General features: G+C 41.5%; 2 protein-coding genes and 215 non-coding genes across 221 annotated transcripts in view; 212 read left to right on the top strand and 5 right to left on the bottom strand.

Annotated features, from left to right (window-relative positions):
* Positions 1-30: 30 nt before the first annotated feature.
* trnal-aag (transfer RNA leucine (anticodon AAG)) lies at positions 31-112 on the bottom strand. The gene has a single exon. It is a non-coding gene; the product is annotated as a tRNA-Leu (tRNA).
* A 314-nt stretch (positions 113-426) lies between these two features.
* Positions 427-541, bottom strand: LOC144894696 (U5 spliceosomal RNA). The gene has a single exon (XR_013625349.1). It is a non-coding gene; the product is annotated as a U5 spliceosomal RNA (small nuclear RNA).
* Positions 542-907: 366 nt separating this feature from the next.
* LOC144894706 (U6 spliceosomal RNA) lies at positions 908-1,011 on the bottom strand. Its single transcript, XR_013625359.1, has one exon. It is a non-coding gene; the product is annotated as a U6 spliceosomal RNA (small nuclear RNA).
* An 84,278-nt stretch (positions 1,012-85,289) lies between these two features.
* On the top strand, positions 85,290-85,371 carry trnal-aag (transfer RNA leucine (anticodon AAG)). Its single transcript has one exon. It is a non-coding gene; the product is annotated as a tRNA-Leu (tRNA).
* A 323-nt stretch (positions 85,372-85,694) lies between these two features.
* LOC144894695 (U5 spliceosomal RNA) lies at positions 85,695-85,809 on the top strand. The gene has a single exon (XR_013625348.1). It is a non-coding gene; the product is annotated as a U5 spliceosomal RNA (small nuclear RNA).
* A 238-nt stretch (positions 85,810-86,047) lies between these two features.
* On the top strand, positions 86,048-86,129 carry trnal-uag (transfer RNA leucine (anticodon UAG)). Its single transcript has one exon. It is a non-coding gene; the product is annotated as a tRNA-Leu (tRNA).
* A 323-nt stretch (positions 86,130-86,452) lies between these two features.
* Positions 86,453-86,567, top strand: LOC144894694 (U5 spliceosomal RNA). Its single transcript, XR_013625347.1, has one exon. It is a non-coding gene; the product is annotated as a U5 spliceosomal RNA (small nuclear RNA).
* Positions 86,568-86,803: 236 nt separating this feature from the next.
* On the top strand, positions 86,804-86,885 carry trnal-aag (transfer RNA leucine (anticodon AAG)). Its single transcript has one exon. It is a non-coding gene; the product is annotated as a tRNA-Leu (tRNA).
* Positions 86,886-87,127: 242 nt separating this feature from the next.
* On the top strand, positions 87,128-87,209 carry trnal-uag (transfer RNA leucine (anticodon UAG)). Its single transcript has one exon. It is a non-coding gene; the product is annotated as a tRNA-Leu (tRNA).
* A 323-nt stretch (positions 87,210-87,532) lies between these two features.
* LOC144894693 (U5 spliceosomal RNA) lies at positions 87,533-87,647 on the top strand. The gene has a single exon (XR_013625346.1). It is a non-coding gene; the product is annotated as a U5 spliceosomal RNA (small nuclear RNA).
* A 236-nt stretch (positions 87,648-87,883) lies between these two features.
* Positions 87,884-87,967, top strand: trnal-aag (transfer RNA leucine (anticodon AAG)). Its single transcript has one exon. It is a non-coding gene; the product is annotated as a tRNA-Leu (tRNA).
* Positions 87,968-88,279: 312 nt separating this feature from the next.
* On the top strand, positions 88,280-88,394 carry LOC144894701 (U5 spliceosomal RNA). The gene has a single exon (XR_013625354.1). It is a non-coding gene; the product is annotated as a U5 spliceosomal RNA (small nuclear RNA).
* Positions 88,395-91,747: 3,353 nt separating this feature from the next.
* On the top strand, positions 91,748-91,829 carry trnal-aag (transfer RNA leucine (anticodon AAG)). The gene has a single exon. It is a non-coding gene; the product is annotated as a tRNA-Leu (tRNA).
* A 323-nt stretch (positions 91,830-92,152) lies between these two features.
* LOC144894692 (U5 spliceosomal RNA) lies at positions 92,153-92,267 on the top strand. The gene has a single exon (XR_013625345.1). It is a non-coding gene; the product is annotated as a U5 spliceosomal RNA (small nuclear RNA).
* Positions 92,268-92,505: 238 nt separating this feature from the next.
* trnal-uag (transfer RNA leucine (anticodon UAG)) lies at positions 92,506-92,587 on the top strand. The gene has a single exon. It is a non-coding gene; the product is annotated as a tRNA-Leu (tRNA).
* A 323-nt stretch (positions 92,588-92,910) lies between these two features.
* LOC144894691 (U5 spliceosomal RNA) lies at positions 92,911-93,025 on the top strand. Its single transcript, XR_013625344.1, has one exon. It is a non-coding gene; the product is annotated as a U5 spliceosomal RNA (small nuclear RNA).
* Positions 93,026-93,261: 236 nt separating this feature from the next.
* trnal-aag (transfer RNA leucine (anticodon AAG)) lies at positions 93,262-93,343 on the top strand. Its single transcript has one exon. It is a non-coding gene; the product is annotated as a tRNA-Leu (tRNA).
* Positions 93,344-93,585: 242 nt separating this feature from the next.
* trnal-uag (transfer RNA leucine (anticodon UAG)) lies at positions 93,586-93,667 on the top strand. Its single transcript has one exon. It is a non-coding gene; the product is annotated as a tRNA-Leu (tRNA).
* A 323-nt stretch (positions 93,668-93,990) lies between these two features.
* LOC144894690 (U5 spliceosomal RNA) lies at positions 93,991-94,105 on the top strand. Its single transcript, XR_013625343.1, has one exon. It is a non-coding gene; the product is annotated as a U5 spliceosomal RNA (small nuclear RNA).
* A 236-nt stretch (positions 94,106-94,341) lies between these two features.
* Positions 94,342-94,423, top strand: trnal-aag (transfer RNA leucine (anticodon AAG)). Its single transcript has one exon. It is a non-coding gene; the product is annotated as a tRNA-Leu (tRNA).
* A 242-nt stretch (positions 94,424-94,665) lies between these two features.
* trnal-uag (transfer RNA leucine (anticodon UAG)) lies at positions 94,666-94,747 on the top strand. The gene has a single exon. It is a non-coding gene; the product is annotated as a tRNA-Leu (tRNA).
* A 323-nt stretch (positions 94,748-95,070) lies between these two features.
* LOC144894689 (U5 spliceosomal RNA) lies at positions 95,071-95,185 on the top strand. Its single transcript, XR_013625342.1, has one exon. It is a non-coding gene; the product is annotated as a U5 spliceosomal RNA (small nuclear RNA).
* Positions 95,186-95,421: 236 nt separating this feature from the next.
* On the top strand, positions 95,422-95,503 carry trnal-aag (transfer RNA leucine (anticodon AAG)). Its single transcript has one exon. It is a non-coding gene; the product is annotated as a tRNA-Leu (tRNA).
* A 323-nt stretch (positions 95,504-95,826) lies between these two features.
* On the top strand, positions 95,827-95,941 carry LOC144894688 (U5 spliceosomal RNA). The gene has a single exon (XR_013625341.1). It is a non-coding gene; the product is annotated as a U5 spliceosomal RNA (small nuclear RNA).
* Positions 95,942-96,179: 238 nt separating this feature from the next.
* trnal-uag (transfer RNA leucine (anticodon UAG)) lies at positions 96,180-96,261 on the top strand. Its single transcript has one exon. It is a non-coding gene; the product is annotated as a tRNA-Leu (tRNA).
* A 323-nt stretch (positions 96,262-96,584) lies between these two features.
* On the top strand, positions 96,585-96,699 carry LOC144894686 (U5 spliceosomal RNA). Its single transcript, XR_013625339.1, has one exon. It is a non-coding gene; the product is annotated as a U5 spliceosomal RNA (small nuclear RNA).
* A 236-nt stretch (positions 96,700-96,935) lies between these two features.
* trnal-aag (transfer RNA leucine (anticodon AAG)) lies at positions 96,936-97,017 on the top strand. The gene has a single exon. It is a non-coding gene; the product is annotated as a tRNA-Leu (tRNA).
* A 242-nt stretch (positions 97,018-97,259) lies between these two features.
* On the top strand, positions 97,260-97,341 carry trnal-uag (transfer RNA leucine (anticodon UAG)). The gene has a single exon. It is a non-coding gene; the product is annotated as a tRNA-Leu (tRNA).
* Positions 97,342-97,664: 323 nt separating this feature from the next.
* LOC144894685 (U5 spliceosomal RNA) lies at positions 97,665-97,779 on the top strand. Its single transcript, XR_013625338.1, has one exon. It is a non-coding gene; the product is annotated as a U5 spliceosomal RNA (small nuclear RNA).
* A 236-nt stretch (positions 97,780-98,015) lies between these two features.
* trnal-aag (transfer RNA leucine (anticodon AAG)) lies at positions 98,016-98,099 on the top strand. Its single transcript has one exon. It is a non-coding gene; the product is annotated as a tRNA-Leu (tRNA).
* Positions 98,100-98,411: 312 nt separating this feature from the next.
* On the top strand, positions 98,412-98,526 carry LOC144894684 (U5 spliceosomal RNA). The gene has a single exon (XR_013625337.1). It is a non-coding gene; the product is annotated as a U5 spliceosomal RNA (small nuclear RNA).
* A 3,353-nt stretch (positions 98,527-101,879) lies between these two features.
* trnal-aag (transfer RNA leucine (anticodon AAG)) lies at positions 101,880-101,961 on the top strand. The gene has a single exon. It is a non-coding gene; the product is annotated as a tRNA-Leu (tRNA).
* A 323-nt stretch (positions 101,962-102,284) lies between these two features.
* LOC144894683 (U5 spliceosomal RNA) lies at positions 102,285-102,399 on the top strand. The gene has a single exon (XR_013625336.1). It is a non-coding gene; the product is annotated as a U5 spliceosomal RNA (small nuclear RNA).
* A 238-nt stretch (positions 102,400-102,637) lies between these two features.
* Positions 102,638-102,719, top strand: trnal-uag (transfer RNA leucine (anticodon UAG)). Its single transcript has one exon. It is a non-coding gene; the product is annotated as a tRNA-Leu (tRNA).
* A 323-nt stretch (positions 102,720-103,042) lies between these two features.
* On the top strand, positions 103,043-103,157 carry LOC144894682 (U5 spliceosomal RNA). The gene has a single exon (XR_013625335.1). It is a non-coding gene; the product is annotated as a U5 spliceosomal RNA (small nuclear RNA).
* A 236-nt stretch (positions 103,158-103,393) lies between these two features.
* On the top strand, positions 103,394-103,475 carry trnal-aag (transfer RNA leucine (anticodon AAG)). Its single transcript has one exon. It is a non-coding gene; the product is annotated as a tRNA-Leu (tRNA).
* A 242-nt stretch (positions 103,476-103,717) lies between these two features.
* On the top strand, positions 103,718-103,799 carry trnal-uag (transfer RNA leucine (anticodon UAG)). The gene has a single exon. It is a non-coding gene; the product is annotated as a tRNA-Leu (tRNA).
* Positions 103,800-104,122: 323 nt separating this feature from the next.
* Positions 104,123-104,237, top strand: LOC144894681 (U5 spliceosomal RNA). Its single transcript, XR_013625334.1, has one exon. It is a non-coding gene; the product is annotated as a U5 spliceosomal RNA (small nuclear RNA).
* A 236-nt stretch (positions 104,238-104,473) lies between these two features.
* Positions 104,474-104,555, top strand: trnal-aag (transfer RNA leucine (anticodon AAG)). Its single transcript has one exon. It is a non-coding gene; the product is annotated as a tRNA-Leu (tRNA).
* Positions 104,556-104,797: 242 nt separating this feature from the next.
* Positions 104,798-104,879, top strand: trnal-uag (transfer RNA leucine (anticodon UAG)). The gene has a single exon. It is a non-coding gene; the product is annotated as a tRNA-Leu (tRNA).
* A 323-nt stretch (positions 104,880-105,202) lies between these two features.
* LOC144894680 (U5 spliceosomal RNA) lies at positions 105,203-105,317 on the top strand. Its single transcript, XR_013625333.1, has one exon. It is a non-coding gene; the product is annotated as a U5 spliceosomal RNA (small nuclear RNA).
* Positions 105,318-105,553: 236 nt separating this feature from the next.
* trnal-aag (transfer RNA leucine (anticodon AAG)) lies at positions 105,554-105,635 on the top strand. The gene has a single exon. It is a non-coding gene; the product is annotated as a tRNA-Leu (tRNA).
* Positions 105,636-105,958: 323 nt separating this feature from the next.
* Positions 105,959-106,073, top strand: LOC144894679 (U5 spliceosomal RNA). The gene has a single exon (XR_013625332.1). It is a non-coding gene; the product is annotated as a U5 spliceosomal RNA (small nuclear RNA).
* Positions 106,074-106,311: 238 nt separating this feature from the next.
* On the top strand, positions 106,312-106,393 carry trnal-uag (transfer RNA leucine (anticodon UAG)). The gene has a single exon. It is a non-coding gene; the product is annotated as a tRNA-Leu (tRNA).
* Positions 106,394-106,716: 323 nt separating this feature from the next.
* Positions 106,717-106,831, top strand: LOC144894678 (U5 spliceosomal RNA). The gene has a single exon (XR_013625331.1). It is a non-coding gene; the product is annotated as a U5 spliceosomal RNA (small nuclear RNA).
* Positions 106,832-107,067: 236 nt separating this feature from the next.
* Positions 107,068-107,149, top strand: trnal-aag (transfer RNA leucine (anticodon AAG)). The gene has a single exon. It is a non-coding gene; the product is annotated as a tRNA-Leu (tRNA).
* A 242-nt stretch (positions 107,150-107,391) lies between these two features.
* Positions 107,392-107,473, top strand: trnal-uag (transfer RNA leucine (anticodon UAG)). The gene has a single exon. It is a non-coding gene; the product is annotated as a tRNA-Leu (tRNA).
* A 323-nt stretch (positions 107,474-107,796) lies between these two features.
* LOC144894677 (U5 spliceosomal RNA) lies at positions 107,797-107,911 on the top strand. Its single transcript, XR_013625330.1, has one exon. It is a non-coding gene; the product is annotated as a U5 spliceosomal RNA (small nuclear RNA).
* Positions 107,912-108,147: 236 nt separating this feature from the next.
* On the top strand, positions 108,148-108,229 carry trnal-aag (transfer RNA leucine (anticodon AAG)). The gene has a single exon. It is a non-coding gene; the product is annotated as a tRNA-Leu (tRNA).
* Positions 108,230-108,552: 323 nt separating this feature from the next.
* Positions 108,553-108,667, top strand: LOC144894675 (U5 spliceosomal RNA). Its single transcript, XR_013625328.1, has one exon. It is a non-coding gene; the product is annotated as a U5 spliceosomal RNA (small nuclear RNA).
* Positions 108,668-108,905: 238 nt separating this feature from the next.
* Positions 108,906-108,987, top strand: trnal-uag (transfer RNA leucine (anticodon UAG)). Its single transcript has one exon. It is a non-coding gene; the product is annotated as a tRNA-Leu (tRNA).
* Positions 108,988-109,310: 323 nt separating this feature from the next.
* Positions 109,311-109,425, top strand: LOC144894674 (U5 spliceosomal RNA). The gene has a single exon (XR_013625327.1). It is a non-coding gene; the product is annotated as a U5 spliceosomal RNA (small nuclear RNA).
* A 236-nt stretch (positions 109,426-109,661) lies between these two features.
* trnal-aag (transfer RNA leucine (anticodon AAG)) lies at positions 109,662-109,743 on the top strand. The gene has a single exon. It is a non-coding gene; the product is annotated as a tRNA-Leu (tRNA).
* Positions 109,744-110,066: 323 nt separating this feature from the next.
* On the top strand, positions 110,067-110,181 carry LOC144894673 (U5 spliceosomal RNA). The gene has a single exon (XR_013625326.1). It is a non-coding gene; the product is annotated as a U5 spliceosomal RNA (small nuclear RNA).
* A 238-nt stretch (positions 110,182-110,419) lies between these two features.
* Positions 110,420-110,501, top strand: trnal-uag (transfer RNA leucine (anticodon UAG)). Its single transcript has one exon. It is a non-coding gene; the product is annotated as a tRNA-Leu (tRNA).
* Positions 110,502-110,824: 323 nt separating this feature from the next.
* LOC144894672 (U5 spliceosomal RNA) lies at positions 110,825-110,939 on the top strand. The gene has a single exon (XR_013625325.1). It is a non-coding gene; the product is annotated as a U5 spliceosomal RNA (small nuclear RNA).
* A 236-nt stretch (positions 110,940-111,175) lies between these two features.
* trnal-aag (transfer RNA leucine (anticodon AAG)) lies at positions 111,176-111,257 on the top strand. The gene has a single exon. It is a non-coding gene; the product is annotated as a tRNA-Leu (tRNA).
* A 242-nt stretch (positions 111,258-111,499) lies between these two features.
* trnal-uag (transfer RNA leucine (anticodon UAG)) lies at positions 111,500-111,581 on the top strand. Its single transcript has one exon. It is a non-coding gene; the product is annotated as a tRNA-Leu (tRNA).
* Positions 111,582-111,904: 323 nt separating this feature from the next.
* Positions 111,905-112,019, top strand: LOC144894671 (U5 spliceosomal RNA). Its single transcript, XR_013625324.1, has one exon. It is a non-coding gene; the product is annotated as a U5 spliceosomal RNA (small nuclear RNA).
* Positions 112,020-112,255: 236 nt separating this feature from the next.
* On the top strand, positions 112,256-112,337 carry trnal-aag (transfer RNA leucine (anticodon AAG)). The gene has a single exon. It is a non-coding gene; the product is annotated as a tRNA-Leu (tRNA).
* A 323-nt stretch (positions 112,338-112,660) lies between these two features.
* Positions 112,661-112,775, top strand: LOC144894670 (U5 spliceosomal RNA). The gene has a single exon (XR_013625323.1). It is a non-coding gene; the product is annotated as a U5 spliceosomal RNA (small nuclear RNA).
* Positions 112,776-113,013: 238 nt separating this feature from the next.
* trnal-uag (transfer RNA leucine (anticodon UAG)) lies at positions 113,014-113,095 on the top strand. The gene has a single exon. It is a non-coding gene; the product is annotated as a tRNA-Leu (tRNA).
* Positions 113,096-113,418: 323 nt separating this feature from the next.
* LOC144894669 (U5 spliceosomal RNA) lies at positions 113,419-113,533 on the top strand. Its single transcript, XR_013625322.1, has one exon. It is a non-coding gene; the product is annotated as a U5 spliceosomal RNA (small nuclear RNA).
* A 236-nt stretch (positions 113,534-113,769) lies between these two features.
* On the top strand, positions 113,770-113,851 carry trnal-aag (transfer RNA leucine (anticodon AAG)). Its single transcript has one exon. It is a non-coding gene; the product is annotated as a tRNA-Leu (tRNA).
* A 242-nt stretch (positions 113,852-114,093) lies between these two features.
* On the top strand, positions 114,094-114,175 carry trnal-uag (transfer RNA leucine (anticodon UAG)). Its single transcript has one exon. It is a non-coding gene; the product is annotated as a tRNA-Leu (tRNA).
* Positions 114,176-114,498: 323 nt separating this feature from the next.
* Positions 114,499-114,613, top strand: LOC144894668 (U5 spliceosomal RNA). Its single transcript, XR_013625321.1, has one exon. It is a non-coding gene; the product is annotated as a U5 spliceosomal RNA (small nuclear RNA).
* A 236-nt stretch (positions 114,614-114,849) lies between these two features.
* trnal-aag (transfer RNA leucine (anticodon AAG)) lies at positions 114,850-114,931 on the top strand. Its single transcript has one exon. It is a non-coding gene; the product is annotated as a tRNA-Leu (tRNA).
* A 242-nt stretch (positions 114,932-115,173) lies between these two features.
* trnal-uag (transfer RNA leucine (anticodon UAG)) lies at positions 115,174-115,255 on the top strand. The gene has a single exon. It is a non-coding gene; the product is annotated as a tRNA-Leu (tRNA).
* Positions 115,256-115,578: 323 nt separating this feature from the next.
* On the top strand, positions 115,579-115,693 carry LOC144894667 (U5 spliceosomal RNA). Its single transcript, XR_013625320.1, has one exon. It is a non-coding gene; the product is annotated as a U5 spliceosomal RNA (small nuclear RNA).
* Positions 115,694-115,929: 236 nt separating this feature from the next.
* Positions 115,930-116,011, top strand: trnal-aag (transfer RNA leucine (anticodon AAG)). The gene has a single exon. It is a non-coding gene; the product is annotated as a tRNA-Leu (tRNA).
* Positions 116,012-116,295: 284 nt separating this feature from the next.
* Positions 116,296-116,377, top strand: trnal-uag (transfer RNA leucine (anticodon UAG)). The gene has a single exon. It is a non-coding gene; the product is annotated as a tRNA-Leu (tRNA).
* Positions 116,378-116,700: 323 nt separating this feature from the next.
* LOC144894704 (U5 spliceosomal RNA) lies at positions 116,701-116,815 on the top strand. The gene has a single exon (XR_013625357.1). It is a non-coding gene; the product is annotated as a U5 spliceosomal RNA (small nuclear RNA).
* Positions 116,816-117,051: 236 nt separating this feature from the next.
* Positions 117,052-117,133, top strand: trnal-aag (transfer RNA leucine (anticodon AAG)). Its single transcript has one exon. It is a non-coding gene; the product is annotated as a tRNA-Leu (tRNA).
* A 278-nt stretch (positions 117,134-117,411) lies between these two features.
* On the top strand, positions 117,412-117,493 carry trnal-uag (transfer RNA leucine (anticodon UAG)). The gene has a single exon. It is a non-coding gene; the product is annotated as a tRNA-Leu (tRNA).
* A 323-nt stretch (positions 117,494-117,816) lies between these two features.
* On the top strand, positions 117,817-117,931 carry LOC144894666 (U5 spliceosomal RNA). Its single transcript, XR_013625319.1, has one exon. It is a non-coding gene; the product is annotated as a U5 spliceosomal RNA (small nuclear RNA).
* A 236-nt stretch (positions 117,932-118,167) lies between these two features.
* On the top strand, positions 118,168-118,249 carry trnal-aag (transfer RNA leucine (anticodon AAG)). The gene has a single exon. It is a non-coding gene; the product is annotated as a tRNA-Leu (tRNA).
* Positions 118,250-118,572: 323 nt separating this feature from the next.
* Positions 118,573-118,687, top strand: LOC144894664 (U5 spliceosomal RNA). Its single transcript, XR_013625317.1, has one exon. It is a non-coding gene; the product is annotated as a U5 spliceosomal RNA (small nuclear RNA).
* A 236-nt stretch (positions 118,688-118,923) lies between these two features.
* trnal-aag (transfer RNA leucine (anticodon AAG)) lies at positions 118,924-119,005 on the top strand. Its single transcript has one exon. It is a non-coding gene; the product is annotated as a tRNA-Leu (tRNA).
* A 323-nt stretch (positions 119,006-119,328) lies between these two features.
* LOC144894663 (U5 spliceosomal RNA) lies at positions 119,329-119,443 on the top strand. Its single transcript, XR_013625316.1, has one exon. It is a non-coding gene; the product is annotated as a U5 spliceosomal RNA (small nuclear RNA).
* A 236-nt stretch (positions 119,444-119,679) lies between these two features.
* Positions 119,680-119,761, top strand: trnal-aag (transfer RNA leucine (anticodon AAG)). Its single transcript has one exon. It is a non-coding gene; the product is annotated as a tRNA-Leu (tRNA).
* Positions 119,762-120,045: 284 nt separating this feature from the next.
* On the top strand, positions 120,046-120,127 carry trnal-uag (transfer RNA leucine (anticodon UAG)). The gene has a single exon. It is a non-coding gene; the product is annotated as a tRNA-Leu (tRNA).
* A 323-nt stretch (positions 120,128-120,450) lies between these two features.
* On the top strand, positions 120,451-120,565 carry LOC144894703 (U5 spliceosomal RNA). Its single transcript, XR_013625356.1, has one exon. It is a non-coding gene; the product is annotated as a U5 spliceosomal RNA (small nuclear RNA).
* A 236-nt stretch (positions 120,566-120,801) lies between these two features.
* On the top strand, positions 120,802-120,883 carry trnal-aag (transfer RNA leucine (anticodon AAG)). Its single transcript has one exon. It is a non-coding gene; the product is annotated as a tRNA-Leu (tRNA).
* Positions 120,884-121,161: 278 nt separating this feature from the next.
* On the top strand, positions 121,162-121,243 carry trnal-uag (transfer RNA leucine (anticodon UAG)). Its single transcript has one exon. It is a non-coding gene; the product is annotated as a tRNA-Leu (tRNA).
* Positions 121,244-121,566: 323 nt separating this feature from the next.
* LOC144894662 (U5 spliceosomal RNA) lies at positions 121,567-121,681 on the top strand. Its single transcript, XR_013625314.1, has one exon. It is a non-coding gene; the product is annotated as a U5 spliceosomal RNA (small nuclear RNA).
* Positions 121,682-121,917: 236 nt separating this feature from the next.
* Positions 121,918-121,999, top strand: trnal-aag (transfer RNA leucine (anticodon AAG)). Its single transcript has one exon. It is a non-coding gene; the product is annotated as a tRNA-Leu (tRNA).
* Positions 122,000-122,322: 323 nt separating this feature from the next.
* Positions 122,323-122,437, top strand: LOC144894661 (U5 spliceosomal RNA). Its single transcript, XR_013625313.1, has one exon. It is a non-coding gene; the product is annotated as a U5 spliceosomal RNA (small nuclear RNA).
* Positions 122,438-122,673: 236 nt separating this feature from the next.
* Positions 122,674-122,755, top strand: trnal-aag (transfer RNA leucine (anticodon AAG)). The gene has a single exon. It is a non-coding gene; the product is annotated as a tRNA-Leu (tRNA).
* Positions 122,756-123,078: 323 nt separating this feature from the next.
* On the top strand, positions 123,079-123,193 carry LOC144894660 (U5 spliceosomal RNA). The gene has a single exon (XR_013625312.1). It is a non-coding gene; the product is annotated as a U5 spliceosomal RNA (small nuclear RNA).
* Positions 123,194-123,431: 238 nt separating this feature from the next.
* trnal-aag (transfer RNA leucine (anticodon AAG)) lies at positions 123,432-123,513 on the top strand. The gene has a single exon. It is a non-coding gene; the product is annotated as a tRNA-Leu (tRNA).
* Positions 123,514-123,836: 323 nt separating this feature from the next.
* Positions 123,837-123,951, top strand: LOC144894751 (U5 spliceosomal RNA). The gene has a single exon (XR_013625404.1). It is a non-coding gene; the product is annotated as a U5 spliceosomal RNA (small nuclear RNA).
* Positions 123,952-124,187: 236 nt separating this feature from the next.
* On the top strand, positions 124,188-124,269 carry trnal-aag (transfer RNA leucine (anticodon AAG)). Its single transcript has one exon. It is a non-coding gene; the product is annotated as a tRNA-Leu (tRNA).
* Positions 124,270-124,592: 323 nt separating this feature from the next.
* Positions 124,593-124,707, top strand: LOC144894750 (U5 spliceosomal RNA). The gene has a single exon (XR_013625403.1). It is a non-coding gene; the product is annotated as a U5 spliceosomal RNA (small nuclear RNA).
* A 238-nt stretch (positions 124,708-124,945) lies between these two features.
* Positions 124,946-125,027, top strand: trnal-aag (transfer RNA leucine (anticodon AAG)). The gene has a single exon. It is a non-coding gene; the product is annotated as a tRNA-Leu (tRNA).
* Positions 125,028-125,350: 323 nt separating this feature from the next.
* LOC144894749 (U5 spliceosomal RNA) lies at positions 125,351-125,465 on the top strand. The gene has a single exon (XR_013625402.1). It is a non-coding gene; the product is annotated as a U5 spliceosomal RNA (small nuclear RNA).
* A 236-nt stretch (positions 125,466-125,701) lies between these two features.
* Positions 125,702-125,783, top strand: trnal-aag (transfer RNA leucine (anticodon AAG)). The gene has a single exon. It is a non-coding gene; the product is annotated as a tRNA-Leu (tRNA).
* A 278-nt stretch (positions 125,784-126,061) lies between these two features.
* Positions 126,062-126,143, top strand: trnal-uag (transfer RNA leucine (anticodon UAG)). The gene has a single exon. It is a non-coding gene; the product is annotated as a tRNA-Leu (tRNA).
* Positions 126,144-126,466: 323 nt separating this feature from the next.
* LOC144894748 (U5 spliceosomal RNA) lies at positions 126,467-126,581 on the top strand. The gene has a single exon (XR_013625401.1). It is a non-coding gene; the product is annotated as a U5 spliceosomal RNA (small nuclear RNA).
* A 236-nt stretch (positions 126,582-126,817) lies between these two features.
* On the top strand, positions 126,818-126,899 carry trnal-aag (transfer RNA leucine (anticodon AAG)). Its single transcript has one exon. It is a non-coding gene; the product is annotated as a tRNA-Leu (tRNA).
* A 323-nt stretch (positions 126,900-127,222) lies between these two features.
* LOC144894747 (U5 spliceosomal RNA) lies at positions 127,223-127,337 on the top strand. The gene has a single exon (XR_013625400.1). It is a non-coding gene; the product is annotated as a U5 spliceosomal RNA (small nuclear RNA).
* A 236-nt stretch (positions 127,338-127,573) lies between these two features.
* Positions 127,574-127,655, top strand: trnal-aag (transfer RNA leucine (anticodon AAG)). The gene has a single exon. It is a non-coding gene; the product is annotated as a tRNA-Leu (tRNA).
* Positions 127,656-127,978: 323 nt separating this feature from the next.
* Positions 127,979-128,093, top strand: LOC144894745 (U5 spliceosomal RNA). The gene has a single exon (XR_013625398.1). It is a non-coding gene; the product is annotated as a U5 spliceosomal RNA (small nuclear RNA).
* A 238-nt stretch (positions 128,094-128,331) lies between these two features.
* Positions 128,332-128,413, top strand: trnal-aag (transfer RNA leucine (anticodon AAG)). The gene has a single exon. It is a non-coding gene; the product is annotated as a tRNA-Leu (tRNA).
* Positions 128,414-128,736: 323 nt separating this feature from the next.
* Positions 128,737-128,851, top strand: LOC144894744 (U5 spliceosomal RNA). The gene has a single exon (XR_013625397.1). It is a non-coding gene; the product is annotated as a U5 spliceosomal RNA (small nuclear RNA).
* Positions 128,852-129,087: 236 nt separating this feature from the next.
* On the top strand, positions 129,088-129,169 carry trnal-aag (transfer RNA leucine (anticodon AAG)). Its single transcript has one exon. It is a non-coding gene; the product is annotated as a tRNA-Leu (tRNA).
* Positions 129,170-129,492: 323 nt separating this feature from the next.
* On the top strand, positions 129,493-129,607 carry LOC144894743 (U5 spliceosomal RNA). The gene has a single exon (XR_013625396.1). It is a non-coding gene; the product is annotated as a U5 spliceosomal RNA (small nuclear RNA).
* Positions 129,608-129,845: 238 nt separating this feature from the next.
* Positions 129,846-129,927, top strand: trnal-aag (transfer RNA leucine (anticodon AAG)). The gene has a single exon. It is a non-coding gene; the product is annotated as a tRNA-Leu (tRNA).
* Positions 129,928-130,250: 323 nt separating this feature from the next.
* LOC144894742 (U5 spliceosomal RNA) lies at positions 130,251-130,365 on the top strand. The gene has a single exon (XR_013625395.1). It is a non-coding gene; the product is annotated as a U5 spliceosomal RNA (small nuclear RNA).
* Positions 130,366-130,601: 236 nt separating this feature from the next.
* Positions 130,602-130,683, top strand: trnal-aag (transfer RNA leucine (anticodon AAG)). Its single transcript has one exon. It is a non-coding gene; the product is annotated as a tRNA-Leu (tRNA).
* Positions 130,684-130,961: 278 nt separating this feature from the next.
* trnal-uag (transfer RNA leucine (anticodon UAG)) lies at positions 130,962-131,043 on the top strand. The gene has a single exon. It is a non-coding gene; the product is annotated as a tRNA-Leu (tRNA).
* Positions 131,044-131,366: 323 nt separating this feature from the next.
* Positions 131,367-131,481, top strand: LOC144894741 (U5 spliceosomal RNA). The gene has a single exon (XR_013625394.1). It is a non-coding gene; the product is annotated as a U5 spliceosomal RNA (small nuclear RNA).
* Positions 131,482-131,717: 236 nt separating this feature from the next.
* Positions 131,718-131,799, top strand: trnal-aag (transfer RNA leucine (anticodon AAG)). Its single transcript has one exon. It is a non-coding gene; the product is annotated as a tRNA-Leu (tRNA).
* A 323-nt stretch (positions 131,800-132,122) lies between these two features.
* LOC144894740 (U5 spliceosomal RNA) lies at positions 132,123-132,237 on the top strand. The gene has a single exon (XR_013625393.1). It is a non-coding gene; the product is annotated as a U5 spliceosomal RNA (small nuclear RNA).
* A 236-nt stretch (positions 132,238-132,473) lies between these two features.
* trnal-aag (transfer RNA leucine (anticodon AAG)) lies at positions 132,474-132,555 on the top strand. The gene has a single exon. It is a non-coding gene; the product is annotated as a tRNA-Leu (tRNA).
* Positions 132,556-132,878: 323 nt separating this feature from the next.
* Positions 132,879-132,993, top strand: LOC144894739 (U5 spliceosomal RNA). The gene has a single exon (XR_013625392.1). It is a non-coding gene; the product is annotated as a U5 spliceosomal RNA (small nuclear RNA).
* Positions 132,994-133,231: 238 nt separating this feature from the next.
* Positions 133,232-133,313, top strand: trnal-aag (transfer RNA leucine (anticodon AAG)). The gene has a single exon. It is a non-coding gene; the product is annotated as a tRNA-Leu (tRNA).
* A 323-nt stretch (positions 133,314-133,636) lies between these two features.
* LOC144894738 (U5 spliceosomal RNA) lies at positions 133,637-133,751 on the top strand. Its single transcript, XR_013625391.1, has one exon. It is a non-coding gene; the product is annotated as a U5 spliceosomal RNA (small nuclear RNA).
* Positions 133,752-133,987: 236 nt separating this feature from the next.
* On the top strand, positions 133,988-134,069 carry trnal-aag (transfer RNA leucine (anticodon AAG)). Its single transcript has one exon. It is a non-coding gene; the product is annotated as a tRNA-Leu (tRNA).
* Positions 134,070-134,392: 323 nt separating this feature from the next.
* LOC144894737 (U5 spliceosomal RNA) lies at positions 134,393-134,507 on the top strand. The gene has a single exon (XR_013625390.1). It is a non-coding gene; the product is annotated as a U5 spliceosomal RNA (small nuclear RNA).
* Positions 134,508-134,745: 238 nt separating this feature from the next.
* On the top strand, positions 134,746-134,827 carry trnal-aag (transfer RNA leucine (anticodon AAG)). Its single transcript has one exon. It is a non-coding gene; the product is annotated as a tRNA-Leu (tRNA).
* Positions 134,828-135,150: 323 nt separating this feature from the next.
* LOC144894736 (U5 spliceosomal RNA) lies at positions 135,151-135,265 on the top strand. The gene has a single exon (XR_013625389.1). It is a non-coding gene; the product is annotated as a U5 spliceosomal RNA (small nuclear RNA).
* A 236-nt stretch (positions 135,266-135,501) lies between these two features.
* On the top strand, positions 135,502-135,583 carry trnal-aag (transfer RNA leucine (anticodon AAG)). Its single transcript has one exon. It is a non-coding gene; the product is annotated as a tRNA-Leu (tRNA).
* A 278-nt stretch (positions 135,584-135,861) lies between these two features.
* trnal-uag (transfer RNA leucine (anticodon UAG)) lies at positions 135,862-135,943 on the top strand. The gene has a single exon. It is a non-coding gene; the product is annotated as a tRNA-Leu (tRNA).
* Positions 135,944-136,266: 323 nt separating this feature from the next.
* On the top strand, positions 136,267-136,381 carry LOC144894734 (U5 spliceosomal RNA). The gene has a single exon (XR_013625387.1). It is a non-coding gene; the product is annotated as a U5 spliceosomal RNA (small nuclear RNA).
* Positions 136,382-136,617: 236 nt separating this feature from the next.
* Positions 136,618-136,699, top strand: trnal-aag (transfer RNA leucine (anticodon AAG)). Its single transcript has one exon. It is a non-coding gene; the product is annotated as a tRNA-Leu (tRNA).
* A 323-nt stretch (positions 136,700-137,022) lies between these two features.
* On the top strand, positions 137,023-137,137 carry LOC144894733 (U5 spliceosomal RNA). Its single transcript, XR_013625386.1, has one exon. It is a non-coding gene; the product is annotated as a U5 spliceosomal RNA (small nuclear RNA).
* Positions 137,138-137,373: 236 nt separating this feature from the next.
* Positions 137,374-137,455, top strand: trnal-aag (transfer RNA leucine (anticodon AAG)). The gene has a single exon. It is a non-coding gene; the product is annotated as a tRNA-Leu (tRNA).
* Positions 137,456-137,778: 323 nt separating this feature from the next.
* On the top strand, positions 137,779-137,893 carry LOC144894732 (U5 spliceosomal RNA). Its single transcript, XR_013625385.1, has one exon. It is a non-coding gene; the product is annotated as a U5 spliceosomal RNA (small nuclear RNA).
* Positions 137,894-138,129: 236 nt separating this feature from the next.
* Positions 138,130-138,211, top strand: trnal-aag (transfer RNA leucine (anticodon AAG)). The gene has a single exon. It is a non-coding gene; the product is annotated as a tRNA-Leu (tRNA).
* A 323-nt stretch (positions 138,212-138,534) lies between these two features.
* Positions 138,535-138,649, top strand: LOC144894731 (U5 spliceosomal RNA). Its single transcript, XR_013625384.1, has one exon. It is a non-coding gene; the product is annotated as a U5 spliceosomal RNA (small nuclear RNA).
* Positions 138,650-138,887: 238 nt separating this feature from the next.
* On the top strand, positions 138,888-138,969 carry trnal-aag (transfer RNA leucine (anticodon AAG)). Its single transcript has one exon. It is a non-coding gene; the product is annotated as a tRNA-Leu (tRNA).
* Positions 138,970-139,292: 323 nt separating this feature from the next.
* LOC144894730 (U5 spliceosomal RNA) lies at positions 139,293-139,407 on the top strand. The gene has a single exon (XR_013625383.1). It is a non-coding gene; the product is annotated as a U5 spliceosomal RNA (small nuclear RNA).
* Positions 139,408-139,643: 236 nt separating this feature from the next.
* trnal-aag (transfer RNA leucine (anticodon AAG)) lies at positions 139,644-139,725 on the top strand. Its single transcript has one exon. It is a non-coding gene; the product is annotated as a tRNA-Leu (tRNA).
* A 242-nt stretch (positions 139,726-139,967) lies between these two features.
* trnal-uag (transfer RNA leucine (anticodon UAG)) lies at positions 139,968-140,049 on the top strand. The gene has a single exon. It is a non-coding gene; the product is annotated as a tRNA-Leu (tRNA).
* Positions 140,050-140,372: 323 nt separating this feature from the next.
* LOC144894699 (U5 spliceosomal RNA) lies at positions 140,373-140,487 on the top strand. Its single transcript, XR_013625352.1, has one exon. It is a non-coding gene; the product is annotated as a U5 spliceosomal RNA (small nuclear RNA).
* Positions 140,488-140,723: 236 nt separating this feature from the next.
* trnal-aag (transfer RNA leucine (anticodon AAG)) lies at positions 140,724-140,805 on the top strand. The gene has a single exon. It is a non-coding gene; the product is annotated as a tRNA-Leu (tRNA).
* Positions 140,806-141,128: 323 nt separating this feature from the next.
* Positions 141,129-141,243, top strand: LOC144894700 (U5 spliceosomal RNA). Its single transcript, XR_013625353.1, has one exon. It is a non-coding gene; the product is annotated as a U5 spliceosomal RNA (small nuclear RNA).
* A 236-nt stretch (positions 141,244-141,479) lies between these two features.
* trnal-aag (transfer RNA leucine (anticodon AAG)) lies at positions 141,480-141,561 on the top strand. Its single transcript has one exon. It is a non-coding gene; the product is annotated as a tRNA-Leu (tRNA).
* Positions 141,562-141,884: 323 nt separating this feature from the next.
* On the top strand, positions 141,885-141,999 carry LOC144894729 (U5 spliceosomal RNA). Its single transcript, XR_013625382.1, has one exon. It is a non-coding gene; the product is annotated as a U5 spliceosomal RNA (small nuclear RNA).
* Positions 142,000-142,235: 236 nt separating this feature from the next.
* On the top strand, positions 142,236-142,317 carry trnal-aag (transfer RNA leucine (anticodon AAG)). Its single transcript has one exon. It is a non-coding gene; the product is annotated as a tRNA-Leu (tRNA).
* A 323-nt stretch (positions 142,318-142,640) lies between these two features.
* LOC144894728 (U5 spliceosomal RNA) lies at positions 142,641-142,755 on the top strand. The gene has a single exon (XR_013625381.1). It is a non-coding gene; the product is annotated as a U5 spliceosomal RNA (small nuclear RNA).
* Positions 142,756-142,993: 238 nt separating this feature from the next.
* Positions 142,994-143,075, top strand: trnal-aag (transfer RNA leucine (anticodon AAG)). The gene has a single exon. It is a non-coding gene; the product is annotated as a tRNA-Leu (tRNA).
* Positions 143,076-143,398: 323 nt separating this feature from the next.
* Positions 143,399-143,513, top strand: LOC144894727 (U5 spliceosomal RNA). The gene has a single exon (XR_013625380.1). It is a non-coding gene; the product is annotated as a U5 spliceosomal RNA (small nuclear RNA).
* A 236-nt stretch (positions 143,514-143,749) lies between these two features.
* trnal-aag (transfer RNA leucine (anticodon AAG)) lies at positions 143,750-143,831 on the top strand. The gene has a single exon. It is a non-coding gene; the product is annotated as a tRNA-Leu (tRNA).
* Positions 143,832-144,109: 278 nt separating this feature from the next.
* On the top strand, positions 144,110-144,191 carry trnal-uag (transfer RNA leucine (anticodon UAG)). The gene has a single exon. It is a non-coding gene; the product is annotated as a tRNA-Leu (tRNA).
* A 323-nt stretch (positions 144,192-144,514) lies between these two features.
* On the top strand, positions 144,515-144,629 carry LOC144894726 (U5 spliceosomal RNA). The gene has a single exon (XR_013625379.1). It is a non-coding gene; the product is annotated as a U5 spliceosomal RNA (small nuclear RNA).
* A 236-nt stretch (positions 144,630-144,865) lies between these two features.
* Positions 144,866-144,947, top strand: trnal-aag (transfer RNA leucine (anticodon AAG)). Its single transcript has one exon. It is a non-coding gene; the product is annotated as a tRNA-Leu (tRNA).
* A 323-nt stretch (positions 144,948-145,270) lies between these two features.
* Positions 145,271-145,385, top strand: LOC144894725 (U5 spliceosomal RNA). Its single transcript, XR_013625378.1, has one exon. It is a non-coding gene; the product is annotated as a U5 spliceosomal RNA (small nuclear RNA).
* Positions 145,386-145,621: 236 nt separating this feature from the next.
* trnal-aag (transfer RNA leucine (anticodon AAG)) lies at positions 145,622-145,703 on the top strand. Its single transcript has one exon. It is a non-coding gene; the product is annotated as a tRNA-Leu (tRNA).
* A 323-nt stretch (positions 145,704-146,026) lies between these two features.
* On the top strand, positions 146,027-146,141 carry LOC144894723 (U5 spliceosomal RNA). The gene has a single exon (XR_013625376.1). It is a non-coding gene; the product is annotated as a U5 spliceosomal RNA (small nuclear RNA).
* Positions 146,142-146,379: 238 nt separating this feature from the next.
* trnal-aag (transfer RNA leucine (anticodon AAG)) lies at positions 146,380-146,461 on the top strand. The gene has a single exon. It is a non-coding gene; the product is annotated as a tRNA-Leu (tRNA).
* A 323-nt stretch (positions 146,462-146,784) lies between these two features.
* On the top strand, positions 146,785-146,899 carry LOC144894722 (U5 spliceosomal RNA). The gene has a single exon (XR_013625375.1). It is a non-coding gene; the product is annotated as a U5 spliceosomal RNA (small nuclear RNA).
* A 236-nt stretch (positions 146,900-147,135) lies between these two features.
* Positions 147,136-147,217, top strand: trnal-aag (transfer RNA leucine (anticodon AAG)). Its single transcript has one exon. It is a non-coding gene; the product is annotated as a tRNA-Leu (tRNA).
* Positions 147,218-147,457: 240 nt separating this feature from the next.
* trnal-uag (transfer RNA leucine (anticodon UAG)) lies at positions 147,458-147,539 on the top strand. Its single transcript has one exon. It is a non-coding gene; the product is annotated as a tRNA-Leu (tRNA).
* Positions 147,540-147,775: 236 nt separating this feature from the next.
* On the top strand, positions 147,776-147,857 carry trnal-uag (transfer RNA leucine (anticodon UAG)). Its single transcript has one exon. It is a non-coding gene; the product is annotated as a tRNA-Leu (tRNA).
* A 323-nt stretch (positions 147,858-148,180) lies between these two features.
* Positions 148,181-148,295, top strand: LOC144894721 (U5 spliceosomal RNA). Its single transcript, XR_013625374.1, has one exon. It is a non-coding gene; the product is annotated as a U5 spliceosomal RNA (small nuclear RNA).
* A 238-nt stretch (positions 148,296-148,533) lies between these two features.
* Positions 148,534-148,615, top strand: trnal-aag (transfer RNA leucine (anticodon AAG)). The gene has a single exon. It is a non-coding gene; the product is annotated as a tRNA-Leu (tRNA).
* A 323-nt stretch (positions 148,616-148,938) lies between these two features.
* On the top strand, positions 148,939-149,053 carry LOC144894720 (U5 spliceosomal RNA). Its single transcript, XR_013625373.1, has one exon. It is a non-coding gene; the product is annotated as a U5 spliceosomal RNA (small nuclear RNA).
* Positions 149,054-149,289: 236 nt separating this feature from the next.
* Positions 149,290-149,371, top strand: trnal-aag (transfer RNA leucine (anticodon AAG)). Its single transcript has one exon. It is a non-coding gene; the product is annotated as a tRNA-Leu (tRNA).
* Positions 149,372-149,613: 242 nt separating this feature from the next.
* Positions 149,614-149,695, top strand: trnal-uag (transfer RNA leucine (anticodon UAG)). Its single transcript has one exon. It is a non-coding gene; the product is annotated as a tRNA-Leu (tRNA).
* A 236-nt stretch (positions 149,696-149,931) lies between these two features.
* On the top strand, positions 149,932-150,013 carry trnal-uag (transfer RNA leucine (anticodon UAG)). The gene has a single exon. It is a non-coding gene; the product is annotated as a tRNA-Leu (tRNA).
* A 323-nt stretch (positions 150,014-150,336) lies between these two features.
* On the top strand, positions 150,337-150,451 carry LOC144894719 (U5 spliceosomal RNA). The gene has a single exon (XR_013625372.1). It is a non-coding gene; the product is annotated as a U5 spliceosomal RNA (small nuclear RNA).
* A 236-nt stretch (positions 150,452-150,687) lies between these two features.
* On the top strand, positions 150,688-150,769 carry trnal-aag (transfer RNA leucine (anticodon AAG)). The gene has a single exon. It is a non-coding gene; the product is annotated as a tRNA-Leu (tRNA).
* A 323-nt stretch (positions 150,770-151,092) lies between these two features.
* Positions 151,093-151,207, top strand: LOC144894718 (U5 spliceosomal RNA). Its single transcript, XR_013625371.1, has one exon. It is a non-coding gene; the product is annotated as a U5 spliceosomal RNA (small nuclear RNA).
* Positions 151,208-151,443: 236 nt separating this feature from the next.
* trnal-aag (transfer RNA leucine (anticodon AAG)) lies at positions 151,444-151,525 on the top strand. Its single transcript has one exon. It is a non-coding gene; the product is annotated as a tRNA-Leu (tRNA).
* Positions 151,526-151,848: 323 nt separating this feature from the next.
* On the top strand, positions 151,849-151,963 carry LOC144894717 (U5 spliceosomal RNA). The gene has a single exon (XR_013625370.1). It is a non-coding gene; the product is annotated as a U5 spliceosomal RNA (small nuclear RNA).
* A 236-nt stretch (positions 151,964-152,199) lies between these two features.
* On the top strand, positions 152,200-152,281 carry trnal-aag (transfer RNA leucine (anticodon AAG)). The gene has a single exon. It is a non-coding gene; the product is annotated as a tRNA-Leu (tRNA).
* Positions 152,282-152,604: 323 nt separating this feature from the next.
* LOC144894724 (U5 spliceosomal RNA) lies at positions 152,605-152,719 on the top strand. Its single transcript, XR_013625377.1, has one exon. It is a non-coding gene; the product is annotated as a U5 spliceosomal RNA (small nuclear RNA).
* Positions 152,720-152,955: 236 nt separating this feature from the next.
* On the top strand, positions 152,956-153,037 carry trnal-aag (transfer RNA leucine (anticodon AAG)). Its single transcript has one exon. It is a non-coding gene; the product is annotated as a tRNA-Leu (tRNA).
* Positions 153,038-153,360: 323 nt separating this feature from the next.
* Positions 153,361-153,475, top strand: LOC144894716 (U5 spliceosomal RNA). Its single transcript, XR_013625369.1, has one exon. It is a non-coding gene; the product is annotated as a U5 spliceosomal RNA (small nuclear RNA).
* A 236-nt stretch (positions 153,476-153,711) lies between these two features.
* Positions 153,712-153,793, top strand: trnal-aag (transfer RNA leucine (anticodon AAG)). Its single transcript has one exon. It is a non-coding gene; the product is annotated as a tRNA-Leu (tRNA).
* A 323-nt stretch (positions 153,794-154,116) lies between these two features.
* Positions 154,117-154,231, top strand: LOC144894702 (U5 spliceosomal RNA). Its single transcript, XR_013625355.1, has one exon. It is a non-coding gene; the product is annotated as a U5 spliceosomal RNA (small nuclear RNA).
* A 236-nt stretch (positions 154,232-154,467) lies between these two features.
* Positions 154,468-154,549, top strand: trnal-aag (transfer RNA leucine (anticodon AAG)). Its single transcript has one exon. It is a non-coding gene; the product is annotated as a tRNA-Leu (tRNA).
* Positions 154,550-154,872: 323 nt separating this feature from the next.
* Positions 154,873-154,987, top strand: LOC144894715 (U5 spliceosomal RNA). Its single transcript, XR_013625368.1, has one exon. It is a non-coding gene; the product is annotated as a U5 spliceosomal RNA (small nuclear RNA).
* A 238-nt stretch (positions 154,988-155,225) lies between these two features.
* trnal-uag (transfer RNA leucine (anticodon UAG)) lies at positions 155,226-155,307 on the top strand. The gene has a single exon. It is a non-coding gene; the product is annotated as a tRNA-Leu (tRNA).
* A 323-nt stretch (positions 155,308-155,630) lies between these two features.
* LOC144894697 (U5 spliceosomal RNA) lies at positions 155,631-155,745 on the top strand. The gene has a single exon (XR_013625350.1). It is a non-coding gene; the product is annotated as a U5 spliceosomal RNA (small nuclear RNA).
* A 236-nt stretch (positions 155,746-155,981) lies between these two features.
* On the top strand, positions 155,982-156,063 carry trnal-aag (transfer RNA leucine (anticodon AAG)). Its single transcript has one exon. It is a non-coding gene; the product is annotated as a tRNA-Leu (tRNA).
* A 278-nt stretch (positions 156,064-156,341) lies between these two features.
* Positions 156,342-156,423, top strand: trnal-uag (transfer RNA leucine (anticodon UAG)). The gene has a single exon. It is a non-coding gene; the product is annotated as a tRNA-Leu (tRNA).
* Positions 156,424-156,746: 323 nt separating this feature from the next.
* Positions 156,747-156,861, top strand: LOC144894714 (U5 spliceosomal RNA). The gene has a single exon (XR_013625367.1). It is a non-coding gene; the product is annotated as a U5 spliceosomal RNA (small nuclear RNA).
* Positions 156,862-157,097: 236 nt separating this feature from the next.
* On the top strand, positions 157,098-157,179 carry trnal-aag (transfer RNA leucine (anticodon AAG)). Its single transcript has one exon. It is a non-coding gene; the product is annotated as a tRNA-Leu (tRNA).
* Positions 157,180-157,502: 323 nt separating this feature from the next.
* On the top strand, positions 157,503-157,617 carry LOC144894712 (U5 spliceosomal RNA). Its single transcript, XR_013625365.1, has one exon. It is a non-coding gene; the product is annotated as a U5 spliceosomal RNA (small nuclear RNA).
* A 236-nt stretch (positions 157,618-157,853) lies between these two features.
* On the top strand, positions 157,854-157,935 carry trnal-aag (transfer RNA leucine (anticodon AAG)). Its single transcript has one exon. It is a non-coding gene; the product is annotated as a tRNA-Leu (tRNA).
* Positions 157,936-158,258: 323 nt separating this feature from the next.
* On the top strand, positions 158,259-158,373 carry LOC144894711 (U5 spliceosomal RNA). Its single transcript, XR_013625364.1, has one exon. It is a non-coding gene; the product is annotated as a U5 spliceosomal RNA (small nuclear RNA).
* A 238-nt stretch (positions 158,374-158,611) lies between these two features.
* trnal-aag (transfer RNA leucine (anticodon AAG)) lies at positions 158,612-158,693 on the top strand. The gene has a single exon. It is a non-coding gene; the product is annotated as a tRNA-Leu (tRNA).
* A 323-nt stretch (positions 158,694-159,016) lies between these two features.
* Positions 159,017-159,131, top strand: LOC144894710 (U5 spliceosomal RNA). Its single transcript, XR_013625363.1, has one exon. It is a non-coding gene; the product is annotated as a U5 spliceosomal RNA (small nuclear RNA).
* A 236-nt stretch (positions 159,132-159,367) lies between these two features.
* On the top strand, positions 159,368-159,449 carry trnal-aag (transfer RNA leucine (anticodon AAG)). The gene has a single exon. It is a non-coding gene; the product is annotated as a tRNA-Leu (tRNA).
* A 230-nt stretch (positions 159,450-159,679) lies between these two features.
* On the top strand, positions 159,680-159,761 carry trnal-uag (transfer RNA leucine (anticodon UAG)). Its single transcript has one exon. It is a non-coding gene; the product is annotated as a tRNA-Leu (tRNA).
* A 323-nt stretch (positions 159,762-160,084) lies between these two features.
* On the top strand, positions 160,085-160,199 carry LOC144894709 (U5 spliceosomal RNA). Its single transcript, XR_013625362.1, has one exon. It is a non-coding gene; the product is annotated as a U5 spliceosomal RNA (small nuclear RNA).
* A 236-nt stretch (positions 160,200-160,435) lies between these two features.
* trnal-aag (transfer RNA leucine (anticodon AAG)) lies at positions 160,436-160,517 on the top strand. The gene has a single exon. It is a non-coding gene; the product is annotated as a tRNA-Leu (tRNA).
* A 323-nt stretch (positions 160,518-160,840) lies between these two features.
* LOC144894708 (U5 spliceosomal RNA) lies at positions 160,841-160,955 on the top strand. Its single transcript, XR_013625361.1, has one exon. It is a non-coding gene; the product is annotated as a U5 spliceosomal RNA (small nuclear RNA).
* Positions 160,956-161,191: 236 nt separating this feature from the next.
* Positions 161,192-161,273, top strand: trnal-aag (transfer RNA leucine (anticodon AAG)). Its single transcript has one exon. It is a non-coding gene; the product is annotated as a tRNA-Leu (tRNA).
* A 323-nt stretch (positions 161,274-161,596) lies between these two features.
* On the top strand, positions 161,597-161,711 carry LOC144894707 (U5 spliceosomal RNA). The gene has a single exon (XR_013625360.1). It is a non-coding gene; the product is annotated as a U5 spliceosomal RNA (small nuclear RNA).
* Positions 161,712-161,947: 236 nt separating this feature from the next.
* On the top strand, positions 161,948-162,029 carry trnal-aag (transfer RNA leucine (anticodon AAG)). Its single transcript has one exon. It is a non-coding gene; the product is annotated as a tRNA-Leu (tRNA).
* A 284-nt stretch (positions 162,030-162,313) lies between these two features.
* Positions 162,314-162,395, top strand: trnal-uaa (transfer RNA leucine (anticodon UAA)). Its single transcript has one exon. It is a non-coding gene; the product is annotated as a tRNA-Leu (tRNA).
* A 322-nt stretch (positions 162,396-162,717) lies between these two features.
* On the top strand, positions 162,718-162,832 carry LOC144894698 (U5 spliceosomal RNA). The gene has a single exon (XR_013625351.1). It is a non-coding gene; the product is annotated as a U5 spliceosomal RNA (small nuclear RNA).
* Positions 162,833-163,386: 554 nt separating this feature from the next.
* trnal-uag (transfer RNA leucine (anticodon UAG)) lies at positions 163,387-163,468 on the top strand. Its single transcript has one exon. It is a non-coding gene; the product is annotated as a tRNA-Leu (tRNA).
* Positions 163,469-163,791: 323 nt separating this feature from the next.
* On the top strand, positions 163,792-163,906 carry LOC144894713 (U5 spliceosomal RNA). Its single transcript, XR_013625366.1, has one exon. It is a non-coding gene; the product is annotated as a U5 spliceosomal RNA (small nuclear RNA).
* A 224-nt stretch (positions 163,907-164,130) lies between these two features.
* On the top strand, positions 164,131-164,212 carry trnal-aag (transfer RNA leucine (anticodon AAG)). Its single transcript has one exon. It is a non-coding gene; the product is annotated as a tRNA-Leu (tRNA).
* Positions 164,213-165,010: 798 nt separating this feature from the next.
* trnal-uag (transfer RNA leucine (anticodon UAG)) lies at positions 165,011-165,092 on the top strand. The gene has a single exon. It is a non-coding gene; the product is annotated as a tRNA-Leu (tRNA).
* A 323-nt stretch (positions 165,093-165,415) lies between these two features.
* Positions 165,416-165,530, top strand: LOC144894687 (U5 spliceosomal RNA). The gene has a single exon (XR_013625340.1). It is a non-coding gene; the product is annotated as a U5 spliceosomal RNA (small nuclear RNA).
* A 236-nt stretch (positions 165,531-165,766) lies between these two features.
* On the top strand, positions 165,767-165,848 carry trnal-aag (transfer RNA leucine (anticodon AAG)). Its single transcript has one exon. It is a non-coding gene; the product is annotated as a tRNA-Leu (tRNA).
* A 392-nt stretch (positions 165,849-166,240) lies between these two features.
* On the top strand, positions 166,241-166,322 carry trnal-uag (transfer RNA leucine (anticodon UAG)). Its single transcript has one exon. It is a non-coding gene; the product is annotated as a tRNA-Leu (tRNA).
* A 323-nt stretch (positions 166,323-166,645) lies between these two features.
* LOC144894659 (U5 spliceosomal RNA) lies at positions 166,646-166,760 on the top strand. Its single transcript, XR_013625311.1, has one exon. It is a non-coding gene; the product is annotated as a U5 spliceosomal RNA (small nuclear RNA).
* A 236-nt stretch (positions 166,761-166,996) lies between these two features.
* trnal-aag (transfer RNA leucine (anticodon AAG)) lies at positions 166,997-167,078 on the top strand. Its single transcript has one exon. It is a non-coding gene; the product is annotated as a tRNA-Leu (tRNA).
* A 380-nt stretch (positions 167,079-167,458) lies between these two features.
* On the top strand, positions 167,459-167,540 carry trnal-uag (transfer RNA leucine (anticodon UAG)). The gene has a single exon. It is a non-coding gene; the product is annotated as a tRNA-Leu (tRNA).
* A 323-nt stretch (positions 167,541-167,863) lies between these two features.
* LOC144894676 (U5 spliceosomal RNA) lies at positions 167,864-167,978 on the top strand. Its single transcript, XR_013625329.1, has one exon. It is a non-coding gene; the product is annotated as a U5 spliceosomal RNA (small nuclear RNA).
* A 236-nt stretch (positions 167,979-168,214) lies between these two features.
* On the top strand, positions 168,215-168,296 carry trnal-aag (transfer RNA leucine (anticodon AAG)). Its single transcript has one exon. It is a non-coding gene; the product is annotated as a tRNA-Leu (tRNA).
* Positions 168,297-168,568: 272 nt separating this feature from the next.
* trnal-uag (transfer RNA leucine (anticodon UAG)) lies at positions 168,569-168,650 on the top strand. Its single transcript has one exon. It is a non-coding gene; the product is annotated as a tRNA-Leu (tRNA).
* Positions 168,651-168,973: 323 nt separating this feature from the next.
* LOC144894665 (U5 spliceosomal RNA) lies at positions 168,974-169,088 on the top strand. The gene has a single exon (XR_013625318.1). It is a non-coding gene; the product is annotated as a U5 spliceosomal RNA (small nuclear RNA).
* A 236-nt stretch (positions 169,089-169,324) lies between these two features.
* On the top strand, positions 169,325-169,406 carry trnal-aag (transfer RNA leucine (anticodon AAG)). Its single transcript has one exon. It is a non-coding gene; the product is annotated as a tRNA-Leu (tRNA).
* A 392-nt stretch (positions 169,407-169,798) lies between these two features.
* On the top strand, positions 169,799-169,880 carry trnal-uag (transfer RNA leucine (anticodon UAG)). Its single transcript has one exon. It is a non-coding gene; the product is annotated as a tRNA-Leu (tRNA).
* A 323-nt stretch (positions 169,881-170,203) lies between these two features.
* On the top strand, positions 170,204-170,318 carry LOC144894746 (U5 spliceosomal RNA). Its single transcript, XR_013625399.1, has one exon. It is a non-coding gene; the product is annotated as a U5 spliceosomal RNA (small nuclear RNA).
* A 236-nt stretch (positions 170,319-170,554) lies between these two features.
* trnal-aag (transfer RNA leucine (anticodon AAG)) lies at positions 170,555-170,636 on the top strand. The gene has a single exon. It is a non-coding gene; the product is annotated as a tRNA-Leu (tRNA).
* Positions 170,637-170,914: 278 nt separating this feature from the next.
* On the top strand, positions 170,915-170,996 carry trnal-uag (transfer RNA leucine (anticodon UAG)). Its single transcript has one exon. It is a non-coding gene; the product is annotated as a tRNA-Leu (tRNA).
* A 323-nt stretch (positions 170,997-171,319) lies between these two features.
* LOC144894735 (U5 spliceosomal RNA) lies at positions 171,320-171,434 on the top strand. The gene has a single exon (XR_013625388.1). It is a non-coding gene; the product is annotated as a U5 spliceosomal RNA (small nuclear RNA).
* Positions 171,435-242,699: 71,265 nt separating this feature from the next.
* On the bottom strand, positions 242,700-262,172 carry irf2b (interferon regulatory factor 2b). Its single transcript, XM_058063424.2, has 9 exons — positions 261,643-262,172; positions 256,823-256,917; positions 255,837-255,936; positions 253,842-254,018; positions 253,589-253,635; positions 251,738-251,846; positions 250,715-250,867; positions 248,276-248,313; positions 242,700-247,291 (listed from the first exon to the last, which is right to left on the bottom strand). The coding sequence occupies exons 2-9, from the start codon at positions 256,907-256,909 to the stop codon at positions 247,022-247,024; spliced, it is 981 nt and encodes a 326-aa protein (XP_057919407.2). The 5' UTR covers positions 256,910-256,917; positions 261,643-262,172; the 3' UTR covers positions 242,700-247,021.
* Positions 262,173-263,683: 1,511 nt separating this feature from the next.
* Positions 263,684-266,470, bottom strand: part of casp3b (caspase 3, apoptosis-related cysteine peptidase b) — an 8,851-nt gene continuing 6,064 nt past the window's right edge. For all 5 annotated transcript variants that reach the window (XM_058063807.2, XM_058063808.2, XM_078788198.1 and 2 more), the window contains exons 5-7: positions 265,428-265,603; positions 264,338-264,458; positions 263,684-264,259 (exon numbers count right to left, since the gene is read on the bottom strand). In XM_058063807.2, the coding sequence (XP_057919790.2) occupies positions 264,030-264,259; positions 264,338-264,458; positions 265,428-265,603 (527 nt within the window). In that variant the 3' untranslated portion in view covers positions 263,684-264,029. The remainder of the gene's footprint in view (positions 264,260-264,337; positions 264,459-265,427; positions 265,604-266,470) is intronic.

Raw genomic sequence — 266,470 nt, 5'->3', positions numbered from 1 at the left:
AATGACGGAGACAAAGGATTGCTGTCTTGATGGCAGTGGTGGGATTCGAACCCACGCCTCAAATGAGACTGGAGCCTTAATCCTGCGCCTTTGACCACTCGGCCACACTACCTCTGAGATGGGTTGTCCTTTCGGTCACATAACTTCAAACAATCATTGCGACTATAGCTTGGCAGCCTGTTGGCTGTGTACCATTTGCAGAGACGGTTTCCAGACGCCACGAGTGCCAGCTTTCCGGATGGAAAGGCACCGATCTGGCGAGCAAAATGGTACATATGCACGGCTCGCGGATGATATCGACATCTTCCATGTGTCCAACAGCTGCTTCTGCCAAATGGGTTGGGTGCCGCACACAGTTCCAGACATCAAACTCACAACCATTTGACTGGTAACAAAGAGCTGCTTCTTACTTTGAACATTGACAAACACTCTGCTGAGAGCAGAGTAGCAAAAATTGGCAGTATACTCATGCTGTTCCTCCCCACGGAAATCTTTAGTAAAAGGCGAAAGATTTGTACGATCTGAAGAGAAACATGAGCGCTACCGATATCGCCAGAGACAAAGGGACAGCCATTTGCTGATACCCCTGAAAGTCAAGGTGTCACTGTGAGTCTGACGTGTGGGGAATGTTATAAAACAGACTGAAACCGTAAGGGTCTTCCTGTCTCCTTGGCGGTCGACTACGTCAACCATTATATATTGCTTGGAAAGGTTGGAAAGTCAATTGGCCCCAGTATCACAAGGTGGCTAAAGGCAAAGATGTTGACAAAGTACTGCTTTGGATTCATGGTGGGATTAGAACCAACAGCTCAAATGCAACTGGAGCACAAAGCCAGCGCCTTTGACCACTGGGCCACACTACCGCAGAGGTAACATGCAATGTACATGTTGGCATGTTAATGGTGTTAAAATTTGGCTACGCTTCACAAAATTGCGTGTCATCCTTGCGCAGGGAAATTTTCACTTCTCTGTTGCATTCCAGAATCAAACAATTTCTCTCTAGCTTGACAACTTCACTTTTAAAATATATTCTATGTTGCATTATTGATTTTTCGTAATCATTTATTCATCATATTTCACATGCTCTTTGATATTTAGCCTAAACTAAGTTAATGTTTTTTTTTAATAAATGTAATCCAATGAGTGTTCTCTTCAATTTGTCTTGTTTGATAATTTCCTGTTTATTGTCTTAGTCTTGAATAGTAATTTGATGCTATTTTTCTTTGAGTTAAAGGTTATCAACCTCACCTGGCAAGGTCATGTAAAATGTCAATATAAATATTCAATGGTCAATGTAAAAGTGTGAAATAAAACTCCACGAGAATTGAGTTGATAAATTGTCCTCAACTGTCTTCTCAAACTTTTCAAGTTCAGGCTGGCTTAAATCCAAAAGAACTTCACAATTACTAACAAGAATTTCCCATCTCTCTTAAATTCCACAAGCACCGCTAATGTGATTACAGCTTCTGTGTGCTTTATATTTTCTTTCAGTTGCTTTCTCTAACAGCAACGTAAACTACCCTGCTCTCAAGCTGAGTCTGAAGCCAGCAAGTCTTATTTAAAGCTCTTGGAAAACCATACATACCCTTGTAAATGAGCAAGCTCTGCTGTACCACGCTGTGCCGTGCGGTGAATACGTCTTCCTTTTAATGCCCAATTTGAAGGGTGAATTATGAATGAAAGGACAAATGGGGCTTTATTAACGCATGTGTTTATGTTTTTAGGGTACCAGTATGTGCATCATTATAACAAGGTTTCAAGCATGTACTGTAAATCCGGGAAGGGATAATTAACCCTCACCTTATAATTGCATCTAAATTAGCAGCAATAATAAAGTGTTAGTGTTCAATTAACTTGAAAGGTCATGTGAAACGTTAATTAGTTAATTCATGGAATAAAATGTCGATGCCAATTCTGTTGTACCCGGTTCACCTTGATCATCAAACTGTCCAGTTTTGTCACACCACATGATACAATTTTGCATCCATATATGTATTATATATTTACATATATATGGACACACACACACACATATATATATATATGTATATATATACTCCCATATTCATTCCACACTGCTTAGAGAAGCTACATGCAGGTTAGCTCATTGAAACCTAGCTAACGCCTTCCCTGATGTTGAAGATCTTCCACCATCCTTCAGATCTGGTGTTTGGGACGGTTTTGGATTTCATGTCAAGTATGACCTTGACACACATGCTACAAACTGTACCAGGTTCATTTAGACAGCCATTAGTACATGATTCAAATAGGGCAAAAGCAATCAACTGGGTAATAGCTACTTTTATTTCTTTCGACAGGCGACCATTTTCTTTTGTTCCAGAACATACGTACATTCGAGCCCCATTACAAGATTCCTTCATGAACCTATTTCCCTGATACCTCTGTTTTTTTGTTTTCAAGTGGACCTTTCATTTAAGTTATTTATGTTTTTTTTTAATATATATATACGTATATTCAGCTAAGTACTAGTGGCACACCAGAAGATGAGTGTGAGGTGTAGCTCCATCAGAGTGTGATTTAATTGGACCTGTTTTTTGTTTAATACGCTGCTGAACCCCAGAAGATGGTATGGTACAGCTTTTATTTTGTAAGGATTCATGCTAGGTTAATTAGCGACTCCAAATTGTCCATAGGTATGAATGTGAGTGTGAATGGTTGTTTGTCTATGTGATTGGCTGGCGACCAGTCCAGGGTGTACCCCGCCTCTCGCCCGACGACAGCTGGGATAGGCTCCAGCACACTCAAAACCCTCGTGGGGATAAGCGGTAGAAAATGAATGAATGAATGGCCACATGGATCTCCATCAGATACATTTATTTATATATTCTAACTATTGCATGGTGCTTTTTTATTCTATATGGTGCTCAGTGTGTGTAGCAGAACTACTTTTAAGGTGAGATAAATGTTGGCAATTTCAATAAAATTTAAATTGAAAAAGGCAAGGTAATTTATTTAACAAATCAAAAACCTAAATCACAAATGTATAAATCCGAACAGAACTGTGAATATTGTGTATCACTGCACTCTTAATACTGTATATATGCTGTACAATGGTGTGAAAAAGTTATTGCCCCCTTCATGATTTCTTGTTGCTTTGCATGTTTAACACACTTAAATGTTTCAAATCATCAAACAAATTTAAATATTAGACAATGACAATTAGACAATTAACACAACTCAACATAACATGCCCTTTTTTAAATGAAACTTTTTATTATTAAGGGCTAAAAAACATCCAAACTTCACTCTCACTATCTGAAGTCCTCGCACGCCATGACTCCGCTACCAGCTCCCTCATCCTGTCCAGCTGTCCCTGCCCTCCCAGCCAGACGACTCTCCCTACGTTTAGCTACCCTGGTGTGCCGCTGCCACCAACGCCCTCAGTTTGTCCCCTTTTCGCACCTTTAGTTTTACCCCTTGTGTGAGGCCTGCTGAGTTATTAAAGAACTTTTAACCACTCAAACCTGCATCTGCATTCTGTGGTCCACAGCGGGAATGTAAGAGAAAGAACCAGGCAATCTATGGACCACGCTGAGCAGGACCCCGTCAAGAATATTTTTTTTATTCCATATATCCAGTGTTTCCCCAGTGGGGGCTCTCTGCGCTGGGGTCTGTTCTCAGTTGGGGACTGGGGTGTCTCTCGTGGGGCTTACCGGCTGGGGTGGCTCGGAGCTCTGTGGCAGTGCCCCACTGCAGCGCTGTGGGTCCTCTGCCTACCTTTTGTGTGGTGGGCCCCTGAATTGCGGCATTATGACCTGGGCCGTGGGCAGCCCCCAGCGCAGATGGCAGCGCTTCCTGAACTGGTTCCTCTGTAGTCAGGCAAACAAACTTATGTGTGTGTGTCTGTGCGAGTGTGTGTGTATATGTGTCTTGCTGTTGTCTATCTTTTTTCTTTTTTTTTTTTTTTTGCTACATGCTATATAGTATAAAAAGTACTCTACAAATAAAGTTTGATTAATTGATTGATTGAAGAAGGCCCTACACTCCCAAGCGCAACGCCTTGGATAACAGGAGGAGCAACTTACCGCTATGGGTCCAGCCCCCCAAGGTGTGCCCACCTGTCCGTCATCCCTAGACTCCGTTCCAACTCTTATGCTGGGCTCACGGCTCCAAGCTGGCATGCCACCCTGGGATCAACCGCACCATCTTCCTCCTTTGCCAGCACTTTTGGTGGCCCACCCTTCAAGCGGATGCCAAGAGGTTTGTGGCCACCTGTTCGGTCTGCGCCCGGAACAAGGCCTCCCTGTCACGACGTGGGCGTCACCCTCTCGTGACAGCTCTCTTTGTTTCCTTCTCTTCCTCTGTTCCTGTTTCTATGCCCTTATTTTGGTAATCACTTCCTTCTGTTGTTCTCTTCCGTTTTCCTTACCCCTGCTCTTTTCACACACCTGCTTCTAATTTCATTACCCCTATTTAGTTCAGGTGCGTGCTGGTTTCTGTTGTGGTTTCATTGCGAATTGTCCTTGCGTTGAAGTGGCTGTTGTGTTTTCCTGTTGCTGCCCTTTTTGGATTAAACTACCCTTTATTTGAACTTTTTGTCCTGCTCTCTGCATACTGGGGTCGCAACGCAACACCGTCGAGCGCGCCCGTGACACTACCACCAGATTTGTGATTGCGAGCAATTCTGCTTTGCTGAGATAATCCATCCCACCTCACTGGAGTGCCACATCAAGATCATCAGACACCATGATTAGTGCACAGGGGTGCCTTAGACTGTCCACAATAAAAGGCCACCCTGAAATGTGCATATTTTTAGCTTTATTGAGGGTCTGGGGACTCAGAACCAGTCAGCATCTGTTGTGACCACCATTTGTCTCATGCAGTACAACACATCTTTGCATGGAGTTTATCAGATTGTCAGTTGTGGCCTGTGGAATGTTGGCCCACTCCTCTTCAATGGCTGTGCAAAGTTGCTGGATATCAGTGGGAACTGGTACACGTCGTTTATGCCGGTCAAGCACATCCCAAACATACCGAATGCCATGGCCATGCAAAAACTGGGACGTTTTCAGCTTCCAAGAATTGTGTACAGATCTTTGCAAAATGGGGCCGTGCCTTATCTTGCTGAAACATGAGGTGATGTTCATGGATGTATGGCACAACAATGGGCCTCAGGATCTCATCACCGTGTCTCTGTGCATTCAAAATGCCATCAATAAAATGCACTTGTGTTCTTCGTCCATCGGCTTATGGTGGAAAAAGGAACATTAAATGCACGAGCAACAGATGTCGTTGACATTCCTGCTGTCAGCATTCCAATTGCTCACTTTCTCAATGCTTGCGACATCTGTGGCATTTTGCTGCGAGACAAAACTGCACATTTCAGAGTAGCCTTTTATTGTGGGCAGTATGAGGTACACTTGATGTCAGATCAGCTTCTTGATGTGGCACACCTGTGAGGTGGGCTGGATCATCTCAGCAAAGCGGAACATTTAGACAGATTTGTGGAAATGGAAGGAAAGGAAATGGTAATATTGTTTATCTGGAATAAATTTTAATCTTGTGAAAAATGGGACCAAAAACAAATGTGTTGCTTTTATATTTCTTGCTGAGTATATGAAAATATTCAATTTATAAATAAGGAATCTTAATTCTAAGAAATTTACTGATGAGAGTTGGTTCTGGAACCAATTAACCACCATTAATGAATAATAACTGTATTGGGTTTTACATTATTTATAAAATGTATTTGGTTAGAATGTGTTTCTGTTAAGAGTCTGACCTTCTGGATTGGATTAATGAGGAGAACCAAGGTTCCGCTGTACTTATAACTTTCTTTGGTTTTAACATGTTGTTCATGATTGCCTTTTGCTTTGCTTCTGAAAAATATGAGCAGACCTTTTCAGTTTAAAATAGAAACATTTTGCAAGGCTGCACAATACAACCACAATAATAAATATATTTTTAAATAACTACCTATGTGACAGTGTCACTGAACCGAGCAATATTTCCTTTTTCACGACAGAATATTTCATACAGCTCTTGTCTTGTTTTTAATTAGATTGTGCAAACACATGTCGTGTTCACTGAGTATACGCAATATCTTTCTTTTTTCTATCATTTCGGTTTCTCCTTTCACCCTCTCATGGGGCATATAAAGCTTTGAGTCCAATTTTATTCACTCAGTTTCCTCTGTCTATTACTCTTGGTCGAGCTGTAAACCAAATCTTCTTTTCTAGTCTCTATCTCAATATGCTGTATTTTCTCTCATCAAATAACTTGTCCCCAAGGATGCAATATACCCTTTTCCTTTCCAGAGGCACATAGCCAAAAACGTAGTTACAAGGACCACCCGGGCACTAAAACCGGTCCACCACAATAAGGTGTGCTTTATGTCTTGTATGTGCACCATATAGAACAGTCTGTCACTGACTGTCTTAGTATTCTCACTGATTTGTTGGTCAACAAATACAGTAGGTGATGATGGAAATGAATATGTTGGGAACAAATACTGTAGGCTATTTTGAATAAGCTTCCACTCTGCACATAGTCAGCCTATGTATGATTTCCTTGCCACCTATTTGTCAATCAAGTCATGTTTCCACTGTGCGTGAGAGACTGTGCATCTCTGATGGTGTGCAGAAGAAATGACTGGACTTTTATGAAGACAGTGATGAAACAGCAAATAGCGTACATTAAACGCATACACGGTCTCTGGGAAAGTATGAACTGCAGACACATCACAGCTTATGCAGCAGATAATGTGAGCATCAGTTTACTAATACTAAAATCAGTCATGTTTTAAAAGCAAATTGCCCACGTCTCATAGCTTGTAACAGCTGTAAGCATGCCTGTGGTCAGGTGTTTGTTTATACTGAGTAAATCACTTCTCAGTATCTCACAAAGAGAAGAACATTTTTAGCTTTTGTTGACACTGAGTGAAAAAGCGGATGAGTGGTTAGCGCGCAGACCTCACAGCTAGGAGACCAGGGTTCAATTCCATCCACGGCCATTTCTCTGTGTGGAGTTTGCATGTTCTCCCCGTGCATGCGTGGGTTTTCTCCGGGTACTCCGGTTTCCTCCCACATTCCAAAAACATGCTAGGTTAATTAGCGACTCCAAATTGTCCATAGATATGAATGTGAGTGTGAATGGTTGTTTGTCTATATGTGCCCTGTGATTGGCTGGCGACCAGTCCAGAGTGTGCCCCGCCTCTCACCCAAAGACAGCACCTCCGCAACCCTCGTGATGAAAAGCGATAGAAAATGAATGAATGAATGAATGAATGAATGAATGAATGAGTGAAAAAGCCCACTGGAACATGTCCAGGATGCCTTTGTCAAAAGGATGTTTCCTCTTCTTGATAGCGAATAAATGGCCAGACTTTAGCCACAGATGCAAAAGTTAACTTCAGATCTCCATGAACTATATCTTTTTTCTGGCTGTGCAAAAGGGGAAAAAATCCTTGAATTAGTCAAGAGCAGCAAAACATATCCCTGGAAAAAGTACACTTGGTGAGTCATGCCTTTTCCTCTTTTTCATTCAAAAGTTTGAAGAATAACGTTTCAAATAGAAATATCCGTGTTTACATATTTATAGGTTTATTCATGCAACCTTAAGCAACACAACAGACCTACAAAGTGCTGTAAAAATACAGAAATACATATGAATACTTACATTGAAAATATCTGTCCCTGTTTTTCGGGTTAGTGTTGCCAACGCAACTATAATGTTTGGAGGATTGAGCACCAGTCAAAACCTTTTGTCCCATATTTGCTTATGAGAACATTGGCAGGCTTATCTGTGACCAACGTACATTTATAACTGAGCTGGATAGTCGTTGTAGATGAGTATTCGTTATGCATTTTTGCAGAGTATGAGTATGAAACAAGTACAGCTCATCATTATCCGTAATCGTGATGAAGGAAAATCCTCTTTATGTATTCACCCTTCATGCTTTGTGATTGGCCAGTCAACTTTCAGCCCCTGTCTGTATAGTGTCTGTGTGCCAGGGTATGTTTTTCAACCCTCTCATTGGCATTTTGCTGCTGAAATGAATCCATACAAAGTGAATCAAACTGGAGTAAAATTTTTGTTACAGTAAAAATCTACAAGTCTCCTACAACTTTCCATTGTTCTCATCAGCAACTCTCGTGTAGACGGGCAATGACGTTTCAGCCGTACAAGACAATGGTACAGATGTACTTGTAGCCAACTGATTGTAGAAACATAAACTGGAAAAATTTAAAAATAAAAGCATTAAGTAACTAAAAAAAAAAAATTAAAGTTGCAGAAGAGTTGATACTAAACACTAAAGAGTCTTCAAGGTCACTTATACACATACACAGTACACAAATTGCTTAATAATGAACAACAAACTATCCCTAATTTATCGGCATTTACAAGTGCATAATGTCACCTCAACACCTCCAAATCTGAGGCCATGGTTCTCAGCCGGAAAAGACGGATTTCACCCTTTGAGTTGGGAGTTAGGTCTTGTCCCAGGTGTTAGGGTTTATGTAAGCTCATCTTGTTCACAAGTGAGGAAAGACCGGAGTGAGAGATCTGCAGGCAGATCGGCACAGCATCTGCATGTAATCGCTGTACGGGACCCTTGTGGTGAAGAGACCTGAGCTGGAAGGGAAAAGCTCTCAAATTAATGGCTGATTGAAGTTCCCACCCTCACCTATGGTGATGGGCTTTGGGTTATGACTGAAAGATTCCTTTGTAGGACAGCTGGACTTGACCCTATGACATTAGTTGGAAGAACTCAGTAATCCGGGAGGACTTCAGAGTAGAGCCACTACTCCTTCACATTTAGAGGAGCAAGTTGTGGGGCTAGGATATTTTATCTGGCTGCCTCCTGGACGTCTCTCTTGTGTGTCCAGCCGGGAGGAGGCCCTGGGGCAGAGCTTGGACACACTGGAGCCGGCCTGCAAACGACTCGATGTCCCCGGGAAGTCTGAACTTCCTCACTCCCGTGACCCAGACCCAAATAAACAGAATAAAATGGTCGCTGAATAGCCAATTGCAATTAATGAATTTCATATAACAAGTGATTAAAATGAACAACGGCAGAACACTGCTGTTGTTGCATGTCACATGAGTTAGCTCAAGTTACAGAAAAAAATCTACAATATAAATCTTGAACCTTTGCCACTCAAGCATACAGATAGAGAAAGATGAATACATAAATATGATCCCTAACTGAGTGAATATATGAAGCAGAAGCAGAGTGAGAAGCCCAATGCATATCAATGTGCACTTAATAAATTATGAACCAGATGCAGACGAAAAGCTGGAGAACAGGGCCCAATTTCCTACTATTCAGCAGAGTACTTCCTGAAAAAAAAAACCCACTAAAGTATCTTGAAGAAAAGTTAGATTTAACTTAGTTAGATAGGCACAATAATGTGTAATCAACATTGGACAGATTGTAGCCAATGGCTAATTATTCCCATATCCAGTCCCGAGGCAGGTTGATGTTAAAATTACAGACAATAAAAAATACATAAAACAACAAAGTTCATGCCAAAGGTGCTGTTGTGGATTGCACACTGCCTCAAATTCATTTTATATACCATACAGATAAATAAAACAATAAGATCCATATTACTCCCTTTATACTAATGCCTAGAATTTTTGTTTTTTTTGCAGTTTTTACCCTCAAGCTGTCATTAATTACCAGACATTGTTGAATAAATTATGCTTGTGTTGCTTTTTCCCTTATTATTCCCAGGAATTGTGTTGCAGGTTTGATATACTGGGTAGGAAATGTAGAACTGCCCAAACACTGTTTTTGTAAAATGGCAGTCCCCTCTCGAGGCAGACCGAGTTGTCCTATGAGAGGTTCTCCTTACAAAGTTGTTGAAAGAAGAATGTGCTTTATCATGAGTATTTTGTATGCATGAAGTGAATCTGTACTTTATTACGTTTTCCCAAGCGAATAGATTCTCTAATATTCTCCTGCGGTGATTCATGACCACATACGAAAGAGGCCTGGGTCACATTTAAAAGTGGAATTGTACTCTTCATACTGACATGAAAAAGTCGGATACAGCTAACGTAAGAGAAAAAAGACAAAACAAGATTGAAAATGATATTACTTGTTCAAGATGGTCTTGCACTCGCCCCTTACATCTTCATTCATTCATTCATTTTCTACCGCTTTTTCCTCACGAGGGTCGCACGGGGTGCTGGAGGCTATCCCAGCTGTCTTTGGGCGGGTCGCCAGCCAATCACAGGGCACATATAGACAAACAACCATTCACACTCACATTCATACCTATGGACAATTTGGAGTCGCCAATTAACCTAGCATGTTTTTGGAATGTGGGAGGAAACTGGAGTACCCGGAGAAAACCCACGCATGCACGGGGAGAACATGCAAACTCCACACAGACATGGCCAGGGTGGAATTCAACCCTGGTCTCCTACCTGTGAGGTCTGTGCGCTAACCACTCGTCCGCCGTGCCGCCCTTCCCCTCACATCTTGAATCAGGATATTTCCTTTAGTGATGAGTGTCCAGAACATTTACAAAACATAAAGAAAATCAGAAAATTCCTGCAACTACCAGATGCAGAAAGACCTATCTTTGTTTTTGTGACCAGAGTTCAGAGTTCACGCATATGGCTCTATTTGTGTCAGTGTTGAATAGCAAGACCCAGCGAGCAAAGGTAATGCTCAAACATACAGTTTGTATAGTCATAGACATTCATTCACTACCGCTGGAGCTTATCCCAGTAGTCATAGTCATAGACAGACCATGCTTATTATTATTAAATTGACAGGGGGTGCTTCGGCATCTGTGATGTCTGCGGCACCCAGAAAAAAATCCATCTTGCCATACGGCCGCATGGAGCTGGTGTCTTATGGAATCTTATGGAACGCTTCCAATGGCCACAACGGATTGGATTCAGTGTGAGCGCGGGGTAAATGTTATTATAAAATGTTGCATTCTTGGGTTAACATTGCCAAAACATGAATTAATGAGGTTTGTACATTTGGAAGTGAGCCCTTAAAGAAGTTTTGGATTGCTCTGCATTTTTATATTTTAAGCCACCCGTTTGAGACAGACGGCCATCCTACAGATCCTGGGTTCTGTTCAGCATTTCTTCTCCTGAGGGAGTTTTTCCTTGGTGATAGTAATGGTTTTATTTCATTTGAACATGCATCAGATTACAATTGAACGCATCACATAATCAGTTCCCAGTTCCACATGTCCAAAAGGAGTAGGAAGAAGCAAAGCTTATTAAATCCTACCCCTCCATCTGGTACTTTTACAATCAGTAACTGTTACATTTGTTCACTTCCTGCTTTCCATAATACAGTTTAGGTTTTTTTTTTTTTAAATAATGTACCTCGTACCGAAGTACAAGGTGATATGAGCATCCAATGCCATAATGGGTACCATAGTAAGTGTCAATATAGTGATATATATAGCACATCATGACTGGTTCAAGACTCTTCATCCTTGTATTTAGCAAACATCAACTGCTTGTATTGTTTCTTGAATTGGCTCATCGTTGTGCATTGTTTGATTTCCTTACTCAATCCATTCCATAGTTTGATTCCACATACTGAAAAGCTATGGCTTTTTAACGTAGTTCATTTTCGTAGTCCATAGTCCATTTTCCTTGTATCCATTACCAAGTGCTTACTCACTCGCTCATACAGGGTTTCAGTTGGTTCTCTGTTTTTATTTATGAAAGTGACCTTCATGTGTAAAGTGCCATGAGATTACTGCTGTTGTGATTTGGTCCTATAAAAATCAATTGATTGAATTGGGGGTAAAAAGCAGAATTGACGTGGAGTGCTAATGTGGCCTTATTATCCTATCATCTGTCATCTCAGATTCTTCTGTCAGATTAAGAGTTGGGGTCATCGCTTTACATCTTTACATCTGCTCTTTCCAGACACACGACCCATAAGATGAGACAAGACAAGAATGGGTCCACAAAAACGACATGAGATGCACACACCATAAAACAATCCAGCTTTGTTTAGAAATGTTTATTGTACCATAAATACACCTACACATGTTATTGTTTGTGTTTTATTATTTGTACTTTATTCCCATATTATTACACTTTTTCCCCAACATAATGTTGCAAAAATTGCACCTTTATTTTGTTTTGTTTGTGTTTGAATTTTAAATACTTTTTCATTAATATTTCAACTCCATTCTACTAATATGATATTATTTTGAGGTGGTGTATGTAAGTAGTATGTCAAAATATGATAATTTTAATATTTTTGTATAATAATTAGTCATTTCTTTCTGGAAATACTATACATAACCTTCATTACTACATTACTATTTTTGGTGCCTCAGAAACTGTGACAGTAATCGGCGAACAGTTTAATCTGGTGAAACCATGTGACTATTATGTAAAAAGGTTATTGTACAAAAGTTGGTGAATAACGGATGCAGGTCCTGTTGTGCTTGTCTGACATAAATTTAGAATTGAGCACTGGTGACTACCAAACATTCTGCTCTTTTTTTTTTCCTCTAGAATATGATGTTTTTTTCTTTTTTTATTGCCTCCAATGCCTTAACAAAGCCTGTCATCTCTTTTCCCATCTGCCTTGGCTTACCCTTGCTTTTCTTCCCTCGCTCACTTCTCTCTTTGCCATGTCTGGCTCAGGTGATATCAGGTACGTTGACAGCTATTGAAACCTGAGGGATTTTGTCAAGCTATTTTAGTACCTCGGGCGAACACCGTGGTATCTCACACACATACACCAACTTGTTTCAGACAACCGGGTTATATAAGGGGAAATGGCAGAGCTATTTAAACTTGGGAGAGGAGTCATGTTTATTCTGAAGACCCAGTCCTCAGGCAGGGTAAAAAAAAAATAAAAACAACAACATTGAAGTGCCGACACACATACAATATGTGGTCTCTGGGAGAGGAAATGCCACCAGCTTATACTGTGTCGAACCGTTTCTACAAAGTTTGAAAAGTACAATTCAAAGATCTTGTTAAGATGGCACAGACACTATAAAATAACAACATATACAATGACAAACACTTCTCCTCAGTTCTTATACAAGATGATACAACACATAGCAATTGTAAACATAGTGCAACCATCATACACAAGCCCATACATGAATACAAACCTCATCTTGCAACTTCTTACCGGATAAAAAGCACAGATGCAACAATGCAATGTCCACAAGATGCTTATGTCACAATTCATGAAGCATAAAGTGTCCAAGCTAAATGCATACATGGTACTTGCTGGCTACAAAAATGGAAAAATCACAAGAGACATGCTATTGCCTCCCGTGTGTGGCGTGTCATGCATGTTGGTGCTGGTGCATGCGTGTCATGCAACCTGTGTCTTTTGACACAATCCCAGAAAGTTGATAAATTTGCAACTTTCCATCGCTGGCGCCCAGACGTGGGCCAATCAATGTGAGTTTCATGAATACCGTACTTGTGGTGTCAGATTTCCGAGGGCTATTTGACAATTCTTACAAAATAATATAGACATATAAAGAAAAAAGTAGCCAAATCTGAACTCAGTGCCAGAGAAAACATTGCTTGACTGTCGGACACAGGAACGTGTCAGTGGGAGAACAGAGAACATTACGTCATATGTACAGTATATGTACAGTACGTACGCTTAATGTCCGCCACACCTCAGGTCGGTAATTTTTCTTTTTTTTTACTTTTTTTTTTATATTGTTAACATTAAGTGTGATAATCATATAAGGTGGATATTTAGAAGGTTATAAAACAATACATGGACATAGGACGGTTAACAGGAGGAAGGGAGGGTTGTGCAGTATCACAACGGAATACCGACAGGAATCAGGAAAAGTGGTAATACAAAAGATAAAAATAAAAAAAAATAATAAAAAAAATAATAAAAAATAAATAAATAAAATAAAAAATAAAAAATAAAAAATAAAAAATAAAAAATAAAAAATAAAAAATAAAAAATAAAAAATAAAAAATAAAAAATAAAAAGTGGTAATACGATAATAGTACAGTCACATAATTGTGCTATATTGATGAGAGAAAGAAAAAATATACATGCATAAATATAGTACAAAAGGGTAAATTAAGTTGCATTAAGTTAAACAAAAATTACTAAATAAAGAATGCTAATTAACAAATTAATCATAATAAAATAAATGCAAAAATTGTGTCTCCTGTAGGTAAACTACTGGTATCCTGCAAAACAACATTGCGCCCATCTCTGGGCATTCAAAGTGATGTGGCATGAGAGCGATAGATGAAAAATCTCAGTGTTGTTTATGCTGGCGCTACCGATTATTATAATCCTGAAAATGTAATATCACAACAAAACATTTTATTCCCATTTGGCCTTGTAAGAACAACATGTTTAACACTGTGTCCAAGTCCCTTCCAACCATACAGGGGTGCCGTAAGGATGGAAAGTGAAGATGATTCTAACGACTCATGACAGACAAGGCACCCACCAATTTGTAAAAACAAAACAATTTTGGTGCGGCCCAAAGTGTGTCTTTATGGGTGTGCCCCTTTCACAAAAAAGGGTGAATGGAGACTCCACACTGCACCAGACTGGAAATAGGACCAGCTGAAATTACCCATATAGTTTTTTAATTGGTTGTAACAATACTATACTGGGGAAATGCAAGAAGAAAAGCATCTGCTGGTACAAATGCTACATGGTTGAGTTCAATTGCTTTATTTATTTATTTTCAAAAGGCGATGCTGAAAATTCACATTGTATTGAATGACCCGTCAACTTGTGTATTCCACCCACACACCTGATGTGATACCAGGCATTCTTATCTCCTTGCAATTTTCACCATTGTCAGCACCAAGATGCTACACGAATTGTGTGAATAAAGAACAAAAATGTACTTAATGTTCTTAAATCGCTTCTGTATGTGACCAATATGTCTCAAGTACAGGTAGAGTTTAATATTTTTTTTTAATCAAAACTGTTCCCACAGATACAAATTACACCTGAACCCCACAACCACAAATGTTGGGCTTTTCTTTCATTCATGTTATGTGAACTCATACATAAGAATATACAGCAATCTGTCCACACATTTCTGTTCATATACTCTATATTAATAACTCCAGCCTGTGAGTCAAAAAATTATAAATCTTGATGTAAATTTTACATTAGCCACGTATACATGGACCCAAATATTCCAATTGCATTCAGTTTATTTGCTCAAACGGAAAGAATTTAACCTTTGCATACACCTCATTCCGAAAGAAAAGTGCCAATCTGAATGAATATATAATCGGATTCACAGGGGTGGAATATTCATTTCCCCAATCCGATTGAGGTATCTTGTACTCGCTCAGACAGAAAGTTGTCATGGTGCGTTCTTCTTTTTGTTTTTCTTCTTCTGCTGTTATAGTTTTTTACATAGATCTGCCCATTTTTTTTCTACATTTACTTACTACTAAGGTACTCTGGTTGGATGCTCACTGCATTTTGTTGCCCTGTACCAGTGACATGAGCAATAACAATAAAGTTGAATCTAATCTAATCTAATATTGGTAGTTGGCAAGCAGCTTTCTTGTGCATTACCGCCATCTGGGGAACAGAACCTAAACCTTTCTATACTTGAGTCCAGTTTTAAAAAAGAAAGTATATATCTGTATAAAACATGTCCCAAGTTTAATTAGAAAATATTAGCAAGATTGCATTTTATCTTTTCCTGTTTAAATTTATCCCGGGTGCGTTCTTTCAGCGTATGCTCAGATATGACGTAACACGCAGATCCAGACGTTCTTCAGTTCTTCAAATGGAGGTGAGCAATCGGCACTGGACTGCTGCGGAAAATTTGTTTTTCATCCAAACTAAATTTCAAGACTGGATGAACGAAAAACTTGCAATACTGAGTTATTCCAACAAGTGAAAGAAAAACTCCGGGAAGTCGGTATCACGTGATGTTGATGTTTACGTTTTACTGGGCATGCCCAATTGACTATTCCGTTTTATTATAGTGCCGCATGTAGATGAGATTTTAATATTTCTTTCCATGTATACCATTGATTTCGGAAAGGTCAGTCGGAAAGAGAAAAACTCCTCATGTAAACGTGGCTATTGACTATTGTTTTTGCCTAAACTAAGTATTTTGAAGCCTAAAAATGGCTAAATGAACTAAAATACAAAAGCAGTATTGGACACTGACTGGTCACTAAGTCTCAGTAATGTTACTGTAAGACAAGCGCCAGACCTGATCGCCACAAAAACAGGCTTTTATTGCAGGTGTGATCTCGCTACAGACACAGTAACATAATATAAGTAATATAACATAAGTATCAAAATAAAGCAAAATTCTGAACACCTGAAGCCACTCTCTGCCCTACACACGTCTAAAACACATGTACATCAATACACATGAGCAAGTCTCATATATGCCTTAAATTTCCTCTTATTATGTCCATTATATTGAGTAATATGAGTGTTATACTTGCTGATATAGTTCATCTTCAAACAGCTAAAATAATGCATAAGGCTACGAATAACCAATAAATGTCATCCAATTCTTCTCTACAAGAAAGGAGAAATAAGATCTCAGGGAAGAAGTACATTTGAAACACTTCTATGCTAGGACTACGTTAAAAAGCCATAGCATTTCAGTATGTGGAATCAAACTATGGGATGGATTGAGTAAGGACCTCAAACAATGCACAACGATGAGCCAATTCAAGAAACAATACAAGCAGTTGATGTTTGCTAAATACAAGGATGAAGAGTCTTGAACCAGTCATGATGTGCTATATATATCACTATATTGACACTTACTATGGTACCCATTATGGCATTGGATGCTCATATCACCTCATACTTCGGTACGAGGTACATTATTAAAAAAAAAAAAACAAAAACAAAAACTTAAACTGTATTATGGAAAGCAGGAAGTGAACAAATGTAACAGTTACTGATTGTAAAAGTACCAGATGGAGGGGTAGGATTTAATAAGCTTTGCTTCTTCCTACTCCTTTTGGACATGTGGAACTGTGAACTGATTATGGGATGCACTCAATTGTAATCTGATGCATGTTCAAATGAAATAAAACCGTTACCATTACTGAAATTCCAAAATTATGTGTTTCCTTTGTATAAGAGCAGCAATGTTCAGCAGGTTCATGTTAAATCAGACCATATGAAAATGTGTAACAATATACAGGTCACTGCAACAATATATGCATATCCTACCACTCATACTGTAATATTGTTGAGATGTTTTTTTTTTTAAATATTGACTCTTTTCTCATCTCATCACAAGTCTTTGCTTACCTTTTGTCATACTTTGCAGTGCTGGAATTCCAAAAACCTGAATACTGTTTCTGATTATATAATTTTCCTCTCATGGCTACTGAGCTGATCGGTGGCCCTGTTAAGGAGCAAGAAAGAGGAGAATACTGGTGATACTGGTGGTACCTCATTTGGAATGTCAATGACAATGTTTTTTTGTCTTGTTACTTTCCAGTAAATGCCTATTCAGTCCTGGCGTTATTTGCATGTGTCTCTGTGGAATACGCTTATTTCTTTGCATGCAAATATGGCTCGACAATTAACCTTCAACATCGTGTTGTCACATCCGATGGCTAGTGATAATGTGAGGAAAAGACTGGAAGGGATTAACATCAAAACAATTGAAACGTAAATAGGTTACCACATGGGCTGCTTCTCTTTTCCCATTTCTTGAAATATGAAAGAAAAGATATGTTGTTTTAAAATTGTAATATTAAAACTAATTTGTTTTTCATAAAAAGGTTATGATATGGGAATAAAGTCAAAATATTACGTTCTGGACTTTGGAGCGGACACCGCCAATTTGAATCTCCACTTGTAAGCATCATCGGTAATCGTCAGGAAGAGCATCCAGAAAAAATAGAGTTCAAGCCAAAAATCAGTATGCGCAAAAAAAAGATCCACTGTGGCGACTCCGTAATCAGAAAAAAGCGGAAAGAAACAAACAAATGAAGTCAAAATATTATGGGAATTAAATCACAATATTATGAAAGTCTAAAAAATATGAAATTCGCCCTTGCATTCTTTCATTTTTCAATATGTGGCCCTTGTTGGAAAAACTTTGGACACCCCTAAGCCATCTCATGCAAATCAAGCAGACTCCCACCCAAAGCACAAAAAGTTATGAATTTATTGGGCAATCGTAAACGTTATTATGATCATAACTCACAACCACTGTTCATCAATGAGCGGACACAGGAAGCAGCTGGCAATCGTCCCTAGCAGATGAACAATAAAGTGTTCAGAGGGACACCAGCACTTATACTGTAGCAAGATGCAGAAGGTCTAATTTTTTTTACTCGCTGCTGTTGAAATGAGCAAGTCACCACATTTAGGAACTAAATATTTTTTTATTAACATTTACAAGGTGGTCATGATCCCACAAAACATTGGCTACATGCACAATTGTAATGGTAATGGTTTAATTTCATTTGAACATGCATCAGATTACAATTGAATGCATCCCATAATCAGTTCACAGTTCCACATGTCCAAAAGGAGTAGGAAGAAGCAAAGCTTATTAAATCTTACGCCTCCATCTGGTACTTTTACAATCAGTAACTGTTACATTTGTTCACTTCCTGCTTTCCATAATACAGTTTAAGCTTTTTTTTGTTTTTTTTTAATAATGTACCTTGTACCAAAGTACAAGGTGATAAGACCATCCAATGACATAATGGGTACCATAGTAAGTGTCAATATAGTGATATATATAGCACATCATGACTGGTTCAAGACTCTTCATCCTTGTATTTAGCAAACATCAACTGCTTGTATTGTTTCTTGAATTGGTTCATCGTTGTGCATTGTTTGAGGTCCTTACTCAATCCATTCCATAGTTTGATTCCACATACTGAAATGCTATGGCTTTTTAACATAGTCTTAATATATACGTGTTTCAAATTTAGTTCTTCCCTGCATTGCATGTGATCTTTGACTGTTGGGACATCTATCATCATATAAGGATGTTTGGTATGTATAGTCACCTAAATGTTTGAATATTTGACTTTTATTTGGACACATAGAGTAGGAGTAGGATCACTGTCTGAATTGTGTGTGGGTCATTAGGCTTGAATGGCACTGTAATAGAATTTCATTCATATTAGGAAACAGAAATTAATTAAAATGTAATTTATACCATTTCACTTTTCAAATCGGAAAAGCTGTTTTTTTTTCAAATTTAATCTAGGGTATAATTACTGTCAAATATATTCTTATCCATATTTCACCGAAGCTCTGTTTTTTTTTTGGGGGGGGGGGTTCTTTGTTCCTTAGCCATGTATTTTTATTTTGTGTGTGGACTGCGTGCGGACTTCTAAAAGATCAGTTTGGGCAGAGGTTTGTGTTTATAATGTTACTAATAAAACAAAAGTACCTTCTTGAATGTCTGCCTTTATACATGTTAAAACAAGTGGGTCAGATGGTAAAAGCAGGCCACTTAATGTTGCAGTCACCAACAATATTTGGCAGTAATTCAGTTACTCGGCTAAGGCTGGGCTAAAATTATCCATGAATAAATAGCTTTAATCATATCAGGATTTGCATAATTTTGCAGTTATTTGAAACATCTTATTTAACATGTAAATTTATGTAAATTAGCCCAAAGCCAAACGTCTAAGCCAGGTACACCAGAGGCTTGCTGTGGATTTACTGTGGCTGGCACATTCTGACTGACACAACATGCCTTTTAAATGAAATTATTATGATGTATTATGTATGTATTTGGTTATTGTGCTAAGTGGAAGGATTTTTCCTGGAGGTGGGTTGTATTTCTTCACTTGCCAATTTATCTCTTTGTTTGTAACATCTAGTTTGTGGAGAGGTTGGGGCCATGAGCCTCATACAAACACAATGACTTCACGTAACTGTAAGTGGAGCCACATTCCTTAATACTGATCTACATTGAACACTTTAGTTTTAAACCTCTTGATTGATGATTGATGATTGGTAGGTAGTAGTTTTATGCGACTGGCAACATTTAAAAATGGTACTTATTTACTAAGCAGATAACCACTCAAACAGTGAAGTCATTGGGGGTATACTGGAATGCCAGATTTTTTTTGTCAGCGCTCCTCTGTTTTGGTTTGTATCTAAAGTTACTTGGTAAACTTGTTTTGTAAAGTATGTGGAAAATTGAAAAAGTGTACTGGCCACACCCTGTTGGTTGCGCCGGACCTGGTCTACGAAAATAGAGCCCATTGTAGTCATCCTCACTCATTTCCAATGACCAGTTGTTTTTAACCTCAAACACCAAGAATGTACAAAAACACACCAAATCATATGCAAATTAATACAACGCTCAATGAATCAGTCTTGGAATCTGAATGAAGTAGTAGTAAATCCAGGTTTCCCTGCTTGGGCTGCTGAAGCAGTCTTGCATTTATTGATATTGTAGACACTGGTGTTATATGTATTACTTTTTTCTACTGCTGTTTTCAAGAATTTTATTCCCAATTTGATCTGTCGGGTGGAAAATAAAATAAATACTAAACCAACATACACACATATCAATCTTTTATAGTTCACAGTTCATACTAGGAACTGTGAATTCCCTGACTTTATTTAGTGCAGCTTTGTGAACAGAGGTAATGAGGCAGAGCGAGAGTCCAGTGTGTCCAGTGTGGGCAAACACAATCTAACAAAGCACGGAAGCCTTCAAAAATAAAGCAGCATAGCAAAACCAAACTAAACATTCAACGTTTAGTTTCTTATATTCGGAGAATGTTTTTTTATATTGCTATGGTACCCATTATGTCATTGTATGGTCATATCACCACGTACTTCGGTATGAATTGCATTATAAAAAAATAAAAAAAAACCTTAAACTGTATTATGGAAAGCAGGAAGTGAACAAATGTAACAGTTACTGATTGTAAAAGTACCAGATGGAGGGGTAGGATTTAATAAGCTTTGCTTCTTCCTACTCCTTTTGGACATGTGGAACTGTGAACTGATTATGTGATGCATTCAATTGTAATCTGATGCATGTTCAAATGAAATAAAACCATTGCCATTAACATATGTTTTTTCAATATTTTTAAAAGTAAAATATAAAAATATAAGGCCGTATTCTACACTGGTCACTAGGTCAGTATTCCCTGCATTTAATGTAACCCACGTCTCCATATCCAGCGGGGACAAATGCCCAACTGTCCGGCATCGCACCGGCCCCCTGCAAACCCTATACACTGAGGGGCAGGTCCCCCAGGACCCGCCTGCCACCCAGGCTTTTGGTCCCTGCGAATGACACCAAGCCCCACCCCAACACACAGTGTAGCAACCCCAAGCCGCCACAGCAGCATGCAGGCCACCAGCAGCACGGGCCACATACCCCGGAGACCGCTGGACACTCCCCCAAGCGCGCAGAAGTTCCCGTGACCCAGCATAGTCCACAGAAAGCACTGCAAACCGTACCCCTGGCATATCCCCCGGGACCGGCAGACACCACACAACCGAGGCTACCCCGAGCAGCCAGCGAGCACCCAGCGAGCAGCCAGCGAGCAGGTCCACAACCTGTCCAAACCCTGATCGTCATACAGGCACAGAATAGGCAGGAGATACCCTGGCCCAGTGATGAGATGGCATTATGAATATTATGCAATTAAAATTATTAAATCAAAGAGACAGCTCGGAAGGGCTGACCTGCATATGGTGTGTGTGTTAGGGTACGTTGGTGTAAAGAAATTCCCCAAATTAGATTCCCCAAACCAAGCAACCCCCACTGATCCCGGTCAGTGCCTTGTGGAGCACCACGCTCACACACACCGGCACCCCACCCACCCCAAAAGTCCCTGAATTGAATGTGTCCTGACCCTATATAACTTATCCTGAAACATTTCTAAAATAAGATCCGGCTTCTACGCATCTGCTGTGTATTAAGGTTTAATCATTGCGCGATTGTAGCCATGTTGCAATCTTATCTATTTTTATCTAAGTGCACTTTTAGACTAAAGTACTATAAGAGATTGACTTCATTTACTATGCAAGTTACTTCTCTAAAATTCATTGTGGCTTACAACGGATGTACTGACATGTCATAAGTTATCACCTTCGGGAATAGCTTGTGCAAAATGACAGGCTGAGGCATGCTTCTCCCTTTAAAAGGCTCTGGGTGTTATTGGGCTAACCAGACACTGTCTGGTTAGCGATTGGTTCAAACCTCACCAGATACTCATTATAAAAGACTATATGTTACGGGTAATGTATTTTTGCCGGATACGAGTATGAAACTAGTACAGTTTTTCATTATTCGTGTTCATGTTTAAAGAAAATGCTCATGATGTATTCACTCTTCATGCTCTGTTATTGGCCAGTCACATACAGGGACGAACTCTCCCCAGACTGACTCTGAAAGCAGCAGCCACAGAGGACTTCAGCGGTGCTCATTCACACACAAAGTGAAATTCATCCATCCATCCATTTTCCTCCGCTTATCCGGGTCCGGGTCGCGGGGGCAGCAGTCTTATTAGGGAAGCCCCGACTTCCCGGTCCCCGGCCACCTCCTCCAGCTCCACCGGGAGGACACCAAGGCGTTCCCAGGCCAGCTGTGAGACATAATCCCTCCAGCGTGTCCGAGGTCTGCCCCGGGGCCTTTTCCCGGCTGGGCATGCCTGGAACACCAAACCAGGGAGGCGTCCGGGTCCATGTCCCAAGAACCAGATTTGGCCGCCGAAGACCAGGACCGCCACCCAACACACAATGCACCGGACCCTTATGCTTGCCCCCGTGGGTGGTGGGTCTACGAGGGGGAGATCCCGTGTGGCTTCTTCGGGCTGGGCCCGGCCGGGCCCCACGAGTGAAGGCCCGACCACCAGGCGCTCGCCTGCGAGCCCCTCCCCCGGGCCTGGCTCCAGGGTGAGGCCCTGGTATCCTACATCTGGGCGAGGTACGGTTCCTCCTCTTGTTTTTATTACAAAGTGAAATTGGGAAGTTTCATTCATTCATTCATTTTCTATCGCTTCTCCTCACGAGGGTCGCGGGGGTGCTGCATCCCATCCCAGCTGAACCCGGGCGAGAGGCGGGGCACACCCTAGACTGGTCGCCAGCCAATCACAGTGCACACATAGACAAACAACCATTCACACTCACATTCATACCTATGGACAATTTGGAGTTGCCAATTAACCTAGCATGTTTTTGGAATGTGGGAGGAAACCGGAGTACCCGGAGAAAACCCACGCATGCACGGGGAGAACATGCAAACTCCACACAGAGATGGCCGAGGGTGGAATTGAACCCTTGTCTCCTAGCTGTGAGGTCTGCGTGCTAACCACTAGACCGCCGTGCCGCCCATTGGGAAGATTAAACAAAGTAAAATTGGGAAGTTTAAATAGGTATGCCGTTTTCTTCAGCTTGCCTCTATTGCCTCTATCTGGTTTATACCTAAAGTGACTTGGTAAACTTGTTCCGTAACATGCGGTGCATGCTCTACAGCGCAAACCTGCATTGACTGGCCACAATTTTAGGCCGTAAACCCTCCTCCCCACAATACAAATTTCAGTCTGAGAAGACAAAAGTGAAACTGAACTTGATCTTGACGCCACCGGTTGGCACAAAACATTTGAAGATGACCATTCTTTGGCTGTAGGTTGGAGTATTTGTAAAATTGCAGGAACCCCACAATATTGTGTAAAATCATTCAAATTTAGCAAACTTCATATATTCTAGGTTCATGCAGTGAACTATTCAAAACCTTTACTTGTCTTAATTTTGATTTTTAAGGCATACAGATAAAAAAAAAACAAAATCCACATGACATAATATTAAAATATTCTGACTACTCAGTCATTCTCCAAGTGATCTATTCGCTAATTGCTCAGTTTGCTCATAATAAAAAAGAAAAACATCTGACCTGGATTTTGGATAAAAATAATTGGACTGTTGACCAGTGGTCCAAGGTCCTGTTCTCTGACGAAAGCAAATGTCCCTCATTTGGAAATCAAGGCTCTAGGGTCTGGAGGAAGAGGCACAGGAAAGAAGCTGCCTAAAGTCCAGTGTGAAGTTTCCTCAGTCTGCGATGATTTGGGATACCATCTCATCTGCTGGTGTTGGTCCACTCTGTGGAATGTGGGAGGAAACCGGAGTACCCGGGGAAAACCCACACATGCATGGGGAGAACATGCAAACTCCACACAGAGATGACCTGCACGCTAACCACTCGTCCACCGTGCAGCCTGGATATGTGTATTATAAATACCTTGAGGTAAATGCTAGAGAATATAATAAGGTTCATTTTTTGAAAGATGTTATGGAAGAAAATGAACTTTTACTACACAATAAGGTAAAACTTATACTCCAACAATAAGGTATTTTGGATGTGAATTCTGTATGTGTGTGTGTGAGAGAGAGAGAGCGCGAGAGAGAGACTAACTATGTGCAGTGTGTTCGGGTGGAGTCCTGAGGGAACAAAAAAGGTAATCACAGGATGTGATTACTTGGTAGCACACAGGTGTGAGTTGATGTGAATGTCCAAGTGCTAGGAGGAGATAATCACATGAGAATGTTATCCAGTAGCTTAGGGGTGTATCTTTGTGTGTTTGTGTTTAAAGTGATAACAAACACACTAAGTTAACACTAAGTTAACAAGTCCCACTTTTCTGTTACGTCAGGGAGGATAAAAACTGCATTTTCTCCCCATGCATGCGTGGGTTTTTGTGTGTGGGACTCTGGCTTCCTCCCACATTCCAAAAACATGTTAGGTTAATTGGTGACTCCAAATTGTCCATAGGTATGAATGTGAGTGTGAATGGTTGTTTGTCTATATGTGCCCTGTGATTGGCTGGCCACCAGTCCAGGGTGTACCCCGCCTCTCGCCCAAAGACAGCTGGGATAGGCTCCAGAACGCCCGCAACCCTCGTGAGGACAAGCAGTAGAAAATGAATGAATGTTTGTTCATTGAGAATGTCTCCAAAAGCAATGTGGTCCGAAGAACTGGAAAGAAAGGATGCAGGGAAGCAACAACCTTTACAGAACATCTATTGTGCACATCACTTGAGGTCATCCCACTTATTCCCAGTTAAAGACAAGTGTAGGATTTGCAGGTCCAAATCGATGCTTATATCTCCAAGGCAACATTTATATTCTAGCAGACGTCTGAAACTGTATTCAGAGCTAGCCTTTTATACCCCCCATCACCCTTATAAAGCCCCACTTCCTGCAAAACAACAACCCAAACCCCATTGTGTTAATGTTTGTGACACCATGTGTTTGTTAGTGGGATAGTTGGATAATAGTCAAAAGGTTACTATCAAACTATCCAGAATCATAATGTTGACATTATGATTCTAGGACTCACTGATCCAGTACTGCTTGCTTGCATAGTGACTCAACTGGTGAACATAAATTTTGGCACCATTTCATTCATCTTTCTTTAATGTTTCACCCTTGGACCAATCGTGTACAAATTATTGTGGTATATTGCTTGTTTGTCTTCTCTCTCACTTTCACAGGTCAGCAAATAAGCTCTTGATATTTACCATGTAATGCAGCTTCTTTGATCATAGTTTTTTACAGGTAAAAGATGATGATTTATCAGATGATTTATCTGACCAGCGAAGCAAGGAGACTATCTGTTCATTTTTAAATACATTTACAGCAATTCCTCATTTATTGTGGTTAATCGGTTCCGGGTCGACTGTGATCAAATTGAAAGTAGGATTAACCTTTTTTAGAAAAGGAATATTTCTGTAGTTATGGAATAGAAAACCTGTTTCTGGTCTTCTATGCAAGGGTTTTAAATTGTTAGAGATCTCTAAACATGAAATAATATAGCTACCTTTACACTCCTATTACTATTCTTTCATTCATTCATTTATTTTTTACCGCTTATCCTCACGAGGGTCGCCGCTCTGTTGGAGCCTATCCCAGCTGTCTTCGGGTGAGAGGCGGGGTACACCCTGGACTGGTCGCCAGCCAATCACAGGGCACATATAGACAAACAACCATTCACACTCACATTCATACTTATGGACAATTTGGAGTCGCCAATTAACCTAGCATTAGCTGTGCGTCATGCAGCCCTCATTGAATTATAATATTGGAATAATTTGACTTGAATGAAGGCGGCACGGCGGTCTAGTGGTTAGCACACAGACCTCACAGCTAGGAGACCAGGGTTCAATTCCCACCCTCAGTTTGCATGTTCTCCCCGTGCATGCGTGGGTTTTCTCCGGGTACTCTGGTTTCCTCCCACATTCCAAAAACATGCTAGGTTAATTAGCGACTCCAAATTGTCCATAGGTATGAATGTGAGTGTGAATGGTTGTTTGTCTATATGTGCCCTGTGATTGGCTGGCCACCAGTCCAGGGTGTACCCCGCCTCTCGCCCGAAGACAGCTGGGATAGGCTCCAGCACCCCCCGCGACCCTCGTGAGGAAAAAGCGGTAGAAAATGAATGAATGAATGACTTGAATGACTCCCAGTCAACATTCGCGGAATTTATTCCGCTCCGTCATAAGTCGAGACAAGGCGTACAATCAGACGCTTATTCCCTCTTTCTTCTTCTAATGTTGTGTCACGTGGTTCAGTCCTTACAGTGTCACGTGTATGCCTTATGCCTTAAATCATTTTCCAATCAATTCAACACTGTGTGGACATAATTGATATTTCAACCCGCCAGTAGTGTTCCATGTGGCCTTAGCAAGCAGTAGAAGGGGTGAGTAAGTGACTGAGGTAACGGAGATGCTTATCTTTGAGTACCGATTCAGTAAAAAAACTGATTTTTGACGTACTCGTTCATGACTCGCACGTCTCAAATGCAAATGTGCTGTCTTCCACAAGACTGTTCAGGAAATGAAGAAAGCGTATTTGAGCTGACAGGCTTTCATGCCATAAACTTTCTTGATGGAGCAAATTATCGTCTCTCGCTCTCCCACACACATAGACATATTTAGCAAAAAACTGATTGCCTAAACCCTGATGGTTTAAGATTTAAACCGACCTCCATATCCGTGTAATCTGCATAAGCCGACAGTAATGAAAGAACAACATGGATGCCTCAACTCTTATGGGCTTTCTCACAGAGAAGAATAAATAGGCTATAATCATTGCAAGGTTAATGGCTATACGCTGAGCATTCGTGTGTGAGCTGTGTGCACATGAAATATGAAAGCCAGTTTTTCATAGTTAGTCTATTACCATAAACACAGGGCTGGTCTAACATAATTAACAGACCTACATGGTTGCTTCTTCTAAGGATGAATCCTTACCTGCCATTATTGTCTAAATAGTCATATCAGATTACAATAATGAGTGTTGTGGTGTCCTTCTTTGAACTCTAAGTGATTGTTTCTCTATGTCAAAGTGCGCTATGGCTTTAGAACCAACTGCTGTGACACACAGAGCTACCTGCATAATCAGCGATGGAAAATGACGTAATACTTTGTTTGTTTGCAATCCATTCAAAGCAACCATTCAAGAATCTCATTCTCAAGTTCATGTAAACATATTAAACAATCAAGATTTAATGCTAGGAGTCCACTGGGCCGGTGCCAGTTGGTGCCAGTTGGTGCCAAAGATTATGTGATTGGCGTATAGTGGCTCACGATGGTGCCAAATTAATTGCTGTTAATTCGGCGCCACAGATTAAATAAGAAATTGAGGTTGATTAAGCCATGGCATGGCCATGGTGCAACTAATCCCAACAGGTGTTCCAAGTTCAGGAGTACTGACTACCTCCTCTGTGTGCATAAGAATAGTGAATACACTGTGGACCTCTACCTGGTGAACATCGGTTCTACAAAAGATGGCAGGAAAAAAGGGAATCAACAATTAAAGAGACAAACCATCTTAAGACTTAAAGGGGAATCATTCACAATCCTTATATGGAACATGAACACATCCTTCCCTTTTCTGTGCATTCTAGCGTGAGAAAAATATGAGCTAGCTAACAACGGACTAAATGGGAAATACCTATATGGATGCTATAGCCCTCACAGATATTTATTTTAGACCATGATTAAACCTTTAACCGGGCAGCACGGTGGTCTAGTGGTTAGCGTGCAGACCTCACAGCTAGGAGACCAGGGTTCAATTCCACCCTCGGCCATCTCTGTGTGGAGTTTGCATGTTCTCCCCGTGCATGCGTGGGTTTTCTCCGGGTACTCCGGTTTCCTCCCACATTCCAAAAACATGCTAGGTTAATTGGCGACTCCAAATTGTCCATAGGTATGAATGTGAGTGTGAATGGTTGTTTGTCTATATGTGCCCTGTGATTGGCTGGCGACCAGTAGAGGGTGTGCCCCGCTTCTTGCCCAAAAAGCGGTAGAAAATGAATGAATGAATAAACCATTAACCACTTCCATTCAACAGATTTGGTGTGCAAATGACGGGCATTTAACCAAATTAGTCAATGAACGCAAATAATTAATTCAATTAATTCAATGTGACTGACTCTGAAAGCAAGTTATTTATTCACCAACTAATAAATGAAAACTTACTGATCCTCGAGGTTGTGGTTAGCCTTTGGCTTTAATGCTTCTGAAGCTGATCAGCCAAATGTGACTGTGACCTGTGTTGCCGTTTTCAAAATCTAACATGATTTGGAGACACTTAGCTGCTAATTAAGTCAATTTCAGATTTCATCATTCATTCATCCATTTTGTAACCACTTATCTTGTTCAGGGTCACGGGGCACAAGTCATTATTGCTGCATTTCCCCCTATGAGTATAATAGTCAACAATTTGTCTAAAAGCATCATCAACACAGCAACACCTTGTGCATGAAGTTGTCCTGTGCTGCTACAAAGGGCAAAAATAGAGGGCGCATATGTCTGCTAAATTCATTTTTGTGTGAGAGGAACACAGACAGATCAGTTTTATTCTGATTATTTGGCTAAACGGTCTCGATGCCTTCTGTTTGATTGAGTTAGGACATGTTCTCATAGAGTCAAAATGGTGTAAATGTGAGCTCTAAGTGGCAATGATGTGCAGGTCTTTTTTAGGGGGCAATGGGACAATATGTTAACTTCCATTCATCCATCCATTGTCTATGTGGCTTATCCTCATTATGCATGCTATCCTCAGTATGCTGGAGCCTATCCCTGCTGAGAGAGAGGCGGGATACACACTGGACTTATTGCCAGCCAATCACAGGGCACATATAGACAAACAACCATTCACACTCACATTCATACCTATGGACAATTTGGAGTCGCCATTTAACCTAGCATGTTTTTGGAATATGGGGGGAAACCCGGAGTACCCGGGGAAAACCCATGTATGCACGATAGGGTTAATTGACTGCATGTAAAACGTAGCCAATGTTTGCATTGACTCATGATCATCTAATCTAACGTCAATTATTTTATTTGTGTCAATCTATCTATCCCATCCGTTCTCCATTATTGGTAACATATGCAGCCAACAGTGGTATTCTCATATTCTCATATTCTTTCTTTTAGTTAATTTTGAACAGATTTAGTTTTTTATAGCATGTGGTCGAACACTTTTGATCAGGTGAAAAACTATTTCTTTTTTTGTCTCACTCCCCCTTTATGCATATTGTAGCTGTACTTAAAATGTAATTAAGGTCCAAATATGCTCAATACATAATCTACCAATTTTTCATCTGGTTTTAAGATTTTGATCAGGCCTGTATAGTATATGGGCAGGGCTCGACAATAACGATGTACCGATGGCCCGGGGCAAGTAAATCCAATCAGTGATATTCCCGTCGGGCAAGTGCACTTTGGCATGCCATACAGCGAATCCAATACCAAGTGCTGATTTTGCACAAGCTACAAAATCTAGTGGATCCATTTCTCTGTGTATTTTTCTCACCTTTGGTTCACAAATTATTGTTTGACCATTGAGCTTTTTTTTTCTTGATTAAAAACACTTTACTAGTACACAAATGTGTCTATTCAATAATGTTTCATTGTGGTGCACAACTTATAAATATTACTTACTACGACTACGATGTGTAAGGTAGTATGGCATGCTATGTTCACATACCCAATAACTTGTGTTGTCATTTATTACTTAGCAAGCACAATGTTTATTCAATCATGAATGTACTTTTATTTATCAAGGCAAAGTGCCAAGAAGTCTCTTGACAATCCAGATTTCCATGCAACGTCATGATCTATGTAGGAAAACAACCACAAGAAATGATAATCATTTCATCTTTATTTGAGATTCTCATCAAAAAATTTGATGATATCATTATGGCAGTCTTTTCATTTTACATGGGGCAAGTTCGGACAAGTAGTTCTCACCTAAAGGATTCTCCATGGGCAAGTCATTTTTGTTTATAATGTAGAGCCCTGATGGGTATAAGAATGAATAGCAATTACTTTACTTTGTGGTTCAATGTGAAAATCCTCACTTGAGCAAAATAGTCTGTGATGCTTGTCCGTGCCATGCTTTACAATTGCCACTGATTCCAATGTTAAACAAACAACTCCCTCTTGTGCGTGGATGCGAGATGTAAATGCCATTGAACAATTTCAAATTGTTTTCAATGTCATCATGTCCCTCCCACTGATGGCTATTCTCTCCCTCCATGTGATGTTTCCTTCCAAAGAGAAAACTGGGGTAATCTCCAGAGTACTTCGACTTGCAAAGTAACAGCCTTATCCGATCTAATGAGCATTTGAAATGAAAAATTAGGTAAATGAGGCAAGGAATCCTATGATTATCATGCCAGAAATATGAAATAATTGACTGGAATAGTCATGTAAGTATAAGCCAAAGCATTTTTTACCTTGGTTTAGTTTTCAAGAATATCAATTTTCAATTACCAAAACTTTGTAGACAGTTACTGTAAAAGTACTGTGATGCAATAGTTGAATTAGACCAAATATGGTTTATTATTTGACATAGACTTGCCCACGGTCCACACATTTCTTCCTTCGGTATTGCACCACCAGGATTCAGTGTTGTCAAAGATCTGGTGTTAAGTAAAGAGTTTGACTTCTCAAAACAATATGCGTTCAAAAGCATAATACATTTGCATCACAAAAATGCCTAATCGAAAAATCAGACCCCACAAATTGCTCGGAATTACTTTGTCTGGCGTTGTATCACTTTGCACTCCCACCTGTCCATTGTTATGCACATTTGCTTCACCATTTCACAGTGTTTACTGCTGAGATAGTGAAAGTAAAAATGTTTTTGTGTGTGCTCCGTCCAGCCATTGGGGCAGATAGTATTGTTGATCTAAAAGCCCTTACATGCTAAACAGATTTGCTCTGTGTCAGGAAAGGTGTAAGCTACAACTTCCCTGTACCATGAAATTTTATTTACCGTTATTTTATGTTTTTGTTATGTGAATTTGGAGCGGCCGGACCGGAGCAAGACTACAGGACTACATCAGTTAAATTTCAATCAGAATCAGAATCAGAAAAGGGTTTATTGCCAGGTATGACCAAAACATACTAGGGATTTGTTTTGGTATAGTAGCTGCAGACACATCTATTAAAAAAGAATGAAAAATACCAAATATACAGAATAACAGTATAAATATATGTACACAGTCTGTTTTTTGTTTGTTATTCCGGAATAGATGGCTAAGGCTCACAATGGAGATGATATCACTGAAATGAAACAGTGGCAATAGTAACAACAAAGACATGAACCGTGATAGTAAACAGAATTACAGCAATATAGTTGCAGTAATTAAAATCTCACTAGTTAACATCAAAAAGTAAACATTTCTGACTACGAAATTATGTTTCTAATGATGATTCCTTTTAGCCCAAAGCCAAAGAGATATCTTTACAAACCGGAATAAATGGATGCTGAACAGATGGAGTTCGGTGCTACTGCCAAAGAGTTTGGTGACAACAAGGTGCTAGTAAGAGGCACAAATTAGCTAGTTCTTACCTATGATACTGGAACAGCAGAACTCTTCTAGACATGTTTCATCCTCTGTCATGGGCGTGCAGGAACGTAATGCTCTTCACAAAAGCTGTTTCTCCGTAGCCACTTTGGTTCCATCATTATAGCCAATGGCAAGCAGCCAATGTTTTCTAATGGCAATGCCCGTGACCGGAAAATGATGGAAATTGAAGGTGACCCTTCCTTGTTGTCACAGCCCGGATAATTACAAGTAAGTACTATTTTTTTAAACCACTATAGCACTCGCGTTACAGTAATTGCAATCTGCGCATCTAAACACTGTGAAACACACACATGGACCGGCAGGAGCGCAGAGTGATACGACGGCAGAGAAAATAACGCAGAGCAATTTGTGAGGTCTGATTTTTCGATTTGGCATTCATATGATGGAAATGTATTATGACTTTGAACGCATATTGTTTTAAGAAGCCAATCTCTTGACTTAACTGTCCCCAGCAACTAGCTGGAACTACTTTCCTCGGTACTGGGGAGAGAGTCGCTGTTGACTTCACTGCTCATGGGGATGTCATACACACGTACAACTTCATGTAAAAAAAAAAATTGTGCTTATGTTTCTACTCACTTTTTTGTCTCACCTACAATGTTGTGTTTTTTTTTTTTTCCTGCAGCATTTTAAAAAAATAATATGCAAATTAGATAATGGTGTCATCTTGTGACTTCTACGGCAGCCAGTAACTACTTTTCTGACTGAAAAGTTGGCTTGGATTCTGTGCTTGAATTCCTGTCGTATAGGATCTCACATTCTGATTCTGATGTCCCCAACAGCAGATATGACCAATGTTTCCCAGTGTTGAGATCCTCCGCCTGAGGAATCTAAGTGGGTTTCGAATAGAGGATATGGGAATCTTAAAGAACCAAACCATAGAATGAGAACCAGATTGTTTATTCCTGACAACAATACCTTATACAGACGTCCAAGCAAATTTGCAGTCCCTGTATGCCTACAAGGAAGCGGGCCTTAGTACAGCACAGCTGCAAAAATGAACCCTTCCTTTCCCTGCCCGGCCGTTTATACATCCAAGATACTTTTTGAAAGCGATTAAGTTTTACAAAGAAAACCTTAAGACGATGTGCTTGTTTTAGCTTTTATCTTTAGCTAGCAAAATGAGCAAATACCTTCACCAGCCAAGTGATTTTTTTTTTCACTTTGGGGAACAGAAAATAGTCAGATTGTGCCATAGGAGTGTGCAGGAGCGTTGTCATTGTGAAACAGGACCCCAAGTTTTTAGAATCAGTCACCTCCTAAAACTGACAGATTGGCTGCAAGATAGGCTCGAAAAACAAGCGACAACAATCCATGTTTTGCTAGCAATTCATGCAGAGAACACTTACAGGTGACACCAGCAACCAGGTGCAAACACAGCCATGAATACATGCCAAGAAAGTGACACATTCACAGCAATAATAACGTTCATAAATATTGTTTTGTGAGGAATATGATGTTAACTGACAGCGATAGCCACTGACAGCTATCAGCTAGCTCTATTCACACTGCACAGAGCTGATGACAGCCCTGCTGGAAAAAAACAGCATATACCAGTTACCAGGATGACCAGCATAGACCAGCATACGTTGTGTTTTCATGCTGGTGTGCTGGTCTTGAGACTCAGTAGGTTACAGTTCTCGCACACACACATGCACAACGAAGAAAGTTTCACTGAAGCAAGAAAAGTAAGCCTTGTGTAGAGTTTTCTTTTAATACAAACCGAAGTAGAGATGAGCAGAAGAAAACCCAATAAAGTGGAGGCAGTGTGAGTAACGCAAACTGAGCTGCCGAGATTGTGATTATTTTGAAGGTTCCGTCAATAGATTCAAATATTGTTTGATGTTGTCATAATTTGCGTACCTGCTTCTGCTGTTTATGTGAATAATTGACAACTTGTTACTGATATTAAGACTATTGTTGTATTGCTCCTCTGTGTAAAAACAACAGTCATTTCTGATTTCTGAAAGAAAACGTGTCCGGATCTATATCTTTTTTCCAAATTATGTTGTTTGTAGGGCGGAACGGTGGTCTAGTGGTTAGTGCGCAGACCTCACAGCTAGGAGACCAGGGTTCAATTCCACCCTCGGGCATCTCTGTGTGGAGTTTGCATGTTCTCCCCGTGCACGTGTGAGTTTTCTCCGGGTACTCCGGTTTTCTCCCACATTCCAAAAACATGCTAGGTTAATTGGTGACTCCAAATTGTCCATAGGTATGAATGTGAGTGTGAAAGGTTGTTTGTCTATATGTGCCCTGTGATTGGCTGGCGATCAGTCCAGGGTGTACCCCGCCTCTTGCCCGAAGCCAGCTGGGATAGGCTCCAGCACCCCCCGCGACCCTTGTGAGGAAAAAGCGGGAATGAATGAATGTTGTTTATAATTTGTAAAGCAAAAGGACCTCAGGTCCCAGTGTGGTTCTGTTTTTGGAATATTGGAATATTCATTCATTTTCTACCGAGGGTCACGGGGAGTGCTGGAGCCTATCCCAGCTGTCTTGGAGCGAGAGGCGGGGTACACCCTGGACTGGTCGCCAGCCAATCACAGGGCACATATAGACAAACAACCATTCACACTCACATTCATACCTATGGACAATTTGGAGTCGCTAATTAACCTAGCATGTTTTTGGAATGTGGGAAGAAACCGGAGTACCCGGAGAAAACGCATGCATGCACGGGGAGAACATGCAAACTCCACACAGAGATAGCCGAGGGTGGAATTGAACCCTGGTCTCCTAGCTGTGAGGTCTGCGTGCTAATCACTCGACCACCATGCAGCCCCATTTTTGGAATAAATTTCCTTTTTTTTGTTCTTCATTTGGAATTTGTGTCTTTGTTTCTAAAGTTTGTCAATATCAATATTCTGTCCATACAGAAAGAGGCATACTTCCACTGTATTGAAATTAGTCATCTAAGTCATCTTTGAGGACACCAAAATAATTTTTGTATATTTCAGTATCATTTCAGTCCTGGTTATCAAAATATGGTCACCCCAGTGTTGTCAGAGCACAATTTCTTTTGCACGTACTTTTTCTAAATAAGATTTGCATCACTTGTAAAAAAGCATATTTGCTCCATTAAAAAAAAAATCACACAGCATATTTAGCTGTGCTTCGCCTCCTAGATTTACTAAGGATCAGCAGCAATTAATAATAGTAATATTAGTAATATTGGACACATATTACGTATATAAATATACTGTACTGTACAGACAATCTGAAGGACAAATGTACCTCTGGTAAAGTCATGTCTCCAGCCATAAATTTGGGTCTGAGTCATGGTGAATAAGAAATGTGTGTTTATTCAGGATGAGTACATCACTATCTGTATCTATTCACCCATCTAAATTATCTGTATCCATATCCGTACTCCTATCCGATGTGGTCGCTGTGTGTGACTGGCCAATCACAGAGCGTGCAGACTGAATACATAATGATCATTTTCTTTAAACACTAATATGGATAATGATGAAATGTACTCGTTTCATACTCGTATCTGACAAAAATGCATTATCCGTAACAGATACTCGTTTATAATGAGTATCCGGCTCATCCCTGGTGTTAATGATCCAAAGATGTCTTTGTCAACTCGGATCTTTGCCAGTTTAGTAATTTGACTCATCAGTCATTCCTGCATCACAGGTCATCAACCTTTACAGCACCTGCCACAGTCACATTTGACAGTCACCGTTTTGGTGTGGTGGCCATTAACTGCATATATACTCCATACATAGTATGCTACTTGGGCACGATAACAATGCGTTGGCCAGCACATCCTTCTATGAAGCACATTTACTCTTAAGTTAAATGTATTGCTAGCTCACTGTTTGATTTCTTGTGAGAGTAATTACCATCACCAGGCCCAATGGTATCAGTGAGTCTAAGGAGACATATGCTCCTGTCAGCCAGTGATATAAACTCATTATTAAATGCCGATGGATTTACGGTCCGTTTATGACCAAGTCAATGTGGCTGTAAAGGTCCTCAAAGTAATATACTCAGTGAGCTGAATCCCTGTTGGATGTTATCCCACCTCCCTACAATTTATTTGGCAGTAAAATAATGAAAGCATGCCATATATTGGTTTTGAAAAATACATACTCAGCATGTTTGCAATGATCAAAACTGACATTGCTCCAGTAAGATTCTATCTTATACAAAATTCATCACATCACAGGCGGCTTGTCAGCAAGACAATGCAGACAAAGAAGAGGTCACTTTGTCCTGAGTACATTAGTTATGCTGTTCAAAACAAAGCTAAAAAGTGTTGGTGTTAGGGTCTACAACAGAAGTCATTTACTTTTTTAATAATGTGAATGTCACATCTTTTATTTGTGAACAGAAGAATAGATTAAGCAGTTTTAGTAGACATTGTGTGTGAATGCTGAACTGTGGAATTAATGTTGAAATATTGAAACCTATTGATTGAAGAAATCATTAAAATAATCATTAATAACACGTTCAAAACCATAGTTACTATGGTACCCATTATGTCATTGGATGGTCATATCACCTCGTACTTCGGTACGAGGTGCAATATTAAAAAAAAAAAACCTTAAAATGTATTATGGAAAGCAGGAAGTGAACAAATGTAACAGTTACTGATTGTAAAAGTACCAGATGGAGGGGTAGGATTTAATAAGATTTGCTTCTTCCTACTCCTTTTGGACATGTGGAACTGTGAACTGATTATGGGATGCACTCAATTGTAATCTGATGCATGTTCAGATGAAATAATACCATTACCATTACCATTTCCATGACCATCACCATTACCATGATGAGTGTATGTAAACTTCTAAGCTACGTCTGTGAACCTACCTCTTACCCAACTTGAGGTGCCTGCCACACCCACCTAATTAGTGATGGGAAACTAAACGCCATTTACTGATACGGGTTCTTATGAGTCAGTCATTGAAGTGAATCAGACACTAAGGTGAGCATTGTTCATTTGCATGAAACAGCTGAGCCTCCCCCAAAACTGACCTGTAGTGACCCTGAACAATGCTGTTGAGAGAAGATGATAAATATGCACAATTATTAATCACTGTGTCAGGACATCTGGGAAATACAATAAAGTCTTGTTATATCGATATCGGTTATATCGAAGTACTGCTTATTACGATACTATTTTCATTTCCTGGCAAATTTCTAGTCTTTTATGATATAATTAGTTCCGTTAGTACGATACCCGGTTATTATGATAAGATCTCCCGCCAGCCAATTTGGTCTGCTTATGTCGATACAAAAGCAGCTTAAATCAATCTTTGCTTAAGGATTTCAATACCAAAAAAGAACACGGCGAACGGCTGCTTCCAGTCAACTTTATTTTTCACACTTCCACCCCAGAGCGCAGCACACACACCGATTCCCGCACTTCCTGGTTCACAGGTCATGCTCAACCCGCCCCACATAGCTGGCCAAACACATGCCTGCAACAGAAGAACCAACAGACATAGCATACACACCTATTCCAACGAAGACACAAGCGTACAAATACATGTATTTAATTGTGTTGTATTCAGATATCTTTTTATCGCTTGCAATAATCACTGTTTTTCATATGTACATGCTGGCGTTCGTGGTTTCTCTCGTGTGTATAGATTCTATACACACGAGAGAAACCACGAACGCAGTTGGTTGATTTAAGCTGCTCGACATTGTTCTATACTATAGAACAATGTCGAGTGCATTATTGCCCACTTTTAATGCAGTTCGGCGCAGGATCGGATATATCGACAGTCCGGTTATATCGATATTTTTTCCGACTCCCGACAATATCGATATAACGAGACTTTACTGTATTTTAACTTCTGGAATAAAGGCACATGTGTCCTTATGACATCAAATAACAGAAGGACACAGGAACCTTAGGTCAAATGTTTAGGAATTTCACCAATATTTCTGGGAATCATGTGTCAAATTGGGAATTCGAACCGCAGTTGTGCATGACATTAGACTTTAACACTGCAAGTGTCAGAGGATTAACAAGCATATTTTATACTACTCTACTGCCACTGTTTATTGCTCAGTAGTAGCTGAAGCTAGACTGAAAATGCTGTGAAAGTATGCTAAAAAGTAGAATGAAAGTTTTGTCTCGGTTCTGGAATTTAACAACAATCTCTGGGTCACGAACCAAGCACTCTTTCAGCATTCACAAAAGAAGCAAGAGGACATGCACAGTGAACTTTCACACAGCCATTCTCTACACTACTAACCTTCTGCTAGCACTGAGCTGCAGTCAACTCATGACACACAAGTCACAGATAATTCACTGCAGTTCATATAATGTCTTCTGAATGCTTTATATTTGTATTTTCCATATACTGCAATTTTAACACTTTAACACTGCTTAATTCATGCCAAGAACATGAACATTTTGCTTATGCATTATTTTGGACTAATAATAAACCATGAAAAGTGATTTCCAAGAATATCAAAATGGCCCTTGCATTTGTTGTTTGAGTAAAATATGCATTCCCAAAAACAATTTAGTAATTTTAAGATTTTATTTCCATAACATTGCATGCGCTGACAACAATGTCAAAAAGATCTGCATTCATATGGAGTTGCAAAAACACTTCAAGCCAAGTAATTTGCATAACGTGCGCTTCTCAAATAGTGGGTGGTCCCCCTAAGGGTGCGCAGTGAACTGTCGGGGTAGTGGGGCAGGGAGGGCTTAATATAATATTAGTGCAGACCTGCCAACATGTATGAATTTGTTGTACTCAGCATGCAATTTGACTCATGAATACGCTTGTATGCTTCACTGCTCTCCATTTTGTTGCATTTCATGTTTTCATGTTTTTGTTTTATTTCATCATAGTAGATCATCACAACACACTTGCTGTTTTTTTTTTTACTTTGCTCACACAATTTAGTGGATGAATTAATTCATAGGAGTACATATGTTCTCAATCAGAAATCACTCCACACTCTTTATTGCTCTCTGGTTCTACCATATCTTACTTATTGTGTGGAAATATGGGGTAATAACTATAAAAGCAACCTTCACTCGCTAAATGTACTGCAAAAAAGGTCAGTAAGGATAATTCATAATGCCGCCTACAGAGAACATACTAACTCCTTATTTCTAAAATCATAAATACTTAAACTTGCTGATATAGTTCATCTTCAAACAGCTAAAATAATGCATAAGGCTAAAAATAACCAATTACCTAAAAATGTCATCCAATACTTCCTCCTCAAGAGAGGAGAAATATGATCTCAGGGAAGAAGTACATTTGAAACACTTCTATGCTAGGACTACGTTAAAAAGCCATAGCATTTCAGTATGTGGAATCAAACTATGGAATGGATTGAGTAAGGACCTCAAACAATGCACAACGATGAGCCAATTCAAGAAACAATACAAGCAGTTGATGTTTGCTAAATACAAGGATGAAGAGTCTTGAACCAGTCATGATGTGCTATATATATCACTATATTGACACTTACTATGGTACCCATTATGGCATTGGATGCTCATATCACCTTGTACTTTGGTACGAGGTACATTATTAAAAAACTGTATTATGGAAAGCAGGAAGTGAACAAATGTAACAGTTACAGTTTGTAAAAGTACCAGGTGGAGGGGTAGGATTTAATAAGCTTTGCTTCTTCCTACTCCTTTTGGACATGTGGAACTGTGAACTGATTATGGGATGCACTCTATTGTAACCTGATGCATGTTCAAATTAAATAAAACTATTACCATTACCATACAAATTATACAAATGTGTTGTGTGTTAACATATTGTCATTCTGGAAAGGATTAATTGGATTTGTATTATTTCTTATGGGAAAAAATTATTTGGTTAGAGTCAGATTATTAAGTTCTACTGCAGAGGAAAATGCGGGAAGGTAACACAAGAAAGAAGAAAGGCTGACAGGTATGAGAAGAATAAATGTCTCTCTCTGACTGCAGCCTCCTTAAGGACAAGGGATTCACATTGATCCCTTCATTTTTGTGATGTGTCCACCTGCTGTGTAAGGTTACCAGTTTTTACCACCGCTTTTTGACATAATTCTGGCTTGTGTGTATATGGAATAGGTCCATTATTACTATGTAGATGAGACTGGGAAATATTAGAAGGCAAGTTAGAAGGGATAAAAATTCAGTATGGAGGATTTCTTGCAAAAAACTGACATTTCAATTTACTTGGCTGTGGTTTAAAATGTGTAAAAGAAAAAAAAATGAAGTCCATAGAAATCCAGCTGGGCACAAAAAAATACCTTCAAGTCTTAACAAAAAAACTATCAGTAAAGATCCCAAGCAACATTTTAATACAAGCAAAAACATGACTATCAGTGTCGCAACAGTGGCATTGATCTTCAGTGGGCTTTCATCCCAAGTGCTTAAGCAATTTATACGGTGGACTATTAAGTAACACTTTGAACGCAACAGACAGGGGATATAATGGAAAATGCAAATGAAGAAGATCAAACTAGCCACTGCTAGTGCCACTAGCACAGTGGCATGTCTAACCATGATCATCAACGGACATCGTTGCATGTGGAGAAAACCTTTAAAAAGCGTATTATATGGCACAGAACAACGCAATGTTGTGTCACTCATACACCACAGACATAGCTTGAAAAGAATATGAGATGGAAAAAGGTTAGAACACCAGCAGGGCCAACAAAGCGAATATAATATTCAAGAAAATAATGACTCCTTAACTTTGTGATATAGGCAAAAAAGCATATTATTAGTATAAACTTCAGTCTTTGCTCTTTTTTTTTCAAATTTTTGCTGGGTTTTTTAATTTTTCAATAGGCTCCAGCATACTCCCGCAACCCTAATGAGCAGCGTAGATGGATGACTTTCTTTTTAAATAATCTTCATACATTTTTTTCTTACAATATTATGATTCATTCATTCATTCGTTCTTTGATGCTGCTTTATCCTCACTTACTTTATCCTCAGCTGACTTTACTGTGTGTATTCCTCACCTTTGCAACTTTCTTGGCTCCATTAAGCTGACTTCTGCTTATTCTTTCCATGTTTTTGAAAGCTGATCCTATGCTAAGGACGTTTTGTGATAAAATACGTGAAGAACACAACTGGACTCATCCAGTGTATTAATAACGCAACAAGCCATATTATACACTAAATGGAAAAACACAAACTGAGGCAAAATTCTGGTGTTAAAGCTAAGCAGAGTTCTTCTATACAATCTATGTATTTGCACAGAATTTGGAACCCTACAAAGGAGGCGAAAATGAGACACCTCTTGCAGACAAGTGCAGGAAAACGACTCAAAGGAGGACAACTTCAAGTGGCCTAAGTGTGGAAAATGGAAGGGCAAAGCCTGACAAAATAGAATGGAACAACACAAAATGCAGACTTCTTTGTAGCAGACGACAAGGCTGGAGGCAGAAAGAAAAATACTATCAGTGTCAAAACACAAAACCTCTGACAAACGTAAAATCCCCCAAAACATGACTTGTCTTACAACGCAACAGCGCAAAAAAAAACAAGGTTTGAGGCCCATCAACATTGCCAGTTATTATCTTTGCAAAGGCATTATTCTTGATTGTATTAAGTCTTAATTATTACTTAGTTCTGGTTATTACTTTCTACTAGGTCTGCTTTCTACTTCTACTTCGGTCATTAGCGTAATGCAAATGTGCAGTATTTTCATCACTGCTTCTGTCACTACCTCAAGAACATATTTATTTAACAACTCAATACACTCAATACAATGCACTCATATGTGACTTTTACTCATCTGTATACACCAGTCATTATTTGCACTAAGACCCATTCATCATTGCACTAAAATTAATATATCTGCAATATGTCTGCAATACATATCTGCTCCTGTGCAATATTATGTGTATATCTTGGATATCGGGTATATATCTTGTTATCTTGTCTTTTTTTACTTTACTTTTTGGATACTTTTTTTTAACTTGACTATTCCACTGAAAGGAGAAGCTCTCCAATCCGGTAATGGTAATAGTTTTATTTCATTTGAACATGCATCAGATTACAATAGAGTGCATCCCATAATCAGTTCACAGTTCCACATGTCCAAAAGGAGTAGGAAGAAGCAAAGCTTATTAAATCCTACCCCTCCATCTGGTACTTTTACAATCAGTAACTGTTACATTTGTTCACTTCCTGCTTTCCATAATACAGTTTAAGGTTTTTTTTTATAATGTACCTCGTACTTTGGTAAGTGTTTACCATAAGTGTAGCATATACGTAAGTGTTTCAAATGCAGTTCTTCCCTGAGATCATATTTCTCCTCTCTTGTAGATGACATTTTTAGGTAATTGGTTATTTTTAGCCTTATGCATTATTTTAGCTGTTTGAAGATGAACTATATCAGCAAGTTGAAGTATTTGTGATTTTAGAAATAAGGAGTTAGTATGTTCTCTGTAGGCGGCATTATGAATTATCCTTACTGGCCTTTTTTGCAGTACATTTAGCGAGTGAAGATTGCTTTTATAGTTATTACACCATATTTCCACACAATAAGTAAGATATGGTAGAACCAGAGAGCAATAAAGAGTGTGGAGTGATTTCTGATTGAGAACAAGTTTTGCTTTGTTCAATACTGAAATATTTCCGGACACCTTATGTTGTATATTTGTAATATGAGTTTTCCAGCTTGTTATACATTATACGTTATATGTCATTATACATCTTGTATAATGACAATAAAGGCCATTCCATTCCATACTTATTATTTCCAATGATAGCAATGAAATCCTGTATCTCTCCAACCCTCACTGATTTGATCGTTGAAAGACAACTACATTCATCTCTTTCACACAGTGACTGCCAGGCTAATGGCCCAAAAGCATACAGGCTCACGCAGGCATCCTTACATGCTTTACTGTGAAAAAACATCATCCATCTTGTTCTTCATATTTCATATTCGAGCTATCTGTCTCACAAAAAATATAAAGAATCCACACACATACACACACAAAGCTCACCAGATAGGTCGATGGTGTGTGCACACTATCGCTACAAGTAAATAACGAGGGAGATATAATACCAGCATGTGGTAAAAACATGTGCTCCAGTATTGTTTGTGAAAAAAAATAGCTTGTAGTCTGTGGCAATACCTGAAATACACAGGTCTTTCTTGTACATTCATAGTCACCGGAATAGCATGGTTCTGTGTTTACATCCGGATACCCGCTGCTAGTGCTCTCTACATCATCATATTTGCTTGGAGCTGAACAGGTCATCCCAGTGGAGCTCAGGCGATGTTGTGTATCATCATGGGGAAAGGTCTTTGGGAATTAAGATGGGCAAACTGTGCTTACTGATGCAGAACAACTGGAGAGCAGCATTGTATGCTTAACAGAGGCATGGCTGCAGGGGGACTTGCCAGATCAGAGCGCCTCCGTACGGAGTTTCAGTCATATCCGCAGCGACAGAGGCATCACGCTGAGGGGAAGAAAGAAAAGAATGAAAGGCAGTAAGAGTAAAGTTTACACGGGGCATGAATGAGCAAAGGATCACATATTACAAGGTTCTTCACCAAGAAGGGAGTTCAACTTGCACCTTTGGGCTCAGAAAACACTATACTCTTGTTTGGTTCTAATACCTCAGAACATTGCCAGTCTAATGGCTTCTCATATAAGGCCTTCTTGACACACACACACACGAGACACATGCATATCAAGAGTTGCAAACACACATGGATGGAAGACTGTAGAAAGCATAATTAGAACCATTGTAGCTTAGAACAGGTTAGTGTAAGAAAAGCATTTGAACACTTGGAGATCTGATCTGCGGAACAATCGAATATACATAAAAACAGCTTATCTCTAAAATCATTCATTCATTTTCTACCACTTATCCTCAGAAGGGGTGCTAGAGCCTATCCCAGCTGTCTTCGGGCGAGAGACGGGATACACCCTGGACTGGTGGCCAGCCAATCACAAGCCAACCACCAGGCGCTCGCCTGCGAGCCCCTCCCCCGGGCCTGGCTCCAGTATCCTACATCTGGGCGAGGTACGGTTCCTCCTCTTGTTTTTATTACAAAGTGAAATTGGGAAGTTTCATTCATTCAGTCATTTTCTACCGCTTTTCCTCACGAGGGTCGCCAGCCAATCACAGGGCACATATAGACAAACAACCATTCACACTCACATTCATACCTATGTACAATTTGCAGTCACCAATTAACCTAGCATGTTTTTGGAATGTGGGAGGAAACCGGAGTACCCGGAGAAAACCCATGCATGCACGGGGAGAACATGCAAACTCCACACAGAGATGGCTGAGGATGGAATTGAACTCGGGTCTCCTGGCTGTGAGGCCTGCGTGCTAACCACTCGACCTGTATGCAGCTGTTTCTACAATTACAAACATTACAACTTGCTGATATAGTTAATTTTCAAACAGCTAAAATAATGCATAAGGCTAAAAATAACCAATTACCTAAAAATGTCATCCAATACTTCTCTACAAGAGAGGAGAAATATGATCTCAGGGAAGAACTAAACTTGAAACACTTATATGCGAGGACAACGTTGTATGTATGTGTAAGTATGTGTAAGTATGTGGAATCAAACTATGGAATGGATTCAGTAAGGAACTTAAACAATGCACAACGATGAGGGAATTCAAGAAACAATACATGAAGAGTCTTGAATGGATCATGTTGTGTTTATTTGTTATTAATTATCACAATATATATATGATCATTATTGTTACAGTCGTAAAGGAATCACCATTATGTCACTGTATGGTTACATTACCTTACATTTATGTGTGGGTAAAAAAAAAAAACATGCCGGGAAGGCAGGAAGTGAACAAATGTAACAGTAACACATTGTAACAAATGTACAAATGGGACGTAGGCTACAATAAGCTTTGCTTTATGTCATGTGTTCCATTGTAACCTACTGCATGTTCAAATAAAATTAAACCATTAATGTAGTTAGAATGTTTTATTTTTGTGTAAAACGATGCCAAGGTTTCAGATAACAAGGTTGGCACATTTGGAAGTGAGCCCTTAGAGAAGTTTGGGAAAAATGAATGTAAAACTGCCCCTTTGTGATATCACAGAGGAGCAGACTTCCTTATATGGGCGTGGCTGTAAACTAGATGAGCTCTCTGCCCACCCCCAAGCTCTGCTTCCCCCATCCTTCCCCAAGCGCTGCTCCTCTGTTTCCGAAACAAACTCAGGCAGTTATTGTATTTGGTGAGTCCCAGCAAGAGAAAAATATTTTCATCTGTCAACGGCATTTCACACGGGACTGTTTTTGTGAACATGAACGTGAAATATCTGCCAAACTGTTGCTGGAGCCCGAAGCAGTGCGCTCTCGGCGGGAAAGGTGCATTCATTTCAGACATGCTGTGCATCCACACAGCGCCCTCACGTCCGGCTTCTGAGCTTCATCGCACCAATGGCACTTCTGACAAAGTGTGTGGGATAATGAGCAGGCAAGGTTGGCCCACGTCTGGCTTCTCCTGAGGTCCACCGCACCGGTTTGGATTTTTTTTTTTTCCCTGAGTAATGAAAAGTTTAATTTAAAAACTGCCCGTTATGTTCAGTTGCGTTGTCATTGACTAATATTTATTTTTTTTGATGATCTGAAACAGTGAAACATCTAAGTGGTTATATCATTGGTATTCATATTTCTTGTTTCTTCCCACGGTCTCTCATTGTTAATTGGACACTCAAAATTGTCCAAATGTGTGTGAATGTTTGTCTATACCAGAGGTGATCAAAGTGCAGGCCATTTGCAGGCAGCTAGTTTGACCTTTAACTGACCCACAAGCACAATCTAAAAATATAATTTCATAAGAAAAATACAAAAAAAAAAAAAACATCAACTCCAAAAGTGGTTCGATTCTCCACTTGGATCTCTGTGTGGAGTTTGCATGTTCTCCCCGTGCATGTGTGGGTTTTCTCCAGGTACTCCGGTTTCCTCCCACATTCCAAAAACATGCTAGGTTAATTAGCGACTCCAAATTGTCCATAGGTATGAATGTGAGTGTGAATGGTTGTTTGTCTATATGTGCCCTGTGATTGGCTGGCGACCAGTCCAGGGTGTACCCCACCTCTCGCCCGAAGACAGCTGGAAGCATGTTTGGTAGAAACTTATATTGCTCTCACAAAGTGTGGAAGTCCCACACATGGCAGACATGCTTGTTTTGGATGCTGCAACGGGGGCGGAGTTGATCGGCGGATGGTTTACAGAAGTAACGATTGATGTTTTGTTATTGTACAATACTTACACTGTAAAGTGTGAGTGACTTAGGAGTTCATTTAGGTTCAATGTATGTATATATTCGACTTTAAAAAAAACTCAACTTAAATCAGAGTCTCATATGTAACACTTATTTATAGAAACTGTTGTTTTCATAAATATCAAACAATGTAAAATGTAGACATTTGCAGAACTGTCTCACACATTTTTAAACCTAATAGCTACACCTCAATTATACTAAAAAACAAAAACAAACTTTGAACTTGAATTTTTGATAGGATTACTATGGAGAGATGTAGTTATATATCAGCAATAATGTGGTAAAACAAGCATTGACGAGTATGGTGTGATGTGTTTATACATTTACTGTTTATATACAGATGACCTTTTAGGGAACATTACTCTGATATAAATCAAAGGGTATGTTCACCCATAGGAACCTCATAGCCAAGATAAATTACCATCCTTTAATGCCAAGGAACCCAAAATAGACACTCATTAGTGGCAGCAGTACCCAAGTCTTGGATCCTGCTGTTTTTTTTCATCTTCTTCCATCTCAAGTAGTTATGACCTGGTCACAGACATCGAGTGATGTTGATCGCAATCGACCAGTTGATCTTTGGGACTTTGCCAGTACATTTTAAGAGTATTTGAAAAATAAATGTTATAAATAAACTCCCCTGCTGAAGAGTGATCAACAGGCATGCATTTTGTTCACTTTTGTTCACACCCGTACACCGCGCTGCTATCCCCAAAACCCAAGAAACAAACAGAGGGAATGAAAAAGCACGGCAATGTGCCCGCCCACACAACAGTAATTGTTGCAGTTATCTGACACTCGCACTCAAAATTAAAGTGGAAAAACACTAAAGGCTGATCCAACTATGATGTAATGTCCTTTAAAAAAGTCACAATGGGGCTCATCGGCGTGTGTGTGACTTCCAAGTTTAATTTCACAGGAGTGTGATTGACTTGGAGTTGCATTGTGTTGTTTAGGTGTTCCCTTAATTTTCTTAGCAATATATAAATATTATATTATATAAATATAATACTATGCATTTTCTATGTACTGTATATCAATGCATCAATATATCAATTCTCTTTCCACTTGTCCTCAATAGGGTCGCTGTTATGCTTTATTCTATCACAGCTGACTTAGTGTACATAGAGCATTGTGTTCTATGGCTACATAAACATGGAAATGCTAGGACTACGTTAAAAAGCCATAGCATTTCAGTATGTGGAATCAAACTATGGAATGGATTGAGTAAGGACCTCAAACAATGCACAACGATGAGCCAATTCAAGAAACAATACAAGCAGTTGATGTTTGCTAAATACAAGGATGAAGAGTCTTGAACCAGTCATGATGTGCTATATATATCACTATATTGACACTTACTATGGTACCCATTATGTCATTGGATGCTCATATCACCTTGTACTTCGGTACCAGGTAAATTATTAAAAAAAAACAAAAACAAAAAACCCTAAACTGTATTATGAAAGCAGGAAGTGAACAAATGTAACAGTTACTGATTGTAAAAGTACCAGATGGAGGGGTAGGATTTAATAAGCTTTGCTTCTTCCTACTCCTTTTGGACATGTGGAACTGTGAACTGATTATGTGATGCATTCAATTGTAATTGATGCATGTTCAAATGAAATTAAACCATTACCATTACTATTACCATAGCATGCTACACTCCTCTACACTCTCTCACTTCGTCCTTCCAGCCATGTGTGATTCCTCTGTTAAATGATCCCTGTCAAGCTCTTATCAAATGCACTTCTACCAACTTGTGGCCCTGTCATTCACAGATTTCATTGAAAAACTACATTTTGTATTCAGTTGTGTTGTCGTTGACTAATATTTAAATTTGTTTGATAATCTCAAACATTAATGTATGACAAAAATAAAAAAAACAAAGAAATCAGGTTTCGTTTGGCTAAGGGGGCAAAACTTACATCACTTTCACAAAGACAGGAAGTCCCACACAGCAGACATGCTTGTTGTGGATGCAGCAGTGGGGGCGGAGCTTATTGGTGGATTGGATTAGCGTTATAAAGCAAGTATCAGTTGAGTGGGGTGGTAGATCTTGCGCAGGTTCGCATCCAAGACCAGGGATCTTGTTCTTGGATCTTGGTGGTTGCTGACCACTATTCACATGTGTTCTGTACAGGGAGTTTAGGTCTACGTAGTCCGCACTCAGTGAAAATGTGTAATTGTGAAGTACAAAAAGGGGTGTTCATAGAATAATATAATACTTAATCATCAATGTTTTATCATTCATAGTTCATATTGTATTTCACACATGATTTAATTATGGACATTGTGGGTATCTTATTCAGTAAAAAAACAAAAACAAACTTAAGGCAAAAAAACCTGTTCACTCACATATAGCAGAATGTATGACATTTTTATAAAGACAAATAATTCCAGATGGACTGTTACAATTTTAAACTGGTGTGTTGGTATCACATTGGCCCCCGTGGACAATTTTGTCAATGCAGCCCCCGAGCCAAAAAGTTTGCCCACCCCTGAGCTAGAGCCTCCCCACCATCAGTGACATTTACACCAGCAGGTGCATTACAAAGATCCTGCATTATTGGAGATGCCACACACCCGGCTCCTGGCCTTTGTTCCCCATGAGGCAAATACCATCGCCACCAGACTTCATAATAGCTTTACTCTAGGATGCATAGGGTTTGTAAAAATACCACACAACCTAGTTTCGTACTGCTGCTGTGAAGTTCATTCATTTATTCATTCATTTTACACCACTCACAAGGGTCGCGTGCAGGAGCCTATCCCAACTGTCGGGCGAAAGGCGGGGTACACCCTGGACTGGTCGCCAGCCAATCCCAGGGCACATATAGACAAACAACCATTCACACTCACATTCATACCTATGGACAATTTGGAGTCGCCATTTAACCTAGCATGTTTTTTAAGCCTATGGTGTGCAGTCAAGGCCAGTAAGGCCTTCTCTGCTGCCCTAACCAATATGAGAGGCACTAACCTACATGCATCCATTTTCTATACCAGGCGTGGTACACCCTGGACTGGTCACCAGCCAATCGTAGGGCACATATAGACAAACGCTGACCAGAACTTTATTCCAATATTTCCAGATAGACTGTCACAATTTTTATTTGCAATATTTGCAAATTTCCCCACTGAGGGACGAATAAAGGCATCCATCCATTCATTTTCCGGGGGCAGCAGTCTTAGTAGGGAAGCCCAGACTTCCCGGCCCCTGGCCACCTCCTCCAACTCCACCGGGAGGACACCAAGGCGTTTCCAGGCCAGCTGTGAGACATAGTCCCTCCAGCGTGTCCTAGGTCTGCCCCGGCGCCTTTTCCCGGCTGGGCATGCCCGGAACACCTCACCAGGGAGGCGTCCAGGAATAAAGGCATGTCTGATCTTATCGATTTGTTTCACCAAGTAATTTAATCCAAGATGTCTATTTGCTTCCAGTAGTTGGATTTTTTTTCCAATCCTGATTTCAGCTTCTAGTGTTGCCATATCAAAGTCATCTGACCAGGGCCTTCAGAATCAGGAGTGCTGGCCCATGTTACATACAAGCTATTAGCAATTGGGCTGTTTGTTAGCCAATCAAATTTCTGATGCACCTCATATCATAGTGACATCAGCATTTTTACATCTTCTTATATTGACAAGCCAAGTTACGCCCACATTGGCTGTTCCGAGCAGGAGAATACGGTTGTGTAGAGGTTTGGAGTTTTTTTTTTTTTTTTGCAACTTTTAAAGTTTCTTATGGCATTTAACAGCGAAATGCAATATTAATATGAAGAGCTTGTGAGAGGACAGTTTTTTGTTGAAGATCCAGAATAATGAGTACTAAATTGCATGAGAAAGCTAAATAATTGTATGTACTCCGATTGGGCGTGTTGGTGGTCATCTATTTGACAAAATTTTTTACAGGTGCAAAAGTGGCGCAGCGGTGGGCAGTCACCATGGAGCAGTGGTTCTCAGTGTTTTTTTTTCTGACATGCCCCCCCAGTGAACAGAAATGTTATCATGGTCTCCCGATTTGAATTACTATTGAGGAATTGATCACATCTATTTATTTATTTATACTTTATAGACAGATCTCCAAACTGAAACCGGGGAAATGCAACATAATGGAGAGTAAATAGTACAATGCTGTGCTTGAATAATCCAGAGTTTAGTTTGGATAATCATTTTTCATTCAGTTGCTAGTTGTAAAACAAGATAAATCAATATTTCATTTTACTGTTGTTACGCACCTTAATGATTGACTAACAATGCTGTGGCTCGTTGTACATTGTGGTGATGGGATGTATTGAGTGTAACAATTTCCTGCTGCATGTCCTGAACACCCAGCATTAGTGTTTACTCCTGCGCCACATTGACAAGTTGGTATTTTTGAAAGCCAATTAGTTTGACCTGACCTCACAACTCCCACTGGTCACAACATATTTGTGATTTAATTCCTTCTGTCAAATACAAAAAAATATTGCAACACAGCCAGTCCAAACCTTTTTCACCGAGCGCCACATACTGAAAAAAAATGAAATGATGTAAGGGCCACTTGATATTTTGTAAAGCAACACATGTAGATGTGCTAAGAAGTATATATAGTACATACAGTAAACCTCGGATATATCGGAAATTCGCTCACAACGGACAGATAAAAAAGAACCAATTTTTCTGTAATGCATTTCCAATAAAAATTAATTGCATATATTGGATTTTTTTTTAAACGGATTTTGTCTATTTCAGACAAAATCTCCAGTCCCGTTCCAATGCATTTCCATTAAATTTCCCTCGCATATATCGGATGGCCGCATCGTGGCGCTCCGATTCGCCGAATCGTGACAGGCCGCTATACGACGTCATTTGCAGCGTTTGCAGCGTTGCCTGCGCGTCCAGGTACATTGGAAACATAGTCAAGGAAGTGCCTTTTTATAACAGATAAAATCCGATTTACGCATATACCGGATATAAATCCGATATATGCGTAAAACTGACATTTTCCGGTATATGCGTATAACGGATTTCGCTTATATCGGACAAAACCAGTGGGAACAATTGAATCCGATATATCCGAGGTTTACTGTATATAGTTTTTAAAATGCATCTCAGGTTTGTGATATAGGTGAAAATGGCCCTTGACCCTTGCATCTTCAACCGCTGTGGAACACATTCAGTACGTGATTTTTTTCGATGAGGCATGTTTGTCTCATCAAATGTATTACTCTTTCAAACGTTGCTTTGCAAGCCAAACTCATTAACTAATCCAAATAACAAACCAGAACTACATTTTATGTCACCAAAATCTGACCAGAACTGGGCACACGGGACCAAGTGCGGGTTAAGTCACGGCTGATGCACCACACTGCTGATAGGGAAAAATGACACACAAAATTGGCAGAAATATCATACATTGTCAACGTATGACCAACCACTAACATTTTTGTTACGTCTTACAGTATCTCGTCAAGGAAAACATTTCGTCATCATTGACGAAAACAACACTGCTGAAAATGATGCATACCGCATGTTGGCCATTGGCAGAACTATTATGTTCTACCCGTTTTTATAGCCAGCTTGAAATGATGTTGGCGCCTTAAAACTGCTGATAATGTGAGATTATCCGCCTACATTACTTATGCTCATGAAGAGACTTTAATGTTTATAGCAATACCCTAGGCTGTAAACCTTTGCTACCTTCCAAAAACAAGGCTTTGTTGTTGTAACCTGAGCATCTTATTAAAGATCTGTGCAAGAAGGGACTGCTTGCTATTCCATTTGACCTTCAGGTTTGTCAAATCTCATTTGCTATGGTGCTAAACATTGATGGAGTTATATTATATGCAGGCCCCAAGGGCTCTAGATGAAAATATTACACAAACACACACACGCACGCACCCACAAATCCATTCCACAAAGGGTTTTAAAATGTAAAATACTGAAGTTATTACCCTCACTTGTAGCTTCAGTAAAATTCGCAAAGATAGGTGTATTTTGCATGTGGGATTAATTTGTCATGCTTTAGCATGAAATCACTTTAAAGTATTCTGAATGTGTATGAAAAGCACAAATTACAGCAGCATTGCAGTGGCTTTGCTTAAAAGGCTCAGCATAAAGACTGGAAATGAAAGGTTAAATTTTTGCTTTGGATGAAATATTTTAATCGTAATTGGTTGTTGAGGAGATGCTAGTCTGTTTCCTGAGGGGCCTGTCTTAATGCAAGGTACTCCCCGTAGAACCCTAAACCTCAAGTAAACCTAAACAAATGCATTAGAAAATATTTAAATTGACAAATGTATATTTTATATATGAAGGATTTAAAAGGGAACTGCACCTTTTTTGCAATTTTGCCCATCATTCACAATCCTTATGTGAAACATGAACACATATTTCCTTCCCTTTTCTGTGCATTATAACACAATAAAACGAGTTAATATTAGCTAGCTTACAAAGCTGTCTGTGGGATATACCTAATTCGATCATGAATCTATCTTAAAACAACACTCTGACAACATTGCATCGCTTGACATACACACTCTGATCATGCATTAACACGTACACTGACGATAAGACCAGGGTTCAATTCCACCCTCGGCCATCTCTGTGTGGAGTTTGCATGTTCTCCCCGTGCATGCGTGGGTTTTCTCCGGGTACTCCGGTTTCCTCCCACATTCCAAAAACATGCTAGGTTAATTGGCGACTTCAAATTGTCCCTAGGTATGAATGTGAGTGTGAATGGTTGTTTGTCTATATGTGCCCTGTGATTGGCTGGCCACCAGTCCAGGGTGTACCCCGCCTCTCACCCTAAAACAGCTGGGATAGGCTCCAGCACCCCCCGCGACCCTCGTGAGGAAAAGCGGTAGAAAATGAATGAATGAATAAATCAAGGCTCAAAAAACACAAATGTATTCTTATATATAATATTCATATAATACATGAATAATCTACTCAGATATGGGTGGAGTAGCCAAAACGACTTAAGAGTATTGGTACTTTACCACATTCATTCATTTTATACCGCTTATCCTCACTAGGGTTGCGGGGGTGTTGTAGTCTATCCCAGCTGTCTTCGGGCAGGAAGCTGGACTGGTGGCCAGCCAATCACAGGGCACATATAGACAAACAACCATTCACACTCACATTCATACCTATGGACAATTTGAAGTCACAGATTAACCATGTTTTTGGAATGTGGGAGGAAAACGGAGTCCCTGGAAAAAACCCACGCGTGCACGGGGGCGATGGTCGAGGGTGGAATTGAACTCTGGTCTTCTAGCTGTATGGTCTGCACGCTAACCACTTGGCCGAGTAAAAAATATTTGGACGGTTTCCTGGTCCCCCTGTCTGCGGGATGAAACTCCCCCTTAAATTTCTTTGTAGAGGGCGGTGATGCGAGATCTCTTCCTGTTTCCCAGAGTGCTTTGCTGTACTGTTGTTATATCTTTAAAGCTTACGTATATAGTTGTTGGTTATTTTTCATTACTTGTTAGTGGTGTCATGTCTGTTGTTAGATATAACATATGTATTGTATTACCTTTATTACCTAAGACGCTGTGATTAAGAATGGTTGATGGTATATTAACCCGCCCGTGAGTTCATCACAATCTCTGATGTTGTGCTCCTTGTTTAATTAGGGTTTGCTAGACTTTCATGCAAGGTAATGTTAACTGCATTTTGCTGCAATCGCTGTAATACAATGTTATGGATGGCCAATAGTATCGGACATCTCTAGGAAATACATATGCTCATGGAACATTTTTATGATGCCATTAAATTAATTTGATAGTATTCATTGCATTTGTTATTCAACAAACATCTGCTATAACCTGCTATACATTTCAGTGTGACAATAATGCATTTACATTACAGCAATAGACTCAAAAGCACATACAACTGAATGAAATTGTTCAAATAGAGGCAAACGGAGCATTTGCTAGAAAGAAGTTAAACACACCCACACAAAGAGAATCATACACAGCCTTAACGTTCTCTCTTACATTTTAAAAACAACAGCACAATATGCAACCACAGGGCCAGATGGCAAGAAAACCGCATCATTATTCAGACCATTACCTTAGCTAATTGAGGCACGGAACACACAAACATGCACACGCGCTTTTCATATTTCATATTGCAAATTAATAGATGGCACATCTGTGGTTGGACACATTGCATATATTATGAATATGTATGCAAGTGTATGCTAATATAAGTTTAAAGGGTAGAGCTAGCAAAGTAGACTTTAACCCGAACACTGTGGGCCATGCAGGGATCAACCCGGGAAACAGCATGACTACATGCCAGTCCATCTGGCAAGCCCGGAAGAAGAATGGATATCCAGGTTTGAGAGAATTTAAAGGGGAACTAATAACCCAAACAATAATTGAATTCGTTGCACTAGATGACCAGCCTCTCGGCGGTTGGAAGACGCCAGGTTTGCCAACTGCGCTCTCATTTCAAGCCACGCTGCATGCAACTAGAAGTCCTACAAGTGTGCCATCGGATTATGTACTCTCACTTTTAGAATTACCTATTTTTTGGGTCCCCTAGCAGTCAGGGTTCCTTGGAATTGGCCTAAATTCTCCCCTTAGACGGCACTGCTGGTTCAATAGCACTAGTCATACATGAATTGAAAATTTACAGTTAATTTATATGATGGGTATGCAACAATTTCACTCAGAATAGTTTTTTTTTCTCCCCCAAATATCAACGTTCTTCTTAAATGAGCTTTGCATATTTTCTTCTTTCCAAAACTTACAACTTTGTTCTGTTTGTCATAATTTCAATTTAATTTCAATTCTATGCTACGAACCTGACAATTCAGTACTTTACCCGATAATATTAAAAGTTTATTCTGAAATTTTGCAACTTTTTGTCTCATTAGAATGTAACTTTCTCTTCTTCATATTTTGATGTTATTCCTGAGAAATTGTTTTTTATTTTTATTTTTATTTTTTTTTTTACTTTACTTTTTTTTGCCAACCTTTTCACCTTTTTTCTTGTAAGCATTATAGAAAATGGATGGCCATTAGTTCATCCCCTATTTCGACTATGAAGCCCTCTTAAAAAAAACCTGTAACAACATTTTATCGTTTAATATACATGCTGTTACAATTATGTTTTTTGTTATGGCTTTAGCATCAAAATAGGTACCTCCCATGATGTCCATTGTTAGCTGTCTCAAAAAAAATTGTTTTCTCTCATTAGAAAGCACAGAAAAGGAAATGTTATGTTTCACATAAGGATTGTAAATGATGGGCAAAATAAAAAAAAAAAGTGCAGTTTTCCTTCAAACTTTTGATCAGCTGCTGTACAGCCTATTTCATTTTAATGGTTGTTAGTTTTGTTTTCTCCCAGCCCGGACAGGGGTGTGAATAGAAATCCTGTGGTATAGAATAAAAACCACACCACAACGAATTGAGGTTTTCTCTTCACCACTAGGATTCTGACTAGGATTCTGACTGAAAATGAATGAATGTTTTTTTGTGCTAGCATTTTTGGCTTTCTGTAATGGATTAATTGGACTAATTATTTCTTAAGAGAAAAGTTGATTTGGTTAGAGTACATTTTGGTTAGAGTCTGAGTTTTCAGCAGATTAATGACGTCTGCTCACTTATTTTCCCCAGTTTTCCAAAGGATCTAAATTAACATGGCAAAAATTAAATAAAAAACAAAATAGAAATAGAAATGCTGAAAGTGTGGTCCACCAATCAGCGTTCTTCAGCAGACAAATATAAAAAGTCAGACCTCAGAGAGTGAGAGACAAAGATTTGGTTTTGATTCACTATTTTAACCTTGCAAGGTGGACTTTATTAAAGATTACATGTTTGTAATTGTATAACGCCATCATACAAAACGTTAAATGGATTGGGACTGTTCTTAAATTCCAGAACCAATCAGGTATATAGTATAATTGACTGGAACCTTCAACAGGATACAAGCGCTAGATCAGAGGTAGGGAACCTATGGCTCGGGAGCCAGGTAGGGCTCTTTTGATGACTGTATCTGGCTCTCGAGCATTTCTTACCACAATAAAAATGTATTTTTGCTAACATTTTAAAGTAAACATCACAGAAATGACTGTTAAAAATAATATTAAAAATCAACAACTTTTTTATGCATTTTAATTCGTCCATCTATTTTCTACTGCAATACGGCCAACCATATCCATCTTTCCTGATATTTTCCAGGTTAAACACCAAAACTCGATTATTACTGGGTAATGCGGTAGTCTACCTCGGTCATTGAGATATCAACATGTAAATGTAAACTTTTATCCTTTAGTCAAATAGTCACCTAGCTAAAGCTGCAGAACCAAGCCTTCTGGCAAAGATGGCCAAAAGAATGAAATATACTGAGTATGGTGCAAAATTATGCAGCAGCAGAAGTTGTATTAATGGCAACAAGTATTTGATTTATTATTAGACATTGCGCTCACGAAAGTGTGCTGGCCACACCCCATTGGCGTGGGGTAGTGTGCCTGGTCTACGTAATTAGAGCCCATTATCTAAAACTGTTGGTCTTACATAAAAATGCACACATTTTATTGTATTCAATGTTTAAAAAAATGTATATGGCTGTCACAGATACACATTTTAAAATACCTGGCCTTCATGGCTCTCTTCGCCAAAAAGGTTCCCGACCCCTGCTCTAGATAATGGATGCATGGTTGTTTGAAACTGTAATAGGACAATACAATGCTGACATTTTGCAAATGCATAATTAGTGTCCCATACTATTTTAAATGTTGGTTATTTAAATCCACTCTACACCCTATAAACACCAAAGGCTAAGAATGGCTTTGATGCAAAGGAGTGACATTGCAAACATATACAAACATTATAAAATTAGTTTTAAAGCTTGGGTATGAACTTGAGGCTCCCAGATTTTTCGAAACCACTACTTATGCTTAATTTGCATGACTGAACCTCAATGTGTGTGTGTGTAAAAGCAGATTAGTGTAACTGACATATTTTGCTTTGTTGATGGACTACAAGACAGATGGACAGGATGACCGATGGATGTACTGTATGGGAGTGTCAGTCATGATTCCCCATGAACGTGATGATTGACAGTCCCATTTAACTGGGTGGATAGCTCACATAGTAATGACGCTTAAGCACATTACCCATTTAGGATGAAGGGGTTTTAATAACAGTGGCTCAAAAGCAATACACTCATTCATCGTTTGGCTCCTGCCAACACATAACTTAGCTTTATTAACTGCACAGTGTCTGTCAAATCTGCTGGACATATGAAGGCATTATATTCAGCAGTATGCAAATATTCTGGATGTAGCTTTCACCACATTGTAGCAAGAAGCCCAGCCAAACAGCATATTTTTACAGCATTACATTGTGTTTATTTCTAAATGATGTTTTTTCACGTATTTAAGGACAATTTAGCTTCATCCACACAATAATTAAGTAGGCTGCCGCTGACAGCTCATTCACGCACATTCGCATGCAACCATGCTTGAGCCTCCCCCAGTCCGACAACTTTGATGTTATTTCAGTAATTAATTAATGTTTGTTTGCTTGGTCACGAGTACGAGAAAAAATTCAGAAAAAAGATCAATACTGACTTTGAATGATGGATTTTCAATACTGATGGTTAGGGCTGCAACAATTGTTTGAATAATTTGAGTACCCCGAATACAAGGTTACGATTACTTTGATTTGATGTTTTTTTTTTTTCATCTGTTTCCAGGACTCGCTTACGTCACCAACACGCATACATCACCCAAGCAGAGTCCGAAGAAGGAAGCAGATGTTTGAAAATGCGGGCAGATTGACAAGGCAATGAAAGAGGTTGAAAACAAAAAGTTAAAAATAGACAGAAAATGTGGCCAAAAAAAAAAAAAAATAATAATAATAATAATAATACATTTTATTTCAAAGCGCTTTTCAGGACCACCCAAGGTCGCTGTACAGAAGATAAAAAACACCAATATAAAATACAAGATAAAAGAGAACATAAAATAAACAAGAGCATACAATAAATAGGGGGGACCATGTGAAGCAGTTAAAGAGAATAGGGCGGAGACGATTAATGGAGCGCAGATGGAAGTAAGTTGACCTGGTGACGTTATTAATATGGGATTCAAAAGATAGTGTGCTGTCAAGGATGACACCCAGACTCTTGACCTGAGGGGAGGGGGAGACTAAGGAGCTGTCGATGGAGAGAGATAGAAGGAGTCAACAATTGCTGTTTCAGAAAGTTAGAGATGAACCATGATTTTATTTCAGAGAGACAGGAGGTGAGGGAGGGGGGTGGGAGTGTGGAGTTAGGTTTGGAAGAAAGGTAGAACTGGGTGTCATCCGCAAAGCAGTGGAAGTGAATATTAAATTTGCGGAAGATATGGCCGAGGGGGAGAAGGTAGGTTATGAAAAGAAGGGGCCCCAGGACAGAGCCCTGGGGCACACCTGTGGTCTGTATCCGTTGGAACGCTGCACTTAAACACAACAATAGCAGTCCTTTCCTGATTCAGTGGCAACATAGAAATCCCATTGTGAAAGGAACCACTAGCTGATGCTGTGGCTGATGGTTGAAGATACAAACTGTATCGTTTCTATGTTTTCAAGCATCATTTTAATGCTCTCAAAAGCTGTAAAATCACGCCAGCTTGTTGTACCGATCGTTCTTTGGTTTTATGTCATTTTTTTATCAAGAATGTGTCACCGAAGAGCGCTTACTGGCATTTTAATTCTGTTCTAACTCTAGACAAAGGTTTTAGGGAATCCCTTATATATTTTTGGCTGGAAGGCGAGATAGTGGACTTGAAAACATTGAAAAAATGACCCCAAAGGACCTGCTGGGTACCAAAGTGCAGGGCGCACTAGTCTGGTCGCGGGTCCAGAACATTGCGGAGATGGATGCCTTTCTGGATTCTTCTTCGGCCTAGAGAAGCAGCACGGTCAGAGGAGGCTGACCCACTCCATGCTCTCTGACACGGGGGAGGAGCTGACTGAGCCTGGCCGGCTGAGAGAGCGGGCAACTGGTTTTTATTCTTCCCTGTACTCAAGTGAGTACGAGGAAAGAGAAGAGCTGTTTGAGGCGTTCTGCGTAGAGCTGCCTCATGTCTCAGGTGCCACATGCGACCAGCTGGACAGGCCGCTCCAAGAGTGGGAGCTGCACGCCGCCCTGCGAGAGAATGCAGGAACGACAGGCTCCCGGCATCAACGGCCTTACGGTTGGGTTTTACAAAGCATTCTGGGACATTTTAGCACCTTTTAGCTGTTTTTAAGCGAAAGCCTGGCTTCAGGCTCCTTGCCAGTGTCGTGCCACAGGGCCGTCATAGCCCTGTTGCCAAAGAAGGGCAACCTGCAAGACATCAGGAACTGATCACTCCTCTGCAATATAAGATCTTGTCCAAGGTGTTAGCTTCCAGGCTGGGGGAGGCAATGGAGGACGTCATCCACCGCGACCAAACTTACTGTGTACCCGGTAGGTCCATGGTGGACAATGTCCATCTAATTCGGGACATCTGGGAAACCTCTAGCCTTTTGGGACTAGACACCAGTCTGATTTCACTGGAACAGGAAAAGGCATTTGACCATGTTGAGCACTGCTTCCTGTGGAAATCCATAGAGAGGTTTGGTTTCCGCACAAGTTTCATTGCTAAGATCCAGGCATTGTACGAAGGCATTGAGTGCATACTTAAGTTCAACGGCAGTCTGTGTGCTCCCTTCAGGGCGTGTAGAGGCATACAACAGGGGTGTACAGCCTCCTCTGTAAGATACGCTTGAGCATCGTTGGTTTGATTTTACCCGGCTTTAGCAAGAGCGTTATTTTATCTGCCTATGCCGATGACGTCGTCGTTATGACGCAGAAGACATAGAGGTTTTATCGAATCTGACAGATTCTTTTAATTCTTTTTTAGCCCTGTCTGCGCTGAGAGTAAACTGGAGGAAAAGCGAGGCCCTCGCCATCGGTCAGTGGGCTGGCAGTCTCCCGGTCCTTCCCCAGAATCTCTGCTGGAAGGGAGATGGTTTTGAATATCTAGGGTTTTTTTAGGCAATGAAGGTGTCGAGAACAGAAACTGGGAGGACATCCCAGCAAAAGTAGAGGGAAAACTAAAGAAATGGAGATAGTTGCTCCCCCCCAGCTCCTACACAGGTCGCATCCGGACTGCAAAACTAGCTCCAGGTGAAGCTGGTGAAGTTTTTTTAGGACAAAAAACACTGGGTCCCGCATGGGGTCTTATCACTACAGAGAGAGGAGGGGGGCAGGGCCTCATCCACTTGGCCAGCAGAACCGCAACCTTCAGATTACAGTTCATTCATTAGTCATGGGCCTTCTTTAAGAAAAGGTCAGGCAAAAGCTCTTCCTCTCTGTTTTGGCTTCTAAACGAGCCGGTCTTTTACGGCCAGACTGGACATCTCCCCTGAGGCCATGCCAGGCATGGAGGCAGCGCTGCTTCGCTCCAGGACTCTCCTGCTGAAGCAGGTAATCGACGCAGCCGGGCCGACTTTGACAGATGCTCGGGCGCTGGGGTTGTTGCTGGGGATCCGGTTCACCAGGGCAGTCAAGAGAACTCTGGAGCTGTGGAGGAGGAGGCTGACCGCTGCAGAGAAGTTTCTCCTGGCCAGATACCAATGAGGGACTGAACCCGACCCAGAGGACCCCTTTCCGGATCTGCAGTTAATTCCTCAGCTCGGCGACGCTTCCGGCCCGCTGCTGGAGAAGGCCCGGGAACTAGACCTCCGCACAGGTGATGAAAAAACTCTGTACCATGACTGTGTGAGAATAATCTGCAGGAGAGGATTGAGCGACAGGACGCCATCTGTGTAGAGCAGCAGGTTGGGTGGAGATGGAGCTGCTCCGTGCTGGAGAGTCCTGTACAAACCCCCGATCCCCAAACAAACTGCTGACTTCCAATGGAGGATTTTGCCCAGTGCCATCACCTGCAACAACTGTTGTGTGCACTTTTAGCTCTGCTGTGTCAAACACCTCTCCGTTCTGCGGCCACCCTGAGATGTTTTTTCATTTTTTTAGCGAGTGTGAGAGACTCATGGGTTCCCTCACTCTTTTATCTCAGGTCTTTAATCTATTTAATGTCACCTTTTCTCAGAACGTGTTCATTTACGGTGCAGGGTACCAAAAGAAAGCCCAGAGAAAATGTCAGCTCCTCAACTTTGTTTCGGGCAGAGCAAAGCTGACTATGTGTCGCACAGGAACAGGGTTGAGGAGCGTGCAGGACAGGACGCAGCTTCAGTCTGGCGCTGCAACGTCTGATGCAGACTGAGGCTCGAGTTTGTTTTTTATAAATTGTCAAATGACCTGCCAACTTTTATCGATACATGGTGTTTTAATGACGCTTTGTGCACCGTAGTTGACAACATTTTACACTTTTCTGATCTTGTAAACAATGAATTTATTAATTTTGTATTAATTTTTTAATTTTTTAATAGGTGGGTGCACTCAGGGGCTAGGGGGGTCGGGCACGGCATAGGCGCGGGCCTGGTCTACAAAAATGGAGCCCACAGTCTCGATGAGCAGTGGGGATTTTAGCATGAGACCTCCTCTAATATGAGCAGTGACATTTGTTTTGTTTTGATGTGATTGCTGTTGTTGTATACTTTTTTACCTCAATGTGAACTCACAATTCTTGTGAACAGCATACATATCCCGACATAATGGGCTGTAATTTTGTAGACCAGTAGACCTGCCGTCTGCCACGCCTACAACGCGCCAACAGGGTGTGGCCAATTTTCAAATTCCATGCGCAGCACAGTGCACCCAAGCCTCCATCCCTCCCACTGGCGCAAGTGCAAAGAGGGAGGAGAGAAGGCGTGAGAGGGTTTAACACAGCTGAGTGTCATCTTAACCAATCAAATGAATCAATCATTGCCTTTAAATGCGCCAGACTGGACTGGACATCAGAGGCCACCATGCAGGTCACTCCCTACATACGCCACCTTGTAGGACACGTCATCTGTTCTTGACAGTTCCATTAAACACAGCATCAGGCTAATCCAAGCATCTTACTTGTTTTCCACCAGCATTCCTGCTCTACATCGCCAAATAGGAGAACCCTTAATGGTATATTCACGGTATCTCCTCCTCATCCTCCTTGAGAAAAAATGAACAATAACAAATATATCCTACAGCCAGATTTTAACAACCAACTTTATATTAATCCTTGATTTTAGTTGTTAATTATTACTTGCCTAATGGGTCACTTTCTCTGTTTCCACAAAGTTCACGCTGCGGGAGGCGCAGGAGGGACAATCACACATACTTGTGAGTCCAGCCAAAATGGCTTCTTATTGAAGTGCAGCGGGGTGTGCGGGGACTGCTGGGGTGCTGGGCACTAGGTGGGTGCACTCAGGGGCTAGGGGGGTCGGGGCTAGGTTTTGCTGGGGTGTCCGATGTTCCCACTCTTCTTTTGTTGTTTTGTCTTATGTAAGATTCTGTGATTATATGTGTGGAAAAATCACTTATTGAATTGGTAACTACTATGGCGTATGAGAAGGGGTAGGATTTAATAAGTTTTGCTTCTTCCTGCTCCTTTTCAGACATGTGGTGTTATGTGTGTAAATTTATGTATATATATATATATAAATATATATTGTAAGTGTATTGTATTGTAAGTGTATATGTGAGAAACAATAATGTAACATAGTATGCCTGTCTGAAATAAATTAAGAATAAATTTAGTAATAATACTGGTTCTTCTTGCTAAGTTGCTGTAATTACAAAGATAATTTTACACTTTTGATAATTCCTAGTGGTGGCTTCTGCCTTTCATTGCAGAGGCCATGGATTTGATTTGCATCCGGGACGTGCTTCCAGCATAACAAAATAAGCCAAAACCATTCATGTGATTGATTGCTGTGGCGACCCTTGACAGGGAATAACCAAAAGTAGGGCAAAAAGTAATTTAAACTAATTAATTAAAAGCCGAAAGAATCAAACAAAAAATGGCTCGTCTGTCATCATCCGGGGACAGTCATGAACATTGTAACTGGCATACATAAAGAAATGTTTAGAGAATAATTATGTGACGATTAGCACTGTATAATAAAACTAAATGTAAATTAATGCTACACAAATGAGCTGTAAAGCTTTTTGCTTCCTGGTTCTTTGGACTGTGTTGCTGTTGTAGAAGTAGTCAATAATCACACAATTTGAAATGTTTTCAACCTGTATTTAAAAATAAGAGTAAGTAAGGACTCTGCTGTTGGGTTCTGGTTGGGGTGGATCCCAGGATGCAGAACCAGACACTAGTCAGCATGGCACAAAAGTTTCAGGCTTGGCTCGGAAGGTCTCAGAACAAAATAAAAACAACACAGGGTGGGGAAAAAAGACTGATATGAAGGTGGGGCAAAATGCCTGCAGAGCGGTATCTACGGAAACTACCTAGAGACAAATACATCATGGAGTCCAGACCAGGAGCACGAGTATAGATTGCCTCTAAAGTCTGAAACCGAGAGTCAGTGTTGCCAATGTAGTGATTTTGTCGCTAGATCTGGTGACATTCCAAAACTCCTTGACAACATAGTTTCTCAAATCAAGTGACTTTATCTGGGGTTGTTTGGATTTTTTTGGTTAAAAGCCTGCCTTGCTTTAAGACAGTCACGAGCTGACAGGAACCAAGTGGATTATCTTACAATTATTTTATTCTTATTATCTTCTTATATATGTAAGTAATTAATAATAGTGCTAATTTTAAAAAGTTCTCAATTGCTAATGTGTGATGGGAGAACTTTGAGAGGGGCTGGCAAAGATAAAACATTATAAAATATTAGTTATTTTATTTCGATGATAATCGTAATTAAGGTCTTTTTACTCATTTTTTTGTCTCTCCAACAGTTTTTTTCATGCAGCATTTTACAACATAATATGCAAATGATGTGCAAATAGGGCGATTACATATTCTGGGGACTTTTAGTGACATCCAATAGCTAGTTTTCTGACTGAAAAGTCAGGCCTACAACCGGTACACAGGGATCTAAGAGAGAGACACATTCTAGTGAAAAAAAAAGAAAGGTGAAATAAAATGGATGACAATGAAAGTACACAGAGTCTATATCGAAACCGCTCTAGAAAGTGAAAGTCAAGTGAGATATAATCTTGTGTGAGTGAGAACAATCTATTGTGTCTGCTTCAGTGTTTTTCCATCAGTCATTTGTATGTGTTGTGCAACTCTGATTGTGCTATGTAAGTGTGTATGTGTCATCAAGTTTTTATTTATGTTGTTAGGCTGAAAATGCACTGATCAATTAGCCTGAATCTATTGGTGTCATAATAATATCTGTTTGTTATCTGCAAAGCAACACTTGTGTAATTGACTGAAAAAGTACTACATATTAATCAAAAAAGCTATGAAGACAGCAAAACATACATCGAGGTAATCCTCCAGTGAGCTGGAGTCTCACAAGATTTGGTTACTTCTTGTGTAATGACTTTTCAGGATGACTGATCCGCCTCCAAATTTTGTTAGACTTCAGTTGAACCCCAAATTGGGCGACTTTATTGATGTTCAACTGTGGGTGCTTTGGCAGAACTTGTCATGCCAAAAGTCTCCTCATATGAATGCTTGAATCATTAAAGGATAATTTTTGGAAAAAATAAGATCTCAGTGGACACATACGAAGACACAACAGACACTACTTGTGTGGCCCTCAGTTTTCCTAATAATACAATTGTTACAGGAGGAAGAAAGTGTCACGGTTCGGGCTTGTGAGCGTTGCATTGTGACCCCAGGATGCAGAGAGCAGAACCAAATGCAGGTAAAAGGTTTATTTTTAGTAATAATTGTGGCAGCAGGATTCAACAACTGATGCAAGCAGATCAACAAACGATTATGATCCCACAAAGGGGAGAAGCACACACCTGAACTAAATAGGCAACAGAAATTAGGAACAGGTGCGGGTGATAATAGCAACACAGGATAAAACAGGAAGCAAAGCAGGAAGTGAATGCAAAATGAGGGTGTCCGGACAGAAACTAAAACCCAAGAAGGTAACATAAACAAAGTGTCACATGGGAACCTACACAGGGCGTGACAGAAAGAACATACATACGAGTAACATCTGTCTACTCATCTGTTTTCCACAGGATTGTATTGTAGAAAGGATCGACTCGAAGCTTGGTGCTTGGTGCACAATTTACAAAGTCTTCACAATAAGTTGGTTTTAATCCAAAAGATGAATATTCGCTGTCGAGAACGCAAGAAACAGCTGAAGATTCATTCATTCATTCATTTTCTACCCCTTACCATCACTAGGCTCGCGGGCGTCACTAGGGTCACAGGACTGGTTCGCCAGCCAATCACAGGGCACATATAGACAAACAACCATTCACACTCACATTCATACCTATGGACAATTTGGAGTCGCCATGTTTTTGGAATGTGGGAGGAACCCGGAGTCCCTGGAGACACAGGGAGAACATGCAAACTCCACACATAGATGGCTGAGGATGGAATCGAACTCAGGTCTCCTAACTGTGTGGCCTGCACGCTAACCACTCATCCATTCATTCTACTGCTTTTTCTTCACAAGGAGGGTGCTGGAGCCTATCCCAGCTGTCTTGGAGCGAGAGGCTCCAAGGGGTACACCCTGGACTGGTCACCAGCCAATCACAGGGCACATATAGACAAACAACCATTCACACTCACATTCATACCTATGGACAATTTGGACAATTAACCTAGCATGTTTTTGGAATGTGGGAGGAAACCGGAGTACCCGGAGAAAACCCACGCATGCACGGGGAGAACATGCAAACTCCACACAGAGATGGCCAAGGATGGAATTGAACCCTGGTCTCCTAGATGTGAGGTCTGCGTGCTAACCACTCGACCGCCGTGCCGCCCCACAGCTGAAGATATTAAAATAAAATCAATCATGTAGCACAACATGTGTACATTAGGGATGAGACGGATAATGCATATTTGCTAAATACCAATATGAAGTACATTTTGTCACTATCCGTATTTGTGTTTAAGGAAAATACTCATTATGTATTCATCTCTACGCTCTTGTGTTTGCCTCTCCCAAGACCGACTCCACAAGTGGCAGACACAGAGGAGCTCAATGGTGCTTCATTCATGTACACAACTGGGAAGTTGAAAACAGCTCAACGTTTGTCACAAGGCCTCCACTTTATGAGGTTTTCTTCAGCTCGCCTCTATTTTGGTTTTACTTGGTAAACCTCCTTAACGTGCACGGTGCACGGCGCTGTACAGACACTGAACAACTGAATTGCGGTACCATGACCACATTTTTCCATTGAAATGTGCTTTTGTCTTATTCCATGAAGTTATCATAAAACAGGCGTGCCACCTTTAATCTAAGTTTTTTTTTCATTTTCAGTTAGCAGTACACAGACAGTGGTACAGTAACAGTAACAACAGTAACCTGCCACAAATATCCCTGGTTTACAAGGCCCACACACACCGGGTTGAAGTGCACTTCGGCAGCAAGTCTCTCGTAAGGATTACACATTTTACACTCTTTTTTTAAGGTTGTGCAGGAATTTGGAGTGGACTTAGGATGCATGCAAAAAAAAGAGTACCCAGCTCATCTCTAGTTATAATGCAAACAATAACAAATAACGGAACATTTCAGAAATTCTGATCTTCCACAAGAACCCGCCAATCTTGGAGTCATGCTACACCAAATCTCAGCAGAATGTGACAAATTATGTACGGAGGGTCCAACTTAATCCATTCACTTTCTATGCCACTTATCCTCACTAGAGGTGTGGGTATGCTGGAGCCTTTCCGGTCTTCAGGCAAGAATACACCCTGGACTGGTAGCCAGCCAATCACAGGGCACATATAGACAAACAACCATTCACACTCACATTCATACCTATGGACAATTTGGAGTCACCAATTAATCGAACATGTTTTTGGAACGTAGGAGGAAACCAGAGTACCCGGAGAAAACCTACGCACGGGGAGAACATGCAAACTCCACACAAAGAATCAAACCCAGGTCTTCCCGATCTCCTGACTGTTGTCTACATGCTAACCACTTGTCTACTGTGCAGTGTACATAGTCAGTTTACACAAAATGGCAGATTGTCGTAATTTTTTTAACACCCAAAGTAGGGGAAATGTGCATTTTCAAAAGGAAATACAGAACTCATTGCAAGTCTACGCATGGATCTAGACTATGTTGTGATTGCTGATTGGATGAGCAAGGGAAGGGGAGGCTAATGTATGCAGTGAGTCTCACTGGCCAAAAAAAAAAGTGAGGAAGTGCATATGTGGTGTGTGTCAGTGTGTGTTTTATCAGGATACTGCAGGTACACTATATGGCAGCAGTCTGAATCCATGGGGTCTCATTATTTGCTTCATTAAGGTCGGGTGAGCTCATTTGGACTTTGTGAATTATTCACCCTGCGAGTCTGTTAAAAACCTCAAGGCACCTCCCACATAAGGAGAAACAATGAGAGATAGCAGACTGAGACAGAGATGAGCAATTCGCATATTTGCCAAAAATGCTACAAGAAATATGAACAGTATATGGTGCATATATTAGTATTACAATTGGTTGCCTGTCAGAATTCAGTCATTGCTGTCTCTGGGCATTGAATCAATCGCAACTGGACTGTTCAGGTTGTTTTAGAAGACGTGTTGCCTATCAATGAAGCGGGCTTCATTAGTTCACGCTAAACAACAAAGTGGAACAGCTGTAGTCTGACTAGACTAGACTAGGCTAGACAGCTCGAGTCTGAGATGTTGGTGCAGGATGCATATTATTTATCCTCTAAAAGGTAGCAATATTCACAGACAAGAACAGTTTAAGAGACAGTGGAGTGGCGCCTCTGCCAGCCAATGACAGTTATTTGGGTGGTATCAGCTCGTGAGCATTCCATTCAGAGGTACAACTTCATAGACATGCCTGAAACCCAGTTTGCATTGAAACAAGATGGAGGACAGGAAGTTTCCCATGGCACTTGCACCTTTACCGGAGTTTAAGATGTGATACTGAACACCAGACTGCTGGTGGGTACAAGACTTTAGGATCTTGTTGTTGGGGATGAACCGGATACTCATTATGAGAGAATATCTTTTACGGATTATGCATTTTTGCCGGATAGGAGTATGAAATGAGCACTTTTGTCATTATCTGTATTTGTGTTTAAAGAAAATGGTATAGTTATAGTCACACTGCGGAGGAGCAGTCATCACATTGATGCGAGATCAATTTAAACTACGACAGAAATGTTTTGCACATGGTTGAATATTTATTCCTTTTAAAGATTAAGATTAAGATATGCCTTTATTCGTCCCTCAGTGGGGAAATTTGTATTGCACAGCAGCAAGAGTACAGAGTCAGTTAAGCAGTACAAAATACACAATATAGAAAAATAAACAATATAAACAACCCAAGTATTAACAAAAATCAACAGTTTTTCCCAGAGTTATATACAATACAGTATGTAGATAATATGAAACCAGATGACATATATGACCAGTCTATACACTGAGATCCTGTTAGAGAGTTAATATGAGGCATTATGGAAATACTTCACATAGAACTTAGTATATTGCATTAGAGCCCATAATATTGCACATGGAGGTTTATCAGATATTGCACAGTGAATGGGGTCTGGAGTAACTATACTGACTAAAAGCAAGTATTACACAGATGTACATAGCAGTGTAGAAGTCTATTGTGAGCGGTGCTGGTTGTACAGCCTGACAGCTGCAGGAAGAAAAGTTGATAAAGTTGATAATGCTGTTTGAAAGTGTGTTTAACAAAGCTGAATCCTACTGTGTTCAGTGTTTACATTTCAATAAATATTTGTTTAAACATGAGACCTGTAATATTTGTTATCATGGTCATTTTTTCATGTAAATTGAGGGATCAAAAGCAGTAGCGGCCACAAATATCGGCCATTGGCTGAGGGTGATGGAAAAAGCCCCAAAATAAAAACATATCGGTCGATCCCTAATATCATCACAGCAGCTCTTAACAACACTACTATGCTGAATCGTATCCCTTTATATTCCACAGCCTTGAATAAAATAAATGACATAAATAGATGTCAGGATGTTGTCAGTTGTCAGATACACATCTCAACACATCTACATTTACATTTAAAGTGTTGTACAAAATATGTTCATCTCCGGAGTTTAGAATTCAGGAGATTCTGGTTGAAGGCTCAGAATGATTTTTACAGTTTACATTTTTGGATTGCCAAAATAGAATAAATTCAGTTAAAGTCAAGAAAGATTTTTTTTTTAAATACCCATGCCAAAATTACGTAACCGATTAAGACCAATTGACCAATTGGTTGCTCATCTCATATACACAAAATGAAATAAGAAATGTATCGACATGTGCACCCATCCTGCAGCATCTGCTGCGATGAGTCCAACATTCTAGTTTATGTGTACATATTGTGAATATTAATATTTGGGGTCTGTGAATAAAATCATGCAATCATATAACCACAGTAACATATGGACTGCTGTCTTGCTATAACCAAACATGTGAGAAAAGGAACCCCAGAGGGGTTCATGTAAGAAAAAAAATACCTGCATAGATTTTAGATGAGACCTGTTGTGCCTTCAATAAAGTAAAATGTAGGTCAGGGCAAACACAGCAAATGGTACCGCGTTTAATCTGTATAGGGCCTGTTGTCTCCAGTTCTGAAAGAACCAGCCTCCACTACCAACAAGAAGGCCTAAGACATTTCTATCTCTCGTCCACCCAGGCGGGGTGGTGTTCCCAGTGATCCTCTGATGTAGCTTCCCCCTACAGTAATTTACCACCACTAGTGTGACTGTGAAGTCAGTGAATGATGTGAAGCTCTTTGGGTATCTTAAAAGGCACTATAAAAGCCAGTCCTTTATTACTATTATTGATTTGTTTTTAAGCCTTAGTGCTTTGTACATTTTGAATGGCTTTGCCCGAAGTTCTTAGTTGTGTTGTTGTGGTACTTTGTGGTAATGTGTGTATTGTATTAAACCTTTTTTACTTTACTTTTGTGCAGTGTTGTTTGTTGTTGTTACCTTAATGGGGTTAAAAAATAAACATGCTTCTTGAATCTTTCCATGCAGAAATTCAACGTCATCACCGGGCACTGTAAAATGTTTCTGGTGAACCTGGTGAAAATATACTCATCGAGCCCGAAACGTGCACACACAACCACAGTGTGAGTGGAAGCTCGCCAAATCAAACTTGCCAGCCAACTTTTGCCAGGGTTTATCGTCAATTCAACCTGTTGGGAGGGCATTGTTCAGTGTTGATAATGATTTTGTGCCATGATTGAGTAAATACTTTTACACACGTTACGTCATTCATCTTATACATCAGTCGCAGAGTGCAGTCCTCAACTCGACATGTTGTTTATCATTTAAACCGGTATAAGTCATTTTCTTATCCTGGGAACAATCTATTCTGGTATATATAGCTCAGCCCTACCATCTACTAATTTTGGTCCAGTGTTGTCATGTCAACAAAAACCCACACACGGCCCGTTAAGTTTTTAGTCACCAAAAAGCAATGTTAATCTCGTAACCATCTCATTTGTGTCATTAAATAAAAGGTTAATCAACAAAATAATTTCGACATCAGCGACAAAAACGAGCCTGCTTTTGTGTCTGTATGCCTTGTACTGTATGATGTCCAAACATCCAGTACTGCTGTACCATCACAGTTTTTTTTATGGCAGCAATGAACTCATTCATATCATCCATACTTCCATTTGCTACGACTTGACCTGTTCAGGGTTGTAGGAAACTGAAACTTATTCCACTTCATTTAGCAAGAGTCTGTGTAAAGTAGGCCTACTGTATATGCTGAACAGACTGCCAGACATTCATAGGGCACGTATAAACAAACAACCATTATAACTCACATTCACTCCTCCATTCCTGGCAGCCTTACCACTGGATGGATTGTGTTTGATTTTGGAAATTCCATGGCAATGCAAATAGCCATTGCTTTGTAGATGCTTTCAAAAAAGATAAATAGGCAATCATGCCCACTGCAGTCTCAATTTGTCAACTGTAGCTTGAGTGTACATCCAATAATAGCACAGGTGAAATGAGCGCTATCCTGGAAACACCCGATAACAGTCACACATGAGGTCGGTGACATTTTGCTGCAGACAAGATGCCAAAGCACCATCTGTAGCAGTTATTGACATTTTTGTGATGTATGAACTATCCTTTTTTTCTTGGTAACTGTCGAGCAAAGTCACTGACATGGCAAAGAAAGGATGGCACCTGGAGTACACAGGGCACGACAGAGTAAATCAATTCAACCTGTGTCTGCACAAACATGTACACTTTCAAAAATGTGCATCTGCCCCTCACCGGTGTAAAAAAAAAATATTGTGTTAAAATTAATTGATTAATTGATTAAAATCAATTGATTAAATTATTTGATTGTGATTGATTGCATTTGTCCATAGTTAACTCAGATTAATCACATATAGAAATTTGTTTTTATCTACTGTATAATAAGAAGTCGGGGCTGCACGGCAGTCGAGTGGTTAGCGCGCCGACTTCACAGCTAGGAGACCAGGGTTCAATTCCACCCTCGGCCATCTCTGTGTGGAGTTTGCATGTTCTCCCTGTGCATGCGTGGGTTTTCTCCGGTTACTCCGGTTTCCTCCCACATTCCAAAAACATGCTAGGTTAATTAGCGACTCCAAATTGTCCATAGGTATGAATGTGAGTGTGAATGGTTGTTTGTCTATATGTGCCCCGTGATTGGCTGGCGACCAGTCCAGGGTGTACCCCGCCTCTCGCCCGAAGACAGCTGGGATAGGCTCCAGCACCCCCGCGACCCTCGTGAGGATAAGCGGTTGAAAATGAATGAATGAATGAATAATAATAAGTCATAAATTATTCAAGCTATAAAGGGAGAGTGGTAGTGGAAGAGTGTGAGTAAATGCAGGTAATGGCCTAAGGTTTGAAAAAAAAGACATTATAATTTAGATAGCTGCATACGTAGCTGCATCTGGTGTTGGAGAATAATGTTTGTGCAAAGGTGGCTAATAAACATAGTAATGTCTATTAAAAGGTTCTGTATGCAAATAACATGTTCCCAGAGGCTAAACTGCAGGCCATTTGGTTCACAAGCACAAAGAAAAGGAGGAAGAGGAGGGGTGGTTCCCCCTCCATTACAGAGAGTAAAATAAGTGGTAGCTATCCCACTCATCTCCACATCTCTAAGGGCTATAAAGTAGAGTGTATTGTCTTTAAACAATCACCATCATCAGCTGGGATAGGCTCCAGCATACCCCCACGACACTAATGAGGATATGCAGTATAGAAAATAGATGGATGCTATACAGTATGTGTAATGTGTATGTGGGTAAGTGATTGGTAAGACATTTTTTTTATTTAATTATTCGTTAGTTTCTGTGTGAGGTTAGTAATTCCTGCAAAAATGCAAACAGGGAAATAATCTGTCAGCTTTGGCCACTGTATTTTTCTCAAAAACCGAACATTCAGTACTAAGTTTTCCATGTGACTTCATCTCACCTGCCTAATTTGTAGAGAGAGGCCGGAAAAAAAAAATCACTGGAAGTGACAAAATGAGTCGTATACAGCTGTCTTGCTAAATACTGCATATTGAGAGGGGTGTAATAGTAGACCAATATCTGCGTGTTTGATGCAGCTACTGTGCAAGTGTTGAGGCCAGTCAATGCGGCAGTCAATTACCAATGTCTATGGACTGCCAACTGAAAAATGAACAAAATTCTTAGATTGTAGGTAGCACGCCTGTGTTATGATGACTTCATGGAATAGGACAAAAATACATTTCAAGGAAAAATGCCGGCATGCTACCCCTGATGCTGTCTTGGCAAATGCACGGTACATTATGTGACAAGTTTACTAAGTAACTTTAGATGCCAATTGCGCCGTGTACGTGAATGAAGCCCCGCTGAGCTCCTCTGTGACTGCCATCGAGAGAGGCGGTCACTGTGTGTGACTGGCCGATCACAAATAAACACAAATATGGATAATAAGATGTACTCCTTTCATACTAGCATCTGGCAAAAATGCATTATCCATAAGGGTTACTCATTATAAGTTAGTATCCGGCTCATCCCAAGTACATATAAATTCAGGCTCTGGTCCTTCCTGTGCTGGGGGAAATGGCTCGCTGGGTGGATGCAGTAGGGCCTCCCAATGGGGGGGTGGGACTGCTCCGTCTAGGGGCAGCCTGTAGCAGGGTCTTGCCCCTCGGGGTACTGTGTGGTCTGCCCGTGGGGCGCTCCGGGGTGTCACTGATTGTGGCGTTCTCGTGTCTGAGGGCCTGCTGGGCATGTTATGGCTTGGTAACTACACAAAAACATACTTTTTTAAAAGATATTGCTATGTCTCCTGGTATGTCTTGCCCTCTCTTGTCTCTCCCTGTCTATCCCCAAGTTGTACCAGTAGGTTTTATTTCCAATCCCCAAAATTCTTCAATCAGTTCTCACAACTACACCCAGACTAGGTCCACACCAGCTGAAGTGAAACAGAAACAAGATTGACTTTCTACAGAATCAAGTAGATGCTTTCACCATCTGTGGCTACCTCCTGATCCATTCTCTTCTATTCATGCACAATTGCAAGCCCCACCCATTTCCAGTTAAACCACTCCCACTTCCTGGTTATGCTCCACCCACTCTGAGTACAGCTACGGATACAGATCATTTAGATGGGTGAACAGATCCAGATACAGATAGCGGTGCGCTCCCTACACTTAACCGTGTTCAACGAGGGAAAACTGTAAACCGCCTGACTTTTGAACATTTTTACTTTTAATCAATGTTTAACCTTATCAATCAATAACTAACATTGTTAACGTTTTCTGTTATTTATGTTATTTATTTGCCATTATAGGTACTTTTGGAAGGTACAAGTTGCAGACATCTTGAGAGCGACCATAAGGAGATGGAATATCCCACTTTTCCAGACAGACGCTTGAAATTGTTTTGTGGTTTTTTGTTTGAATCAACCACAGGAACCAAACACAGGAATTATGCCTTTCAATGTTATTTTGCATGGCATATTAACAAGTGTTTTGTTGTCATGAGGACTTTTATGACAGTCTGTTCACCTATAATCAGTGGGACAAATCTGCAGAGAGATTAATTTGGAGCACATACCTCGGATTTAATTGGAAATTAAGCATAAAATTGATGCCAGGAATGATACTAACAGAGGAGAGGAGATGCAATTTGAAATATATGACGAATGAAAATATCCCCTTATTTGCCAAGTGAAAATGTGATTTGAATAAAATGTAATGTATTTTGAATAAAACTATGGTAAAGGTCACAGAGCTACATTTACTTATTGTTATTGTGTTGTACTGCAGGTAAATCAGGAGACAAAAAAGAGAGTGAGAAAGTCCCAGATTTTACTTTATGTTCTTCAATTATAATATTTCTCAGACACCCAGAGGAATATGTCACTGACATCTCATCAGCTCCAGGGTCTTTTACGGTTTCAGCCCTGATCCAAATGAGGCTTTTTTTTTGGGAAATACAGTTTATGAGTTGGATTTTGTGTGCTCTAATGATTTTTTTTTTTCTAACAGACAACAATGCAGAATTTTAAAATCATGTGTATTATCAGGCTTGTTATATGATCATAAAAAAATAACTAACAATGAAGTTGAAGGCAGTCAGAGCATGAAGTGTAGACAAATGTGTCATGAGACTAGAAAAGATAATACAAGACTATGCTGTAGAGATGATCTGTCAGTTACAATATTGATAAATGTGGTGTGTTATTATGTGCTGATATTTAACAGCCATTATACCCTTGCCGGTTCGGTCATGGAGATGTGAAGTACGCAAAGGAGTCAATGTTAAAAATCAAAATACAAAATGATAAAAAAAAAACTTAAATTATATTAGAAAGGCAGGAAGTGAACAAATGTAACAGTTATTGATAGTAAAAGTACCAAATGGAGGGGTAGGATTTAATAAGCGTTGCTTCTTCCTACTCCTTTTGGACATGTGGAACTGTGAACTGATTATGGGATGCACTCAATTGTAATCTGATGCATGTTCAAATGAAATAAAACCATTACCATTACCTACACATACACACACTGAATACATAAAAGAACAACAATAAACATAGCAAATTCTGATCAATCCATGTCAATTTCAGACTTAAAATAATATACAGATGTAAGCCCCACAAATTTTTGTATAAGCCACGCCCGCTTCCGGTTTTTGCCCCGCCCGCTCCAAGTACAGATATGAATACAGATAATTTAGATGGGTGAACAGATACAGATACAAATACAGATACAGAGAAACAGATGATACAGATAAAGATACAGATAAAGATACAGATACAGATGCAGATGCAGATGCAGATACAGATACAGATACAGATACAGATACAGATACAGATACAGATACAGAGAAACAGATGATACAGATACAAATACAAATACAGAGAAACAGATGATACAGATACAGATACAGATACAGATACAGATACAGATACAGATACAGATACAGATACAGATACAGATACAGATACAGATACAGATACAGATACAGATATAGATACAGAGAAACAGAAACAGATACAGATACAGAGAAACAGATGATACAAATACAGATACAGAGAAACAGATGATACAGATACAGATACAGATACAGATACAGATACAGATACAGATACAGATACAGATACAGATACAGATACAGATACAGATACAGAGAAACAGATACAGATACAGATACAGATACAGAGAAACAGATACAGATACAGATACAGATACAGAGAAACAGATGATACAAATACAGATACAGAGAAACAGATGATACAGATACAGAGAAACAGATGATACAGATACAGATACAGATACAGATACAGATACAGATACAGATACAGATACAGATACAGATACAGATACAGATACAGATACAGATACAGATGGTGTACTAGCTCATCCCTATTTGCGCATTTGAAAGAAATTTGGGGTGGCTCAAAACGCTAGATTTCAAAAGTCGTAGTAAAACTGCCCCTTTAAGATGTCACAGAGGGGACTTTTTTATATGGTCATCATTAGGAAGCACTTTCACCGTGTGACCAATCACAGTGGAGTGGGCTTGCCCAGAGGCAGGCCATGGGTGGAACATGCCGTTTTGGCGGGAAGCACAATCCAAGGAAATACAGCTGGGATAGGTGCAGATTCTGCAAAGTCTTAAAAGTTTTCTGTGTGGGTTATTGTGGTAGGTCACTAATATTGAAGGTCCTGCCTGCCTCTCAACCCGAGATTAACCAAATCAACATGCACCAAACACTAGTGGTTAGTTAGTGGTTTGGTCCATAACATATCAGAAAAAAGGCACAGATGTTGATCAATGTTTTTCAAAATCAAAGCTGATATGTGTTGAGTGTGAATGTCTTGTTTTGCCTAAAACACAAAGATAATACGGCTGTGAATATTGTCATTCATTCAGGTCATTGTATTCTCAGAGCGTTTAATAAATCGCAACTGGACTGTTCAGTTTGTCTCAGAAGACTTTTTGCCTCATACTAGCAGGCTTCGACAGTCCATACTCAAGGCTTTCATGAATGACTAATGAAATCAGAAGATATTTACATTTTAAAATTCAAAATTATTAATGAAATACCAACTTAGTTGTCAATTCATCGACTAATTGTTGCAGCTTCAATGATACACATCTACTTCCTGATTCTGCTAAAAGTCTAGAGAAATTAAGAACCATAGGAATCCCTGCAATTGCCTGGCGACCAGTTCATGATGTCCCTCGCCTCTTGCCTGAAAACAGCTGGGATGGGCTCCAGCGTACCCATAACCCCAGTGAGGGTAAGCATATAGAAAATGGATGTACCGAAAGGGAAAGTCGTGCTGCTCATGTTAACCCCCTCTCACACACACCAGCAAATAAACTAACTACTATTTAATTTGACTGACGAGACTTGGAAAAGCTGGTATGAAGGCTTCGCATTAGGGCAGAAAGAGTGAGTCAATCCAATCAAAGAAAGTCAGCAGTGAGTGGGTGGCACAGAGAAAAATCCAGAGCAGTCTAGTAGATATGAGCTTCAAATTCCAAATAAGGTGGAAATTAAAGTTTCACAGAACTTAAAAGTAAAGCCTATTTATGGGAGTAATATTCATATTCATACCATATTTCACACTGCATGCACACACAAAAGTACTGAACATCCCCTGCTGGTAAGTGGCACCACAGAAGCATGACTTGTGAAAGCAATTCATCTGGCAAAAGGCATGAGTGATTAAAATCCTAAATTAGCAAATATATCGGAGAAAGTATAAACAAAAACAAGTGTCAGCTTTAATGGGGCAATTGCACAATGTTTTCTTCGAGAGTAGTCTGACTCTTCTTCACACAACCAGACTATTTAAGGAGAAAACTGTGTGGAACTTGTAGTCAAAATCAGACATCACAAGTGCAATTAACTCCAAAAGTTGTTTACTCCCTACTCCTTGCAGCTGCCATGATGTTAAAGTAACATCATATACTGTATGCAAACATTCACCAAGATACTTTTTCCCTTTGACTTGTATTGGCCATTTAACACATTTGCTTATAACATAAGACTCCAGAACATTTACAGTGTTGACTAAAACAGTTGCATATCTTGCACAGTTGCACATCTCACATCTGATGTGAGAATGTGTACATGTAAGTATGACACCTTTGCAGCTTTTTGGAGACATGGCAAAAAGGCGATGCACATTTTATGTGGTGATTTAAAGCCATATTTTAGAAATAAACATGCAAGTCAGTAATTTAATTTAATTTATCCGTCATTGCATTTGTCATAAAAAACATTACGCACCTGTGTACTATCTGGAATAAAAGATACATGAAACACACAACACAATGATGAATATTTAATCATTTTATTTTATAATCATGATATATTATGTGATAAAATAATTTTAATTGTAACAAAGTTGTCAATTTAGCTCTGTTTCTCCCTTTTCTTTAGACGATTTAACAAAACATCATGTTGCATTTAAGATTAAGATTAAGATATGCCTTTATTCGTCCCTCAGTGGGGAAATTTGCATTGCACAGCAGCAAGAGTACAGAGTCAGTTAAGCAGTACAAAATACACAATATAGAAAAATAAACAATATAAACAACCCAAGTATTAACAAAATCAACAGTTTTTCCCAGAGTTATATACAATACAGTATGTAGATAATATGAGACGAGATGAGATATATGACCAGTCTATACACTGAGATCTTGTTAGAGAGCTATTTTGAGGCATTATGGAAATACTTCACATAGAACCTAGTATATTGCATTGCATTTGTTAAACATATCATACATTTATTTACAGTGGCCTTTATTTGTGCGGATATTGTGTAAACATTCTCTTTCCTTTTCAACAAAGATTTCGATGCACATTTTTATAGACAAGGCCATTAGTTTCCATTGTTTTTCATTGGTCCATTACCTTGAGTGAAATTAGGATATGTAATCCCAGGAAGGCAAAAAGCCAAAGAATAAGCAACATGTGCACGATGTCAATTCTCTGACACTTGCTGAGTTCAGACCTTATGAAATGAGGGACCTCATCCTCAAAATTCCCAGGAGGGCACATTTTTCCAACATTGGTTACATTCTAGAACCCAAGTATTTTACCTCAAGTTCTTATGTTTCGGTTTTTTGAATTATTGTGGTGCCAGTTTTTAAACATTCTCTCTGTTTTTTTTTTTTTTTCTTCTTCAAAATATGGTCCCCCTATTAAAAGTGGTGTATTGTGTCTCCAAAAAAAAAATAAAAATTAGGGATGACACAGATACTCGTTATAAATGAGTATCTGTAGCGGCGAATAATTTTTTGCCGGATACGAGTATGAAACAAGTACATTTCGTCATTATCACATGTAGAAACATAATGGTCATTATGTATTCACTCTTCATGCTCTCTGATTGGCCAATCACACACAGCGACCGCCTTTCCCGAGACGGAGTCTGCAAGCGGCACCCTAGCAGACCTCAGCGGTGCCCCATTCACGGACACAAGTGAAAATGGGAAGTTTAGAACAGCTCGCGTTTTTTCACAATGCCTCCACTTTTTATTAGGTTTTCTTCAGCTCGCCTCTATTTTGGTTTATATCTAAAGTTACTTGGTAAACTTTTTCTGTAACATGCTGTGCAGCACCGTACAGCGCTGTGCAGACCTGCATTGACAGGCCACAACATTATGTACACTTGATAAAATATTGCCATACATGCCCATAGAGCTGCCATACAGCAACTTCTGATTAAGTCAAACAATCAAACTCAACCCGTAGACCAGCTCCAAAGACATACATTCATTCAACTATTTAGTGCACTTTGTACATCCAGATGCTATACGGGAAAGTCATGCACACATGCCACAAATAGAGTCGCTTGGGGTATGCTAAAGCACATTTGGACAAGCCAGCTTCATTATAGAATAAGGTGCTGTGGACTAATGCAACTAAAATGAAGTTATTTGGACATAACAAGTGGTGGTATGCATGGCGGAGGAAAATACAGCATTGCAAGACACACTTGCTACCCACAGTGATATTTGGTGGTGGTTCCATCATGCTGTGGGGCTGTGTGGCCAGTGCAGGTACTGGAAATATTGTTAAAGTTGAAAGCCGCACGGATTCCAGTCAGTATCAGCAGATTCTTCCAGCAATGCTCAAGAATCAGTGACAAAGTTGAAGTTGCAGCGGGGCTGGATACTTCCAACAAAACAATGACCACTAAACACTGCTCAAATTCAACTAAGGCATTTTTGCAGAGGAACAAGTACAACGTTCTGTAATTGCCAGAATTGTCAGTCCCAAGACTTGAATTTTATTAAAATCTGTGGTATGATTTAAAGCGGGGTGTCCATGCTTGGAAACCATCAAATCAGACTCAACTGGAGCTATAGGAAGCATTTATTTCTGCAAAAGGAGGATCTACTAAATATTGATGTCATTTTTGTTGGGGTGCCCAAATTTATGCACCTGCCTACTTTTGTTTAAATAATTATTACACACTTTATGTAAATCTGATCAACTTCATTTCACTTCTCATCTTTAACTGTGTTCGTCTGTTATGTGTCACATTCTGTGCTTTTTTTTGTCGCCCTGCCTTCTCCTTGTTTGTGTTTTGTCCCCTCAGATCCCCTGCCTGGAGGTCATTCATTCATTTTCTACCACTTATCCTGACAAGGGTCGTGGAGGTGCAGAAGCCTATCCCAGCTGTCTTTGGGCGAGAAACGGGGCACACCCTGGACTGGTGGCCAGCCAATCACATGGCACATATAGACAAACAACCATTCACACTCACATTCATACCTATGGACAATTTGGAGTCGCTAGTTAACCTAGCATGTTTTTGGAATGTGGGAGGAAACCGGAGTACCCGGAGAAAACCCACGCATGCACAGAGATGGAATTGAACCCTAGTCTCCTATCTGTGAGGTCTGCGCACTAACCACTTGAACACAGTGCAGCCAGCCCCCATTCAAGACCCTTGGATTTTCTAAAATGAACCATTTTAAGAAAGAATACAACAGCCTAATCGCCACAACTTTCCAAGAAGTCAAAGATAAAAAATTTGTTCGTCATTGTTTTTGTTGTTGTTTCCAAAATAAAAAAAATCTCAAAATTAGGCCTTGAATTTTCCCAAAAACACAATGCAGCAACGAGCTCAACGGACTCTAACCAAGGCAAGAACATTCCCCATGGAAATGTAGATGAGATTAATTATGCTTGGCATTCCTGTTTAGCTGTCTACTCGCCCGAAGACAGCTGGGATAGGCTCCAGCGACCCTCGTGAGGAAAAGCGGTAGAAAATGAATGGGTCATGGTATGTTTATCTTTGTTATTATTTGTCACCATTTAGATTGTTGTATTTCTGATCATTATATTTCATATTTATTATTTATTTTGTTTTTTATGATAGTGAAAAATCACCATTGCATCACTCTATAGTTACATTACCTTAAACTTCTTTATGTATTTAAAAATCACATCTGGAACACATATCTCTGAATAAATGTAATTGCAATAGTAACAGATGGGCTGGTTTGGCTGGTGACATAAAGTTAATTGGAAAACTGCATGTAGTACTGAATGTGGTGCTTTTGAGAAAAATACAGTCAACAAGGCTGACAGATTATTTCCCTGTCTGCCGTTTGCATGAATCGCCAACGTCACACAGCTCAGTAAAAATACCATAAAGAATAAAGTCTCAAGGATCAGTTACACACATACACAGTACACATAATTTCAGATTTCAAATAATGTACAGATTTAAGCTCCGCCCGGATACAGATCATTTAGATGGGTGAACAAAATGAAAAGGTGAGTGTATTATTATTTTTTTTTATTTTAAGTTTTACAACTGAAACATTTTGGAAGTTTTTTTGAGTTGAATTGTGTGAGTTAACGGTATGTGTTTTGGTTCACTTACTGCACTTTATAATCCAGTGTGCCTTATGGTTGGCAAAATACTTTTTTTTTCAAATTTGCATTAGTAATAATTCATTAAATTATTTTAAATAATTGTAATAATAATAATAAAATAATTGCAACTTTATTAAATTATATTAAACACCTAGTTTACAATTATTTAAGTGTATATACATTTTGGAACACCCTGTATGTGTCCAGGGTGTAAGCTGCCTATTTGCCCATAATTAGCTGTGGTAGACTCAAGCTGTCCTTGCAACCCCAAACAGGGTAAAAGCCACATTTCACATTTCATGGCAATGTGACAAAGGGCAAACTTTTCGACAACAAAACACTTATTTTCTCATGCATTAGTAATAAGGATTATCCTCATTCTTTATTCCTAGCAGAATAGAGATTGTGAAGGAATGTGGATCCTTCTTCAAGTACAATACTTACTTTATTCTTGCACATGATCAAATATAGAAATGAAATCCTATGGCATGCACTAAGACGGAGCTATCAGAGTTTTGCCATGCCCCTTTATCAACTGGGCTTTGATACATTGCTCAATAGCAATGGCAACTGTCACCACTCTCTCTCAGCAAAATGAAACAACCACACACAGGGCAAAAGCCATCGTCACAGTGATATATAATTTTTCATCCTACTCCGCTATGCACTCTGCATTACTGTGTGTTAGCAATGGTTTTCCTGGTGACTGTGGTCTCATTTTCCTTGAGATAATTAGTTCATTAAGTTCCTGTCATGTAATTCTGGCCTAATCCCACACCTTTCTCATAATCATCTTGCCTTCAGGAGATGAGTGCTTGCTTTGAGTTATTAGTTATTAGTTGAGTTATTTGGACATAAGTGGTGGTATGCATGGAGAACAAGAACACAGCATTCCAAGACAAACACTTGCTACCCACAGTAACATTTGATATTGGTCACATCATGCTGTGGGGCTGTGTGGCCAGTGCAGGTACTGGAAATCTGTCTGTCGTAATAGCACAGTGGAGCAAAGTGGAGCGTCCTCACAGTCGCACGGAGGCTGACACTGTTTTAGAACTTCGTTGTGACCTGAACACACACCGCAGTACAATTAGATATACACTATATAGTGTATGCATCTTCATCCCACATCTCTACTCCTTTCTTCCTTTTGTTCACATTCTCAGTACAAGAACTCCAGATGCGTTCAGGCAGACTCCGAACATCACAAAAACAGCTTAATTAGGCGCACTTGTGTTTGTATGTAAATACACAGGAAGATCGAGAGAAAAATGTATTGGATGCAGACCTCAAAGCTAGAAGACCAGGGTTCAATTCCACCCTCGGCCATCTCTGTGTGGAGTTTGCATGTTCTCCCCGTGCATTTTCTCCGGGTACTCCGGTTTCCTCCCACATTCCAAAAACAGGCTAGGTTAATTGGCGACTCCAAATTGTCCATAGGTGTGAGTGTGAATGGTTGTTTGTCTATATGTGACTTGTGGTTGGCTGGCCACCAGTCCGAGGTGTACCCCGCCTCTCGCCCGAAGACAGCTGGGATAGGCTCCAGCACCCTCGCGACCCTCATGAGGAAAAAGCGGAAGAAAATGAATGAATGAAATGAATGTTCTTATCACTCACTTCCTAACTCTTAAGCAGTTTAATGAGAGTCAAGTGCCGCTACACTGAAGCATGCGGTCCACAATGGAATGGTCAGGGGCCTGACCATTTCTGAGACAAGTATGCACATTAGGGGAGTGACTATACACCCATTACTAACTTTTTTCATTTACAGTATGCCTTCATCTCTAACCATTTCCAACATACAACCATTTCAAATACTATTATCAAAACTGAATATTTTCTTTTAAAAATAATCTGGCGCCTAAAACGTTCGTTCAGACGTAGAGTTCGATACATTTTAAGTATGCTGAAATGAGACTGATAAAATGACATTTGCCTTAAACAATGTGATGTATGTGAACACAATCCCTCATTGCTCACAATAACACACTTTAAAGTGGAATTCAAATGTTCTTGTCATGTTCTCAGTCGGGTCTGGATCCCAGATGCGGAGGCAGGGGGAAGGAGCTCATAATACACAACGGTGTATATCATTGTCAGGGAAATCTTGTGAAGATCACCAAGACGAGTATTATCAGTTGCAAAGAGAACAAAACCCATACCAGCCAAGATTGTCTTCCATGCTCCCTCCTCCAAACTGTCGAAACTTTGCTGTCCTCATTGAGTCAAGTAGCAAGTAAATCATGAGACAAGGGGTGAAACAGTTTGTGATTACATCATAGATAGGGTTAGTTACAGTTGGGACAGTTCAGTTTGCATCCTGTTTCAGTTCCTTGTTAAAAGCTGCTGATTACAAGTCTGGGCCCCTACTTTTCCTGTTTCAGTTGGGGTCATGGCTCGAACAAGGTTCATTCCCTTAAAATGTGTAACTTAAGTTTGGTTGAGTGGCTTTCTGGATGCAACACATTTATTTAACAGGGAAGTGGTCAGGTGCTCGTGAATTTTGTCCTGACAATACAATGGTTTAGCCACATGATATATTGGATTCTTAGTACAATTGTTAGTTTCATAATATAATAGTGATAAGTCTGAAATTTATTTCACAATTCCCTGCCAATCATTTCTTAATCATCAAATTGCAAAGCAAATATTTGGAGAAGGAGCGGGAGAAAAACTTCCCAAAACCCTGAGGGAGAAAAAGGATAGAAACCCTGCTCCAGAGAAAGACAAATAGTACAAATAACCAGTATTTTTCATCAGAGGTCATTTTGAAGTACAAAGACTGTTTTCAGGAGAAACGCAAGAGGTCGACTTTGTACACTTTTCAGCAGCCATCATGTTGAAAAACACCCCTGGTTTACTGCCCAGGAGGAGCACCCTGGGCCAATTTGGAATGAAGGGTGACGCCACTTCAAGATGCAAGAAGCTGTCAGAAGTGGGATTCAAAACCACACCTCATTAGAGACTGCAACCTGAATGCAGTGCCTTCAACCGCTCTGCTGTTCTGACCAGAACCCACTTTTTTAAAAGGCATTCAAACACTCTGCGTTATGGGCACTCTGTGTTTCCCATGTGGTTATTATGTTATATTAGTCCAGATTAAAAGCCTAGTTATTTGTGTCAGTCCCAGGGACCATTTCTAGAACCTCGTGTGACACTTGTTTTGGACTCTTTTGGAGAGCCCTCGCATTCTTCCCAAATTGGCAAACCCTTTGTATCGGTGCCAAATATATATGGGATTTCCCCCCCTGCTGACCTGATGACACATGACTTATGGCGTCGACTCAACGTTGCAAACAGTTAATGTCTAGAAGAGTAAAGGCAGCATTGCCAGGGTGACTTGCTCGGCTGGCGCTGTGGCTGAGCTGGTCAAAGTGCCTGAAACTTTGGCAGCTGATTTCTGACCCACGTACCTCCTTTTGTCACTTGCCCATGGTGCATCCACAGCTGACATGATTGTTGTGGATCCCGTTATGCCAGAAGGTGCTTGAATCCAAAGAGTATGCCATTGTGATGTTATGTCATTCAGTGCCGCTTTGCAGCGGCTCATCCACTTGACAGTTTGATTAACTGTACGACAGTTTCAACTTTTGCTCAAGGTTTGTTGTTGAAGCCACCGGCTTGCATGTGCCTGTACATCCCAGAGTGTTTGTCAATAATGAAAGTAAGAAGCAGTCCTTTGATTCCAGTCAAATGGTTGCGAGTTTGATGTCTGGAACTGTGTTGCGGGGCCCAACCCATTTGGCAGAAGCGGCTGTTGGACACATGGAATGTCGATATCATCCGCGAGCCGTGTGTATGTGCCGTTTTGCTCGCCAGCAGAGTGTTTGTCAATTTTGAAGCAATTTTGATTCCAGTAAAACCACCTTACAAAGGTAGTGTGGCCGAGTGGTCAAGGGCACTGAATTAAGGCTCCAGTCTCTTTTGAGGGGTGGGTTCAAATCCCACCACTGCCAACAAGAGTCCAAAACAATACTTTGTCAACAACCTTGACTTTAGGCATCTCTTCCTGAAGATTTTTTACCCAACTGACCTTGCCACCCCAGGGCTTTGTAGGGAAAAGTTTGCTCCCTTTCTACCCAAGAGGCAGAAACACTGTTGTTGTCAACCTTTCCAAACAACATATAATGGTTGACGTAGTAGCTGGCCAGAGAGACAGGAAGACCCTTACGGTTTGAGTCTGTTTTATAACATTCACCACACATCAGACTCACAGTGACACCTTGACTTTCAGGGGTATCAGCAAATGGGTGTCCCTTTGTCTCTGGCGCTATCGGTAGCGCTCATGTTTCTCTTCAGATCGTACAAATCTTTCGCCTTTTACTAAAGATTTCCGTGGGGAGGAACAGCATGAGTATACTGCCAATTTTTGCTACTCTGCTCTCAGCAGAGTGTTTGTCAATGTTCAAAGTAAGAAGCAACTATTTGATACCAGTCAAATGGTTGTGAGTTTGATGTCTGGAACGGTGTTGCGGCACCCAACCCATTTGGCAGAAGCAGCTGTTGGACACATGGAAGATGTCGATATCATCTGTGAGCCGTGCGTATGTGCCGTTTCGCTCGCCAGCAGAGTGTTTGTCAATTTTGAAAGTAAGAAGCAGTCCTTTGATTCCAGTCAAGCCCTGTTTCAGAGGTAGTGTGGCCGAGTGGTCAATGGCGCTGGATTTAGGCTCCAGTCTCATTTGAGCCGTGGGTTCAAATCCCACCACTGCCAACAAGAGTCCAAAGCAATACTTTGTCAACAACCTTGACTTTAGGCATCTCTTCCTGAAGATTTTTTACCCAACTGACCTTGCCACCCCAGGGCTTTGTAGGGAAAAGTTTGCTCCCTTTCTACCCAAGAGGCAGAAACACTGTTGTTGTCAACCTTTCCAAACAGCATATAATGGTTGACGTAGTAGCCGGCCAGAGAGACAGGAAGACCCTTACGGTTTCAGTCTGTTTTATAACATTCACCACACGTCAGACTCACAGTGACACCTTGACTTTCAGGGGTATCAGCAAATGGCTGTCCCTTTGTCTCTGGAGATATCGGTAGCGCTCATGTTTCTCTTCAGATCGTACAAATCTTTCGCCTTTTACTAAAGATTTCCGTGGGGAGGAACAGCATGAGTATACTGCCAATTTTTGCTACTCTGCTCTCAGCAGAGTGTTTGTCAATGTTCAAAGTAAGAAGCAGCTCTTTGTTACCAGTCAAATGGTTGTGAGTTTGATGTCGAACGGTGTTGCGGCACCCAACCCATTTGGCAGAAGCAGCTGTTGGACACATGGAAGATGTCGATATCATCTGTGAGCCGTGCGTATGTGCCGTTTCGCTCGCCAGCAGAGTGTTTGTCAATTTTGAAAGTAAGAAGCAGTCCTTTGATTCCAGTCAAACCCAGTTTCCGAGGTAGTGTGGCCGAGTGGTCAAAGGCGCTGGATTAAGGCTCCAGTCTCATTTGAGGCGTGAGTTCAAATCCCACCACTGCCACCAAGAGTCTAAAGCAATAATTTGTCAACAACCTTGCCTTTAGGCATCTTATGATACTGGGGCCGTTTGACTGAAACAGCACAAGTATACTGCCAATTTTTGATATTCTGCTCTCAGCAGAGTGTTTGTCAATGTTGAAAGTAAGAAGCAGCCCTTTGATTCCACTCAAATGGGTTAGGTTTGTGGTTAGGGTTGGGGTTGGGGTTGGGGTTACGGTTAGGGAAAGGATATACCCTTTCAGAGGTAGTGTGGCCGAGTGGTCAAAGGCGCTGGATTTAGGCTCCAGTCTCATTTGAGGCGTGGGTTCAAATCCCACCACTGCCAACAAGAGTCCGAAACAATACTTTGTCAACAACCTTGACTTTAGGCATCTCTTCCTGAAGATTTTTTACCCAACTGACCTTGCCACCCCAGGGCTTTGTAGGGAAAAGTTTGCTCCCTTTCTACCCAAGAGGCAGAAACACTGTTGTTGTCAACCTTTCCAAACAGCATATAATGGTTGACGTAGTAGCCGGCCAGAGAGACAGGAAGACCCTTACGGTTTCAGTCTGTTTTATAACATTCACCACACGTCAGACTCACAGTGACACCTTGACTTTTAGGGGTATCAGCAAATGGCTGTCCCTTTGTCTCTGGAGATATCGGTAGCGCTCATGTTTCTCTTCAGATCGTACAAATCTTTCGCCTTTTACTAAAGATTTCCGTGGGGAGGAACAGCATGAGTATACTGCCAATTTTTGCTACTCTGCTCTCAGCAGAGTGTTTGTCAATGTTCAAAGTAAGAAGCAGCTCTTTGTTACCAGTCAAATGGTTGTGAGTTTGATGTCGAACGGTGTTGCGGCACCCAACCCATTTGGCAGAAGCAGCTGTTGGACACATGGAAGATGTCGATATCATCTGTGAGCCGTGCGTATGTGCCGTTTCGCTCGCCAGCAGAGTGTTTGTCAATTTTGAAAGTAAGAAGCAGTCCTTTGATTCCAGTCAAACCCAGTTTCCGAGGTAGTGTGGCCGAGTGGTCAAAGGCGCTGGATTAAGGCTCCAGTCTCATTTGAGGCGTGGGTTCAAATCCCACCAAGAGTCCAAAGTAATACTTTGTCAACAACCTTGACTTTAGGCATCTCTTCCTGAAGATTTTTTACCCAACTGACCTTGCCACCCCAGGGCTTTGTAGGGAAAACTTTGCTCCCTTTCTACCCAAGAGGCAGAAACACTGTTGTTGTCAACCTTTCCAAACAGCATATAATGGTTGACGTAGTAGCCGGCCAGAGAGACAGGAAGACCCTTACGGTTTGAGTCTGTTTTATAACATTCACCACACATCAGACTCACAGTGACACCTTGACTTTTAGGGGTATCAGCAAATGGCTGTCCCTTTGTCTCTGGAGATATCGGTAGCGCTCATGTTTCTCTTCAGATCGTACAAATCTTTCGCCTTTTACTAAAGATTTCCGTGGGGAGGAACAGCATGAGTATACTGCCAAGTTTTGCTACTCTGCTCTCAGCAGAGTGTTTGTCAATGTTCAAAGTAAGAAGCAACTATTTGATACCAGTCAAATGGTTGTGAGTTTGATGTCTGGAACGGTGTTGCGGCACCCAACCCATTTGGCAGAAGCAGCTGTTGGACACATGGAAGATGTCGATATCATCTGTGAGCCGTGCGTATGTGCCGTTTCGCTCGCCAGCAGAGTGTTTGTCAATTTTGAAAGTAAGAAGCAGTCCTTTGATTCCAGTCAAGCAATCATCTTGCCTTCAGGAGATGAGTGCTTGCTTTGAGTTATTAGTTATTAGTTGAGTTATTTGGACATAAGTGGTGGTATGCATGGAGAACAAGAACACAGCATTCCAAGACAAACACTTGCTACCCACAGTAACATTTGATATTGGTCACATCATGCTGTGGGGCTGTGTGGCCAGTGCAGGTACTGGAAATCTGTCTGTCGTAATAGCACAGTGGAGCAAAGTGGAGCGTCCTCACAGTCGCACGGAGGCTGACACTGTTTTAGAACTTCGTTGTGACCTGAACACACACCGCAGTACAATTAGATATACACTATATAGTGTATGCATCTTCATCCCACATCTCTACTCCTTTCTTCCTTTTGTTCACATTCTCAGTACAAGAACTCCAGATGTGTTCAGGCAGACTCCGAACATCACAAAAACAGCTTAATTAGGCGCACTTGTGTTTGTATGTAAATACACAGGAAGATCGAGAGAAAAATGTATTGGATGTTCTTATCACGGCGGCACGGTGGTCTAGTGGTTAGCGCGCAGACCTCAAAGCTAGAAGACCAGGGTTCAATTCCACCCTCGGCCATCTCTGTGTGGAGTTTGCATGTTCTCCCCGTGCATTTTCTCCGGGTACTCCGGTTTCCTCCCACATTCCAAAAACAGGCTAGGTTAATTGGCGACTCCAAATTGTCCATAGGTGTGAGTGTGAATGGTTGTTTGTCTATATGTGACTTGTGGTTGGCTGGCCACCAGTCCGAGGTGTACCCCGCCTCTCGCCCGAAGACAGCTGGGATAGGCTCCAGCACCCTCGCGACCCTCATGAGGAAAAAGCGGAAGAAAATGAATGAATGAAATGAATGTTCTTATCACTCACTTCCTAACTCTTAAGCAGTTTAATGAGAGTCAAGTGCCGCTACACTGAAGCATGCGGTCCACAATGGAATGGTCAGGGGCCTGACCATTTCTGAGACAAGTATGCACATTAGGGGAGTGACTATACACCCATTACTAACTTTTTTCATTTACAGTATGCCTTCATCTCTAACCATTTCCAACATACAACCATTTCAAATACTATTATCAAAACTGAATATTTTCTTTTAAAAATAATCTGGCGCCTAAAACGTTCGTTCAGACGTAGAGTTCGATACATTTTAAGTATGCTGAAATGAGACTGATAAAATGACATTTGCCTTAAACAATGTGATGTATGTGAACACAATCCCTCATTGCTCACAATAACACACTTTAAAGTGGAATTCAAATGTTCTTGTCATGTTCTCAGTCGGGTCTGGATCCCAGATGCGGAGGCAGGGGGAAGGAGCTCATAATACACAACGGTGTATATCATTGTCAGGGAAATCTTGTGAAGATCACCAAGACGAGTATTATCAGTTGCAAAGAGAACAAAACCCATACCAGCCAAGATCGTCTTCCATGCTCCCTCCTCCAAACTGTCGAAACTTTGCTGTCCTCATTGAGTCAAGTAGCAAGTAAATCATGAGACAAGGGGTGAAACAGTTTGTGATTACATCATAGATAGGGTTAGTTACAGTTGGGACAGTTCAGTTTGCATCCTGTTTCAGTTCCTTGTTAAAAGCTGCTGATTACAAGTCTGGGCCCCTACTTTTCCTGTTTCAGTTGGGGTCATGGCTCGAACAAGGTTCATTCCCTTAAAATGTGTAACTTAAGTTTGGTTGAGTGGCTTTCTGGATGCAACACATTTATTTAACAGGGAAGTGGTCAGGTGCTCGTGAATTTTGTCCTGACAATACAATGGTTTAGCCACATGATATATTGGATTCTTAGTACAATTGTTAGTTTCATAATATAATAGTGATAAGTCTGAAATTTATTTCACAATTCCCTGCCAATCATTTCTTAATCATCACATTGCAAAGCAAATATTTGGAGAAGGAGCGGGAGAAAAACTTCCCAAAACCCTGAGGGAGAAAAAGGATAGAAACCCTGCTCCAGAGAAAGACAAATAGTACAAATAACCAGTATTTTTCATCAGAGGTCATTTTGAAGTACAAAGACTGTTTTCAGGAGAAACGCAAGAGGTCGACTTTGTACACTTTTCAGCAGCCATCATGTTGAAAAACACCCCTGGTTTACTGCCCAGGAGGAGCACCCTGGGCCAATTTGGAATGAAGGGTGACGCCACTTCAAGATGCAAGAAGCTGTCAGAAGTGGGATTCAAAACCACACCTCATTAGAGACTGCAACCTGAATGCAGTGCCTTCAACCGCTCTGCTGTTCTGACCAGAACCCACTTTTTTAAAAGGCATTCAAACACTCTGCGTTATGGGCACTCTGTGTTTCCCATGTGGTTATTATGTTATATTAGTCCAGATTAAAAGCCTAGTTATTTGTGTCAGTCCCAGGGACCATTTCTAGAACCTCGTGTGACACTTGTTTTGGACTCTTTTGGAGAGCCCTCGCATTCTTCCCAAATTGGCAAACCCTTTGTATCGGTGCCAAATATATATGGGATTTCCCCCCCTGCTGACCTGATGACACATGACTTATGGCGTCGACTCAACGTTGCAAACAGTTAATGTCTAGAAGAGTAAAGGCAGCATTGCCAGGGTGACTTGCTCGGCTGGCGCTGTGGCTGAGCTGGTCAAAGTGCCTGAAACTTTGGCAGCTGATTTCTGACCCACGTACCTCCTTTTGTCACTTGCCCATGGTGCATCCACAGCTGACATGATTGTTGTGGATCCCGTTATGCCAGAAGGTGCTTGAATCCAAAGAGTATGCCATTGTGATGTTATGTCATTCAGTGCCGCTTTGCAGCGGCTCATCCACTTGACAGTTTGATTAACTGTACGACAGTTTCAACTTTTGCTCAAGGTTTGTTGTTGAAGCCACCGGCTTGCATGTGCCTGTACATCCCAGAGTGTTTGTCAATAATGAAAGTAAGAAGCAGTCCTTTGATTCCAGTCAAATGGTTGCGAGTTTGATGTCTGGAACTGTGTTGCGGGGCCCAACCCATTTGGCAGAAGCGGCTGTTGGACACATGGAATGTCGATATCATCCGCGAGCCGTGTGTATGTGCCGTTTTGCTCGCCAGCAGAGTGTTTGTCAATTTTGAAGCAATTTTGATTCCAGTAAAACCACCTTACAAAGGTAGTGTGGCCGAGTGGTCAAGGGCACTGAATTAAGGCTCCAGTCTCTTTTGAGGGGTGGGTTCAAATCCCACCACTGCCAACAAGAGTCCAAAACAATACTTTGTCAACAACCTTGACTTTAGGCATCTCTTCCTGAAGATTTTTTACCCAACTGACCTTGCCACCCCAGGGCTTTGTAGGGAAAAGTTTGCTCCCTTTCTACCCAAGAGGCAGAAACACTGTTGTTGTCAACCTTTCCAAACAACATATAATGGTTGACGTAGTAGCTGGCCAGAGAGACAGGAAGACCCTTACGGTTTGAGTCTGTTTTATAACATTCACCACACATCAGACTCACAGTGACACCTTGACTTTCAGGGGTATCAGCAAATGGGTGTCCCTTTGTCTCTGGCGCTATCGGTAGCGCTCATGTTTCTCTTCAGATCGTACAAATCTTTCGCCTTTTACTAAAGATTTCCGTGGGGAGGAACAGCATGAGTATACTGCCAATTTTTGCTACTCTGCTCTCAGCAGAGTGTTTGTCAATGTTCAAAGTAAGAAGCAACTATTTGATACCAGTCAAATGGTTGTGAGTTTGATGTCTGGAACGGTGTTGCGGCACCCAACCCATTTGGCAGAAGCAGCTGTTGGACACATGGAAGATGTCGATATCATCTGTGAGCCGTGCGTATGTGCTGTTTCGCTCGCCAGCAGAGTGTTTGTCAATTTTGAAAGTAAGAAGCAGTCCTTTGATTCCAGTCAAGCCCTGTTTCAGAGGTAGTGTGGCCGAGTGGTCAAAGGCGCTGGATTTAGGCTCCAGTCTCATTTGAGGCGTGGGTTCAAATCCCACCACTGCCAACAAGAGTCCGAAGCAATACTTTGTCAACAACCTTGACTTTAGGCATCTCTTCCTGAAGATTTTTTACCCAACTGACCTTGCCACCCCAGGGCTTTGTAGGGAAAAGTTTGCTCCCTTTCTACCCAAGAGGCAGAAACACTGTTGTTGTCAACCTTTCCAAACAGCATATAATGGTTGACGTAGTAGCCGGCCAGAGAGACAGGAAGACCCTTACGGTTTCAGTCTGTTTTATAACATTCACCACACGTCAGACTCACAGTGACACCTTGACTTTCAGGGGTATCAGCAAATGGCTGTCCCTTTGTCTCTGGAGATATCGGTAGCGCTCATGTTTCTCTTCAGATCGTACAAATCTTTCGCCTTTTACTAAAGATTTCCGTGGGGAGGAACAGCATGAGTATACTGCCAATTTTTGCTACTCTGCTCTCAGCAGAGTGTTTGTCAATGTTCAAAGTAAGAAGCAGCTCTTTGTTACCAGTCAAATGGTTGTGAGTTTGATGTCGAACGGTGTTGCGGCACCCAACCCATTTGGCAGAAGCAGCTGTTGGACACATGGAAGATGTCGATATCATCTGTGAGCCGTGCGTATGTGCCGTTTCGCTCGCCAGCAGAGTGTTTGTCAATTTTGAAAGTAAGAAGCAGTCCTTTGATTCCAGTCAAACCCAGTTTCCGAGGTAGTGTGGCCGAGTGGTCAAAGGCGCTGGATTAAGGCTCCAGTCTCATTTGAGGCGTGGGTTCAAATCCCACCACTGCCACCAAGAGTCTAAAGCAATAATTTGTCAACAACCTTGCCTTTAGGCATCTTATGATACTGGGGCCGTTTGACTGAAACAGCACAAGTATACTGCCAATTTTTGATATTCTGCTCTCAGCAGAGTGTTTGTCAATGTTGAAAGTAAGAAGCAGCCCTTTGATTCCACTCAAATGGGTTAGGTTTGTGGTTAGGGTTGGGGTTGGGGTTGGGGTTACGGTTAGGGAAAGGATATACCCTTTCAGAGGTAGTGTGGCCGAGTGGTCAAAGGCGCTGGATTTAGGCTCCAGTCTCATTTGAGGCGTGGGTTCAAATCCCACCACTGCCAACAAGAGTCCGAAACAATACTTTGTCAACAACCTTGACTTTAGGCATCTCTTCCTGAAGATTTTTTACCCAACTGACCTTGCCACCCCAGGGCTTTGTAGGGAAAAGTTTGCTCCCTTTCTACCCAAGAGGCAGAAACACTGTTGTTGTCAACCTTTCCAAACAGCATATAATGGTTGACGTAGTAGCCGGCCAGAGAGACAGGAAGACCCTTACGGTTTCAGTCTGTTTTATAACATTCACCACACGTCAGACTCACAGTGACACCTTGACTTTCAGGGGTATCAGCAAATGGCTGTCCCTTTGTCTCTGGAGATATCGGTAGCGCTCATGTTTCTCTTCAGATCGTACAAATCTTTCGCCTTTTACTAAAGATTTCCGTGGGGAGGAACAGCATGAGTATACTGCCAATTTTTGCTACTCTGCTCTCAGCAGAGTGTTTGTCAATGTTCAAAGTAAGAAGCAGCTCTTTGTTACCAGTCAAATGGTTGTGAGTTTGATGTCGAACGGTGTTGCGGCACCCAACCCATTTGGCAGAAGCAGCTGTTGGACACATGGAAGATGTCGATATCATCTGTGAGCCGTGCGTATGTGCCGTTTCGCTCGCCAGCAGAGTGTTTGTCAATTTTGAAAGTAAGAAGCAGTCCTTTGATTCCAGTCAAACCCAGTTTCCGAGGTAGTGTGGCCGAGTGGTCAAAGGCGCTGGATTAAGGCTCCAGTCTCATTTGAGGCGTGGGTTCAAATCCCACCACTGCCACCAAGAGTCTAAAGCAATAATTTGTCAACAACCTTGCCTTTAGGCATCTTATGATACTGGGGCCGTTTGACTGAAACAGCACAAGTATACTGCCAATTTTTGATATTCTGCTCTCAGCAGAGTGTTTGTCAATGTTGAAAGTAAGAAGCAGCCCTTTGATTCCACTCAAATGGGTTAGGTTTGTGGTTAGGGTTGGGGTTGGGGTTGGGGTTACGGTTAGGGAAAGGATATACCCTTTCAGAGGTAGTGTGGCCGAGTGGTCAAAGGCGCTGGATTTAGGCTCCAGTCTCATTTGAGGCGTGGGTTCAAATCCCACCACTGCCAACAAGAGTCCGAAACAATACTTTGTCAACAACCTTGACTTTAGGCATCTCTTCCTGAAGATTTTTTACCCAACTGACCTTGCCACCCCAGGGCTTTGTAGGGAAAAGTTTGCTCCCTTTCTACCCAAGAGGCAGAAACACTGTTGTTGTCAACCTTTCCAAACAGCATATAATGGTTGACGTAGTAGCCGGCCAGAGAGACAGGAAGACCCTTACGGTTTCAGTCTGTTTTATAACATTCACCACACGTCAGACTCACAGTGACACCTTGACTTTCAGGGGTATCAGCAAATGGCTGTCCCTTTGTCTCTGGAGATATCGGTAGCGCTCATGTTTCTCTTCAGATCGTACAAATCTTTCGCCTTTTACTAAAGATTTCCGTGGGGAGGAACAGCATGAGTATACTGCCAATTTTTGCTACTCTGCTCTCAGCAGAGTGTTTGTCAATGTTCAAAGTAAGAAGCAGCTCTTTGTTACCAGTCAAATGGTTGTGAGTTTGATGTCGAACGGTGTTGCGGCACCCCACCCATTTGGCAGAAGCAGCTGTTGGACACATGGAAGATGTCGATATCATCTGTGAGCCGTGCGTATGTGCCGTTTCGCTCGCCAGCAGAGTGTTTGTCAATTTTGAAAGTAAGAAGCAGTCCTTTGATTCCAGTCAAACCCAGTTTCCGAGGTAGTGTGGCCGAGTGGTCAAAGGCGCTGGATTAAGGCTCCAGTCTCATTTGAGGCGTGGGTTCAAATCCCACCACTGCCACCAAGAGTCCAAAGTAATACTTTGTCAACAACCTTGACTTTAGGCATCTCTTCCTGAAGATTTTTTACCCAACTGACCTTGCCACCCCAGGGCTTTGTAGGGAAAACTTTCCTCCCTTTCTACCCAAGAGGCAGAAACACTGTTGTTGTCAACCTTTCCAAACAGCATATAATGGTTGACGTAGTAGCCGGCCAGAGAGACAGGAAGACCCTTACGGTTTGAGTCTGTTTTATAACATTCACCACACATCAGACTCACAGTGACACCTTGACTTTTAGGGGTATCAGCAAATGGCTGTCCCTTTGTCTCTGGAGATATCGGTAGCGCTCATGTTTCTCTTCAGATCGTACAAATCTTTCGCCTTTTACTAAAGATTTCCGTGGGGAGGAACAGCATGAGTATACTGCCAATTTTTGCTACTCTGCTCTCAGCAGAGTGTTTGTCAATGTTCAAAGTAAGAAGCAACTATTTGATACCAGTCAAATGGTTGTGAGTTTGATGTCTGGAACGGTGTTGCGGCACCCAACCCATTTGGCAGAAGCAGCTGTTGGACACATGGAAGATGTCGATATCATCTGTGAGCCGTGCGTATGTGCCGTTTCGCTCGCCAGCAGAGTGTTTGTCAATTTTGAAAGTAAGAAGCAGTCCTTTGATTCCAGTCAAGCCCTGTTTCAGAGGTAGTGTGGCCGAGTGGTCAAAGGCGCTGGATTTAGGCTCCAGTCTCATTTGAGCCGTGGGTTCAAATCCCACCACTGCCAACAAGAGTCCAAAGCAATACTTTGTCAACAACCTTGACTTTAGGCATCTCTTCCTGAAGATTTTTTACCCAACTGACCTTGCCACCCCAGGGCTTTGTAGGGAAAAGTTTGCTCCCTTTCTACCCAAGAGGCAGAAACACTGTTGTTGTCAACCTTTCCAAACAGCATATAATGGTTGACGTAGTAGCCGGCCAGAGAGACAGGAAGACCCTTACGGTTTCAGTCTGTTTTATAACATTCACCACACGTCAGACTCACAGTGACACCTTGACTTTCAGGGGTATCAGCAAATGGCTGTCCCTTTGTCTCTGGAGATATCGGTAGCGCTCATGTTTCTCTTCAGATCGTACAAATCTTTCGCCTTTTACTAAAGATTTCCGTGGGGAGGAACAGCATGAGTATACTGCCAATTTTTGCTACTCTGCTCTCAGCAGAGTGTTTGTCAATGTTCAAAGTAAGAAGCAGCTCTTTGTTACCAGTCAAATGGTTGTGAGTTTGATGTCGAACGGTGTTGCGGCACCCAACCCATTTGGCAGAAGCAGCTGTTGGACACATGGAAGATGTCGATATCATCTGTGAGCCGTGCGTATGTGCCGTTTCGCTCGCCAGCAGAGTGTTTGTCAATTTTGAAAGTAAGAAGCAGTCCTTTGATTCCAGTCAAACCCAGTTTCCGAGGTAGTGTGGCCGAGTGGTCAAAGGCGCTGGATTAAGGCTCCAGTCTCATTTGAGGCGTGAGTTCAAATCCCACCACTGCCACCAAGAGTCTAAAGCAATAATTTGTCAACAACCTTGCCTTTAGGCATCTTATGATACTGGGGCCGTTTGACTGAAACAGCACAAGTATACTGCCAATTTTTGATATTCTGCTCTCAGCAGAGTGTTTGTCAATGTTGAAAGTAAGAAGCAGCCCTTTGATTCCACTCAAATGGGTTAGGTTTGTGGTTAGGGTTGGGGTTGGGGTTGGGGTTACGGTTAGGGAAAGGATATACCCTTTCAGAGGTAGTGTGGCCGAGTGGTCAAAGGCGCTGGATTTAGGCTCCAGTCTCATTTGAGGCGTGGGTTCAAATCCCACCACTGCCAACAAGAGTCCGAAACAATACTTTGTCAACAACCTTGACTTTAGGCATCTCTTCCTGAAGATTTTTTACCCAACTGACCTTGCCACCCCAGGGCTTTGTAGGGAAAAGTTTGCTCCCTTTCTACCCAAGAGGCAGAAACACTGTTGTTGTCAACCTTTCCAAACAGCATATAATGGTTGACGTAGTAGCCGGCCAGAGAGACAGGAAGACCCTTACGGTTTCAGTCTGTTTTATAACATTCACCACACGTCAGACTCACAGTGACACCTTGACTTTTAGGGGTATCAGCAAATGGCTGTCCCTTTGTCTCTGGAGATATCGGTAGCGCTCATGTTTCTCTTCAGATCGTACAAATCTTTCGCCTTTTACTAAAGATTTCCGTGGGGAGGAACAGCATGAGTATACTGCCAATTTTTGCTACTCTGCTCTCAGCAGAGTGTTTGTCAATGTTCAAAGTAAGAAGCAGCTCTTTGTTACCAGTCAAATGGTTGTGAGTTTGATGTCGAACGGTGTTGCGGCACCCAACCCATTTGGCAGAAGCAGCTGTTGGACACATGGAAGATGTCGATATCATCTGTGAGCCGTGCGTATGTGCCGTTTCGCTCGCCAGCAGAGTGTTTGTCAATTTTGAAAGTAAGAAGCAGTCCTTTGATTCCAGTCAAACCCAGTTTCCGAGGTAGTGTGGCCGAGTGGTCAAAGGCGCTGGATTAAGGCTCCAGTCTCATTTGAGGCGTGGGTTCAAATCCCACCAAGAGTCCAAAGTAATACTTTGTCAACAACCTTGACTTTAGGCATCTCTTCCTGAAGATTTTTTACCCAACTGACCTTGCCACCCCAGGGCTTTGTAGGGAAAACTTTGCTCCCTTTCTACCCAAGAGGCAGAAACACTGTTGTTGTCAACCTTTCCAAACAGCATATAATGGTTGACGTAGTAGCCGGCCAGAGAGACAGGAAGACCCTTACGGTTTGAGTCTGTTTTATAACATTCACCACACATCAGACTCACAGTGACACCTTGACTTTTAGGGGTATCAGCAAATGGCTGTCCCTTTGTCTCTGGAGATATCGGTAGCGCTCATGTTTCTCTTCAGATCGTACAAATCTTTCGCCTTTTACTAAAGATTTCCGTGGGGAGGAACAGCATGAGTATACTGCCAATTTTTGCTACTCTGCTCTCAGCAGAGTGTTTGTCAATGTTCAAAGTAAGAAGCAACTATTTGATACCAGTCAAATGGTTGTGAGTTTGATGTCTGGAACGGTGTTGCGGCACCCAACCCATTTGGCAGAAGCAGCTGTTGGACACATGGAAGATGTCGATATCATCTGTGAGCCGTGCGTATGTGCCGTTTCGCTCGCCAGCAGAGTGTTTGTCAATTTTGAAAGTAAGAAGCAGTCCTTTGATTCCAGTCAAGCAATCATCTTGCCTTCAGGAGATGAGTGCTTGCTTTGAGTTATTAGTTATTAGTTGAGTTATTTGGACATAAGTGGTGGTATGCATGGAGAACAAGAACACAGCATTCCAAGACAAACACTTGCTACCCACAGTAACATTTGATATTGGTCACATCATGCTGTGGGGCTGTGTGGCCAGTGCAGGTACTGGAAATCTGTCTGTCGTAATAGCACAGTGGAGCAAAGTGGAGCGTCCTCACAGTCGCACGGAGGCTGACACTGTTTTAGAACTTCGTTGTGACCTGAACACACACCGCAGTACAATTAGATATACACTATATAGTGTATGCATCTTCATCCCACATCTCTACTCCTTTCTTCCTTTTGTTCACATTCTCAGTACAAGAACTCCAGATGTGTTCAGGCAGACTCCGAACATCACAAAAACAGCTTAATTAGGCGCACTTGTGTTTGTATGTAAATACACAGGAAGATCGAGAGAAAAATGTATTGGATGTTCTTATCACGGCGGCACGGTGGTCTAGTGGTTAGCGCGCAGACCTCAAAGCTAGAAGACCAGGGTTCAATTCCACCCTCGGCCATCTCTGTGTGGAGTTTGCATGTTCTCCCCGTGCATTTTCTCCGGGTACTCCGGTTTCCTCCCACATTCCAAAAACAGGCTAGGTTAATTGGCGACTCCAAATTGTCCATAGGTGTGAGTGTGAATGGTTGTTTGTCTATATGTGACTTGTGGTTGGCTGGCCACCAGTCCGAGGTGTACCCCGCCTCTCGCCCGAAGACAGCTGGGATAGGCTCCAGCACCCTCGCGACCCTCATGAGGAAAAAGCGGAAGAAAATGAATGAATGAAATGAATGTTCTTATCACTCACTTCCTAACTCTTAAGCAGTTTAATGAGAGTCAAGTGCCGCTACACTGAAGCATGCGGTCCACAATGGAATGGTCAGGGGCCTGACCATTTCTGAGACAAGTATGCACATTAGGGGAGTGACTATACACCCATTACTAACTTTTTTCATTTACAGTATGCCTTCATCTCTAACCATTTCCAACATACAACCATTTCAAATACTATTATCAAAACTGAATATTTTCTTTTAAAAATAATCTGGCGCCTAAAACGTTCGTTCAGACGTAGAGTTCGATACATTTTAAGTATGCTGAAATGAGACTGATAAAATGACATTTGCCTTAAACAATGTGATGTATGTGAACACAATCCCTCATTGCTCACAATAACACACTTTAAAGTGGAATTCAAATGTTCTTGTCATGTTCTCAGTCGGGTCTGGATCCCAGATGCGGAGGCAGGGGGAAGGAGCTCATAATACACAACGGTGTATATCATTGTCAGGGAAATCTTGTGAAGATCACCAAGACGAGTATTATCAGTTGCAAAGAGAACAAAACCCATACCAGCCAAGATCGTCTTCCATGCTCCCTCCTCCAAACTGTCGAAACTTTGCTGTCCTCATTGAGTCAAGTAGCAAGTAAATCATGAGACAAGGGGTGAAACAGTTTGTGATTACATCATAGATAGGGTTAGTTACAGTTGGGACAGTTCAGTTTGCATCCTGTTTCAGTTCCTTGTTAAAAGCTGCTGATTACAAGTCTGGGCCCCTACTTTTCCTGTTTCAGTTGGGGTCATGGCTCGAACAAGGTTCATTCCCTTAAAATGTGTAACTTAAGTTTGGTTGAGTGGCTTTCTGGATGCAACACATTTATTTAACAGGGAAGTGGTCAGGTGCTCGTGAATTTTGTCCTGACAATACAATGGTTTAGCCACATGATATATTGGATTCTTAGTACAATTGTTAGTTTCATAATATAATAGTGATAAGTCTGAAATTTATTTCACAATTCCCTGCCAATCATTTCTTAATCATCAAATTGCAAAGCAAATATTTGGAGAAGGAGCGGGAGAAAAACTTCCCAAAACCCTGAGGGAGAAAAAGGATAGAAACCCTGCTCCAGAGAAAGACAAATAGTACAAATAACCAGTATTTTTCATCAGAGGTCATTTTGAAGTACAAAGACTGTTTTCAGGAGAAACGCAAGAGGTCGACTTTGTACACTTTTCAGCAGCCATCATGTTGAAAAACACCCCTGGTTTACTGCCCAGGAGGAGCACCCTGGGCCAATTTGGAATGAAGGGTGACGCCACTTCAAGATGCAAGAAGCTGTCAGAAGTGGGATTCAAAACCACACCTCATTAGAGACTGCAACCTGAATGCAGTGCCTTCAACCGCTCTGCTGTTCTGACCAGAACCCACTTTTTTAAAAGGCATTCAAACACTCTGCGTTATGGGCACTCTGTGTTTCCCATGTGGTTATTATGTTATATTAGTCCAGATTAAAAGCCTAGTTATTTGTGTCAGTCCCAGGGACCATTTCTAGAACCTCGTGTGACACTTGTTTTGGACTCTTTTGGAGAGCCCTCGCATTCTTCCCAAATTGGCAAACCCTTTGTATCGGTGCCAAATATATATGGGATTTCCCCCCCTGCTGACCTGATGACACATGACTTATGGCGTCGACTCAACGTTGCAAACAGTTAATGTCTAGAAGAGTAAAGGCAGCATTGCCAGGGTGACTTGCTCGGCTGGCGCTGTGGCTGAGCTGGTCAAAGTGCCTGAAACTTTGGCAGCTGATTTCTGACCCACGTACCTCCTTTTGTCACTTGCCCATGGTGCATCCACAGCTGACATGATTGTTGTGGATCCCGTTATGCCAGAAGGTGCTTGAATCCAAAGAGTATGCCATTGTGATGTTATGTCATTCAGTGCCGCTTTGCAGCGGCTCATCCACTTGACAGTTTGATTAACTGTACGACAGTTTCGACTTTTGCTCAAGGTTTGTTGTTGAAGCCACCGGCTTGCATGTGCCTGTACATCCCAGAGTGTTTGTCAATAATGAAAGTAAGAAGCAGTCCTTTGATTCCAGTCAAATGGTTGCGAGTTTGATGTCTGGAACTGTGTTGCGGGGCCCAACCCATTTGGCAGAAGCGGCTGTTGGACACATGGAATGTCGATATCATCCGCGAGCCGTGTGTATGTGCCGTTTTGCTCGCCAGCAGAGTGTTTGTCAATTTTGAAGCAATTTTGATTCCAGTAAAACCACCTTACAAAGGTAGTGTGGCCGAGTGGTCAAGGGCACTGAATTAAGGCTCCAGTCTCTTTTGAGGGGTGGGTTCAAATCCCACCACTGCCAACAAGAGTCCAAAACAATACTTTGTCAACAACCTTGACTTTAGGCATCTCTTCCTGAAGATTTTTTACCCAACTGACCTTGCCACCCCAGGGCTTTGTAGGGAAAAGTTTGCTCCCTTTCTACCCAAGAGGCAGAAACACTGTTGTTGTCAACCTTTCCAAACAACATATAATGGTTGACGTAGTAGCTGGCCAGAGAGACAGGAAGACCCTTACGGTTTGAGTCTGTTTTATAACATTCACCACACATCAGACTCACAGTGACACCTTGACTTTCAGGGGTATCAGCAAATGGGTGTCCCTTTGTCTCTGGCGCTATCGGTAGCGCTCATGTTTCTCTTCAGATCGTACAAATCTTTCGCCTTTTACTAAAGATTTCCGTGGGGAGGAACAGCATGAGTATACTGCCAATTTTTGCTACTCTGCTCTCAGCAGAGTGTTTGTCAATGTTCAAAGTAAGAAGCAACTATTTGATACCAGTCAAATGGTTGTGAGTTTGATGTCTGGAACGGTGTTGCGGCACCCAACCCATTTGGCAGAAGCAGCTGTTGGACACATGGAAGATGTCGATATCATCTGTGAGCCGTGCGTATGTGCTGTTTCGCTCGCCAGCAGAGTGTTTGTCAATTTTGAAAGTAAGAAGCAGTCCTTTGATTCCAGTCAAGCCCTGTTTCAGAGGTAGTGTGGCCGAGTGGTCAAAGGCGCTGGATTTAGGCTCCAGTCTCATTTGAGGCGTGGGTTCAAATCCCACCACTGCCAACAAGAGTCCGAAGCAATACTTTGTCAACAACCTTGACTTTAGGCATCTCTTCCTGAAGATTTTTTACCCAACTGACCTTGCCACCCCAGGGCTTTGTAGGGAAAAGTTTGCTCCCTTTCTACCCAAGAGGCAGAAACACTGTTGTTGTCAACCTTTCCAAACAGCATATAATGGTTGACGTAGTAGCCGGCCAGAGAGACAGGAAGACCCTTACGGTTTCAGTCTGTTTTATAACATTCACCACACGTCAGACTCACAGTGACACCTTGACTTTCAGGGGTATCAGCAAATGGCTGTCCCTTTGTCTCTGGAGATATCGGTAGCGCTCATGTTTCTCTTCAGATCGTACAAATCTTTCGCCTTTTACTAAAGATTTCCGTGGGGAGGAACAGCATGAGTATACTGCCAATTTTTGCTACTCTGCTCTCAGCAGAGTGTTTGTCAATGTTCAAAGTAAGAAGCAGCTCTTTGTTACCAGTCAAATGGTTGTGAGTTTGATGTCGAACGGTGTTGCGGCACCCAACCCATTTGGCAGAAGCAGCTGTTGGACACATGGAAGATGTCGATATCATCTGTGAGCCGTGCGTATGTGCCGTTTCGCTCGCCAGCAGAGTGTTTGTCAATTTTGAAAGTAAGAAGCAGTCCTTTGATTCCAGTCAAACCCAGTTTCCGAGGTAGTGTGGCCGAGTGGTCAAAGGCGCTGGATTAAGGCTCCAGTCTCATTTGAGGCGTGGGTTCAAATCCCACCACTGCCACCAAGAGTCTAAAGCAATAATTTGTCAACAACCTTGCCTTTAGGCATCTTATGATACTGGGGCCGTTTGACTGAAACAGCACAAGTATACTGCCAATTTTTGATATTCTGCTCTCAGCAGAGTGTTTGTCAATGTTGAAAGTAAGAAGCAGCCCTTTGATTCCACTCAAATGGGTTAGGTTTGTGGTTAGGGTTGGGGTTGGGGTTGGGGTTACGGTTAGGGAAAGGATATACCCTTTCAGAGGTAGTGTGGCCGAGTGGTCAAAGGCGCTGGATTTAGGCTCCAGTCTCATTTGAGGCGTGGGTTCAAATCCCACCACTGCCAACAAGAGTCCGAAACAATACTTTGTCAACAACCTTGACTTTAGGCATCTCTTCCTGAAGATTTTTTACCCAACTGACCTTGCCACCCCAGGGCTTTGTAGGGAAAAGTTTGCTCCCTTTCTACCCAAGAGGCAGAAACACTGTTGTTGTCAACCTTTCCAAACAGCATATAATGGTTGACGTAGTAGCCGGCCAGAGAGACAGGAAGACCCTTACGGTTTCAGTCTGTTTTATAACATTCACCACACGTCAGACTCACAGTGACACCTTGACTTTCAGGGGTATCAGCAAATGGCTGTCCCTTTGTCTCTGGAGATATCGGTAGCGCTCATGTTTCTCTTCAGATCGTACAAATCTTTCGCCTTTTACTAAAGATTTCCGTGGGGAGGAACAGCATGAGTATACTGCCAATTTTTGCTACTCTGCTCTCAGCAGAGTGTTTGTCAATGTTCAAAGTAAGAAGCAGCTCTTTGTTACCAGTCAAATGGTTGTGAGTTTGATGTCGAACGGTGTTGCGGCACCCAACCCATTTGGCAGAAGCAGCTGTTGGACACATGGAAGATGTCGATATCATCTGTGAGCCGTGCGTATGTGCCGTTTCGCTCGCCAGCAGAGTGTTTGTCAATTTTGAAAGTAAGAAGCAGTCCTTTGATTCCAGTCAAACCCAGTTTCCGAGGTAGTGTGGCCGAGTGGTCAAAGGCGCTGGATTAAGGCTCCAGTCTCATTTGAGGCGTGGGTTCAAATCCCACCACTGCCACCAAGAGTCTAAAGCAATAATTTGTCAACAACCTTGCCTTTAGGCATCTTATGATACTGGGGCCGTTTGACTGAAACAGCACAAGTATACTGCCAATTTTTGATATTCTGCTCTCAGCAGAGTGTTTGTCAATGTTGAAAGTAAGAAGCAGCCCTTTGATTCCACTCAAATGGGTTAGGTTTGTGGTTAGGGTTGGGGTTGGGGTTGGGGTTACGGTTAGGGAAAGGATATACCCTTTCAGAGGTAGTGTGGCCGAGTGGTCAAAGGCGCTGGATTTAGGCTCCAGTCTCATTTGAGGCGTGGGTTCAAATCCCACCACTGCCAACAAGAGTCCGAAACAATACTTTGTCAACAACCTTGACTTTAGGCATCTCTTCCTGAAGATTTTTTACCCAACTGACCTTGCCACCCCAGGGCTTTGTAGGGAAAAGTTTGCTCCCTTTCTACCCAAGAGGCAGAAACACTGTTGTTGTCAACCTTTCCAAACAGCATATAATGGTTGACGTAGTAGCCGGCCAGAGAGACAGGAAGACCCTTACGGTTTCAGTCTGTTTTATAACATTCACCACACGTCAGACTCACAGTGACACCTTGACTTTCAGGGGTATCAGCAAATGGCTGTCCCTTTGTCTCTGGAGATATCGGTAGCGCTCATGTTTCTCTTCAGATCGTACAAATCTTTCGCCTTTTACTAAAGATTTCCGTGGGGAGGAACAGCATGAGTATACTGCCAATTTTTGCTACTCTGCTCTCAGCAGAGTGTTTGTCAATGTTCAAAGTAAGAAGCAGCTCTTTGTTACCAGTCAAATGGTTGTGAGTTTGATGTCGAACGGTGTTGCGGCACCCCACCCATTTGGCAGAAGCAGCTGTTGGACACATGGAAGATGTCGATATCATCTGTGAGCCGTGCGTATGTGCCGTTTCGCTCGCCAGCAGAGTGTTTGTCAATTTTGAAAGTAAGAAGCAGTCCTTTGATTCCAGTCAAACCCAGTTTCCGAGGTAGTGTGGCCGAGTGGTCAAAGGCGCTGGATTAAGGCTCCAGTCTCATTTGAGGCGTGGGTTCAAATCCCACCACTGCCACCAAGAGTCCAAAGTAATACTTTGTCAACAACCTTGACTTTAGGCATCTCTTCCTGAAGATTTTTTACCCAACTGACCTTGCCACCCCAGGGCTTTGTAGGGAAAACTTTCCTCCCTTTCTACCCAAGAGGCAGAAACACTGTTGTTGTCAACCTTTCCAAACAGCATATAATGGTTGACGTAGTAGCCGGCCAGAGAGACAGGAAGACCCTTACGGTTTGAGTCTGTTTTATAACATTCACCACACATCAGACTCACAGTGACACCTTGACTTTTAGGGGTATCAGCAAATGGCTGTCCCTTTGTCTCTGGAGATATCGGTAGCGCTCATGTTTCTCTTCAGATCGTACAAATCTTTCGCCTTTTACTAAAGATTTCCGTGGGGAGGAACAGCATGAGTATACTGCCAATTTTTGCTACTCTGCTCTCAGCAGAGTGTTTGTCAATGTTCAAAGTAAGAAGCAACTATTTGATACCAGTCAAATGGTTGTGAGTTTGATGTCTGGAACGGTGTTGCGGCACCCAACCCATTTGGCAGAAGCAGCTGTTGGACACATGGAAGATGTCGATATCATCTGTGAGCCGTGCGTATGTGCTGTTTTGCTCGCCAGCAGAGTGTTTGTCAATTTTGAAAGTAAGAAGCAGTCCTTTGATTCCAGTCAAGCCCTGTTTCAGAGGTAGTGTGGCCGAGTGGTCAAAGGCGCTGGATTTAGGCTCCAGTCTCATTTGAGGCGTGGGTTCAAATCCCACCACTGCCAACAAGAGTCCGAAGCAATACTTTGTCAACAACCTTGACTTTAGGCATCTCTTCCTGAAGATTTTTTACCCAACTGACCTTGCCACCCCAGGGCTTTGTAGGGAAAAGTTTGCTCCCTTTCTACCCAAGAGGCAGAAACACTGTTGTTGTCAACCTTTCCAAACAGCATATAATGGTTGACGTAGTAGCCGGCCAGAGAGACAGGAAGACCCTTACGGTTTCAGTCTGTTTTATAACATTCACCACACGTCAGACTCACAGTGACACCTTGACTTTCAGGGGTATCAGCAAATGGCTGTCCCTTTGTCTCTGGAGATATCGGTAGCGCTCATGTTTCTCTTCAGATCGTACAAATCTTTCGCCTTTTACTAAAGATTTCCGTGGGGAGGAACAGCATGAGTATACTGCCAATTTTTGCTACTCTGCTCTCAGCAGAGTGTTTGTCAATGTTCAAAGTAAGAAGCAGCTCTTTGTTACCAGTCAAATGGTTGTGAGTTTGATGTCGAACGGTGTTGCGGCACCCAACCCATTTGGCAGAAGCAGCTGTTGGACACATGGAAGATGTCGATATCATCTGTGAGCCGTGCGTATGTGCCGTTTCGCTCGCCAGCAGAGTGTTTGTCAATTTTGAAAGTAAGAAGCAGTCCTTTGATTCCAGTCAAACCCAGTTTCCGAGGTAGTGTGGCCGAGTGGTCAAAGGCGCTGGATTAAGGCTCCAGTCTCATTTGAGGCGTGGGTTCAAATCCCACCACTGCCACCAAGAGTCTAAAGCAATAATTTGTCAACAACCTTGCCTTTAGGCATCTTATGATACTGGGGCCGTTTGACTGAAACAGCACAAGTATACTGCCAATTTTTGATATTCTGCTCTCAGCAGAGTGTTTGTCAATGTTGAAAGTAAGAAGCAGCCCTTTGATTCCACTCAAATGGGTTAGGTTTGTGGTTAGGGTTGGGGTTGGGGTTGGGGTTACGGTTAGGGAAAGGATATACCCTTTCAGAGGTAGTGTGGCCGAGTGGTCAAAGGCGCTGGATTTAGGCTCCAGTCTCATTTGAGGCGTGGGTTCAAATCCCACCACTGCCAACAAGAGTCCGAAACAATACTTTGTCAACAACCTTGACTTTAGGCATCTCTTCCTGAAGATTTTTTACCCAACTGACCTTGCCACCCCAGGGCTTTGTAGGGAAAAGTTTGCTCCCTTTCTACCCAAGAGGCAGAAACACTGTTGTTGTCAACCTTTCCAAACAGCATATAATGGTTGACGTAGTAGCCGGCCAGAGAGACAGGAAGACCCTTACGGTTTCAGTCTGTTTTATAACATTCACCACACGTCAGACTCACAGTGACACCTTGACTTTCAGGGGTATCAGCAAATGGCTGTCCCTTTGTCTCTGGAGATATCGGTAGCGCTCATGTTTCTCTTCAGATCGTACAAATCTTTCGCCTTTTACTAAAGATTTCCGTGGGGAGGAACAGCATGAGTATACTGCCAATTTTTGCTACTCTGCTCTCAGCAGAGTGTTTGTCAATGTTCAAAGTAAGAAGCAGCTCTTTGTTACCAGTCAAATGGTTGTGAGTTTGATGTCGAACGGTGTTGCGGCACCCAACCCATTTGGCAGAAGCAGCTGTTGGACACATGGAAGATGTCGATATCATCTGTGAGCCGTGCGTATGTGCCGTTTCGCTCGCCAGCAGAGTGTTTGTCAATTTTGAAAGTAAGAAGCAGTCCTTTGATTCCAGTCAAACCCAGTTTCCGAGGTAGTGTGGCCGAGTGGTCAAAGGCGCTGGATTAAGGCTCCAGTCTCATTTGAGGCGTGGGTTCAAATCCCACCACTGCCACCAAGAGTCCAAAGTAATACTTTGTCAACAACCTTGACTTTAGGCATCTCTTCCTGAAGATTTTTTACCCAACTGACCTTGCCACCCCAGGGCTTTGTAGGGAAAACTTTCCTCCCTTTCTACCCAAGAGGCAGAAACACTGTTGTTGTCAACCTTTCCAAACAGCATATAATGGTTGACGTAGTAGCCGGCCAGAGAGACAGGAAGACCCTTACGGTTTGAGTCTGTTTTATAACATTCACCACACATCAGACTCACAGTGACACCTTGACTTTTAGGGGTATCAGCAAATGGCTGTCCCTTTGTCTCTGGAGATATCGGTAGCGCTCATGTTTCTCTTCAGATCGTACAAATCTTTCGCCTTTTACTAAAGATTTCCGTGGGGAGGAACAGCATGAGTATACTGCCAATTTTTGCTACTCTGCTCTCAGCAGAGTGTTTGTCAATGTTCAAAGTAAGAAGCAACTATTTGATACCAGTCAAATGGTTGTGAGTTTGATGTCTGGAACGGTGTTGCGGCACCCAACCCATTTGGCAGAAGCAGCTGTTGGACACATGGAAGATGTCGATATCATCTGTGAGCCGTGCGTATGTGCTGTTTCGCTCGCCAGCAGAGTGTTTGTCAATTTTGAAAGTAAGAAGCAGTCCTTTGATTCCAGTCAAGCCCTGTTTCAGAGGTAGTGTGGCCGAGTGGTCAAAGGCGCTGGATTTAGGCTCCAGTCTCATTTGAGGCGTGGGTTCAAATCCCACCACTGCCAACAAGAGTCCGAAGCAATACTTTGTCAACAACCTTGACTTTAGGCATCTCTTCCTGAAGATTTTTTACCCAACTGACCTTGCCACCCCAGGGCTTTGTAGGGAAAAGTTTGCTCCCTTTCTACCCAAGAGGCAGAAACACTGTTGTTGTCAACCTTTCCAAACAGCATATAATGGTTGACGTAGTAGCCGGCCAGAGAGACAGGAAGACCCTTACGGTTTCAGTCTGTTTTATAACATTCACCACACGTCAGACTCACAGTGACACCTTGACTTTCAGGGGTATCAGCAAATGGCTGTCCCTTTGTCTCTGGAGATATTGGTAGCGCTCATGTTTCTCTTCAGATCGTACAAATCTTTCGCCTTTTACTAAAGATTTCCGTGGGGAGGAACAGCATGAGTATACTGCCAATTTTTGCTACTCTGCTCTCAGCAGAGTGTTTGTCAATGTTCAAAGTAAGAAGCAGCTCTTTGTTACCAGTCAAATGGTTGTGAGTTTGATGTCGAACGGTGTTGCGGCACCCCACCCATTTGGCAGAAGCAGCTGTTGGACACATGGAAGATGTCGATATCATCTGTGAGCCGTGCGTATGTGCCGTTTCGCTCGCCAGCAGAGTGTTTGTCAATTTTGAAAGTAAGAAGCAGTCCTTTGATTCCAGTCAAACCCAGTTTCCGAGGTAGTGTGGCCGAGTGGTCAAAGGCGCTGGATTAAGGCTCCAGTCTCATTTGAGGCGTGGGTTCAAATCCCACCACTGCCACCAAGAGTCCAAAGTAATACTTTGTCAACAACCTTGACTTTAGGCATCTCTTCCTGAAGATTTTTTACCCAACTGACCTTGCCACCCCAGGGCTTTGTAGGGAAAACTTTCCTCCCTTTCTACCCAAGAGGCAGAAACACTGTTGTTGTCAACCTTTCCAAACAGCATATAATGGTTGACGTAGTAGCCGGCCAGAGAGACAGGAAGACCCTTACGGTTTGAGTCTGTTTTATAACATTCACCACACATCAGACTCACAGTGACACCTTGACTTTTAGGGGTATCAGCAAATGGCTGTCCCTTTGTCTCTGGAGATATCGGTAGCGCTCATGTTTCTCTTCAGATCGTACAAATCTTTCGCCTTTTACTAAAGATTTCCGTGGGGAGGAACAGCATGAGTATACTGCCAATTTTTGCTACTCTGCTCTCAGCAGAGTGTTTGTCAATGTTCAAAGTAAGAAGCAACTATTTGATACCAGTCAAATGGTTGTGAGTTTGATGTCTGGAACGGTGTTGCGGCACCCAACCCATTTGGCAGAAGCAGCTGTTGGACACATGGAAGATGTCGATATCATCTGTGAGCCGTGCGTATGTGCTGTTTTGCTCGCCAGCAGAGTGTTTGTCAATTTTGAAAGTAAGAAGCAGTCCTTTGATTCCAGTCAAGCCCTGTTTCAGAGGTAGTGTGGCCGAGTGGTCAAAGGCGCTGGATTTAGGCTCCAGTCTCATTTGAGGCGTGGGTTCAAATCCCACCACTGCCAACAAGAGTCCGAAGCAATACTTTGTCAACAACCTTGACTTTAGGCATCTCTTCCTGAAGATTTTTTACCCAACTGACCTTGCCACCCCAGGGCTTTGTAGGGAAAAGTTTGCTCCCTTTCTACCCAAGAGGCAGAAACACTGTTGTTGTCAACCTTTCCAAACAGCATATAATGGTTGACGTAGTAGCCGGCCAGAGAGACAGGAAGACCCTTACGGTTTCAGTCTGTTTTATAACATTCACCACACGTCAGACTCACAGTGACACCTTGACTTTCAGGGGTATCAGCAAATGGCTGTCCCTTTGTCTCTGGAGATATCGGTAGCGCTCATGTTTCTCTTCAGATCGTACAAATCTTTCGCCTTTTACTAAAGATTTCCGTGGGGAGGAACAGCATGAGTATACTGCCAATTTTTGCTACTCTGCTCTCAGCAGAGTGTTTGTCAATGTTCAAAGTAAGAAGCAGCTCTTTGTTACCAGTCAAATGGTTGTGAGTTTGATGTCGAACGGTGTTGCGGCACCCAACCCATTTGGCAGAAGCAGCTGTTGGACACATGGAAGATGTCGATATCATCTGTGAGCCGTGCGTATGTGCCGTTTCGCTCGCCAGCAGAGTGTTTGTCAATTTTGAAAGTAAGAAGCAGTCCTTTGATTCCAGTCAAACCCAGTTTCCGAGGTAGTGTGGCCGAGTGGTCAAAGGCGCTGGATTAAGGCTCCAGTCTCATTTGAGGCGTGGGTTCAAATCCCACCACTGCCACCAAGAGTCTAAAGCAATAATTTGTCAACAACCTTGCCTTTAGGCATCTTATGATACTGGGGCCGTTTGACTGAAACAGCACAAGTATACTGCCAATTTTTGATATTCTGCTCTCAGCAGAGTGTTTGTCAATGTTGAAAGTAAGAAGCAGCCCTTTGATTCCACTCAAATGGGTTAGGTTTGTGGTTAGGGTTGGGGTTGGGGTTGGGGTTACGGTTAGGGAAAGGATATACCCTTTCAGAGGTAGTGTGGCCGAGTGGTCAAAGGCGCTGGATTTAGGCTCCAGTCTCATTTGAGGCGTGGGTTCAAATCCCACCACTGCCAACAAGAGTCCGAAACAATACTTTGTCAACAACCTTGACTTTAGGCATCTCTTCCTGAAGATTTTTTACCCAACTGACCTTGCCACCCCAGGGCTTTGTAGGGAAAAGTTTGCTCCCTTTCTACCCAAGAGGCAGAAACACTGTTGTTGTCAACCTTTCCAAACAGCATATAATGGTTGACGTAGTAGCCGGCCAGAGAGACAGGAAGACCCTTACGGTTTCAGTCTGTTTTATAACATTCACCACACGTCAGACTCACAGTGACACCTTGACTTTCAGGGGTATCAGCAAATGGCTGTCCCTTTGTCTCTGGAGATATCGGTAGCGCTCATGTTTCTCTTCAGATCGTACAAATCTTTCGCCTTTTACTAAAGATTTCCGTGGGGAGGAACAGCATGAGTATACTGCCAATTTTTGCTACTCTGCTCTCAGCAGAGTGTTTGTCAATGTTCAAAGTAAGAAGCAGCTCTTTGTTACCAGTCAAATGGTTGTGAGTTTGATGTCGAACGGTGTTGCGGCACCCAACCCATTTGGCAGAAGCAGCTGTTGGACACATGGAAGATGTCGATATCATCTGTGAGCCGTGCGTATGTGCCGTTTCGCTCGCCAGCAGAGTGTTTGTCAATTTTGAAAGTAAGAAGCAGTCCTTTGATTCCAGTCAAACCCAGTTTCCGAGGTAGTGTGGCCGAGTGGTCAAAGGCGCTGGATTAAGGCTCCAGTCTCATTTGAGGCGTGGGTTCAAATCCCACCACTGCCACCAAGAGTCCAAAGTAATACTTTGTCAACAACCTTGACTTTAGGCATCTCTTCCTGAAGATTTTTTACCCAACTGACCTTGCCACCCCAGGGCTTTGTAGGGAAAACTTTCCTCCCTTTCTACCCAAGAGGCAGAAACACTGTTGTTGTCAACCTTTCCAAACAGCATATAATGGTTGACGTAGTAGCCGGCCAGAGAGACAGGAAGACCCTTACGGTTTGAGTCTGTTTTATAACATTCACCACACATCAGACTCACAGTGACACCTTGACTTTTAGGGGTATCAGCAAATGGCTGTCCCTTTGTCTCTGGAGATATCGGTAGCGCTCATGTTTCTCTTCAGATCGTACAAATCTTTCGCCTTTTACTAAAGATTTCCGTGGGGAGGAACAGCATGAGTATACTGCCAATTTTTGCTACTCTGCTCTCAGCAGAGTGTTTGTCAATGTTCAAAGTAAGAAGCAACTATTTGATACCAGTCAAATGGTTGTGAGTTTGATGTCTGGAACGGTGTTGCGGCACCCAACCCATTTGGCAGAAGCAGCTGTTGGACACATGGAAGATGTCGATATCATCTGTGAGCCGTGCGTATGTGCTGTTTCGCTCGCCAGCAGAGTGTTTGTCAATTTTGAAAGTAAGAAGCAGTCCTTTGATTCCAGTCAAGCCCTGTTTCAGAGGTAGTGTGGCCGAGTGGTCAAAGGCGCTGGATTTAGGCTCCAGTCTCATTTGAGGCGTGGGTTCAAATCCCACCACTGCCAACAAGAGTCCGAAGCAATACTTTGTCAACAACCTTGACTTTAGGCATCTCTTCCTGAAGATTTTTTACCCAACTGACCTTGCCACCCCAGGGCTTTGTAGGGAAAAGTTTGCTCCCTTTCTACCCAAGAGGCAGAAACACTGTTGTTGTCAACCTTTCCAAACAGCATATAATGGTTGACGTAGTAGCCGGCCAGAGAGACAGGAAGACCCTTACGGTTTCAGTCTGTTTTATAACATTCACCACACGTCAGACTCACAGTGACACCTTGACTTTCAGGGGTATCAGCAAATGGCTGTCCCTTTGTCTCTGGAGATATCGGTAGCGCTCATGTTTCTCTTCAGATCGTACAAATCTTTCGCCTTTTACTAAAGATTTCCGTGGGGAGGAACAGCATGAGTATACTGCCAATTTTTGCTACTCTGCTCTCAGCAGAGTGTTTGTCAATGTTCAAAGTAAGAAGCAGCTCTTTGTTACCAGTCAAATGGTTGTGAGTTTGATGTCGAACGGTGTTGCGGCACCCAACCCATTTGGCAGAAGCAGCTGTTGGACACATGGAAGATGTCGATATCATCTGTGAGCCGTGCGTATGTGCCGTTTCGCTCGCCAGCAGAGTGTTTGTCAATTTTGAAAGTAAGAAGCAGTCCTTTGATTCCAGTCAAACCCAGTTTCCGAGGTAGTGTGGCCGAGTGGTCAAAGGCGCTGGATTAAGGCTCCAGTCTCATTTGAGGCGTGGTTTCAAATCCCACCACTGCCACCAAGAGTCTAAAGCAATAATTTGTCAACAACCTTGCCTTTAGGCATCTTATGATACTGGGGCCGTTTGACTGAAACAGCACAAGTATACTGCCAATTTTTGATATTCTGCTCTCAGCAGAGTGTTTGTCAATGTTGAAAGTAAGAAGCAGCCCTTTGATTCCACTCAAATGGGTTAGGTTTGTGGTTAGGGTTGGGGTTGGGGTTGGGGTTACGGTTAGGGAAAGGATATACCCTTTCAGAGGTAGTGTGGCCGAGTGGTCAAAGGCGCTGGATTTAGGCTCCAGTCTCATTTGAGGCGTGGGTTCAAATCCCACCACTGCCAACAAGAGTCCGAAACAATACTTTGTCAACAACCTTGACTTTAGGCATCTCTTCCTGAAGATTTTTTACCCAACTGACCTTGCCACCCCAGGGCTTTGTAGGGAAAAGTTTGCTCCCTTTCTACCCAAGAGGCAGAAACACTGTTGTTGTCAACCTTTCCAAACAGCATATAATGGTTGACGTAGTAGCCGGCCAGAGAGACAGGAAGACCCTTACGGTTTCAGTCTGTTTTATAACATTCACCACACGTCAGACTCACAGTGACACCTTGACTTTCAGGGGTATCAGCAAATGGCTGTCCCTTTGTCTCTGGAGATATCGGTAGCGCTCATGTTTCTCTTCAGATCGTACAAATCTTTCGCCTTTTACTAAAGATTTCCGTGGGGAGGAACAGCATGAGTATACTGCCAATTTTTGCTACTCTGCTCTCAGCAGAGTGTTTGTCAATGTTCAAAGTAAGAAGCAGCTCTTTGTTACCAGTCAAATGGTTGTGAGTTTGATGTCGAACGGTGTTGCGGCACCCAACCCATTTGGCAGAAGCAGCTGTTGGACACATGGAAGATGTCGATATCATCTGTGAGCCGTGCGTATGTGCCGTTTCGCTCGCCAGCAGAGTGTTTGTCAATTTTGAAAGTAAGAAGCAGTCCTTTGATTCCAGTCAAACCCAGTTTCCGAGGTAGTGTGGCCGAGTGGTCAAAGGCGCTGGATTAAGGCTCCAGTCTCATTTGAGGCGTGGGTTCAAATCCCACCACTGCCACCAAGAGTCTAAAGCAATAATTTGTCAACAACCTTGCCTTTAGGCATCTTATGATACTGGGGCCGTTTGACTGAAACAGCACAAGTATACTGCCAATTTTTGATATTCTGCTCTCAGCAGAGTGTTTGTCAATGTTGAAAGTAAGAAGCAGCCCTTTGATTCCACTCAAATGGGTTAGGTTTGTGGTTAGGGTTGGGGTTGGGGTTGGGGTTACGGTTAGGGAAAGGATATACCCTTTCAGAGGTAGTGTGGCCGAGTGGTCAAAGGCGCTGGATTTAGGCTCCAGTCTCATTTGAGGCGTGGGTTCAAATCCCACCACTGCCAACAAGAGTCCGAAACAATACTTTGTCAACAACCTTGACTTTAGGCATCTCTTCCTGAAGATTTTTTACCCAACTGACCTTGCCACCCCAGGGCTTTGTAGGGAAAAGTTTGCTCCCTTTCTACCCAAGAGGCAGAAACACTGTTGTTGTCAACCTTTCCAAACAGCATATAATGGTTGACGTAGTAGCCGGCCAGAGAGACAGGAAGACCCTTACGGTTTCAGTCTGTTTTATAACATTCACCACACGTCAGACTCACAGTGACACCTTGACTTTTAGGGGTATCAGCAAATGGCTGTCCCTTTGTCTCTGGAGATATCGGTAGCGCTCATGTTTCTCTTCAGATCGTACAAATCTTTCGCCTTTTACTAAAGATTTCCGTGGGGAGGAACAGCATGAGTATACTGCCAATTTTTGCTACTCTGCTCTCAGCAGAGTGTTTGTCAATGTTCAAAGTAAGAAGCAGCTCTTTGTTACCAGTCAAATGGTTGTGAGTTTGATGTCGAACGGTGTTGCGGCACCCAACCCATTTGGCAGAAGCAGCTGTTGGACACATGGAAGATGTCGATATCATCTGTGAGCCGTGCGTATGTGCCGTTTCGCTCGCCAGCAGAGTGTTTGTCAATTTTGAAAGTAAGAAGCAGTCCTTTGATTCCAGTCAAACCCAGTTTCCGAGGTAGTGTGGCCGAGTGGTCAAAGGCGCTGGATTAAGGCTCCAGTCTCATTTGAGGCGTGGGTTCAAATCCCACCACTGCCACCAAGAGTCTAAAGCAATAATTTGTCAACAACCTTGCCTTTAGGCATCTTATGATACTGGGGCCGTATGACTGAAACAGCACAAGTATACTGCCAATTTTTGATATTCTGCTCTCAGCAGAGTGTTTGTCAATGTTGAAAGTAAGAAGCAGCCCTTTGATTCCACTCAAATGGGTTAGGTTTGTGGTTAGGGTTAGGGTTCGGGTTGGGGTTGGGGTTGGGGTTGGGGTTGGGGTTGGGGTTAGGGTTACGGTTACGGTTAGGGAAAGGATATACCCTTTCAGAGGTAGTGTGGCCGAGTGGTCAAAGGCGCTGGATTTAGGCTCCAGTCTCATTTGAGGCGTGGGTTCAAATCCCACCACTGCCACCAAGAGTCTAAAGCAATAATTTGTCAACAACCTTGACTTTAGGCATCTCTTCCTGAAGATTTTTTACCCAACTGACCTTGCCACCCCAGGGCTTTGTAGGGAAAAGTTTGCTCCCTTTCTACCCAAGAGGCAGAAACACTGTTGTTGTCAACCTTTCCAAACAACATATAATGGTTGACGTAGTAGCCGGCCAGAGAGACAGGAAGACCCTTACGGTTTCAGTCTGTTTTATAACATTCACCACACGTCAGACTCACAGTGACACCTTGACTTTCAGGGGTATCAGCAAATGGCTGTCCCTTTGTCTCTGGAGATATCGGTAGCGCTCATGTTTCTCTTCAGATCGTACAAATCTTTCGCCTTTTACTAAAGATTTCCCTGGGGAGGAACAGCATGAGTATACTGCCAATTTTTGCTACTCTGCTCTCAGCAGAGTGTTTGTCAATGTTCAAAGTAAGAAGCAGCTCTTTGTTACCAGTCAAATGGTTGTGAGTTTGATGTCGAACGGTGTTGCGGCACCCAACCCATTTGGCAGAAGCAGCTGTTGGACACACGGAAGATGTCGATATCATCTGCGAGCCATGCGTATGTGCCGTTTCGCTCGCCAGCAGAGTGTTTGTCAATTTTGAAAGTAAGAAGCAGTCCTTTGATTCCAGTCAAACCCAGTTTCTGAGGTAGTGTGGCCGAGTGGTCAAAGGCGCTGGATTAAGGCTCCAGTCTCATTTGAGGCGTGGGTTCAAATCCCACCACTGCCACCAAGAGTCTAAAGCAATAATTTGTCAACAACCTTGCCTTTAGGCATCTTATGATACTGGGGCCGTTTGACTGAAACAGCACAAGTATACTGCCAATTTTTGATATTCTGCTCTCAGCAGAGTGTTTGTCAATGTTGAAAGTAAGAAGCAGCCCTTTGATTCCACTCAAATGGGTTAGGTTTGTGGTTATGGTTAGGGTTAGGGTTAGGGTTCGGGTTCGGGTTGGGGTTCGGGTTGGGGTTAGGGTTACGGTTAGGGAAAGGATATACCCTTTCAGAGGTAGTGTGGCCGAGTGGTCAAAGGCGCTGGATTTAGGCTCCAGTCTCATTTGAGGCGTGGGTTCAAATCCCACCACTGCCACCAAGAGTCCAAAGTAATACTTTGTCAACAACCTTGACTTTAGGCATCTCTTCCTGAAGATTTTTTACCCAACTGACCTTGCCACCCCAGGGCTTTGTAGGGAAAACTTTGCTCCCTTTCTACCCAAGAGGCAGAAACACTGTTGTTGTCAACCTTTCCAAACAGCATATAATGGTTGACGTAGTAGCCGGCCAGAGAGACAGGAAGACCCTTACGGTTTGAGTCTGTTTTATAACATTCACCACACATCAGACTCACAGTGACACCTTGACTTTTAGGGGTATCAGCAAATGGCTGTCCCTTTGTCTCTGGAGATATCGGTAGCGCTCATGTTTCTCTTCAGATCGTACAAATCTTTCGCCTTTTACTAAAGATTTCCGTGGGGAGGAACAGCATGAGTATACTGCCAATTTTTGCTACTCTGCTCTCAGCAGAGTGTTTGTCAATGTTCAAAGTAAGAAGCAGCTCTTTGTTACCAGTCAAATGGTTGTGAGTTTGATGTCGAACGGTGTTGCGGCACCCAACCCATTTGGCAGAAGCAGCTGTTGGACACATGGAAGATGTCGATATCATCTGTGAGCCGTGCGTATGTGCCGTTTCGCTCGCCAGCAGAGTGTTTGTCAATTTTGAAAGTAAGAAGCAGTCCTTTGATTCCAGTCAAACCCAGTTTCCGAGGTAGTGTGGCCGAGTGGTCAAAGGCGCTGGATTAAGGCTCCAGTCTCATTTGAGGCGTGGGTTCAAATCCCACCACTGCCACCAAGAGTCCAAAGTAATACTTTGTCAACAACCTTGACTTTAGGCATCTCTTCCTGAAGATTTTTTACCCAACTGACCTTGCCACCCCAGGGCTTTGTAGGGAAAAGTTTGCTCCCTTTCTACCCAAGAGGCAGAAACACTGTTGTTGTCAACCTTTCCAAACAGCATATAATGGTTGACGTAGTAGCCGGCCAGAGAGACAGGAAGACCCTTACGGTTTCAGTCTGTTTTATAACATTCACCACACGTCAGACTCACAGTGACACCTTGACTTTTAGGGGTATCAGCAAATGGCTGTCCCTTTGTCTCTGGAGATATCGGTAGCGCTCATGTTTCTCTTCAGATCGTACAAATCTTTCGCCTTTTACTAAAGATTTCCGTGGGGAGGAACAGCATGAGTATACTGCCAATTTTTGCTACTCTGCTCTCAGCAGAGTGTTTGTCAATGTTCAAAGTAAGAAGCAGCTCTTTGTTACCAGTCAAATGGTTGTGAGTTTGATGTCGAACGGTGTTGCGGCACCCAACCCATTTGGCAGAAGCAGCTGTTGGACACATGGAAGATGTCGATATCATCTGTGAGCCGTGCGTATGTGCCGTTTCGCTCGCCAGCAGAGTGTTTGTCAATTTTGAAAGTAAGAAGCAGTCCTTTGATTCCAGTCAAACCCAGTTTCCGAGGTAGTGTGGCCGAGTGGTCAAAGGCGCTGGATTAAGGCTCCAGTCTCATTTGAGGCGTGGGTTCAAATCCCACCACTGCCACCAAGAGTCCAAAGTAATACTTTGTCAACAACCTTGACTTTAGGCATCTCTTCCTGAAGATTTTTTACCCAACTGACCTTGCCACCCCAGGGCTTTGTAGGGAAAAGTTTGCTCCCTTTCTACCCAAGAGGCAGAAACACTGTTGTTGTCAACCTTTCCAAACAGCATATAATGGTTGACGTAGTAGCCGGCCAGAGAGACAGGAAGACCCTTACGGTTTCAGTCTGTTTTATAACATTCACCACACGTCAGACTCACAGTGACACCTTGACTTTTAGGGGTATCAGCAAATGGCTGTCCCTTTGTCTCTGGAGATATCGGTAGCGCTCATGTTTCTCTTCAGATCGTACAAATCTTTCGCCTTTTACTAAAGATTTCCGTGGGGAGGAACAGCATGAGTATACTGCCAATTTTTGCTACTCTGCTCTCAGCAGAGTGTTTGTCAATGTTCAAAGTAAGAAGCAGCTCTTTGTTACCAGTCAAATGGTTGTGAGTTTGATGTCGAACGGTGTTGCGGCACCCAACCCATTTGGCAGAAGCAGCTGTTGGACACATGGAAGATGTCGATATCATCTGTGAGCCGTGCGTATGTGCCGTTTCGCTCGCCAGCAGAGTGTTTGTCAATTTTGAAAGTAAGAAGCAGTCCTTTGATTCCAGTCAAACCCAGTTTCCGAGGTAGTGTGGCCGAGTGGTCAAAGGCGCTGGATTAAGGCTCCAGTCTCATTTGAGGCGTGGGTTCAAATCCCACCACTGCCACCAAGAGTCTAAAGCAATAATTTGTCAACAACCTTGCCTTTAGGCATCTTATGATACTGGGGCCGTATGACTGAAACAGCACAAGTATACTGCCAATTTTTGATATTCTGCTCTCAGCAGAGTGTTTGTCAATGTTGAAAGTAAGAAGCAGCCCTTTGATTCCACTCAAATGGGTTAGGTTTGTGGTTAGGGTTAGGGTTCGGGTTGGGGTTGGGGTTGGGGTTGGGGTTGGGGTTAGGGTTACGGTTACGGTTACGGTTAGGGAAAGGATATACCCTTTCAGAGGTAGTGTGGCCGAGTGGTCAAAGGCGCTGGATTTAGGCTCCAGTCTCATTTGAGGCGTGGGTTCAAATCCCACCACTGCCACCAAGAGTCTAAAGCAATAATTTGTCAACAACCTTGACTTTAGGCATCTCTTCCTGAAGATTTTTTACCCAACTGACCTTGCCACCCCAGGGCTTTGTAGGGAAAAGTTTGCTCCCTTTCTACCCAAGAGGCAGAAACACTGTTGTTGTCAACCTTTCCAAACAACATATAATGGTTGACGTAGTAGCCGGCCAGAGAGACAGGAAGACCCTTACGGTTTCAGTCTGTTTTATAACATTCACCACACGTCAGACTCACAGTGACACCTTGACTTTCAGGGGTATCAGCAAATGGCTGTCCCTTTGTCTCTGGAGATATCGGTAGCGCTCATGTTTCTCTTCAGATCGTACAAATCTTTCGCCTTTTACTAAAGATTTCCCTGGGGAGGAACAGCATGAGTATACTGCCAATTTTTGCTACTCTGCTCTCAGCAGAGTGTTTGTCAATGTTCAAAGTAAGAAGCAGCTCTTTGTTACCAGTCAAATGGTTGTGAGTTTGATGTCGAACGGTGTTGCGGCACCCAACCCATTTGGCAGAAGCAGCTGTTGGACACACGGAAGATGTCGATATCATCTGCGAGCCATGCGTATGTGCCGTTTCGCTCGCCAGCAGAGTGTTTGTCAATTTTGAAAGTAAGAAGCAGTCCTTTGATTCCAGTCAAACCCAGTTTCTGAGGTAGTGTGGCCGAGTGGTCAAAGGCGCTGGATTAAGGCTCCAGTCTCATTTGAGGCGTGGGTTCAAATCCCACCACTGCCACCAAGAGTCTAAAGCAATAATTTGTCAACAACCTTGCCTTTAGGCATCTTATGATACTGGGGCCGTTTGACTGAAACAGCACAAGTATACTGCCAATTTTTGATATTCTGCTCTCAGCAGAGTGTTTGTCAATGTTGAAAGTAAGAAGCAGCCCTTTGATTCCACTCAAATGGGTTAGGTTTGTGGTTATGGTTAGGGTTAGGGTTAGGGTTCGGGTTCGGGTTGGGGTTCGGGTTGGGGTTAGGGTTACGGTTAGGGAAAGGATATACCCTTTCAGAGGTAGTGTGGCCGAGTGGTCAAAGGCGCTGGATTTAGGCTCCAGTCTCATTTGAGGCGTGGGTTCAAATCCCACCACTGCCACCAAGAGTCCAAAGTAATACTTTGTCAACAACCTTGACTTTAGGCATCTCTTCCTGAAGATTTTTTACCCAACTGACCTTGCCACCCCAGGGCTTTGTAGGGAAAACTTTGCTCCCTTTCTACCCAAGAGGCAGAAACACTGTTGTTGTCAACCTTTCCAAACAGCATATAATGGTTGACGTAGTAGCCGGCCAGAGAGACAGGAAGACCCTTACGGTTTGAGTCTGTTTTATAACATTCACCACACATCAGACTCACAGTGACACCTTGACTTTTAGGGGTATCAGCAAATGGCTGTCCCTTTGTCTCTGGAGATATCGGTAGCGCTCATGTTTCTCTTCAGATCGTACAAATCTTTCGCCTTTTACTAAAGATTTCCGTGGGGAGGAACAGCATGAGTATACTGCCAATTTTTGCTACTCTGCTCTCAGCAGAGTGTTTGTCAATGTTCAAAGTAAGAAGCAGCTCTTTGTTACCAGTCAAATGGTTGTGAGTTTGATGTCGAACGGTGTTGCGGCACCCAACCCATTTGGCAGAAGCAGCTGTTGGACACATGGAAGATGTCGATATCATCTGTGAGCCGTGCGTATGTGCCGTTTCGCTCGCCAGCAGAGTGTTTGTCAATTTTGAAAGTAAGAAGCAGTCCTTTGATTCCAGTCAAACCCAGTTTCCGAGGTAGTGTGGCCGAGTGGTCAAAGGCGCTGGATTAAGGCTCCAGTCTCATTTGAGGCGTGGGTTCAAATCCCACCACTGCCACCAAGAGTCCAAAGTAATACTTTGTCAACAACCTTGACTTTAGGCATCTCTTCCTGAAGATTTTTTACCCAACTGACCTTGCCACCCCAGGGCTTTGTAGGGAAAAGTTTGCTCCCTTTCTACCCAAGAGGCAGAAACACTGTTGTTGTCAACCTTTCCAAACAGCATATAATGGTTGACGTAGTAGCCGGCCAGAGAGACAGGAAGACCCTTACGGTTTCAGTCTGTTTTATAACATTCACCACACGTCAGACTCACAGTGACACCTTGACTTTTAGGGGTATCAGCAAATGGCTGTCCCTTTGTCTCTGGAGATATCGGTAGCGCTCATGTTTCTCTTCAGATCGTACAAATCTTTCGCCTTTTACTAAAGATTTCCGTGGGGAGGAACAGCATGAGTATACTGCCAATTTTTGCTACTCTGCTCTCAGCAGAGTGTTTGTCAATGTTCAAAGTAAGAAGCAGCTCTTTGTTACCAGTCAAATGGTTGTGAGTTTGATGTCGAACGGTGTTGCGGCACCCAACCCATTTGGCAGAAGCAGCTGTTGGACACATGGAAGATGTCGATATCATCTGTGAGCCGTGCGTATGTGCCGTTTCGCTCGCCAGCAGAGTGTTTGTCAATTTTGAAAGTAAGAAGCAGTCCTTTGATTCCAGTCAAACCCAGTTTCCGAGGTAGTGTGGCCGAGTGGTCAAAGGCGCTGGATTAAGGCTCCAGTCTCATTTGAGGCGTGGGTTCAAATCCCACCACTGCCACCAAGAGTCCAAAGTAATACTTTGTCAACAACCTTGACTTTAGGCATCTCTTCCTGAAGATTTTTTACCCAACTGACCTTGCCACCCCAGGGCTTTGTAGGGAAAACTTTCCTCCCTTTCTACCCAAGAGGCAGAAACACTGTTGTTGTCAACCTTTCCAAACAGCATATAATGGTTGACGTAGTAGCCGGCCAGAGAGACAGGAAGACCCTTACGGTTTGAGTCTGTTTTATAACATTCACCACACATCAGACTCACAGTGACACCTTGACTTTTAGGGGTATCAGCAAATGGCTGTCCCTTTGTCTCTGGAGATATCGGTAGCGCTCATGTTTCTCTTCAGATCGTACAAATCTTTCGCCTTTTACTAAAGATTTCCGTGGGGAGGAACAGCATGAGTATACTGCCAATTTTTGCTACTCTGCTCTCAGCAGAGTGTTTGTCAATGTTCAAAGTAAGAAGCAACTATTTGATACCAGTCAAATGGTTGTGAGTTTGATGTCTGGAACGGTGTTGCGGCACCCAACCCATTTGGCAGAAGCAGCTGTTGGACACATGGAAGATGTCGATATCATCTGTGAGCCGTGCGTATGTGCCGTTTCGCTCGCCAGCAGAGTGTTTGTCAATTTTGAAAGTAAGTAGCAGTCCTTTGATTCCAGTCAAACCCAGTTTCCGAGGTAGTGTGGCCGAGTGGTCAAAGGCGCTGGATTAAGGCTCCAGTCTCATTTGAGGCGTGGGTTCAAATCCCACCACTGCCACCAAGAGTCCAAAGTAATACTTTGTCAACAACCTTGACTTTAGGCATCTCTTCCTGAAGATTTTTTACCCAACTGACCTTGCCACCCCAGGGCTTTGTAGGGAAAACTTTGCTCCCTTTCTACCCAAGAGGCAGAAACACTGTTGTTGTCAACCTTTCCAAACAGCATATAATGGTTGACGTAGTAGCCGGCCAGAGAGACAGGAAGACCCTTACGGTTTCAGTCTGTTTTATAACATTCACCACACGTCAGACTCACAGTGACACCTTGACTTTTAGGGGTATCAGCAAATGGCTGTCCCTTTGTCTCTGGAGATATCGGTAGCGCTCATGTTTCTCTTCAGATCGTACAAATCTTTCGCCTTTTACTAAAGATTTCCGTGGGGAGGAACAGCATGAGTATACTGCCAATTTTTGCTACTCTGCTCTCAGCAGAGTGTTTGTCAATGTTCAAAGTAAGAAGCAGCTCTTTGTTACCAGTCAAATGGTTGTGAGTTTGATGTCGAACGGTGTTGCGGCACCCAACCCATTTGGCAGAAGCAGCTGTTGGACACATGGAAGATGTCGATATCATCTGTGAGCCGTGCGTATGTGCCGTTTCGCTCGCCAGCAGAGTGTTTGTCAATTTTGAAAGTAAGAAGCAGTCCTTTGATTCCAGTCAAACCCAGTTTCCGAGGTAGTGTGGCCGAGTGGTCAAAGGCGCTGGATTAAGGCTCCAGTCTCATTTGAGGCGTGGGTTCAAATCCCACCACTGCCACCAAGAGTCCAAAGTAATACTTTGTCAACAACCTTGACTTTAGGCATCTCTTCCTGAAGATTTTTTACCCAACTGACCTTGCCACCCCAGGGCTTTGTAGGGAAAACTTTCCTCCCTTTCTACCCAAGAGGCAGAAACACTGTTGTTGTCAACCTTTCCAAACAGCATATAATGGTTGACGTAGTAGCCGGCCAGAGAGACAGGAAGACCCTTACGGTTTGAGTCTGTTTTATAACATTCACCACACATCAGACTCACAGTGACACCTTGACTTTTAGGGGTATCAGCAAATGGCTGTCCCTTTGTCTCTGGAGATATCGGTAGCGCTCATGTTTCTCTTCAGATCGTACAAATCTTTCGCCTTTTACTAAAGATTTCCGTGGGGAGGAACAGCATGAGTATACTGCCAATTTTTGCTACTCTGCTCTCAGCAGAGTGTTTGTCAATGTTCAAAGTAAGAAGCAACTATTTGATACCAGTCAAATGGTTGTGAGTTTGATGTCTGGAACGGTGTTGCGGCACCCAACCCATTTGGCAGAAGCAGCTGTTGGACACATGGAAGATGTCGATATCATCTGTGAGCCGTGCGTATGTGCCGTTTCGCTCGCCAGCAGAGTGTTTGTCAATTTTGAAAGTAAGTAGCAGTCCTTTGATTCCAGTCAAACCCAGTTTCCGAGGTAGTGTGGCCGAGTGGTCAAAGGCGCTGGATTAAGGCTCCAGTCTCATTTGAGGCGTGGGTTCAAATCCCACCACTGCCACCAAGAGTCTAAAGCAATAATTTGTCAACAACCTTGACTTTAGGCATCTCTTCCTGAAGATTTTTTACCCAACTGACCTTGCCACCCCAGGGCTTTGTAGGGAAAACTTTGCTCCCTTTCTACCCAAGAGGCAGAAACACTGTTGTTGTCAACCTTTCCAAACAGCATATAATGGTTGACGTAGTAGCCGGCCAGAGAGACAGGAAGACCCTTACGGTTTCAGTCTGTTTTATAACATTCACCACACATCAGACTCACAGTGACACCTTGACTTTTAGGGGTATCAGCAAATGGCTGTCCCTTTGTCTCTGGAGATATCGGTAGCGCTCATGTTTCTCTTCAGATCGTACAAATCTTTCGCCTTTTACTAAAGATTTCCGTGGGGAGGAACAGCATGAGTATACTGCCAATTTTTGCTACTCTGCTCTCAGCAGAGTGTTTGTCAATGTTCAAAGTAAGAAGCAGCTCTTTGTTACCAGTCAAATGGTTGTGAGTTTGATGTCGAACGGTGTTGCGGCACCCAACCCATTTGGCAGAAGCAGCTGTTGGACACACGGAAGATGTCGATATCATCTGCGAGCCATGCGTATGTGCCGTTTCGCTCGCCAGCAGAGTGTTTGTCAATTTTGAAAGTAAGAAGCAGTCCTTTGATTCCAGTCAAACCCAGTTTCTGAGGTAGTGTGGCCGAGTGGTCAAAGGCGCTGGATTAAGGCTCCAGTCTCATTTGAGGCGTGGGTTCAAATCCCACCACTGCCACCAAGAGTCTAAAGCAATAATTTGTCAACAACCTTGCCTTTAGGCATCTTATGATACTGGGGCCGTTTGACTGAAACAGCACAAGTATACTGCCAATTTTTGATATTCTGCTCTCAGCAGAGTGTTTGTCAATGTTGAAAGTAAGAAGCAGCCCTTTGATTCCACTCAAATGGGTTAGGTTTGTGGTTATGGTTAGGGTTAGGGTTAGGGTTCGGGTTCGGGTTGGGGTTCGGGTTGGGGTTAGGGTTACGGTTAGGGAAAGGATATACCCTTTCAGAGGTAGTGTGGCCGAGTGGTCAAAGGCGCTGGATTTAGGCTCCAGTCTCATTTGAGGCGTGGGTTCAAATCCCACCACTGCCACCAAGAGTCCAAAGTAATACTTTGTCAACAACCTTGACTTTAGGCATCTCTTCCTGAAGATTTTTTACCCAACTGACCTTGCCACCCCAGGGCTTTGTAGGGAAAACTTTGCTCCCTTTCTACCCAAGAGGCAGAAACACTGTTGTTGTCAACCTTTCCAAACAGCATATAATGGTTGACGTAGTAGCCGGCCAGAGAGACAGGAAGACCCTTACGGTTTGAGTCTGTTTTATAACATTCACCACACATCAGACTCACAGTGACACCTTGACTTTTAGGGGTATCAGCAAATGGCTGTCCCTTTGTCTCTGGAGATATCGGTAGCGCTCATGTTTCTCTTCAGATCGTACAAATCTTTCGCCTTTTACTAAAGATTTCCGTGGGGAGGAACAGCATGAGTATACTGCCAATTTTTGCTACTCTGCTCTCAGCAGAGTGTTTGTCAATGTTCAAAGTAAGAAGCAGCTCTTTGTTACCAGTCAAATGGTTGTGAGTTTGATGTCGAACGGTGTTGCGGCACCCAACCCATTTGGCAGAAGCAGCTGTTGGACACATGGAAGATGTCGATATCATCTGTGAGCCGTGCGTATGTGCCGTTTCGCTCGCCAGCAGAGTGTTTGTCAATTTTGAAAGTAAGAAGCAGTCCTTTGATTCCAGTCAAACCCAGTTTCCGAGGTAGTGTGGCCGAGTGGTCAAAGGCGCTGGATTAAGGCTCCAGTCTCATTTGAGGCGTGGGTTCAAATCCCACCACTGCCACCAAGAGTCCAAAGTAATACTTTGTCAACAACCTTGACTTTAGGCATCTCTTCCTGAAGATTTTTTACCCAACTGACCTTGCCACCCCAGGGCTTTGTAGGGAAAAGTTTGCTCCCTTTCTACCCAAGAGGCAGAAACACTGTTGTTGTCAACCTTTCCAAACAGCATATAATGGTTGACGTAGTAGCCGGCCAGAGAGACAGGAAGACCCTTACGGTTTCAGTCTGTTTTATAACATTCACCACACGTCAGACTCACAGTGACACCTTGACTTTTAGGGGTATCAGCAAATGGCTGTCCCTTTGTCTCTGGAGATATCGGTAGCGCTCATGTTTCTCTTCAGATCGTACAAATCTTTCGCCTTTTACTAAAGATTTCCGTGGGGAGGAACAGCATGAGTATACTGCCAATTTTTGCTACTCTGCTCTCAGCAGAGTGTTTGTCAATGTTCAAAGTAAGAAGCAGCTCTTTGTTACCAGTCAAATGGTTGTGAGTTTGATGTCGAACGGTGTTGCGGCACCCAACCCATTTGGCAGAAGCAGCTGTTGGACACATGGAAGATGTCGATATCATCTGTGAGCCGTGCGTATGTGCCGTTTCGCTCGCCAGCAGAGTGTTTGTCAATTTTGAAAGTAAGAAGCAGTCCTTTGATTCCAGTCAAACCCAGTTTCCGAGGTAGTGTGGCCGAGTGGTCAAAGGCGCTGGATTAAGGCTCCAGTCTCATTTGAGGCGTGGGTTCAAATCCCACCACTGCCACCAAGAGTCCAAAGTAATACTTTGTCAACAACCTTGACTTTAGGCATCTCTTCCTGAAGATTTTTTACCCAACTGACCTTGCCACCCCAGGGCTTTGTAGGGAAAACTTTCCTCCCTTTCTACCCAAGAGGCAGAAACACTGTTGTTGTCAACCTTTCCAAACAGCATATAATGGTTGACGTAGTAGCCGGCCAGAGAGACAGGAAGACCCTTACGGTTTGAGTCTGTTTTATAACATTCACCACACATCAGACTCACAGTGACACCTTGACTTTTAGGGGTATCAGCAAATGGCTGTCCCTTTGTCTCTGGAGATATCGGTAGCGCTCATGTTTCTCTTCAGATCGTACAAATCTTTCGCCTTTTACTAAAGATTTCCGTGGGGAGGAACAGCATGAGTATACTGCCAATTTTTGCTACTCTGCTCTCAGCAGAGTGTTTGTCAATGTTCAAAGTAAGAAGCAACTATTTGATACCAGTCAAATGGTTGTGAGTTTGATGTCTGGAACGGTGTTGCGGCACCCAACCCATTTGGCAGAAGCAGCTGTTGGACACATGGAAGATGTCGATATCATCTGTGAGCCGTGCGTATGTGCCGTTTCGCTCGCCAGCAGAGTGTTTGTCAATTTTGAAAGTAAGTAGCAGTCCTTTGATTCCAGTCAAACCCAGTTTCCGAGGTAGTGTGGCCGAGTGGTCAAAGGCGCTGGATTAAGGCTCCAGTCTCATTTGAGGCGTGGGTTCAAATCCCACCACTGCCACCAAGAGTCCAAAGTAATACTTTGTCAACAACCTTGACTTTAGGCATCTCTTCCTGAAGATTTTTTACCCAACTGACCTTGCCACCCCAGGGCTTTGTAGGGAAAACTTTGCTCCCTTTCTACCCAAGAGGCAGAAACACTGTTGTTGTCAACCTTTCCAAACAGCATATAATGGTTGACGTAGTAGCCGGCCAGAGAGACAGGAAGACCCTTACGGTTTCAGTCTGTTTTATAACATTCACCACACGTCAGACTCACAGTGACACCTTGACTTTTAGGGGTATCAGCAAATGGCTGTCCCTTTGTCTCTGGAGATATCGGTAGCGCTCATGTTTCTCTTCAGATCGTACAAATCTTTCGCCTTTTACTAAAGATTTCCGTGGGGAGGAACAGCATGAGTATACTGCCAATTTTTGCTACTCTGCTCTCAGCAGAGTGTTTGTCAATGTTCAAAGTAAGAAGCAGCTCTTTGTTACCAGTCAAATGGTTGTGAGTTTGATGTCGAACGGTGTTGCGGCACCCAACCCATTTGGCAGAAGCAGCTGTTGGACACATGGAAGATGTCGATATCATCTGTGAGCCGTGCGTATGTGCCGTTTCGCTCGCCAGCAGAGTGTTTGTCAATTTTGAAAGTAAGAAGCAGTCCTTTGATTCCAGTCAAACCCAGTTTCCGAGGTAGTGTGGCCGAGTGGTCAAAGGCGCTGGATTAAGGCTCCAGTCTCATTTGAGGCGTGGGTTCAAATCCCACCACTGCCACCAAGAGTCCAAAGTAATACTTTGTCAACAACCTTGACTTTAGGCATCTCTTCCTGAAGATTTTTTACCCAACTGACCTTGCCACCCCAGGGCTTTGTAGGGAAAACTTTCCTCCCTTTCTACCCAAGAGGCAGAAACACTGTTGTTGTCAACCTTTCCAAACAGCATATAATGGTTGACGTAGTAGCCGGCCAGAGAGACAGGAAGACCCTTACGGTTTGAGTCTGTTTTATAACATTCACCACACATCAGACTCACAGTGACACCTTGACTTTTAGGGGTATCAGCAAATGGCTGTCCCTTTGTCTCTGGAGATATCGGTAGCGCTCATGTTTCTCTTCAGATCGTACAAATCTTTCGCCTTTTACTAAAGATTTCCGTGGGGAGGAACAGCATGAGTATACTGCCAATTTTTGCTACTCTGCTCTCAGCAGAGTGTTTGTCAATGTTCAAAGTAAGAAGCAACTATTTGATACCAGTCAAATGGTTGTGAGTTTGATGTCTGGAACGGTGTTGCGGCACCCAACCCATTTGGCAGAAGCAGCTGTTGGACACATGGAAGATGTCGATATCATCTGTGAGCCGTGCGTATGTGCCGTTTCGCTCGCCAGCAGAGTGTTTGTCAATTTTGAAAGTAAGTAGCAGTCCTTTGATTCCAGTCAAACCCAGTTTCCGAGGTAGTGTGGCCGAGTGGTCAAAGGCGCTGGATTAAGGCTCCAGTCTCATTTGAGGCGTGGGTTCAAATCCCACCACTGCCACCAAGAGTCTAAAGCAATAATTTGTCAACAACCTTGACTTTAGGCATCTCTTCCTGAAGATTTTTTACCCAACTGACCTTGCCACCCCAGGGCTTTGTAGGGAAAACTTTGCTCCCTTTCTACCCAAGAGGCAGAAACACTGTTGTTGTCAACCTTTCCAAACAGCATATAATGGTTGACGTAGTAGCCGGCCAGAGAGACAGGAAGACCCTTACGGTTTCAGTCTGTTTTATAACATTCACCACACATCAGACTCACAGTGACACCTTGACTTTTAGGGGTATCAGCAAATGGCTGTCCCTTTGTCTCTGGAGATATCGGTAGCGCTCATGTTTCTCTTCAGATCGTACAAATCTTTCGCCTTTTACTAAAGATTTCCGTGGGGAGGAACAGCATGAGTATACTGCCAATTTTTGCTACTCTGCTCTCAGCAGAGTGTTTGTCAATGTTCAAAGTAAGAAGCAGCTCTTTGTTACCAGTCAAATGGTTGTGAGTTTGATGTCGAACGGTGTTGCGGCACCCAACCCATTTGGCAGAAGCAGCTGTTGGACACACGGAAGATGTCGATATCATCTGCGAGCCATGCGTATGTGCCGTTTCGCTCGCCAGCAGAGTGTTTGTCAATTTTGAAAGTAAGAAGCAGTCCTTTGATTCCAGTCAAACCCAGTTTCTGAGGTAGTGTGGCCGAGTGGTCAAAGGCGCTGGATTAAGGCTCCAGTCTCATTTGAGGCGTGGGTTCAAATCCCACCACTGCCACCAAGAGTCTAAAGCAATAATTTGTCAACAACCTTGCCTTTAGGCATCTTATGATACTGGGGCCGTTTGACTGAAACAGCACAAGTATACTGCCAATTTTTGATATTCTGCTCTCAGCAGAGTGTTTGTCAATGTTGAAAGTAAGAAGCAGCCCTTTGATTCCACTCAAATGGGTTAGGTTTGTGGTTATGGTTAGGGTTAGGGTTAGGGTTCGGGTTCGGGTTGGGGTTCGGGTTGGGGTTAGGGTTACGGTTAGGGAAAGGATATACCCTTTCAGAGGTAGTGTGGCCGAGTGGTCAAAGGCGCTGGATTTAGGCTCCAGTCTCATTTGAGGCGTGGGTTCAAATCCCACCACTGCCACCAAGAGTCCAAAGTAATACTTTGTCAACAACCTTGACTTTAGGCATCTCTTCCTGAAGATTTTTTACCCAACTGACCTTGCCACCCCAGGGCTTTGTAGGGAAAACTTTGCTCCCTTTCTACCCAAGAGGCAGAAACACTGTTGTTGTCAACCTTTCCAAACAGCATATAATGGTTGACGTAGTAGCCGGCCAGAGAGACAGGAAGACCCTTACGGTTTGAGTCTGTTTTATAACATTCACCACACATCAGACTCACAGTGACACCTTGACTTTTAGGGGTATCAGCAAATGGCTGTCCCTTTGTCTCTGGAGATATCGGTAGCGCTCATGTTTCTCTTCAGATCGTACAAATCTTTCGCCTTTTACTAAAGATTTCCGTGGGGAGGAACAGCATGAGTATACTGCCAATTTTTGCTACTCTGCTCTCAGCAGAGTGTTTGTCAATGTTCAAAGTAAGAAGCAGCTCTTTGTTACCAGTCAAATGGTTGTGAGTTTGATGTCGAACGGTGTTGCGGCACCCAACCCATTTGGCAGAAGCAGCTGTTGGACACATGGAAGATGTCGATATCATCTGTGAGCCGTGCGTATGTGCCGTTTCGCTCGCCAGCAGAGTGTTTGTCAATTTTGAAAGTAAGAAGCAGTCCTTTGATTCCAGTCAAACCCAGTTTCCGAGGTAGTGTGGCCGAGTGGTCAAAGGCGCTGGATTAAGGCTCCAGTCTCATTTGAGGCGTGGGTTCAAATCCCACCACTGCCACCAAGAGTCCAAAGTAATACTTTGTCAACAACCTTGACTTTAGGCATCTCTTCCTGAAGATTTTTTACCCAACTGACCTTGCCACCCCAGGGCTTTGTAGGGAAAAGTTTGCTCCCTTTCTACCCAAGAGGCAGAAACACTGTTGTTGTCAACCTTTCCAAACAGCATATAATGGTTGACGTAGTAGCCGGCCAGAGAGACAGGAAGACCCTTACGGTTTCAGTCTGTTTTATAACATTCACCACACGTCAGACTCACAGTGACACCTTGACTTTTAGGGGTATCAGCAAATGGCTGTCCCTTTGTCTCTGGAGATATCGGTAGCGCTCATGTTTCTCTTCAGATCGTACAAATCTTTCGCCTTTTACTAAAGATTTCCGTGGGGAGGAACAGCATGAGTATACTGCCAATTTTTGCTACTCTGCTCTCAGCAGAGTGTTTGTCAATGTTCAAAGTAAGAAGCAGCTCTTTGTTACCAGTCAAATGGTTGTGAGTTTGATGTCGAACGGTGTTGCGGCACCCAACCCATTTGGCAGAAGCAGCTGTTGGACACATGGAAGATGTCGATATCATCTGTGAGCCGTGCGTATGTGCCGTTTCGCTCGCCAGCAGAGTGTTTGTCAATTTTGAAAGTAAGAAGCAGTCCTTTGATTCCAGTCAAACCCAGTTTCCGAGGTAGTGTGGCCGAGTGGTCAAAGGCGCTGGATTAAGGCTCCAGTCTCATTTGAGGCGTGGGTTCAAATCCCACCACTGCCACCAAGAGTCCAAAGTAATACTTTGTCAACAACCTTGACTTTAGGCATCTCTTCCTGAAGATTTTTTACCCAACTGACCTTGCCACCCCAGGGCTTTGTAGGGAAAACTTTCCTCCCTTTCTACCCAAGAGGCAGAAACACTGTTGTTGTCAACCTTTCCAAACAGCATATAATGGTTGACGTAGTAGCCGGCCAGAGAGACAGGAAGACCCTTACGGTTTGAGTCTGTTTTATAACATTCACCACACATCAGACTCACAGTGACACCTTGACTTTTAGGGGTATCAGCAAATGGCTGTCCCTTTGTCTCTGGAGATATCGGTAGCGCTCATGTTTCTCTTCAGATCGTACAAATCTTTCGCCTTTTACTAAAGATTTCCGTGGGGAGGAACAGCATGAGTATACTGCCAATTTTTGCTACTCTGCTCTCAGCAGAGTGTTTGTCAATGTTCAAAGTAAGAAGCAACTATTTGATACCAGTCAAATGGTTGTGAGTTTGATGTCTGGAACGGTGTTGCGGCACCCAACCCATTTGGCAGAAGCAGCTGTTGGACACATGGAAGATGTCGATATCATCTGTGAGCCGTGCGTATGTGCCGTTTCGCTCGCCAGCAGAGTGTTTGTCAATTTTGAAAGTAAGTAGCAGTCCTTTGATTCCAGTCAAACCCAGTTTCCGAGGTAGTGTGGCCGAGTGGTCAAAGGCGCTGGATTAAGGCTCCAGTCTCATTTGAGGCGTGGGTTCAAATCCCACCACTGCCACCAAGAGTCCAAAGTAATACTTTGTCAACAACCTTGACTTTAGGCATCTCTTCCTGAAGATTTTTTACCCAACTGACCTTGCCACCCCAGGGCTTTGTAGGGAAAACTTTGCTCCCTTTCTACCCAAGAGGCAGAAACACTGTTGTTGTCAACCTTTCCAAACAGCATATAATGGTTGACGTAGTAGCCGGCCAGAGAGACAGGAAGACCCTTACGGTTTCAGTCTGTTTTATAACATTCACCACACGTCAGACTCACAGTGACACCTTGACTTTTAGGGGTATCAGCAAATGGCTGTCCCTTTGTCTCTGGAGATATCGGTAGCGCTCATGTTTCTCTTCAGATCGTACAAATCTTTCGCCTTTTACTAAAGATTTCCGTGGGGAGGAACAGCATGAGTATACTGCCAATTTTTGCTACTCTGCTCTCAGCAGAGTGTTTGTCAATGTTCAAAGTAAGAAGCAGCTCTTTGTTACCAGTCAAATGGTTGTGAGTTTGATGTCGAACGGTGTTGCGGCACCCAACCCATTTGGCAGAAGCAGCTGTTGGACACATGGAAGATGTCGATATCATCTGTGAGCCGTGCGTATGTGCCGTTTCGCTCGCCAGCAGAGTGTTTGTCAATTTTGAAAGTAAGAAGCAGTCCTTTGATTCCAGTCAAACCCAGTTTCCGAGGTAGTGTGGCCGAGTGGTCAAAGGCGCTGGATTAAGGCTCCAGTCTCATTTGAGGCGTGGGTTCAAATCCCACCACTGCCACCAAGAGTCCAAAGTAATACTTTGTCAACAACCTTGACTTTAGGCATCTCTTCCTGAAGATTTTTTACCCAACTGACCTTGCCACCCCAGGGCTTTGTAGGGAAAACTTTCCTCCCTTTCTACCCAAGAGGCAGAAACACTGTTGTTGTCAACCTTTCCAAACAGCATATAATGGTTGACGTAGTAGCCGGCCAGAGAGACAGGAAGACCCTTACGGTTTGAGTCTGTTTTATAACATTCACCACACATCAGACTCACAGTGACACCTTGACTTTTAGGGGTATCAGCAAATGGCTGTCCCTTTGTCTCTGGAGATATCGGTAGCGCTCATGTTTCTCTTCAGATCGTACAAATCTTTCGCCTTTTACTAAAGATTTCCGTGGGGAGGAACAGCATGAGTATACTGCCAATTTTTGCTACTCTGCTCTCAGCAGAGTGTTTGTCAATGTTCAAAGTAAGAAGCAACTATTTGATACCAGTCAAATGGTTGTGAGTTTGATGTCTGGAACGGTGTTGCGGCACCCAACCCATTTGGCAGAAGCAGCTGTTGGACACATGGAAGATGTCGATATCATCTGTGAGCCGTGCGTATGTGCCGTTTCGCTCGCCAGCAGAGTGTTTGTCAATTTTGAAAGTAAGTAGCAGTCCTTTGATTCCAGTCAAACCCAGTTTCCGAGGTAGTGTGGCCGAGTGGTCAAAGGCGCTGGATTAAGGCTCCAGTCTCATTTGAGGCGTGGGTTCAAATCCCACCACTGCCACCAAGAGTCTAAAGCAATAATTTGTCAACAACCTTGACTTTAGGCATCTCTTCCTGAAGATTTTTTACCCAACTGACCTTGCCACCCCAGGGCTTTGTAGGGAAAACTTTGCTCCCTTTCTACCCAAGAGGCAGAAACACTGTTGTTGTCAACCTTTCCAAACAGCATATAATGGTTGACGTAGTAGCCGGCCAGAGAGACAGGAAGACCCTTACGGTTTCAGTCTGTTTTATAACATTCACCACACATCAGACTCACAGTGACACCTTGACTTTTAGGGGTATCAGCAAATGGCTGTCCCTTTGTCTCTGGAGATATCGGTAGCGCTCATGTTTCTCTTCAGATCGTACAAATCTTTCGCCTTTTACTAAAGATTTCCGTGGGGAGGAACAGCATGAGTATACTGCCAATTTTTGCTACTCTGCTCTCAGCAGAGTGTTTGTCAATGTTCAAAGTAAGAAGCAGCTCTTTGTTACCAGTCAAATGGTTGTGAGTTTGATGTCGAACGGTGTTGCGGCACCCAACCCATTTGGCAGAAGCAGCTGTTGGACACACGGAAGATGTCGATATCATCTGCGAGCCATGCGTATGTGCCGTTTCGCTCGCCAGCAGAGTGTTTGTCAATTTTGAAAGTAAGAAGCAGTCCTTTGATTCCAGTCAAACCCAGTTTCTGAGGTAGTGTGGCCGAGTGGTCAAAGGCGCTGGATTAAGGCTCCAGTCTCATTTGAGGCGTGGGTTCAAATCCCACCACTGCCACCAAGAGTCTAAAGCAATAATTTGTCAACAACCTTGCCTTTAGGCATCTTATGATACTGGGGCCGTTTGACTGAAACAGCACAAGTATACTGCCAATTTTTGATATTCTGCTCTCAGCAGAGTGTTTGTCAATGTTGAAAGTAAGAAGCAGCCCTTTGATTCCACTCAAATGGGTTAGGTTTGTGGTTATGGTTAGGGTTAGGGTTAGGGTTCGGGTTCGGGTTGGGGTTCGGGTTGGGGTTAGGGTTACGGTTAGGGAAAGGATATACCCTTTCAGAGGTAGTGTGGCCGAGTGGTCAAAGGCGCTGGATTTAGGCTCCAGTCTCATTTGAGGCGTGGGTTCAAATCCCACCACTGCCACCAAGAGTCCAAAGTAATACTTTGTCAACAACCTTGACTTTAGGCATCTCTTCCTGAAGATTTTTTACCCAACTGACCTTGCCACCCCAGGGCTTTGTAGGGAAAACTTTGCTCCCTTTCTACCCAAGAGGCAGAAACACTGTTGTTGTCAACCTTTCCAAACAGCATATAATGGTTGACGTAGTAGCCGGCCAGAGAGACAGGAAGACCCTTACGGTTTCAGTCTGTTTTATAACATTCACCACACGTCAGACTCACAGTGACACCTTGACTTTTAGGGGTATCAGCAAATGGCTGTCCCTTTGTCTCTGGAGATATCGGTAGCGCTCATGTTTCTCTTCAGATCGTACAAATCTTTCGCCTTTTACTAAAGATTTCCGTGGGGAGGAACAGCATGAGTATACTGCCAATTTTTGCTACTCTGCTCTCAGCAGAGTGTTTGTCAATGTTCAAAGTAAGAAGCAGCTCTTTGTTACCAGTCAAATGGTTGTGAGTTTGATGTCGAACGGTGTTGCGGCACCCAACCCATTTGGCAGAAGCAGCTGTTGGACACATGGAAGATGTCGATATCATCTGTGAGCCGTGCGTATGTGCCGTTTTGCTCGCCAGCAGAGTGTTTGTCAATTTTGAAAGTAAGAAGCAGTCCTTTGATTCCAGTCAAACCCAGTTTCCGAGGTAGTGTGGCCGAGTGGTCAAAGGCGCTGGATTAAGGCTCCAGTCTCATTTGAGGCGTGGGTTCAAATCCCACCACTGCCACCAAGAGTCCAAAGTAATACTTTGTCAACAGCCTTGACTTTAGGCATCTCTTCCTGAAGATTTTTTACCCAACTGACCTTGCCACCCCAGGGCTTTGTAGGGAAAACTTTGCTCCCTTTCTACCCAAGAGGCAGAAACACTGTTGTTGTCAACCTTTCCAAACAGCATATAATGGTTGACGTAGTAGCCGGCCAGAGAGACAGGAAGACCCTTACGGTTTGAGTCTGTTTTATAACATTCACCACACATCAGACTCACAGTGACACCTTGACTTTTAGGGGTATCAGCAAATGGCTGTCCCTTTGTCTCTGGAGATATCGGTAGCGCTCATGTTTCTCTTCAGATCGTACAAATCTTTCGCCTTTTACTAAAGATTTCCGTGGGGAGGAACAGCATGAGTATACTGCCAATTTTTGCTACTCTGCTCTCAGCAGAGTGTTTGTCAATGTTCAAAGTAAGAAGCAGCTCTTTGTTACCAGTCAAATGGTTGTGAGTTTGATGTCGAACGGTGTTGCGGCACCCAACCCATTTGGCAGAAGCAGCTGTTGGACACATGGAAGATGTCGATATCATCTGTGAGCCGTGCGTATGTGCCGTTTCGCTCGCCAGCAGAGTGTTTGTCAATTTTGAAAGTAAGAAGCAGTCCTTTGATTCCAGTCAAACCCAGTTTCCGAGGTAGTGTGGCCGAGTGGTCAAAGGCGCTGGATTAAGGCTCCAGTCTCATTTGAGGCGTGGGTTCAAATCCCACCACTGCCACCAAGAGTCCAAAGTAATACTTTGTCAACAACCTTGACTTTAGGCATCTCTTCCTGAAGATTTTTTACCCAACTGACCTTGCCACCCCAGGGCTTTGTAGGGAAAAGTTTGCTCCCTTTCTACCCAAGAGGCAGAAACACTGTTGTTGTCAACCTTTCCAAACAGCATATAATGGTTGACGTAGTAGCCGGCCAGAGAGACAGGAAGACCCTTACGGTTTCAGTCTGTTTTATAACATTCACCACACGTCAGACTCACAGTGACACCTTGACTTTTAGGGGTATCAGCAAATGGCTGTCCCTTTGTCTCTGGAGATATCGGTAGCGCTCATGTTTCTCTTCAGATCGTACAAATCTTTCGCCTTTTACTAAAGATTTCCGTGGGGAGGAACAGCATGAGTATACTGCCAATTTTTGCTACTCTGCTCTCAGCAGAGTGTTTGTCAATGTTCAAAGTAAGAAGCAGCTCTTTGTTACCAGTCAAATGGTTGTGAGTTTGATGTCGAACGGTGTTGCGGCACCCAACCCATTTGGCAGAAGCAGCTGTTGGACACATGGAAGATGTCGATATCATCTGTGAGCCGTGCGTATGTGCCGTTTCGCTCGCCAGCAGAGTGTTTGTCAATTTTGAAAGTAAGAAGCAGTCCTTTGATTCCAGTCAAACCCAGTTTCCGAGGTAGTGTGGCCGAGTGGTCAAAGGCGCTGGATTAAGGCTCCAGTCTCATTTGAGGCGTGGGTTCAAATCCCACCACTACCACCAAGAGTCCAAAGTAATACTTTGTCAACAACCTTGACTTTAGGCATCTCTTCCTGAAGATTTTTTACCCAACTGACCTTGCCACCCCAGGGCTTTGTAGGGAAAACTTTGCTCCCTTTCTACCCAAGAGGCAGAAACACTGTTGTTGTCAACCTTTCCAAACAGCATATAATGGTTGACGTAGTAGCCGGCCAGAGAGACAGGAAGACCCTTACGGTTTGAGTCTGTTTTATAACATTCACCACACATCAGACTCACAGTGACACCTTGACTTTTAGGGGTATCAGCAAATGGCTGTCCCTTTGTCTCTGGAGATATCGGTAGCGCTCATGTTTCTCTTCAGATCGTACAAATCTTTCGCCTTTTACTAAAGATTTCCGTGGGGAGGAACAGCATGAGTATACTGCCAATTTTTGCTACTCTGCTCTCAGCAGAGTGTTTGTCAATGTTCAAAGTAAGAAGCAACTATTTGATACCAGTCAAATGGTTGTGAGTTTGATGTCTGGAACGGTGTTGCGGCACCCAACCCATTTGGCAGAAGCAGCTGTTGGACACATGGAAGATGTCGATATCATCTGTGAGCCGTGCGTATGTGCCGTTTCGCTCGCCAGCAGAGTGTTTGTCAATTTTGAAAGTAAGAAGCAGTCCTTTGATTCCAGTCAAACCCAGTTTCCGAGGTAGTGTGGCCGAGTGGTCAAAGGCGCTGGATTAAGGCTCCAGTCTCATTTGAGGCGTGGGTTCAAATTCCACCACTGCCACCAAGAGTCCAAAGTAATACTTTGTCAACAACCTTGACTTTAGGCATCTCTTCCTGAAGATTTTTTACCCAACTGACCTTGCCACCCCAGGGCTTTGTAGGGAAAAGTTTGCTCCCTTTCTACCCAAGAGGCAGAAACACTGTTGTTGTCAACCTTTCCAAACAGCATATAATGGTTGACGTAGTAGCCGGCCAGAGAGACAGGAAGACCCTTACGGTTTCAGTCTGTTTTATAACATTCACCACACGTCAGACTCACAGTGACACCTTGACTTTTAGGGGTATCAGCAAATGGCTGTCCCTTTGTCTCTGGAGATATCGGTAGCGCTCATGTTTCTCTTCAGATCGTACAAATCTTTCGCCTTTTACTAAAGATTTCCGTGGGGAGGAACAGCATGAGTATACTGCCAATTTTTGCTACTCTGCTCTCAGCAGAGTGTTTGTCAATGTTCAAAGTAAGAAGCAGCTCTTTGTTACCAGTCAAATGGTTGTGAGTTTGATGTCGAACGGTGTTGCGGCACCCAACCCATTTGGCAGAAGCAGCTGTTGGACACATGGAAGATGTCGATATCATCTGTGAGCCGTGCGTATGTGCCGTTTCGCTCGCCAGCAGAGTGTTTGTCAATTTTGAAAGTAAGAAGCAGTCCTTTGATTCCAGTCAAACCCAGTTTCCGAGGTAGTGTGGCCGAGTGGTCAAAGGCGCTGGATTAAGGCTCCAGTCTCATTTGAGGCGTGGGTTCAAATCCCACCACTGCCACCAAGAGTCTAAAGCAATAATTTGTCAACAACCTTGCCTTTAGGCATCTTATGATACTGGGGCCGTTTGACTGAAACAGCACAAGTATACTGCCAATTTTTGATATTCTGCTCTCAGCAGAGTGTTTGTCAATGTTGAAAGTAAGAAGCAGCCCTTTGATTCCACTCAAATGGGTTAGGTTTGTGGTTAGGGTTGGGGTTGGGGTTGGGGTTACGGTTAGGGAAAGGATATACCCTTTCAGAGGTAGTGTGGCCGAGTGGTCAAAGGCGCTGGATTTAGGCTCCAGTCTCATTTGAGGCGTGGGTTCAAATCCCACCACTGCCAACAAGAGTCCGAAACAATACTTTGTCAACAACCTTGACTTTAGGCATCTCTTCCTGAAGATTTTTTACCCAACTGACCTTGCCACCCCAGGGCTTTGTAGGGAAAAGTTTGCTCCCTTTCTACCCAAGAGGCAGAAACACTGTTGTTGTCAACCTTTCCAAACAGCATATAATGGTTGACGTAGTAGCCGGCCAGAGAGACAGGAAGACCCTTACGGTTTCAGTCTGTTTTATAACATTGACCACACGTCAGACTCACAGTGACACCTTGACTTTTAGGGGTATCAGCAAATGGCTGTCCCTTTGTCTCTGGAGATATCGGTAGCGCTCATGTTTCTCTTCAGATCGTACAAATCTTTCGCCTTTTACTAAAGATTTCCGTGGGGAGGAACAGCATGCGTATACTGCCAATTTTTGCTACTCTGCTCTCAGCAGAGTGTTTGTCAATGTTCAAAGTAAGAAGCAGCTCTTTGTTACCAGTCAAATGGTTGTGAGTTTGATGTCGAACGGTGTTGCGGCACCCAACCCATTTGGCAGAAGCAGCTGTTGGACACATGGAAGATGTCGATATCATCTGTGAGCCGTGCGTATGTGCCGTTTCGCTCGCCAGCAGAGTGTTTGTCAATTTTGAAAGTAAGAAGCAGTCCTTTGATTCCAGTCAAACCCAGTTTCCGAGGTAGTGTGGTCGAGTGGTCAAAGGCGCTGGATTAAGGCTCCAGTCTCATTTGAGGCGTGGGTTCAAATCCCACCACTGCCACCAAGAGTCCAAAGTAATACTTTGTCAACAACCTTGACTTTAGGCATCTCTTCCTGAAGATTTTTTACCCAACTGACCTTGCCACCCCAGGGCTTTGTAGGGAAAAGTTTGCTCCCTTTCTACCCAAGAGGCAGAAACACTGTTGTTGTCAACCTTTCCAAACAGCATATAATGGTTGACGTAGTAGCCGGCCAGAGAGACAGGAAGACCCTTACGGTTTCAGTCTGTTTTATAACATTCACCACACGTCAGACTCACAGTGACACCTTGACTTTTAGGGGTATCAGCAAATGGCTGTCCCTTTGTCTCTGGAGATATCGGTAGCGCTCATGTTTCTCTTCAGATCGTACAAATCTTTCGCCTTTTACTAAAGATTTCTGTGGGGAGGAACAGCATGAGTATACTGCCAATTTTTGCTACTCTGCTCTCAGCAGAGTGTTTGTCAATGTTCAAAGTAAGAAGCAGCTCTTTGTTACCAGTCAAATGGTTGTGAGTTTGATGTCGAACGGTGTTGCGGCACCCAACCCATTTGGCAGAAGCAGCTGTTGGACACATGGAAGATGTCGATATCATCTGTGAGCCGTGCGTATGTGCCGTTTCGCTCGCCAGCAGAGTGTTTGTCAATTTTGAAAGTAAGAAGCAGTCCTTTGATTCCAGTCAAACCCAGTTTTCGAGGTAGTGTGGCCGAGTGGTCAAAGGCGCTGGATTAAGGCTCCAGTCTCATTTGAGGCGTGGGTTCAAATCCCACCACTGCCACCAAGAGTCCAAAGTAATACTTTGTCAACAACCTTGACTTTAGGCATCTCTTCCTGAAGATTTTTTACCCAACTGACCTTGCCACCCCAGGGCTTTGTAGGGAAAAGTTTGCTCCCTTTCTACCCAAGAGGCAGAAACACTGTTGTTGTCAACCTTTCCAAACAGCATATAATGGTTGACGTAGTAGCCGGCCAGAGAGACAGGAAGACCCTTACGGTTTCAGTCTGTTTTATAACATTCACCACACGTCAGACTCACAGTGACACCTTGACTTTTAGGGGTATCAGCAAATGGCTGTCCCTTTGTCTCTGGAGATATCGGTAGCGCTCATGTTTCTCTTCAGATCGTACAAATCTTTCGCCTTTTACTAAAGATTTCCGTGGGGAGGAACAGCATGAGTATACTGCCAATTTTTGCTACTCTGCTCTCAGCAGAGTGTTTGTCAATGTTCAAAGTAAGAAGCAGCTCTTTGTTACCAGTCAAATGGTTGTGAGTTTGATGTCGAACGGTGTTGCGGCACCCAACCCATTTGGCAGAAGCAGCTGTTGGACACATGGAAGATGTCGATATCATCTGTGAGCCGTGCGTATGTGCCGTTTCGCTCGCCAGCAGAGTGTTTGTCAATTTTGAAAGTAAGAAGCAGTCCTTTGATTCCAGTCAAACCCAGTTTCCGAGGTAGTGTGGTCGAGTGGTCAAAGGCGCTGGATTAAGGCTCCAGTCTCATTTGAGGCGTGGGTTCAAATCCCACCACTGCCAACAAGAGTCCGAAACAATACTTTGTCAACAACCTTGACTTTAGGCATCTCTTCCTGAAGATTTTTTACCCAACTGACCTTGCCACCCCAGGGCTTTGTAGGGAAAAGTTTGCTCCCTTTCTACCCAAGAGGCAGAAACACTGTTGTTGTCAACCTTTCCAAACAGCATATAATGGTTGACGTAGTAGCCGGCCAGAGAGACAGGAAGACCCTTACGGTTTCAGTCTGTTTTATAACATTCACCACACGTCAGACTCACAGTGACACCTTGACTTTTAGGGGTATCAGCAAATGGCTGTCCCTTTGTCTCTGGAGATATCGGTAGCGCTCATGTTTCTCTTCAGATCGTACAAATCTTTCGCCTTTTACTAAAGATTTCCGTGGGGAGGAACAGCATGAGTATACTGCCAATTTTTGCTACTCTGCTCTCAGCAGAGTGTTTGTCAATGTTCAAAGTAAGAAGCAACTATTTGATACCAGTCAAATGGTTGTGAGTTTGATGTCTGGAACGGTGTTGCGGCACCCAACCCATTTGGCAGAAGCAGCTGTTGGACACATGGAAGATGTCGATATCATCTGTGAGCCGTGCGTATGTGCCGTTTCGCTCGCCAGCAGAGTGTTTGTCAATTTTGAAAGTAAGTAGCAGTCCTTTGATTCCAGTCAAACCCAGTTTCCGAGGTAGTGTGGCCGAGTGGTCAAAGGCGCTGGATTAAGGCTCCAGTCTCATTTGAGGCGTGGGTTCAAATCCCACCACTGCCACCAAGAGTCTAAAGCAATAATTTGTCAACAACCTTGACTTTAGGCATCTCTTCCTGAAGATTTTTTACCCAACTGACCTTGCCACCCCAGGGCTTTGTAGGGAAAACTTTGCTCCCTTTCTACCCAAGAGGCAGAAACACTGTTGTTGTCAACCTTTCCAAACAGCATATAATGGTTGACGTAGTAGCCGGCCAGAGAGACAGGAAGACCCTTACGGTTTCAGTCTGTTTTATAACATTCACCACACATCAGACTCACAGTGACACCTTGACTTTTAGGGGTATCAGCAAATGGCTGTCCCTTTGTCTCTGGAGATATCGGTAGCGCTCATGTTTCTCTTCAGATCGTACAAATCTTTCGCCTTTTACTAAAGATTTCCGTGGGGAGGAACAGCATGAGTATACTGCCAATTTTTGCTACTCTGCTCTCAGCAGAGTGTTTGTCAATGTTCAAAGTAAGAAGCAGCTCTTTGTTACCAGTCAAATGGTTGTGAGTTTGATGTCGAACGGTGTTGCGGCACCCAACCCATTTGGCAGAAGCAGCTGTTGGACACACGGAAGATGTCGATATCATCTGCGAGCCATGCGTATGTGCCGTTTCGCTCGCCAGCAGAGTGTTTGTCAATTTTGAAAGTAAGAAGCAGTCCTTTGATTCCAGTCAAACCCAGTTTCTGAGGTAGTGTGGCCGAGTGGTCAAAGGCGCTGGATTAAGGCTCCAGTCTCATTTGAGGCGTGGGTTCAAATCCCACCACTGCCACCAAGAGTCTAAAGCAATAATTTGTCAACAACCTTGCCTTTAGGCATCTTATGATACTGGGGCCGTTTGACTGAAACAGCACAAGTATACTGCCAATTTTTGATATTCTGCTCTCAGCAGAGTGTTTGTCAATGTTGAAAGTAAGAAGCAGCCCTTTGATTCCACTCAAATGGGTTAGGTTTGTGGTTATGGTTAGGGTTAGGGTTAGGGTTCGGGTTCGGGTTGGGGTTCGGGTTGGGGTTAGGGTTACGGTTAGGGAAAGGATATACCCTTTCAGAGGTAGTGTGGCCGAGTGGTCAAAGGCGCTGGATTTAGGCTCCAGTCTCATTTGAGGCGTGGGTTCAAATCCCACCACTGCCACCAAGAGTCCAAAGTAATACTTTGTCAACAACCTTGACTTTAGGCATCTCTTCCTGAAGATTTTTTACCCAACTGACCTTGCCACCCCAGGGCTTTGTAGGGAAAACTTTGCTCCCTTTCTACCCAAGAGGCAGAAACACTGTTGTTGTCAACCTTTCCAAACAGCATATAATGGTTGACGTAGTAGCCGGCCAGAGAGACAGGAAGACCCTTACGGTTTCAGTCTGTTTTATAACATTCACCACACGTCAGACTCACAGTGACACCTTGACTTTTAGGGGTATCAGCAAATGGCTGTCCCTTTGTCTCTGGAGATATCGGTAGCGCTCATGTTTCTCTTCAGATCGTACAAATCTTTCGCCTTTTACTAAAGATTTCCGTGGGGAGGAACAGCATGAGTATACTGCCAATTTTTGCTACTCTGCTCTCAGCAGAGTGTTTGTCAATGTTCAAAGTAAGAAGCAGCTCTTTGTTACCAGTCAAATGGTTGTGAGTTTGATGTCGAACGGTGTTGCGGCACCCAACCCATTTGGCAGAAGCAGCTGTTGGACACATGGAAGATGTCGATATCATCTGTGAGCCGTGCGTATGTGCCGTTTTGCTCGCCAGCAGAGTGTTTGTCAATTTTGAAAGTAAGAAGCAGTCCTTTGATTCCAGTCAAACCCAGTTTCTGAGGTAGTGTGGCCGAGTGGTCAAAGGCGCTGGATTAAGGCTCCAGTCTCATTTGAGGCGTGGGTTCAAATCCCACCACTGCCACCAAGAGTCCAAAGTAATACTTTGTCAACAACCTTGACTTTAGGCATCTCTTCCTGAAGATTTTTTACCCAACTGACCTTGCCACCCCAGGGCTTTGTAGGGAAAAGTTTGCTCCCTTTCTACCCAAGAGGCAGAAACACTGTTGTTGTCAACCTTTCCAAACAGCATATAATGGTTGACGTAGTAGCCGGCCAGAGAGACAGGAAGACCCTTACGGTTTCAGTCTGTTTTATAACATTCACCACACGTCAGACTCACAGTGACACCTTGACTTTTAGGGGTATCAGCAAATGGCTGTCCCTTTGTCTCTGGAGATATCGGTAGCGCTCATGTTTCTCTTCAGATCGTACAAATCTTTCGCCTTTTACTAAAGATTTCCGTGGGGAGGAACAGCATGAGTATACTGCCAATTTTTGCTACTCTGCTCTCAGCAGAGTGTTTGTCAATGTTCAAAGTAAGAAGCAGCTCTTTGTTACCAGTCAAATGGTTGTGAGTTTGATGTCGAACGGTGTTGCGGCACCCAACCCATTTGGCAGAAGCAGCTGTTGGACACATGGAAGATGTCGATATCATCTGTGAGCCGTGCGTATGTGCCGTTTCGCTCGCCAGCAGAGTGTTTGTCAATTTTGAAAGTAAGAAGCAGTCCTTTGATTCCAGTCAAACCCAGTTTCCGAGGTAGTGTGGCCGAGTGGTCAAAGGCGCTGGATTAAGGCTCCAGTCTCATTTGAGGCGTGGGTTCAAATCCCACCACTGCCACCAAGAGTCCAAAGTAATACTTTGTCAACAACCTTGACTTTAGGCATCTCTTCCTGAAGATTTTTTACCCAACTGACCTTGCCACCCCAGGGCTTTGTAGGGAAAACTTTGCTCCCTTTCTACCCAAGAGGCAGAAACACTGTTGTTGTCAACCTTTCCAAACAGCATATAATGGTTGACGTAGTAGCCGGCCAGAGAGACAGGAAGACCCTTACGGTTTCAGTCTGTTTTATAACATTCACCACACGTCAGACTCACAGTGACACCTTGACTTTTAGGGGTATCAGCAAATGGCTGTCCCTTTGTCTCTGGAGATATCGGTAGCGCTCATGTTTCTCTTCAGATCGTACAAATCTTTCGCCTTTTACTAAAGATTTCCGTGGGGAGGAACAGCATGAGTATACTGCCAATTTTTGCTACTCTGCTCTCAGCAGAGTGTTTGTCAATGTTCAAAGTAAGAAGCAACTATTTGATACCAGTCAAATGGTTGTGAGTTTGATGTCTGAAACGGTGTTGCGGCACCCAACCCATTTGGCAGAAGCAGCTGTTGGACACATGGAAGATGTCGATATCATCTGTGAGCCGTGCGTATGTGCCGTTTCGCTCGCCAGCAGAGTGTTTGTCAATTTTGAAAGTAAGAAGCAGTCCTTTGATTCCAGTCAAACCCAGTTTCCGAGGTAGTGTGGCCGAGTGGTCAAAGGCGCTGGATTAAGGCTCCAGTCTCATTTGAGGCGTGGGTTCAAATTCCACCACTGCCACCAAGAGTCCAAAGTAATACTTTGTCAACAACCTTGACTTTAGGCATCTCTTCCTGAAGATTTTTTACCCAACTGACCTTGCCACCCCAGGGCTTTGTAGGGAAAAGTTTGCTCCCTTTCTACCCAAGAGGCAGAAACACTGTTGTTGTCAACCTTTCCAAACAGCATATAATGGTTGACGTAGTAGCCGGCCAGAGAGACAGGAAGACCCTTACGGTTTCAGTCTGTTTTATAACATTCACCACACGTCAGACTCACAGTGACACCTTGACTTTTAGGGGTATCAGCAAATGGCTGTCCCTTTGTCTCTGGAGATATCGGTAGCGCTCATGTTTCTCTTCAGATCGTACAAATCTTTCGCCTTTTACTAAAGATTTCCGTGGGGAGGAACAGCATGAGTATACTGCCAATTTTTGCTACTCTGCTCTCAGCAGAGTGTTTGTCAATGTTCAAAGTAAGAAGCAGCTCTTTGTTACCAGTCAAATGGTTGTGAGTTTGATGTCGAACGGTGTTGCGGCACCCAACCCATTTGGCAGAAGCAGCTGTTGGACACATGGAAGATGTCGATATCATCTGTGAGCCGTGCGTATGTGCCGTTTCGCTCGCCAGCAGAGTGTTTGTCAATTTTGAAAGTAAGAAGCAGTCCTTTGATTCCAGTCAAACCCAGTTTCCGAGGTAGTGTGGCCGAGTGGTCAACGGCGCTGGATTAAGGCTCCAGTCTCATTTGAGGCGTGGGTTCAAATCCCACCACTGCCACCAAGAGTCTAAAGCAATAATTTGTCAACAACCTTGCCTTTAGGCATCTTATGATACTGGGGCCGTTTGACTGAAACAGCACAAGTATACTGCCAATTTTTGATATTCTGCTCTCAGCAGAGTGTTTGTCAATGTTGAAAGTAAGAAGCAGCCCTTTGATTCCACTCAAATGGGTTAGGTTTGTGGTTAGGGTTGGGGTTGGGGTTGGGGTTACGGTTAGGGAAAGGATACCCTTTCAGAGGTAGTGTGGCCGAGTGGTCAAAGGCGCTGGATTTAGGCTCCAGTCTCATTTGAGGCGTGGGTTCAAATCCCACCACTGCCAACAAGAGTCCGAAACAATACTTTGTCAACAACCTTGCCTTTAGGCATCTTATGATACTGGGGCCGTTTGACTGAAACAGCACAAGTATACTGCCAATTTTTGATATTCTGCTCTCAGCAGAGTGTTTGTCAATGTTGAAAGTAAGAAGCAGCCCTTTGATTCCACTCAAATGGGTTAGGTTTGTGGTTAGGGTTGGGGTTGGGGTTACGGTTAGGGAAAGGATATACCCTTTCAGAGGTAGTGTGGCCGAGTGGTCAAAGGCGCTGGATTTAGGCTCCAGTCTCATTTGAGGCGTGGGTTCAAATCCCACCACTGCCAACAAGAGTCCGAAACAATACTTTGTCAACAACCTTGACTTTAGGCATCTCTTCCTGAAGATTTTTTACCCAACTGACCTTGCCACCCCAGGGCTTTGTAGGGAAAAGTTTGCTCCCTTTCTACCCAAGAGGCAGAAACACTGTTGTTGTCAACCTTTCCAAACAGCATATAATGGTTGACGTAGTAGCCGGCCAGAGAGACAGGAAGACCCTTACGGTTTGAGTCTGTTTTATAACATTCACCACACATCAGACTCACAGTGACGCCTTGACTTTTAGGGGTATCAGCAAATGGCTGTCCCTTTGTCTCTGGAGATATCGGTAGCGCTCATGTTTCTCTTCAGATCGTACAAATCTTTCGCCTTTTACTAAAGATTTCCGTGGGGAGGAACAGCATGAGTATACTGCCAATTTTTGCTACTCTGCTCTCAGCAGAGTGTTTGTCAATGTTCAAAGTAAGAAGCAACTATTTGATACCAGTCAAATGGTTGTGAGTTTGATGTCTGAAACGGTGTTGCGGCACCCAACCCATTTGGCAGAAGCAGCTGTTGGACACATGGAAGATGTCGATATCATCTGTGAGCCGTGCGTATGTGCCGTTTCGCTCGCCAGCAGAGTGTTTGTCAATTTTGAAAGTAAGAAGCAGTCCTTTGATTCCAGTCAAACCCAGTTTCCGAGGTAGTGTGGCCGAGTGGTCAAAGGCGCTGGATTAAGGCTCCAGTCTCATTTGAGGCGTGGGTTCAAATCCCACCACTGCCACCAAGAGTCCAAAGTAATACTTTGTCAACAACCTTGACTTTAGGCATCTCTTCCTGAAGATTTTTTACCCAACTGACCTTGCCACCCCAGGGCTTTGTAGGGAAAAGTTTGCTCCCTTTCTACCCAAGAGGCAGAAACACTGTTGTTGTCAACCTTTCCAAACAGCATATAATGGTTGACGTAGTAGCCGGCCAGAGAGACAGGAAGACCCTTACGGTTTCAGTCTGTTTTATAACAGTCACCACACGTCAGACTCACAGTGACACCTTGACTTTTAGGGGTATCAGCAAATGGCTGTCCCTTTGTCTCTGGAGATATCGGTAGCGCTCATGTTTCTCTTCAGATCGTACAAATCTTTCGCCTTTTACTAAAGATTTCCGTGGGGAGGAACAGCATGAGTATACTGCCAATTTTTGCTACTCTGCTCTCAGCAGAGTGTTTGTCAATGTTCAAAGTAAGAAGCAGCTCTTTGTTACCAGTCAAATGGTTGTGAGTTTGATGTCGAACGGTGTTGCGGCACCCAACCCATTTGGCAGAAGCAGCTGTTGGACACATGGAAGATGTCGATATCATCTGTGAGCCGTGCGTATGTGCCGTTTCGCTCGCCAGCAGAGTGTTTGTCAATTTTGAAAGTAAGAAGCAGTCCTTTGATTCCAGTCAAACCCAGTTTCCGAGGTAGTGTGGCCGAGTGGTCAAAGGCGCTGGATTAAGGCTCCAGTCTCATTTGAGGCGTGGGTTCAAATCCCACCACTGCCACCAAGAGTCTAAAGCAATAATTTGTCAACAACCTTGCCTTTAGGCATCTTATGATACTGGGGCCGTTTGACTGAAACAGCACAAGTATACTGCCAATTTTTGATATTCTGCTCTCAGCAGAGTGTTTGTCAATGTTGAAAGTAAGAAGCAGCCCTTTGATTCCACTCAAATGGGTTAGGTTTGTGGTTAGGGTTGGGGTTGGGGTTGGGGTTACGGTTAGGGAAAGGATATACCCTTTCAGAGGTAGTGTGGCCGAGTGGTCAAAGGCGCTGGATTTAGGCTCCAGTCTCATTTGAGGCGTGGGTTCAAATCCCACCACTGCCAACAAGAGTCCGAAACAATACTTTGTCAACAACCTTGCCTTTAGGCATCTTATGATACTGGGGCCGTTTGACTGAAACAGCACAAGTATACTGCCAATTTTTGATATTCTGCTCTCAGCAGAGTGTTTGTTAATGTTGAAAGTAAGAAGCAGCCCTTTGATTCCACTCAAATGGGTTAGGTTTGTGGTTAGGGTTGGGGTTGGGGTTACGGTTAGGGAAAGGATATACCCTTTCAGAGGTAGTGTGGCCGAGTGGTCAAAGGCGCTGGATTTAGGCTCCAGTCTCATTTGAGGCGTGGGTTCAAATCCCACCACTGCCAACAAGAGTCCGAAACAATACTTTGTCAACAACCTTGACTTTAGGCATCTCTTCCTGAAGATTTTTTACCCAACTGACCTTGCCACCCCAGGGCTTTGTAGGGAAAAGTTTGCTCCCTTTCTACCCAAGAGGCAGAAACACTGTTGTTGTCAACCTTTCCAAACAGCATATAATGGTTGACGTAGTAGCCGGCCAGAGAGACAGGAAGACCCTTACGGTTTCAGTCTGTTTTATAACATTCACCACACGTCAGACTCACAGTGACACCTTGACTTTTAGGGGTATCAGCAAATGGCTGTCCCTTTGTCTCTGGAGATATCGGTAGCGCTCATGTTTCTCTTCAGATCGTACAAATCTTTCGCCTTTTACTAAAGATTTCCGTGGGGAGGAACAGCATGAGTATACTGCCAATTTTTGCTACTCTGCTCTCAGCAGAGTGTTTGTCAATGTTCAAAGTAAGAAGCAGCTCTTTGTTACCAGTCAAATGGTTGTGAGTTTGATGTCGAACGGTGTTGCGGCACCCAACCCATTTGGCAGAAGCAGCTGTTGGACACATGGAAGATGTCGATATCATCTGTGAGCCGTGCGTATGTGCCGTTTCGCTCGCCAGCAGAGTGTTTGTCAATTTTGAAAGTAAGAAGCAGTCCTTTGATTCCAGTCAAACCCAGTTTCCGAGGTAGTGTGGCCGAGTGGTCAAAGGCGCTGGATTAAGGCTCCAGTCTCATTTGAGGCGTGGGTTCAAATCCCACCACTGCCACCAAGAGTCCAAAGTAATACTTTGTCAACAACCTTGACTTTAGGCATCTCTTCCTGAAGATTTTTTACCCAACTGACCTTGCCACCCCAGGGCTTTGTAGGGAAAAGTTTGCTCCCTTTCTACCCAAGAGGCAGAAACACTGTTGTTGTCAACCTTTCCAAACAGCATATAATGGTTGACGTAGTAGCCGGCCAGAGAGACAGGAAGACCCTTACGGTTTCAGTCTGTTTTATAACATTCACCACACGTCAGACTCACAGTGACACCTTGACTTTTAGGGGTATCAGCAAATGGCTGTCCCTTTGTCTCTGGAGATATCGGTAGCGCTCATGTTTCTCTTCAGATCGTACAAATCTTTCGCCTTTTACTAAAGATTTCCGTGGGGAGGAACAGCATGAGTATACTGCCAATTTTTGCTACTCTGCTCTCAGCAGAGTGTTTGTCAATGTTCAAAGTAAGAAGCAGCTCTTTGTTACCAGTCAAATGGTTGTGAGTTTGATGTCGAACGGTGTTGCGGCACCCAACCCATTTGGCAGAAGCAGCTGTTGGACACATGGAAGATGTCGATATCATCTGTGAGCCGTGCGTATGTGCCGTTTCGCTCGCCAGCAGAGTGTTTGTCAATTTTGAAAGTAAGAAGCAGTCCTTTGATTCCAGTCAAACCCAGTTTCCGAGGTAGTGTGGCCGAGTGGTCAAAGGCGCTGGATTAAGGCTCCAGTCTCATTTGAGGCGTGGGTTCAAATCCCACCACTGCCACCAAGAGTCCAAAGTAATACTTTGTCAACAACCTTGACTTTAGGCATCTCTTCCTGAAGATTTTTTACCCAACTGACCTTGCCACCCCAGGGCTTTGTAGGGAAAAGTTTGCTCCCTTTCTACCCAAGAGGCAGAAACACTGTTGTTGTCAACCTTTCCAAACAGCATATAATGGTTGACGTAGTAGCCGGCCAGAGAGACAGGAAGACCCTTACGGTTTCAGTCTGTTTTATAACATTCACCACACGTCAGACTCACAGTGACACCTTGACTTTTAGGGGTATCAGCAAATGGCTGTCCCTTTGTCTCTGGAGATATCGGTAGCGCTCATGTTTCTCTTCAGATCGTACAAATCTTTCGCCTTTTACTAAAGATTTCCGTGGGGAGGAACAGCATGAGTATACTGCCAATTTTTGCTACTCTGCTCTCAGCAGAGTGTTTGTCAATGTTCAAAGTAAGAAGCAGCTCTTTGTTACCAGTCAAATGGTTGTGAGTTTGATGTCGAACGGTGTTGCGGCACCCAACCCATTTGGCAGAAGCAGCTGTTGGACACATGGAAGATGTCGATATCATCTGTGAGCCGTGCGTATGTGCCGTTTCGCTCGCCAGCAGAGTGTTTGTCAATTTTGAAAGTAAGAAGCAGTCCTTTGATTCCAGTCAAACCCAGTTTCCGAGGTAGTGTGGCCGAGTGGTCAAAGGCGCTGGATTAAGGCTCCAGTCTCATTTGAGGCGTGGGTTCAAATCCCACCACTGCCACCAAGAGTCCAAAGTAATACTTTGTCAACAACCTTGACTTTAGGCATCTCTTCCTGAAGATTTTTTACCCAACTGACCTTGCCACCCCAGGGCTTTGTAGGGAAAAGTTTGCTCCCTTTCTACCCAAGAGGCAGAAACACTGTTGTTGTCAACCTTTCCAAACAGCATATAATGGTTGACGTAGTAGCCGGCCAGAGAGACAGGAAGACCCTTACGGTTTCAGTCTGTTTTATAACATTCACCACACGTCAGACTCACAGTGACACCTTGACTTTTAGGGGTATCAGCAAATGGCTGTCCCTTTGTCTCTGGAGATATCGGTAGCGCTCATGTTTCTCTTCAGATCGTACAAATCTTTCGCCTTTTACTAAAGATTTCCGTGGGGAGAAACAGCATGAGTATACTGCCAATTTTTGCTACTCTGCTCTCAGCAGAGTGTTTGTCAATGTTCAAAGTAAGAAGCAGCTCTTTGTTACCAGTCAAATGGTTGTGAGTTTGATGTCGAACGGTGTTGCGGCACCCAACCCATTTGGCAGAAGCAGCTGTTGGACACATGGAAGATGTCGATATCATCTGTGAGCCGTGCGTATGTGCCGTTTCGCTCGCCAGCAGAGTGTTTGTCAATTTTGAAAGTAAGAAGCAGTCCTTTGATTCCAGTCAAACCCAGTTTCCGAGGTAGTGTGGCCGAGTGGTCAAAGGCGCTGGATTAAGGCTCCAGTCTCATTTGAGGCGTGGGTTCAAATCCCACCACTGCCACCAAGAGTCCAAAGTAATACTTTGTCAACAACCTTGACTTTAGGCATCTCTTCCTGAAGATTTTTTACCCAACTGACCTTGCCACCCCAGGGCTTTGTAGGGAAAAGTTTGCTCCCTTTCTACCCAAGAGGCAGAAACACTGTTGTTGTCAACCTTTCCAAACAGCATATAATGGTTGACGTAGTAGCCGGCCAGAGAGACAGGAAGACCCTTACGGTTTGAGTCTGTTTTATAACATTCACCACACGTCAGACTCACAGTGACACCTTGACTTTTAGGGGTATCAGCAAATGGCTGTCCCTTTGTCTCTGGAGATATCGGTAGCGCTCATGTTTCTCTTCAGATCGTACAAATCTTTCGCCTTTTACTAAAGATTTCCGTGGGGAGGAACAGCATGAGTATACTGCCAATTTTTGCTACTCTGCTCTCAGCAGAGTGTTTGTCAATGTTCAAAGTAAGAAGCAGCTCTTTGTTACCAGTCAAATGGTTGTGAGTTTGATGTCGAACGGTGTTGCGGCACCCAACCCATTTGGCAGAAGCAGCTGTTGGACACATGGAAGATGTCGATATCATCTGTGAGCCGTGCGTATGTGCCGTTTCGCTCGCCAGCAGAGTGTTTGTCAATTTTGAAAGTAAGAAGCAGTCCTTTGATTCCAGTCAAACCCAGTTTCCGAGGTAGTGTGGCCGAGTGGTCAAAGGCGCTGGATTAAGGCTCCAGTCTCATTTGAGGCGTGGGTTCAAATCCCACCACTGCCACCAAGAGTCCAAAGTAATACTTTGTCAACAACCTTGACTTTAGGCATCTCTTCCTGAAGATTTTTTACCCAACTGACCTTGCCACCCCAGGGCTTTGTAGGGAAAAGTTTGCTCCCTTTCTACCCAAGAGGCAGAAACACTGTTGTTGTCAACCTTTCCAAACAGCATATAATGGTTGACGTAGTAGCCGGCCAGAGAGACAGGAAGACCCTTACGGTTTCAGTCTGTTTTATAACATTCACCACACGTCAGACTCACAGTGACACCTTGACTTTTAGGGGTATCAGCAAATGGCTGTCCCTTTGTCTCTGGAGATATCGGTAGCGCTCATGTTTCTCTTCAGATCGTACAAATCTTTCACCTTTTACTAAAGATTTCCGTGGGGAGGAACAGCATGAGTATACTGCCAATTTTTGCTACTCTGCTCTCAGCAGAGTGTTTGTCAATGTTCAAAGTAAGAAGCAGCTCTTTGTTACCAGTCAAATGGTTGTGAGTTTGATGTCGAACGGTGTTGCGGCACCCAACCCATTTGGCAGAAGCAGCTGTTGGACACATGGAAGATGTCGATATCATCTGTGAGCCGTGCGTATGTGCCGTTTCGCTCGCCAGCAGAGTGTTTGTCAATTTTGAAAGTAAGAAGCAGTCCTTTGATTCCAGTCAAACCCAGTTTCCGAGGTAGTGTGGCCGAGTGGTCAAAGGCGCTGGATTAAGGCTCCAGTCTCATTTGAGGCGTGGGTTCAAATCCCACCACTGCCACCAAGAGTCCAAAGTAATACTTTGTCAACAACCTTGACTTTAGGCATCTCTTCCTGAAGATTTTTTACCCAACTGACCTTGCCACCCCAGGGCTTTGTAGGGAAAACTTTGCTCCCTTTCTACCCAAGAGGCAGAAACACTGTTGTTGTCAACCTTTCCAAACAGCATATAATGGTTGACGTAGTAGCCGGCCAGAGAGACAGGAAGACCCTTACGGTTTGAGTCTGTTTTATAACATTCACCACACATCAGACTCACAGTGACACCTTGACTTTTAGGGGTATCAGCAAATGGCTGTCCCTTTGTCTCTGGAGATATCGGTAGCGCTCATGTTTCTCTTCAGATCGTACAAATCTTTCGCCTTTTACTAAAGATTTCCGTGGGGAGGAACAGCATGAGTATACTGCCAATTTTTGCTACTCTGCTCTCAGCAGAGTGTTTGTCAATGTTCAAAGTAAGAAGCAACTATTTGATACCAGTCAAATGGTTGTGAGTTTGATGTCTGGAACGGTGTTGCGGCACCCAACCCATTTGGCAGAAGCAGCTGTTGGACACATGGAAGATGTCGATATCATCTGTGAGCCGTGCGTATGTGCCGTTTCGCTCGCCAGCAGAGTGTTTGTCAATTTTGAAAGTAAGAAGCAGTCCTTTGATTCCAGTCAAGCCCTGTTTCAGAGGTAGTGTGGCCGAGTGGTCAAAGGCGCTGGATTTAGGCTCCAGTCTCATTTGAGGCGTGGGTTCAAATCCCACCACTGCCAACAAGAGTCCGAAACAATACTTTGTCAACAACCTTGACTTTAGGCATCTCTTCCTGAAGATTTTTTACCCAACTGACCTTGCCACCCCAGGGCTTTGTAGGGAAAACTTTGCTCCCTTTCTACCCAAGAGGCAGAAACACTGTTGTTGTCAACCTTTCCAAACAGCATATAATGGTTGACGTAGTAGCCGGCCAGAGAGACAGGAAGACCCTTACGGTTTCAGTCTGTTTTATAACATTCACCACACGTCAGACTCACAGTGACACCTTGACTTTTAGGGGTATCAGCAAATGGCTGTCCCTTTGTCTCTGGAGATATCGGTAGCGCTCATGTTTCTCTTCAGATCGTGCAAATCTTTCGCCTTTTACTAAAGATTTCCGTGGGGAGGAACAGCATGAGTATACTGCCAATTTTTGCTACTCTGCTCTCAGCAGAGTGTTTGTCAATGTTCAAAGTAAGAAGCAGCTCTTTGTTACCAGTCAAATGGTTGTGAGTTTGATGTCGAACGGTGTTGCGGCACCCAACCCATTTGGCAGAAGCAGCTGTTGGACACATGGAAGATGTCGATATCATCTGTGAGCCGTGCGTATGTGCCGTTTCGCTCGCCAGCAGAGTGTTTGTCAATTTTGAAAGTAAGAAGCAGTCCTTTGATTCCAGTCAAACCCAGTTTCCGAGGTAGTGTGGCCGAGTGGTCAAAGGCGCTGGATTAAGGCTCCAGTCTCATTTGAGGCGTGGGTTCAAATCCCACCACTGCCACCAAGAGTCTAAAGCAATAATTTGTCAACAACCTTGCCTTTAGGCATCTTATGATACTGGGGCCGTTTGACTGAAACAGCACAAGTATACTGCCAATTTTTGATATTCTGCTCTCAGCAGAGTGTTTGTCAATGTTGAAAGTAAGAAGCAGCCCTTTGATTCCACTCAAATGGGTTAGGTTTGTGGTTATGGTTAGGGTTAGGGTTAGGGTTCGGGTTCGGGTTGGGGTTCGGGTTGGGGTTAGGGTTACGGTTAGGGAAAGGATATACCCTTTCAGAGGTAGTGTGGCCGAGTGGTCAAAGGCGCTGGATTTAGGCTCCAGTCTCATTTGAGGCGTGGGTTCAAATCCCACCACTGCCACCAAGAGTCCAAAGTAATACTTTGTCAACAACCTTGACTTTAGGCATCTCTTCCTGAAGATTTTTTACCCAACTGACCTTGCCACCCCAGGGCTTTGTAGGGAAAACTTTGCTCCCTTTCTACCCAAGAGGCAGAAACACTGTTGTTGTCAACCTTTCCAAACAGCATATAATGGTTGACGTAGTAGCCGGCCAGAGAGACAGGAAGACCCTTACGGTTTCAGTCTGTTTTATAACATTCACCACACGTCAGACTCACAGTGACACCTTGACTTTTAGGGGTATCAGCAAATGGCTGTCCCTTTGTCTCTGGAGATATCGGTAGCGCTCATGTTTCTCTTCAGATCGTACAAATCTTTCGCCTTTTACTAAAGATTTCCGTGGGGAGGAACAGCATGAGTATACTGCCAATTTTTGCTACTCTGCTCTCAGCAGAGTGTTTGTCAATGTTCAAAGTAAGAAGCAGCTCTTTGTTACCAGTCAAATGGTTGTGAGTTTGATGTCGAACGGTGTTGCGGCACCCAACCCATTTGGCAGAAGCAGCTGTTGGACACATGGAAGATGTCGATATCATCTGTGAGCCGTGCGTATGTGCCGTTTTGCTCGCCAGCAGAGTGTTTGTCAATTTTGAAAGTAAGAAGCAGTCCTTTGATTCCAGTCAAACCCAGTTTCTGAGGTAGTGTGGCCGAGTGGTCAAAGGCGCTGGATTAAGGCTCCAGTCTCATTTGAGGCGTGGGTTCAAATCCCACCACTGCCACCAAGAGTCCAAAGTAATACTTTGTCAACAACCTTGACTTTAGGCATCTCTTCCTGAAGATTTTTTACCCAACTGACCTTGCCACCCCAGGGCTTTGTAGGGAAAAGTTTGCTCCCTTTCTACCCAAGAGGCAGAAACACTGTTGTTGTCAACCTTTCCAAACAGCATATAATGGTTGACGTAGTAGCCGGCCAGAGAGACAGGAAGACCCTTACGGTTTCAGTCTGTTTTATAACAGTCACCACACGTCAGACTCACAGTGACACCTTGACTTTTAGGGGTATCAGCAAATGGCTGTCCCTTTGTCTCTGGAGATATCGGTAGCGCTCATGTTTCTCTTCAGATCGTACAAATCTTTCGCCTTTTACTAAAGATTTCCGTGGGGAGGAACAGCATGAGTATACTGCCAATTTTTGCTACTCTGCTCTCAGCAGAGTGTTTGTCAATGTTCAAAGTAAGAAGCAGCTCTTTGTTACCAGTCAAATGGTTGTGAGTTTGATGTCGAACGGTGTTGCGGCACCCAACCCATTTGGCAGAAGCAGCTGTTGGACACATGGAAGATGTCGATATCATCTGTGAGCCGTGCGTATGTGCCGTTTCGCTCGCCAGCAGAGTGTTTGTCAATTTTGAAAGTAAGAAGCAGTCCTTTGATTCCAGTCAAACCCAGTTTCCGAGGTAGTGTGGCCGAGTGGTCAAAGGCGCTGGATTAAGGCTCCAGTCTCATTTGAGGCGTGGGTTCAAATCCCACCACTGCCACCAAGAGTCCAAAGTAATACTTTGTCAACAACCTTGACTTTAGGCATCTCTTCCTGAAGATTTTTTACCCAACTGACCTTGCCACCCCAGGGCTTTGTAGGGAAAACTTTCCTCCCTTTCTACCCAAGAGGCAGAAACACTGTTGTTGTCAACCTTTCCAAACAGCATATAATGGTTGACGTAGTAGCCGGCCAGAGAGACAGGAAGACCCTTACGGTTTGAGTCTGTTTTATAACATTCACCACACATCAGACTCACAGTGACACCTTGACTTTTAGGGGTATCAGCAAATGGCTGTCCCTTTGTCTCTGGAGATATCGGTAGCGCTCATGTTTCTCTTCAGATCGTACAAATCTTTCGCCTTTTACTAAAGATTTCCGTGGGGAGGAACAGCATGAGTATACTGCCAATTTTTGCTACTCTGCTCTCAGCAGAGTGTTTGTCAATGTTCAAAGTAAGAAGCAACTATTTGATACCAGTCAAATGGTTGTGAGTTTGATGTCTGGAACGGTGTTGCGGCACCCAACCCATTTGGCAGAAGCAGCTGTTGGACACATGGAAGATGTCGATATCATCTGTGAGCCGTGCGTATGTGCCGTTTCGCTCGCCAGCAGAGTGTTTGTCAATTTTGAAAGTAAGTAGCAGTCCTTTGATTCCAGTCAAACCCAGTTTCCGAGGTAGTGTGGCCGAGTGGTCAAAGGCGCTGGATTAAGGCTCCAGTCTCATTTGAGGCGTGGGTTCAAATCCCACCACTGCCACCAAGAGTCTAAAGCAATAATTTGTCAACAACCTTGACTTTAGGCATCTCTTCCTGAAGATTTTTTACCCAACTGACCTTGCCACCCCAGGGCTTTGTAGGGAAAAGTTTGCTCCCTTTCTACCCAAGAGGCAGAAACACTGTTGTTGTCAACCTTTCCAAACAGCATATAATGGTTGACGTAGTAGCCGGCCAGAGAGACAGGAAGACCCTTACGGTTTCAGTCTGTTTTATAACATTCACCACACGTCAGACTCACAGTGACACCTTGACTTTTAGGGGTATCAGCAAATGGCTGTCCCTTTGTCTCTGGAGATATCGGTAGCGCTCATGTTTCTCTTCAGATCGTACAAATCTTTCGCCTTTTACTAAAGATTTCCGTGGGGAGGAACAGCATGAGTATACTGCCAATTTTTGCTACTCTGCTCTCAGCAGAGTGTTTGTCAATGTTCAAAGTAAGAAGCAGCTCTTTGTTACCAGTCAAATGGTTGTGAGTTTGATGTCGAACGGTGTTGCGGCACCCAACCCATTTGGCAGAAGCAGCTGTTGGACACATGGAAGATGTCGATATCATCTGTGAGCCGTGCGTATGTGCCGTTTCGCTCGCCAGCAGAGTGTTTGTCAATTTTGAAAGTAAGAAGCAGTCCTTTGATTCCAGTCAAACCCAGTTTCCGAGGTAGTGTGGCCGAGTGGTCAAAGGCGCTGGATTAAGGCTCCAGTCTCATTTGAGGCGTGGGTTCAAATCCCACCACTGCCACCAAGAGTCTAAAGCAATTATTTGTCAACAACCTTGCCTTTAGGCATCTTATGATACTGGGGCCGTTTGACTGAAACAGCACAAGTATACTGCCAATTTTTGATATTCTGCTCTCAGCAGAGTGTTTGTCAATGTTGAAAGTAAGAAGCAGCCCTTTGATTCCACTCAAATCGGTTAGGTTTGTGGTTAGGGTTGGGGTTACGGTTAGGGAAAGGATATACCCTTTCAGAGGTAGTGTGGCCGAGTGGTCAAAGGCGCTGGATTTAGGCTCCAGTCTCATTTGAGGCGTGGGTTCAAATCCCACCACTGCCAACAAGAGTCCGAAACAATACTTTGTCAACAACCTTGACTTTAGGCATCTCTTCCTGAAGATTTTTTACCCAACTGACCTTGCCACCCCAGGGCTTTGTAGGGAAAAGTTTGCTCCCTTTCTACCCAAGAGGCAGAAACACTGTTGTTGTCAACCTTTCCAAACAGCATATAATGGTTGACGTAGTAGCCGGCCAGAGAGACAGGAAGACCCTTACGGTTTCAGTCTGTTTTATAACATTCACCACACGTCAGACTCACAGTGACACCTTGACTTTTAGGGGTATCAGCAAATGGCTGTCCCTTTGTCTCTGGAGATATCGGTAGCGCTCATGTTTCTCTTCAGATCGTACAAATCTTTCGCCTTTTACTAAAGATTTCCGTGGGGAGGAACAGCATGAGTATACTGCCAATTTTTGCTACTCTGCTCTCAGCAGAGTGTTTGTCAATGTTCAAAGTAAGAAGCAGCTCTTTGTTACCAGTCAAATGGTTGTGAGTTTGATGTCGAACGGTGTTGCGGCACCCAACCCATTTGGCAGAAGCAGCTGTTGGACACATGGAAGATGTCGATATCATCTGTGAGCCGTGCGTATGTGCCGTTTCGCTCGCCAGCAGAGTGTTTGTCAATTTTGAAAGTAAGAAGCAGTCCTTTGATTCCAGTCAAACCCAGTTTCCGAGGTAGTGTGGCCGAGTGGTCAAAGGCGCTGGATTAAGGCTCCAGTCTCATTTGAGGCGTGGGTTCAAATCCCACCACTGCCACCAAGAGTCCAAAGTAATACTTTGTCAACAACCTTGACTTTAGGCATCTCTTCCTGAAGATTTTTTACCCAACTGACCTTGCCACCCCAGGGCTTTGTAGGGAAAAGTTTGCTCCCTTTCTACCCAAGAGGCAGAAACACTGTTGTTGTCAACCTTTCCAAACAGCATATAATGGTTGACGTAGTAGCCGGCCAGAGAGACAGGAAGACCCTTACGGTTTCAGTCTGTTTTATAACATTCACCACACGTCAGACTCACAGTGACACCTTGACTTTTAGGGGTATCAGCAAATGGCTGTCCCTTTGTCTCTGGAGATATCGGTAGCGCTCATGTTTCTCTTCAGATCGTACAAATCTTTCGCCTTTTACTAAAGATTTCCGTGGGGAGGAACAGCATGAGTATACTGCCAATTTTTGCTACTCTGCTCTCAGCAGAGTGTTTGTCAATGTTCAAAGTAAGAAGCAGCTCTTTGTTACCAGTCAAATGGTTGTGAGTTTGATGTCGAACGGTGTTGCGGCACCCAACCCATTTGGCAGAAGCAGCTGTTGGACACATGGAAGATGTCGATATCATCTGTGAGCCGTGCGTATGTGCCGTTTCGCTCGCCAGCAGAGTGTTTGTCAATTTTGAAAGTAAGAAGCAGTCCTTTGATTCCAGTCAAACCCAGTTTCCGAGGTAGTGTGGCCGAGTGGTCAAAGGCGCTGGATTAAGGCTCCAGTCTCATTTGAGGCGTGGGTTCAAATCCCACCACTGCCACCAAGAGTCCAAAGTAATACTTTGTCAACAACCTTGACTTTAGGCATCTCTTCCTGAAGATTTTTTACCCAACTGACCTTGCCACCCCAGGGCTTTGTAGGGAAAAGTTTGCTCCCTTTCTACCCAAGAGGCAGAAACACTGTTGTTGTCAACCTTTCCAAACAGCATATAATGGTTGACGTAGTAGCCGGCCAGAGAGACAGGAAGACCCTTACGGTTTCAGTCTGTTTTATAACAGTCACCACACGTCAGACTCACAGTGACACCTTGACTTTTAGGGGTATCAGCAAATGGCTGTCCCTTTGTCTCTGGAGATATCGGTAGCGCTCATGTTTCTCTTCAGATCGTACAAATCTTTCGCCTTTTACTAAAGATTTCCGTGGGGAGGAACAGCATGAGTATACTGCCAATTTTTGCTACTCTGCTCTCAGCAGAGTGTTTGTCAATGTTCAAAGTAAGAAGCAGCTCTTTGTTACCAGTCAAATGGTTGTGAGTTTGATGTCGGACGGTGTTGCGGCACCCAACCCATTTGGCAGAAGCAGCTGTTGGACACATGGAAGATGTCGATATCATCTGTGAGCCGTGCGTATGTGCCGTTTCGCTCGCCAGCAGAGTGTTTGTCAATTTTGAAAGTAAGAAGCAGTCCTTTGATTCCAGTCAAACCCAGTTTCCGAGGTAGTGTGGCCGAGTGGTCAAAGGCACTGGATTAAGGCTCCAGTCTCATTTGAGGCGTGGGTTCAAATCCCACCACTGCCACCAAGAGTCTAAAGCAATAATTTGTCAACAACCTTGCCTTTAGGCATCTTATGATACTGGGGCCGTATGACTGAAACAGCACAAGTATACTGCCAATTTTTGATATTCTGCTCTCAGCAGAGTGTTTGTCAATGTTGAAAGTAAGAAGCAGCCCTTTGATTCCACTCAAATGGGTTAGGTTTGTGGTTAGGGTTGGGGTTAGGGTTCGGGTTGGGGTTGGGGTTGGGGTTGGGGTTGGGGTTAGGGTTACGGTTACGGTTAGGGAAAGGATATACCCTTTCAGAGGTAGTGTGGCCGAGTGGTCAAAGGCGCTGTATTTAAGCTCCAGTCTCATTTGAGGCGTGGGTTCAAATCCCACCATTGCCACCAAGAGTCTAAAGCAATAATTTGTCAACAACCTTGACTTTAGGCATCTCTTCCTGAAGATTTTTTACCCAACTGACCTTGCCACCCCAGGGCTTTGTAGGGAAAACTTTGCTCCCTTTCTACCCAAGAGGCAGAAACACTGTTGTTGTCAACCTTTCCAAACAACATATAATGGTTGACGTAGTAGCCGGCCAGAGAGACAGGAAGACCCTTACGTTTCAGTCTGTTTTATAACATTCACCACACGTCAGACTCACAGTGACACCTTGACTTTCAGGGGTATCAGCAAATGGCTGTCCCTTTGTCTCTGGAGATATCGGTAGCGCTCATGTTTCTCTTCAGATCGTACAAATCTTTCGCCTTTTACTAAAGATTTCCGTGGGGAGGAACAGCATGAGTATACTGCCAATTTTTGCTACTCTGCTCTCAGCAGAGTGTTTGTCAATGTTCAAAGTAAGAAGCAGCTCTTTGTTACCAGTCAAATGGTTGTGAGTTTGATGTCGAACGGTGTTGCGGCACCCAACCAATTTGGCAGAAGCAGCTGTTGGACACACGGAAGATGTCGATATCATCTGTGAGCCGTGCGTATGTGCCGTTTCGCTCGCCAGCAGAGTGTTTGTCAATTTTGAAAGTAAGAAGCAGTCCTTTGATTCCAGTCAAACCCAGTTTCCGAGGTAGTGTGGCCGAGTGGTCAAAGGCGCTGGATTAAGGCTCCAGTCTCATTTGAGGCGTGGATTCAAATCCTGCCACCAAGAGTCTAAAGCAATAATTTGTCAACAACCTTGCCTTTAGGCATCTTATGATACTGGGGCCGTTTGACTGAAACAGCACAAGTATACTGCCAATTTTTGATATTCTGCTCTCAGCAGAGTGTTTGTCAATGTTGAAAGTAAGAAGCAGCCCTTTGATTCCACTCAAATGGGTTAGGTTTGTGGTTATGGTTAGGGTTCGGGTTGGGGTTGGGGTTAGGGAAAGGATATACCCTTTCAGAGGTAGTGTGGCCGAGTGGTCAAAGGCGCTGGATTTAGGCTCCAGTCTCTTTTGAGGCGTGGGTTCAAATCCCACCACTGCCAACAAGAGTCCGAAACAATACTTTGTCAACAACCTTGACTTTCGGCATCTCTTCTTGAAGATTTTTTACCCAACTGACCTTGCCACCCCAGGGCTTTGTAGGGAAAAGTTTGCTCCCTTTCTACCCAAGAGGCAGAAACACTGTTGTTGTCAACCTTTCCAAACAGCATATAATGGTTGACGTACTAGCCGGCCAGAGAGACAGGAAGACCCTTACGGTTTCAGTCTGTGTTATAACATTCACCACACGTCAGACTCACAGTGACACCTTGACTTTCAGGGGTATCAGCAAATGGCTGTCCCTTTGTCTCTGGCGCTATCGGTAGCACTCATGTTTCTCTTCAGATCGTACAAATCTTTCGCCTTTTACTAAAGATTTCCGTGGGGAGGAACAGCATGAGTATACTGCCAATTTTTGCTACTCTGCTCTCAGCAGAGTGTTTGTCAATGTTCAAAGTAAGAAGCAGCTCTTTGATACCAGTCAAATGGTTGTGAGTTTTATGTCTGGAACGGTGTTGCGGCACCCAACCCATTTGGCAGAAGCAGCTGTTGGACTGTCGATATCATCTGCGAGCCATGCGTATGTGCCGTTTCGCTCGCCAGCAGAGTGTCAACTTTGAAAGTAAGAAGCAGTCCTTTGATTCCAGTCAAGCCACGTTTCAGAGGTAGTGTGGCCGAGTGGTCAAAGGCGCTGGATTAAGGCTCCAGTCTCATTTGAGGCGTGGGTTCAAATCCCACCACTGCCACCAAGATTCCAAAGTAATACTTTGTCAACAACCTTGACTTTAGGCATCTTATGATACTGGGGCCGTATGACTGAAACAGCACAAGTATACTGCCAATTTTTGATATTCTGCTCTCAGCAGAGTGTTTGTCAATGTTGAAAGTAAGAAGCAGCCCTTTGATTCCACTCAAATGGGTTAGGTTTGTGGTTAGGATTAGGGTTAGGGTTCGGGTTGGGGTTGGGGTTGGGGTTGGGGTTGGGGTTGCCACCAAGAGTCTAAAGCAATAATTTGTCAACAACCTTGCCTTTAGGCATCTTATGATACTGGGGCCGTTTGACTGAAACAGCACAAGTATACTGCCAATTTTTGATATTCTGCTCTCAGCAGAGTGTTTGTCAATGTTGAAAGTGAGAAGCAGCCCTTTGATTCCACTCAAATGGGTTAGGTTTGTGGTTAGGGTTCGGGTTGGGGTTCGGGTTGGGGTTGGGGTTGGGGTTGGGGTTGGGGTTGGGGTTGGGGTTAGGGTTACGGTTAGGGAAAGGATATACCCTTTCAGAGGTAGTGTGGCCGAGTGGTCAAAGGCGCTGGATTTAGGCTCCAGTCTCATTTGAGGCGTGGGTTGACTGAAACAGCACAAGTATACTGCCAATTTTTGATATTCTGCTCTCAGCAGAGTGTTTGTCAATGTTGAAAGTAAGAAGCAGCCCTTTGATTCCACTCAAATGGGTTAGGTTTGTGGTTAGGGTTAGGGTTCGGGTTCGGGTTGGGGTTGGGGTTAGGGTTACGGTTACGGTTAGGGAAAGGATATACCCTTTCAGAGGTAGTGTGGCCGAGTGGTCAAAGGCGCTGGATTTAGGCTCCAGTCTCATTTGAGGCGTGGGTTCAAATCCCACCACTGCCAACAAGAGTCCGAAACAATACTTTGTCAACAACCTTGACTTTAGGCATCTCTTCCTGAAGATTTTTTACCCAACTGACCTTGCCACCCCAGGGCTTTGTAGGGAAAAGTTTGCTCCCTTTCTACCCAAGAGGCAGAAACACTGTTGTTGTCAACCTTTCCAAACAGCATATAATGGTTGACGTAGTAGCCGGCCAGAGAGACAGGAAGACCCTTACGGTTTCAGTCTGTTTTATAACATTCACCACACGTCAGACTCACAGTGACACCTTGACTTTCAGGGGTATCAGCAAATGGCTGTCCCTTTGTCTCTGGCGATATCGGTAGCGCTCATGTTTCTCTTCAGATCGTACAAATCTTTCGCCTTTTACTAAAGATTTCCGTGGGGAGGAACAGCATGAGTATACTGCCAATTTTTGCTACTCTGCTCTCAGCAGAGTGTTTGTCAATGTTCAAAGTAAGAAGCAGCTCTTTGTTACCAGTCAAATGGTTGTGAGTTTGATGTCGAACGGTGTTGCGGCACCCAACCCACTTGGCAGAAGCAGCTGTTGGACACATGGAAGATGTCGATGTCATCTGTGAGCCGTGCGTATGTGCCGTTTCGCTCGCCAGCAGAGTGTTTGTCAATTTTGAAAGTAAGAAGCAGTCCTTTGATTCCAGTCAAAGCCAGTTTCTGAGGTAGTGTGGCCGAGTGGTCAAAGGCGCTGGATTAAGGCTCCAGTCTCATTTGAGGCGTGGGTTCAAATCCCACCACTGCCACCAAGAGTCTAAAGCAATAATTTGTCAACAACCTTGCCTTTAGGCATCTTATGATACTGGGGCCGTTTGACTGAAACAGCACAAGTATACTGCCAATTTTTGATATTCTGCTCTCAGCAGAGTGTTTGTCAATGTTGAAAGTGAGAAGCAGCCCTTTGATTCCACTCAAATGGGTTAGTTTTGTGGTTAGGGTTCGGGTTGGGGTTGGGGTTCGGGTTGGGGTTTTTGATATTCTGCTCTCAGCAGAGTGTTTGTCAATGTTGAAAGTAAGAAGCAGCCCTTTGATTCCACTCAAATGGGTTAGGTTTGTGGTTAGGGTTAGGGTTCGGGTTGGGGTTCGGGTCTGGGTTGGGGTTACGGTTACGGTTAGGGAAAGGATATACCCTTTCAGAGGTAGTGTGGCCGAGTGGTCAAAGGCGCTGGATTTAGGCTCCAGTCTCATTTGAGGCGTGGGTTCAAATCCCACCACTGCCAACAAGAGTCCGAAACAATACTTTGTCAACAACCTTGACTTTAGGCATCTCTTCCTGAAGATTTTTTACCCAACTGACCTTACCACCCCAGGGCTTTGTAGGGAAAACTTTGCTCCCTTTCTACCCAAGAGGCAGAAACACTGTTGTTGTCAACCTTTCCAAACAGCATATAATGGTTGACGTAGTAGCCGGCCAGAGAGACAGGAAGACCCTTACGGTTTCAGTCTGTTTTATAACATTCACCACACGTCAGACTCACAGTGACACCTTGACTTTCAGGGGTATCAGCAAATGGCTGTCCTTTTGTCTCTGGAGATATCGGTAGCACTCATGTTTCTCTTCAGATCGTACAAATCTTTCGCCTTTTACTAAAGATTTCCGTGGGGAGGAACAGCATGAGTATACTGCCAATTTTTGCTACTCTGCTCTCAGCAGAGTGTTTGTCAATGTTCAAAGTAAGAAGCAGCTCTTTGTTACCAGTCAAATGGTTGTGAGTTTGATGTCGAACGGTGTTGCGGCACCCAACCCACTTGGCAGAAGCAGCTGTTGGACACATGGAAGATGTCGATATCATCTGTGAGCCGTGCGTATGTGCCGTTTCGCTCGCCAGCAGAGTGTTTGTCAATTTTGAAAGTAAGAAGCAGTCCTTTGATTCCAGTCAAAGCCAGTTTCTGAGGTAGTGTGGCCGAGTGGTCAAAGGCGCTGGATTAAGGCTCCAGTCTCATTTGAGGCGTGGGTTCAAATCCCACCACTGCCACCAAGAGTCTAAAGCAATAATTTGTCAACAACCTTGCCTTTAGGCATCTTATGATACTGGGGCCGTTTGACTGAAACAGCACAAGTATACTGCCAATTTTTGATATTCTGCTCTCAGCAGAGTGTTTGTCAATGTTGAAAGTGAGAAGCAGCCCTTTGATTCCACTCAAATGGGTTAGTTTTGTGGTTAGGGTTCGGGTTGGGGTTGGGGTTCGGGTTGGGGTTTTTGATATTCTGCTCTCAGCAGAGTGTTTGTCAATGTTGAAAGTAAGAAGCAGCCCTTTGATTCCACTCAAATGGGTTAGGTTTGTGGTTAGGGTTAGGGTTCGGGTTGGGGTTGGGGTTACGGTTACGGTTAGGGAAAGGATATACCCTTTCAGAGGTAGTGTGGCCGAGTGGTCAAAGGCGCTGGATTTAGGCTCCAGTCTCATTTGAGGCGTGGGTTCAAATCCCACCACTGCCAACAAGAGTCCGAAACAATACTTTGTCAACAACCTTGACTTTAGGCATCTCTTCCTGAAGATTTTTTACCCAACTGACCTTACCACCCCAGGGCTTTGTAGGGAAAACTTTGCTCCCTTTCTACCCAAGAGGCAGAAACACTGTTGTTGTCAACCTTTCCAAACAGCATATAATGGTTGACGTAGTAGCCGGCCAGAGAGACAGGAAGACCCTTACGGTTTCAGTCTGTTTTATAACATTCACCACACGTCAGACTCACAGTGACACCTTGACTTTCAGGGGTATCAGCAAATGGCTGTCCCTTTGTCTCTGGAGATATCGGTAGCGCTCATGTTTCTCTTCAGATCGTACAAATCTTTCGCCTTTTACTAAAGATTTCCGTGGGGAGGAACAGCATGAGTATACTGCCAATTTTTGCTACTCTGCTCTCAGCAGAGTGTTTGTCAATGTTCAAAGTAAGAAGCAGCTCTTTGTTACCAGTCAAATGGTTGTGAGTTTGATGTCGAACGGTGTTGCGGCACCCAACCCACTTGGCAGAAGCAGCTGTTGGACACATGGAAGATGTCGATATCATCTGTGAGTCGTGCGTATGTGCCGTTTCGCTCGCCAGCAGAGTGTTTGTCAATTTTGAAAGTAAGAAGCAGTCATTTGATTCCAGTCAAACCCAGTTTCTGAGGTAGTGTGGCCGAGTAGTCAAAGGCGCTGGATTAAGGCTCCAGTCTCATTTGAGGCGTGGGTTCAAATCCCACCACTGCCACCAAGAGTCTAAAGCAATAATTTGTCAACAACCTTGCCTTTAGGCATCTTATGATACTGGGGCCGTTTGACTGAAACAGCACAAGTATACTGCCAATTTTTGATATTCTGCTCTCAGCAGAGTGTTTGTCAATGTTGAAAGTGAGAAGCAGCCCTTTGATTCCACTCAAATGGGTTAGGTTTGTGGTTAGGGTTCGGGTTGGGGTTCGGGTTGGGGTTGGGGTTGGGGTTAGGGTTAGGGTTACGGTTAGGGAAAGGATATACCCTTTCAGAGGTAGTGTGGCCGAGTGGTCAAAGGCGCTGGATTTAGGCTCCAGTCTCATTTGAGGCGTGGGTTCAAATCCCACCACTGCCAACAAGAGTCCGAAACAATACTTTGTCAACAACCTTGACTTTAGGCATCTCTTCCTGAAGATTTTTTACCCAACTGACCTTGCCACCCCAGGGCTTTGTAGGGAAAAGTTTGCTCCCTTTCTACCCAAGAGGCAGAAACACTGTTGTTGTCAACCTTTCCAAACAGCATATAATGGTTGACGTAGTAGCCGGCCAGAGAGACAGGACGACCCTTACGGTTTCAGTCTGTTTTATAACATTCACCACACGTCAGACTCACAGTGACACCTTGACTTTCAGGGGTATCAGCAAATGGCTGTCCCTTTGTCTCTGGCGATATCGGTAGCGCTCATGTTTCTCTTCAGATCGTACAAATCTTTCGCCTTTTACTAAAGATTTCCGTGGGGAGGAACAGCATGAGTATACTGCCAATTTTTGCTACTCTGCTCTCAGCAGAGTGTTTGTCAATGTTCAAAGTAAGAAGCAGCTCTTTGTTACCAGTCAAATGGTTGTGAGTTTGATGTCGAACGGTGTTGCGGCACCCAACTCATTTGGCAGAAGCAGCTGTTGGACACATGGAAGATGTCGATGTCATCTGTGAGCCGTGCGTATGTGCCGTTTCGCTCGCCAGCAGAGTGTTTGTCAATTTTGAAAGTAAGAAGCAGTCCTTTGATTCCAGTCAAAGCCAGTTTCTGAGGTAGTGTGGCCGAGTGGTCAAAGGCGCTGGATTAAGGCTCCAGTCTCATTTGAGGCGTGGGTTCAAATCCCACCACTGCCACCAAGAGTCTAAAGCAATAATTTGTCAACAACCTTGCCTTTAGGCATCTTATGATACTGGGGCCGTTTGACTGAAACAGCACAAGTATACTGCCAATTTTTGATATTCTGCTCTCAGCAGAGTGTTTGTCAATGTTGAAAGTGAGAAGCAGCCCTTTGATTCCACTCAAATGGGTTAGTTTTGTGGTTAGGGTTCGGGTTGGGGTTGGGGTTCGGGTTGGGGTTTTTGATATTCTGCTCTCAGCAGAGTGTTTGTCAATGTTGAAAGTAAGAAGCAGCCCTTTGATTCCACTCAAATGGGTTAGGTTTGTGGTTAGGGTTAGGGTTCGGGTTGGGGTTCGGGTTGGGGTTGGGGTTACGGTTACGGTTAGGGAAAGGATATACCCTTTCAGAGGTAGTGTGGCCGAGTGGTCAAAGGCGCTGGATTTAGGCTCCAGTCTCATTTGAGGCGTGGGTTCAAATCCCACCACTGCCAACAAGAGTCCGAAACAATACTTTGTCAACAACCTTGACTTTAGGCATCTCTTCCTGAAGATTTTTTACCCAACTGACCTTACCACCCCAGGGCTTTGTAGGGAAAACTTTGCTCCCTTTCTACCCAAGAGGCAGAAACACTGTTGTTGTCAACCTTTCCAAACAGCATATAATGGTTGACGTAGTAGCCGGCCAGAGAGACAGGAAGACCCTTACGGTTTCAGTCTGTTTTATAACATTCACCACACGTCAGACTCACAGTGACACCTTGACTTTCAGGGGTATCAGCAAATGGCTGTCCCTTTGTCTCTGGAGATATCGGTAGCGCTCATGTTTCTCTTCAGATCGTACAAATCTTTCGCCTTTTACTAAAGATTTCCGTGGGGAGGAACAGCATGAGTATACTGCCAATTTTTGCTACTCTGCTCTCAGCAGAGTGTTTGTCAATGTTCAAAGTAAGAAGCAGCTCTTTGTTACCAGTCAAATGGTTGTGAGTTTGATGTCGAACGGTGTTGCGGCACCCAACCCATTTGGCAGAAGCAGCTGTTGGACACATGGAAGATGTCGATATCATCTGTGAGCCGTGCGTATGTGCCGTTTCGCTCGCCAGCAGAGTGTTTGTCAATTTTGAAAGTAAGAAGCACTCCTTTGATTCCAGTCAAACCCAGTTTCTGAGGTAGTGTGGCCGAGTGGTCAAAGGCGCTGGATTAAGGCTCCAGTCTCATTTGAGGCGTGGGTTCAAATCCCACCACTGCCACCAAGAGTCTAAAGCAATAATTTGTCAACAACCTTGCCTTTAGGCATCTTATGATACTGGGGCCGTTTGACTGAAACAGCACAAGTATACTGCCAATTTTTGATATTCTGCTCTCAGCAGAGTGTTTGTCAATGTTGAAAGTGAGAAGCAGCCCTTTGATTCCACTCAAATGGGTTAGGTTTGTGGTTAGGGTTCGGGTTGGGGTTCGGGTTGGGGTTAGGGTTCGGGTTGGGGTTAGGGTTACGGTTACGGTTAGGGAAAGGATATACCCTTTCAGAGGTAGTGTGGCCGAGTGGTCAAAGGCGCTGGATTTAGGCCCCAGTCTCATTTGAGGTGTGGGTTCAAATCCCACCACTGCCAACAAGAGTCCGAAACAATACTTTGTCAACAACCTTGACTTTAGGCATCTCTTCCTGAAGATTTTTTACCCAACTGACCTTGCCACCCCAGGGCTTTGTAGGGAAAAGTTTGCTCCCTTTCTACCCAAGAGGCAGAAACACTGTTGTTGTCAACCTTTCCAAACAGCATATAATGGTTGACGTAGTAGCCGGCCAGAGAGACAGGAAGACCCTTACGGTTTCAGTCTGTTTTATAACATTCACCACACGTCAGACTCACAGTGACACCTTGACTTTCAGGGGTATCAGCAAATGGCTGTCCCTTTGTCTCTGGCGATATCGGTAGCGCTCATGTTTCTCTTCAGATCGTACAAATCTTTCGCCTTTTACTAAAGATTTCCGTGGGGAGGAACAGCATGAGTATACTGCCAATTTTTGCTACTCTGCTCTCAGCAGAGTGTTTGTCAATGTTCAAAGTAAGAAGCAGCTCTTTGTTACCAGTCAAATGGTTGTGAGTTTGATGTCGAACGGTGTTGCGGCACCCAACCCACTTGGCAGAAGCAGCTGTTGGACACATGGAAGATGTCGATGTCATCTGTGAGCCGTGCGTATGTGCCGTTTCGCTCGCCAGCAGAGTGTTTGTCAATTTTGAAAGTAAGAAGCAGTCCTTTGATTCCAGTCAAGCCGCATTTCAGAGGTAGTGTGGCCGAGTAGTCAAAGGCGCTGGATTAAGGCTCCAGTCTCATTTGAGGCGTCGGTTCAAATCCCACCACTGCCACCAAGAGTCCAAAGTAATACTTTGTCAACAACCTTGACTTTAGGCATCTCTTCCTGAAGATTTTTTACCCAACTGACCTTGCCACCCCAGGGCTTTGTAGGGAAAAGTTTGCTCCCTTTCTACCCAAGAGGCAGAAACACTGTTGTTGTCAACCTTTCCAAACAACATATAATGGTTGACGTAGTAGCCGGCCAGAGGGACAGGAAGACCCTTACGGTTTCAGTCTGTTTTATAACATTCACCACACGTCAGACTCACAGTGACACCTTGACTTTCAGGGGTATCAGCAAATGGCTGTCCCTTTGTCTCTGGCGACATCGGTAGCGCTCATGTTTCTCTTCAGTTCGTACAAATCTTTGCTGATTCATTGGGTTATATTGTAGTTGCCTTATTGCATCACCATTCACGACTCCTATGGCTGCAAGTGTATTCACCTTGTCACAATGTGGGCGTGACACCCTCGTGACAGCTCTTTTAGTTTCCTTTTTGCCTCTGTTCCGGTTTCCATGCCCTTATTTTATAACTACTTCCTTTCTTGTTCCCTTCCGTTTTCTTTATCCTGGCTCGTTTCACGCACCTGTCTCTAATTTCATACTCCCTATTTAGTTCAGGTGTGTGCTCTTTCTTTTGTGGCTTCTTTGTGTTTGGTTTGCCTTTTGCTTGGTAGTTGCTGTCTGCATAGCTCAAGTATCATTAAATTCCTTTTACCTGCATTTTAGTCCTGCTCTCTGCATCCTGGGGTCGCATCGCAAAGCTCGCAAGCCCGAATGTGACACACCTGCTTGTGCAGCATTGAACATCTTTTAATTTTAATAAAACCTGTCCTGTGGTCATGCAATAAGCCACATTGTAAGGATAATGTTATTTTAATTTAGTCAACACTGTTGTGTTTAATGAAAAATGTAGCACTGAATCCTTTTTGTAGGAAGCAAAAGGTGTTATTTGCCTTGGTGTCGAAAATGAATAAGCCTCACAAACAGGAATTACGATTGACATTGAAACACAATTAATATGTGAAATTGGATAAGAGTGGAGGAAAGAAAAGAACAAAGAAATCAATCCATGTGCCAGTGGTGATGGAGCATCAAAAAGGAGTGTATAATAATCCAAGGGGATAGAAGAATAAGTGAAAGGGAGGAAAGAGATAAGAGGGCAGCACTGCTGGCAGGACAGAAGATTCTTGAAGCACAGCAGGACTCATCTCTCCTCATTCCAGTTCACTGACTCTCTTGGAAAAAGTGTGAACAAGACAAGTGGATCTGAACAAAAGCATGAGGTAATTCCCAATACACTATGCTCTCAAAAAGTACTCAAAGTGATCGAAATAAAAAAACTACCATTCAGTTAAGTTGTAATGGGAAGGGAAATAGAATGTAGCCATATTATAATAGCACAGTGGAACTTCGCTTAACCTCATTAATTTGTTCCAGAACATCCAAAACCTGCTCTAACCAAATCACATTTTCACATAAGAAACAACGTCAATTAGGTATGAGCTGCATACTCATTATAAATGTTACGGATAATGCATTTTTTACCAGTACCAAACGAGTATTTTATGTCGCTAATCCTCATCGGGGTATGGTATTAACAAACCAATAATCAATAATTGTAAAGGTAAAATTGTTTTTACTTGTTTTGTCTCTCCTTTTTTGCCCTACACTGGATTTGTGGTGCCTCAGTCAGGTAGAAGATGCAATTGGCAAGTTAAATTTACATGCATAAAATGGTTAAAAATGATTATAAATCCAGTACATATAAATGATGAATGAAAAGAATAAATTAATAAATTTAACATCTCAGGAGAATAAAGAAGCAGAGTTTATGTGCTGATAATTCTGTGACGAGGGTGCGATCTGACCCGGACTCGGATCCCAGGATGCAGAGGATGAGAACAGTGTAGTTAAAGTCTTTTAATGGTAAGTCTTGCCAAAGACGGGGAACCAAAAACAACGGCGCTTAAAAGGAAAACAAAAAGGCACCGCAAATGTAAGTCAGGGACAAGGAAAGTACAAAAGAAACAGACAGAGCCACAGGACATGCAGCAAAGGATAACACGAACCGACTGGATGGCACACAGAACTGCCGAAGGTCAAACAGGGGAAGACGCCGAACAGGGGTAGACGAATGGCTTGACGTCTGAAGTCGAAAAATAGCCGAGTGCCATCCAGTTGCAACAAGTGAGTATAAATAGTGATTATAATATAGAACAGCTGTGGCACGTCCCGTAGCTCCGCCCAAGGGAGGAGTGGTGAAATATAAAAGGACAACAGAAATTAGTGATAGTGGGGATAGTGACCCACAGAGGCTACCACTTATATTTTTTCCATTTTAATTTTGATCACTTCCTGTGTAAAGAAAAAAGGAAAGTGTTGAAAAAATAAAATATGAGCAAGAAAAGTTGTGCTGTATGAGGGCAAAAGGAATTCATTTCATTCATTTTCTACCGTTTTTTCCTCACGAGGGTCGCGGGGTGCTGGAGCCTATCCCAGCTGTCTTCGGGCAAGAGGCCGGATACACCTTCGACTGGTCGCCAGCCAATCACATATAGACAAACAACCATTCACACTCACATTCATTCCTATGGACAATTTGGAGTCGCTAATTAACCTAGCATGTTTTTGGAATGTGGGAGGAAACCGGAGTACCCGGAGAAAACCCACGCATGCACGGGGAGAACATGCAAACTCCACACAGAGATGTCTGAGGGTGGAATTGAACCCTGGTCTCCTAGCTGTGAGGTCTGCGCGCTCACCACTCGGCCGCCGTGCCGCCCGGCAAAAGGAATAAAAAAAATTAAAAAAATGTAATTAGAGTAGTGAGAAAGGAATACTTTGTTAACAATAAATAACTTAGAAGAAAATAGAAAATCAAAATAGAAATTAAATAAGTTAGAATTTAAAAAAAATGGAGATATTAAATAAATAGAGTTCAAACAAAACATTGTGGAGACAATGCTAGTAAATTTTCAACAAACTGTAATGCCTGTTCTTGTGATTAAGGAAGATGTAGTCACCCATGCAATTCCGACTGTTTATGGCAGATATTTTTATGACACTGTTGTTTTGTTTATGGCAAACGGCTCTCTTATTTTCCATGTGTGTGGAGAATGTGATGTGTGATGGCCTGACCTACCGGATAAAGGAAGCGTTACACCAAATTTGCAGAATGTGTTGATGTGAAATGTGAAAATAAGGAAAATAAGTATGCAGAATTAACAGAATAAATAGTAAACATGAAAATGAAATTAATTTTAATTAATTATTTGGTTTGACGTTCAGAGTAAAGAAAGCTATATTGTTAAATACACCTTGCCGTCTGTTTGAAACCACACATACACAGAATGGAAGGTGGACTACCTCAAGTTCTTAGGTTTTAGACTACAGTGTGCATGTCTGATGGCACTCACAGGGGTCTAAGGAATGCCTATATAGTTTGGGTGCATGCTCAGAGACTTCCTTTTCATGCTTTCAACTAAAATTGGCCACAATGATGAAACCTGCACAGTTGAGAGGCCAAACATATTCAAGAAACTCCCTTTTTGACTCATCATATGATGCCAAAAACACCATAGGTGTGTCAGTGGACTCATCCACAACTAGAGAACTTCATTCTCTCACTTCATTTTTATTCTATAACACAGTTACTTAAATAGATCACCAGCCAGTACTTCAGTATGTCTAGTTGTTGTCGAATCTGAGAAGGGGATTTGCTTAATTTTAGCTCTCATTTCCATTTTTGTTTGCCTTCCAACATTCTGTCTATCACTTCTGTAAGAATAGGAATTGTTGTTGATGTTTATGTTTCACACGGACAGACCAGAGTTGGGAATTGACTGCGACCAAAGTGTATGTCTGTGCACATTGATAAATAAGACCCCAAAGACCCAGTGATAGATTGTATTGCTATAGTCCTGTTTGTAGAGTCAGGAGGCCAGGTCATGAATTCGTTTATTTTTCTGCATCTGACAATGGCCCGTAGGCCCCCTATTAAGGGACCCTACTGTATAATCACTACACAATACCTCCACTTGTGAAAGGTATGGCAAACCTTTGAAGGGTAGCCCAACCAGTAGGTTTAGGGGGCAATCACGTTTTCACACAGGGACATGCAGGTTAATTATAAAACATTTAATTTAAAAACTGCATTTTGTGTTAAGTGGTGTTGTTATTGACTAATATTTAAAATTTCAAGTTTTATGATGTGAAACATTTAAATGTAACAAACATGCAACAAATAATAACTCTGAAAGGGGGCAAACATTTTTCCACACCCCTGTATACGTGAATACATAAATATAAGCTGTCATGCAAAAATAATTGACAGCAAAATTGGCTGCAATGTATAGCTGCAGGAAGGAAGGACCTCTCCTTCAGTCATTTTGGGCAAAGAGATATGCAACTAAAGGAACTGCTGAGGTACATTGTGGTGTTCTGTAATGGGCAGGATTCGTTATCCATCAGAGAAGATTTGCCACCATCCTCTTCTCCCCTACCACGTGTACTGAGAACTGTCATGTTCAAACTCCTGTGACACTTTTAAAAACACTTAAACACAGAAATACAGAAGAGACAGACAACAATATTCGAAGTTACTCGCAGCGAGGAGAGTGAAACCACATACCCAGTGACATGCTGCTCCACTCTGAATATGCAGTTCACACTCCTCTCTTTTTATTCTCTTTCGGGGGTCCCTACTACATGGTCATGCAACTCTAAGGGGTGGGGGATTCAGTTGCACAAGCTGTATTTGTTTGTCTATGTGTGTGTGTATATGTGAGAGTCATTACTTTTATTGTTTTATGAGTTCTTATCTTGGCACATTCTTGCAGGATTAACATGAACATATGCATTCAAACTCTTTCTATTGTCTAAGCAAATGGATATAAGGGTGATAACTAACACTATATTCATTCTATCTACATTTTATTCTAACAAGAACACAATGTCTCCACACTGGCAGAGCTTTCCAGGAGCAACAGGGAGTACATGCAAATTCCAGACACAGAGCTGAGATTAAAAATTAGAGCCACCTTCCCGTATCATATTATGCTGAACAAATGGCAACATAAAGTACAGGATGTACCCAGCCGACACAAATGTTCAGTGAGACACCATGTGTCCTCCGAAGACATGCTTCAAATATGTCAGCTTTTCTGAAGGATGAATATTCTACGATTGATTCTGAAAATTGAAATTGGATTTAATGTTCTACACATCATGTCATAAAATCATAAGAGTTGATTAACTTCGATTGTGATGTAATATATTATCATCAGTTTGTGTGTGGGTATGTATGTGAGCACACACACACAGGCTGCACTAAGAGGGTTAATAGAATGTTTTGTTGACAGACAAGGGTAGTGTTTATTCTGATAGAAAGGGCAGTCAGGTGAATCTGATAGACAGACAACTTAATGGGGAAGTTGTGGGAAAAGTCAACTGAAGTGCATTCATACAAAGTTCCCTGCATGAAAGACAGAAGTAGAAACAAAATTACCACAGACAATTTTTAACCCTTAGATGCATAAGTGTTTTCTTGAAATATCTTTGTAATGAAAAATTGTTATTATTTCATATTCCAGGTATTCCTAAAAAACATGTTTTTGATATAATGCCATTCAAATTTTTAACTTATCTTTTATACATTTTAAGAAATATTTGTTTTTGTGTTACTACCCCAACCTTCCATAAGTGGGTCGAAAATGACCCGCATGTATTTTCTATGGAATCCAATAGGAACCTTTGATTCTTATCAACTTTGGCTGTCAGGAATAAATTAACTGTAGACCACACAAACTATATCAAAAGTGTCACCCCTCAGGAAGATTATTTTACATGTGCTAATACATGTAAGTATTATCTTCATTTGATATTGTGTGTGTGTCCTTCATGACTGTTAGTATTAATTATCAACAAATTAGCCTACTTTATAACTAGCTGACACTAGCTGGCTAACATTACTATATGTATTGTTGGGCATACTTTATCAATAGCTAACACTAGCACAGTTTTCGTAAAATATTATATGCAGTATAAGTATTACACCTGTCAGAGATACTGTCAGTCTGGAATTGAGATACTGTATAACAGTGCAAAACAATGTCCAGAATGGTTCACTAAATTATATATGGCTACATATTAATATATTGAAAACATTATGTTTCCTCATCCATGCCTTGTCTGATAGACACACAGCTGAAATGGTCCTACAGATGCTGGCTGATGGAGAGGCAGTAACAAGGTTGGACTCTGAGTCTGATAACCCAGACTTTTGTCCTGGTGGCAGTGGCAGTTGTCCACCTGGAAATCCAACTGAACAGGATCAATCTGACTCAGAAGATTCCTCTTGTGTGTCCTCTGACGAAGAAAGTGTCCAAATCACGTCCGACAGAATGAGTCGGAAAGACTCTTACTGGAGGGAGTTACCTCCCACTCAGGGCAAAACAGAGAGCCACAATATCTTCAGAAGCACAAGGACTGAGCCCCACTGTCTCACCAAAAGATGCATGGGAACTCTTTATTGCTTTAACTATCAATACAAGAGGCAATGAAGTGCACAAACTTGGAAGGGCGGAGAGTAGCAACAGCTCGAGGAAAAGAATGGAAAAATGTCACCAAAGATGAATTCATGGCCTTCATTGGATTGGCCCTGCTTGCAGGAAGTTAGAAGAACTGGGATGTATCTGCCCCTGAGATGCTGGGGAGTCTGTGGCTGTTGAAAGATTTGAAGACATCAGGCTGAAAATCATAAATTAAAAGAACACTTATTATATATTCAATACTGTTCCGCAATCCCACTAGAACAGGGGTCAGCAACTGTTAGAATAAAATGTAGATAGAATGAATATAATATTAGTTATCACCCTTATATCCATTTGCTTAGACAATAGAAAGTGTTTGAATGTGCTGAAGAGGAAATGTTCCCGTGACCCTGATCAGAGACCCCCAGGTCCTGGAGGTGCCTGGATGCCCCAACAGCAACCCTGCAGATGTTCATGTCAATCCTGCAAGAATGTGTCAAGATAAGAACTCATAAAACAATAAAAGTAATTACTCTCACATATGCACACACACATAGACAAACAAATACAGCTCGTGCAACTGCCTTCTCCACCCTTCGACATGCACGACCATGTAGTAGGGACCCCCGAAAGAGAATAAAAAGAGATGAGTGTGAACTGCATACTCAGAGTGGAGCGGCATGTCACTGGGTATGTGGTTTCACTCTCCTCTCTGCGAGTAACTTTGAATTTTGTTGTCTGTCTCTTCTGTATTTCTGTATTTAAGTGTTTTTAAAAGTGTCACAGGAGTTTGAACCTGACAGCAACCCATGGCTCCATAGCTGCGTGTGGCTCTTCAGCCTCTTTGTTGCGGCACACTTTGCAATGCTCAAATATTTTTTTAGCACCAAAGTGAGGAAAATACACGTTTTTGTAATGCGTTACAAAAATCCAACTTTGTGTGAGAGGAAAAAAGTAAAAAGCATATTTCTTGTTAGAGTTTGTAAGACCTTGCTTTAAACGTATGTTTGCAGCTCTAGGCTATTTTTCTTTAGGGGGTAAAATGGCTCTTTTCATAGTAAGATGTGAGAACCTTGTACAGATAGTGGATGTCTTGTTTTCAATTACCCAGTTACTTGCCACCGTGAGCATCTGTTTGACGTATTTGTCAGTCAACCTGCAAGGTTTCTGTGTTCATGAGTTCTAGTTCTACTCAGGACTAAGCACCTGCTTAGGACCCTGTTACCACGAGGGGGGCCCCAACAGCAATTAACTTAAAAAAGAAAAAAATAACTAACTATTTTTCCCAGTTCGGCCCTCGTTCTACTCGCAATCAATATAGTCTCAACCCCAAAATAGATGTGCTTATCAGTTGGGTTTCTTTTTTCCATTTGTTTGCTGATTTTGGTTTCGGTCACTGAGGTCTCTACATGTTGGCTTGTTTGATGGGTGATTGGGCACAGTTTGCAACACCTCTGTTAACCTCTCGTCTTCCACTGTTTATCAGCCTGCAGTTCATCGCTATCCATCTGGCAAGAACAGACTGTCGGTTGCAAACTGGAGTGTTTGCATGATAATACAAATTAAGATCAAATAAAAAGCATTTGGTGTCTGATGATAACTGTTGACTCTATGAAAGTTCTGTCATTAAAACATTTGCATTTGTTGCCTCTCCCCCACACAAGCACCAACTGTTTGTCCTCCCTTTCTTCTCTCTTGAAATAATATAATAAATGCACAATTGCTTGAGAGCACACACACAACATCAATTGCATTTGCTATATCTCCATATTAAAATGTTTAGATGATAACCACAATACCAGTCCTTTATATTTATTTTGCTTTCCAAAAAAGTGATGTAAATGCGATGTGTAGGCATAAATATAGTGGAAACTAGGACATACTTGGCAGCTAACAAGGGTTCTGAGGACACAGAGTCAGGGTATTGTTAATAAAATGCCTCTTGATTTTTTTTCACTCCTTGGACCAAATGAGAATGCCTCTTCATTGGACCACACAACATGACAAGTTTGACATAAAGTGAACTGCAGATGAAGGGGAAATTGTAAGCTGATGGCTTTCTATGTCTGGGTCAGCAAATTGTTTTGCCGTAGGGAGCGGAACGGTAAGAAGGGCAATTTCTGCTTAGAATGAAGTTTTCACTGATGCTGACCATTTATTTCAAAGTTTTGTTGTTGTTCTTCTTGTATAAGGGCAAAGGGCTAGGAGAGAGCTAGTGTGACGTGCAAAGAGCGAGTGTGTATTTGTGTGTGTAATTGGCAGTGCATTTGAGACATGAGCAGGCCAGTCCACTGCTTATTTTACAATAATAAATATTTATAAATAATAAAAATAATATACAATATATTGTCATACAGGGCTGCACGGCGGTCGAGTGGTTAGCGCGCAGACCTCACAGCTAGGAGACTGTGAGTGTGAATGGTTGTTTGTCTATATGTGCCCTGTGATTGGCTGGCCACCAGTCCAGGCACTTTTTTAAGTTTGAAATGATATGTATGACTTTAATTTCTACTAATAATTTCAAGTATTGGGCTGCACGGTAGTCAAGTGGTTAGCGCACAGGCCACACAACTCGGAGGCCCAAGTTCAATTCCATCTTCTCTGTGTGGAGTTTGCATGTTCTCCCTGTGCATCTGTTGGTTTTCTCCGGGTACTCCGGTTTCCTCCCACTTTTCAAAAACATGCTAGGTTAATTAGCGACTCCAAATTGTCCATAGGTATGAATGTGAGTGTGAATGGTTGTTTGTCTGTATGTGCCCTGTGATTGACTGGGTGTACCCCACCTCTTGCCAGAAGAGAGCTGGGATAGGCTTTTCAAATATATATAGACATAGGGATAAACAATTTTCAACTAAACAATCATGATTAATCACCATTTGTAAGCAGCATAGACAATGAATGGATGGATGGTTGATCCCCATTTGTAACTTTGGAATACATATTCTGATTTATTATTGTATTTCATGAACGAAAAGCTTTATTTTAGCTTTTATATTAAGACTGTATACATTTTTTTGAATGTTGGAATTATGGCAAGGGAAAGGGAAAGGTCGAGAGTTGGTTGACATGATGCAGAGGAGGAAGGTAGACATACTGTCTGTCCAGGAGACCAGGTGGAAAGGTAGCAAGGCTAGATGTTTAGGAGCAGGGTTCAAGTTGTTCTATCATGGTGTAGATACAAAGATAAATGGAGTAGGAATTTATTCTGAAGGAGGAGTTGGTTAAGAATGTCCTGGAGGTAAAAAGTGTCAGATAGGGGTATGAGTCTGAAGCTAAAAATTGAAGGTGTGATGCCCAATGTTATTAGTGGGTATGCCCCACAAGTAGGATGTGAGTTAGAGGAAAAAAATTCTGTCTGGACCTTGATGAAGTGATGCAGAGCATCCCTAGAAGGGAAAGAGTTGTCCTTGGGGAAGACTTTAATGGACATGTTGGTGCAGGAAATAGAGACGATGAAGAGGTGATGGGCAGGTTTGGTATTCAGGAGTGAAACACAGAAGGACACATTGTGGTTGACTTTGACAAAAGGATGGAAATGGAAATGGTAATAGTAATGGTTTTATTTCATTTGAACATGCATCAGATTACAATTGAATGCATCACATAATCAGTTCACAGTTCCACATGTCCAAAAGGAGTAGGAAGAAGCAAAGCTTATTAAATCCTACCCCTCCATCTGGTACTTTTACAATCAGTAACTGTTACATTTGTTCACTTCCTGCTTTCCATAATGCAGTTTGTTTTTTTTTAATAATGTACCTCTTACCGAAGTACGAGGTGATGACCATATGAACTCAATTATTGTACTGTATTGTACGGTACTGTATCGTATATTGTATATTGTAGGCAGCATGCATGTTTTATCATGACTTTGTGGAATAAGACAAAAACACATTTCAAGGAAAAAATGCGGCCATGCTACTAAATTGAGTTGTTGAGTGCACTGCGCAGTGCGCTGTGCACCGTGCAGGTTTACCAAGTAACTTTAGATATAAACCAAAATAGAGGCACACTGAAGAAAACCTAATTAAGTGGAGGCATTGTGACAAACTGAGCCGTTTTCAACTTTTCCGATTGCACCATCTACGTGAATGAGGCACAGATGAGCTCCTCTGTGGCTGCCACTTGTGTGATTGGCCAATCACAGAGTGAAGAGTGAATACATAATGAGCATTTTTTTTAAACAGAAATACAGATAATGTAGAAATGTACGTACTTGTTTCATACTTGTACAAAAATGCATTATCCGTGACGGATACTCAACCCTAATTATTAGTATTGGGAAGAAGAATGTTGAAAACTGAGGTTGTTTTGTGCAATGTCATTGTTTCACACAGCACAATAACTAGTCTCGTACCCAAGAAATGTGTCCTGAGGCAGGCTGACCTGTCAGCACTCTTGCTACCAAACACACCGTTTGACAAATGACCTGAAATTCGTAATTGGAGGTGAGTTAGGAGAGAGAAAGAGGACTAATGGGAAAGTAATATCCGGCTGATAAATCTTAGTGACTGTCAGGTGCTCAAGTCATCTGATAACTTGACAGTTAAGACAGGTTCCTCCCTCCCAATGCTAATTATAGACACATATAATGAACTCACCGTCACTTTGATTGAGTGTTATAATTACTCTCTTGTGGTAAAATGTTTGTTGTATTTCAATTCTTTTGGACTGTAATGATAAAAAAAAATTTTTGTAAAGATGTGCGACCTTTAAATCTTCAGTTCTGCACTAAAAACCATCATCCTTAAATTATTCTCCCCTAAATTCCTTCAGTGCAAGGTTTGCAGAGGGCACATATAAGTGTTAAACACATCAAAGACTGTGGAGATGATTGTGGATTTCAGGGGACATACTATACTTCACCACTGCTACCCCTCACGCTGACCCACATCATGTCAGTAGATGACCTAAATTGGCAATAACACCGACAGAGATATCCGATCCAGCTGGTATTCTTGTCCCCGCCGGCTATCTGCTAGGTGGCTGTAAAATGTAATGAAGTGCATGAAGTCGCTAACACAACTGTGTCCTTCCAGAGTGCACAGCTGATCTGCTAAGTCATTAATCCTTGTGGCAAATAACCGGGTGGAACCGAACCCGAACCTGGCATTTGGAACGGCACAAATGACTTTTTTTAATGAATAATTAATTAATTAATTTTCTACCGCTTTTTCCTCACAAGGGTGGAGCCTATCCCAGGGTACACCCTGGACTGGTGGCCAGTCAATCACAGGGCACATATAGACAAACAACCATTCACACTCACATTCATACCTATGGACAATTTGGAGTCGCTAATTAACCTAGCATGTTTTTTGGAATGTGGGAGGAAACCGGAGTACCCGGAGAAAACCCACAGATGCACGGGGAGAACACGCAAACTCCACACAGAGATGACCGAAGGTGGAATTGAACCCTGGTCTCCTACCTGTGAGGTCTGCACGCTAACCACTCGACCACCGTGCAAAAACAAATATCAAGCTGTGTTTCTTTCTGAGACCGCAGTGCATGTCCGGATTAGCGAATGTAATCAGTGACTGGTGTGCAATAGTTGGGGGCGGGCAAAGAACGACACGGAGCAGTCTGCCTCAACGCAGAGTCGGTATTTTGCTATCTTTCATAGCAGAGTTTGACCGGGAGATTATTATTTACTTCTGTGGTTGGTCGTTCTTCTGTTGGCGGTTAAACGGTTACATAATTAAGGCACTTCTGGGTGGTTTAGTTAGTGTGGGGTTAAGTGTGGCGGGGTTTATGTTCACAATGATATTGAAATGGCAGCGGAATAACTACACGTCCGGATGGCTGTATTCAGTCGGCTGACTCCCTCTTCTGTGCCTGGAGAGGAGATCGTGTGATATCAGTGTGCACAACACCCGTTTCAAGACTAGTGCAACGTAGCACTTGTTGCACATCACATATCACCCAGAATCTGATGCAGGCCCTGCACACAACGAAAGCAAGTATTGGCCAATGTCGATACCTTCCTTTTTCCCTGATATCGGCTAATACCGATCTGTGGCCGATTAATCGGAGCACCCCTAGTTATAGCAATTAGTATAATTGCTTCTTTGAAAAACTTCCTGTCTGATATGGCATTATTTTTGTTGATCAAGCATTGAATAGCTCTAAAATAGGCTTTTGTTGACCTTGACTTTGACCTTGGTTGGCTTGATCAGCATTTCTTGCCCAAGCCACCTACTCAGCTACTTCCCCCTGGCCATCAGACTGCTCAATGCCAAATAAGCCCGTCTACCTGCCCACACGCACAACTGAAACTTAAAATTATTGTTATTTATTCTAAATTATTTAAATTACTTGCACAAATTACTGTTTACGCTGTACATTGTTGTTCATATATGATGTAATCTATTTATTCTCCACATTATTATTTATTATTTATTATTACACAGGAGCCAGGCAATGGCATTTCGTTGGCAATTTTACTGCTGTGTTATTGTGTAATGACAATAAAAGAAAGTCTATGTTTATGTCTATGTCATCATCATGGTGCTGGTGGTGTGCAGGCCAGTCTTTTCGCATTGTGGAGTGCTCCACACACCCTGGAAACCTTAGACCCCTGCTTTTTAATAATAATAATAATACATTTTATTTGTATAGCGCTTTTCAAAATACTCAAAGACGCTTTACAGAAGAATGGAGTTGAATATAAGCAAGTAAACAGAGTAAAAGATACATAAAAATACAACATACATAGACATAGACATAGACTCCTTTTATTGTCATTGCACAAAAACACAGTAGTGAAATTGCCAACGAAATGTCGTTGCCTGGCTCCCATATAATAACAGACACAAAAGAAGATAAGTAATAATAAATAATAATAATAATAATAATACTGTGGAGTTCATTGGTTAATACATAGTTAAAACGTGAGTAAAAGCGGGGCGGGGCACAGCAGTCAGATATAAAAAGTTAGACATAAAAAACTGATTTAAAGAGGTGGCTTTTTAGTTGGTTTTTGAAACTGGGAAGGTCAGGGCAAGCACGGAGTGAATGGGGCAAAGAGTTCCAGAGGGTGGGGGCAGCAATGGAGAGGAGCTTGGTCTTACAGGGGAGTGCCAGGAGGTTGGAGTCTGAGGAGCGAAGGGGACGCGGGGGATTGTGTGGATGGAGCAGGTCTGTGAGATATGGGGGGGTCAGATCGTGGAGGGCTTTGTAGGTTATGAGAAGAATTTTGAAGTGAATGCGTTGGGGGATGGAAAGCCAGTGGAGGTTTTGGAGGACAGGGGTAATGTGTTGACGGGAGCGGGTGGAAGTGAGGAGGCGGGCAGCGGAGTTCTGAATATATTGTAGTTTGTTGAGGGTTTTGGATGGTGTACCGTAGAGAATACTGTTGCAGTAGTCCATTCTGGAGGTGATGAATGCATGGATTAGGGATTCAGCGGCAGAGAATGTAAGTGATGGACGGAGTCGGGCTATGTTCTTAAGATGGAAAAATACAGTCCGGGTTAACTTTTTGATGTGGGGTTCAAATGAAAGGGTGGGGTCCAGGAGGATACCAAGGAGTGAGGGTGGCGCTGTCAAATTGAAGATAGAAGTTAAGGGTGGGTGTTGTGATGTTTTTGGCACTGATGATGATTTTAGCAGGTAGCATCAATGTCGCCATTTTCTACTAGTAGGTGGCCATCCTTCAGGCCATTACAAGAACAAGATTTTTACTTCTATGTATGAATGAAGACCGCTACCACTCTTTTCCACTCTGATGAAATGAGTTGTTTTAAGTACCATAGCAACACGAGTGCCTAGGGAGAGTTCTTGTAGAGGTTGTACGATCTTGTGGAGCTCTGTCTTCTGAACACCATGCCTGATTTTGCTGAGGTTTCTGTGGCATGAATCTGTTTATGTATCTTGGTGTTCCTAATGACATGTTCTTTAACAGGTCATCGTACTGCCTGCTGGCATGCTCTTGAATGCACTCCCTGCTGACTTTGTGCTTCCTATTCTATGGATATTCTATGGATGCTTTTGGCTCTACGAAGCCTGGCTCGTCTTTACTGGACCTTCTCCTCCCACAGGGATTGGCTCCCTGGCTGTGTTGCATTCATCCAGTTCTTATGAAGCTGTCGGTGCCTTTGCACAAGCTGGATGATCTTTTTCTATCTTTCCCTTCTCCATCAAGGCGGTTCTCTGTTTGGGGATAACTTCGCCAAACCTGTCCTTAAAGATCTGGTATATTTAGTCCCCAAATAATGTGAAAGAACATATTTAGAAGATCATGAACAGGTTTTTTATGCTCTAATTACAGAAATGTTAAATTTATAAATAAAGAATTTTACTTTTCGTCTTTTCACTCATTACAGACAATACAGGATTATATAGATTTAACATTTAAGTGTATGTTTATTAACAGCTCCAAATTAACTGAAGATTGAAATCAAGCTAAACCATACCACACCCCGTAATATCATTTGTCTGTCTCTGGAATTTCTCTGAAATAGGCTATAGGCGGGAGTTACAAGTACAGTATTTACAACAGCATTGTAATTTTTAAATGTAAAATTATCCTACACAATTCAATAAGGCAATTTTAGCCATTGCTCTTTTTGTGTGGAGTATAGAAAATAGTTTTTACTCACTGGTGTACAGTTGTCTCCTATGAATGGTTTTGTTGTGTTAATGTTCTGAGTTTGCAGTTTCAGTGAATGCACCCACTGTATTGTAGAAGAGAATGAAGTGTGAAGTGAGGACGTGTTGTTCCAAGGATGAACCGAGAGACAAGTTAGTGATATATACAGTACTATGTGGTGTTGGAATTGATCACTGCTTGATGTATTAAGGTAGGAATTAAATTTTAAAAGTCATACGGAGTCTACTATATATATATAGGGGGTACATGCTGTTCACGTGAACACTTACCATGGGAAGTCTGGCATAAAGTGGTCAATACTTTAATTTGCCTAAACTGTGTGTGTGTTGGGGTGTCCATTACTCTGAAAGTGCCCCTCAATGTGATGCATTGTTGTTGTATTACATTTTCCTTGCAGGCCATTTTGAAAAATATTCTAGTTGTTGAAAAAAAAATCATGTATGTGCACATCTGTCACGCCAACACACATTTCCATCCACACGTCCTACAGAATACAATTGCACAAATATGCAAATGCATATTCTCCTGGCTCTGACCGTGTTTACCACATACCCTCTAAGCTTTTATCATTAATGTAAACTTCCATCCATTATGGAGAGATGGAATGTATTGCTAACTTAATAGTGTTTATCTTATTTAACTTGGCACCCAAATGTAAGCCAACACGTTTTCCTGTCTGTCTTCAATCTAATCTTTCCTTTATTTCCTGCTCTTTTATTTTTATTTCAAGGATTGTTATGTACTGTTTAGCTTCGGAATATATGTATTTATACATACGTTTTCTGTAAACACCAACACAGAGGCGCCTGTCATCTGCAATATAGACATCACAGTCCAAAAAGCTAAAGTATTTATATTTATATTATTGGCCTTAAAGATACACCTTTTTAATCAGGCTTTTAACTAAACACAAGGCTCACAAATCACAAAATTTGTGCAAAATACGACACGTTTTTATATTAGATTAGAATATTATTTATATTATATAGGGATGTTCCAATCGGGATTTTATGCTGCCCAAACCGATACCGATAATCCATGACTGAAATCGCCCAATACCAATACAGATCGCATACATGCAATATAAATATTTAAATGTACTACTGACTATATTAGGGGTCACCAACATTTATTTTCATAGCTTATATCAAGCCCAACAAAGCCAATATGCTTATTTTACCAAAACAAAAACAAAATGCTGGTATCCACAACTCACCTTTTGTATTTTGCAATTCATGTATTTATAGTTTTCTCACATTATTAACATACAACCTGAATGAAGAGCAGGTTTAGCCACTTCTGCTGGGTCCCTCCAGCTGCATCCGCTGGCTTCTGAAGAGCAGATGCAGCTAACTCTCTGCTGTGCCTGGAGAGGAGATACAATATCATTGTAGTATCAGTGTGCACATATAAGTTATATGTGCACATATAAGTTATAGAACAAATGCCATATTCATGTTAAACATTTAATAATAACAAAATTGCCATTTAAAAAATTGTGACCAATAGACAACTTTTCTGACATGTTCTTGTACTATTTTCCATGTGGCACAAGCATCCAAAATGACCAAATTCAAGTGTAAAGTAAACTCAGCACCACTGGTTGCTTCTTTTAATTTGACTTCAGGTACCCTGGCAGTCGGGGGCCTTTGGAATTGAATTCCCCCCATCCCGCCCACACTCATACAATCCATGCCATAGGTGTTGGCTGATCTCATTCATGGAAGGAATCGGCAGGATTAAACCCTTATTGGAGCACCCCAAGGGTAAATCATTTATTTTTGCAAATCTGACGAATTGTTTAAAGACGAAGAATGCAATTTAACAAGTACATGGAGTCCACGGGATCGTCTATCCTGTTGATTGGATAGGTGTGGGAGTTTGGATCCACAAGTGAGCATCTGATGATGAAGCCACTAAGGAAGATCCATCGGAAAAGAGAAGACAAGCAATTAGAAAAGTAAATGGGGTAAAATCTCTGGTGGGAAGAAAAGGAGCGTTTTTGATTACCAAACTGTAAGGCAGAGGTAGGGAACCTATGGCTCGGGAGCCAGGTAGGGCTCTTTTGATGACTGTATCTGGCTCTCAAGCATTTCTTACCACAATAAAAATGTATTTTTGCTAACATTTTAAAGTAAACCATCACAGAAATGACTGTTAAAAATAATATTCAAAATCAACAACTTTCTTATGCATTTTAATTCGTCCATCTATATTCTGCTGCAATACGGCCAACCATATCTATCTTTCCTGATGATATTTTCCAGGTCAAACACCAAAACTTGATTATTACTGGGTAATGCTGTAGTCTACCTCGGTCATTGAGATGTCAAAAAAACATGTAAATGTAAACTTTCCTCCTTTAGTCAAATAGCTAAAGCTGCAGAACCAAGCCTTCTGACAAAGATGGCCAAAAGAATGAAATACGTCTACGGAGTACGGTGCAAAATTATTATGCAGCAGAAGTTGTATTAATGGCAACAAGTATTTGATTTATTATTAGACACTGCATTGCTCACGAAAGTGTGCTGGCCACACCCCATTGGCGTGGGGTAGTGTGCCTGGTCTACGTAATTAGAGCCCATTATCTAAAACTGTTGGTCTTACATAAAAATGCACACATTTTATTGCATTCAATGTTTAAAAAAATGTATATGGCTGTCACAGATACACATTTTAAAATACCTGGCCTTCATGGCTCTCTTTGCCAAAAAGGTTCCCGACCCCTGCTGTAAGGTATTCTATTTATTGTATAATGCTTTTGAAAAACAATGTTCCGTTTTGATAAGTCTGAAATAGTTAATTGAATTGTATGGATTGACTGGCAAGCAGCTGATATAATTAAGTTGTTGAGGTGGTGGTGGTCCTTCCTTCTTTCCTTCCTTCCTTCCTTCCTATCTTCCTTCCTTCATTCATTCATTCATTCATTCATTCTCTGTCGCCTATCCTAGCTGTCTTTGGGCGAGAGGCAGGGTAAACCCTGGACTGGCACACAGAAAATTATCATATAAATTTTTGTTTATGTATGCATATAACTATGTATGTTTATGTATAACTACCACTGGGATACAGCCGGTGAGAAGTCCCTGTTGTTGTATTCCTGGACTGCTGAGTTGATTGATGGCATGTAAGTTGAATAGTGGCTGTTGAACATCACTCGCACAGAGGAGATAAAAGAGAAAACAAGGTCAAGCAAGGCAAAGTTAAGTGTTCACAATTGAGACATGATTGTACAGTAAAGGGCATTTTTGCATCAAATTCTCTGGATTGTATATAACATATGTGTGCATGAACTAACAAGCTATGTATTTGTGCACATGTGATGTAATATCATTCATAGCCATATCTTGCTCATATTGTTAACATTCCCCAAAAGGCATACATAGACATCAGCATCCACCTCACATCCTTGAGCATAAAGGTTGGGTCTGCCCTGAGGGCAGAATGGGAATGGAATGGAATGCCTAACAAATGTTCCCACTCAAACATACTTGACTGCTTTTGCGTGTGCGTTTTTATGGTTTTAATATTGGGGACAATGAAAAAAATATAAAATATTAAAATTAAAATAAGTGAACATTCATTTAGACATTTTAACTTATTGGCTGGGCGCCATGGCGGGTGAGTGGTTAGCGCGCAGAGAACCAGGGTTCGATTCCACCCTCGGCCATTTCTGTGTGGAATTTGCATGTTCTCCCCGTGCATGCGTGGGTTTTCTCCGGTTTCCTCCCACATTCCAAAAACATGCTAGGTTAATTGGCGACTCCAAATTGTCCATAGGTATGAATGTGAGTGTGAATGGTTGTTTGTCTATATGTGCCCTGTGATTGGCTGGCAACCAGTCCAGGGTGTACCCCGCCTTTCGCCCAAAATACAGCTGGGATAGGCTCCAGCACCCCCTGCGACCCTCGTGAGGAAAAAGAGGTAGAAAATGAATGAATGAACTCATTGGTTCATATTCAGTACAGTAGTTATTAATTATGGTTACACATGATTTTATATAAACATACTAAGTTTGTCATGTCTACATGAATAACATTTTTTAATGCATATTTTTGTACAGGTTTTGTCCTCCCATCAACATGCAACCTTAGTTTGTTCTTTAAAATGCATCTTTTTGGAAAGTCAGAGTGGAAAACTCCAGCTTCAGCATGTGTATGTGGACGGGTAAAACTGACCTTTTTTGATTTGTGTCATCAGAAATGTGCAACATTATGTCGTGTTTTTCGGCTTTATTTAACAACAAAACACAAATAAATAATTATAAGACTTACGAGTGTTTGTTTCATTGTCTGCATGTGTGTGTTTAGGCCTTATATAACAACAGGCAATTGTTGTTTCCTGCTCTGTGTAAATTTGCCCCGATTGCAAAGATAATGTACACATTCTTGTACATCTAATATATCACAAAATATGTGAAATTTGTGCATATATTGTGACTAATAACAGGCCGTTTCAACCACACAACAGCAAGTTGAACAGAAATCGCACCATATCATATCGGATTGCATTGATTTGAACTAAATGATTATCGCATAATATCGCATCATGAAGAGGGTGAATCGTATCGAATCGCCAGAAAATTCCATGTATCGTTAAAGTAATTGCTAGGAGTGCATCGAGATGTGTATCGAATCGTCCTCAGTGCTGAGATTCACTCCACTGATATGTACAGGATATGGAAGGAAAAGAATCCTGCATATCAAATCCAGAAAGTTGAGAAATTTGACACTTGCATGTTTTAAATGTGTTGTTTTGCTTCACCTTGCTACACATTGTTCTGTGTGACTCTTTCATTTGAGGTTTCGCTTGTAAATTTGATTTCTAGTTCATTAGAGTGCCCCCTCTTGGTATTCTGAGCATTTTCCTTTTGAAGTATTACACATAATTTCCCACTTCTGGCACAAGTTTGCCGCTCTGTAGATTTATATCAAGTCTTTTAAGCATGCATAGTGGTTGACAACTTAACAGCAGCACCTGACAAGACATCAGTCAATCCCTGTTGCTCTCTTTTTGTTCACTCCTCTCCCCGAGCCTGTCTTTGTTTCCCTCCTGTCTTTCTGCCTCTTGAGTTTCCTCCTCAGTGATTTCCTCCTTACGTTCGTAGAAAGCATGCACACATTCACACAAGTCAGCGTACACACACACATACTTACTGGCAAGGTTTTTCTGAGTGACAGCATATTCGAAAAATGTATGATGGAAAAATGGAGTCGAAGTGGAAAAGGGGAAGAGATTGACCTTGGATGAGTTGAAACAGTAATTGAAAAAGTCATTTGAAAATTGAATGATCGCAACAAGGATGCAAAAATGTCAACTTGAGTGCATTTCCCATTGCAGTTCTATTTGATCTCAAAGTATGTTGGTACAATACCCATCCGTTTTCTATGCCGCTTAGCCTCACTAGGGTCATGGGTATGCTGGAACCTATCCCACGGTGGTACAATATGCCCCTCAAAACAACAAAAAACTTGAGTGCATTTCCCATTGCAGTTCTATTTGATCTCAAAGTATGTTGGTACAATACCCATCCGTTTTCTATGCCGCTTATCCTCACTAGGGTCATGGGTATGCTGGAACCTATCCCACGGTGGTACAATATGCCCCTCAAAACAACAAAAAACTTGAGTGCATTTCCCATTGCAGTTCTATTTGATCTCAAAGTATGTTGGTACAATACCCATTCATTCTCTATGCCGCTTATTCTCACTAGGGTCATGGGTGTGCTGGAACCTATCCCACGGTGGTACAATATGCCCCTCAAAACAACAAAAAACTTGAGTGCATTTCCCATTGCAGCTCTATTTGATCTCAAAGTATTTTTGGTACAATACCCATCCGTTTTCTATGCCACTTAGCCTCACTAGGGTCATGGTTATGCTGGAACCTATCCCACGGTGGTACAATATGCCCCTCAAAACAACAAAAAACTTGAGTGCATTTCCCATTGCAGTTCTATTTGATCTCAAAGTATGTTGGTACAATACCCATCCGTTTTCTATGCCGCTTATCCTCACTAGGGTCATGGTTATGCTGGAACCTATCCCATGGTGGTACAATATGCCCCTCAAAAAAAAAAAAAAAACTTGTAAGGTTGGTAATTGTCCATGTGCAGGGGGGTTGAATGTGTGACTTGGCAAATCAAGGAAAATATGTAAAATTAATGATATTGCCACAATGTTGCATAATTAGTAATATAGTAAATTGTATTTGTACTCAAAAAGCTGTAAAAATAATATAAAGATGAATTATGTGTGTCTCAGATTCCGGAACATGACTTCATGCTTGATGAGGACATACTCTGAATTATTGATCACTTAATATATATTTAATTAATAGAGTTCCTACCTAGACTCTATAGCGCTACCAACTGGTGGAAATGTAAATCTGCCGTAACTTGTTCGGATCGTTTCGAAATTTTTTCTGGTGGTTTGGGGCACCCTCCGGTCCATTACCATGTGTGCGCATAGATGGTATAGCGCCACCCACTGGTGGAAATGTATATCTGCCATTAGTACCTTCCGCACAGTCCGATCGTCCCGAATTTTTTTCTGGCGGGTTGCGGCATCAGACGGGACGTGACCGCGTACCCGCCTTGGCCCCTCCTGGTTGAGTGTTGTATCTCCCTTATGCCTTATCCGATCGACCCGTTTTTTTTCCAGCGGTCCGCGTGCCCCGAGCTGCACCGGGGTTCTCGAGCCCGCTCATCACTGCTTGCAGTTTTAACTCTTAAATTGCAATTATTACTTAAAGGAGACTATTATGCCCATGTTTCTCCCCTTGGGATTGGTATTGCTGCACACTTTTACCAGTTACTATGGTTCCCATTATGTCATTGTATGGTCATATCACCTTGTACTTCGGTACTAGGTACATTATTAAAAAAACAAAAAACAAAAAAACCTTAAACTGTATTATGGAAAGCAGGAAGTGAACAAATGTAACAGTTACTGATTGTAAAAGTACCAGATGGAGGGGTAGGATTTAATAAGCTTTGCTTCTTCCTACTCCTTTTGGACATGTGGAACTGTGAACTGATTATGGGATGCACTCAATTGTAATCGAGCTGCGCCGGGGTGCTCGAGCCCGCTCATCCCTGCTTGCAGTTTTAACTCTTAAATTGTAATTATTGCTTAAAGGAGACCTATTATGCCCATGTTTCTGCCTTTGGTATTGGTATAGCTGCACACGATAGCCAGCAGAGAAAGCTTTCTAAATCTTCCAGATTCTGCACCTAAACGTTTTTAATTTATTCCACCGACTGCCGGCCCCCAGACACACTGGCTCTGCTGTGGTTTGTCACACTCCCAAGTGCTGAGGAGGACGTCTGGTGTTGTGCTGCCAGCTGCTTACCCAACTTTATAGGAGATGATTTTTTATCTTTTATCTTAAAAGATTAAAAAATATGTGTTGGATCCCGAATCAGATCCTGGGCCTGGTGGGTTGCCTGGAGAGGAGGAGACTTCACCAGATTGTTAACAACCTTCAGGTGGTAACACTGGTTCACTTCAATGTTCATGTAAAACTGAGTCTCCTGTTTTTGACTATCTGTTTTTTTGTGCACTTTGGCCTGCTGCCGTGTTCTCTGTCCTATCCTTGATGTCAGAGCTTCAATAAACCTTCTTCTTAATCCACATGAGGTGTCTGCAAATTGGAGTTCAACGCATGTTTTCTCAAGCATCGGTAACGTGTAATGTGGTGCGGGACTACCAGTATTTTAAAAACCTGGGTAGACCCAATGGTTATGGTGGGAAATGGCTATTAGCAATCCCACTCCCTGTATGTACACTCTATAATGCTACACAGACATATGCTTTGGTTCCATTAGTTACACAAAATAAACACTTTTTATCAGTTAGGACACTAATAAATTATTACTTACTGCTTGTTCTTCTAACTCTTCAACACGACCAAGTAACATTGGAAAGACGTTGAGTTTCAGTTTGTCGGCCAGTCTAGCTGCATACTGTTTTATGAACATGGGCCCATGTTCAGTCTGGTGTAAAATGCTGTTGGCAGATTAAAGTCTGTCTTTTGTTGGAAAGGAATCAGGAACTCAAACCACTTGTGCATGTTTGCATTGTTAGGAATTGTAAACAAATGTAGCTTTTCCTTACACCCAAAGAAACACTTCCTGGGAGCCATTGCTAACAATGTCAACTATGTGTATCTTTATTCTTTTTTATTAAATTACATTAAATTACTATCAACAAATAGCCCGCAATAAGTGAAATCAACGAAGTAGTTAACTTATTTTTTTACAGTTATTAGTTATAAGAGTGTAAAACTTCTCACCATACACTTTATACACACAAACATTAACATTTTCTCACATTTCTCTATTTTTTTAAAGGGAACCTGTTATGCTTTTTCCACTTTTCTGACCCATAAAAATGTCATCCAATACTTCTCTACAAGAGAGGAGAAATATGATCTCAGGGAAGAAGTACATTTGAAACACTTCTATGCTAGGACTACGTTAAAAAGCCATAGCATTTCAGTATGTGGAATCAAACTATGGAATGGATTGAGTAAGGACCTCAAACAATGCACAACGATGAGCCAATTCAAGAAACAATACAAGCAGTTGATGTTTGCTAAATACAAGGATGAAGAGTCTTGAACCAGTCATGATGTGCTATATATATCACTATATTGACACTTACTATGGTACCCATTATGGCATTGGATGGTCATATCACCTCGTACTTCGGTACGAGGTGCATTGTTAAAAAAAAATAAAATTTTTTTTAAAAAACCTTAAACTGTATTTTGGAAAGCAGGAAGTGAACAAATGTAACAGTTACTGATTGTAAAAGTACCAAATGGAGGGGTAGGATTTAATAAGCTTTGCTTCTTCCTACTCCTTTTGGACATGTGGAACTGTGAACTGATTATGGGATGCACTCAATTGTAATCTGATGCATGTTCAAATGAAATAAAACCATTACTATTACCATATAAATGTTGTATTCCTGAGTTAAATGATGCCAAAGTTTGGCCATATGGAAGTGAGTCATGACTCTGAATGGAGGAAATGAGAACAATCAAGCAAATGACTTTTTTCCACATACAGTAACTAGCCACTACAAGTGAACAGATGCCTTTTGTTGTAGATATAGGCTGTTGCGGCACAGAGGCACAACAGGATTGAAGCTTAATGTCTGCTGACTGATATCATATGTCATATGACATCTACGAAGTGACAGTTACGTCATGGGAGACACATGCAATCGACCGATGTAATTTGCACCCCAGGCTTTGACCTTGCTTCCCCACCTTGTTTCAGTCCACATCTTCAAAGTGACGTTCATATGTTTTTTCAAGACAGCCCAATGTTCTGTGGGGGCTGATAACAAGGTATACAGCTAACGGAGCGTCTGCCGCAACTACATTTAAAGTATGAGCCTAGTCTGCACTCCCTGGTTTTTCCATGTACTATATGTTGGCCCCATTGTTGTCCTCTGCAGTCCGAAACAGACCTGCTTAAGCCTCTTCAGAATTAGGGATATAAAATACATACATGGGCTGCATGGCGGATGAGTGGTTAGTGCACAGACCTCACAGCTAGGAGACCCCAGTTCAATCCCACCCTCGGCTATCTCTGTGTGGAGTTTGCATGTTCTCCCTGTGCATGCGTGGGTTTTCCACATTCCAATTGGCGACTCCAAATTGTCCATAGGTATGAACAGGACTGCAGAGACTGATGATATTTTTAAAAAAAGATTAAAGACACACCTTTTTAATCAGGCTTTTAACTAATATTTTTAACTTTTCTTACTTTTTTATCTTTTTAGTCCTATTTTATGCTCTTAGTCTTTAGCTTTTAACTGCAGTGTTTCCTGGGGGGAGGGGGGCTGTGTCGGGTCTGCTGAGGGGGTGCCATCCTTGGGTCCCTTCGACCCGGTCGGCTGGGGGTTCCTCCCTTTCAATGTGGGGGTCCGCCCGTCTGTCGGAGTCGGGGGGGCCGGGTGCTGGTCCCCGGATGGCACGGCCTGCGGCTCCTCCCAGTGTGGACGGCCCCAAATGTGGCTTGTCCTTGATCCTCAGTGACATGCCATGTCTCCCTACTGTGTGTGATTGTGTGTGTGTGGGTGGGTGGGTGTGTGTCTAGTATGGAGGGTGGGAGGGAGGGGCTTTCTTTGTAATTGTTTTTCTTTTTAATTGTCGTAATTGTTTTTAATTCTGTAAAGCACTTTGTGTTGCATGTCTCTGTAGGAAAAGTGCTATACAAATAAAGTTGATTTGATTTGATTTTGTGAGTGTGAATGGTTGTTTGTCTATATGTGCCCTGTGATTGGCTGGCAACCAGTCCAGGGTGTACCCCGCCTCTCGCCCGAAGAATGCTGGGATAGACTCCAGCACCACCGCGACCCTTGTGAGGATAAGCAGTAGAAAATGAATGAATGAAAATATTACTGTCCTGTGGACAGTAGTATGGTCTGCTTCTATACAATCCATGAATTGTTATTTTATTCCTGACTTGTGACCACTTGACTCACGGCAGACATCTTAGATATGGCTGATGTCTGGAGTGCACTATAAAGTGATGGGAAAAAAAAAACTTTGACTGTTTAATGTCATTAAATTAAATGATCTTGCTGCTCAGAACTTTAAGTTCATTTTATGTATGTGGTGACCAAGGTAGCTGGTCGGGATAGAGATTCCCTTTTGTACTTGGGTATGGTGTTCCTTGATGATGGGATCAAACTGTGCCATCAGTGCGACTTCTTTTCAGAAAATTTCAATTTTAAGGTGCGAACTGTAAGTCTCCTAAGTTCTACAAGGTACAGCTCCTGCTTGTCAATTGTAGTCCCTTCTTTGATCCTCACTGCTAGTTCTTTCCAGGTATTCAGGCAATGAATATGTTCTGGACGGCTCTCCTGTGTGCTGTGCAAAAATGCACGTTTCCAGTCATTAACTCCAGAGCTTGATAAATTAATTTTCCTTGTGGAAAATAATTAGCAACAAAAGCAAAACTGGCTTACTGAGTAGACCAAATAACTTCTTGGGATATTTTCTCCGCTAACAGTTGTCTTTCTGAAGTAATTAGGGATGGCAACTTCTTCCATGGCCGACTCCTCGGGAAAGAAAAGTTGCTTTGTTCCTTGTCAATCACAAACATTGTAATTATGCCCATCGGACTTGAAGGACAGCTCGGCAGGTCAGTGGATAGTTGTTCATTCTCAGGTAAGGTCAGGTATTTAAGGTGGGTGATGTCAGGTCAGGTAGTCGTACTCCAGGCATTTTTGTTAGAGCAGAGGTGTCCAAAGTATAGCATGGGGGCAATTTGTGGCCCGCAGCTGTTTTTTTTATTGGTCAGCAGCACATTCTAAAGATATAATTTCACAATATATATTTTAAAAGTAACAGTAAAAATGTACAAATATGATAAAGCAGTAGTAATTTTACAAGAATGAAGTCCAAATATTAAGAGGAGAGAGTTGTAATTTAATTTACAAGGCTTTGTCTGTGTAACAAAATTTTATTACAAAGATTCCAAAAATAGTAAGATATAATAACGAAAAAAATAACGAAATAAAAATAACAAAACCTAGCATCAGTGACTGATGCACGATTGTGCTGCTGTCTTGCAAAAAATGCACCGTGTTGTTAAGAAACAAGTTTAAGATTGCAAGGTGCATACTGCAACATCTTTATAAGGGTGTCATGTTTTAGCACACTCATTTATATAGACATATAGCTTATTAACATTCATATATTTTATGCTAAATCAGCTGTTTACACCCCGTTGGGTTTTTTTTCAAAGCTCTAAAGTCTGGTGGATATTGTAGTATAAAGCTAATTCTTACACCAAAAATTATTTTAAAAAATCACAGATGCTTATTTTTTCCCTATTGCCATCACAGCCTTTCAAAATGTACATCAATAAAGTCTGCAACCCCAACTGTCTTTGGGCGATAGGCAGGGTACACCCTGGACTGGTCGCCAGCCAATCACAGGGCACATATAGACAAACAACCATTCACACTCACATTCATACCTATGGACAATTTTGTAGTACTTGCCTCCAAATGTACTTGTTTCATGCATTATCCATCACGGATAATTGTTTAAAACGAGTATCCGGCTCATCCCTACCAAATCTAATTCCATGTTTTTGGAATGAGGGTGGAAAATGAAAGTTCACCTGGGAGAAAACCCACACAGGCATGGGGAGTGCATGAAAAATCCACACAGTGGTTCGCAAAGGAGATTCGGACCCAGATCTTCCAGACGTCCTGACTTTGTGGCCAACATGCAAACCATTTTGCCACTGTGCGGCCGCATTTTGGGTGAATGTGATGTAATTCAATTCCCCCACCGTGGGGTTTGAGTGCCCGAGTGATCCCAGGAGCTATGTTGTCTGGGCTATACGTATGCCCCTGGTAGGGTCTCCCAAGGCAAACAGGTCCGAGGTGACAGGACAGACCAAGAGTGATTCAGAAGACCCATATGAATAATAACAAGAGGAGAAACCGTACCTCACCCAGATGTGGAATACCGGGGCCTCACCCTGGAGCCAGGCCTGGGGGAGGGGCTCGCAGGTCGGGCCTTCCCCCGTGGGGCCCGGCCCGGGCCCAGCCCGAAGAAGCCACACGGGATCTCCCCCTCGTAGACGCACCACCTACGGGGGCAAGCATAAGGGTCCAGTGCATTGTGTGTTGGGTGGTGGTCAAGAGCGGCCAAATCTGGTTCTTGGGACATACCCGAACGCCTCCCTGGTGAGGTGTTCCGGGCATCCCCACCTGGGAAAAGGCCCTAGGGCAGACCTAGGACACACTGGAGGGATTATGTCTCACAGCTGGCCTGGGAACGCCTTGGTGTCCTCCCGGTGGAGATGGAGGAGGTGGCTGGGGACCGGGAAGTTTGGGCTTCCCTACTGAGACTGCTGCCCCCAAGACCCGGACCCGGATAAGCGGAGGAAAATGGATGGATGGATGGATGGATGGATGGTGATGTAATTCATTTGATCATAATCCTACATCTCTGTAACATTTTGCAAACAAAAAATAAGGGCTGCCTCAAAAAGAAAACCCAGATAGTTTGAAAATGAAATATATATATATTAGAGGGCATCAAAAAACACAATTATTGAATTTTGATATGGCTGGGTACTAAAAGTGTTCCAATATATGTAGAAACAACACATACAAAATATTTTTCCAAAACATGATTATTTAGGGGTGCCACCATACATCTGTTTTTGTGGAATAAAGTGGTGAACAGTTCAATGGTTGCCATGGAGATTTGAGGTCAGCAAAGACTGCAGCCAGGAACTCTGAGGTGATCTTTATGTTTTTGTTAGTATTTATACTCATATTACATATTACTAGCAAATTTGTGGTTTTGTCTTTGTAATTTCAATATGTAATCACATTTATAGGTATTTAGTACTCATTGCCTCTACTGTAGCTAACATTAGCTAGCTACAGTTTGCTAATGACAGTTAGCTAATAGCATAACATCAACAACAGTAATATAGTGTAGACAGTATTGCTGATGCCTCATATTTATTGAGAGTGGTACTGTAGTCCTACATAATCTGATATACACTTTTTTATTTTTATTTTTTTTCCATTTATTATTTTAACAACTAGTTCCTTTCAGACTAGCAGTCGCAGCTTGGTCTTTGGTCTGGGCCCCCTTTGATAACCCTATAGAAAATGATGCTGTATAGAAGTTCATTGTACTAAACATTTCTAGGTCAACGTTTTGGCAATTAGACTAGAAATTGCACATTTTCCGAAATTTTACAAAAGTTTATGTGTGAGGTGCACCCCTAAATCTCAGTGGATTTCCTCCTCCTCCTTATGTTCATTAGAAAAAAATGGAATGCCAGCCAAATTGATATTATGAAATTAAATAAAATAAGGGTGTATAGCTATGATTGAGGGGAAAAGGTTGTCAATAGATTGTTCAGAGCGTGACGTTAAAATACATACAGTATCTTAGTCGCTTCCTGTGTAGACAATGTGTTAGTGGTGCCGGAAACTTGGGATCCATTGTCTTGTCCCTTTAATACAGACACTTGACTGCGTTTGAACTACACAACAACAAATGAGTTTGCCACTGGAAGAATGCCATAACTAGCACACAAGGGATGTGCCAGATAAAACACACACACCCCACTTGTATTAATGCCTCTCACGTGTGTATTAGGGCATAATCATCGGACATTACAGCATAATCACTTGGCCCTAATGAAGCAAAATGTCTCCTGGGAGAGTCGCAGTGAAACACTTCCTTTTCACACACACCTGCATGATCATTTTAGCATTTATCATTATCACCAATTTGTATGTCAGCATTTTTCCGATATACAGTAAAGTCTCGTTATATCGATATTGTCGGGAGTCGGAAAAAATATCAATATAACCGATATAAAGTTGACTGGAAGCAGCCGTTCGCCGTGTTCTTTTTTGGTATTGAAATCCTTAAGCAAAGATTGATTTAAGCTGCTTTTGTATCGATATAAGCAGACCAAATTGGCTGGCGGGAGATGAAAAGGGCATCGTAGTAACCGGATTATCATAATAACCGTGTAACGGAACTAATTATATCATAAAAGACTAGAAAGTTGCCGGGAAATGAAAATAGTATCGTAATAAGCAGTACTTCGATATAACGAGACTTTACTGTATAAAGTAACATGTAACCCAAGTGTACCAGTTTTGGTACAGGAAATTGATGGCGAGCTAAGCGAAGGAGGCCTAGAGTCCACCTTCTCCTTCAGGACTGGTAGGAGTTCATTGTAGGGATCGACCGATATGGTTTTTTTGGGGCCGATGCCAATACCAATTTTTTTCCATCACCCTCAGCCGATTTTTCTTGAGCCGATATTTGTGGCCGATACTGCTTTTGATCCCTCAATTTACATGAAAAAATGACCATGATAACAAATATTACAGGTCTCAAGTATAAAGAAATATTTATTGAAATGTAAACACTGAACACAGTAGGATTCAGCTTTCTTAAACACACATTTAAACGGCATTATCAACTTTAAAAGGAATAAATATTCAACCATGTGCAAAACATATCTGTCGTAGTTTAAATTTATCTAGCATCGATGTGATGACTGCTCCTCCACAGCGTGACGCTGTATTTTCTTGTTTTTTTGTTTTTGTTGTTATATTGTTTTGGGGTTTATGCTTGTAAATATCAATACACTACCTTAAGCAGGGGTGGGCAAACTACGGCCCGGGGGCCACATCCGGCCCGCCAAGTGTTTGAATACGGCCCGCCCAATCTTTCCAAAGTATTTCATTTAAACTCAACATACAACCTGGCATCATGGCCTGAGCCAACCTTTTGATGGTTTTATCAATTTCGTTTTTTGACATGGTCTGTTGTTTACAAAGTGCTCCTGAAAAAAGGGACACAAGCACATAATAATAATAATAATAATTATTATTATTATTAGATTATTATAATTATTATATTAATGCTAATTATTATATTAATTATATATAATATTATTGTTATATTTGCATATTTTACATAATAATATAATAATTATTATTTTAATTTTATTGTAATTATTATAATATTTTATTATTTTTAAAATATTTAAATATAAATATAAAATAATAAATAATAATAGCAGATTGCATGACAATTTTACAGATACAATAATACCAGGTGGACTGTTACGTGTAAAATATATAGTCTGCCCCCCCCCCCCTGTAAATTTTGTCATATCAATGCGGCCCGCGAGTCAAAAAGTTTGCCCACCCCTGACCTAAAGCAAACTCAGATTTGTGTATCCGGGTCATTTTTCGTCTCTCCCTGAGTCTTACCTACCTTCTGATCATAGTCAGATATTTTTTCAACCGTCAACTAATTACTACTAATTAAACACTGGTTACAAATGGTACAAAAAATGGAAGATATTTTCTTCTAATTTGAAATAAATAAATTAATGAATGAATTAAATAAATTTTTACTCCGCTCTGAATGTGGTCTTTCTTCATCAGACTTGCATGACAGTACATACTCATCCAGATCAGTCCTTTTATAAGTTTCAAGCAAATAAATTAAATGTAATTTAAATCTGCAGCTTGAAGCGGGAATAAATGTGAGCTTGTGTGTGTGTGTGTCTCAACACGACACTGACGTTTTGAAGTTTCTCGACTGTGATATCCAAACTTCCACGGCTTTTCCCAAGATATTAGGATTTTAAAAAGAAGCTCTTTGAAACCTATTTTAGATGGAACCAAAGTCTTCAGAAATGTCTTCAGGGGACTGTGAACTTTGTGTTTGTGTGCGACACAGAGAGAAAGAGATAAATTGGGAAACTTCCCTCAGTATCCAACATTTCTGTCACTGGCATAGTTCACAGCTATTTCATTATTTTCACATCTGATATGAGTATTTGCTGAAAACAGATTTATAACTACTTTATTCATTCATTTTTGTTGTTGCATGCATGTGTAAGGATAGGGCGACATACTGCTGTAATGGCTATTTCTTCCTGGTTCTTTGGACTGCATTGCTATGGGTGAAGTAGTCAATGGCCACAGTGTAATAATAATATCTAATATGCACTTTCATCTCCAGACGGAGTTGCATTAGCCCTATGAAGGCTCTAAAAGTGTTATGATCAATTGTTTTGTCATGTTTTGTGATTGTGTGTTTTCTTACTGTTATTATATTTTTATTTCATTTGATTTGAACATGCATCAGATTACAATTGAGTGCATCCCATAATCAGTTCACAGTTGCACATGTCCAAAAGGAGTAGGAAGAAGCAAAGCTTATTAAATCCTACCCCTCCATCTGGTACTTTTACAATCAGTAACTGTTACATTTGTTCACTTCCTGCTTTCTATAATACAGTTTAAGTTTTTTTTAATAATGCACCTCGTACCGAAGTACAAGGTGATATGAGCATCCAATGCCATAATGGGTACCATAGTAAGTGTCAATATAGTGATATATATAGCACATCATGACTGGTTCAAGACTCTTCATCCTTGTATTTAGCAAACATCAACTGCTTGTATTGTTTCTTGAATTGGCTCATCGTTGTGCATTGTTTGAGGTCCTTACTCAATCCATTCCATAGTTTGATTCCACATACTGAAATGCTGTGGCTTTTTAACGTAGTCCTACCATATAAATGTTTCAAATATACTTCTTCCCTGAGATCATATTTCTCCTCTCTTGTAGAGAAGTATTGGATGACATTTTTAGGTAATTGGTTATTTTTAGCCTTATGCATTATTTTAGCTGTTTGAAGATGAACTATATCAGCAAGTTGAAGTATTTGTGATTTTAGAAATAAGGAGTTTGTATGTTCTCTGTAGGCGGCATTATGAATTATCCTTACTGACCTTTTTTGCAGTACATTTAGCGAGTGAAGATTGCTTTTATAGTTATTAGCCCATATTTCCACACATGTCACTGGAACATTCAATATATGTAATCATAAATGCATCCAGCCATCCATCTTCTATGCTGCTTCTCCTCACTATTGTCATGAGTATGCTGGAGACTATCCCAGCTGACTTGGGGTGAGAGGCAGGTTACACCCTGGAATTGTCCCCAGCCAATCACAGGGCACATATAGACAAACAACCATTCACACTCACATTCATACCTATGGACAATTTGAGTCACTAATTAACCTAACATGGAGACAAACCACGCACGCACGGGGAGAACATGCAAACTCCACACAGAGATGCTCAAGCAGATAATTGAACCCTAGTTTCTTTCCGGGATGGGGTTTACTGGGTAGTAGAAGGCAGACCCTCTCCTTTTGTCATTCTCAGTGACAATTATACATTCACACACATGTATTCACACATATGAGCACATTTACACACACATATATGAATATGCACACCAACAGAAAGTACACACCATATGGACACTCACAGCACATGGGTGCTTCTCTATACAATCTACCATCTTATCCCTGATGTCTATATGCTATTGGTATGCTATTATTACAGTAATAATGATGTCAAGCAGTGAGATTGTAATTACTGTAACTGTATGGCTGTAATTCTGTTTCCTATCACGGTTCATGTCTTCATTGTTACTATTGCTACTGTTTCATTTCAGTGATACCATCTCCATTGTGAGATGATGCATCTTCCTTCATCACACGCACAGGCATTACAGTTTGTTGAAGACTTAGTAGCAATGTGTGCAGAGGCTGTCATGCAATTAGAAAAGTTTGACATTTTCTTACCTACTAATTAATGTGCTTTACAATTTGAGACAAGTGTACTTCATTAGGCTTTCAGTAGGCCGAGTGGTTAGTGCGCAGGCCACACAGCTAGGAGACTGGAGTTCGATTCCACCCTCGAGCATGCATCTGTGTGGAGTTTGCATGTTCTCCCCGTGCATGCGTGGGTTTTCTCCGGGTACTCCGGTTTCCTCCCACATTCCAAAAACATGCTAGGTTAATTAGCAACTCCAAATTGTCCATAGGTATGAATGTGAGTGTGAATGGTTGTTTGTCTATATGTGTCCTGTGATTGGCAACCAATCCAGGGTGTACCCCGCCTCTTGCGACAGCTGGGATAGGCTCCAGCACGCCCACAACCCTCATGAGGATAAGTAAAAAATGAGTGAATGAATGAATGTATTTCATTATATGGCTTATGTTTGTAGCTTTTTATACAAGAATTTACATTTTATATTGTTTTACATTGTTGTATTGTGATACATTCCAGAAATATGACATATATGTATGCTCAGGTCCCAACCCTATTCTATTCTATTATATTGGGGTTTCTCCAGGGACTCTGGCTTCCTCCCACATTCCAAAAACATGCTAGGTTAATTGGCGACTACAAATTGTCCATAGGTATGAATGTGAGTGTGAATGGTTGTTTGTCTATATGTGGTACCAGGTACCAGAGTGTACCCCGCCTCTCGCCCGAAGACAGTTGGGATAGGCTCCAGTGAGGATAAGTGGTAGAAAATGAATGAATGAATGAACAGTTGGCAAGCAGTGCCATATGCAATTTTGGTTTCTGCCGCTAGTGTCATCTGCATCCACATTGTCCCCGACAAACATACTCCCTGTCCCACATCTGGTGAGTTTGGATCTGATCACCCTACATTCAACAGTAGCAACAAAGATGATCCTCTATTGCAGGAAGCTTCTCAGGAAATCAAGGATTTCCTCACTCTCAAAATGCATTATGGGTCAGCGTACAAAGCTTTTGCATGCAGGGTAATCCTGTCAAAATGTCTCTCCATATGCATTTTCCTGGTGGAGTCCTGACAACACACAAAGAAGGCCATGGCTCGTGCAGCCTGCAATGATCCTCTTGGAATGCACATAATATTGCTGCTTAAATGCAATTCATCTTCAATTGTCATTGCATAATTATGTTTTATGTTCATGCAGGGAATTGTAGAAATGTATGAGTTTTGAACAAGCCATTCAAAATTTGCAAGTTTTTACTGAACTGGGACTCAAAAATGCTCAATTCTGTTAACTCAAGTTCTGTTCTAGACTGTGATGTCAGTCGGATTTTAGTATAAGTTGGAACTTACAATATACTTAAATATATACTGTCTGTGTGACATGCACCAATTCAGTTAGAATTATGCAGTTACAGATTTGACAGCAAAGGGACACTCATAAATACAGTTCAAATACAGAGCATTATTATAATATTAGTGTGAGATTTAACATGAATATTTCAACGTAATTAGTATGTGATCTATATATCTATATATAAGTATATATATATATATATATATATATAAGTAAGTATAAGTAGGTATAAGTAGGTATAAGTAGGTAAGTAGGTAATCATATAAGTAAATCATTCTAAGTGCCAGAAGCTTCTATTCTGTCTGATTTATTGTTAAATCCAATTCTATTCTGTTTAATATCATTTTAATACATTTTGGGAAATTGAATATTAGCCTGTGAGTTATTTTTCCTTCTCATAACAGGAAAGTAAAGAACATGCAAAAAGGTGAAATGACATTAGCTTAAATTAAATTTACTAAAGTGGCCCTTTTGGCCTTGTTAGGGTGAGGAAAAATGTCATACACATATACAGTGAAGAAAATAAGTATTTGAACACCCTGCTATTTTGCTATTTCTCCCACTTAGAAATCATGGAGGGGTCTGAAATTTTCATCGTAGGTGCATGTCCACTGTGAGAGAGATAAACTAAAAAGAAAAATCCAGAAATCACAATGCATGATTTTTTAACAATTTATTTGTGTGATACAGCTGCAAATAAGTATTTGAACACCTGTGTATCATCTAGAATTCTGACCCTGAAAGACCTGTTAGTCTGCCCATTAGAAGTCCACCTGCACTCCATGTATCATCCTGAATCAGATGCACCTGTTTGAGGTCGTTAGCTGCATAAAGACACCTGTCCACCCCATACAATCAGTAAGACTTTAACTTGTAACATGGCGAAGACCAAAGAGCTGTCCAAAGACACCAGAGACAAAATTGTACACCTCCACAAGGCTGGAAAGGGCTACGGAGCAATTACCAAGCAGCTTGGTGAAAAAAGGTCCACTGTTGGAGCTATCATTAGAAAATGGAAGAAGCTAAACATGACGGTCAATCTCAATCGGAGTGGAGCCCCATGCAAGATATCACCTCGTGGGGTCTCAATGATTCTAAGAAAGGTGAGGAATCAGCCCAGAACTACACGACAGGACTTGGTCAATGACCTGAAAAGAGCTGGGACCACCGTTTCCAAGGTTACTGTAGGTAATACACTAAGACGTCATGATGTGAAATCATGCATGGCACGAAAGGTTCCCCTGCTTAAACCAGCACATGTCAAGGCCCGTCTTAAGTTTGCATATGACCATTTGGATGATACAGAGGAGTCATGGGAGAAAGTTTTATGGTCAGATGAGACCAAAATAGAACTTTTTGGTCATAATTCCAATAAGCGTGTTTGGAGGAAGAAGAATGAAGAGTACAATCCGAAGAACACCATCCCTACTGTGAAGCATGGGGGTGGTAGCATCATGCTTTGGGGGTGTTTTTCTGCACATGGGACAGGACGAGTGCACTGCATTAAAGAGAGGATGACTGGGGCCGTGTATTGTGAGATTTTGGGGAACAACCTCCTTCCCTCTGTCAGAGCATTGAAGATGGGTCGTGGCTGGGTCTTCCAACACGACAACGACCCGAAGCACACAGCCAGGAAAACCAAGGAGTGGCTCCGTAAGAAGCATATCAAGGTTCTAGCATGGCCCAGCCAGTCTCCAGACCTGAACCCAATCGAAAATCTTTGGAGGGAGCTCAAACTCCGTGTTTCTCAGCGACAGCCCAGAAACCTGACTGATCTAGAGAAGATCTGTGTGGAGGAGTGGGCCAAGATCCCTCCTGCAGTGTGTGCAAACCTGGTGAAAAACTACAGGAAACGTTTGACCTCTGTAATAGCAAACAAAGGCTACTGTACCAAATATTAACATTCATTTTCTCAGGTGTTCAAATACTTATTTGCAGCTGTATCACACAAATAAATTGTTAAAAAATCATGCATTGTGATTTCTGGATTTTTCTTTTTAGTTTATCTCTCTCACAGTGGACATGCACCTACGATGAAAATTTCAGACCCCTCCATGATTTCTAAGTGGGAGAAATAGCAAAATAGCAGGGTGTTCAAATACTTATTTTCTTCACTGTACCTATACATATACCTATATATATATATATATATATATATATACACACACACATATATATATACACACATATATACATACTATATATACAATATTAATATATAATATATATATATTTTCCTTTTTTAAGTAGAGCTTACTAGCTTTTTGAACAATATAGTATTAACTGTATTTTGCTGCAATGTTAATGCTACGTGTTCTTCATCGGTTTGTCATGAAGGGACTCCTAATACCAATATCAGATATTAAGGCTGATATCAAGCTGGTAATTATGAGTATCAATAGTATCGAACATCTCTAATAAAAAATGTATTCAATTGTGTTTTCTGTCAGAACTGATTTAATTTTTAAAACATAATGAAATAGAATGGTATTATAAGTACTTTTCGAAAATAAAATTGTTTCTTTACTTTATTTGCCTTTTATTTAACCTACAAATGTGTCAGATCATTTTGCCTGACCCAGGAAATACATTTAAAAGCAGCATTTTTGTTTTCAGTTGTGTTGTCATTGACTAATATTTAAGTTTGTTTTATGATCTGAAATATTTGGAAAGCAGGAAGTGAACAAATGTAACAGTTACTGATTGTAAAAGTACCAGATGGAGGGGTAGGATATAATAAGCTTTGCTTCTTCCTACTCCTTTTGGACATGTGGAACTGTGAACTTATTATGGGATGCACTCAATTGTAATCTGATGCATGTTCAAATGAAATAAAACCATTACCATTACAGTTAAGTGTGAGAAACATGCAAAACTATACGAAATCAGGAAGGGGGCTTTTTCACATACGGACATACAAAAGAGGGTTGGGTTTCTTTTGAAAAATTGGAATTGTACTGTTCACACTGACATGAAAAAATCAGATACTGGTCACATATGAAGAAAAACAATCTGAATTGACCTGAAATGTGAACGTAGCCTGAGTGAAACAAACATAGTTGAAATAAGTTTAACGGAATGCAGGCCTACTAAAAAAAAAAAGTATTGGTCAATACAAATGTAAATGTGACATCCTGAATGCACTGGAGTAGATGATATGTGACTATGAGGGAATATAAAAAGGCAATATGATGAGCCATCACTATCATACACATTCAAATGGGATCATTTCATACTGAATGAGCCATAACTTACAGCGGGGGCGATGATTTCTCTGTGTTGTCATGTCTTCTTGAGCAAAATGCACTCGTAGAGACATTTTGACACGATTACCTTGCATGCAAAAGCTTTGTATGCTGACCCGTAATGCACTTTCAGAGGGGGAACTGCCAGATTTACTGAGAATCTTCCTGCAGTGGAGGATCATCTTTGCTGCTCCTGTTGAATTTAATCCCTCCCTACAAAACTAAAAGTTGTGTGAGCTGGTCCAGTCACTGAGTTTTGTGTGTCACTATTACATCAGACCTGATGGCAAAATATGGTCCCTTAAGCTTTTTAATCCAGCCTGCTGATGTTTGTTATTTTTAAATTAGCATGGAAAAAAAACTAAAACAAAGAAAATTTGCAATAGAAAATTGCTGGATGTTCGCTGCTATAATAACATTATCACTTTAGCTCGGTTAATACAGAAGTATGTTATGTAAATGATCTGTAATTATCTGTATTTCTTTCTGAAATGAGTGACAAACTACTGATTTCAAGAAAGAACTTAGCAAAAGTATGGAGACGCAGAGCTCCTCTTCTCCCTCTACTACCTTCCTCCCTTTAATAAAGGTAATTTACAATTACGTGGCATTGTTTGCTGGATGGGCTGCACGGCGGTTGAGTGGTTTATGCCCAGGCCACACAGCTAGGATACTCGAGTTTGATTCCACCCTCGGCCATCTCTCTGTGGAGTTTGCATGTTCTTCCATGCGTGGTAGGTTTTCTCCGGGTACTCCGGTTTCCTCCCACATTCCAAAAACATGCTAGGTTAATTGGCGACTCCAAATTGTCCATAGGTATGAATGTGAGTGTGAATGGTTGTTTGACTATATGTGCCCTGTGATTGGCTGGCGAACAGTTCAGGGTGTACCCCGTCTCTCACCTGAAGACAGCTGGGATAGACTCCAGCACACCCGTGACCCTCATGAGGATAAGCAGTAAAAAATGGTAATGGTAATGGTTTAATTTCATTTGAACATGCATCAGATTACAATTGAATGCATCACATAATCAGTTCACACTTCCACATGTCCAAAAGGAGTAAGATATGCCTTTATTCGTCCCTCAGTGGGGAAATTTGTATAGTAGGAAGAAGCAAAGCTTATTAAATCCTACCCCTCCATCTGGTACTTTTACAATCAGTAACTGTTACATTTGTTCGCTTTCTGCTTTCCATAATACAGTTTGAGTTTCTTTTTTTTTTATAATGCACCTTGTACCGAATTCCAAGGTGATATGAGCATCCAATGCCATAATGGGTACCATAGTAAGTGTCAATATAGTGATATATATAGCACATCATGACTGGTTCAAGACTCTTCATCCTTGTATTTAGCAAACATCACATTTAGCAAAATGAATAAATGAATATCTTTATATACCCACCAAAATGAATCTGAAATAAGTAATCATGATGACGTTATGAGTTCACTTGTATTTCTCATATATTGTAAATATGTATAAAAATAACAGGGTCAAATTTGTTTTGCTGTCCAAAAATGTCTGGCCCTAACTGGCAAATAATGGCTAACTGCGATAAGAACATGAGTATGTTGTGTTATTCACACTATAGCCATAAGACCACTCGAATTGTTGACTCCATTATGTGTTGTGTCTGGAAAGCCATATGTGTTCATTGTAGGAGTGTGATGCTTTAATGAGCTCTACTTCCTACCAGAGCAGGTCAAACAGATGGTGGCCAAGATGTGGAAAGACCGGAAAGGTGTTGATGCAAACAATACTGTGCATTTAACACAACAGCTGTGGAAACTAGCAGTAGATCAAGAAAGGTAATCACAAGATTTGTTTTTCCTATAGTCACACTCACATTTGCTTTATGTAAGAACTGGTTATGAGGTGGTGGAATCTGTTTGTGTAGGATTTTAGGTGTAAATTTGAAAATAAAATAAATAAATAAAATGAACAAAAATAAATTTCTGGCGATCACAATAGATGAAAATATGAGCTGGAAACCTCATATTACAAATATACAACATAAGGTGGCCAGAAATATTTCAGTATTGAACAAAGCAAAATTTGTTCTCAATCAGAAATCACTCCACACTCTTTATTGCTCTCTGGTTCTACCATATCTTACTTATTGTGTGGAAATATGGGCTAATAACTATAAAAGCAATCTTCACTCGCTAAATGTACTGCAAAAAAGGTCAGTAAGGATAATTCATAATGCCGCCTACATAGAACATACTAACTCCTTATTTCTAAAATCACAAATACTTCAACTTGCGGATATAGTTCATCTTCAAACAGCTAAAATAATGCATAAGGCTAAAAATAACCAATTAGCTAAAAATGTCATCCAATACTTCTCTACAAGAGAGGAGAAATATGATCTCAGGGAAGAAGTACATTTGAAACACTTCTATGCTAGGACTACGTTAAAAAGCCATAGCATTTCAGGATGTGGAATCAAACTATGGAATGGATTGAGTAAGGACCTCAAACAATGCACAACGATGAGCCAATTCAAGAAACAATACAAGCAGTTGATGTTTGCTAAATACAAGGATGAAGAGTCTTGAACCAGTCATGATGTGCTATATATATCACTATATTGACACTTACTATGGTACCCATTATGTAATTGGATGCTCATATCACCTCCTACTTCGGTACGAGGTGCATTATTAAAAAAAAAAAACTTAAACTGTATTATAGAAAGCAGGAAGTGAACAAATGTAACAGTTACTGATTGTAAAAGTACCAGATGGAGGGGTAGGATTTAATAAGCTTTGCTTCTTCCTACTCCTTTTGGACATGTGGAACTGTGAACTGATTATGTGATGCATTCAATTGTAATCTGATGCATGTTCAAATGAAATAAAACCATTACCACTACCATATAAATGTTGTATTTGGGGTATTCGTAACGGGGTGTCGAAAATGGTAACGGCATTATGCAGACAGTAAAAGTAATTAGTTAGATTACCTTTAACTGAAAAAAGTAACGGCGTTAGTAAAATGGGCATCGAGTCTGGAGCATTGATGGGATCCGGAACTAACATTCACATTCTCTGGACGAGCCATCAAATGTGTTTATGCCTACTTCACCTACTGGAAAAAACAGGACAAGGACCAGCCAAGAAGAAACAGCTTAAAAGTTTGGCTTATCTTAATTAAAAAGAAGAAGTCGGCTCACTGCAACATTTGCAACACAATGATATGCAAAGAAGGGTGAACGACCAACGTGGTTAATGTTCACACATCATAGTGCAGAATTAACACAGGACCTCGTCCTTTATGCGCTACGTCAGACTTCTAAACAGTGAGTATCAGGGAAGTCCAACCATAATAACGTCTGTTTCAAGCCTCGCTGATATGGAATCTCAGTTTAAATAAAGAACAGGAGCTATTTATTTACACAGCACGTCTCTGTCAGCAAAAGTCAGGGAACTTCTCAACTCACTCAACACACTTCCGGCCATCAAATAAGATTACGTTGGTACAGTATATCCTGTTTACTTGTATTAACAAAATTAACAAATTGTTAACAAATTAACAAAAAGTAGTCAAAACCAACATTGAAGGAACAAACAAAGTATGTGAAATGAAATGTAATGCTTTGATTTTTATATACTGGTTGAAATTCATAGTAAAGTTGATAAAAAGTTCAGATCATTAAAGAATTCATGAAGAAGTTCAGTCATTCCATCCAAAAAGGATCCCCTCGTTTCATTCATTTTCTACCGCTTTTTCCTCACGAGGGTCGCAGGGGTGCTGGAGCCTATCCCAGCTGTCTTCAGGCGAGAGGCAGGGTACACCCTGGACTGGTCGCCAGCCAATCACAGGGCACATATAGACAAACAACCATTCACACTCACATTCATACCTATGGACAATTTGGAGTCGCCAATTAACCTAGCATGTTTTTGGAATGTGGGAGGAAACCGGAGTACCCGGAGAAAACCCACGCATGAGAGAACATGCAAACTCCACACAGAGATAGCAGAGGTGAATTGAACCCTGGTCTCCTAGCTGTGAGGTCTGCGCGCTAACCACTCGACCTCCGTGCCGCCATCCCCTCATTTAAACTATGAAAACTTTTAGGACCCTGCCGGTATCTGAATTAGAATTGTTATTTCAAACGATGCCCAACCCTACTGCCCATAAGTTTCAGTAATGTTAAATTAGCCACTGCAAAGCAGACGCCTCGGGTTCGAATCTCCACTAGTAAAGGCTGTGCCACACGCCGCCACATTGCACTGCGCCACAAAATTAAGAGTCCAAGAAGCCAAAAAAGAATGAGAGTAATTACTTTTTTTCCACTCTTTCAAGTCGGCCATGCCATGGCTGACTTCATGTCGTGTTAAGGTAATATAATGGAGGGTAATGTCTCAATGTTTTGTGTCATCACTGCTGCAGAGAGACCAAAATACTACATATCACTTGTATTTCAATATGTTTTGACTAATACTAGAACATGGTCTACCACAAAACATTCATTCATTCATTCTTTTTCCTCACGAGGGTGCTGGAGCCCATCCCAGCCGCCCCGGGGGCGAGAGGCGGGACACCCCAGACTGGTCGCCAGCCAATCACAGGGCACATATAGACAAACAACCATTCACACTCACATTCATACGTATTGACAATTTGGAGTCGCTAATTAACCTAGCATGTTTTTTGGAATGTGGGAGGAAACCGGAGTACCCGGAGAAAACCCACGCATGCACGGGGAGAACATGCAAACTCCACACAGAGATAGCCGAGGGTGGAATTGAACCCTAGTCTCACTCGACCGCCGTGCCGCCCTACCACGAAACAGTGTTCATTTATTAATTAGTTCCTGAAAAAAAGCAATATAGCGAGGGACGACTTTTATACAGACATGCAATCAGGGCTCTAGTGCCATTTCATGCATAAAGTAATGAACTGCACAACTTTCTGCTTCCAAGACAATAAAAGTCCCTAAGGAAGGGAAATGAATGGAAGCAATCTAACAACTAAAAAAAGCATTCAGATCTCTTAGATTGCACTTCCTCGGTTATCAGCAAAGAGAAATAGGTGATAAAGGGATTTACTAGACCTCGATTCTTCTGAGTATTTATCGAGTGGGGTAAAGCATTGCGATGGTGCATGCTGGCTGTAGCCATGAAGGAAAAGCACTATGAGCAGGCTATTTGTAGTCTTACTGACATCAAATAACGTTTTGCCTACGACAGCATACGCTGTGTATCTGCTCTGTTAATCCAGCCTGTTTTAAACCCTGGCTGTCAGATTATCACCACCCTTAGCATTAGTGACTGCAAGACGACAACGTTTTGTGTTTATTTAAGCCACAGCCAACCTTGTAAGGCAACTGATTTCACAAGAACATAGCTGTATAATTATGCAAAATCCATCTTACCAAGCTTCAAACATACAGTTGCAGATGGCAGGACCATTGGGGTCTCGGAGATAACGGCTGTGGCTATGGATTTGTGGTTAAGAAAGTATTCTAGGTTTTCTTGTATACAAGAGCGAACATGGGTATTTGCATCAGTACCAACAATGTCAAGCTAATCCATCCATCCATGGAGCAGGGTTATGACAGGGGACGGATTCTAACGATTTTCATCTTTCATCAGGAAAAAATTTTGTTTCGACCTTTTCCCATTCTTTGATGATGATGATGACCCTATTTTTTTTTTTTTTTTTTTGCTTTTGTGACCACCACCTAAACAACCTCTCCTCAAAGATGCACTTTAACAGTGCATGGAATCTATGTCTAGCTATGCTAGCATCCATAAACAAGGATTCTTTCATTCATTATCTATGCAACTTAATCCGACTAAAGTCGCAGAGGTATGTCATTTTATCCCATCTGATTTTGGATAAGAGGCAACGTGCACCGTGGACTGGTCGCCAGTCAATCGCACGGCAGGATGTTTAATGATCGTCAAAACAGTTGAGCAGTTATGACATAATAAAGTCCATATTATGGATAAAGTTAGCTAATAAGATGTTATTCTTCCCACTCACTGTATTTGTCTGCCCAGTATTAAGCACACACTGCTTCCTTGTGCATTTGGTACACAATTTTCCACCAGCATTGTGTTGTCACAGTCAAAAATGCGCCATGAAAGGGAAAACACATATATACAGTATAAACATTTAATGTAGTTATTCAGCTACACGATAGCACACAACAGGCTTTTAAACATTCATTTTCTACCGCTTATCCTCACAAGGGTCGCGGGGGTGCTGGAGCCTATCCCAGCTGTCTTCGGGCGAAAGGCGGGGTACACCCTGGACTGGTCGCCAGCCAATCACAGGGCACATATAGACAAACAACCATTCACACTCACATTCATACCTATGGACAATTTGGAGTCGCTAATTAACCTAGCATGTTTTTGGAATGTGGGAGGAAACCGGAGTACCCGGAGAAAACCCACGCATGCACAGGGAGAACATGCAAACTCCACACAGAGATGGCCGAGGATGGAATTGAACTTTGTCTCCCAGCTGTGAGGTCTGCACGGTAACCACTCGACCGCCGTGCAGCAACTTTAAAACATTTAAATTTTAAATTACATATTTTACATATATACGTATATTGATATTCAAGTCACACCTGACTATAAGTCACAGGACAACCAACGCTATGAAAATAAATGTGACTTATAGTTCAGAAAGTTTTTAAATATGAACCAGACAGAACACAGAACAGAGACCACTTGTGCTTTGTATGCTGATTATTATGAACATTTGTATATATTCATTCATTCGTTTTCTACCGCTTATCCTCACAAGGGTCGCGGGGTGCTGGAGCCTATCCCAGCTGTCAGCAATCACAGGGCACATATAGACAAACAACCATTCACACTCATTCACATTCATTCATTCGCATGCACGGGGAGAACATGCAAACTCCACACAGAGATGGCCGAAAGTGGAATTGGACTCGGGTGTCCTAGCTGTGTGGCCTGTGCGCTAACCACTCAACCACCGTGCAGCCAAGTTTGTATAAATTTCTTGGAAATTTGATTGTAATGTATGTTTTTTATTTCTGTCAACTTTGTGGTGGTGGTGATATGAAAACAACCCTTCCACTCTGTGTATTGGCTGTTGAATATAAGTCATTCTCACTGAAGAAAACTGCTGCGAGGCTATGATGGACATGCAGTTTTGTTCCATGCCATCTGTGCTCCAATCATCAGGGGGCTTGCTAGCAATCATGTGAAGCCTTGCAGCCCCAGAGGTAAGGTTTGTGCATTTTGCTCTCTCATGCAATACATCACTCACTTTGGCATGGTGCCAGCACAGAGGGGCTATTAGACGCTTTGTACTTGTCTAAATACAAGTATTTACACTTTCATAAACGCTATTAAAATAAACGGTGAGATGTATAACATACTTGGCTAACAGACTGGCTACTGCATTCAAATTCTTTGTAATGTGAATGCACACATTTTGGAATGTGTGTTGTTGCTTTTATTGTGATTACACTAATCCCTCGATTATCTCAGTTCTTTGGTTCCAGACCCAAGCGTGAAAAGAGAATTTTGCAAGAAGGATATTTCATTTATAAATGGAATATTATCATAGTTAATAGCATAGAAAATCTTTTTACAACTTTCTAAGTGTGATTTTCAACATTATTAGAGCCCTCTAGACATGAAATAACACCCATATAGTCCCCTTTATAGTCGTATTACCCAATATAGTAGACATAATAAGAGAAAATAAGACATAAATAAGAATAAGACTTGCACGTGTAGCAATTGATAAGTGGAGGACAGGAACTGATATCAGGGGTTCAGATTTGTGTTTTAATTGACGGTAACATTACTGACGCCTAGTAACCAGTGTTGTATACTACATATTGTCACAATGTCCTTCTTCTAAATGCCTTGTATTTTTATTTTGTTTTATTAAGCAATTTGTTATGCTTGTAAATGCTGAATTAATTTAGAGAAAAATATGTAAAAACATGCTCAAATAAGCATATTTTTTCACTACTAATAGGTCAATCACAAAACAGTTAATATAACAGTATATATTAGTGGTTACAAGTAGCACCTTTTGTTTAATCCCATCCATTTTTCATGCCAGCAAAATAATTACAACATGTGACTGTGCTGTTGCCCAGGTGTGACCTATTATTATGAATGTCTACGCTCAGCCATATTTGGCAAATTCCTGCCCATCTTCCTATTCTTATATGAGAAGAAGAGACTTTTTAAAAGTAGGTACACCTGTTTTCAGTAAGTACTCTTTTTTTTTTACACCACCCTACTTTGTGTGATTACACTGTAAAAACTGAGGACTCAGGAGGAATAAAACTAACAAAAATGAACAAGGACAACAATATTTTTGCATCACAGGTTCAATGCTGACTATGGTCCTTACTTGATATGTTTATATCTTTTTAGAACCAGAACTACGAACTGGTCTGGAACCCGAGATGCGGAGGCAAGAATACAACAAAAATGTTTATAACAAAAAGAGTCCACACAGGGTAAAAGTACAAATAAACAGAAGTTGCTAGGCAAAAATAACACTAGCCCAAACACGGTAGACATACAGGCAAAACAAGTCAAGTTTATTTATATGGCCCTTCATCGCAAAAGAGCCTCAAAGGGCTTAACAAGCAGGCAACAGTAGATGATAGACGATAGACAACATCCCCTGATCTGAGGCAGTAGCGGCAGTCAAACAGGCAGGGAATATTTTTAACTAAACGCTAAAGTGTAGAAATAAGTCTTAGTGTCTTGGTGCAGGAACAAAAACACCGCTGACAAAAGGTCAGTGATGGGCAAAAATGAAGTGACAACAGAAAACACCGTGTCTCACGACTATAAACTTATAAACTGAGGGACAATCTGGCAATTAGTGCAGCTGTGAGCAAGGTTTAAGTAGTGCGATGGATTAAACGCAGGCCTGTGCAGGAGTGGCCCGCCTGCTGGTCAAGATGCACTACAATGAAAGAGCAGCAGGTGGCAGCAGAACGACAACACACAGATCATGACACTTTTCCATCTTATTTTTTGCAACAGACCTGGCTTTCTTGGTGGTCAGTACTTGTGCAGTTATACAGTTGGATCATTTAGATGAAGCGGTACAAGGAAATGACGGTCGGTCTGAAGTGTGGCCAGGTCTGTGAGGCGTGGGGTACTGTGCAAATATTTAATGGTAATGGTAATGGTTTTATTTCATTTGAACATGCATCAGATTACAATTGAGTGAATCTCATAATCAGTTCACAGTTCCACATGTCCAAAAGGAGTAGGAAGAAGCAAAGCTTATTAAATCCTACCCCTCCATCTGGTACTTTTACAATCAGTAACTCTTACATTGCATAGAAGTGTTTCAAATGTACTTCTTCCCTGAGATCATATTTCTCCTCTCTTGTAGAGAAGTATTGGATGACATTTTTAGCTAATTGGTTATTTTTAGCCTTATGCATTATTTTAGCTGTTTGAAGATGAACTATATCAGCAAGTTGAAGTATTTGTGATTTTAGAAATAAGGAGTTAGTATGTTCTCTGTAGGCGGCATTATGAATTATCCTTACTGACCTTTTTTGCAGTACATTTAGCGAGTGAAGATTGCGGGTTGAAGGTTGTGCATAAGACATTTGCTGTGTGTTTTTTATTGGTGTCAATACAATGATACAAACGATTGATCTAAAGTGTTAAATTTTTGTTGACACAAACACAAAAGCCACTGAGTGGAAGCTTCCACAGTGTTGCCAGCTAGTGCTTAAACACAATAGGAATGAACTACTGTGTCATTGTAGCATAAATAGTTAAGTACACAGCTGAAACAAAGCCAAGTTTGTATATCACAGTTAATGTATCACAGTGTATTTATTATACGGACAAATTACCATGACTCGTTTGAAAAAAAGTAAATGATTCAATAAATAAATTAACAGGCAAGGATTTTAATCCCCCCAATGGTAGACCCAATGTTATGCCCTTGTCAAACAGTGACCATTTGTCACCCTAAAACCTGATTGGAAAGTATCAAACGCATTGTTCGACAATAGAAAGTCAGTTCTTTGCAGTTCTTGAGAGCAAAGTGAAGAAGCATTTAGAGGAACAAAAAAATAATTCCCGGTTTGACCCTGCCTGCAGCCAAAAATGATGTTTATTTTCCAGCCAATACCTGTGAGGATAGAAAGTTAACTATCCACTAAATAAAACTTCCCCGTCTTTAGAGGTTTTCAGTCCTTGGTTAGATTGAACAGTAGACAGCTATGTAAATTGCTTTGACTCCCTCGAGCATCCACATGTTTTTTTTCCCAAGTGTTTATAGCATCAAAATTGTCTCATTGTTTCCCAATGTTGTGGCATTAAATCAATTCAAAGTGGAACCTCCAACACACCAGCTAAGCTTGAATGCACACAAACATACAGACACAATTCACTTGTACTCTATATTTTACTAACCCCCAAGCATGAATATTAGCGATAAAAGCTTTTAAGGGGGAATTACATCCCGATGTATGTGCTCCTTTGTGCAAAAATGGGGAAAATTGAAAAAGACAGATACACTGATTTTCAAACCTGCAGGCAGGACACAAAGCCCATAGGAAGAAAATTGGGATTCTAATAATTTTCTGTGTGCATGTGTAACGATCGCGCCCTCCTATAGAGGTAACGAGGCTACAACGCAAACAAGAAGGTCGCAGGGGGAGCGGATATCAGCTGTAAGAAAAAAGGAAACTCCATCGAAAATGCTCGTTTGCCTCCACCACGGCAGTTTAATGACTCCAAACCAACCCGCATATCAGCCCCTCCCAACCTAACTAACTAAACTTCCCACCCACCAACAAAGACAACCATGAAACACCAACTTAATTACCCCCCACCCCAAAAGTGTCCCAAAGTTCAAGTGTTATAATAAGTATGTATATAGGTGTTTCAAATGTACTTCTTCCCTGAGATCATATTTCTCCTCTCTTGTAGAGAAGTATTGGATGACATTTTTAGGTAATTGGTTATTTTTAGCCTTATGCATTATTTTAGCTGTTTGAATATGAACTATATCAGCAAATTGAAGTATTTGTGATTTTAGAAATAAGGAGTTAGTATGTTCTCTATAGGCGGCATTATGAATTATCCTTACTGACCTTTTTTGCAGTACATTTAGTGAGTGAAGATTGCTTTTATAGTTATTACCCCATATTTCCACACAATAAGTAAGATATGGTAGAACCAGAGAGCAATAAAGAGTGTGGAGTGATTTCTGATTGAGAACAAATACTGAAATATGTCTGGCCACCTTATGTTGTATATTTGTAATATGAAGTTTCTAGCTCATATTTTCATCTATTGTGATCCCCAGAAATTTATTTTCGTTCACCCTTTCAATGCCCACACCGTCTATTTGTATTTGCTGGTATTTTAAACATTTTGAAATTTTCTTTTGACGCCGTTACGGGCCACCAGGAGCCAGTTGGGAGTTGATTTTAGAAATAAGGAGTTAGTATGTTCTCTGTAGGCGGCATTATGAATTATCCTTACTGACCTTTTTTGCAGTACATTTAGAGAGTGAAAAAGAGCAAAAACTCATGTAAACATGGCTATTGCAAACAAATATATTGCTTTTATTTGATAATACAATTTGAAAAACTTTAAATTGTGTGATCATCGACTACTTCTCTGACAGCGATGCGGTCCCAAGAACCAGGAAGACTGAAAAGAAAAATGGCCTTTTTAGATCGATTCAGAGCCTATGTTGGACAGCTCATTTGTGCAATAAAAATCAATGGTGGGATTATAAAAAATGAGACATAAGACGTGCCTTCCAACAGACACAGAGATAAGAGCCAAAACCAAGACCCTTTTCCAAGTATAAATACAAAAGTGAAGGATGTAGAAAAGTTGTTGAAAAAAATAACAGGAAAAATCAATAAAGGAAGGCGTAAATGTGCGTGTGAGCTGCCAGACATTTTGTTCTTGGTGTCTCTAATTGAAAATTAGCCTGCCAAGACCAGTTTGCTCAAGGTTGAAATAATCTTTAATATGAAATATTCTATTCTATGTTCATTTTTTACCATTAATTTAATAATCACAATAACCTTAATACAGTAAAGTCTCGTTATATCGATATCAGTTATAACGAATTACTACTTATTACGATACTATTTTCATTTCCCGGCAAATTTCTAGTCTTTTATGATATAATTAGTTCAGTTAGTACGATACCCGGTTATTATGATAATCCGGTTACTACGATGCCCTTTTCATCTCCCGCCAGCCAATTTGGTCTGCTTATATCGATACAAAAGCAGCTTAAATCAATCTTTGCTTAAGGATTTCAATACCAAAAAAGAACACGGCGAACGGCTGCTTCCAGTCAACTTTATTTTTCACACTTCCACCACCAGAGCGCAGCACACACACCGATTCCTTCACTTCCTGGTTCACAGGTCATGCTCAACCCGCCCCACATAGCTGGCCAAACACATGCCAGCAACAGAAGAACCAACTGACATAGCATTACTTTACTGTATATTACTCACGTATTCCCATTATATTTAAACAAAATGTATTAAAATTTTGAATACAATTTCAGGTGTACTTGCAAAAATCATTTTGAGCAAAGTAAAGAAAGAAAGCAGGTAGCCTCAGAGCGATAAATTGGCTGTCGCAATAACGAACGTGTTGGTTTGCCTCATACATACCGTTCAGTGATTTAGCCTTGTCATGTTTGCTCATCATGAACCACTGTGGAAATGGTTTTCTGATTGTTCTGTGTCTTTAATCCCCCAAAGCTATGTAACCTAACACAGCTCTACACCGTGCATCAATGCCTCCTACACATGAACCAACCACTAATTGGAGTTCAACTTTGAGACAGAAGCAGGGGATGAGGAAAGTTTGTTTTTTGTTCTCACTGATCCTCAAATACAAGATTTAACCAGGATAAAAAAGTTCAAGATATTGTAAAGGGTTCTTCTTGGTTCTTTGGAACACTTTGATATCATACAAACTTGTACCAACCAGCACATACAGTTTCAAATCAGCAGCCCACCACAGTTCATAAAGGAGTAAACCCACCCAAGTCTGGGTCTAGCGTGGTCAAGGGGAGGAGTCATATGGTCTCCAATCTGTGGCTCTTGACTTACTCCAGTAGCTCATCATCAAAAAGAAGCACGACCAGTTTCACAGTCTGTTGTTTTATGCATCTTTCCTTTTGCAATAAGATTATGGTAAAAGGCTCTTGTAGCTTCTTCCCCATGACCATACACACACTAAATGAGACGCCATATTTATGTGACTTAGTAGTGTCTCTTTAACCTTCTTCTTGTGTTAGCTTTCTGGTATCATGTCTTATGTTAACGGGTCGGTTTTGACCCATGTATTAAATCAGCTATAAAATACACTAAAAACAATAACCATCAAATTTGCTTCTCATGTCTTGGTTACCTTCTTAGGCTTCCTCATACATGAAAATGTTGGTTTTAATACTTTTGGCCTTTTTTTGTCACTATACCCCTCCATTTAAATTTCCAAAATTGGTCAAATGAACCTCAAAAGAATCATATTAATAAATTGAAGGTTCTTTTGTTAACTGGCTATTACTGAGGGCTATAGAACATATCTCTTAAATCAATTAGTTTGATTTATTTTGTCATTTTAGTATTAATCACTAAAGAAACATCTATGGTGTTGGGGTGAATTTTGACCCATATATATTAATAATGTGAAGAAAAGGTATAAAAAGTGATTGTTTTCAGCAACAGAACTTTAATATAAAGTGAAATGAAAAAGCAGAACAGGTCCAGATCTTGGTTCACTGTACTTCTTGCCATTCTTTCCATGATCCAAATTGTAAATGTGAAATCAGCCATCAGTCAAATGAGTGAATTCACCTCACATGTCTGGACCTTGTTTTTCTGCTGGTATACTGGAAAAGCGGTCAAAATGAGAATCCCCTGAAGCTTACATGATGAGAAGAGGAGCTGGTTCTCATTGTGTTGGCTAATTGTACACTTATGGTTTCAGTTGGGGCTCAAAATATTGCTTTATAGTCATATTATTATAACCGGGTCCAAACCCACCCTAACAATACAGTGGTCATAATTTCAACCAGACCATTTTAAAATGTAGTAAAAATTATTTTTTTTTGGTTTTATTTTGTTGAAATAGAGTTTCCTGACAAAGTCAAACAGCCTTAAAATGCAATAAACAAATGTGATGTGATTCTTTTTATGCATTAAAATGTAAAACGAATCGGTGCCGACCCTAACACAAGAGGAGGGTTAAAAACTATATGGAGATTTAAAGAAATAAGAAATAAAACAGACTCAGGATTTGTTACCAGGACTACCAGGACGTGACAACAGAACATGTCATGACATTTGGTAAAGATGTGTTTGAGGTCGTGGGTCTGTTTGTCAGGTTTTGAGGTAACTTCTCGTCCATCGGGAACACTCCTGGAATAAGGAATGGAGCAATGACATGCAGGCTGGCCAGGCATTGAACTGTAGACTTGCTGAAAGAGCATTTGTCCTGTATTCTTAATAGCATATTTCTCTACAGCAGTAAAAAGCTGGAAACATTTTAAACATATTGCTTGTGCTCCGGGCTTGCTTTTATCACAGTAAACATTTATAATCCTGGGAATTAACTACACTCCATTTTATGCCTTTGCCCTCCACAGAAGGACTGATGATCAATGTTCCCTCTGTATTATTAAGACTTATAATGCAAGCTTTTTCCATTATGCAAAACATGATTTGGATTGATCTCATTTTGGGCAGATTGTATTCCATATGGGCCACTACACTGAATCAGTGTCATTTGTGTGCCCAGAAAAAAAAATGTATACATGTGCAATAAAGTGAAGTGTGAAATACATGTTTTTATTAAGCAAAGTGTCCTGCTTGTTGGCAGGATTGCATATTTAATGAATAGAAATTAGAAGATAAATATAAACTACTCTGAACACTGAAAAAATACAATTTGTTTTATGAGTTAGAAAAACTTAAAGTTGTACTTCATTTTCCGAGCACTTATTTGGCTTGATGTGATCCAACATTCAGTATAAATCTGATACAAAATTGAAGATGAGGAAGTAATCTACCGAACGGTTATATTAGTTGGGACAATTATTCTGATATCATATGAAAAAATACAGAACACGCAAAATGTCAGATTTTTTTCCATTCTTTTTTCAACTCCATTCTTCTGTAAAGTGTCTTTTTTTTGCAATTTTTTTACAAATAAAATGTATTATTATTATATATTATACTCTACAGATGTCCAATTAGACAGCTGAACCATTCAGTATGGTTCAGTATTGTGTGGGAGTAGCTTCCTTCCCAGTTATTATTCATCTTCATGCAGATTAATTTATAATTGGAGTCAATGACTCAAGTCTGGAGTCTTCAATGATTCAGTTGCCAAAGAGGCCTTAAAAAACACAAAGCTAAAGAGTCATCATGTTCCGTACTTGGCTGCTCTGCAATGACATAGAGGACACAAAGTTGCGCACTCCATAAATCAGCTTTTAAAAATGTGATGGAGATGCTGTTCGGTGGTAGTTTGAATACATTGGTGTTGATGCACTTTAGCATAATATGGCCTGACATAAGCAACCAATAAGGTTTCTTTTCCTGCCCACACAGGTATCTTATCACTATAGTAGCACATTACTTACAGACAGTCTGATGCTTGGAGTCGACTGGAGTCGCCCCAGTTGGTGCCAGTTTGAAGATTATGTGATTGGCGCATAGTGGCTGGCTGTGTCTGTGAATTAATGTTCGCTCTGCATGTTGCCATGTTGGTGTTATTCAGCACCACAGAAAGCCACGACGTGCCAATCACATAATTTTTGTCGCAAACTGGTGGACACCTAGCATCATTGGTGCAACTTGGCTAATGCCAAGCAATTTGAGCCAATTGCTTGATGCAAATGGCGCAATGAAGATTTTGGTAATGGTAATGGTTTTATTTCATTTGAACATGCATCAGATTACAATTGAATGCATCCCATAATCAGTTCACAGTTCCACATGTCCAAAAGGAGTAGGAAGAAGCAAAGCTTTTTAAATCCTACCCCACCATCTGGTACTTTTACAATCAGTAACTGTTACATTTGTTCACTTCCTGCTTTCCATAATACAGTTTAAGTTTTTTTTTTTAATAATGTACCTCGTACCGAAGTACAAGGTGATATGAGCATCCAATGACATAATGGGTACCATAGTAAGTGTCAATATAGTGATATATATAGCACATCATGACTGGTTCAAGACTCTTCATCCTTGTATTTAGCAAACATCAACTGCTTGTATTGTTTCTTGAATTGGCTCATCGTTGTGCATTGTTTGAGGTCCTTACTCAATCCATTCCATAGTTTGATTCCACATACTGAAATGCTATGGCTTTTTAACGTAGTCCTAGCATAGAAGTGTTTCAAATGTACTTCTTCCCTGAGATCATATTTCTCCTCTCTTGTAGAGAAGTATTGGATGACATTTTTAGGTAATTGGTTATTTTTAGCCTTATGCATTATTTAACTGTTTGAAGATGAACTATATCAGCGAGTTTAAGTATTTGTGATTTTAGAAATAAGGAGTTAGTATGTTCTCTGTAGGCGGCATTATGAATTATCCTTACTGGCCTTTTTTGCAGTACATTTAGCGAGTGAAGATTGCTTTTATAGTTATTAGCCCATATTTCCACACAATAAGTAAGATATGGTAGAACCAGAGAGCAATAAAGAGTGTGGAGTGATTTCTGATTGAGAACAAATTTTGCTTTGTTCAATACTGAAATATTTCTGGCCACCTTATGTTGTATATTTGTAATATGAGGTTTCCAGCTCATATTTTCATCTATTGTGATCCCCAGAAATGTATTTTCATTCACCCTTTCAATGTCCATACAGTCTATTTGTATTTGCTGGTATTTTAAACATTTTGAAATTTTCTTTTGATGCCGTTACAAGCCACCACGAGCCAGTTGGGAGGCAGTTTGAGGCACTGCACGCCACTAGGCACCTTATTGGTGACACTGGGCACCACAGCAGATTGCATCGGCACCAACTGACGTCGGCCCAGTGGACTCCTAGCATAAGGCAGAAGCGTATTAGAAAATAATTTGTAACAAAAAGCACCCATTATGTTCTGTATCATTCATTTTGTGTGTCTGTTTCCATCACAACCTCAACTCTAGGAATTATTGCGGCTGTGAGGTATCACCAAAAAATCACCAGTCAAACTATGAAAAAAAAAAAACAACTTAGAGCTGGGAAAATATGGCAACTTCAATTAAATGGAGCATTTTTCTTCATAATGGCAGGTTTTGAGTCTGTTTAGGATTTGAAGACGGTCATTTGTTGTTTGTGGGAATATAAATAATTATCCCATTGTACAATTGAAGGGAATGGATTTTTGAACATGATATGTGTGAAATGTGCTTGTGGACTGAGTGGGCGTGTGAGTCATTGTGGCTCCTTTGCTGTGACTCACCGCTTTTTTGTCATACGTCCCTGTGGATCTGCAAACCTCGTGTGAGGCTTTAGGTTTAATGAAGGAATAAGTCTCTTCACATTCCCCATAAGAACCCGGGCCTGTCTTAATAAACATAAACAGACTCCCAGCATGAATAATGAACTGTAATGAATAAACATGAGTCATTTAGAAACATTAGGAAAGCCTGAAAAAAAAAATGGAAGAGAAGAAAGCAGGTGGCGATAGGAAGTGAACGTCTTGAGACTGTGACAATAACTTTACTTGTTATTGTCACTGTCCAATGAAAAGCGTAAACAGTAGTCCATCACCTCTTTATGGAGTATATTGCATCAATATATTGCATCAATTAATAAATCATGTTGTTTCATGGGGCTGCACGGTGGTTGAGTGGTGCGTGCCGGTCTCACAGCTAGGAGACCTGAGTTCAATGCCACCCTGGCCATCTCTGTGTGGAGTTTGCATGTTCTCCCCGTGCATACGGGGTTTTCTCCGGGTACTCCGGTTTCCTCCCACATTCCAAAAATATTCATTCATTCATTCATTTTCTAGCGTTTTTTTCCTCACGAGGGTCACTGGAGTGCTGGAGCCTATCCCAGCTGTCTTCGATTAAGAGGTGGTGTACACCCTGCACTGGTCGCCAGCCAATCACAGGGCACATATAGACAAACAACCATTCACACTCACATTGATACCTATGGACAATTTGGAGTCGCTAATTAACCTAGCATGTTTTTGGAATGTGGGAGGAAACCGGAGTACCCGGAGAAAACCCATGCATGCACGGGGAGAACATGCAAACTCCACACAGATGGCTGAGGGTGGAATTGAACCCTGGTCTCCTAGCCGTGAGGTCTGCGCGCGAACCACTCGGCCACCGTGCCGCCCATTCCAAAAACATGCTAGCTTAATTGGCGACTCCAAATTGTCCATAGGTATAGGTAATATACCTTTCTACCGCTTATCCTCATGAGGTCGCAGCGGTGCTGGAGCCTATCCCAGCTGTCTTCGGGCGAGAGGTGGGGTACACCCTGGACTGGTGGCCAGCCAATCACAGGGCATATGTATATAGACAAACAACCATTCACACTCACATTCATACCTATGGATAATTTGGAGTCGCCAATTAACCTAGCATGTTTTTGGAATGTGGGAGGAATCCGGAGTACCCGGAGAATAACAATTCATAACAATTAATAATAATAAATAAAAAAAAACAACAACAGCAAACATAAACAAACAAAATAAGCAGCGATGAAGTCAAAATGTTAACAGGAAAAAGGTAAAGTAATCTAAGGAGAAAAAGTCCTCATTTGCAAGAGCAAATATATACTAAAAAGTTTGATATATTTCAAGAAAAAAAATGCTTTGTGATATCAGTGAAAAAGTGTATTATTAGTATCAACTTTGCTACTTTGCTGTTGTTTTTTTTTTTTTTAATTCTTTCAAAATATTTCAACTTTATTATAACCTTGGTAGCTTTTCTTCTTGTAATATTGACTTTATTCCCTTAATATTTGGACTTTTTTCCTGGAATATTATAATTTTCTTCTGCAACCGAACTTCTCATAAATGACAACTTTATTTGTTGTTTTGTTAGCTTTTCAATAATAATATACCTTTATATAACTAAAACGATGTTATTATTATATTTTTATTCTCATAAAATGAGAAAACCTTTTTCCTGTTAACATTTTGACTTCATCACCGCTTATTTTTCCATGTTTGCTGTTGTTTATTTATTTATTATTATTAATTGTTATTGGGCTGCACGGAGAGTGAGTGGTTAGCACACAGGCCACACAGCTAGGAGACCTGAGTTCAATTCCACCCTCGGCCATCTCTGTGTGGAGTTTGCATGTTCTCCCCGTGCATGCGTGGGTTTTCTCCGGGTACTCCGGTTTCCTCCCACATTCCAAAAACATGCTAGGTTAATTAGCGACTCCAAATTGTCCATAGGTATGAATGTGAGTGTGAATGGTTGTTTGTCTATATGTGCCCTGTGATTGGCTGGCCACATGAACTTGTTTGCATATCTACAGTACATATGTTGCTTTAGTGGCCCATGCATCCTTTCAATTTTCTGTATGTGTCTGGAAAAAGTTTGGACACCCCTAGCCATATAGTATTTCAGAGTAAGTATGACTAATTGACTATATAGTATTAGCATGATGTGTGAGTTTGAATTACTCTGATCCAAATCTTATCATATCTGCTGCCAGTGATTATTCCCTTGATAAAAAACAAGTTACCACTGGTTGACATGCATAATAACAAAATCCAAAAGGATAATAAGATAATAAGCCAGTATTTTTGAACAACTCTTTGAGCGATACGGCACATGCAAATTAGATCAACCTCCCTGCTTCACCTGAAGAATATCAATTTTAGGAGATGATTATCTTTGCTTTTCAGCAATAATGTGCATGCTTAATTGATCACGCCTCACACTTGAATTTAATGCAGGGCTTGACAATCAGCGGGATGTCATCTTTTGGAGAGATGCCTGGATAAAAGTGTGAATATCAAGGATGTGAGCTGAAAGTAGAGGAGCTCTATTGTGATGTGAGGGAATAAAAGCAGCAAAGAGATAGAGAAAGAATTGGAATAAGAAATAAGAAAAAATGTGCTTTCATGCATTACTCAAATAAATTGTCAAAATGTACACTTTTAGAGTAGAGTAGGTTCCTGCTTTTTGCGTTACTTTCCATGCACCAATAAATATGTCTGCTTATGACACATGGCTCACTCCTTCTCCAAACCCTCCTGAAAGCATGACGTTGACGTTCTCCTACAAAGTACTCACTTATTCACTCATTTTCTACCACTTAACCTCATGAGGTCGCAGGGGTGCTGGAGCCTATCCCAGCTGTCTTCGAGCAAGAGGCAGGGTACACCCTGGACCGGTGGCCAGCCAATCACAGGGCACATATAGACAAACAACCATTCACACTCACATTCATACCTATGGACAATTTGGAGTCGCCAATTAGCCTAGCATGTTTTTGGAATGTGGGAGGAAACCGGAATAACCCAAAGAATAACATTTAATAATTAATAATAATAAATTAAAAAAACAACATAAGCGGTAGAAAATGAATGAATGAATGAACAACAGCAAACATAAAAAAACAAAATAAGCAGCGATGAAGTCAAAATGTTAACAGGAAAAAGGTAAAGTAATCCAAGGAGAAAAAGTCCTTAATATATGAGAATAAAAATGGAATGGAATGGAATGAAATATTATATAAAAGTATAATAATAACATCATTTTAGTACCAAAAAGTTGAAAGATTTTTTCAAAAAGGTGCATTATTATTTGTATTTTTATGTATATATTATTATAACAAAACAACAAATAAAGTTGTCATTTATGGGATGTTCGGTTCCCCAAAAATTATTACAAATTAATTAATAAAAATTATAAATATAATAAAAATTTATAATATAAAATTATAATATTACAGGAAAAAAGGTCAAATATTAAGGGAATATAGTCAATATTACAAGGAAAAAGCTACCAAGGTTATTAATGAAGAAAGTTGAAATATTTTAAAAGAATAAAAAGAAACAACAGCAAAGTAGCAAAGTTGATACTAATAATACACATTTTCAGTGATATCACAAAGCAATTTATTTCTTGAAATATATCAAACTTTTTAGTATATATTTGCCATTGCATCTTTTTTTCATTTTTCAGAATGTTGCCCTCACTGGACACTTGCATTACAGTATCACCTTTTTATGAATTATTATCCGCATATGGTGAATTAGAGGCATTTTTTTTTCCATTCTCATTTTATGAGAATAAAAATGGAATGGAATTAAATATTATATAAAAAATAATAATAACATTGTTTTAGTACCAAAAAGTTGAAAGATTTTTTTCAAAAAGGTGTATTATTATTTGTATTTTTATGTATATATTATTATAACAAAACAACAAATAAAGTTGTTGTTTATGGGAAGTTCGGTTCCCCAAAAAATTATTAAAAAATAATTAATACAAATTATAAATATAATAAAATTTTATAATATAAAATAATAATATTACAGGAAAAAAGTCCAAATATTAAGGGAATAAAGTCAATATTACAAGAAGAAAAGCTACCAAGGTTATTAATGAAGAAAGTTAAAATATTTTGAAAGAATAAAAAAAACAACAGCAAAGTAGCAGTTGATACAAATAGTACACTTTTTCACTTTTTTTCTTGAAATATATCAAACTTTTTAGTATATATTTGCCTTTGAATCTTTTCATTTTTCAGAATGTTGCCCTCACTGGACACTTGCATTACAGTATCACCTTTTTATAAATTATTACCCGCATATGGTGAATGAGAGGCATTTTCTTATATAAATATTAAATATTATATTTTCAGATTAAAAAAAATAACAAAAATGTCTGGGTTTTGTTTCAAGTGAATATGGAAATATAAAAATATACAAAAAAAAATTAAAAACACAATTTTTGTTGTGGCTGGGTTTTTTAGTGCCATGGGTTTCATTTGTAGTTTTTGTGTTTTGAGTGCAAAGTTTTCATGTCAGGCCTCATTGCCCCATCGTAAAAAAAAATGTTGACATAACACACATCTCTCTGTGTGTTATGACCACTCCTTGAAATCACCGTAGTTTGGTGGTACATACTATGTCTCAATAGGTAGTGACTATTGAGCATTACCGTACAGCCATGTGTACCGTTAGGATGGACAATAAAAGACAGCCACAAATGGCATCATTCATTCAATGTTTTACGCTGCCACGACTAAGTGCGTTTCCCCAAGCTGATGGCAGGAATGTACCAAGATGCGGTAGCCGTGGACGGATGGGAGTCGCTCCCAGCACCATTAGCCACCTCCGGAGACGTTTTGACGACACTGGGGTGACACATGACCGATGGCGACCAGGCCAACCGCGTGTAACGACACCCGCACGGGATGGATCGTGGACCACACATCTACGTGATCGGTTCCGAACTGCTTCATAGACTGCTGCAGAGACCCAAGGACGTGGATGGCCGCAGGAGCATGGTATACGACCATAACATGTACATGTATTGTTCATGTACATGTTACATGTTACATGTTTGGGCAAATATATGAAACATTACAGTGCATTTCTTACATCAATCAAAATACTATAACTTTCCATTATTTACATTTGTATTGTAAGAGACTGAAGCAAAAGCTTTTAAATGCCTACTCCTTTTTGCAAGATATATAAGTCTTGTTTTCCCCTGTTATTATTATCATTGTAATATTATTATTGTTTTAACATTATCATTATTGTTATAATCTTTATCATTATTACTATTATTATTGTTATTATTATCACCATTATTATAATCATCATTAATATTACCATTTTCATCATTATAGTTGTAGCAATTTTTGGATTTCTTTTTTTATTATTTAATTTTCCAGACTTCATTGCTTCTTGTAGAGTGCTGTATCATTCCATCTGCCATTCTCCGAAATCCGCAGCCTATTGTCAATTTATTAGCTCACCCTTTATATATAATTTAGATATAAAATATCATTTTTTAAGTCATTGAGTGTATAAACCTGAAAAGTGCATCATAAAATAGGTCAAGAAAGTCAAAATAATTCGTTTATTTTTGTCTGATGATGTCAAATATTGTTGTTCTGTTATTCTTTTGCCACCCCCCCCCCCCCAACACACACACATACTTACAGTACATCTCTTGCTTCATCTTATTCCACAACCAGTGGTTGCCAGGGTAACTGGCATTCAGTCATACGGCCATCAAGTCAATGCTTTTCTTATTGCCATTTAGCTCTGGAAGCCTTTGTGGCAAATCTGACCTCCACCATTATGTGTGTGTGTGTGTGTGTGTGTGTGTGTGTGTGTAACCTCAGTCAACATTTGTCCATGTTTGGCTTTATTTCCTCATTAGTTTCTTTCATGCAGACAACAAACTCATACACATTATACACAAGTAATCCCTCACTTATAGCAGTCTGTTGGCTCCACACTTCATTGTGATAAGTGAAAAAAAAGCATAGCTTATTTATGAATGGCATAGAAAACCCGTTTACGACCTTCCAAATGCAGTTTTTAACATTATCAGAGCCCTCTAGACATGAAGTAACAACCATATAGTACTATATATACTTGTATTTCTCAATATAGAAGATATAATTGTTAGGTTCAAACTCCTGTGACACTTTTAAAAACACTTAAATACAGAAATACAGAAGAGACAGACAACAATATTCAAAGTTACTCACAGCGAGGAGAGTGAAACCACATACCCAGTGACATGCCTCTTTTGTTATTCTCTTTCGGGGGTCCCGACTACATGGTCGTGCAACTCTTTATTGGGGCGGGGGGGCAGTTGCACGAGCTGATGTGTGTGAGTATATGTGAGAGTAATTACTTTTATTGTTTTATTGAGTTCTTATCTTGACACATTCTTGCAGGATTAACATGAACATCTGCAGGGTTGCTGTTGGCGCATCCAGGCACCTCCAGGACCTGGGGGTCTCTGATCAGGGTCACTGGAACATTTCTTCTTCAGCACATTCAAACACTTTCTATTGTCTAAGCAAATGGATATAAGGGTGATAACTAATATTATATTCATTCTATCTACATTTTATTCTAACAATAATAAGTAAATAATACATTTAAGGGGCAGCACGGTGGTCTAGTGGTTAGCGCGCAGACCTCACAGCTAGGAGACCAGGGTTCAATTCCACCCTCAGCCATCTCTTGCATGTTCTCCCCGTGCGTAGGTTTTCTCCGGGTACTCCGGTTTCCTCCCACATTCCAAAAACATGCTAGGTTAATTGGTGATTCCAAATTGTCCATAGGTATGAATGTGAGTGTGAATGGTTGTTTGTCTATATGTGCCCTGGGATTGGCTGGTGACCAGTCCAGAGTGTACCCCGCCTCTCGCCCAAAGACAGCTGGGATAGGCTCCAGCACCCTTGCGACCCTCGTGAGGAAAAGCGGTAGAAAATGAATGAAAGAATACATTTAAGACATAAATAAAACCCATATTCATGTGTGTTGCAGTAAATGTGTTCTTTCTGGAGGACAGGAAGTGTCAGATTATGTTTTAGCTTGTCATTGGTTAACAAATACAACAATAGTAAAATTTTCATGGTTATTAATATTATGATTATTATGTTCTTATTTGCAGGTTTATTATTGTGCCAGTTGGGAGATAATTTGAACCTGCAATAAAAAAAAACTTTTGTTCCAGTCTGGTGTTTGTATCACCAATCAATGACTGACTAGGGATGTCCATTTCAGCTGCCAATCCACTGTATTTTGAAGTTTACAAGATCGGCTCAATTCGGTCGATTGCATGGTTGCATGCACGGGGAAAACATGCAAACTCCACATATAGATAGCCGAGGGTGGGATTGAGCTATGGTCTCCTAGCTGTGAGGTCTGCATGCTAACCACTCATACACCGTGCAGCCTGCAACCTGTTAACTTGAAACTTGAAATAAGATTCATAGAGCAACTGTTCCCAACAGATGATCCCAATGGGTATGATTCTGATTTGATTCTGATTTTTATAAAACTTTGTGAAGTAATTGTCCTGCACATCTGTGTAGGCCAGGGGTCTCAAACACGTGGCCCGCGGGCCAAATGTGGCACGCAGGACACTAGTTTGAGGCCCCCGCCTTGATATGAAAGTTTAATGTTAGTGTGGCCCGCGCAAGTTTGATATGGATGCTGTATGGTATCATGTACCCAGAAAAAATGATTATGTTTGATTCATGTTCATGTTAAAGGTTAAATAACTGTTAATAGTTATCCTCCCTATCCGTGTGGTGTGGCAGAGAAGAGAGGAAACCTCAAATAATTCTGGCCACCTGAGCAGGAGAAGGAGGGGGAAGTGATTTAATTAGGGAACACCTGTGAGCATGAAGAGAACAAAGGGCAGAGGAAAAGGAGATTCCGTGTGTGAAGTGAGAGTGGAAAAGAAAGGAGACGATCAGAACTAATAGCAGATTATTTTTAAGTCATTCAAGATCCTAATCGAAAAAGGAATGAACTCAAGTAAATGTGGAAACTGAAGGAGAAACTGAGACAAGACAAACTATCAGCGGTAAAGAAGAAAGTTTCTTGAAGCAGGTTGGATCTGAGGCTCTGTTGGACCTGCTGTCCGTGGCTGTTTTGTCCCTCCTCTGTTGTCGGCAAAAGCTAAGTCTGGTCTCCTGCCTTTGACTCTCCTGGCTTCCTCCATTTTCCTTTCTCCTCACATTCCCCTTACCTTCTGGTTTCCTCAGCTCCTGGAACATTACAGCTCCCAACCCATACACCTACACTAATCATTGCCCCTTCTTTCATATCGAACTGGACTGAACTGATTGTGAAAGAACTTGTGAACTATTTAACCCCCTGCAAACACTACACACACACATACACATACACACACACACTCCCACGCCTCACAGAGGGAAAAGACTATCTGGGTTCCTAATTTATCGGATTTAATTAATGGACATGTAATTTATTTTTTGTGAATCCGCTTTTGAGTTTGCAGTAGATTATTTTGTGAATATGACTTTTTTCATTATGAGAATTTGAGGGATTTTGTTTGTGATTACATTGAATATAAATGATAATATGAAGAATTTGATTTTTTTTGAAGGAAGTAAATGCAAATGATGATTTGAATAATTTGAATGTTCTTTTTCTGGATTTGAATATAAATTATATTGACTTTGAGTATCTTATGTATTTTTTTTTTCACTTCTGTAGCACAGGTTTTAAGCTAGCCGGATGAATAAATCCAAAGGTTATCTTGTAAATTGACAGGTCAGTTTATCTTGTCCCTGTCTGGCGCCCAACCATTGTTCCTATTTTTAATCGTTTTGATACCTTTGGTAAAAGCCTACGCTACAGTGGAAGTGGTAAGTTTTTGGCTATTTAAGTTTAAAGGAAATAACTTGAAGGCTACCGCTTAGGTCGCTAGCTCTCTAGTTTGCGAGTTAGCATGTGTCTCAAGACCCTGCAGTTGCGCAATATGTTGTAAATAAAAAGAGTATAAATGTGACTATAGTCGTGTTTTGTCATGTCTACAGGGCTCTAATAATGCTTTGTTCATTTTAATCTGAAAAAATAATTTGTCTACCCACCAACTATATGTGGTTTCTTAAGTTTTTATTATTTGCCGTTTTATTATTATTGTTATATTTATTTATTACTGATTGATTGATTTTCTTTATTCTTGGTTTGTTTATTTATTTTTCATCTTATTTTGTGCAGAAAAATAAAAAGTAAGATATTTGAGAACAATGGAATGTTTTATCAGAGCTTTTCTTGTAGAAAATCGAAACCAAAGCACTGAAAACGTTTGTTTATTTTTCCGTTTTTAATAAATGCGTTTTTTTTTTTTAACCTGATGCGGCTCAGCCTTGCCCAGACCCTAGTTCCAGTGGCCTCCAGGTAAATTGAGTTTGAGACCCCTGGTGTAGGCTGTTTTGGTTTTTTTTTTGCATCATCCATCTACCAGCACAGCAAAGACACCAAAGTGGGGTTCCAACAGCAAAAATGAAGAAAAAAGACATTCATACTCATAATACACCTTTTCCTTAAACTATTTAAAAAGTTCTTAGCATAAGCATGTTGTTTTACAAAGTATCCCTTGCGTATTTTCTGGAAAAAGTTGGGACCCCCTGCTCTGTCCTACAGACATGTACGTACAAAAATAGCAGGTCTGAATCCCGCTGCCCAGCACACATGCAAACACTGCCTGGTGCACACACAACTTCATTATCTGTGCTATGCCACCGCAATGTCAGCTCTAGCCGCCATGGTAACCAGCAGTGAGAGTGTCGGGATTCACAGCCACTTCACACCAACGCATCATTAACGTCATTGAACTCAACCCCTCGGTGACTCTGTCTGTCTTTTTCTTCTTCTTCTTCCTCTTCCTGTGAAGGCAGCTTTGCTTCTCTCCTCGCTGATGACTCAGTGTAACTGGTAACTAGCCACTTTACACGGACTGTCTTGCCTCATTAAAACATAGCTGCAATGTGGCTCTGCGGGCGTCTCTGCAGGGGTTAAATGCTGACATTCCCACATTTGTTGCATATACTTTGTACTTGAACCGTTCAGTGCAGCGCTTTCATTAATTCGACGCCACTGGAAATAAATAAACACTAGGGAATGAGTCATGGTGTTTATATATAGCATTGCTGCTGCTAAACAATACACACTTTATGTCAAATACTTTGTACTGCTCCAAGTAGCTTCTTAAAAAGAAGAATGTGTCCTAAGTAGGAAATTAGCAACAGTGTGGGAGATAGTCAACATTTTCTGTACATTACAATAGATCCCATACTTGCTAATTAAAGTGAGAGGACTCATTTCAATCCTGGAAGGCAGAAAAGAGGAAGAAGTGATTGATTAATGAACCTGCAGTGCCATCTCCTGGTGGGAAGCAGTATTGACTGCAATGGTGTGGTGCAGACGGCTGCTTAAAATGGCATTCAAATATGAAATACACAAATTATGTCTTACTATCATCCATTACCACATCACGCTTCCCATTTGGTGGCGTCATTCATACGGTTTTACAAAAATATATTAATTACTAAATTATGCTGTTTCATGATTTAATTCAGCCTAATATTATGGTATTTTACATATTTTATTTTTTATATTATTATTATATTATTTTTATTTTTATTATTTTTTAATATATTTTTTAAGTGGCACAGTTCACCCATACTGTGATTTATACATCAAATTTTATTTATATTTTTACCATAATTATTAGTCATACACATATTTTATCTACATATTAGATATATTAGATTCATTCATTCATTTATTTTCTACTGCTTATCCTCACGAGGGTCGCAGGGGGAGCTGAAGCCTATCCCAGGTGTCTTCAGGCGAGAGGCGGGGTACACCCTGGACTGGTGGCCAGCCAATCACAGGGCACATATAGACAAACAACCATTCACACTCACATTCATACCTATGGACAATTTGGAGTCGCTAATTAACCTAGCATGTTTTTGGAATGTGGGAGGAAACCGGAGTACCAGGAGAAAACCCACAAAAAACCTGTAAAAATGTAGGTTCTAAGGTACTAAACAAATAACCCTAAGAAAAAGAACCAAAAATGGCGTCAACTAAAGGAACTGCTGAAAAATCTAGCAAGGGAGAAGGAACAGATGCTAACAAAACACACTGCAGGGAAACACAGGCAGGTACTTAACGTTTGCACAGGCAAAAAAACACCACTGCTGGAGAAAGCCAAGTAGTTAAGTACTTAAAATACAAATAACACAGATTACCAGAAAGAGCAAAACATGAAGCTAGGGAAAGCAGGTAAGCCACGGGAACAATCTGGCAATCAGCTGGTGTGGACTACTAGCATAAGAAGGCCCAGCACGTTAATTGGACAACAAACGCCAGCAGAGCGGAACACATTACTGTTACTTTGTTTGCCTGGAATACAATATAACTTTACATCAAGTCTGTTAAAATATATGATATATTTTACATATGTGGCACACATATGGGTTTAATTTTGTGTTTATTGAGATAATATACTATTTGAAAGTATAGTGATTATTACTATTACTATATTATTATTATTACTGACATTCGTTGATTTGCAGTTTGTGTGGTTCGGTGCCAGGCGGAACCTTTTTTATCTCTCCAGTTGCAGCCGGACTGCTATACGGAGACACTTCCTGTGTTGCGTCAGACGCAATTAGCAAGGAAATGCCACGAATAGTCGTCACTTTGCTGTCCTGCCTGTATTCCAATTCAGGTCGGTAAATGGTCCTTTAACAACAGGATAAGGTCATTTAAGTAGTTGTGTTCATATTTAGGAGGTATAATGTGAAATTGACCGCTGATTTGATTCAATAAAATCAGTAAACGTTATAGAGAAAGTTCCTTGAAAAACATCAAAGACATAACCGCTACTGCGGCTAACTGAACTGTGGTTAGATCGCCACCCAGTGGAATTGCAGGGTATTTAAACTCCCATCAAATGGTCTAATTTTGTATATAAGCTGGTTACAGTAAGTTACCAGGATACATTATCAAATTTTTGACAGTTGCTCCAGTAATATGTGGGATTTAGGATATTTTAGCACAAATGTGAACATTTTGATGACACATATGTCACTACGTAAACATATTGTAAAATACAACAAATGTTATTAACTGTGATATGTGCCAAAACACATGTGATTAACCACAAGGAAATTAAGTTACCTGGGAATGTGAAATTATAAGTAATTGAGAATGAGAATGCTAATAACGAGTGATTTGAAGAGGTTTATTTTGTATTCGAGTTTGTGTGTGTGTTAAAGAGACGCAATTTGCTGCGAGAAGAACTTCAAATGTTTGACAAATGAGAGGTCTTATTACTTATACTTATTAAAACTAAGATTTGTTGATCTTGATTTTCACTGCTTTGTGTTCATCTAAACAGGCCCAGGTTTCACACTGAGTGAGTATAAATAAATTGAGAAATTATATTGTAATTATCCCCGTGCATGCGTGGGTTTTCGCCGGGTACTCCGGTTTCCTCCCACATTCCAAAAACATGCTAGGTTAATTAGCGACTCCAAATTGTCCATAGGTATGAATGTGAGTGTGAATGGTTGTTTGTCTATATGTGCCCTGTGATTGGCTGGCCACCAGTCCAGGGTGTACCCCGCCTCTCGCCCCAAGACAGCTAGGATAGGCTCCAGCACCCCCGTGACCTTCACAATCAAAATGAACGAATGCAGTTTTTAACATTATTAGAGCACTCTAGACACAAAATAACACCCCTATAGTCACCATTATGTTCCTACTATTCTTTGTTTAAAACACATTTCGCAACACATTACTGCAGGGACACAAGAGACAGCAGCCACTTTGAGCATTAGCATGCTATCGCGCTAACTAGTTAGCCTACAATTTATTTTTTCTAAATTTAAGAAAGGGTTTCAAATGGAGTGGGGAAAAATAAAGAAAAAAAAACAAAAGCCTACCACTTCCACACAGAATGGGAGGAGAACTTGCTTTCACAATATAGTAACTGGATAGGCTCCAGCACCCTCCGCGACCCTCGTGAGGAAAAAGCGGTAGAAAATGAATGAATGAATGAATTAAATATACTTTACAGAGTGCAGTTTTGTAACATTTTTGGTTAGTGGTGTGCCACAAGATTTTTGAAATGTAAAAAAAAACGTGACTTAGCTCAAAAAAGGTTGTAAAACTGGTTAGTAGTTCCTGTGTTTTCCAGTAGTCGGGCTGTTTCCTTTCCTAACACTAGATGGCGGAAATGAGTCGTCCCCACAGTAACACTAAAGTAATGCTTTCCACCCTACTCATATCTTCCTTTTATGTACAGTAACTGCGGTAATGATTAACTGCAAATGGAGATGAGCTAATAAAAGCAACTTTTCTCTGACTGACTCTCATGTTTTCTACAAAAGAACCAGATACGGGATTATGTAAGCAGCCATGTAAACCAGATGCAGCATGATAAGATCAGGGCTTTTACCCTAATGAGTCATTTTGTTAGGTCGTGTTGGGCCGCTGCGGCCCAAAAGACGGGGAAGGAAGTCAAGTGGGAAGAGCAACTGAAACCAAAACGGCCGTTGAGTTTCTACTCAAACTGAAGATATGTGGATGCGCGCGTGGAAACAAAAGGAGGAACCGCGTTGTGTGCGCTAACACTCCATGCATGTAGGAACTTGCTACGCTTGAGTGTTTATGGCATATTTGTGTCTGAGCAGATTTTTACAGCTCTTCTCTTAAGCCATATCAAAGTGGACTCTGATCTTTAGCAGCGTAGAAGATAAAGTCACAGCACATCGTAAAAATAAGGAACCTTGAAAAAATACAAAATAATCTTTATTGGGATTGACACAGCATAGCACAGAATAGTACACTGCTTTAGTGCACATGGCCCATGACTCTGTGTGTGTGTGTGTGTGTGTGTGTTATTGTGCAATGATTAAGAGCACTAACTGGAAAGTGAAATTTGTGGGTTTGTTTTTTTTTAAGCAGGGATGTCCAAAGTGTAGTTTTTTTTTTATTGGCCTGCAGCACATTCTAAACATAGAATTTAACAATAAACTGCCTCAAACAGATGGGATAGGCTCCAGCATGCCCACAACCCTCGCGTGCATAAGCGGTATAGAAAATGAACAAAAAAAAGTAAAACCCAACAGCAAAAATTGGAAAATCATGAGCAATTTTACAAGAATAAAATGAAAATATTAAAATAAATATGTTGTAATCTAATGCAGTTTTACAAAAATAATGTTGTAATATTATGAGGAAAAATAACATTTTAGTAGCTTAAAGCTGACATATCAAATTAAGAATTTTTTTCATTCTCAAATTTATGAAAAACGAACAAAATGAGATGTAATTTTTGGAAAATTGGGGTGCAAAAAAACATAATGTTGCGGGAATAAACCCAAAATATGATAAATCAGAATTTTTTTGAAAAAAAGTTATTCTAGTTGAAAAATACAACAAACATCAGAAATGGAAAAACAGTAATTTGATCAGAGAAGAAAATAGAAAAAAGTTGTAATCTTATAAGAAAAAGCTTTAATTGATAATATTGTAATAATAGGAAAAATATTTTAGTAGCATAGACTTGACATATTAAAGAAATTTTTTAATGTCAAAATTTAATGGGAAAACCACACACAACAAAAAAATTAATTAGTTAATTAAAATTAGTCATTTTTGAATATTAGGTTGGGGAAAATTTATAATTTGTGGAAATAAAGTCATATGATGAGGAAAAAAACTTTGGAGAAAAAAAAGTGTAATTTTATGAGACTCGAAAATAAAGTGGAAAATATTATTTCTATATTATTGACAGCAGCTACACACAAGAAACCACTCAAGGAAGCTTTCTAGATCTTCCTGAATCTGCACCTATTCCATCTGTATTTACTTGGCTTTCCAAAAATGGTTTGCTGTGATTAGTTGCACTCCCTAGAACTTCCGGACTACTTCCGATCCCCACTTTCTAATTTTGCTACTGAGCTTGCTCTTCTGACTCTTCCACACGACCAAGTAACGTTGGATAGGCATTGAACTCCAGCAACAGTTTGCTGGATAGTCCAGCCTCACCCATGCTCACAAAACACAACATATTTTTCTCTTATCTCTCTATCTGCAACTCCAACCACTTCTACCTGATGATTGCTATTGAGGCATGTTAGCGTTCCCTTAAATATTTCCTGGAAGCCATTGCTCCCTGGAATAAACAAAATATTTTAGAAATAAATAATAATAATATTGCAAGAAGAAAATTTTTCAGCATTATCTCAGAAGAAAATTACAATATTTGGAAAGTAAAAAAGCAAAAATGACTTCGCCTCTTACCACACCTCGTACGCATCTGCTCTGCCAAAAAATAAGAGTTTGCCTTAACTGTAGGCCTCATGGCTCTTCTCAACCCCACAAATTAATAATAATAATAATAATAATATCTAAACATTTGCTGGCTTTTTCGCTCCCTCACGTGTACTGACCATTATACTATGACTTAAGGAAGTGTACTGATGGCTCAAGTCTAACACAAATGAACATTACATTACACACACCCCTTTAGGATCAAGCTAAAAAATATATCTTTAATCAATACTTCATATCCAATACTCTTTAGCGCATTACCAGCCAAGGATGTCCTTAAAACATCACAGTTACACACAAAAAAGTATTAAAAACAGTTCAGGGAAGAGATTCTTTGGTAAAAGCAAGTCTGGAGTCAGCATGAAAGTTGAGTAATGGTGATAATTACTGTACGTGCATCCAGTGTAAATTACATGTAGGTTCAAATCCTAACATATTAACTAAAGGCTTAATAAGGGGCTCCCGGCTGCTTTCTCAGTTACCGCCATGAAACACAGTAAAAGCTCAAATCAAAATAGCAATCTTTTTAAATACTGTACTTTAGTCTTACATGTCCAACAATCCCTTGTTTATCGTGGTTAATTGATTCCAGACCCGACTGTGATAATTGGATTTCCACAAAGTAGCATTCTAAATAGAATATTTTCATAGTTACAGCATAGAAAACCTATTTTAACATTATTAGATACCTCCAGATATGAAATAACACCCCTATAGTAGTGTAGTAAAATGAAGCTGCAAAATTTGAAGCACGAAGTGGTGAGGGATTGCTGTATTTTTCTTTAGATGTAGCATTTTGATTGATTATCTACCTCCAATGTGAAGAAAACAAAGCAAATGTTAGAAAAATGGGCTAAATAAACAAAATATGCCAACTAGAAAAGTGACTGAATTTTATTGCTTCCAACATAAACAAACTTATCAATCAAAAATCCATACATAGGTATGAATGTGAGTGTGAATGGTTGTTTGTTTGTCTATATGTGCCCTGTGATTGGCTGGCCACCAGTCCAGGGTGTACCCCGCCTCTTGCCTGAAGACAGCTGGGATAGGCTCCAGCACCCCTGCAACCCTTGTGAGGATAAGCGGTAGAAAATGAATGAATGAATGAATCTAATTATGTAGAGAAAATAAGTGTATGACTAATAATTATGGTAAAAATATAAATAAAATTTGAAGTATAAATCACAATATGGGTGAACTGTGCCACTTAAAAAATATAAAAATAATATATAATAATATAAAAAATAAAATATGTAAAATACCATAATAATAAGCTGAATTAAATCATGAAAAAGCATAATTTAGTAATTGATATATTTTTGTAAAACCGTGAGAACAACGTCACCAAATGGGAAGCGTGATGTGGTAATGGATGATAGTAAGACATAATTTGTATATTTCAGATTTGAATGTCATTTTAAGCAGCCGTCGAATTAATGTCTACTCTATCGGGTGATACGAGTGTAAAGCTAACTATAGGGGTGTTAATTCCTGTCAAGAGGACTCTAATATGAATAAGGTATTAAGCAGGGTTCCTATGCCTAAGGAATCCTATTTTGTGGAAATTGATTTATCACAGCCAGGTCGCGATAAACGAGTGGTTACTGTACAGAAAACGAAAAAGACAACTTGCTAAGTGCGTGTGGTGAAAGAATGTTTAGGCGGAAGGATACATCGTCATGCGTTGTGTCGCTACACTGAGGAAGGACAATGTCTCTTTTGTTCTTTTCAGTTCATTTCTTTCACTTGACGTCAATGCGTCAAAGAAATGGACAGTGAAATTTAACATCCTAAAAAGCTCAAAGTGAAGAAATTCCGACCAACATCGGAAAATCATGGATGAAAATGGCATCTGTGCTCCTGTGTAATGGACAGTCATAACTAAGCAGTGTAGCTTGGTTTCGTTATTGATGCGTCAAGCCTTGAAACACACATCCCCTGATGATGATGATGATGATGATGTTTGGAAGCCCTGAGAATCCTCCATGTGAGGATAAGGTGTAACCTGAGTTAGCAGGTGATGAACCCTAGCAATGTGCATCATTCCTGCATGCGTCGCCATGACAGTAAAGCACACAGCACACACAAACACACAATAAAGTGCAGAAGCGGCTTGCAAGCACATTGTTAACAAAAAAACACAATGGCGTCATGGTGGGTTTATCTACCTTTCGTGGATGCCCACTGACACCTTGATTGGCGCTCATGAAGTCTCATCTCGTTGGAGTATTTTGTAAACATTCTTTTTTCCATGTAAAACTAGAACGGTTCTCTATAAAATGTATATTTGTTCTTATTTTTTTGTTCTGGAACAAATTACTGTATTTAGCAGAATATAAGATATTTTGGCAGGCATTCATACAATATGTAATGATAAAAAGTGGACATGAACTCAAATGTTCCTTCATTAGAAGAAGAAGTTAAACACAAATTTTCAAGTATATTGTAAAACAATTGTCATGTATTAACATGAATTGGCTTCTAGTGTAAAGGATTTAGGACTAAAAGTGGTTTAAGCCAAAGCCAATTTCAGCTCAGCTTTTGCAGTAAAAGTGACAGTAAAAGTATTATAATGATTACATCCCCTCTCTCTTCAATTGCCATTGTTCACTCATGGCACAATCCAGGTTTAAGCCGTCACACGCTAATTAAACACATTTAGCGCATAACATGAATGGCTAATCACCACTAGAAGAACAGATGGAACAGGAGTCACAGCGCACAAACTATGGTGCGTTCAGGGACCACCAAACAAAGTGGGAAATCTCAAACATGAGTGAAGTATTACCATATAAACATGTAAAAATTGTGGGATTTTTTTTTCCAAAACTAGTACATATATGCTATACATTCTACCTTTATTATCACATATTTGTAAATTATCACCCGCACAGTAAAATAGATTTTTGTTACAACATTTTTCGCTATTAGAAATAGTTAATAATAATAGTCAATAGTTTTTTCTTCCAATAAGCAGTATGAAATAACACTTCCAGGAACAAGTTCATAGGTTACAAGCAGGGACTTCGCTGGAAGTCAAACTTAGGGTCGGGTCCCAAAATGGGTCCGTTTATCAAAGTGCTGTAAGCCGTTTTAATGATTGTCAAGCAGGTTTGCCATATTTAGTTACTCACGTAGGAAGTGCCTTTTTTTGTCTTTTGGTTTTTCCCGTTTCACCAAGTTAACTGCATTCCCAATGACTAATGGGCACTGGGGCCGTGGCCGGGAATCGAACACCAGCAACATCGACACAATATTTATAAACACATTTGTTTCAATTGATTTCAATAATGATTTGAAAATGGGCTCATGTGGTTAACCTTCCTCTTGTGTTAGCTTTCTGGTATCATGTCTTATGTTAACGGGTCGGTTTTGACCCATGTATTAAATCAGCTATAAAATACACTAAAAACAATAACCATCAAATTTGCTTCTCATGTCTTGGTTACCTTCTTAGGCTTCCTCATACATGAAAATGTTGGTTTTAATACTTTTGGCCTTTTTTTTGTCACTATACCCCTCCAGAAAGAAACATCTATGGTGTTGGGGTGAATTTTGACCCATATATATTAATAATGTGAAGAAAAGGTATAAAAAGTGACTGTTTTCAGCAACAGAACTTTAGTATAAAGTGAAATGAAAAAGCAGAACAGGTCCAGATCTTGGTTCACTGTACTTCTTGCCATTCTTTCCATGATCCAAATTGTAAATGTGAAATCAGCCATCAGTCAAATGAGTGAATTCACCTCACATGTCTGGACCTTGTTTTTCTGCTGGTATACTGGAAAAGCGGTCAAAATGAGAATCCCCTGAAGCTTACATGATGAGAAGAGGAGCTGGTTGTCATTGTGTTGGCTAATTGTACACTTATGGTTTCAGTTGGGGCTCAAAATATTGCTTTATAGTCATATTATTATAACCGGGTCCAAACCCACCCTAATAATACAGTGGTCATAATTTCAACCAGACCATTTTAAAATGTAGTAAAAATTATTTTTTTGGTTTTATTTTGTTGAAAAAGTCAAAAAGCCTTGATACAATAAACAAATGTTATGTGATTCTTTTTATGCATTAAAATGTAAAATTAAAATGCCGACCCTAACGCAAGAGGAGGGTTAACTCTTTAATGTCTGTGTGTGAGTGTCTGTTTTGTTAAGAAATGGGAGGGATTTATTTTGGCCATGAATTAAGCGTCTATTAAGGTATCATTATTTTTTTTTTGGTCTTGTATTTAATAAAATGATTCTTATAATTATGATTTATACACTGATTTGCTAACACCACCAAGCAGCTACTACCCCAGCTCCAGTGCAAAGTAAGCCAAAATGCACCAGAAAAAGCACACGTATTTTCTAAATGAACAATGACAAATTCAGACGGCCCCCGTCTTTGTCATGAGAGCGCAGAAAGTACGCAACGTGGCAACGTGACTGCCAATTAGCAGATAAGTCAAATTGATCTTGAATGGCTTCTCGGTAAGAAAAACTTTGCCTTTGCGCTCATCGTCCTGAGGTTAGGAGGACGTGACGTCTGATGTTTTCATGATGACGCTGGCCCGCATCTCGTGCATGTGGTTGGGTATGGAAGACGTGACAGAGTTCTGGCTGTAAGGCGTCATCCAGCTGTTGCTATGGTAACTAATGAGGGGGTTGGGGTCTCGTGTGGTGGTGATTCTGAAGGGCTTGTTTCCTCGGACAAAGGTGGCCATGCCGGGAAGAGAATACGGCGACACCTTGAGAATCGACCTGCCGTGGTCCCGCCTCCAGGCTGCACCGACGACATCCTGTATGTCACGGCGAAGGGCAGGAAACAAAGAAATGCAATGCAAAAAAAACCAAGGTTTGAATCGTAAACAAAGTTATGCTGCAAAATTGATCAATGAGTGTATTGATTGTATAGTTTAAAACGCTGATCGTTTTAACTGTAAAAATATGTACATTCTCCACACAGGGAACGTACTTCCGTGACTGTCCTTCACAATAAGAGCGCCATTTTCCCCTTGTCTGCATAAACAAAACAAACAAAAATATCTTCCATATGCAGTTGGAACTGCATGGGTGACTACATCTTCATTCATCATTTTTTTATTATTTTAGTAGCAATATATGCAGAGGCTGACATCCCATTAGAAAAGTTAGCTACTTTCTTAACAAATAAATGTGCTTCACAATTTGAGACAAATTGTAGCTTTTTAAACAAGACTCTGCCAAATTTAAATTTGAAAAAAAAAATTTTTTTTCTTGAAAAATATGGCTTAAGTCCATATCGCCCAACCCTATATCCATCCATCCATCTGCAGGGATGGAGAAGTGTGCTGGAGCCTATCCCAGCTGTCTTGGGACGAGAGGCCAGCCAATCACAGGGCACATATAGACAAACAACCATACACACTCACATTCATACCTATGGACAATTTGGAGTCGCTAATTAACCTAGCATGTTTTTGGAATGTGGGAGGAAACCGGAGGTTTCTCATAATATTAACAAATATAATGTAATGATTTTTTACTTTATTGTTTTGAAATAAAATATGTTTTGTTTGCTTGTTGTTTTTTTTAAGTTTTCTTGTTCTATATTATATTTTTACAATATGCAAATATCCCCCAGGCTGACCTTTGGACACGGCTGGTGTATAATGTACGTGTGTGCAGGTACATTGAACTACAATGAAACGTTGTCAATGTTTGACAGCAAGAGTTCCCAACAAGGCCGTCTCATGTCAGTGTGTGTGTGTGTGTGTGTGTGTGTGTGTGTGTAACAGACTCACCTGTTCTGTGTCGTCAAAGTCGCTGTCTGTGTCACTGGCTGTGAAGATAAAGCAAAGAATTAGCAACATTTGTAACATTTTTGAGCAACAGTCAACGCCCCTAAAGATGAAGCTTTGTTTTGAGCAAAAGCTGAGGAGTTAAACCAGCAGTTTTAGCATCTGTGCACATGAAAACAAATGGCATGAGGCGTGAGCACAATGTGAACTGTGATTCTCACAAACAAAGAACAAGTGACAAGAAGAAGGGATCCACATGTGATGGTAATTTAAGGAGGAAGGATGGAATGATAACTGGGGGAAAAAAACTGAGAGAGCCAGCTCTGCCTGAATGACTGGTTAGCAGCAAGATGGGATAACTACGTACTGTAATATATCACACACACACACACAGAAAGGCAACTCTGGGTACTGAGTGGACCTGCATGGCTGAAGACAACAACCAGATATTTTTTATTTTATTTTGAAAACTGTTCCTAGCTTTAGATAAGACCAGCGCCACACGGAAGGTGCTGACACAGTCAATGAAACACGTAACATGGGAAAATAGCAGACAATATAGACCAGGGGTACTCAAACACACGGCCCGCGGGCCAATTGTGGCCCGCAGGACGCTAGTTTGAGGCCCCCGCCTTGATATGAAAGTTTAATGTTTGATATGGATGCTGTATGGTATCATGTACCCAGAAAAAATGATTACGTTTGATTAATGTTCATGTTAAAGGTTAAATAACTGTTAATAGTTATCCTCCCTATCCGTGTGGAAGTGGTAAGTTTTTGGCTATTTAAGTTTAAAGGAAATAACTTGAAGGCTACCGTTTAGGTCGCTAGCTCTCTAGTTTGCGAGTTAGCATGTGTCTCAAGACCCTGCAGTTGCGCAATATGTTGTAAATAAAAAGAGTATAAATGTGACTATAGTCGTGTTTTGTCATGTCTACAGGGCTCTAATAATGCTTTGTTCATTTTAATATGAAAAAAATAATTTGTCTACCCACCAACTATATGTGGTTTCTTAAGTTTTTATTATTTGCCGTTTTATTATTATTATTATATTTATTTATTACTTATTGATTGATTTTCTTTATTCTTGATCTTATTTTGTGTAGAAAAATAAAAATGAAGATATTGGAGAACAGTGGAATGTTTTATCAGAGCTTTTCTTGTAGAAAATCGGAAACAAAGCAAAGTTTATTCATTTTTCTGTTTTTAATAACCAGAAGGCTAAATTGAGTTTGAGACCCCTGATATAGACTGTCCTCCCGTGGTTGTGACAAGTGGTGGTTCTAGCTGTGGGCCATGTGGCCGACGCCCCAGGGCGCCATTCTCCAGGGTGGGGGCACAGTGGAGGAGGAAAGAAAGAAAATCTATTTAGTAATGCTCAGCGCTCACCGAATCCTCATCGAGTCAGCACATGACAGACGGGGCCACCCTCGACAAGCGTGATACTCACACCCCCAAACGTGACCAAAGGTCCACCACATGATGTGGATGAAACCAAGCAAATTTTGCAAGGGGGGGCGCTGGACCTTAATTATAACGTAAGAAAATGGTACTTGCAGCAGTAATTGCTCAAAAATAAAACACATGTAATTGTTAATATTGTATCATATGAATTATATTGCAGGGCGGCCTAGTGGTTAGCGCACAGACCTCACAGCTGGGAGACCAGGGTTCAATTCCACCCTCGGCCATCTCTGTGTGGAGTTTGTATGTTCTCCCCGGGTTTTTCTCCGGTTTCCTCCCACATTCCAAAAACATGCTAGGTTAATTGGCGACTCCAAATTGTCCATAGGTATGAATGTGAGTGTGAATGGTTGTTTGTCTATATGTGCCCTGTGATTGGCTGGCCACCAGTCGCCCGAAGACAGCTGGGATAGGCTCCAGCACCCCTGCGACCCTCATAAGGAAAAGCGGTAGAAAATGAATGAATAATTGAGCAGTGTAGTGGTCTTCCCCCTCCCAATAAGCCCTCACGTTCAATACCCCTTCCAGTGTGCAAGACACCCAACGAGATAAAAGTAAGGAGTTGTTCTCTTTTTTTATTGTAACCGTTCGAATTCTAATTTTTTTTTGCGCCCTGCGATTGGCTGGTGACCAGCCCAGGGTCTACCCTGACTTTCACCCGATGTCAGCAGGGATAGGCTCCAGCATGTTATGTACAATAATGCTTCAAACGTGCAATACTGGACTTATGTGCAATAAGATTCATTCATCCAAGTGCAATACTATATTTTGTTTACTGAAATTCCACATTTGGTCACTGCAATTCTACATTTTTATACATTACAGTATATGCTATTGTTTTTGATGTACAATATTTACACTTATTTTCATCTGCACCTGCCACTTTTATATTTATATTGTTATTCCTTGTTTTATTTTTATCCTTATTCTTATTATTTTTTACGTTCTATAAATGCACCGTGGCGTGTGCCGACTCACCGCTATATGAAGACACAGGAGAGATCTGAAGAGGGTACGAGTGGGAGGAGCTAACGGTTTCCTCCTCGTTCTCCGTCGTCACTTCGATGGTCTGACAGACAAATGGCAGCTGCTCGCTTGCAATCACGTGACCTTCGACACAATTAGGAATGGCTGCACGGGGACACAGATGATGCAGTATGAATTGGTGACTGTGGACAGGATGTTCATTTTCATTGACTCAGATGTAGTTTTCGCTCAAGTCGCATTACAAAGTGACTAACTCCCAAGACTACATCTTGGCGAGCTAGCATCTTGAAATAGATATTTATTTATTATTTATTTATTAAATGTATTATTATATTATGTATTATTATATTTATAACATTATTATTAAAAATAAATATTATTAATAAAAAATATATTATTATTATTATTATTTATATAAAAATTTATATTTAAAGGAAAATATATTTAAATAAAAATATACAATTATTATATTTATAGTGATACTTGTAATCAACCAAAACACTAACTGTTTGTGTTTGGTTCGTATTGATTTGGTCTGTCTGGGGACTAACCGATTACATGATTAATCAAAACAAGCTTCAGATTAATCAACAAAGAAAATAATCGCCAGTTGCAGCCCTGCTCAACACTGATGAATGATAACGTAAGAACAGATGGAATGGGAGTTACAGTGTCACCAGTTACAGAGTACCACTATGGTGTGTTCAAGGAGCGCCAAACAAAGTGGGAAATCTCAACGTGTGAGGTAAAAATATAAATATATATTATTTAATAAATATGAGATTTTTAGCAGTTTTACCTGTATTATGACTGATTAATAATATATGGCGAATGTGTTTTCACCAGGAAAACCAGGAAAAATAAAAACATTTACCAGAAAACCGAATTTGTGGGGCAATGAATGCCGAATGGTAAATGTGCTGGGATTCTTTGTTAAAGCTGCGCTACCCGTGACGTATTCTATTGAAAAGTTGCTTGTGTTCAAATGTCCCTGAAGTAGCCAAGCTGCGGCACCTTTCGTTGTGTCGGGCATCTCTACTTCATCCTGTGGTTCCTCTTTGATGCCCACAATCGTTCCCTCATGGAGGAAAGGAGGAGTCTTCCCAAACGATGGAGAGGCTACCTGGCAGAGAGGGGAGGAAACGGAGATAAGGACGGAGTCGGAACACTCGACGTGTGGGCATCAGTCACACTGACGATCACGCAAAATTTTAAATTATTATTTATTCAAAATTATTTGTACAAATTACTGTTTACGTTGTACATTGTTCATATTTGATGTCATCTATTTATTCTCCACATTATTAATATTAGTATGCAGGATCCATCCATCCATCCACATTATTATTCTCCACATTATTAATATTAGTATGCGGGATCCATTCATTCATCCACATTATTATTCTCCACATTATTAATATTAGTATGCGGGATCCATTCATTCATCCACATTATTATTCTCCACATTATTAATATTAGTATGCGGGATCCATTCATTCATCCACATTATTATTCTCCACATTATTAATATTAGTATGCGGGATCCATTCATTCATCCACATTATTATTCTCCACATTATTAATATTAGTATGCGGGATCCATTCATCCATCCACATTATTATTCTCCACATTATTAATATTAGTATGCGGGATCCATCCATCCATCCACATTATTATTCTCCACATTATTAATATTAGTATGCGGGATCCATTCATTCATCCACATTATTATTCTCCACATTATTAATATTAGTATGTGGCATCCATCCATCCACATTATTATTCTCCACATTATTAATATTAGTATGTGGGATCCATTCATCCATCCACATTATTATTCTCCACATTATTAATATTAGTATGTGGCATCCATCCATCCATCCACATTATTATTCTCCACATTATTAATATTAGTATGCGGCATCCATCCATCCACATTATTATTCTCCACATTATTAATATTAGTATGTGGCATCCATCCATCCATCCACATTATTATTCTCCACATTATTAATATTAGTATGTGGCATCCATCCATCCATCCACATTATTATTCTCCACATTATTAATATTAGTATGTGGCATCCATCCATCCACATTATTATTCTCCACATTATTAATATTAGTATGTGGCATCCATCCATCCACATTATTATTCTCCACATTATTAATATTAGTATGTGGCATCCATCCATCCATCCACATTATTATTCTCCACATTATTAATATTAGTATGCGGGATCCATCCATCCATCCACATTATTATTCTCCACATTATTAATATTAGTATGTGGCATCCATCCATCCATCCATCCACATTATTAATATTAGTATGCGGCATCCATCCATCCATCCATCCACATTATTATTCTCCACATTATTAATATTAGTATGCGGCATCCATCCATCCACATTATTATTCTCCACATTATTAATATTAGTATGTGGCATCCATCCATCCACATTATTATTCTCCACATTATTAATATTAGTATGCGGGATCCATTCATCCATCCACATTATTATTCTCCACATTATTAATATTAGTATGTGGCATCCATCCATCCATCCACATTATTATTCTCCACATTATTAATATTAGTATGCGGGATCCATCCATCCATCCATCCATCCATCCACATTATTATTCTCCACATTATTAATATTAGTATGTGGCATCCATCCATCCATCCATCCATCCACATTATTATTCTCCACATTATTAATATTAGTACGCGGCATCCATCCATCCACATGATTATTCTCCACATTATTAATATTAGTATCCATCCATCCATCCAGTTTTGTGTTGTATTGTTAGCAAAAGAACCAATATGGTGGGTTGCATGCCTGTGTGTATCTACCTGTTTATTTCCCTTGGGTTTGCTCTCTTTCTCTGGCTTCTTCTTTCCTAAACAGAAGAAAATTCGCCATTCAAGAAAATGTACAGCTGGCAAGTCCTCCGTTCAAAAGAAGTGGTGTTGCAGTAGGACCTCTACAGGTCTTTAGCTCCCCAGAAAACAAAAACTTATTTCAAATGTTGCCTACAAATCAGTACTTTTCCACTCTACTGGCCAGCTGAGAACTGTAAGTTAAAAAAAAAAAAACAGGCCTCACCTTTCTTCATACATTTTTCTGAAGAAGATAGCATCTTGTACACTCTGAAGGCATTTGTTCCCTTTTTGTTGCTTTTGTCCTTCACCTCCTCGATGTCAGGCAAGCTGTTCATGGCACAGCGGAAATTTGCCTTCCAAGTCTTTGGATCCTGTCGGTCTTTTCCTGGCTGGTATTTGCCTGCACGTTTAAACATGACATATGAACATCAATCACCAGATCACAGCTCTCCACCATGACTCAAGTCAAATACAAATATAAGGCATTAAGAACGCGCATTTAAAGACGTGATAGTATGTAATATTCTACACTGGTCACTAGGTGTCAGTAATGTGACTGTTATGTTTGGGGAGCCGATTTTGGGAGAAGATTTGAATGATCCAAGTGGCCATAAGCTAAATCCCAACTCTGAACCCGTGATGTCACTTCCTCACACACGATCATGAGTGTTGATGTCTACATTAGTATTGAGTAATAGGACTGTAAAGGTGACTGTAGGGGTGTTATTTCATGTCTAGAGGACTCTAATGATGTTAAAAACTAGTCGTAAACCGCTTTTCTATACGCTTAATACATTTATTCATTTATTTTTTTTTTATTACCGCTTATCCTCACTAGGATCGCGGGGGTGCTGGAGCCTATCCCAGCTGTCTTCGGGCGAGAGGCGGGATACACCCTGGACTGGTCGCCAACCAATCACAGGGCACTCTTAATACAAAAATATTCAATTTATTAGTAGGAAATCCTACTTCACACAAATCCATGGCCTGGAACCAATTAACCGTGATAAACAAGGGATTAGTGTACATGAGTAAGAAATAGTACGGTATCCGTGTGGTGCTGTGTTACTTGTTGTGTTATTGTAGGTTCCACCATGAGTGAGGGAGGCGCTTTAATAACCACTTGTTGGCTTGAGTTAAAGTGCAATTTTTTTGTGGACACTTGTATACTTTATTAAAAAAAATATATGATTAAATCATCTCTTTTTGTGGTTGACTACAGCCTAAAATAATGCATATTTAAGCAAATTGTATGTATTTTTTATTTTGTTTTTTTTAAGCATAAAAATGGCTAAATGACATAAAATACAACAATAAAGCATTCAAAACATGCATTCAAAGATGTGATGATATGTAGCATTCTACACTGGACACTCGTGTCAATAATGTTACATTGATTACATTACATTAGCCACCACAGGAAGAACTGTACAGAAACCGGTCGTAGAACTCTCCCAATGCTAACATGTGAAAGTCTATATTATGTCTTATTTATCTCTTATAAATATTTGATTAAATCTACTATGTTGGATAATAGTAGTTTCAAGGTATATGGTAATGGTATTATTTCATTTGAACATGCATCAGATTACAATTGAATGCATCACATAATCACTTCACAGTTCCACATGTCCAAAAGGAGTAGGAAGAAGCAAAGCTTATTAAATCCTACCCCTCCATCTGGTTCTTTTACAATCAGTAACTGTTACATTTGTTCACTTCCTGCTTTCCATAATACAGTTTAAGGTGTTTTTTTTGTTTTTTTTTTAATCATGTACTTCATACCGAAGTACAAGGTGATATGAGCATCCAATGACATAATGGGTACCATAGTAAGTGTCAATATAGTGATATATATAGCACATCATGACTGGTTCAAGACTCTTCATCCTTGTATTTAGCAAACATCAACTGCTTGTATTGTTTCTTGAATTGGCTCATCGTTGTGCATTGTTTGAGTTCCGTATAGGTACAATAGGGGTAAAGGTTATTGCATGTATTTGGGGGCTGTAGAAAAAAATCATAAAAATCGTATTTAGAAGGTGTTAAAGAAGTTTTCTATGCTCTAACTACAAAAATATTCCTGGACTATACCTGCGACATATATAAACAAACAATTCACACGTAGGAGTAATATAGAAAGTCACCATTGGCTTGTTTTTAACAGGAAAGCACTGACTTGCCTAATATGTATGCATACGGTCTATAAAGCCTTCACCTGTGTGTATCGCCCATCTCATGAAGAGCGGAGCATCTTTCTCCAAGTCCCAGCCATGCCGAGCAGCATGCATCCACGGAATCTGGAAGATTCTTTTTTCCTGGAGATGTATGTCATAATATATTATCACTGTTTGTGATGTTGACACCACACATGAGAAAAAGTTGCCGTTCCAAACAGCACAATGACAATGTTACATACAATACATATGTACAGTATAACTATGTACATAGTACATGTAATACTAAGATGGTAGGAGATCAAGATGGTAGGAGAAAAAGCGGATGAGTGGTTAGAGCGCAGACCTCACAGCTAGGAGACCAGGGTTCAATTCCACCCTCGGCCATCTCTGTGTGGAGTTTGCATGTTCTCCCCGTGCATGCGTGGGTTTTCTCCGGGTACTCCGGTTTCCTCCCACATTCCAAAAACATGCTAGGTTAATTAGCGACTCCAAATTGTCCATAGGTATGAATGTGAGTGTGAATGGTTGTTTGTCTATACGTATGTGCCCTGTGATTGGCTAGCGACCAGTCCAGGGTGGACAGCTGGGATAGGCTCCAGCACCCCCTGTGACCCTCGTGAGAAAAAAGCAGTAGTAATTGGGCCGTTTACTGGGGAAATCACTCACAGTGCAACCAAAACAACCCCAAGTAGCACAAGTGTAACACACCACGCATAACTGTACCACACGGACCAGAACTACAAATAGACACTAACACACTAATATGCATGAAAAATAATCCTATACCGGGAAGCCCACCAGACACTTCCCAAACAGGAAGTTACCCAGCATGCCTAATTACAGAAAAGTTTAAGCTTATTCTTGTTTCTAAAATTTACTGAAGATGTATGTTGTATAATGATTCCACCATTTAAGAATACGAAGTTCAAAAACAAAAAAAATACTTGAATGAACTTCTCACAGCGAATGGTATTTAGTGCAATCTGAGAGAGGACCGATGCCAATAAACAAAAGAAGTACTTACTTTGTTCACCCATTTCAGCCCCGGTATCTGACAGGAGTTGATCTGTTCCTCCAACCACGGCCGCATCCTCATTCTATCGACTGGCATTGTGGGCTCTGAGCACACAAACACGTCATGTTACACGCAACAGCTGGGACAAAGGAACATTTCAAAATGTACAACACGGACGATTTTCACAACTGATATTATCGGAATTCATACGTCTACTGATACCCCCGATTACGTAAAGTAGTGCTTCCCAGCATGTTTTGCTAAACTGCTTTGTATTGCATGTTTAATGTCATGTATAAGTTGTTCCTCCATTATACGAGGAACAACTGCCTGAGCAATTTCTTTTCAACAGCTGAAACACCCAAAAAACGATTATTTCCTACGTATTGGGATTGTCACAGTAAAGTACACTACTGTATTATATTGTACTACCACAAAATTTCACCTGGATGAAGATTGTAGCTGTTATCACCTATTATAAAAGATCACTGCTTCTACTAATGTAATAATTGCATCACAGTTAAGTCATGTTTACCCTTGTATGGACATTAAGAATGGTACATTTTCACTTGTCATTTTAGCTAATCAAGAGTTGGAAGAGAGTTTTACTGTTTTGATTGACACTAATCCCTCGCCACTTTGCGCTGAATTTTGCAGCTTTACTCTGTCACAGTTTTTCAAAAATTAATAAGTAGAACATGCTGTTTCGTGGTTGAATACGGACTATTATTAGTCGAAAAATATGTACATTCACCAAATTTTATGTATTTCTTAGCTCAATTAAACAAAATTAAATTAAACTAAATTAAGTAACATACAAACAAAGGCGGCACGGTGGTCGAGTGGTTAGTGCGCAGACCTCACAGCTAGGAGACCAGGGTTCAATGCCACCCTCGGTTCCAAAAACATTCCAAAAACATGCTAGGTTAATTAGCGACTCCAAATTGTCCATAGGTATGAATGTGAGTGTGAATGGTTGTTTGTCTATATGTGCCCTGTGATTGGCTGGCCACCAGTCCAGGGTGTACCCCGCCTCTTGCCCAAAAACAGCTGGGATAGGCTCCAGCACCCCCGCGACAAACATAAGACATTTAAAAGAAACATTCAGGTTGTGATGATATGTAGTATTCTACACTGGTCGCTATGTCTCAGTAATGTTACTTTAATGCCTGAGACACACAAGCACCAGACTTGATTGCGGGACAACAGGCTTTTATTGCACGTTTGAATTACAGTCGTCCCTCACTACATTGCGGTTCAAACATCCCTCCCTCGCTCTGTTGCAGTTGTTTTTATTTATTAATTATAAATGATGACCGTTTCGTGGTTGACTATGGACTATTAAAAAATATTGAAGGACAAGTCATGTAGTATTCTGGCCACTGGGTGTCAGTAATGTTACATTGATGAGACATTCATAGAATTTTTCAACCCTAACGCCCGATCTCAAAGACGTACTTAAATGTATTTTACGTGCACAACAAAAGAGATCACGTTTAGTGCAGTTTTAAGCTCTAAAAACGGCCACAAGGTGGCAGAAGTGCATTTGTTGAGTGCTCACCATGCATCTTTCCCATTTATGAACTGGCTCCACAACAAGCAGGAAGTATAAAGTATAAGAAAGTAAGGAAAGTATAAGAATAAAATTATTTTAAAAAAAATGTTGCAGGGAGTCAGGGGAAAAGAAAATATCTCGCAATAGGTTGTCAAAAGTATGGGAGTACTTTACACATAAAGGTAACTACAGTAAACCTCGGATATAGTATCGGATTCAATTGTTCCCACTGGTTTTGTCCGATATAAGCGAAATCCGTTATACGCATATACCGGAAAATGTCCGTTTTACGCATATATCAGATTTATATCGGGTATATGCGTAAATCGGATTTTATCCGTTATAAAAAGGCACTTCCTTGACTATGTTTCCAATGTACCTGGACTGGGCAATGAAAAGAGACGTAAGGTAATGAGAATTGAACTTTATTGGACTCTGAGCATAACAAATTGTTAATTAAGCTAGGCCCTGTTACGCCCGTCAGGCCTACGTTATTTCCAATAGTGAGGTTAAGATCTCATTCACTGCTGTGCTAGTATTATTGACGTCACTCACTTTTATATTTGTCCTAAATCTGGAGCCAGGAGAAAGACACCATGCGGCCATCCGATATATGCGAGGGAGATTGGAACGGGACTGGAGATTTTGTCCGAAATAGGCGAAATCCGTTATAAAAAATCCGATATATGCAATGAATTTTTATTGGAAATGCATTACAGAAAAATTGGTTCTTTTTTATCTGTCCGTTGTGAGAGAATTTCCGATATATCCGAGGTTTACTGTAGTACATACATATACATATACATATACATATACATATACATATACATATACATATACATATACATATACATATACATATACATATACATATACATATACATATACATATACATTTTGTGATGCTAATGTATTGCTCTTTTGAAAGCATATCGTTTTGAGAAGCCAAACTCCATCAACTAACCATCAACTAATCAACTCAACACCTAAATCCCACCAGACTTCGGACCAAGGGACAAACTGACAGGCAAGTCACTGTTGATGCACTACACTGCTGATGGGGATGTCAAAACTATCGGAACTATCTCTTGAAGTTTAATTCACATGTTTTGAGTGTTGATATGTGGGATTTCCCAGCATACTTAAATGCAGCAAATTGTATTTTCACAGTAACAGCTAAAGTAGAGATAAAAATATCCACTTACTGTTTTCTTTGTCTTTCTGTTTACATGCATAATAAAGACTACTGCTTTTTTTTGTTATAGATAATGACTTTTGTCGTCCCGTGGGAGTTTCCCATGTGATGCTGTGAGCTTCATACGTGTGATGAGGTTCGTCGTATTGAACTTCTTCCCTGGTTCTGTTTCAGCACGGGATCTTTTGTGCCCGACAAGACTTGCAATGTCATTTTACTGACATCGCTACTGCTCCTTGCTATTTTGTTAGCACACTAGCAAACACTGTTATTGTCATCACCTGGGTTCTAGCCAATCACTGCTAGATAAACATGGTTCAATTCCACCCTCGGACATCTCTGTGTGGAGTTTGCATGTTCTCCCCGTGCATACGTGGGTTTTCTCCGGATACTCCGGTTTCCTCCCACATTCCAAAAAAAACATGCTAGGTTAATTGGCGACTCCAAATTGTCCATAGGTATGAATGTGAGTGTGAATGGTTGTTTGTCTATACGTATGTGCCCTGTGATTGGCTGGCGACCAGTCCAGGATGTACCCCGCCTCTCACCCAAAGACAGCTGGGATAGGCTCCAGCACCCCCATGACCCTCACAATCAAAATGAATGAATGCAGTTTTTAACATTATTAGAGCACTCTAGACATAAAAATAACACCCCTATAGTCACCATTACGTTGCTACTATTCTTTGTTTTAAACACATTTCGCAACACATTACTGCAGGGACACAAGAGACAGCAACCACTTTGAGCATTAGCATGCTATCACGCTAACTAGTTAGCCTACAATTTATTTATTCTAAACTTAAGAAAGGGTTTCAAATGGAGTAGGGAAAAATAAAGAAAAAAAAAACAGAAAGAAACCAAAAGCCTACCACTTCCACACAGAATGGGAGGAGAACTTGCTTTCACAATGTCATGGAGGACTAAATGCAGTATTAAAGTAATGTAATCTAAGGTACTGTCTCTTCAACATTACTAGGGAGTACGGCAAACTACATATAACTTGTTTTGCACTATATTTTAATAATTGGCTATAGTCAGCCACAAAACACTGATCATTAATAAATAAATATAAGCGGTAGAAAATGAATGAAAATTTGGCATGCAAAAACTGAGAATGTTTGTAGAAATATATAAATATGTTGAACTGTGGGCTGCATGGTGATACAGTTATTTTTACACTTGTAGGTGTTAATATTGTACGTAAAAAATACCCATACAGTTAATAAAAGTTTAATGTGACCCTGGAACTGATTATTTCCCTTTACATTACTCACAATGCGGTAAATGTTTGCAAATCTGACCAAACCGCCGCATGTTCTTGTTAAAACATGAACAGATCAATACAGAAAGAATACAGATTACAACATTTGGATTGTTACAGTGTGATCTGATCAAAGTACGCTAGGCCAAATGAGGCAACAGCACTCCCCAAGCATGGCAGAACATGCCAAATGCACTAAACAGGTCAAACTGGGTAAAACCACAGTGCAGAAACACTGAACATCTCACATGTCTCCAAAAGATGCACATTGAAGCTGACAGCACCAAATTAACTTTATGGATAAACCGTTGGAACTTGTTTTGGACGGCCATGTCTGTTTGGCAAGCTTGCACAATATGAGGCATTTGCAGTTCCTGCTAAATAAGCGGGGATATCAAATACACCCACACATTAACAACATACAGTAAACACGATGTAGGACGTTTGTAAGCCTACAAATGACAACCTGTATTTTCATATGGAACGCTGCATTTTTTAAAAAGACACAATTAAAATACCTTATCGTATTTGCGTAAACCAGAACGATTATATGAATTCTTACAGCCGCTGAACGTCTCACTAGTGTCATTGTGAAAATGCAGTTCATTACGACATTATTACAAATTACAAGCAAGCGCTGTCACTCTGCAACTCGACTCAAACAAGCGGAGCTCAAAGTGAAAATAAAAGCTAAAGCGAGTAAAGAAGACGGAGAGAAAGTAAAAGAGGTACTTTCGCTTACAGAGCGAGCAAGGAGCCGTCATGTCGCCCCGCTCGGGAGCTTCGGCAAGCGGAAAGTCATATGCGGAAGTTACCTGTGACTTTGGACAGCTTGGAGCTTCTGTCAGAATAACACGGTGACAGTGGAAGATTTAAACGTGTAATGTGGCTCGAAAAGGGGGAAAGCGAGAGCGGTGTTCGGTTCTGTTTCTGGTCCAGAGCGAAAGCAAAACAAGACGGAGAGGTGGGGAAGTGGGGGCTGGAGCTGGAAATCCCCCTCCTACCTCTGTAGGCTCTCTCGAGCCGCGGCGCGGAAGTGTGTGGCCGGCAGCGGCGGCGGGCGGATCGATACAAATGTCAACAGTAGCGATACCGAAAGTGGACGTCGGATTGATACTAGCGCGATTTTTTCATCGGTTATTTTCATGATTTTTTTTTCTATTGTGTCATCCGTAGTATAGATTGTTCATAGTGTTATTTAAAAAATATATAAAATCATGGACACTTTTATGTTGATTGATTCATTGTACAGCAATACCTCACCACTTCACTTTAAAATTTATTTATTTATTGATTGATTGATTTATTTATTTATTGTTTTTTTATTTATGATCATTGTACAGCAATACCTCACCACTTCACTTTAAAATTTATTTATTTATTGATTGATTGATTTATTTATTGTTTTTTTATTTATGATCATTGTACAGCAATACCTCACCACTTCACTTTAAAATTTATTTATTTATTGATTGATTGATTGATTATTTATTTATTGTTTTTTTTTATTTATGATCATTGTACAGCAATACCTCACCACTTCACTTTAAAATTTATTTATTTGATTATTTATTGTTTTTTTAAATTATTTATGATCATTGTACAGCAATACCTCACCACTTCACTTTAAAATTAATTAATTAATTAATATTTATTTTATTTATTTTATTTATTTTATTTATTTTATTTATTTTATTTATTTTATTGTTTTTATTGTTTTTATTGTTTTATTTATTGTTTTTTTATTTATTTATGATCATTGTACAGCAATGCCTCACCACTTCACTTTAAAATTTATTTATTCATTTATTTATGATCATTGTACAGCAACATCTCACCATTTCACTTAAAAAATATATATATTTATGGACAGCGTGATGAGACCGATTTTTTCATCAGTTACTTTCATGATTTTCTTTTCTATTGTGTCATCCGTAGTATAAATTATTGATAGTGTTATTTTTAAAAAATATATATAAATTCATGGACACTTTATTTGATTATGTTGATTGATTCATTGTACAGCAATACCTCACTTCACTTTAAAATTTATTTATTTATTGATTTATTTATTTATGATAATTGTACAGCAATACCTCATTCAATAAACTTTTTTTAAAAAAAATCATTACAAATTGATCAATATTGTATAGGCCAAACCTGCCTTCTCTGAACTTGGTATCGAATGGACACCATAATTAGCAGGATCGCCCCACCCTGATGGAACTTGAGCACAACCAACTAAAAGCTGAAGAGGAGGTTCCACTCTGCTCATTTTTCCACTTCTCACGAGAACAGATGGGCTTTTCGTGTTTGTTTCATCATTCAAATTAAATCGATCTTAACGCGTTTACGGGTTTTTTGTGGTTGTTGTGGAAACAAATGAATGACCTTTTCAGTCGTTAGCAAAGCTGTCACGTTTTCAAAACTTTATTTTTTTAGTAATTCATGTGTATTGTATTGTCATGAAACCTGCTATCGCGCTATGCAGATAAAACGGGGATTATATGCCACCAAAACAAATAAGTACTGGATATGGAAAACCGTTAAAATGTTGACGGATGTGATCATCGCACTTAAAGTAAACGATCTTTGTGTTCAATTTCATTTTCACTTCCTCATGGTTTCACTGTCGTCTGCAGCCTCGCGTTTCTGCACCCGAGTTGCAGGAAACGAAAGCTACTGTGCTGTTTGTTCCTTGCTGAGATATGAGTATTTCATTGTCGTGGAATGCATACAAAATACAGCACTAATATGTAATATTTGTATATACACGTACATGCAGCATATTTGCTAACAGTCATCAGTAATCAATCTTTAATACAAGCGCGGTGTAATATAAGAACAGAAATGTAATCATGGGTTCATCATTTTATTTCATGTTTAGTTTTAGTGCATCTTTATAGGGTGTCTGTATTGAGATCGAGACATTTTACTTTGTATTTTTTTTGTATTTTCTGTATTTTTTAAGACCTACAACCCAAACGTGCTTTTGGCGGCCTCTAGTGGTCACTTATTTTACAGCAACTGTATGGTTGGTATTGGAATGACATACTGTGTAGTGAAATGTTCTAACCTGACAGTGACCTACAACAATAACCTCTTAAAGTAGCACGGACCAAAATACATGCAGTCACAACAAACCCTAACCAATGAAAAGCGTGTGTGTATACACCCCCCCCACCCCCCTCCCCAAAACAAGCTACTTAGGAAAGTACAAGTCTTTAGTCAACATGGAGACAATGCAAGGGATCTGCTTCTTGCCACTAAATCCCGGGAGGTTGGAGCTGGATTCAAAGTGCATCGCCACCTTGTGATTGACACGTGTCATGATCTGCATCAGTTCCAACTCTCCTTTGTGACGCTGCAACATGTCGCACAGCGCCTGCATGAACCAGGAACCACTCTGCGTGTTCCTCCATGAGTAGTAACCTGATGGGTCGTTTTCACAACGTTACCTTGACGGTATTGGGTTGCAGGATCAGGCAGGGTTGGAATGTGGTTGCATACCTGGGGCTGTGGAATAGGCGTATAAGAAATCCGCCTCCACGGGGATCCTCTCTGAGGTTTGCTCCTCATTGCTGTCAGCTTCGTAGTTGGTTCCATCGTCCAGTGCTGAGCCGCGGCATGCCTGAAACACAGCAAAATATGGCTTATTGTTAAAAAAACAAAAACATATTAGAGCGGGCTGACATGCCGTGTTTTTGCATTATTTGGTGTTTTTTTTTCACTTAAATGAATATTTAAATATTAGTCAATGACAACACAACTGAACGGAAAATGCACTTTTTAAATGAAACTTTTTTATTATTAAAAGAAGAAAAAAGGGCGGTACGGCGGTCTAGTGGTTAGCGCGCAGACCTCACAGCTAGGAGACAAGGGTTCAATTCCACCCTCGGCCATCTTTGTGTGGAGTTTGCATGTTCTCCCTGTGCATGCGTGAGTTTTCTCCGGGTACTCCGGTTTCCTCCCACATTCCAAAAACATGCTACTCCAAATTGTCCATAGGTATGAATGTGAGTGTGAATGGTTGTTTGTCTATATGTGCCCTGTGATTGGCTGGCCACCAGTCCAGGGTGTACCCCGCCTCAGCTGGGATAGGCCCCAGCACCCCTGTGACCCTCGCAATCCGATAAGCGGTAGAAAATGAATGAATGAATGAATGCAGTTTTTAACATTATTAGAGCACTCGAGACACAAAATAACACCCCTATAGTCACCATTACATTCCTACTATTCTTTGTTTAAAACACATTTCGCAACACATTACTGCAGGGACACAAGAGACAGCAGCCACTTTGAGCATTAGCATGCTATTGCGCACGTACTAGGGAGTACGGTAAACTACATATAACTTGTTTCGCACTATATTTTGATTAATAATTGGCTATAGTCAGCCACAAAACACTGATCATTAATAAATAATATTGTCCATAGGTATGAATGTGAGTGTGAATGGTTGTTTGTCTATATGTGCCCTGTGATTGGCTGGCCACCAGTCCAGGGTGTACCCCGCCTCACGCCCGAAGGCAGCTGGGATAGGCTCCAGCACCCTCGTGAGGAAAAAGTGGTAGAAAATGAAAATGTACATTGAACTGACCTGTATGAAGAAGAGCTTTGGTTTCCCCACCAGAGTCTTGCAGCGATGTCCTTTAAAAGGTCTTGTCAGGTTTTCAAGCTGTTCAAAACCATCAGTTCCAAATATCACGCCCTCATCGCCATGACTTAGCAGCACACACACAAAGGATGCGCTACTGCTGTGGTCCTCTTGGGATGCTGCATGGAACCAAACAAGAACCTCACAGTTATTAAACACATGTTCACTTCAGTTTTACACATTAAGAAACAATAACAGGGCGGCACGGCGGTCGAGTGGTTAGCGCGCAGACCTCACAGCTAGGAGACCAGGGTTCAATTCCACCGGGCATTTCTGTGTGGAGTTTGCATGTTCTCCCCGTGCATGCGTGGGTTTTCTCCGGGTACTCCGGTTTCCTCCCACATTCCAAAAACATGCTAGGTTAATTAGCGACTCCAAATTGTCCATAGGTATGAATGTGAGTGTGAATGGTTGTTTGTCTATATGTGCCCTGTGATTGGCTGGTATGGTAGGAAGGTGTACCCCGCCGAAATCACTCCACACTCTTTATTGCTCTCTGGTTCTACCATATCTTACTTATTGTGTGGAAATATGGGCTAATAACTATAAAAGCAATCTTCACTCGCTAAAAGGTCAGTAAGGATAATTCATAATGCCGCCTACAGAGAACATACTAACTCCTTATTTCTAAAATCACAAATACTTCAACTTGCTGATATAGTTCATCTTCAAACAGCTAAAATAATGCATAAGGCTAAAAATAACCAATTAGCTAAAAATGTCATCCAATACTTCTCTACAAGAGAGGAGAAATATGATCTCAGGGAAGAAGTACATTTGAAACACTTCTATGCTAGGACTACGTTAAAAAGCCATAGCATTTCAGTATGTGGAATCAAACTATGGAATGGATTGAGTAAGGACCTCAAACAATGCACAACGATGAGCCAATTCAAGAAACAATACAAGCAGTTGATGTTTGCTAAATACAAGGATGAAGAGTCTTGAACCAGTCATGATGTGCTATATATATCACTATATTGACA

This window comes from Doryrhamphus excisus, linkage group LG22 (genome assembly GCF_037039965.1).
Source record: "Doryrhamphus excisus strain RoL-2023G ecotype Guam linkage group LG22, RoL_Dexc_Guam_v1.1, whole genome shotgun sequence".
NCBI lineage: Eukaryota > Metazoa > Chordata > Actinopteri > Syngnathiformes > Syngnathidae > Doryrhamphus > Doryrhamphus excisus.
This window is presented reverse-complemented; position numbering and strand designations above follow the sequence as displayed.

What these genes read in the sequence shown, in the direction of transcription:
- irf2b (XM_058063424.2), bottom strand. Translation starts at nt 256,909, where the DNA reads ATGCCAGTCGATAGAATGAGGATGCGGCCGTGGTTGGAGGAACAGATC. An exon ending in AGAAAAATGTATGAAGAAAG is followed by an intron (nt 253,636 to 253,841) that starts GTGAGGCCTGTT and finishes TCTTCTGTTTAG; the next exon opens with GAAAGAAGAAGCCAGAGAAA. An exon ending in AACCCAAGGGAAATAAACAG is followed by an intron (nt 251,847 to 253,588) that starts GTAGATACACAC and finishes CCTCTCTGCCAG; the next exon opens with GTAGCCTCTCCATCGTTTGG.